The following is a 231,184-nucleotide window of genomic DNA, read 5'->3' on the forward strand; positions in this document are numbered from 1 at the left end:
CTTTCATGATGGAAAGAAGCCACTTTAGGCCTGTGCAATTGCACTGGGCCACCACGTCCAGGCCCCTGTAGACATCCACGCAGAAGGCTCTGCTGTCTTGTGCATCCCCTCGGCATCACCTCTATCTCTCTTCCAAGACATTCAGTGCCTTCGTGGCTTACAAATCTCCTCTGGCTTCTCGTGCCCTGCTGCAAGGAATATGTAGAGAAGGAGGAGCCTTATATGAAATATTCGCTTTAGGCGGATGACCCTCCTCCAAGGCAGGCGTGGCATACAAAGGGAGATGTTTGAGAAGAGAAGGGGAACACCAAAAATGTGGGATATGACCAGCTGAAGGACAGTGCCAAGGAAAGAGGAAGGTGGTGCCTGCATGAAGGGCTCTGCTGTTGTCAACTCCAAGCATTCAGAAAATCTGCCTCCATACCAAAAAAGAAATCAATGGCACCATTTTTTGAGAAAGGATTATTTTAAACAATCCTCTGGTTGGGAACCTCTTCGTTTGCTCCTGGGCAATAAGGCTCTAGGCTTGCCGCAGCTCACATTTCCCAGCCTGTCATGGGGTCAAACATGGAGTGATGGAGTTAAATGAGAAATCGGTCTCATGATTGCAGGAGCCAAGGCCTGGAGAGGAAAAACCCAAACAAACCATAAAACAGAACAAAAGAAAGTGCCAGCTATTCCCAGGTTCCTGATAACATCATCAGAGGTGGCAATACTGGACTTCATAAAAAGCCTCGCTGAACTTTAGGGTCAGCCTCGAACAACGACAGCTCTTCCCTTTGTCCATTTGTTCCTGCATGCCTGGGGAGTGACGTGTGGCTGATTATTATTGCCTGGGTGATGGCTATCTATGCGCAGCTCTCAGATACCAAACAGACCCTGGACTAGCCTTGTCTGTGTTAAAAAATCCCAGCATAGTCTGGATGGAGGTGGTGGTACACTTTCATTTCCGATCTCTCTACACAAAGTGTTGCCTGCACTGAAGGGAGCGGATTCTCCCGGCACCCTGCAGCTGTGTTACTCAGTTGGGAGCATGTTCTTTTATATTCCTGGCTTTTCTCACCCACAGTGGCATGTGTGCAATGCCATTTTTTGCTCCCGACAGTGTTACACCCTGATCCCTCCAAACATCTGCACCAAGGTAGCAAGATACCCTGGGAGGTTCTGTGCAGACAGTAGTGGCACCAGTGCGAGGATGTAGCCAGATCTCCACTCTCATGGGGGCAGGCGTGGAGCGACCTGGAATTTCAGGAGTCCATTCCTCAGCCTCTATCCCACAGGAGTATTTTTCTTCTCTTTTCTCTGTATTCCATGGAAATAGGATGTTTTTCCCCATTGCAGCTGGGTGAAGCTGTGAGACCCCTGGAGACAGGCAGAGAGGGGAAGTGTTTGGAGGGAAGATATCCAGGGAAAAACCACTTGCTGTTTGTGAGACAGATGCATCTCAATGAAAGCAAACTCCCTCTGACAAAAGGGAATCCTTGTCAGCCTGTGAATCTTCCTGCTACGGGAAAGAAAGGGATAGGTCTCTGGTCATGGACTTACCTTAACTGAAGCAGGCTGCGTGCTCCCATGAGGACACAGGTGCCAGTGGCTTAGCTCTGTCCCTGGACACCTCCAGTATCACAGTTGCTTTTCTTTCTGCTCGTTATACCCAGGAGCTCAGGAACAGGCTGCCCATTTTCAGCTAGACTTGACAGAGATGTCCCAGAGGGAGTTTTTCTCTTGCAGGCTCGGGATAATTCAGGCTGCTGGAAGGAAAAATCTCATAAATGCCTCTGCTGAGGGCAGACACTCCACATAGAATCATAGAATCATTTACGTTGGATCATCGCGTCCAACCATAAGAAGTGAGTCCAACATGAAGAAGCAGCACAGCCTTAAACACCCTCTATCTAGGAAAGACGCTTTAATCGAACCTCTGACTCACTGTGAAAAAACGATCTGTAGGAAACCCATTGCTGGCACCTATAGAACTACTTGTATTTATTTTTTTGTTTTTAATGACAATTAAATTGTTGTTTTAATTGATTGTTTTAAATGACAAAAGAGCTTTTCTTGGACCCTACTTGTCATTAAACTCCCTCTGGCTTCTTTGTAGGGGCATTTGCACGGGTAACAGCAGCACCCGCCAGGTCTGCACCCAACCAGCCTGGCCAAATTCTGCAGCATTAAGGCAGGTGCAGCCTGCAGCAGGGAAGGAAATCCCCGCTGCCCAAAAACTGCAGCAAGGCAAAGAGCTGCAGGGAGAGCGGGGAAGGCATCAGAGCGTCCCGGGCAGGAGAGCGTCACCTGTGAGGTTGGGACTGCCCGCTTAGGACCAGGACAGGAACGGTTTGGAGAGGGGTGGCTGGAGAGAAGGGAGAAGGTTGAGTAATGGCCAAGTTAACTCTTTGCATGCTGGCATTTTCCAGGCGGTGAGCCAAATGACTGCTTGGGAAGATGTATATAACACATGTCTGCAGTCTCCAAAGGGTTATTAACTGTGCAATAATGGCCATGAAACTTGGCTTCCTTGACGTACATTTAAAATTGCAAAAAAATAAAACACGAGTTTCAGAGGGGGAGAGGGCTTGTTTCCTAGAAACTGTGGGGCTAAATCCACTCTCTCTGTGATGGTGAGAGGAGGAGAAACACCACCACCACTCCTCCAGGCTGGGGGCAGGGAAGAAATGCAATCACCACAACAGGACCACAGCCCCCTCCTGCCACACGCGTTATCCTTATCAGTAACAATTTCAAGACATTTCTGAAAAGTCCCTGGTGTTAAATTAATAAAGAAAGTCTGTGTCTCACTGGAGCTTTGGGATTTAGATTCAATAAAAATACTGCTGCTTCTAAGGCAGTTTCCTCTTTTGTTATGTGGGTACCTCTGTGGGGGCTTGTCCCTTGCTCCTGGCTCCAGCCCTTGCCAACACCAAGGCCTGCCTGTGATGTTGCCCCTGTTGTGGGGCGTTGAAGCTCTTGGGGCCCTGCCCAGATGCTCTGCAACTCTGCGATGCTCAGCAGGGACTAGCCCTACCCCAACGCAGTCTGCGCCGGCCAGCCCAGCCACTGAGCCAGTCCTTCCATGCAGTAAGTTACAGACTTCTCTTTATTAGTGCCCCTCTTCCCCCACACTATTAAATTTATTCTTTCTCTGTATTGTTATTATTTTTTTGGCAGAGGACTTTGGAAGGTGGGAGAAAGGATCTACTAAAAAGTTAAGCAAATCTAAGCCCCCTCGTCAAACCCTTTTGAAGGAAGAGATGAGGCACCGGCTTTGGTCCCTTAGCAAATGAAGACGGCTGGTGGTCTGGGCTTAAACATGACTGTTCGGGGCTCAGGCCAGATTTGGCAGCTCACAAATCAAACTGCCTCTTGGTTCTCAGGAGTGGACGATTGCCACGGGTGGAAGAGCTGTGGGGGAGCTGCTGCCCAGAGCTGCTGTGCCAGCCTGGTCTTGGAGGGAGGCACTGAAATTGTTGGTTCACAACAGGTCAGGAGAGAAATTCAGGCTCTGAGGTTTTGTTTAAACTGTGTTACATTACACTATTGACGTACAGCAAGGCAGTCCCAAACTGAGTTTTTGTCTAACTTGAATGGGTTCTGAGCCAGTCCTTTTGCTTTGGTAACTTACTTCTCGTTAGAGAGCAGACTGAGCCTTGAAAGAGACAGGAAAACACAGACCTATTAAATCTCACCTGATCTCATATTAAGAAAGTGAATTTGAGCCATGGGTCTTGGCTTCGCTCAGATTTTGTCTGCTGGGAGCTGGTTGCAGGTCCTCAGTTTTGCTCTTGTTGCTGACTGCTGGTAACGTCCTCCAAGTGCCACCGCACTGGAGAGACGAGGAGCTTCCCTGAGACCACAGTAGGAGGTGGGACGTCTGCGTGCACTCATGCCCGTATGGTGCTGCAGAGGCCCTGCGCAGGGTAGGTCTTGCCGAGGCGCTACACCAGCCCGCCGTGTGCCGCAGGGTGTCCCTCATCGCCCGGGAAAAGCACAGCTGAAGGGCTAGAGGCAGCTCTAGGGTTCCGGCTCTCAAACAGCCTCTCTGCTTGTCACAGGAGCAGATCTCAAAGAAAAAATGGTTCTTGTTGCCTGTCCAATGCCTGACAGAAAGAAAATGGTGTTAACCCACTCATCTCTCTTACCAGTCCTTTTCCTAGACTCAAACGGTCCTTTTCTTAGCACTACCCCAGTTGCCTGCCCTCGCAGGCATGAGCATCCAAATCTAATTCCCCTTGCTTGCAACTCAGAGCCATTACCAGTGTCAGTACAACTCTGGACAATTCTTGTGTAAGTGCTGCACTGCGATCTGCCAGAGTCATTCACACTCTTTTATGGGTCTTCCTTTGAATTCTTCTACAATTTCAGTAACAAAGTTGCAGATTTTTGCAGAAGTTTAAACTTCAGGACACTGCTCTGCTGGGCCACAGCAGTTTAAATCTGCTAACACATTGGGTCTTTACTGTTTTCCACCATTCAGCCACACCAGGAGCGCAGGACCCGATCCAAAGCCCACTGAATCCAACGGAAATCTTTCTACTCTTGGAAATCACCCTACTGCTTTCAGCAGCCCCTGGACCAAGCTGACTTCTCCTGACCCCTGGGCAGCTGAGGACACGCAGGACATGCCGCAACCATCAGGCAGGAAGGAGCTCTTGTGGCTGTAGGATCTCGGTGAAAATGGGAATTTGTTGCACCTGGGTGAGGATGTGTGTGTCCTCTGCACACGGAGTGGCAAGGGAAAGGGAGCTGGCAGGTAGCTTCCTCCTCTTCCTCTCCCAAACTGCCCTCTTAACTAGCTTGAACAACCTGTCCTCCCTGATTGAAATTAATGTCCCTTGTCCACCACTGTAAAAATCAGTTTTTATATCTCCTGAGCTTTATGAACTTGTTTCTTGTTTTCATCCTTGTGATGAGTACTGTAAGGTCATTGCCTAAAATCTTTGTGCACTATTGCCAGCCTCATTTTTTCCCGGTCTTCTGAGTCCTGGAATCAATACTTCAGATGGCGGTGGAAAAGGCTGCAGGAAATGAAGGAATGGGTGAATTTTTCAAGCGAGCTTCTATAGCAGTGTCTAAACTGTTTTAGTAATGAAGAAAAGGATATGCAGAAAACATGATGGAGGAGACGACCAGCCGGCTGCTTTTTGTCAGCCCTCCCATGCCTCTCGCTAGGGTATTTCCAGCGGCTTCATGGGCACCAAACCGGTCTCCGGTCTCGGAGAACTGGCTGCAGAAAGGCCACCGCAGGGCACGGGGGGGCACCGGCCCTGCCCGGGCCCTGCCCGCCTGCCCGGGCGCGGGGCAGGGGAGGGCGCCCCCTGCCGGCCGCCCCCACCCACGTGCACCCCTCCCCGCGCAGCCCAGCCCTCCGCCCAGCCAGTTGAGCTCGCAGCCAATGGGGGAGCGCAGGGAGTGGCCCGGTGGGCGCCCGCGCCAATGAGCGCGCGGGGCTGCGGGGAGGGGCGTGGCCGGGCGCCCACCACGCCGGGGCTGTCGGCGGCGCTGATTACTTTTTCCGAGGGCGGGGAGGGCTCACTCCGGCCCGGGCTCCCGCCGCCGCCGCCGCTCCGCGCTGGGCCCCGCTGCTGCCATAAAATGTTTGACGGCTGCCTCCTGCCTCTCGTGTTTCCCTGCCTGCTGCTTTGGGGACTGGACGCCGGCACAGGTAGAGCTTCCCTCCCCTGGCTCCCCGCGCCGGCATCCCCTTCCCCGGCGGCGCTGACAGCCCTCGCCGCGGGCAGCCCCGCGCCGCGGGTCCGGCGGGACGGGCGGTGGGCGCCGGCCCCGGGCGGCAGCATGCAGGCGCAGACCGCAGGGCATGCACCGGATCCCCTGCGTGGCCGCGGTCCCAGTCTACAGGATGAATTGCTCCAGGGTTTTGTATTTTCTTTTCCTGTCCTCTCGCTGCTGCTGCTGTAACGTTTCATGTGGAAAGCTGCTGACTGTCCTTGGCTGCGGCTTCGGCTTGCTCTGCTTTTCCCCTTCTCCCTGCAGATTTTTATTGGGGTTGGTGAAATGCGATGCTTGTGTCTGAGCTATATTTTTTTTTTAATGATACAAGTAGCTTTAGCATTTGCTTTATTCCTCTCTTCCCTGCACATTTTTGTCTCTCATATATGTGTGTATATAGACAGAGAGATAGATAAATAAATCCCTTTCCTCCGCTGGCTCCATTGTCTCTGCAGCCTGTTCACAATTTCCAGTGCATGAGTATCAGCGCCGGAATCCGAGCGCAGGGCTGTCCTCGCCCCGGCAGGACGGGGCGTCCCCGCGGGGAGGGGGAGGGGGGGCTGACGGGGCACAGAGCCCCCGGCCGCCCCGTCGGGCCGCGGGACCGGCCGGCGGGGGTGCGAGCGCCTGAGCCTCTCTCCTTCTCGCCTGCAGCTGGCGGAGCGGAGCTGGAAGTGGTGATCCCGGAGCGAGTGGCGTTGGAGAAGATCCACCTGCTGCCGCCCGCCGTGCGAGGGGATCGCAGCGGCCCCCGGCGCCGGCGGGCGCTGCCGCGGCAGCGGGCGGCGGCGGAGGCCCTGCTGCTCCGCCTGCCCGCCGCCGGCGCCGAGCTCTACCTGCACCTCCGCCGCGACCTGCGCTTCCTCGCCCGGGGCTTCGTGGTGGAGCAGCGGCGCGGGGAGGCGCGGCGGACGCCCAGTCCCCGGCGGCCCCCGGAGGAGCGGCTCTGCTTCTACACGGGACACGTGCTGAACCGCAGCGACTCCTTCGCCTCCCTCAGCACCTGCGCCGGGCTGGTACTGCCACCCCGACCCGCCTCCCCTCAGCGCGGGCCGCCTCCCCGACCGCCCCCCCCCGGGCTGCGGCGAGCCCCTCCGCCGTCCCCGCGAGGCTTTTCCTGTCAGCCCCGGCCCCGGGAGCTGCCCGACCCCGCCGCCCCACTCCCAGCCCGGCGGAGGCGGGAAGCGGCCGTTGAGCCGTGCCCGCACCTCACCTCAGCGCGGTTGCACCTCCCGCTCGCTCCCCCGCTGTGCCGCCCGTCCCCTCGCCTCCCCGGGCCCTGGCGAGCGTCTCCGGTGTCCCCCGTGAAGATTTTCCTGTCAGCCCCGGCTCCTCGCCCTGGGAGCTGCCCGCAGCCGCCCTGCCCCGTGGAGGCGGGAAGCGGCCGTCGGGCAGTGCTCGCCTCACCTCAGCGCGGGGCGCCTCCCTGCCCGCTCCCGCGCTGTCCTGCCCGTCCCCTCGTCTCCCTCTCCCCCGTGTGGGTTTTCCGTCCATCCCCGCTCTCTGCTGTGGGAGCTGCCCCAGCCTCGGCCATGCCTGAGGGTCCGAGGGCCTCAGCCGCAGCATGTCGGCTGTGGATGGGCGATGGGGCCTGAGGATGCTGTAAAGGAGCGTCCTGGCTGATTGACCCTTCTCTTGTCACTATACCCATGCCATTTGGCTGGTGGCTGGGTCCCATTGCGGGGACTTGATCACCTGCCTGCCTGGCTCCCTCCTCCAGCAGCTGTGCATGGCCTCAGCAGTAAAGCCTGGAGCAGCGGGCTCCTCAGGTCTTCAGCAGGCCCTTTCCTCCCAGCTGGTGCAATCCGTGTTGGTGTGTGAGGGCGTTTCGTGGGAGCTGTGGTGTAGGGACACCTTTGGAGTGGTCCGAGGAACCATCCTGCTTGGGGATGCTTTTCTCACCTCAGGTGTCAAGATTTCTCTACCTGAGGTTGTAGCGTTTTCAGGTGGCTCCTCAGGGCCTGGGATCTCCACCAGGTGCCCTGATAAGAAGGGGGGATCTTGTGTGGGACAGCCTTTGTGTTTCTCAGTGGTGAAGACTTAGATGCTTAAGATGATGGGTGGTTTGTAATTACGGTTGATAACTTGGAAGTACTTCAGAAAGTCACTGGGGCGTTAAGCATAGACTCCCAGTACATAGTCCTGGGATGTGTGCTTAACTTCTCGGTACAGACCTGTTGATGGAGATTTCGTTTTAAACTTTGTGGTAAGAAGCACTTCATGTGCTCCGCACTTGGGGCTTGGGCCTTCATTCCTGAACCATTTGAGGGCGCTGTGCCTCAGGTTTAAAAAACAAACAAACAAAAAAAGCCCAGTGGCTCTGAGAAGCTGTGTGTTTGAGTGGCACTGTAAATTGAGCTGTATACCACTGAGAGCTTCCTCAGAGTTTAAAACTGATATCTTTAGTTCAAGCTTTAAATCACTAACAGCTCTATTGTCACCAGGCACATTTTGTTAATCCCATTCATGAAGTGCTGGGCTTCCAAAGCTACCTTCTCCAGCAGAGCTGAAAAGCACAAACAGGCAGAGAAGGAACCTTTTTAAAAAGAGGAATGTAGTTGTAGGCACAGTATTAACTGCCTGAGATCAGGGAATGGAGGAGGGGGAGTGAAAAAGATTGGCGATATTCCCAGTAGAAAAGTTGGAAAAGAAACAAGACTAGTTAGTCTTTGTTCATTACTCTGCAAATATGAGCCATAATATTGCAATATCTGTTTGTATCACATGAATTCTAAGCAATGACTAAGTTGACGTAACTGAGCTAGATAAACTTGGGATCAAAAAGCAATCAGTGTCAAAGCTGTTCATTTGTGGCACCTTTTGGGGACCAAAACCAATACTGCCACATGTAAGAGGCAGTGTTGGTAAAGCTCTGCTTGCCTTTGCCTGTGGATCTGGTCCTGGGAGTGCTGAGAGTGGTGTGCGCAGATGTGTCGAGAGGGATGTGTTTCTGCGTTTTGGGATACTCCTTTCCTATCCGAGGAATCTGTTAACTTACTCTTCATTCAGATAATCACCAGGAATGGGAAAAAGGGGTCAAAGCAGATGCATGCTACATATGACTGAGTAAGGTTTATAACACCCTTGTGAACTGAAAACTCAGAGAACAGAAAATTGAAGTGTCTTTAGGATGAACCTAAACTTAAGATGAACTTCATTAACTTTTGAAATGGTTTCATTAAATTGATCATATCACCATGTAGACAGACCTTCTTATTCTAGCTAAATTGACCTTTTGGCTTCTTAAGTCTATTCTTAAAGGTGAAACATATCAGATTTTACCCAGCTTTCAGTATTTATGCAGCCTCTTGCAGTGGCCACACTAAATCAGCATACTTGTAGTGAAAGCTGTGTAATTTAGTGGTAAGATGTTTTCTGGGATCAGAGGAATTAAGAGTTTGCCTCAAATTATCTAGGAAGTCTTGAATCTGCCATGAGTGGAACTGAAATCGGGTGACTCCAGAGCCCAAATTTTTTGCCTCCTAGTCTAGAGATTTAAATTACCAAGACCAGCACTACAGTAGGTTTTGACTCTTCCAGTCACTTCCTTAAGCCTTGTTTTGCAGCAGAAAGAATAAGGCTTTGCCCTTGTCAGCAGCACAGCTTCACAGCTGGGGATATGGACAAGGCCTGCATGCTGGGCTAGAAGAAAGACCTTGGTAGTGGAAACCTTGCAGCCTGTTTTTCCTGGCATTTGTCTCCCGAGCAGCACTAATGCTGCAGTGGAAGATTTCCTGAAAACTCCAGTGTGGGAGCGCTCATTGGACTCGAACTGGATGATCAGGACATCTCATTCAGAAAAGCTGGTTGCTAAGAAGTAGGGTAGTTAATAATACTGTATCCTGATCTCCAGCTGGCTCAGACTTTGTTGTAATTGTATTCCTCAACCATGCCATAAATCACACAAAAAGTGATACAAAATGATCAGGGCAAGTGAAGTTCTAATAAAAACAAAATCCCTGACACAGTGGCATGAAAACTGAGCTACAACCAGACTGAGCAATTGCTTCCTGGTAATGATATCAGATTCCCTGTGTGGCATCTAAAGGCTGTGTTTTGTTTTTTAAACTCTGCTTGCAGATGCTGCTGTTAACCAGTATGTGGTCTGTTGTAGTTTCCTGCTACAGCTTGCAATTGCATTGAGAAGGGTGGCCACGCTCTTGTAGCTACATCAGGCCACGGCACGTTTAGGACTGGTGTACCTAAGGTCTCATCTGCACATTTAAAGTACCGCATGTGAGGATATTCCAACCCTCCTGTCCCTCTTGACAACCTGGGAATTGCAGCGTAGACAAGAGGTACTATATTCCTGAAAAGCATTTCAACTTGGCAGGACTGTATCCCGTCTGGGGATTGCAGTTGTGTAAACACTTGGATTCTGACCACACTGCAGGACTGAACTGTCCTTTCCTGGTGCTGGGGAGACACAGGCAGGAGCAAAGTTCTGCAACTTGTCTGACCAACACTGGAGGACAGTAAGCAGTACGGGAAATTGCCTGTCTTTTGGAAAGTTCCAGCTTTGTAAGGCCACAGTGTGTGTTACCTTGAGTTGAGTTGTGCAGTGGACCAAGGTCTCTTCTTCTAAGTCTGAGATCAGTTCCTAGATGACATATTTTAGGTCTCTCTGCAGAAAGGAAATTCCAGTTTGTTTGATACCTCTCAGAACTACTCATCCATTGCTTTAAGGTGCAATTTCACAGTTAGGTTTTGACTGTTGCTCTCTGTGTGCTGCCCTCACCCTCTCTAGCAAAGTTTGGCAGAGAATGTTACCTTCTGTAGAGCTTTTTTCGATTGAAGCCCGGAGAGCACAGTAAGAGGAGGCCCTTTCAGCACCGCGTATTTGTGCTGTGATCGCAACGATTCTTTTGTTGCGTACTAGCAGGGCTTATCTGTCCTGCGGACCCAAGATAAGAGAGAGAGGCAGGATCCTGTGCTCTTTGGGGAGACTTCTTCCCCAGCTGTACATTGCAGAATGCTGCCTCAAGCTGTCTGCAAAATGTGGGATTCCCAAATACTTTGTTTGATGTATTAATTTTTTACTTTTTTTTCGTGCTAGAGTCACTCTCACATGCTGAAGTGCTGGACTGCTATGCAGTCTGTTGGACTGCAGTGTCAGTACCTTACAACTGGAGTAGGCTTTTCTTATTTCTTGTACCTAAATTTTTGAAGCAGTTACAGTTTTAAGAGGGTCATGGGTGCATGTTAAAATGAGCGTTAGATTTGACTTAGAAATGAACTTGAAAACTCTTGTCTGTTCAGGAACCTTATTTGACAGCTGAAAATCACTGGGATGCATTTAGAGGCAGAGGTTTAACTCTAAGTAACTTCTCTTTTTCATTTTGAAATCTGCAGTCTCTGGCTTTGGGTTCAGGACTGCTCTTTGGCCTGTCTCTAGTTAAAGTGGATCGTCCTTCTCCAATGAGATAAGAGATTGTGGCCCCCTCCTGTTCAGGCTCGTTCATTTAACTTTTTCACACCACATTTTTGTCTCCTTTGAGTTCAGTGAGACTCCTTGTGCAGACTGGATCAGTGGAAGTAGATGGTGTGCATTACAAGGGCTCATGGAATGAGAACGGTGATTTTCTCGTTATAGGATGGAATAGAGTAATTGAAGCTGCACCCTAAGAAATACATGCTGGAAGTTGGGAAACCTTAAACATTTTGCAGTATTGTCTCATACAGTCTAGACAGAGAAGAAAAGGGCTTCTTTTCTTCCAAGCTTCATGTACGTTTACCTTTGTTAAACCTTATGCAACTCCTGGTGGACAGATCTTCCAGCCTGTTAAAATATTTCTGAATGGTGGCTCCTTGTTCTGGTATATCCCCTGCACTTCCCAGTTTGATACCATCCACTAATTTTGTGAAGGTGTAGATGTAGTCAAGCTTTGGCAAGTATGGGCAAGGAGAGATGATAGAGCATCCTTCTGGACTTTGTGTCAGCCAGGTGTTTCCTTTTTTCAGGAAGGTTGGGCAGAGATGCTCTGGTGAGCAGAGAGTCTGGTGGAGGTGATAAGGGAAAATACTGACTATTATAAAGTCATGACTGTGCATTTCGGTACTAAACAAGGTTAAATGCCAGAAATGTATTTTCCGGTTAGCTGCAGTACCTGGGAAATTCTGTCCCTGCTATTGCCCATATTGCTGTTCATCAATGATGTTGTGGGACCAGATACAAACACTGTTTGGATGCATAGCTTCTTCTAGGGTCTCTGATCTCCCACTGGTTTCCAGGTGGGTGTAAGTGTCTACGCAGGAACTGGACATCTCTGTGTGATTTTGGATCCAATATGGAAGGCCAGTCAGAGCAAAGAGAACTGAGTAGGTTGGACTGCAGGCTCCAGGGAATGAGCAATAACTCAAAGGACTCCTAGTGAAATGGTAAATCATCTCTATCCTTGTGAAAAAGAGGAAGAAGAATACAGAAGAGGCTTGGTTTTAAGCCTGACTCTGGTTATAAAGGGGAGAGAGAGTGAGAAAGATGGGCACTTCCAAAGAGCACTTCCTCTGACGGTTTGTCCTGTTTCTTAGGTTCTTTAGATTGGTGAATTATCCCTTTGGAGGTGTTTGCCTTTCTTCATTGCCTATAGAGGGACATGATGCCTGGCTTCGAGCAGATGTCTGAAGCTCTGTGAGCTCAATCCCTGGCCAGTGGTAGTGAGTGTTTTCTGTGTGGAACAGGGCAGTGCTGCCCTTCCGGTGACTGCAAAAGCCTCTGCTCCTTAAGGGAAGCAGGGCAGTGCAGGCATGCTAGCCTTATAAGATGATACGATTTCCCCTGAGGAAACCTTCAGCTCTGGTGAATTCTCTTGTCTGCAAGAGGAGCTGTCTGGCATTCATCCATAGCTGGTCCACAAGCTGAAAAGTTAAACCTCTTAAAATTACCATGTTGGGTTTCTTTGTGCTGGCATTTTCTTTCCCCTTCCACAGTGGACAAAAGGGAGAGCACGTTGTGGTTTCCTTGTTTAGCAGACTCAGAGGCTGGGGCTGGCTGGAACAGAGGTGCAGTTAGATATTCTTGGGTATGATCTGCTGTCGTAACTGAGTATAAACCTGAAATGACACTGGAGCAAGACCTAATTTCAAGCTCTGGTTTTAAATTTGCTTGAATTGCACTTGTAAATAATAACTAACTTAAAGCTGAAGCATGGTTAATAAGGACAGGACTAAAAGCCATGTGAAGTTTATTAAAATGTATTTGTGTTGTTTTTTGTTCTTCACTTTAAATATTAACTTCCTTTTAACTTTGAGGAAATGGTTAAACTAAGATTTACAGTGTAACAGTTGAGAAATTGAGAAGGGGTTGGAATTTGTCAGATGTTTAAAACTGTTCTCTTTTCAGCGTGTTCATATGTATGTAACTAATGAACACTTAGGAGCAAAAGAAAAATCTGTTAAAGATTCAGCATTTCACAGATCTCGTTCAAAGATGTTGTGAAAATAAAAAGGGCTGGAAAAACAGTGTAACTGTTGGAGAGTATTAATGTGTGGGAAGGTCCAGAACCATGTGCAGAGAACATTCAAGAACTGTATTCCTGTCCCGGGTTAGCCCTCGAGCTGTTGTAGCTCCACCAGTACTACCAGGGCACAGAGACAGAATAGTGAAGCCAGCGAAGCAGGACGATGTGATTACGAATGCTACTTGAGCGCCAGCACTATCAGTTCCCTTGTTACTGTTGTAATTTCAGTGATACATGTGAGGACCTTCCTCCTTTCCCTGCTGTCATTTAGCCTGAGGAAAGCTCCAGTGGCAAGGAAGATAATGTGTAGAAGAAGAGTGAACTACTGGTGGTACAAGAGTAGATTAGAGAGTGAGCAGATTGCTCGAGTGACCAATGTATATATAAAACTCTGGATAAGAGCATGTGAGAATATTTTGGTGGTTTAGAGAAAAGGGCCTTTTTTGCTAGTGAGCAATGTTGAGCTGACTTTTAAATTAAGGCTATGAAATATCCTTAATATGAAAGATATAGCCATGGTTAAGCACAGTGGTGAGTGGGGCTGTAGTGGGAAGTGTGGATTGTTTATTTTAATCAACTTGTCAGTTTGGTTGCCTGCCTTTTTGAGGCTGAAATCATTCCAGCCTTTCCTGTTAGCTGAGCTGCATGATGCTGTCAGCTATATGGTCCTGTCATACTAAGTGTAAAATCCAGGTTAGATTAATAATGCAGATGACGATGAACTTCTACGCCCCTCTGAATTTTTTGGGCTCCTGATGACTCCTGTGTCTCAGGTGCTCTGGGACGGTGGGGCTGGGCAGCAGCTGCTTTCACGGACACTACGCAATATTGGGGTCTGGCACAGTGGCAGGTCCTGTTCGTACGGGCTCTCACAGTGAAAGAAGGACAAGAGGGAGTATCCCAGCTTTTGATATGCATCTCCCCAGGCAAATATGAATTGGCAGATCCAAAGCATTTTATTCAATTGGAATAATTTCCAGAGATGTGAGAAAAGTAGCTCTGACAGTTACATGGTCTTCTGTTTTACTTTTTTATCTTCAAAATCCAGCTTTCTGCTGTCCCTGAACACCACGCAGACTGGAGAAGAAAAGCGTAGAGTATTTGTCTAGTGCTCATGTCTGATACCTCATGCTGGGATTAGCACAGTAGGTGTCTGGTAGTTGGAGGATTTGAGGGACGCAACATGAGGAATGCATTTCTTAAGGAAAAAGCAAAATAATGACCGGAGTATTGAAGTTGCCAGGTCCAAAAGATCTCATCTGGGCCAACAGGTTTGAGGACTCTTTAGAACCCAACTGGCAAGTTTGGGGAAAATTTTAACTCCCTAGGAGTACTTTACAGGCCCGATCCTGCAAATCCTTCCTGCTTGAAACTCTACTTGGCTTGTCAGATTAAACTTGAGATTGCTTCTTAACCTATTCCAGGGTGAAGACGCATGGCTCTTTCCCTCCATAGGTTTCACAATTCCAAAGCAAATGTGAAACATAAGTCCTTTCCAATGGTTTAAATTATTTTCACACTTGATGCCAGAAAGTTGGGATAACGTCGGGTGGTGATGAAACTGACTTCTTACATATTTTTGGCACCAACAAAAATGGTTGGCAGTGTTTCAGGAGCTCTGGTGTGGCTTTTAGTACCATGGCACCAGATTTACAACCCTTCTTCTAAATAATTAAAACCTATATTAAAAAAGGGGGCTGGGGCTACCTCCCAGCTGGAAGATTGGAACAAGGAGGGGAAGTAGTGGAGAACATCGTAAAGGAGGCTGGAAGAATAAGTCACTAGAGCTTTTGCTGTCTCTGAAAGAATTCTGACAAAGCCCAACTTTTAATTTAAATGAAGAGGCAGCCCTTTTGCAAACTCCAGGGCAGAGTGGGTCTTGTAAACTGGTATGCATTCTGTAGGGCCAAGAAATAATGTCAATTTTTCTTTGTAAATGGGAGCCCTTCTGGGAGGTGTCAAGGCATTTTATGCTTAATCAGTGACCTTGCCCCAAGGTCAAGTTCTCTTTTGAAAGACCTCAAAAGAGGTGTCTCTTGTCTCTTTTGAGACAGGGGACTAATTGTTAACACCGTGCTTTGCAGCCATGGCAAATAAAGACACTGATTTTTTTTTTTTTTTTCCCCAAGTACACTTTCAAAATTAGTGACCCTTTCTGAGAGATCCTGGTTTCCCCTGAATGCTGTTCAGTTAGTACGGCTGTCAAAAGAAGAGAGCTCTCATTTCTGTTAGCAGAAATTCCTCTTGCTGGAAATACTAGGCCAAAGGGATTTCCTGGGTGTACGTGAGGACTGAATTTGGCAGGGAGGTGTGGAAATGTACAATATACAGTATGTATGTAATGTATATTATAAATCATATTAGTACAGTCAGCTGTTGAATATATAGTATTTGCATGTACGTGCAGAGCATTTATTTGGATGGTTGCCTGGCTGGCACAGAACGCAGTGCTGGGGGGGGGGGGCGGGAGGGGGGCAAAAAAAAGTCTGGTCTCTCTTTATATGTATAGGATGGGTGTTATAGGTATGCAACCTAGCAGGACCCCTTTGTAAGTTCCTGTACCTATAAGGTGTACCATAGGCACAATCTGATGCCTCCTGGCAGGCCAGATGAGGCCTTCTGTTGCTAGCAGAAGAAGGTGGATCAGGCCTAGAGAGTTCTCCCAAGGGGGTATATGGGAAAGAGCTTTGTTTCGAGGCTTTTAATTGCAATACAAATAATCATTGGATTAGTACAATGAAAAGTAAGTAAGAAACCCTCATTGTACATATTCACTTTCTCCAATGCGTTATAACCTCAGAGTTGATTACTGAACCTGGAAGCTTTGTTAAGTTTTAAGGTGATATCTTTGCTTTCACTCTCTTCCATTCCTGCCTGAAAAGGAGTGGAAAAGGCATAAAAGAACCTTAAAAACTCTGGGTTGCAAGCAAAGGAGGGCTCTCCTGGGGCAGAAGCTGCCTTCCAAAGATATTCTTGCCAGCCCTGGTGTAAGGGGTGGACTTGGTGCAAGAAAGGCAGGAGTTTAGTGCTCTGACCTGTAGCCTATGGAGTCTACTGTTAATTAGACAGGGTCTTTGCCATCCTTGTGTTACTTATTCCAGAGATGGTGGAAAAGCTCGTAACTGGGAAGGTACAACAGTCCTTTCTCGGCTTGACCCCTGAAACCCAACCCATGGCTTGCAGGGAGAGCAGTGCTATGTGGCCCCTGTTGTAGTCAAGAAGAGGTATTTGGTCCCCATACAAAAAAATGTGGGTGGCTCTGCAAGTCATACTTACAACATCACTTCAATTCACTTAGCGTTGTCCGCAAGAGTGACACACATAGGCGGTCTCGTGTTTGCGGGCAATCTTACCTCTTTTCTCTACTGAGATGGTAAATGCCATTTAATAACAACGCAATTCTAGCTGGCAATTAGAAAGCTGATCATGAAAGGATTTCTGTTAATAGGATTTATTTGTCCTCATGTGAGCTGAGCATCTCATAAAACATACATATTTATGCTTCCAGCTAGAGGGGTGCTTTCACTGGAGGGAGAGGAAGAAGGGAAAGGAAAGGTGTTGACAAGAACCCCCCACCTTTTTTTTGTACATGTAGAGTGCCTTGCACAATGATGTTTCTAAATAGTGCTCAGTGATATAAAAAATAAATGAGAAGCAGATGAAGTTCTTTAGTCTGTATTATGCAGACTGAACACGATCATAATCACTTTTCATTTCCTCACACTGTCAATAATGATTGCAGTGAAATGGTCTAGGTTCAGACTGGGTTGGACAGACAAGGTTAGGAGACCAAACTGTCTGATGGGGTTTTTTTGTTCTCTTTTGTGGACAGGTTGGCTATATCCAAATTGGATCAGAGCACATGCTAATACAACCAGTGAATACATCAGAGACCTCATTTAGTGGAAAAGAACACTTCATCAGGCGTAGACGATCCACAAAACCAAGCCATCCCATGAAGTCGCACATTCCTGATGAGCACTGCAAGGTTGTAGCAGGTGAGCTTGAAGTGGCTCAAGAGAACAGCCATGAGTATGCAATTACATTTTTAACTGTTGTTCTGCCAGATATGTCTGTATTTTGTAATTCAAGTGTTCGGGCAGCTGGAGCTAGTGAAAAACGGCATGCATTAATGAATCCTTCTGCTACTTCAGGCAGAAGGAGCCACATCACAAATATAAAAATTGTTAGGACGTATGCTGTAGCATTCAATTTGTGAGAAGATAAACTTTGTGATGGGTCAGAGTAAACTTCTCTTTTAACCATGCAATGTGACTGCTGCTCAGGAAGGTATTCATGATGCTTTTAGCAAAGGCCCAAATTTTGAAACTGAAGTCAGTGGTGAGGGGTGCTCTTTTCATCTCACCTTTCCACTAGAGTTGTGCCAAGTAGGCATGGATAGAATGGTGATCCTTGCATTTCAGAATGTGGAAAGTGTCACTTCATATATTTTCATATCAATCAGAAGTATCATCTGTAGGGTCCAGCTCATAACAGGATGAAAAGATATCTGGAGAGGGCAAGAGATGCACAGTTTCTCTTGTAAAACAATCTACTTTCTTTTTCAGCTTCTCGCATGTCATCATTTTTACTTCTGTCTAGCAGACCACACCATCCATAATAGAGTATATCAGGGTATGCGGTCTACTGGGCAGACTTCGTTGTTTTGGGTTTTTTTTTTTTTATTGCTTTTGTATAGGCTTAAGTGCATTTGAAACTGCCAGATGTAGTTGAGCAAGGTAATTTTTTTAACTAGGAACTTGATTTTGCTTTTTCTTTCTGGAGTTTGACTTGTCAAACTTAAGCTCTAGCTCTCATGCTATAGGACTTTTTGTTTCTTTGAGTGGCAACTTTTAAATTGTTTGCTTTAAGGTTTTGTGAGATAAATGGAACTTTTTTTTTTCCTCTTGCCTTGTGTTGGAGGGAATGAGCTCACAGAGATAGCAAAGAAACTTTTCAGATCTTTAGTTTTCCTTGGAGATCTGTGAATCCATGTTGGAGGTCTGAGAGTCCAAAATGTGATATCAACTCATATAGATATCCCTAGGCTAACTTTAATCTAGTTAGATTGGACACTGAAGGAGCTACAGCTGTGAGAGCAGGAAGCCTATGTGAGTTAGGTGGCGGAGTGCTTGAGCAGTTTTTGTCTGCCATCCTGTTACCCTGGCTGTGGATAGAGTAGCAGCTGAAATGCAGGTGTGCTTCGTGTGTGAAGCTGTTCTGGACCAAACAACAACCTCTCAAGCAATTTCTAGTGCTTTTCTGCTTAAATAGTTTAGCAATATGAGGTGCATTGTTTCAGTGGGGTTTCTGTAGTATAACAAGAGTTGAGAGGTGAACCAGCTTCCTGAGAAATGGCAATGATTTAGATTTTAATTATGTGTCTGGCAGTTAATAGTAGACATTCTCTAATGCTCTGGATTCAGTTTCCAGTGTCATGCTGACACACCATGCCAGTGTTAGGGTCCTGGACTTAAATCCTGTGGGTCTCCGTGGGTATGTGAGGTGGTGATGGCATGTTCCAAATTGTCAGTCTTCAGTTGTGACCCAGCCTGTTAAAGTTGTTTTTTAAACTGTTGTAATCGTGGATCTGATTTTATGCCCTAGAGTCCCCATTGGAATGGGAGACTAATAGTAAGGAGATCCAGTTCTTTGGTGACAGTCCTCCTGTCGATATTTTTCTCCTGTCTTTCACCTTTCTCCAGTCCACAGAAGGTCAGTAGGTTTACTATATTTTTGCACTTACAGTGTGTGCCTGTGAGCTGCTGCAAACCTTGCTGGTGTTCTAATGCTTAGCAGCTGAAACCCTGAAAAAAACGCAGCTGTCTCGCACCCTTTTCATTTTGGGGTGAGTTTTTTGTTTGGTGTTAATAATAAAACAGCTGTTGATATTATTATTTCCTATCATTTTTCAAGAGAAAATGTCTAACTCTATTCACTGATCATATCCTGTCTTCTCCCATTTTTAAAGCCAGTCAGATTATCAGCTAGTATAAACTGGTCTAGTTTTTGGCTTCTTTGGAGCAGTTGAGTTTTATCCTTTCTGGAAATCTGTATGGATGCATTGTGTAGAGAGTATTTTTTATGAACTCCGCGAAATCTCTTCTTTAGGTTTCAGTGTGCCTATATATTCTGTTCCTTTTATTCCTCTCCTGCCCCACTACCCCATCAGTATTCCAGCTTCTGCCTTCTACTGGATGGACTGCATACTAAATGGAGGCAGCGGGTCAAGGCATCTATGCTGTCTTCTACTGGGCTGCCAATGGGACAAAATGGGAAGCAGGACTGGCAGGTTTAATGGGTACAAGAGTAAGACCCACCAGTATGGGAACAGTTGAGTGATCAGGAACAAGTGCTGCTGTTGGACATAAAGGGACATGGCAGCAGCCGGAGGCACAAAAGGCTTCCTTATTGGGAACAGCAGTGGAAGCAGAGGTCTGAAGGAACTGACTGGAATAGGCAGCCATGAACTTAAAGTTTGCCTGTATCTCTTGGTTTTTTTGTTTAAGCAAGCTGGTGTACCAGCAGGGATGACCTTTGCTTGCTCATAAGGTTGCCTCCTAGCTGGCACTGCTTGTTGGTAAATCCTGTAGCCAGGAACTTTATTTTCTCTTGTGTGGAGTTGAACTCTTAGTAGTTCAGCAGGTTTATCATTCTCATGGGTTCAGACTAAGCCAATCTTCTTTTTGATTCTCTGAGTATGAAATCTTAGTTCTGGTTAGAGTTACAGATCCCCTATGTCTCTTTTTAGAGGAAGCATCAGAATTCATCACCACTCTGATTTCCTAGCCAAGTACCGTAGGTGCTGCAGCACTGTGTTCATAGAAAATGCATTACAAAATTCTTACACTGTAAAATAAGACAGCTATTAGTTAAAAGCTGAACTGAACCAAAATCAGCCCAGGAAATCTGCCTCATCCTTTTGCCACTGAACCTTTTGACCTTCTGTCTAGGAGCAGAAATTCCCTCCCTGAGAAGAGGGACTAAAGGAAAGGAAATGGGGGAGAGACTGGGTAATTACATGGGATCACAAATGGAAAGAGGAGGTGAGTGAGTACCAAGGTATCAGAACTGTAAAAATAAGACACTAAAAGGGGACGCTGAAAAAAAGTGTTCCCAGTAGCACCTCCTTCTTCCTGAAGGCTTCTGGGGACCCACTACATGCTGCTTTTCTCTGCTGTGTCCAAAAGCGAATGTGAATAGACCCCACAGTTGCTGGGATCCTCCCTACAAGCTTTGTCCTCCTCAGGTTGGCCCAGAGGTGATTGACAGGCAGGTCCTGAGCCTGGGGGGGACCTCATGGCATGGGCTAGGTGAACCCTTGGTCTGACATGATGTGATCTCACTTAACTCTGTGTGTCAGCAAAATTAATTATATATCTGTTAGGTTCCTAATCCATACACAGCTTGAGGAACAAGAATTCCCTACTGCAAGCAAAGTTGTTGAAGTTCTTCATATTTGTTGGGCATGCATGCACACACTACTACCATAGCTCAGGTCATGCAAAGGTGGTGGCCAGGCCACATGGGCTGAGTGTGTATCTGAGCTTGGAGGCAGAGGGAGATTAACAGTGTGATGTAAAATTTATTTAAGGCTATGGATCTTGTTCTGTGACTGGATTTTTCTCCTACCTGATGCTAATTGCGGGGCTAAGCTAGGACTGGATTTGGGGAGAGCAAAGCACCCGACTGCTGCACAGTGGGGAGTGCTGCTTGCTCATGCAAACAGCCACTGCTTCAAGTAGCTGTGTCATAAAATAATGAAATTGCTCATGGGCTTTGCCACTTAAAGGCAGACTCCTGAATGTTTTTCATTGTTGCGGGAAAGAAATGTAAGTCATGGCTGTTAATAGGCTTAGCACGTTAACGACCTAATTGACTCCTGTCTGGTTTGGATTAACTTTTGTGCACAAGGGGTTTAGAAACAAAAAAATTAATCCTCTCTGACACACAAAAGGTCCATTCCTAATGAAATTGTGTGGAAATGATGATCTAGGGGCATGCTTCCAGAGTTTCTTCTGGGAGAAGTTCTCTTTACTATGGTACTCACCAACATCGGCAGAGTGAAGGACTGATCATATTTGTACTAGAGGTTGTTTTTCACTGGCTTGTAATTTGGCTCACCCAGGCTAAAACTTGGCAGGAAAGAATGGAGGTTGTAAATACTTAGGAAATATTCACATGCTAGACATTTTAGATACACATCCTGTATTGTGGAACAATATAGACAGAAAAATACATATTTGTGTAAATACAATATAAAACCAGTATTTTTCAAAGCCACAAAATCGCCACGCTTGGGCATTTTTCAGTCCTTTGCTGTTGTTCTTGTATTTTCTTAACAGACAAGAATCACCTTTAAAGATATTTTCTTCGTAAAATTTTATAATTCAGCGGTACCTGGCATGGTGTGGGGTTATTTGGGATTCAAATAAATTACAAAGTATCAGACGCTGAATTTTTAATGTTAGTTATTGATCATGTCACAAGAATTTAAACAGGGCTAAATTGTTCAATGGCAAATTTCTATTTGCAGCAATGGTCCTGTGATATATGAACTTAATTGATTGTTAAAAAAACATGCATGGTGATGTAATGACTTGTGTGAGTATTTGTAGGGGGAGGAGGAAAGCATTTTAAGAAAGCAAAATGAACTTAATTAGGAAGTGCCATGTGTCAGCGCTACTGAGGGGATAGAGAGCACAGCTTTCCAAGAGCATTCCTCTTGTGTTCCACCCAGAAGTGCAGTACTTTCCTCACAGACCCCAGCCATGGGAGAGGGAAACTGAGCTGAACATTTCCTTGGGGCTAGGTAATGCTAGCAGTCTGGTTTGATAAGGGGTTGTCAAAACCTCTAAAACAACTCTTTTAGTCTAAGTGGCGTAACATGTCCTACAGCACTTGAAATTATTTTTAGAGCTGCAGGAGAACTTTGGGGAGCCAAATTTCTCCTGGAATAATCTGTATAAGAGGATTAATCTGGCTGCAGTCAGGAGTGGGAAAGTACTTAGGGTCTTGCATGACTGGATCTTTGAGATTTGAATCTGAAAGTGCCTACGAATGGGCTAAAAAAAAATCCCAGGTCTGTAGATTCAGGGCTGATGTTTTAATTCCTTTGTTTAAATTCTGAAGTGCTGCAGCAGCAAAGGACGGATCCCATCACCATGGGCCAGGTGCTATTGTTAGTCATATGATATGTGTATACGTATTATTTTTATCACCTGTCATCCAGCAGGAGAAAGAGTTCAAGTCACAATGCACATTTCTGCTCAGGAATGAACACGAGCCCCTGTGAGGCAAACAGAAAACCTATTAAAAGGTTTCCAGGTGCATATGCTGTGAGGGGGAAGGAAGGAAAGGTTGGGTTTCATTTGCTCTGAAGCATGGCGTCATTAGGAACATGGGAAATAGCTTCACACCAGTGATGTGAAACACTTCTTCGGTTCTCATCTCTAGACACTGGGCTCCATATGGGGTACAAACCTGCTATCACACACTGTTCTGATTTTAAAGAACTAGTCTGGCGACTTTCTTGTCAAAGGTCCTGGACTAGAGGTCTTTCTGAAGAGGGAATGGAGTCATAGGGAGTTTTATTTGTTGGTTTTAATACACATAAGTAAGAATTTCTCTACGGGTGAGCCAAGTGGGGAGAGAAAGAGGTCTCTCTTAATGCATCATACATGATTTTTTGCAGTGCCCTCAGGTTTGGCCTAGACATCCATGAATGGACTTCTCAATTTATTTGTGGGGACAAGAGGTAGCTGCAGGGCTAATCTGTGTTTTAACAGTATCTGTGATTCCCACCAATCTCTGACCCCATAAGAAGAGCTCTTGACCGAGAGGAAATAGTACAGCTCCCCCGTAGTCCTCTCTGGTCTGCCCATCTCCTTTATTAACCCTCAGTAGCTAAGAATGGGGGTAGAAAACACCTGAGACAGGGCTTCTTTCATTGCCCTGTCTCCCTGCAACCTTATAATATATACAATAAAGCTGTTTCCACGTGACAATATCCACAACACCCTCAGCTGCAGTAAATGGGTATAGTTATGTTAACTATCATGGAACAGCAGTAGTTTAGCTAATTTGCTGAGATCTGGTCATGTATTTTGCATGTTTCTTATGCCATCAAAGTCTATGGATGGGAAAAGTTTTTCAGTTTTTCTTGGTGAGAGAAAATATCAATGTTAAAGTCAGAATCAAGCCATGTTATGAAAGCATAGGAATCTCCTCTAACCATGTCATAAAACTTTCTGTTTCTTTGGGAAAAGTAAGTTCTGTTATAACTTTTCCAAAGGTCTCCAGTGATGTATTAAAGTCCCCTTACATAGAAGGGATTTGATATAAAATACAGTCCAGGAGCATGAGAGAGAGCAGCTTGTCTTTGGAGGGAAGGTTGTTATTTCATGTTTATGATATAGACCTCATAAATTACTCTTAAATGTGGGTTTGCTTTAAACCCTTTTGTCAGTTTAAATGAACCAGTTTTTATTTAATGCAAATGTGCCGCATAGAGAGATGCATATAGTGAAAAAACAGGAAGATCAACATTTTAATTCACAAAATAACAATGCGTTGCTTCTCTGTATAGTTACTTCTAACCTGTTTTAACAATTGATCAAAGCTGGTAATAATTTTAAAAAGTGCTAGTATGCAGGTATCAAATGGAGGGAATGCTTTCCCTGAACAGGTATAAATCCTAAACACATGTTACTGCTACATTGCATTTCCCCATCTTTAATCATTGTCTCTTAGCTGTGTTTTCTCTGCAGGTTTGAATTGGCCTGAAATAGCAGTTGTTATGGCCAAAAAACATGTGTGCTAAAAATAGAGGGATGTAATGCAACCTGTATTAGTCCATATTAGGAAGCATCTGTTGAAGAATTAAAGCAAGGATTTCAACAATGGGCTGTGCAGAAGATGTAATGTGATTAGGTGTTTGCAAGCATAGAAATATTCCCTGTATCAGAAATTTAGTACTTTACCCATGGGAGTGTGTCTCACTTGTGTGGATAAATCCCTTGGATTTTTCAGGTCCCTGGTCTTCCAAACAGGGAGTCTGGATTTTCCCTGTAAGTGTGTGATTGTTTCCTTATGGCTGATAAAGAGCAGCCTTTTGGAGCAGTCTACCATTCGGAAGTGTCCTTTTCCATCACATGTGGCAAGTGAAGTTTTATTGCCGGTCTGTTCTGGATGGAGCCCTCAGCATGAGGGCAGCACGGATAATGTGGAGCAGGAGGACTCCAGTTTCTTCTTCCTCTACTGTCAAGGTGCAAAAGAGATGAAAAAAGAGGACATGCAAATAAGCATAGTGTATGGATTTCTTCCCCTTCCAGAGCAGCTGCACACAGTAGAGCTGTACTGCTCCTTCACTTGGTTCCTAATAAAATTTAGCGCTAGTTTCCATTGGAACCTAATGAAATCTAAACTGGCAGGTGGTAATGAGCTAGGTTGTCTAGTGTACACCGTCCTTGTCTTGGGATGTTCACAGGTATTCCAGTGGTCATTCTGGCTAGAAAGGCAAACAGGTGGCTCCAAGGAGACTAAGGTACATTGCTTACCTTTTAGCTGTCTTTGTTTTTTCCATATTGTCATAAACCATAGCTCAGGATTAGAGCCAAGAGTTGGGACTCGGGACTCTGTTGGCATCAATTCCTAATGTAGTTTGACCTTCGACCTTCAGCAGATCCCTTGGGATCTTACCTATAAAAGTTACCAAGTGTTGGGCACCTACATGTTTGTGTGGCCAAGATGGGAACACTTTAGGACAGGTTTTGCCTCTGTTCAAAAGCTCTGAGCTTCCTAAGTCATAGATGTCCCAAACTGAACCCAAGACTGAAGGCACAAAAAATTAGAGGTCATTTAGACTGTAACTTCTAACTCTCAAGCAGTTTCTTTATTTGCAAATTAGGGCTACTAACTCTGAGCTGGCAATGGTACCAAGAGCCTTTGGATCTGAAAGTTGCTCTATAAACTGACAGTTTCTTTCTCAGCTGATCTGTTCCCTGGGTAGTTTGACAGATCTGTATACATTAGGGATTAAAAATAACCATTACACTACTTTTTACTTCACTTTGACCTGCTGAGCCAGCACCGTTGTGGGAGATGAACCTGTATTCTTTACTGGATTTTGCAAATCACCAGAAGGAAATTGCTCGGCTTTCAAGGAGGTCTGTGCCACCTCTCTCAAGATATAGGTGTATTGTGGTTTAATCCCAGCCGGCAACTAAGCACCACACAGCCTCTCGCTCACTTCCCTCTGGTGGGGTGGGGGAGAAAATCAGAAGAGTAAAAGTGAGAAAACTCGTGGGTTGAGATAAAGACAGTTTAATAGGTAAAAGCAAGAGCCGCCCGGGCAAGCAAGGCGCAACAAGGAATTCATTCATTGCTTCCCATCGGCAGGCAGGTATTCAGCCATCTCCAGGAAAACAGGGCTCTATCATGTCTAATGGTTACTTGGGAAGACAAACGCCATGACTCTGAACGTCCCCCCCTTCCTTCTTCTTTCCCCAGCTTATATACTGAGCATGATGTCATACGGTATGGAATACCCCTTTGGCCAGTTTGGGTCAGCTGTCCTGGCTATGCTCCCTCCCAACTTCTTGTGCACCTGGCAGAGCATGGGAAGCTGAAAAGTCCTTGACGAGTGTAAGCACTACTTAGCAACAACTAAAACGTTAGTGTGTTATCAACGTTATCCTCATACTAAATCCAAAACGCAGCACTGTATCAGCTACTAGGAAGAAAATTAATTCTATCCCAGCCGAAACCAGGACAACGTGTAATGGTGAGTCCAGACTGTAGGTGGGGAGCCCCTGGTTTGGTGAGTCCCTGAGCTCTTGCAACCTCAGCAGAAGTGATTGGAGTTCAGCGGCCAAAGCCCAGGGTGGCTGGGTAAGGCTGGCTGTTGTAAAAACATTCTTTGGAAACTAAGCACGTTTGCTAAAGACTCATTAAAATAAAATAAACCTGGAGGCCAATGATGCCATTTTTCATAGTGTAATTGCAGCCAGGCGTTTTGTAGTCTCTAAATCTCTGAAGTGGATTAGGACTGTACTTTGTGATTGGTCTCAGATCTGCTGAGGTTAAGTGATCAAAACTGAGGAGTCTGAGTTCACAGTCTTATGTACATCACTCCTTATCACTAGGACCTAATTATATTTGTGTTACAGGATCTTCCCCCAGGGCCCCAAGCAAGTTGGGACCTTTGTGTGTCTGTCACAAAGGAAATCAATTCAGCTTCAGAGAATTTACAACTAGTAATAGAGCAAATAAAAAATAGGATGAGAAACTGAGGCAAGAGGCTAAGAGGGAGGGGCAGAGCAGGTATTTCCATTCCCACTTTAATAGTCTTACCACTAAGCCATGCCCACTGTGCCTGCGTTCTGTACCATTAGATTGTCTTCTCTGAATGTCTTACATGAGTGAGTCCTTGTTTCTAGCTGGATGGAAAGACTACAATGAAGCTGTCCTTTTAAAAGGAGATTGAGTGCACATAGTTCAGGAGGTGGTGATCTTTGAAATCTTGCTGACAAATTGAACCAGTGAGTGGATGGAGATCATAGTGCTTATCCTGTGCTGTCTTACAGGCCTTCCATTAAAGACGAAGTCCTGATGTGTTATGTTGACAACTGAGTATGTTTTGCAGAATAATAAGGTTTTAACTGATGTGTCCAAGCCACAGACTAACTTGGATAACAATTCTTGCAATAAAATCTCTGTGGTGTTTTGAGATGCAGCACAGAGTTCATGACTTCTGTCTTAAATTCTTGTTTGCTGCTGTGCCAGACAAATAGTCATGAACTTGTGATTTGGTATGAAAGTGGCCGTGTTAAAACAAAACAAAAAAACCCAAACAAAAACCCAAAAACACCACCAAAAATTTTTGGGAGGTGGATTAGGGAGCAATGAATCATTCTGCTATGCAATGATTTTTTTCCTACCAGTTGATGCATGATTTTGTCTGCCATTCTAGTCAGAAAGAAATTGGAGATGCATAACCATTTTGTAGGACAAGGTATTAAAAATGAGATGATAGCTCTCAGTCTGTAATCAGCTGTTATTTGAATGAGCAACCATTTTTAATTCCTGAACTTCAGAGTACCCACTGGCATCAGCTAGCTGTGGTAAATCTGAAATTCCAAGCTTTTAATGGAGATATAAAAGACCAGTGTACAGGGACAATATTGTGCTGTGTCCTGACAGAGGTGAAGGGGGTTCCATGTTCCCATGTCTGGAAATAGAAATAGATTGGAGAGTGCTGGCTGTGGCAGCAACTCCAATAGTGTCTGTTCTTAGTTTTCTCCTTCAATCCTTGCTTGTATCTACTCCGAGGTGGATGCCATAGGAAAGGTGTCAAGGTAGCAACTGTGTGGAGCAAGGCCCCTGGAGCTGAAGTGTGGTTTCTTTTTTTTTTTTTTTTCCCCTTCAGGAGATCAGTGTTTTGAAAAAGAACCTCTCTGTTGTTGTATGGATGAAAACTGCAGCTGCAAGGTAACCAATGCACAGAGCTTTGGATGTAAAGCCCACAGGAGGCAGTGAAGGGATGTTTCTGGTGGTGTCCATGAATTTCGAACTGGCACCCTTTATGTTCCTGTGGTGATCTCACAGCTCTGAGCTGTCCCATGATCTGTGGTTGCTCTTTTAGCTCAGGCTGTGTTAGCACATATTCTTCTGTGGGCTGACTTCTGCAGCAAATGTTTTGTCATCCTGGAAGTCTCTAAACCTGTTAAAATTTGTCTTGCTTCTAACCATGAGCAACTTGATCCCCAGACCAAGCAAACAAGATTGCTGACTTGTACAGCTTGTGGGCATCCACCGTGGTGTTGCTGTGCAGCCAGTCTTTTGAAGAAGCTGTTCAATAAATGGTTTGGAAGCAGCTCTGCTGTCAGATCCAAACATGAGGAGTAGATTGATTTAACTGTAGCGTATTTCTTTTGATGTGTTTTTAAATAATAAACACTATGTGTTTCAACCCACCACTCCTTGATCTTAATTCAAACTAAGAAGGAAGCCTGCCTGTATTCTGGTTAGGTTTTGCTTTTGCTCTGATCCTGGGACGTAAATGATGCTGCTGAATTCCACTTAATGTTTCATTTCCTTCCTGGGCTCCACCTTACACCTTGCTTTCTTGATTGGAAATGAAATCAAGTCATTATGCTAGATTTGAAAATTTCTTTGAAATTAGTGCAATTTCTAGATTAAATAACAATGAGTTTCTAGATTAAATAGCAATGTCTAAGAGACATAGATGCAGTATAATGATCATTTAAACACAAAACTGATAGCCTTTTGAGAGGGTGTTTGTAGCCTATTACTGGTACCAGAGAAACTTTGTGGCATCCTGTCACTCTGATAATTCAGCAAACTTGCCCTTCCTCTGATTGACATATGGTTTTAGGTTAACTAGTAAGTATATACCTCAAGAACTTCCTTTCTTTAATTTCTAGGCTTGGTTTGTGTGCAGGATCTCCCTTCTTTTTCTCTCTCTTTTGCTTTGGAGACGTGATGATTTTTACTTTTAAGTTAAAGTAATAAAACCCGCCTAATGTGAGTACCAGTGAAAGATTCTCCAGAAAATCCTGAGGCATAGGGAAAACTAATGTTAGCTCTTTGCCCCACTTGCATACTCTCTCCTCCTTTTTATGCTGCTGAAGTAACAGCATAAAGGAAAACAGAGCTAGCTCTCCGTGTGAGGGTATATAGAGATGTTAAAGGCGTCATGGGTGGAGGGAAGTTACTAGAGGGCTTCCTGAGGAAGAAAAATCCTGGAGAGGATTTTTTAAGGCAGCAATAGAAAAGGACTTGCAGAAAGGACTCTGCAATTTTGCTTTCATTTGTGGCTTTTGTTGAACTGCATCCAGAAACTTTCAGTACGTTTAACTAGAATGAGGTAGCTAAAACTACAAAGAGGAAGATTAGGGAGAAAAAAAGTGGAAGGCTATAGGAGAAGAGGTTGCTTTTCAGATGAGTCTGGGAAATACTGTTGGAAGGGAGGTAGGAGGAGCAGGAAGGGACTCTGCAGTAACAGCAGAATGTGCCAAAAACCAGACGGTGCTAGACAGGGCTTTCGGTGTGTAATAGGAAAAGTTCATTTGGGGTGGTTGCTTTGGAATTGTGCATCTGCTGGGCTGCCATAAAAAGCACTGAATATAAGGAGTTTTCTACTGAGGCTTCAGAAGAGCTCTGTTGTGCTTCTGATTGCAGTAGGGACTATGGTTTTTTTTGCCATTCTGAGGAAGATTTCAACGACTGTTGGACTGCAGAATGTGATATGATCATGGTGCTTTGCAGGTGACTAGCCAAGGAAAGGTAAGAGCCTGTAAATCAGTGTCAGCTAATGAGCTTATGCAATGTTACATCCATTTTATACTAAGGATCTGGGGGTGTACCGCCCTTCTCCCATCACCTAACAGCCCTGAATTTTGTGGAATTTTTGGCCACGTAGAGTGTGTAACACACTGTCAAAGTGACTGGCAAAAGAGTAATGTCCATTGTGCACAGTCACCCGCAGCATATATGTGCTGTGTTGTAGATTGACTGTTTCAGCTCATATTTCACATGAAATTGTCTGACCTCTTAAGCGGGGAACACCTGACTCCTAAAATAGTGTGCAGTTTGGTTATGTACGCTCCCCGCAATGTAAACTCCTCTGACAGGCTCCTGCCCATGTTTTATGGCCTCTCATGCCTTCACACTAACACTTAACATCTGCACCACAAAATTTGTAACATCAGTTTGTTCAAATAAAGAATCCACCAAGCATTTAATCCTTGTTTTAATGGCTGATGTTTATTTTAGTTTGGGGTTTCACATACTCATGGAGGGATTTTTTGCCCATAGTCCATAAATCACACGGGGCAGAAGTGAGACTTCTCTGTGCTGGCTTGTTTCCAAAATGAGGCTCTAGAGATGGGTTTTTTTTTGATACCTCCATAAAGTTGACTCACCTCAGGTATGAGTTGCAGATGCGTTTAATGAGGATTTTTACTATTGGTTTTGGATCTTTTTCCCCCCTTCATCAAGTGTCTGTGATATGGGATGTGTGTATTTCTTTTGTTCTGTTTGTGATGGGTCATCCATGCAAATGATAGTTGTGTTTTCTCCATGTGCTTGATTATGCTGGAAAATTGTTTGCATGTGTGGTAGGCAGGAAGGTGCAAATAGAAAGGGCCACTCTGAAAGTAGCCCTCTGCAAGGACAAAAAGAATAAAGATAAGTTACCCTATAGAGGAGCTACAAACTTAAAAAAAAGGGTGGGGGGGGACACACGACACATGACGCCTCTGTTCAAGTAGTTTGTGTTGCTTTGCCTTACCTCTTCTGTAGTGTATCATCAGTGACCACCTGAGCTCTTTGTAGACTCCCTTGAGTCCATTACATGTTGCCTGTTTTAAGCACTCAGTAAGCTTACACTTGGAGAATGTGAGGGAGAGGATGAGAGTAAGAGCCCGGATTCTCAAAGTTAAGTCACTTTGGCTGTGTTTCTAGGCAAGCCTGTGGGGTGGTAGTTTTCCACACACAACCTCTAATCCCTACCACCCAGTGGAAAGCAGCCAATCCACAGCTTCAAGTAAAACTGATGGAGGAATGGGGGCCAGAGGCTTTGTGTGAACCAGGACTACCCAGCAATTTGCCAGGAGTCCCTTTACGCTGCTGCTCTCCAGAAATCACACCTTTCAGAGTTTTGTACAACTGCCTTCTGCAAAGAGGTGCTGAATGGAATCGGCAAAGCCTTGCCAATTCCTTCATCTGCTTCTGGAGGAGGGACCATGCCAGGCAACCCTATGGTAAATGACCATGGCATGACCTCTTCTCCCCGGAGTGCAAGCTACAGTCTAGCGTAGTGGCTTCCTCCTCTGACACAAGTGGCTTCTTTTCCACCAAAAAGGAGATTTGTGAAGTGAAAACCCAGAGTACTCTGAATTTATTTTCTTCCCCAGCTCATTCAATGCCAGACCCAGACTTATTTGAGTTTAGGCCTAGCCCCCTATAAAAGCAACTTCTCTATAGGTAGGAGATTTATACCAGCTGAAAACTTTTAATTTATTAGGGAATTACCAAAATAAGAATTTGATGGGGAAGTGCTGTTACTTCCCGGAAGGTTCTGATTGCTAGCAGCAAGACCCAAAAGGTCGATGTTCTAACTGGAATAATTTGCCTTCTCTTCCTTTTTCTGATTTCTCCCCTGGTATTTAAATGATAACCTTGAAAGTAGTGCAGCTAAAGATGCGTGGCTATGCAGAGGGAGGGATGGGTGGATGAATGGAATGGAACGAGTAAACAAACAAACAAACATGGGAGCTTGTTCACAGAAGTTTGGTGAAGTAATCTCCATTTCATAGTTGGCAAATCAAAGGTGCGTTCATCTTTCCTTCTTTCTGGTACAGTCACTCCATTTTATTTTACTACTGTTCTAAAGCACTTAGAAACATACAGATCCCCTGCTCTGTGGCAGCTTTGTCATGACTGCGCACTTTTCTGTAGTTGTCCTGCAGTCTATGTGAAAACAAGCCTCAAAACTTGGTTATTTTAATCTTTGCTGCTGGTATGTAGCTTCCATTATTTATGAGCACCCCAAGTTCTCATTTTTTGCTTGTCCATGGGCTCCTGTCTGTCGTCTTAGACCCAGGGGGATATTTCCAAACTCTCTTAAAAAAATACTCAAATCAAATTTCATGGTGGCTTTCTGAGTTTAAAATACGTACCAAGTGTTGACAGTTGATGCCTTGGGCAGAAAAGCGTGTGCAGAGGTATACTGGATGACTGCTACACAACTCAGAATAGGATATGGGATGGTCATGTGCAAATGTGCATATTGACAAGACAGAAAATGTATGAATGAGCAAAAGGCAGGGAGTCCATTTCAGGTGGGCTTTGGGGGGCTTACAGTTAATGGAGTTTATCACCCTGAATACAAGAGGGTCAGTCAGGGAAAACTGATGATCTGGATGCAAGTGCATTTACCAGCCTGGGAAAGAAGGGAAATTCAAGCTGAATTATATAAGGGAGCTGGTAAACAGGCTGTGGAAAAACAGGATCAGTGAACACTAACTCAAATCTGCCTGCTGCAGAATGGTTCTTTGCTAAGAGAAGGTCTCAAGTTAAATCTACAGAAAATTAAAAAGCGATTCTCTGCTCTGGGAAATGAGCAGCATGTGTAGTGTGACATGGGAGGTATCTCTGATCATCCATTATGGTCTATCCTGTGTCACTTTTGCATTGAATGTTGTGTTTGTACTGTTTCAGGACCTGTTGTGTGTTCTGCTCCCTTTTTCATTGGAAGAAATCAGCATTAATACCAGTGTCAGTATCTTATCCATAGTATATTGCAGGCTGAGCAGTAAGCAGATGTAATTTCAGTGAATCTTGGCAGTTTGTTTCTTATTGCAAAATAAATTTGTTTTAATGACTTCATTTGCTTTTCTTTCATTTTACAATTGAAAACATGAATACATTTTTTTGTGACTGCAATGAAGTGAGTAGATTCAAGTTCAGATACGAACTTAATTTCTCCTTTGGTCATGCCTCAGGTGCTTTGCAGATCTGCCTTTGAGCTGTGAAACACATTTCACCTTTCAGTTTAGAAGAGAACAAATTACTAATACATTAGTCCCTTAGTTTGGAGGAAGGGAGGTTTAACTTCTGTGGTTTAATTTTTGTGTTAATGGTAGCTGATCACTGCTTCACTTTCTAGTCCTTAGAATGGGTCCTTTTCACAGGTTCTTGTAACTTAAGTTCATTAACGATCAGCTGGTCTAGGGAGTCCCTTCTTTTGGTACACATACCACAATAAAGAGGCATGTGAGCTCTGCACGTAGGTGGCCAGTGACTGCAGCTGCTGGTGCTGGCGCTCATGCCAATAGCAATAAATGAGCAAAGAAAGCTTGAGAAGGTCTTATCTAGCCTGACCTTCTGCACTTCTGGGTTTCATCCAGAGACTTCTGCAGTTGGCCAATAATGCATGTTCCAAAACAATCTGACTTAATTTAAAATTTTGAGCCTCTATCTTGTGTTCTGTTACATTGCTCTAGTAATGCTGGTAGCAAGTAAAAATGCAACTGATGGAAATAGTGACTCCAGGAATATCTTACAACTTCCCTGGCTAAGGAGAACCTGGAGAGTCTACAGTGTACATTGCATCCCAAAACACGGTTTCCTATCCTAAAGTTTTCTTCAAAAGATTTTTCCTTAATTAGCACTTGTTCCATTATAGTGGAATGTTACTCCTTTCACAAGCAGGATTTCCAGTTTCTGAAATCTTTGCAAGAACATGACTTCTTGGTTTGAATTACAGTTAATCTTTTGCTTTTCTGGACGACTTCTCTTTTCCCATCCTCTCTCCTATTTGCATGTCATCTCCTGGTCTCATACAAATCTGCACACAGAGGTACAGATGTACTTGCAATGGAACCTCTTGGTTGCTTCTTTTAATCAGCAAAGAACACTTTAATTAAAGGTCATTGCAATCTGAATGTGCACAAGAATGTTGAAAAGAGTATAAATGTTTTATTATGATCTGCTAGCCTTAATAAATATTTTGACTTTTAGAAAAGAAGAGACAAAAGAAAATGAAATCAACTAGTGACTGGAGGGAGAGAAGAAACGCCATTCGACTTACCAACGAGTACACAGTAGAAACTCTGGTGGTGGCAGATGCTGATATGGTCCAATACCATGGTGCAGAGGCTGCCCAAAGATTCATCCTCACAGTTATGAATATGGTAAGTAGGCACTTTACTCTCAAAAGGAGAAAGAAGAGTAAACAGATCATATCCAGGGTAGGTTAAATCTGGCTTCCTTGACAGCTGAAATGGGTAACTGTTTTGACCTGAGATATGAGGAGAGGTTTTGGTTTTCTTGTGTTATGTGCCACGTCTCCCCCATCTGTGTGATTCCTTGTATTTGCCTAAGGACATCACAATAAAAAACTTTTTTGAAACTGAAATTGCAAGTTTTCGGTTAGGAAATATTCCATAATTGTTCAGGAGTGGTGTTTTCTACAATGTTCTTTGTACTGTTATGGTTTACCTTGGACGAGAGTATCCCGGAGTGGATAGAAGGTCTTGTCTGATATGATGTTTCTTGGGTTCCTAAAGATTTGCATGGCACACCTGTTTCATAAGAGATATTTCTCTGTAGGTCATTGTCATAGCGGGCAGTCAAAGTGTTATTGAAGACAGCAGTCATATTGATTTCCAGCAGAAAACCTGGCTTTAAGTCAATTAGAAACACTTTTTATCTCTGATTTTTACATAATGAAAATGGCTGCCTCCCTTGCTGTAGAAAACATGGCAAACTTACCACCAAACTGCCAGCTGATCCCATTCTCTTTACCCCAGGACCTCTTGTGCTGCATGAAGTGGCGCTAATCATACCTCTGAATAGTTGATGAAGTTGGGCTTTGGAAGCACTCTAGAAATTTTGCAGAGAATCTGCCAGGAGTGCGGAGAGCCTTTTGAAATTGCAAGCTCATATGAAATGTGGGTGTTAATTTGTTAGCTGTCCTAGTAGTTAAGCCTTCCATCTCAGCTGATAAGGGAACACAAAGCCTCTCACCATGAGTGCTCACTCACTTGTTGGCAGTGCCAATAAAGAGATAATGGCTAAATTGGATGTGGACACTGAAAACTCTGCTTCGAGGCATTTGCACAAGGAAGTCTTGGAGGAAGCTTGTATTTCTCTGCCCATGCTATTGTAACATCCAGGAACAGTTCATTCTCCTGACTACTGCTTTGTTGTTGTTCATGAACAGCAAATTGGCTTGCAAAAAAATAACAGTTCTTAATAGTAATTGACTGGTCATGCTTCCCAGTAAAGAGCTGAGTGATGGATGCTCAGTGCATAATCCGGCTATGGAGCAACAGCTTTTTAAGAGGTCTTGTATTCCTTTATCAAGCACTGGTGTGAGGGAGCCCTCCTGTAGTGAAATGCTTTGCTGATTAAGCAGGGAGTCTTTTCCATTAACAAGCTGGTTTTCTGTGTCCCTTACTCTACCTTTTATTTTGCCTTCTAGCATGCTGTGACAATAGTCACTTAATAGGGCTTCATTGTGTCTCTACATTTATTTGGATGGGTTTGTAGGAAATGTCGTCTTGCAACAAATCCATTCATGCCACCATCACTTCAGGGTCTACTTACTGGCTTTCTGTGTTTAAGGATGTATTTGCTGAGGGCAAAAAAAGCCTTATTCTTCTCAAAGTCACGGTCCTCCACCTTTAAATTCACATACCAGCTCTGCAGTGGGCAGGCAGAACATAAGTCGTATTCAGCTCTGAACAAATGTGCTTCTCAAGTCACTTTTTGAACTAACAGAAATGCATATTCAGATGTAATGTATGTGTCAAGGCTGAGTTTCTTCCTTATGTCAGATGCTTGGGACCTTGAGAGGTGTGATGGATGCTTTTTGTTTGCAGTGGCAGCCCAGGGGTCCTCCTAAAATCTGTTCTGCACTGATTCATCAGTGAGATAATAAAAATCTGCCATTGTGTCCCACAGTTCTGCTGGGGCTGGGACAGGGCATTATGGCTGTGAGAGCTTTTAAAACACGTGTCTAATCATCTGTCTTGGTGATCTGAGTGCCTAAAGGTCAATTATTTCAGTGTAGCCACTAGTGCATCTCTATGTTGTGTAGCTTTATCAGCCTGTCAAGATTGTTAGGGTTGAGTACACTGATAGACCAAGCCCTAAACAAAAGATGAATAGTGTTGTCTGTCCAGGCTGAGGAGTACTGCAGAACATGTCAGCGACATCAGCTTGCCAGGTGTGAATGTATATGTATAGAGAGGTGCTGATAGATGGGTTGGGTTCTCTAAACCCATTTACTAAACAAATATTGAAGCTTTAGTTTCCAATGGATTTGGCTGATGGACTTTTAAGCTAGGTTCTGATGCTGTAGTGTGAGCTCACCCCTTTATTAGACACTAGAGAGTGCACATGGAAGAGGAGTCTTGGCTGAGGAACACATTTATCTGACATCTCCTAAGGTGCAAAGTCCAGCTGAAATGCTTCCCACTGTTAAGTCATTGCTCCTAGGGGCTCACCCATGTGGTTTTTCTGATGTCTGATAGGATTTGAATTTGTGTTTCAGCTTTTCAGCCTTCAGAGGAGCACTGATAGAGTGTCTCTACTTTGTCTGGCCACCTACATTCCCACGCTTATAGGAACGTAGTATCTTTCAGGCCTCTACCTACCTGAGGAAATTGGTTGTGAGTGGCTGGCAAGATCAGAAGTTACTGAGGAATAATAATAGGCAAACACATTTATGCAACAATGACATCGATCCTTTATTCTGAGGCTATAAAATGAGGTGAAATCGAAGGGGATTTTAACATTCCATTTGCCATAATGAAAGCTGATCTTCATCCCAGCAAAAGAGGCTGAAGAATAATTCAGAAAATTATTCTCAGGAAGAGAGAGAGGGTAGCCATGTGGTTTAGGTAGGCCTTAGCTGAACTCTTCTCTCAGCTGCACTCTTTGGGTAGTGCCTGAACCAGCCACGGTGAATCTTTGTGTGGCAGTTTCTCATCTGTAAAACTGTGGTATGAGGAATAGCACAACCCTAACTCCTTAGGGCAACATCTGTTACATCCTTCTCTAGTGCAGGATCAGTTGTAACTCCATGTAACCACACAAATGAAGGCCTCCTGGCTGCTTGGGATCTTTGTTTCCTGCCTGCCTTGATACGACTTCTGTCAGCCTTCTGTGACTGTTAGCTGGGGGACAGGATTTGCGCCATGATATTAGGCAGTGCTTATTCAGCTACACTGCAGGATGGCGGGCTGCCTCTAAAAGAAACCAGAATGTTAATTTTGGCTTGGATGCTTGCATTTAAGCAAATAGAACATTACTGGTCAGGGGTATATTAACTTAACTCCTCTCTGTAAGCCATTACGTTTACTGTCAAACCACAAAACAAGCATTAAGAGGTCTTATTAATGCATTTTATATTTATAGACATTTTAAATAAAGTGATCTGCCTTAAAGTATTTAATATCTATTTATGTTACAAGAATTTCTGAAGGGAAAAAAGTCAGCATTACAAAATACTGTTTTATTGCTCCCTTGGTAAATGAGAATCTTAGGGGGAAAAAAATCCCACCACCCTCGTCTAGAATAACAGTTAAGAAACACAGCAAAACCCTTTTGCAACCCGAAATAACAGGTAGTACTTCATATAGTAAATGCTCTGTTTTTAATGATAATTCTGTAGTTCTGACCATCCCCCTGAACAGAGAATAGATTCACATTAAAGGTACTTGATTTTTCTGAATGTGATTGTAAAGGTGCAAGCTCTTCCATTTACCAAACTAATATTCGAAGTTGTAAGACAGTTTTTTCCAAGGTCATGGAAGAATTTCCTTCTAAGGTGATCTGTAATGTATGAGTAGGAAAAAGCATGGCTCCAGGGCTTTGAGTTGACTTTTTTTAAGTCACCACCTCTAAAATGAAATCTTTTTTTGTTTTCTGGCAAGGTATTTGATTCAGCACAATTTTCCTAATGGACGATTCCTGATGGCTTTGTGATAATGTTAAAAAAAAAAAAAGCTGATAAAGAAGTTGTCAAATGCCACCATGTACATCTGCAGCCTTAGCGAGGCAGTGAGTTTATAGGCGTGCTGGGTATAAGGACATGGACAGGGAGAGATATCAGCAGAATTATAGAAATGCAAAACCAGCTACTTAAATATAGGTGCTGATTTATTTTTCTAAGTTAAACTCCCTTCTTATTGAGCTTTTGCACGGTGTTGCAGTGTTTGCATTTCAGTTCTTGTCTCCCCTTTGTATCCTTTGGCTTGAGTGCCTCTCCTGTTCATGCCCTTCTTCTGTAGCCGCCATGTTTAGAACTTCCTCTAAGTTCCAAAAAAAGTGCCTTTGTGGTAAAATATGCTTATTTTGTTCACCCGTTCTGTTAGTCTGCATCCGGCAACTGTAATTTCTCATTGCATTTCATCCATGTGAAGGCTGTTTGGATGGATGTTCTGTTTCTTATGAAGTCCTGTGTTGCTCCTGTGACACTTCATGGCTTCATCTAAACTGAACTTCAGGTTTCTCAGCCAGTAACTAGAAGACCAGTGCATTGGCTTTCTCTTTTCCTCTCCCCTGCATTTCTGTGTATCTGTTTACGATAGTTGCCATTTTGGGCTTAGTTCAGGAGCAGGTTCCCAAGCATGAGACATGCACTGCTTTCTTGCAGGAGTTTTATGCTTTTGTTTCCTCTTGTGTTTTCTTTTCATCTGAGAGAAACGGCCAGTAAGACAAAAAGGAGATTCTCTGTCCTCATAGACAGGCAAACTGTACTGGCCTCTACTGTGGCTGGTCTTCATGACTTATACTTTCAGCTTCCTGGAGAAAACTCTGATTCAAATGATTCTGAAACATATGATAAATGAGGTATGAGATCCTTTGGAAAGTTCTGTCCATGGCCATAGTGGTTTTAATGATGAGGAGTGACTGGTTTCAGCTAATACCTGAACAGCAAGTTGTGAATGTCGGCTGCTTGCAATTGTGCAGAGCTTACTTTGCAAACCAAGTCCCACTCAGACTGACCCTCTGAGCATTTAGGGACAGAGATGTCTGAATTTCCAAGACCATAACATAGTAATTTAAAAGCTGCTTTCTATGGGTTTGAAAATCTAAAAAAAAAGAGTTGTTTTTTTTCTCCCCTAAGTGCATTTTTGGGGATTTTGGAATAAATTACAACTGTGGCTTGATTTTGAGCTTGCCTTTTTCTGAGACTACAGCATGCAGGGGTAAGTTACTGTAGTATGTGTTAGTTCTCCTGCAGCTGTTGCTAAGCCATGCGATTAGTGTGGAAGCTCTTTGCAGCAGCAAGCAGTAACTTGAAGTTAGTGATCTTTTGGATGTCATTAAGAGGGAAAATTTTTATGTTGTTCTTTAGGAATAATACTGGTTTATTCTCTGAAGCCTTATTTTACACTCTGCAGATCGTTTTTCATTTTGGATTTCCCCTGTGAGAGTTTTTTCTATGTTAAAGAAGCAGATAAAATCATTTTTATCATGCATGCATTGATGGATTTATATCTCTGGGCTCTTGGGGGCTGGCACATACAGACTCAGGAGCTGCCACTGATAATCGGCTCCCTTACCCTGATCTGGAATTTTCATGATGGGAACAGGGACATAAGGGAAAAGGATATAAGTATTTGATCACTGTCTACAGATTTCTCTTTTCGCTCCAGCAGCCCCAGGAGAAAGAGTTATGTCAACTGTATCTTATAAAGAGCCATGAATATGTTCTTTTTCATAATGTTTAAAGGGGTAATTTGAAAGCTTGGCTTTAGGTGGGTGTTAGAAATTCTATAGCACTTCTCAAAACAAGTGAAAGACAACCTCAGTAACCTGACTAATGCTTCTGCTGTCCAAACGTCGTCCAGCAGCCAAGGCAATGGAGAGGCTCTTGCTTGAGTGCAATGCTTAGGGAAGAAAAAAGAAAAAAGTCAATTTACCCTCAGGGTTGCTGTTCTGAACTCCAAAACATCTGAAACACACACGTCTCCCTCCCACCATCCACCTGCAGAGGAAGCTCTTGAGAATTAAAAAAAATTAAACTGATGTAGTTAATTCCTCTTTTAGCCCAATTCCTCATGTTTAGGTTGTGCTTTATGCATGCTGGGGCAGGCCTGGACAGCTCATGCCAAAGCTGCATTTATTCTGTCCCTTCCATGTCAAAGCTATAAGGAGAAAGGAAGGCAGGAGGAATGCAAACAGCGGAGGAGACGGAGGATGGTTCAGGCTTCAAGCTTTTCTGTTTTAGGGCATTCTGTGCGGTAAAGCTCTGTCAGGGAAATGCAGATGAAGGAAGGAGATGTCCGAGACGGGCTTTATTCTTTTTCTTGTTCTTCTGCACTTCCCCTTCCATTTTTCTGTCTGTTTTATATGACTCTTTACCACACCTCTTTCTGTTTCCAAAGCTCACTCTCTCTACTTTTGATGACTCCTCACAGAATGGAAGTCAATATAGCGTAGAAGTTCATCTGCAACAGGGCAACTGGTGATCATGACCACACTTCAGCCACATTGACAGCTTTTCACATCCCTTCCCTTCAGCCTAGTGACCAAAAACCTCTATTGCTCTTCCAGCCAAGCTGCTTTCTGACACTGTGGTGATGTCTTAAAACAGTAACCTTTGCATTTTGTTCTATGGCAGTGTGTTAGCAGGTTTCATGCAGCTGACGCTTGTGTTCCCGGCTGCCTTATTTTATGAAAAGGTTCTAAAATACCCCAAATACTTTTACTTTTCCCCTGTTGGAAGTGGTCATAGCAGCCTCAAGGGTGTGAGGCAATTGCAGGCTTGAGGGAGGGTGGCCCACGGTATTGCGAGTGGGAAGGGAGGTGTCTGTGAGTCAGTCTATTAATGCATGTTGTCCGTGCAGCAGGAAATCTTGAGAACATCTGCACTAGGAAATCCCATTTCTCCTCCCCTGCTACCAATTATCTCAGCCACCTCGCTTGGCACTGTTAGCTCATGTGCCGATGGTAGCCACTTGGATGTGGTGTCTGAACAGCTTTGACACGCCAAGTCTGTGGGTGATGGTTTCCTTGTAGGCTGGGTGAGAAGGGCAGAAGGTGGTCGCTGCCATGATGGAATCCGATTCCTAGCAGGAAAGACCTATGGATTTGAATTATTTTATTTTAAAGGCAGCTGGATTCTGTGATAACGCCTCCTTTGGGCACAACCTGCCTCGCACAGTCCGGTTTAACACTGGCTGTGTGCTGCCAAAATGGCTGTGAATAACCTGTGTTGAACTCGGTCTCGTATTTTTTCATCAAGTCATTTAAGGTCTGGTTGTCTTCTCACTGGGATTCCTTCTAGCCTTAAAGACTGTGATTTGAGACAGTTTGGGTTTTCATTTAAAAGGATAGTGTATTGGGCGCAGCTGGCAAGGTGCAGGCAGTGGGGGCCTGCAGGGGCCTCTCTGAGGAGAGACCCCGGGGCTGCCCCGTTCTGGACACAGCCGGTTCCAGACGGCTCTGGCCCCACCACAGGGCAGCAGAGCCCATCAGCAAAGCTGTTGGTGCCTCCGTGAAAACATATTTAGGAAAGGGCAAAAGGCTGTATAGGCAGTGAGGAAAAAAGTGTGAGGAAAAATCTGTGTTAGCACCCAGATCAGAGCAGGAGGAGGGCAGGAGGTGCTCCAGATGCCAGAGCAGAGGTTGCTGTGCAGCCTGTGGAGAAACCATGGTGGGGCAGGTGGGTATTCCCTGAAGAATATTGTGGCCTGTGGAGAGGAGCCTACACTGGAGCAGGTTCTCCTGACAGGAACTGCGGCCCATGGAGAGGACTCACCCTGCAGCAGGGGAAGAGTGTGAGGAGGAAGGAGCAGGAGAGGAGCTGTTGTGGACTGACCACAATCTCTATTCCCCATCCCCCTGCACAGTTTGGGGTAAGGGAGAAGGAGGTAGAGGAGTCAAGAATGGAGGAGTGAAGTTGAGCTTAGGAAAACGTGGTGGGATGAGGTTGAGGGGAAGGCGTTGTTTTCATTTATCTTTGTTTCTTTCTATACAAATTATTTTAATTGGCAATGAATTAAATTTTCCCCAAGTCAAGTGTGTTTTGCCTATGACAGTAATTGGCAAGTGATCTCCCTCTTTTTATTCTCAACCCACGAGCTTTTTCATCTTATTTTGTCCTCCTGTCCTGTTGAGGAGGGGTTGTGAGAGAGCAGCTGGGTGGGGTATCTAGTCAGAGAAGTTCAATTGCCATGTGGCTGGTTGCCTCTCAATCTCAAACTCCATGTCTCCATTTCACAGTCCTATGTCCAGGCCAAATGCAAGGACAAATCACTTGTGCAGAACTGTCTTGCACTCTGTTTTAATTGAGAAGGTCCTCTCAGTACAGTGATGGAGAGTATACATACTGTACTCACTTGGTTAATGAATAAGAGCTGTTTGGGTGGTGATGTTTGCTTGTGCAGACCAATTTGCAGGCACACTTTTAGGTCTGCTTTCTTGCTAATTTGCCTGCAGATCTTAGCTCATTTTGAAAGACAAGTTTATTTGTGGGTGGAGTGTGAACAGTTCCCAACTAAATATATGTAGACCTTTCTGTATAAAACTTCACAGGGGGCTTTTTGCTAACTGGAAAAGAAACAGAAGAATCGGCGAAGGCAGATGAAACTGGAGATGTCTCCCACTCTTCAACTTGGTTCATGAAAGAAGATTGGAAATTGTAAATGTGATATTTTGACAGTGTCCTGCAGCTCTGGAACTGGACAATCTTAAATCACAGTGCTAATGTCTTCTTCAGCTGAGCCTATTATGATCACACTTTGATGGTTGGACTCGATGATCTTAGAGGTCTTTTCCAACCTTAATGATTCCATGATTCTATAATGATTCTAAATCCTGAGAAACAGTGCAGAGTTGTATGAAACAAAAAAGAAAAAAAAAAGGATTACTCTTCCTCTGGCAACTGTCTATCCATCTCTGAGAAAAAATCTTCAAACTTCATTAAGAAATTATTTACCCCAGCATGTGGGTATTGTTAGCTATCGTACTTTCTTGCCTTTTGCCAGTAATAAATCATCTACTTAGAGATTCGTCCTTGTAGTTAAACAACTTGTAAGCATGGCCAGAATATGCACTGCCACTTTTGTTTGCAACACATCTTCAAAATTCTGCACACTGTCTATCCTAAAACATCAGGAGAAACACTTCTTGCTAATACACCTGGATTTGTGCCGCAGCGATAATCAGCATCCTGTCATTATCAGAGTCTGGTAGGCCAGCACTGTGGTGTCAGGCAAGTTGCAGTATGTTTACCTGTACACGCATTAAAGTACTGATTGCAGTGCAAAGGAACCAGTCTGACTGCATTGAAGCAAGCATCTCCCTTTTAATCCAGTCAGAGCTCATGGAGTGAAAAGTCTGGTTCAGCCTCTGAGGCATTCACAGTGGGGGATGGAAGCAGAGCTAGCTGGAGCAGATCTCTGATGAGAAAGGGTCTGTCTCTTCTCTAGCTGGATTGTGTTTGAATGCTTTAGTTGTGCTGAAGTAGAACAGCCACTTGTACCAGTCAGGCTTATTTAGCAGAGGGAAAGGTTATTCCTACTAGGCAACACAAACTACAATCAATCTGGGGCTTCTTTGGGCTCCATTTAAGAGAATAAGCAAACAAAGCTTGAATAAACAAGCAAAGTAAAGCCTCTTTTGCATGCCTTGTGTCTTTTTGGTTTAGTATCCAATTGTTGCTGCTGCTAGCTAGGTTGGACTCTTCTGAGATCACTGATGGATGCAAATACAAATGCAGTCAAAGTTATCCGTAGGATGGAGAGCACAAGAGAAAAGGAAGAGGGGCTGACAACCTTCAAAATGACACGGTCAACTCTCCAGCAGCTTGTTCTTGCTGTGCAAGTTTTGCCAGTGAAAACTACCTTTTGAAGTCAGTGGTGTTTGGATCTCTCTGTACTGGGTCTGGAGGCAGGCAGCTTGTCTGCTTTGGTGGAAAGGCAAGCACCATCATCCATTAGGCTTAATAATAAGAACCTATTTGCTGTACTCTCATTTTATGAGTAGAAGCTTTATGGGATGGTCAGAGCTAGCAGTGAGCTAGGCAAATCAAAGGCATCCATCACAAGCAAATGTTTGTTAGTCTGTGTAGTGGTACATGAGAGATTGACTTGATCAGCATGATGCCCCATTGACCCACTCAGCTGAATGTCCAGGTCTCCATTTACACATAGGTCAACTGTCAGAGCCCTTCTCTGCAAGTGTCAAGTTTACCCCCCGGGTCTGTAGTGAGAGGCCTTAGCTACTCTACTAACACACCCCCGAGCTAAGTAAATAGTACCAGCACTTGTATGCATTTGTATACCAGCCGCAGGGAAGATAAATGGCTTATTGTGCTCGTACTGAAGGTCAGTGGGTCAAATACTGAGTAGCGTCTGTCTTGCAATCTGTGCCTAAATTATAGGAAACATTTATGTGTGTGCTTAAATCCAACCTCAAACACTAAAGAGCTTAAGAACATTCTTACACTGAGCACATTCCTGAGTATTTGCACAAACAGGAAAAATACCAAGCATTGAAAACATAATATCCGAAATGTGTTCATGTGTTGGGTTTGTTGTAGGAAGTTAGCTGAGCCTGTGTGATATTTCTAGCCAAACGAGACGTAAGGAATATAGCTTACCTGAGGCCAAATCCTGCCTCCCATTAGTCAAGAGTCTGTCTTCAGTGGTCTTGATTTTATTTTTTTTAACTGCGTAGGGAATACAATATTCATCCAAAGGTTGTTATGGGGTTTTTTAAACCTTTTTAAAATAAACCCCTCCCTCACCTTTTTTGATATAGTCTAGTATAGTCTAGTTAAAGCATTTGTACACGGAAAAATGAGTGGAATAAAATTCTGGCATCAGTTAAGATCTTACTTCACCTTATTTTGATAGGTTAGAACATATCTGAGCTGGAATGCAAAATCCGGAGAAAGTAGTAAGGTAGTTTCCGGTGCTATTTTTGTATTTCCTGAGGCTTGTGTCATTATGTGCTGTCTTATTACTATTCTCTTATATAAGATATGAAAATAACAGAGGGAAATTGCTTTTCCATTCTATTTCCTGAAGTCTAAAACACACCATTATTTCATCTTGCATTCAGATATCTCTGATATTTAAATGCTGAAGATCCATATTAGTTGGATGCTTCATAATGTATGTCCATGTTCCTGAGACTTTGGTTTATGTTCAGAATTCCTTTGGAATATTTCTTTCCTTTCCTTTGTTGCTCAGCAACCCTTTTTCTCTTGTTTATTCCAGTTAAAAGTATTTTTCTTTCTGCAAATAGCTTGTGTATTTTTTGTTTTGTTTTTTAATGTTTTTTGTCTTTGAATGCTGAATCTTGCTCAGATTAGTCTGTGACAAATTGGTCAGGTGGTGAAGCCAAATGCAGTATGGTAGGAGCAAACCTACTGTGGTTTTGCGAGCATTTTAGCTATACTGTAGTATGTGGAACTGTTAGAGTGGTAACACAGTAGCTCTTAAAAATTCTTTATTTTATTGAGTGTAGTAGCACAACCCATTTGGGTTTGTTTTGGGTTTTTTGACGGACAAATGTCTAACTTCAGTCACAATTAGTTCCTTCAACTATTACTAGGTCTTGGTATTGTTACTGATGTGCTGTGGATGTTTTCTTTGCATTTTAACAGGTGTACAACATGTTTCAACATCAAAGTCTTGGAATTAAAGTCAGCATTCGAGTGACCAAACTAGTCCTGCTCCGCAACCGACCTGTGAGTTCTAACTCATTTTTACCCTGCTGTTACAATTGTGCTGTGATAGTCTCATAGGCAGAGCAGGATCCTTGTGCTGGGGCCGGGAGGGAAATGGGGCATGTCTGGCCACATGATCACAAATTGTAAGTAGTGCCTGCCGCACTACACCAGGCAGTATTAAAGGTGGGAAGTATAGGGGGCTGTGGGAGTGGAGAGAGCTACAGTTCTTTTATTTATCCTTCCTGATAAATTTTTGTCCACTTACAGTTGCGAACCAGTCTTGGGAGTTAACTGTAACAAAGATTAAAAATTATATGGCTCTGGTATCAAATATATAACTTCCAGACTTACGAGACTTTTGAGTGTAGTGCTGTATTAGAAGCTTATGACTGCTGCCAGCTGATGGTTCTGTAGATCAAATGACAGAAGTCAGTGTAGATTCCAAAGTCCCTAGTTCACCTGCTCAGATGAAGCTGGTTTCGCACTTTTCATTCTATCACGTCTATATCTTTGAGCCTCTGATATTTCATCAGAGGTCTAATGCTTTATGTAAAGACTGTGACTGATATTTCTTCTTTTGTATCCCTTTTTTTTCCCAAAAAGGCAAAGTTGTCTATCGGGCATCATGGAGAGAGGTCTCTGGAGAGCTTTTGTCAATGGCAAAATGAAGAATATGGTGGGGCAAAATACCTTGGTAACAACCAGGTTCCCGGCGCGAGGGATGACACCCCTCCTGTGGATGCTGCTGTTTTTGTAACCAGGTATAGTGAGGTCTGGTTTATCAGTTTACTTCAACCAATAATGGCCTATAGTCAATGATAGGGTTATCTGGTCTAACAGGAATCTAAGAAAAAGACGTGTTGATGATGATACATTTGCTACCTACCTGCTGTTCGGATGGCTTGGATGGCTCAGATGAAAGTGATTTGTCTTGTTTCTGTGTATACTTAGCAAGGTTGCACAAAAGCATCTCTCCTCCTGAATCAGAGCGTTGTCGTAGTCAGGATACAGGCAAGACATGGCTGTAGTACAGGTGTAGTACTTTTTTTCTTACACCTGCTTGTATAAGTGGAAAAAATAGGTGAGATTTTGGAGCATAAGCCCTTCTTCCTAGAAGAAAGAAGCTGTGGAGTTGAGAACACAACTGAGAACAAGTGCTCTGTGTGTAATTAGATATGAATCAACTGAACAGTTGGAGAGGAGAGACAGTTGGTACCTGCGGAGCAGACAGTGTGTCAATAGTGGGGAGGTGGTGAGGGAGTTACCTCCTAAAGAAAGTGAGAGATGAATACCATAAACTAAATTAATTTTGTCTCTCTTTGCCCTAGGAAATAACCACTTTAACATCTCTCCTGTGTCACAGCTGAGATAGAGGAAGGGTGTCATTGTTTGTTTGTTTGTATGTTTGAAAACTGCTGCATTTATTTGACGTGAAATAATCTGTGTATGAATACTTGACCAAAATTCCTTGCAGCCCGCAGCTCTGTACCTATTGATGTATCAAACACATCAGAGTATGGCCCAGATAGATAAAATAAGCAAGAAGGGTGTTGTCCGTATTAACCTGTAATCTTTTTCCCCCTAACTTCACTACCTGAGCTCAATCTCACAGTACAATGCAAGTCCCATGTTCCTCACAGTCACTGTAAATTTTGAGTAGCAAATCCATGGTCTTTTAAGTTGATTGCATACATTGAGATGTAAATGAAAAATGCATTATTATAGAAATGATCTCTGAATAATTAAACTGAATACAAAAGTGTAGTGTAAGATGGATGCTGTATGTGCTAGAAAAACACTACTTCCTACCCCCTTCTTCCCCAGTTTGAGACAGGAAATGTCTGTACTGCAGTTCAGTATTACTCACCTCTTTCACCTTCTTTTCTCTGCCAACAATGTAAGTAGAAATACATGTTTTTGCATAAACTGCCATTCTGATTATTACAATCTCTTGTGTTAATAGTCACATTGCAAACTATCCATGGGATTTTGGTGAGTGTTCAGAAAAATAGCTGGTGAGCAGGGCATGGGGCCAGCAAAGTTCCGAAGAATGCACCTCCACAGACGTGTGCAGTTTCCCCAAATCCTTCTCTCTTCTCTGTATTCAGTGTAGTCCAACCAAGCACTTAAGCAGATACTTAACATTTTAGACAGGGTGAATAGTTCCTTTGAAGTCAATGGGCTGCACATCCTGGTTATAGTTAAGCATGTGCTTCATTGGATCAGGGCCTAAATAAATAACTAACATTTTTGTTAAACTCATCTGGGCATCCAGTTGTCCTGCACAACAAGTGAGGCATACAGAATCTCTTCTGATGTGCTCTAAGCACGGGGCGGAGGGAATGAGCAGAGCATTTCATCTGTGCAGTCTCTCTGCACCTTATAAAACTGAATGCATAATATCGGTCTAAATGAGTTGGACTTAGGCATCTGAGGAAGAATTGTAGAAAGAATTTGTAGGAAGAATTGTTCAATAAATTGCAGGGTTTTGCAGTCAGAATAGCTGGAGAAGTACAGATTTGATTGGGTTAGAAACTAGATTCAGATTTTGTGAGACAGTTTAGGCCAGGGAGCACACTGCTGTGCATAAGAGCAGCATTTTTCCTGTTTGATAGGCCAGCAGTGTGTACTTGTAGTCTTTTTCCTTCCTTCTTGCTGTGTCTTGTCATCCTTAACCCATCCTGCTTCTGCCGCATAGAGGATGCTGCATTGCCTCGAAGACTTCTGGCCCAGCAGCCCGATTCCTGCATCAGGGAAATGAGGTTTTCTACTCTTGGCTTTGGAAGCATGTGTGTGTGTGTCCCTGGACCCTCCCCAGACTGTACAGATGGACCAGTGGTAGAGGATATGGGAGCAACATCATGTCCAGCACAAGCAATTGTGCCAGAAAAAGCAGAAGCTGAATTTTCAGCAGCTGCAGCTGCTTTAGGACTAGAAACAGATTCTTTGGGGTCAACCTCTGAAGAAATCCCTCTGGTTCCAATCTGACTGTGTTCATTTGAAACACCAAGGCACGCTTGCCTTTTGAAACCTCACCTCTAACTGATGTTCCCCATACAGTCATTTGTATGCAAAAGTAGATTGCCTAGGTGGCAAATACCCCTCCTGTGGGATTTTAATAGTATCCTGATTGAGTTCCACGTAAGAGGCATACTATGTCTGTGAAATAAGATGTACCATTGTCCAGTTCAGTAAATAAATGAGACAGTGGGAATAATCTGTTATAGCCCTGAAGGTCTAGTGTTGTGGTCTCTATAATCATGAGACTTTTTTTGTTCAAATTCTGTTTTTGAACTTGCAGAAATTCATATCTCCGGCATCTATGGATAATGTACTTCATATTTTAATGGGCAGCTGACCAGAATAACTTCTGTCTGCAGAATCTGTATCTTAGTGATCTTAGAAGCATGTCTCATTTGAAACACATTCCCCTTCTTGATCTTCTGTCTTTTGCATTCCCCAGGAAATCCTCAGACATTCTGATGTTCTCCCCACCTCCTGGCTGTAGGTGTTTGGGTCACTTATTAGACTATAGGTGATGTGATAGCAGAGCGAAGAACGACACAACACTGATAGGAACAGAATTCAGAGCTGTCATTAAGCAAAGACTTGTTTTTTTCCCGACATACTGCTGTAGTTATTCCATTTGCAGCCTGCTCTTTCCTTCCACGTTTCTCCAGCCCTTTGCCTTCCCATTAAATGGGCAAATGAAGCAATTCCATGTGCATCAAGGAAACTGGGCACATAGTGCTACTAAATGTATATATGGATGTGCAAAGTTTTTTTTGGACGGTTTTTGACTGTACCAGTTTCCTCTGTCCTTTAGCTTTATGACCCTGCAGGGTTAAAGTGGTCAAAAGATGTCATTTGAAGGGTGCTGGGAAGTGGCCATTAAACAGAATACTTCTTATTCATGTTGCACAGTTCAACTACTGTCCTTCTTTCTTACAGGAAGAACTTGAATTGCAGAATTTAGCTTAGCACAGTTAGGTATTTTTTTCCAGTTTGTGTGAGCCAGATGGAAGAGTGACTGTAGGAGGAGTTCTGAGCTCTTCTTTTCTGGCTATTTTTATTGAACAAAACAACTGACTTGTTGTCATTTTTTTAGAAGAATTGTTTAAGTCTGCTAATGGAAACACTCTGTGCAGTACCAAAGTGATAATGACTGAGAATTTCACAGGTCCCTAGAAGATGAGAACACATGGCCTGCTTGATTCAGTCAGTGGCTAAAAGTGAAGAGTAAATTTGCTTCACAGCTACAGCCTGTGATTTCAATATATTATCCAAGACTTAGTGTGATAAGGTCAGATCTTGGATTTGAACTGCAGCTCCTGGAGTAAGAGTTTTATTCCAAAATAGCTCTATGAAAGATTCTGCTAACAAAACTGTATCTCTGTGATAAGAGACCTCTGCACATGCAATGAATATTAAGATATCTTTTTTATATCCTTGGAGTATCATTATAGTATCATTCATGTCAAGCTCTCACTTCAAAAGTATAGATGCAGTCAAGCTCAAAAGTGCTCCAGAGAGAGACCTGTGTTTGTAACCTTTTTAAAAGCACATCGGTTTCAGTGCCATGATGGGGCCATCTTACCTCACTGGTGTGACTGATCCAAAGGTGAGATAGATCTTTCTTAATGGCTTTTCAGTCTTTGGCTCCCCTCTGGTTGCCAGGAAAGGACTGCAGGAGTTTCAGTATATAGGTTTTGTGATGGGGTGGCTACTTGCCTTTGGAAGAAGACTGAGACCTACCAAGTTCATTTGTGACTAAAGGTTTGGATGTGCTTTTCTGTTTGGCCACAGAGTTTTGGGGTAAAATGTTTACAATAGGTCCAGATGATTTAAAGCCCAGCATTTTGGTACAAGATCTTTGAACAGAAGAATGGCGTCTCTTGGGCTTGTGTTTATGACAGTTTAAAGGATGGTCTGAGGAGGTTTCATACTTGCAGGCCCACATGCAGTGAATTGGGCAGCTATGTTCAGTTCTTTTTGCTGACCTGTTTCGAGTCCTTCCCTGACCAGACAGCATCACAGCACTCTCTTTACAGACAAGGATTGATCTTACCTCTGTAGGAGAGTCGGCGAGTTGTGCTGGATCACTTACGAGACCCCTCGTTTTATGGCATGGTGGTAATTTCTCCAGGCAGCTGCCTGAAAGTGCCAGACACCTTTCAGTGCAGAACACAGAGTGCAAGGAGCAAAATTGCTGTGCTTTATTTGCAGAGCTGGCCAGCCCCTGAAGAGAGATGCTTTTCTAGCAATGGCCTCTTGCCATCTACTAATAGTTCAGCTATCTGTTGTCACAAGAAAAGCATCTGTTTGATTTACCAGTTTATATAACATAATAAGTCCTTAAATAAACCTCCGTCAACTTGGCTCTGGGAACTCAAGCAGGCGCGCTTGTGCCAGCTCCGTCAGGAGACTGTCATTAGTCTTCTTTGGAAAGGCTGGAATGCCAAGGTGTCGAGACACAGTAAGGCTGCAGTGAAAAATGAAAGCTGGGGCCGGTGTGTGGTCGTAGCTTCCGATTTTGTTTTGTTCCTATCTGATTTTTTTAACACTTTGATGGTTGTTATGGTTTTTCTGCATTGAAGCATGGTTAGTTTTCAATGTCTACTTAACAAGAGCTGGTAATAGCTGTTGTTTCTCTCCTTCCAAGTCCTTGACAACTTGATTTGTGACTTTCAAAGGTATTTGGTGTGAAGGATTTGGGTTCATCAGCCACAGTCCTGGGCCTTAAATCCCTTATCCTATAAACTCTAGTTTCATACTTTTCTTCAAGAAAAAAGTATTTTTAATCTTTCTCTACTTTTATCTTCAGTATTTTCATTTTCTAACTATTTGTCTTTCTCTAAGTATTCTCTTTCTCTAAGTATTTTTAATCTTCCCCCTGCCAAACTCTTAAACTCAAAATCCCACCAGGGACTCAGGCATTTCAAATGACACACTCGAAATGTACTAATATGATTCTCTTACTAGGCTCCCCACAGGGTGAGGAAAGCCATAATGATAGAGATTGTGGTTCCTTGGCTTCCCTTGGGTTAAGGAACTTCTGAAATGTTTCAGCACTTGTGATGCTTTTCTCCAGCTCCTCTTCATAGCAGATAGCACTGCAAAGCAGGTCTGGTGAAGATAGCTGCTAAAGTTTAGATCTAAGTGCTTATTGCAATGTATTCAAACCATTAATTTAATTATAAAATACTTTTCCTCCCACACTTGTTTTTCTGTCATGAGGTATCTCATTTGCAAAATCTTCTCACATGAAGTGCCATCACTTAGATGGTGAGCTTCAAGACTTTTTATTCTGTTCGTGTTTAATACAGCTCCATGGATCCCTTGGTTGATTTGTGGGTGCCAGTGGCATATGTAGTATTTCTTCCTGCCTTGATGAGAACTGAGGAGACTGGATGAGATATGAGGGGAGTAATAGAGATCAAATGAAGTCTCTTGAACCTCTCTGTGTTGGATTCAAATCATAAAATGGCAAATCTGACTGTAATAAGTTTAGCTGAAGCCAATTTACCTAGCTGTTACCTGGCAAATCCTGAAATTCTCTTCCTCCTTCCTTGTCAACATCTGTCTTTCTCTGTTTAGTCCTGCTTCTTTCTTGTCCTTTTCTATTCCAGTGGAAGAAGAAGAAAATTGAAGAACTGATAATTTCTGGGTATACATGATCAGTTCTGTGTCTCCAGGCAGTGTCCCCACATATCTCCTCCTCCCACTTTTGATGGTGCTGTTGCATTACAGGGTGTCTGCACCTTTTTGTTACAGTTCTCTTGTGAAAATAAGAGATTCAATTTTAATCCAGTTGCTGAAGAAGTCTGACATCATAGACTGGGGCAGTACTCTTTCACATGCTAAATCTTAAGTCTATTAAATTGGACTGTAGTATATGGAGCTGATTCACATAATTGCTTGTAATCTTGCAGTAGCAATCAATGCTGCTATCTGTGTTGTCATCGTGTAGACTGCACAGCAGTTTTAAAAAAACCGCAAACCTCAACACCCATGATATGTGAGTCATGCATCACTGCTTTTTCCTAGCCTGAAGTCTGGAGGCACAGGATACATTTCACTTCTGTTCTGTTTTTCTTTCTAGGACAGATTTCTGCGTACACAAAGACGAGCCTTGTGACACTGTGGGTAAGTCAAAGAAGTAGGGGAGAGTATTTTGATAGCCACCTCTATGCTAAGAGGAGCTTTCTGGGCAATCTTTCATTTTTTTATTTGCTGTAATGTTGCTTTTGCTATTCTGTATACTTTTGTGATGCAAATATAGGTTAGTTGAGCAGGGTATGAACTATTAATAAGCCATTAAATATTAACTCCTTCCAAGCACTAGAGGTCTCCGAGTTCAGGAAGTAATCTTAAGTATTTCTACTCCTTTGGAGCGGATGTAGAATTAGATAATTGGAGATTAGGAAACTGTCTTTTGGTGTGTCTGCATAATGCTCCTTGCAGTGCTCTCTCTAACCTAAAACAAGAATTTGTTAACTAATGAATGTATTTCCAATTGTAAGAACTTGTGTAACACTCCCAGATCAAACTGGCACTCAGACACCAGAGAAGAATACTTCGTTGTAGGAAAGCCAAGTTAAATCTTCTTTTCTGCCTCCTACTCCTCCTACTTCCTAACTGCCTTTAATCTTATCCAAACCCTGGATACACAGGGTCCTTACATCCCGCACATTAAATACTTTGTTTGTTTATTTATTTATTTAACTTAGGCAGCAGTAACCTTCACTGTATCTGTTCTCCTGGTATTTTTTTTTAATCACCACAGTAGCAGCAGTGTTTGGAGGCATAGCTCAACATCCTCTCCATGATGATTGCATGGTTTTTTTAGATTTGCCTGAAAGTCAAGTGGCCCCTTATCCTACATTCTGTGTAAACTTGGAATGGGTCCTGATTTTCAGTTGATCTTACACTCCAGTGTTCAGAGAGACACTGGCAGACTAGGGGTTGCTATGCTGACAATAGAGCATAGGTGATGAAGAGTGTGGGTGAAAGCGCCTTCAGCAGGAGCTCTGAAATTACCTATAGAAGTCTCATCTCAGAATGCAGATCCTTCTCTCTGTGTGTTGTGGAGACTGATCAGGTGAAAGGAGGAAATACAGAGCTGAAAAAAATATACATTTTCTTTTCAAACATGACAAGGACTGGCCTCTACGTCCAAGTTTTCTTACTAAGGAAATATTTTTATTACTTCTTTTCTGTTCTACAATATGCAAGTACTTTCTTGTGCTGTGACTTGCTGCAGGCTGTGGCTGCAGTGGAGAAAGTGGAAGACCAGAGCGATAAAGATTAAACTCATTTGTTATTCTTTCCAGCATAGTTTTTCCAAAATATTTAGAAGGTGAATGTTCCTGGGACAGAACCAGTCTGGCCTCCTTGCCCTCCTCAATCCTACTTTTCCTTCCTTCTCCCCTGACAGTTTCATCATGTGGCAGCAAAGCACTAGCATCTTCACTTAGGCATTTTCTATGCCCCACTGTTTCTGTTGTCTGAACCCAGAGGCAGTGTGCCTTATCCCTGAGTACAGATGAAATCCCCCATCATATAATACCATCTTTTCTTAAATACTGTTGAAATAAGTAAATATTTTGATAACATAAATTTTCAAGCATTATTGCCTGTACCCAAATTGGTGAGTTACTGCAGTTGTTTCAGATCATCTACAATTTAGGCCCTTATCTCTGTATTGTATAGACTGGCAGCATATTTTGAGTTTTCTTCAAAACTGCCCAAGTTATACCGCACTCTGATATCTCATCTGTCCCTGCCTTGAGAAATACTTCTTATGCTTAGTGGCTGGAGGTAGAGCCTGAAGATGATAATCAATTCCTCTGGTCATCAGCTTGCTAATGAGTAATGCAATGGTGCAATATGAAATTGGAATGCTGGATTTTGATGGATTCCTATCCATAAAACAGATATTTCATGTTTCTGAGTCCTTATGTGTATCCTAAACCCATAGGATAGTATCTGGTAATTATGGACAATGTGTCTGGTGCCCTGAATATATCATATACTTGTGATTTTTATAGAGATCATTGTCTTTGCCTTCTGTGGATGGATATAGCACTGTATTAGCTTCATTCCCCTTTCTCTGCCAAAGGTATTGTATTGGTGATATAACTATGTGATTTTTCTTTACTCATGAAAGTTAAGCCATATGTAATCCATTCATATTACAGATGTTAGACCAGAACGGAATTTGGCCCTGTTGTGTCATTTGCATATGTGTCACAGCAGAGGAAGAATAAATTAAGGAATGCACTTCCATGGCATGCAAGTGGTTTGAGAAAGTGGTTAGTGTAGGTAATACTAAATTTTAACTGTGTGAAAGATTCTCCAGTTTTCCTCCTTAGTCAGAATAGGGAAAAATAGGGGTTAGTTGTAGAGAAGTAGGTTTTTAATAGCCACAATTCCGTGCCATGTATATATACATATAAGTAGCAATGTAGCATGGCATTTACTTGGGCTGAATATGAGTGCAACAATCAAAGTAGGCTGATGCCCACTGGTATACCGTGCTGGCTTATGAAGAATTATGTTGATGTTTCAGCTGTCTCTATGGTTGCCAGATTCCTATTCCTCACTCCAGCTCCCAGATAGTCCCCTCCAAATCAGCAAGACTGCCTGCGAAAGCAAGAAGCTAGTCCAAAGAGTGACGTCGCATTTGGTCTTGGCGGTGATGCTGAGGTTATAGCACTCCCCAAAGTTCTCTAGAATAGAACGGCAACTTGCTTTCGTTTCTTGCCTTATACTTAGCTTTTCTGTATGAAGAACATGGTCTCAGCAGATGCATATGTGTTTTTATACCTGCTTATGGATGAAGTTGGCCATTGCAATGTGGTATACTGACATCCTGTAAAGGAAGAAACATCTTTCTGGTGAGCGGGCACTCTCCTAAACTAGGAGACTGAGACTACTGCTCTATATAAGGCAGAGAATCAGGACTCTAGACTCCTGATTTCTATTCCCAGCTCTGGCATTGACTCATTGTGTGACATTTGGCAAGTCACTTATATGCTGAATGCTTCTGTCTACCTCTATGAAATAAGGATTTTGAGTGCAAAGCTACAGGAGATTGCATGGCTTAAGAAGTTCTCATATAAAGCAGTGTGATGTCATTGAGTAGATGATGCAATACAAGTCCAGAATCTAATGTTGCTTAGTCATGTTTAAGAGACTATAAAGAATCTGTTAGATTATGTGTACTAAAATAAGAGGATTCAGAGTGCTGTAGGTAACGGGTTTTTTAGTGACAGTGCCTTGATTTTCTTTACATTGTGAGAAATATGGAAGCAAAGCTTTCCCTGATGGAAGTATTGAGGCCCAGCTGTTGTTCGGAAGTCGGATTATGAAGCTTAAATGGCTTATAAGAGGTGTTCATTTGTGCTCAAAAAGATCCATATTGAAAAACCTGTCTGGAATCTTTGCCTGCCATGCAGACACAGAGAGAAAACAGCAGCAGGAGGTTTGTATTTGTATTCTGGCAGGGGCCCCTCACTGAAACCAGTTGCTCTGGGGACTTCGTTCAAATTTTCTTGGCCCAGCTGCCAAGGTAGTGTGGAAGGTTACATAATGGCTGAAACAAGCTCAAAAATGGTGAAAATATGTAGGTATGTCTTTGTGGGGTGATACCCCACTGGCTGTGTGAAGAAACAGAACCACGTTTGTTTAAGAAATAGTTTGTTAATGCTCATTGCCCCACTTGGTTGTGTAAGTTAGCCCTGAGAACGAATGAATTCAAAAGGAGGTGGACAGAAGGAAAACAATGTGCCTGTGTGCAATACATTTGCAACAACTATGTTTCAACAGCCTCAGTTGCGGGACTTCCGATACGCTCTGCAATTTGAGCAGAGAAGGTTCGCTTTGTGCGACACAGCCTTGTCACACACCAGTCAAAAATTTGCAGTCTGCTGCTGCTTCAGACTCATCTCTCGTGATGTGACTCTAACCAGATCTGCCGTTTCCTGCAGAAAAATCTTTGTTCCAATTGAGCTGCCTCTAAGCCAGCCAAATTGAGAGTTTAATGTCTAGCTATTAATATCAGGCTGCAGCTTGGAGCCTTGCACGTTGTCAGAATCCAACCTTTCTGTGACATAAGCAGATTGAGAATGCCCCTTTCGTTCAATATTTCCACTGCTAGTGCCAAATAAGCAGCTTTACGGTTAGTTAGGAATGATCCTGCATATTTCAAGGCAAAGCCTGGCCTTGATTCCTCAGTGTACATGTTACCCCAGATCCAAGCTGAAGCTTCCCTGTATTCAGCTAATAATAAAAGTGGGGGCAGTGTGGAATTGGGAAATGGAAAATGAGAATGTGTCTTAAATATCCTTAAATTGCCCTGGTTAAAAATGTCTTTACCTCTGCTGTAGTCACATGTGCTTTTCTGTGGCTTGATGTCGGGGAAAAGAAAGCAGAGTATAGCGTATATACTGCAGATGGGCAGGTTTAGTTGAAGGAATAGCTGCCTGGAGAAAACCAAGCATCAGAGCGGAGGTGATTGAGAAACATAGTTTTCCAGACTGTTTCCACAAGTGAATCAGTGTTTTGTGAAAAACATTCCCATCTCCTGGCTGGCTTTAATTAAAGGGCTCAAAGATAACTTACTGAGAGCCCTGAAGATTATAAATCCTTCCATAATTTGTGTCCTTTTTCTTAAGTCTTCCAAACACTGATATGTGAATGGGGAAATCGGGTTTTGGTTTTGCCACTGCCCTGCTGGGTGACTGCACAGATGACATCCTTCTGCTGTACCAGTGTGTTCATATCTCAGTCCTTTCCTTCTTTCAAAAGTGTGTAGAGAGCTGTGGGTGAAAAGTGCTGTCATAGAGAGCTGCATATTATGGTGCTGTTAGCCAATTTCCCTCCCTTTGTAGCTACACCCTGCTTCTTCATATGAGTTTATTACAGTAAAGTGTTTCAAAATATGCCCAGGTTTTGCAAACAACACATTTGGTCTATGTCTCCAAGTAGATTTCATCCTTTTTTTTTTTTTTCCATGTAAAACACCTGAATAAAGGATTGCACATTTTTACCTTTTTCTTGGCTGTTTGCTTGCGCAGTCGGGTGGCTTCCTGTCCACAGCAAGTAACAGTTCTGGTCGGTCCTGCCTGTACTGTGTACTGTTCATTTAAATCTTCTTCCCTATGTAATACTGATTCCAGTCCCCTAACAGTGTCACAACAGAGAATTAATCCCCAAGGAAAGGGAAAAGACTAGCTGGTTTGCTGTGAGTGGAAAAGAAAAGGAATTCTCACATTAAAAACATTTTCCATAGTGGTTCGTGTTGAATGTTTCTGTATATTCCAGGGCGGGTTTTTATTTGATGCCAGAATAAATAGAAATACCTGCTGCTTAAAACAATTCATTAGAGAAGCAGTGCCTGGCTTTAGCAAAAGCCTTACTGGGACTGTCCTTCGGACTAAAAATCAAACACACTTTAATGCATTGAAATGAACATACTGTAGGTTAAAATGTCCCTTAAAGAAACACTGTCAAGTTGATTTGGTGTTTGTGAAAGAAAGGGACCTCGCAGCATTGCAAATTTTTGTGTCACTTGTGGCTGTGTAGGGCAATGGAGAGCCAGGCTGCTGGCTTTATGAAACCAAAGGGAGCCATGGTACAGTGCAGTGGAAGACTTTTTCCCTTGCCTTTTGGTTGCTAGGGAATAAATGCTCGGCTGCACAACCCAGACAGTGCAGAACTGTGCTATTGGGCATATTCATCACTACCATCTCTCAGGCCCCACCCTACCCACAACGGCCTTCCAATTTCTTTTCACCAGCTAGCAATCTCTCTTCCAAATTCCCACTAAAAATTTATGTGCCAAGTGAGTGTAATATAAGATTGCATAAATTTTAATAGAAGTACTGGGATGAGTACAGCCACTCAAGTAATCAGGAATTCTTGCTGCCGTAACCCTTGCTCTTCCTCACTTCGGTGTCCTGTGTGCGCTTTTCCTTCTTTCTTGTTTCAGGGACATGGCTTCAGCCAGGCTGCTTCACATGTGCACAGCTGTTTGCAGGCTTACAGCTAAAGACCAGAAGACAATCCTGCTTACATTGGACTCAGTGAGAGTTTTGTTAGCAGTTTCAGTGGGGTCAGGATCCTGGTCCTGCTCTTATATGTTGTCTGAGATATGCAACCTTCCTTTGGGCCTCTGTCAAAAAACTGGCTGAGGTTTTTTCTGGAGAGACTAGTTGGTTTGGGGTAGCTGAGACATCTTTGGAAAGCCTGATATCCTGAGGATGGTCCTTTGTACTCTCTGAAAATCAGTTGACATATCTATTAAGCTGTCTATTTGAGCATTCAAAATCACTGAAATATTTAAAAATCTGGCAAAGAAAAAAATAGTCTGAGAGCGCCAGAAAATGAAACCCAGCAGAAACCACAGTGAAGCTGACCAGTCTGCTTTTGGAAGGACAAGTAAATCAGAAAATACAAACAAAAGCCGTATATACACAACCTATTCCTCTCCATCCAGTCTGTAAAAAATAAAAAAAGCTGGGCATGCCAGTTTTAACAGACTACATATTTATTGTTAAATACATCAACTTTCTCATTGATTTATATGAAAACTTAAAATGTGTGCAATGTAGTTGGTTGAGTGAAGTGCTGATATTATTTTATAGAGACTTATTTTCTGTTTTTATTGTTATGGACAGTAAAGCATTTGAATTTCATTTGCCTTTGGTATTGTTTTGCAGCTCAGTAGTCTTGTTTAGGTTTGTCTTTATTCATTCTATGTACTAAGGACAGTGGTGGATTCTTGGTCTCCTTAGCTGAAAAATGACTGTCTTTCTGGAAGAGAGGCAGTAGCCAAACACAAGATACTGTCCTTAGTTTGGAGCTTATATGGTCCTGTTGCAAGGTCTTTTTGTAGAAAAGAGGTGATTGGTCAGTCTGTTCTGTTCTTAAAATTTATTAATCTGTGAGTGCCATCAACTGAATTTCTAGTTATCTCAATTTTTTTCTTCATCTTCTCTCTGTTGTTTCATGTCTTGGGGGCAAGAATTAACTTGCATAATTAAAATAAATGAAAGCATTTAGTAGAGGGAGGGTTAGTGACAGATTTTCTGTACGTTTGTCATTGTTCCTTCTTCCATGTGTTTCCATCCCTAGCTCTGAAATATCACAGACCCTCAGTTGCTCTCATGATTAACCTCCTTCCCTTGCCTTTTTGCCAAGGGTCTATTTCTCTTTGGTGGTAGTTCAGAGCTTTTAGAAGCTCTTGCTCAATTTTGTTCCTTCATCTTCTCTTTGTTCAGCTGGGCCTGGACACCAAGAGGCTGCTGTCCCCGGAGAGGCCTGGATGGTCTGTCTTCCATCACGCTAACCGCATGGCTTGCCCACTGAGATCATGGAATTTCCCTACGTTTACTACACTTTATTCTTCGTAAACCTCCAGCAGTTCCTTATTAGTTTTCCTCCATACATCATTCTCCCTTTGTAGCCTCAAAATGTGTTTCAAGCACTTTTATTTTCCAATTATTTATCTGTCTGTCTTCCTAGGAAGCACTCATCCCACAAGACAAAGCAATAGGCCTCACGGTGGTGGTGTATGTTTGAAGCTAGCTTGTTCTCAGTAATTTGGAGCCTAAACGTTGTCAGTGGGGAGGAATAACACACTTCCTCCTCTGTACCTGGCCTTTCATTTTGTCCACCATCAAACTGCTATTGGTAATTAATGCTTATAGATATTTAAGCTGGCTATAGACATAGTCTTCGTTAACTGTAAGGCAGCATGTCCAAAATCTTCTCAGCAGCTTACCACCCTGCTTTTGTTTGTTAGCGTATCTTCGCAGATCTTAAATCTTGCTTTTCTTGTTGCTCACTCAAACCCTTCAGTCAGGCTTTGTGCCAGAGCTTTTGTCTTCCTTACTGTGACTTGCCCCAAAGTTGGTGCAGGACGTTTAAGCTTATCTTAGCTTGAAAACTTTACCTTCTCCCATGCTTTTATTTATGGCTCGTGATAATGTGTTTTGATAAATACAAGAGAACAACTGTCTAACATGCTGTGGAAAGGAACCATAGTATTCCTTTACCAGGCAACCTATTTCTGAGTAAATATCCTTCAGCCATCACATCTCATTGTTGTACAAGGTGGGTGCATGATTACTATTTGAATGAAAGATATCTTCAGAAAACTCACTGGCTACAAGAATTGCGTTATGGTACTTTCCCATCAGGCATCTAGGACTCCAAACCAAATCCTAGCCTAATGTCAAATTGGTGTGTAACTAAGCTGCTTTCTGTTGCCTTTATTAAAAGGGGTATGTCATGAGGGAAGATATTTGCCGTGACTTTGTTGATATTTATTCTGATACTCTGACTTTATTCTTTCATTTCAGCTCCATGTCATAACTCATTTTATGCGCTAAATCATTGTGCAGTTTGACTGGTACAGGTACAAACATGTACTGCATTCCACTCCAGGGCCATTTATGTCTGTGTGAAATTATATAGACATGTACACAAAGCACCTGGGAATTTCAGTCTCCTAGCTTAAAGGGCAGATACCTGCATAAGATGTTCCCTTCCCCATCTTTTTACCCCTCACCCTCTTCCTACATCTGGGGCTTTGACATGCAATCAATTGTGGGGAAAAGGACTCGTTATTACTGTTTGCACTAACAGTTCCCAATGAATTTATGTGATAGTGTCCCTCAGAAGCAATTCAGTAAATTTTCCTCCTAGCATGGAGTAAAAAACAATCAGAAACATAATTTTTTAATGTTTCTTTTTCTTTTGTGCGATAGGCAGTTCTTATGTTTTCGGTTCACCTGAATATACTATGCTAGAAGTTCTGAATTATAGTTTTATCTCCTAGACAGTTTTCTGCCCTGATTATTTTCTATATTAGAGATGATTTGTGGGACACTGTCTAAGAATCAAGGCTTTGCTGATGGTTAAATACTATTTAATCACGATTTAAAGAAATCTTTGCTTATCTCTGAAAGTGGTCATAGTGTTTGCAAACAGACAAGCTGAAGGCAGAAGCCTAATTGATGTCCAGCTAAGCACACATTGCCAAACAACTGTCAAGAAAAGCTCTGGAACTGCTCCTTGCTACTGTGTGTGTGAACTGAGAAGCCTTTGAGGCAGACACGAGCATAACAATCTCATTATATTAGGACTGTGGACAGACCATTTCTGTCTTTTGGGGTTTATAGTATTTCTGCTGTTGTCTCTCTCCTCGTCCATGTAAATGGAGACTTGCAGATTGCAGATTTTACATGCTTTCTGCACTGCTTCACCAGCTTCACACCCCAGTTCCATCACTTCCCCTTGCTGAGAATTTGTTTCTATGGGGGATTCTCGCAAGAACGAACATAAAACAAATAAAATAATCTCTTCTGCTTTCATAGCTCATCCTGCTTCCTCCTTTCTCTTTTATAATATAAGGCTGTGGAAAGAGAAATAATGTTTGTTTTCTACAGTGTCAAACCTGCTGTCGGTACGCTATAAATAACCCATCGCTTGCTATTGTTATCTGTGCTAGAAATGCCAACCCAAGATTCTCTGCAGCAGAAAGCAGGATTTTCTGCTATGACACCCTTCAGACCAGGTAGACAGGGAAAACGTGAGAGTCATAAAAGCATTTGCTCATTGCTTCTTATCCAAGAGCAGGGAACAGATTTTGCACATCCTGACTTCCAATCCAATGCCTTACCCATTAATTCATGATGCCTCCCTGACAGACCTGTGCCATTAACAATACATGGAGGGTTTTTTGCATTTTATTTTATTTGTAAAAAATAATTTCTTGAGAGGAGAAGGAAATGAATTTGTAAATAGGGCTTTTCCTCAGTAAAATTCAAAGCTCTTTACCAAAGAGATCAGAACTGTTATCCCCATTGTACTGAGTGAGGAAATGAAACCTGGAGATGTGAAGGGACATGCCAAAGGACAGAGCTGGCTGGGGGCTAAGCCACAGCTCTTGAGTCTCAGTCCAGGCCCCTCAGCTGGAGGCAATGCTACCTCTTCTCAGGCCTTCCCAGTGGAAGCTCAGCTTCTTTGGGCAGCAGCCAGTTCTTCAGGTCAGTAAAATAATGATTCAGCCCTTCAACAGGCCACAGGTTTGTGTTTCTTCTTTCCACTGCTTGGGTCTTTATTTTTACCTCTCTTTACATGTTCCAGCCTGGTCAGTTTGCTGTGGACTGCAGCCACATATTGTTTAAGAAAGCTGATGCATTTATAATTAAGAACCTGTGAGGTTTTTCTTCTCCTCCTGTCAGACATAGATGGCTTTTATCCAGTTGACTGTTTTACAGTGCCTTTATCCTTTGCTGGCTTGAAAACATTTCAGATAGTTTCTATTGTTTTATAGACCCTGTAGCTAAAAACCCAAGCTGTGTAAAAACATCTGTACATAGCTGTGCAATAGGCTACGGACATGTAGGGTAATAAGGCATGATTGCATTCATTGTGGCATTTGCTCCATTAGATAATCAAATAGAAGCATTCCAGTTGCACACAGGATATGTAAGAGTAAAGGAAGGAAATGAAGGACAGTTGCCTACTGTACTTTTACATTTCTTTTGTCTTGCCGATGCCAAGACTAAATGCAATTTTGAGAGCAAGTTTTAAGTAACATAAAGATGAGATTTTACTAGTGATAACCAAGAAAACAGCACTGGGAAGTGTGCATAAAACTTTCCCTCCCCATCCCCAAGAAGGAAGCTTGAACTGCACTGATTTTCATTTGGTTTTTTTTTTCAACTTTGGTTAACCATCTGGAAACATGACCTATTATAATACCTAGCCTATTTTGCAGGGTGTCTGGTTCTGGAAGGATTTTGTTACACCAAGTGCACTCAATAGATTGAAAGTCAGTTTAAGTCATTGGAATGTTGTTGGGTTTTATTTAACAATTCTCCCACCTTCACTGCCTCAGCACAAGCTCAAGCCTTTCGGTTGTGATTGTGCTACACATAATGCAAATAGGAATTGGGCATGTAACAGGACTTTGCACCACTGAAAATCTTCCCTGTGTTTACCAGCATGCTGAAAATGCAGAAGGAAGTGTGCTCCAGCTATGATCCAGTACAAGCTCACTTCATGGCTGTAAACGTTAATGGCAGGTGCTGTGGGAGAGGTGATGAAATTCTGAGCTGACCCAAGAATGCACAGACCATGGTTTGCCATCACGTGTTAGAGAGAAGCACCTCCACTTTGTTGACAAAATCAGTATTTTACAGGGACATCCCACTTCATAGTCAGATTTGCGCTGTATTCACAGTTCAGCAAAATTGATGGGCTGAAGAAGATGACTGCTTCATGATCTGTGGTCACAGCTGTATTTAAGCATCTAAAAATACAGTCTTATTTTTAGAGGTTCTGTCCCACACTTGAGTAATGGTTACCATGTAGCAAACTATAAATGATATAATTGTATTTAATAGTTTCCTGACTCCAAGCTGTGACTGTTTTGAACTATAGTTGTAAATGAAAAAGTGAGTAAATTTCGCCTACTTGAAGGTCACAACTAGGCCATTAGAAGTGGTATAAATGCTCTGTTGCCCATTGTGGAAATGAATTTAAACTTTAAATGCAAATTTATCTGGATACCCTACACCTGAAAAATCATGCCATGTAAATAAAAATCCCACATATTTCAGCATGCTCTCTTTTTAATCCTTTATATTTGACTGTTGGACCAGGATTCTGTGTATCAACACTGTGAATCCTGCGGTTTATTAAATGGGAGTTCATAAAAAGTGAGTGATCAAGGAGCTAAACTTCCTTCAGTAGTTGTTGCTCGTGGAAGTGGAAAAGACATTTAGAGAAGCACCTAGGAAGTTGAGAAAGACGATGAAGCAGTTATAGAAGACTAAGATGATTTACCATATAATTTTGCATTAACATGTAGGATTGTGAACTGTGGCAGTTCAGAGGGATACAGGATGAATTTGCATTACAGGGATGGCAAATGTCAGGGCCCTGAGTGCTTCCCCAGTCCTCTTGGGAATTTGGCTGCCTAGGCCAACTTAGGTAGTGGTTCAGGTGTCTAGCTTTGAGGAAAGCACTTCAAGAAAGCTCTGCTAAGAACCTTTCTGCTCACCTTGCTTGGGTGCAGTGGGACTGCGCCTTTGTCGGTGAGGCCACTGCCTCTCCCTGCCTTACCATGCTCAACTTCAGCTCCCCTTCCCTTTTGGAGCAGTGCCTGCCTTAGCTGCAACCCAACAGCAAACTCTAGAGAGGGACAATGCAGAAAACACGCAGTAATCATATCAGCCATCACAGCTGATTCTTTTACTCCACAGAAGACTCTGTCCAAAGATAAGAAGGTAACTTCATAATTTGCTCAGAACTGATGTCTTTGGGATAATTTCGGTCATCTTTTGGCCTCACCTTAGAACATCTGGCATGGAGACAATGCTTAACTAAGGATTGGTCTGCTGAATCAGCAAAATCACATTTCTCTGTTTGATGTCCAGAAAATCCAGAACAATTCTTTTAACCTCATTTCTTGGGAAAGTTTAAACGAGTAGAGGTGAGCAAACAGGCCTAACAGATAAAAAGAGATAAAAGAAAGCCAACATGGTTTCTAGGAAAGGAAGCAAGATCGTGGCTCAGTGACTTGTTGGAATTCTTGAAGACTCTTCCTGCCAGAACAGACAAGGAGAAGGGGGAGGTGCAGTGGGCTTCACATCCTAGCTTTTGCTAAAAGCTTATGATGAAGTTTCATTGCAGTAGTTAGTGTCTGATGTTTGTGGTCATGGAACATGAGAAATAACTGCTTTCAGAGGCCTGAAGAGTAAGTAGGAAAAAGTACTGATAAAAGGTCCATTGTATTTCTGCCAATTCAAAACTTTTAGCCAGATACTGCAGGGAACAAAGGTTGCCTCTGGGCTTGTGTCTTTTGAGAAATGGATAGGCTGATGAGGTCAAAAATAAGATTTTGCATTTGTGCACATCCTAGGGAGGGAGGAGGCATTAATAATCAACACTGCTGGTAAACAGTGAAAGGTTTAGATTCTGTTGGATCTTTTGGCTTTTCAGCTGTCTTGCAGATCGTATGGGTTTTTAGATGGGAAATTACACGAATCTTCATTAACCCTGAGTGAATACAATGTGGCACTTGTGATCAGTGGCTCTGATAGGTGTAACGTTTAGTTTTCTGTTTCCTCTGAGCAATTATTTATTTTGAAGAGGTATAATGATTCTCTGGGTTGGGATACAGACTAGAGAGAAATTGGTCCTCTTTGTTTATTTCTGCTTCCTGGTTAGATCAATGCAAAAATATGTGAATATATCTGTGCATGTGTTTGCATTTCTATATCCATTTATGTGAATGGATATATTATTTCTATATCCATTTTGATGATGCCCATGGAAAAAAATTACTGTCTCTAAATGCATGGCAGAGTACTTTGAATTTTACATACCTGAATCTGACCAGATCTTCCTTGTAGAAAATACTGGGGTTTCCTTATCAAGTTCTTGCCAATTTAGATAGGAAGGTGACTGTAGGAGATGGTGAAATTTTAGCCTAATTCTCACTGAGGGGGGGGGAGGGTCTGTGTGTATATATGTATGTATGTATATAAACTGTCCTTTGAACCCCTGAAATTTTATTTAGACACAGGGATTCTGCTATATACACTTTTAAATTTCAGGTTCAGAATCCTATAATCTGCAAGGTGTTTGTCTGAATTAGTTTGACAAGTCTTTTTATCTTTTAGATCAACTGATAGAAATATGTTGAACTTATTAAAATAAAAAATTTAAAAAACCATCCTAGACCCAACCCATCAAATATCTTTCTCCTGTACTCTTTCAGCATGATTTGTAGAATGCTAAGGATTTCTGTGTTTGCTTAGCTTGGAATTAGCCTTGTATTTCTACTTTAGTTAGTGGTCATGAGCAGTCAGCAGGTTGAAGATATTTGTGGTTTTGTGTAGTTGTGTCATACATTTTTGTGTAGCCATTTTGCCTGATCTGTTTGCATTAAGGTTCTGCCTGACCATAATTAGACTGCTGGGTACACATTAATGTTCTGCTGAGGATCTACTTGTTGGTTTTAATAATGTCATCCATCAAGCTCTAGCATGTACAGCAATATTTGCGCTGTAGTAGACAGAGTAAACACTGCAGTTATTTATAAGAAAACTGTCCAGTAAGTTAGGAAACTCTGTGTGGATGTTTTTATTTATTGGAGAGTTAAACTGGTGCTCTAAAATGAGTCCATCAGTCTAATCAGACTTTGTTGTTCTTGAAATGAGAGAAAAATAAAAGATTAAAGTTAGATTTCTATTTAGAGTTTATAATTTATATCTCTGTTTAAGAAACCTGTAGACTTATGTTTCCTATCTTCTATGCCCGAGTTTGTCTGCTTTTCTATCTGTCTGTTGGTCAGAGAGAAAGTACTATCTCCACCTCCGTCTTGTCTGGGTCCAAGTATGGATGAAATTCCTGAGTACACCTCTCTCGCCCTATGTCTTGACTCCTGATCGGTTCTGGGGAAGTACTGGTCCTCCTTCTAATCCCTTTGATGACCTCTCCCAAGTGTCTGTTGACTTAGACTTCAGAAAAGCAGCATTGTTCACTGGAGTTGCTCTGTCCTTCCAGATGGTTTTCCCTGTGATTCTTGCCTGACCGTCTGAATCTGGACACATACTTAAGCAGCATTTGAAGTAGAGATGCTTTCCTGAACCTGGGCCTCAGATCCTGCAACATAAAAATATTGCGTAGGACTACTGAAGTCCTAAGCTTTGTAGTTTTCTTTCAGAGATGTCAGTTGCCTCCTGAGAGTCTGATAACTTAATTATGTTTCAGTTTCCTGTCTCTTCCTCCCTGTGTCTCACTTCCTTCTTCCATAATGTTCTCTGATTTGCCCCAGATTTCTTTCTATGTGTTTATCTGTCTCACTTGGATCTTCCCATTTCCCTTGTCCCTCTGTGGACAAGTGAGGAGGAGAGGTTCTTGGCACAGCCCTTTTGCCATGTTTGCATTCTCTGCGATGTCTCTCTGAAACTGAGGAATGGGGAAGGGTGCGATGCTCTCGGCTCAGAGCAAAGGTTCTGGACTGTGAGAGCTTTTGGTCCTTTTCATGATGGGCCCCAACTCTTGACTGCTGCGGTTTGTGTTGCAGTGCAGAGGTGTGTTTGCTGTGATGGTTAGATCCGTGGGATTTTCTTGTCTGAATGACAGATTTAAAAATGATAACTTTTGACTGAGTATCAGAACAATCCCTCTTTTTTCTATTTTTATCTTTATCTATGTCGCTTGTATTTTTAAACATGGGAAAACTGTAGTCCATATTTGTTCAATGAACTGGTGTGTTTACAGAGATGCAGAATACCCCCTCATGCACCAGTGTCTGTGAGCCACAACGTGGTCTAAACACTGAAGTAAATAAAGCTTTTGGGCTTTACACTGAAGTAAAAAAGACAAAGACCAGCCTTCTGGGGGTGGGAACTAAGTAAAAGAAGCGAGGAAATGGCTTAATGCCCCTTTTCCAAAGCCAGTGGTAATACTCCTATTGATCTCAGTGAGATTTTGATCAAGCCCATGGTGATTATGATAGCTGGTACAATTAGATCGGATGTAATACATATTCAGCTTGTTTTCGGTGAATGCCGTGAAGCTGTTTATGCTATCATTAATCAGGTGGCTTTGCTGGGAAATGCATCTCATTTCATGGCAGCTGACAGGAGGCCACTGCCACTGGGCACCAAAGCAGGCTTGTACAAAAATATCCTATCTGCGTAGCTGGAAAGTACAGCTGTTACCATTGCAAATTCTCTCCACCAGCCAGCTGCTGAGTGGGGCTTGACAGTTGAGAAAACCCCTACAAACCGTGGTGCAGACTCAGCACGTTGTTTTCAATCAGGGACACACAGATTTGATTCAGAACTGGACATGTCACCCAGACAGCGTACAAGTATATAGGAGCTTCTGCACTTCCCAGGGATGTTTTATTTAGAAGCACGCGAGACTAGAAGAGGCAGTTCTCCACTTGTTGGTCCTGATACTTTAGCACAAAGACCTAGAGCAGTAACATGAACACGCGTGCATGGAAGTGTCCCACTGGCTTCTGCAGGATACTGTGGCAGTAAGTTTCCTTAGTGCTGCCTGCAGGTGCAGTCCCCCTGTGAGCCTCATGTGCTGTCATTTCTGAATTCAGACTATAAAGGCCTCAGGACTGGGACTGTGCCTTGACTTGTGTCTGTGAGGCACCAGGGACTCTTCTGGTTGCTGTCAGTCATCGCAAGGAGCTCAGCAGTATTCATCCAAATTTGTGTTTTCCTTCACAGGAGCTCGAGTTTGAACATGAGAGATTTCTTTTTATTAAGTGTGAGAAAAGCTCATGCTGGTCTTTTTCTTAGTGAAAATTTCTCTCTAGCTTGTGTTACTTTAAAGGTGATATTTTACTTTTGAGTAATTTAAAGAAAGAGGTACTAAAGAAAGTAGATTCAGGACATACTAAAAATATCTCCAGCTACATTACCTCTTAAATTAGCCGTTACTTCTCTTCTGTCAGGCTGGTGCTGTGATGTGTTTATGTCTGCGTAAAGTACCATGCAGGTCCTTCCCTTCCTGTGGGGTGGAAGTCGGAACGGACAGCTCTGGGAACGCAGAGGAGGGCCCTTTAGGTTAATAGTCATTTTAAGCTGATTTGGTGAGTGTATGCGATGTGTGTGCTTTGCGCTTATGTCTGTCTACCCCAATGACAGTCTTTCCCTAATAGCCTTTTAACCCATTGGCCAATTTGAGTCAAATTTGAGGATATGGATCTCAGAAATATTAGGCTTTTGGAAGTTTTCTGAAAACTAGGAAACTGAGTAGAGGGCAAAGCCCTCTCCCTTTGATGCTGCCACTGAGGGAAAGATTGCATCACCCCCATTTACATCAGAAACCCCAAGTGGAAGTGCAAATGTGTACGAAATCAAGCCATTAATTTTGCAGTAAGTTTAGGGTTGTTTTTTTTATTGTCACCTCCCCTTCCATCATACTGTCATGCTCTGCCAGAACGAATGTGCTGACTGTGGTACTGCGTGAGGAGAGAAGCAGAGCTATGGCACTGCCTTAGTCTCCTCTTCCTGCCCGCCAACACGGAAGGATCATTTTCACTCCCTACTCTTGGCAGCAGAGGTAGTAGCCAGTGCTGAGGTATTAGGGACCAGCTTCATTCTCTTGCATGATACAAGCTTTTCAGCCCAAGTTCTGACTTCAACAGAGTAACTCAACCCTATTAACATTATCAGGCACAAACCCCAGGTTTGTCAGTTTTCTCAAGTCAGGCAGGCTGTGAGGTTAAATCAGCACTCAGCAAAGAATTAAAACAGAAGGGCTGAACCAGGAATTGCTAAATAAGTTTATCAGTGCGTGTGTTGGCTGGCAGCTTGACAAAGTGAAGCCAGGAGCTTAGACAGCCCTGTAAGTCAGGATGTAGGAGCTGTAATTGAGAAGTATCACAGAAGCAATTTGGAAAAGCATCTGTTCAAAGTTTGATTACTGTGAATCATCCTGTTCTGCTGGCCTGCTTTGCTAGTCGCCTGAGCTGCTCTTATTTTGCCAAGAGAACAGCCTGACACGCATACAGCGCCTAAAAATAAAATACACTTTAAATATTAACATGTTTCAAAAGTATAGATTCATTCACTTTTTGAGAGTAACGATTGCTTAGTCATTCTTTAAGAACATGGAAAGAATTTAATTGAGAGCTGTGGAAGAATGCCATTCATCAGCAGCACAGGTGTTCGGCCATCTCTAAAACTGTCCCGTTCAGCAGACTGCGCTGAAACTCTCCAGGCACTGAAACGTTGTTCACGATACGTTGCTGAATGTTGTTGAACAATTGCAGGACTGATCCTTGCTCATGAACCCACCCCTGACCAACACCATGGAAGGCTGAGATAAGCATGGCTCAGTAAAGCTCTCGAAACTGTTAAAAGTATCTTTTAATTTATTTGAATAGCTTCATGAGTTTTAGTGTTTGCAATTACGAGAAAGAACAACTGGAACTGAATGCTGGACCCTGACTGTTAGCTCTTAAAGCAGATGCTGTTTGGTACAGAGACTCCAAATATTTTTTCTGATTTATTGCCAAGTCTGACCTTGTCTCTTCATTCTGGAAGGGAGATACTGAGGAATTTGAAGGCTCTAGGATCCCTGCTGCTGAACTCCCTGTTCCTCTTTGTTTAGCAGTCTCATTAAAAGCTCTGATTTGATCTTGTTCTTCATTCCCCTTCATTCTCTCTGAACTTGGGCTATTGAAGCAGATGGCTCAGATGAGTTGCAGGAACAAACTGACAAATTCAAAACTGGAATTCACAGAATTCATCTGAAAAAGCAAGATGAAAATAGCCGCAAAGCTGGTCTTGGAACCCTACACAGTTTGCAAAGCTGCAGCTATTGCAGGCAATGCCAGGGTTATTTTTCCATTTCTTGGAAGATTATAACCTTCAGATGGGAACTCATCCTGAGAACAGGATGGGTGTTAGCAGACTAACACAGGCATGTGGCAGGGTGGTGAGCATGGGACATGGTAACCCTTGAGCACTTTCCTTTCTGATGGCAGAGTTGGTTTTTTTTTCTTTTGGTGAGTTATTATTTCCTGAAAAATGTAGCCTAGGGGCACTGAAGCAATTCTTGAGTTCAGGCCTATTGCACCAAATAGGAAAGGTCAAAATGAAAATACTGAAATGTTGAAATAATTTTGATTTTTAATAACATCTGAAAAAGTGAAGGATGAGATTCATGAAGGCTGTTTAGAGAAGGAACAGGTGGAGCTCTCTCCTCTTGTCAAGCAATCCAGCAGATGAGAGATGTAGACTCATTTCTATCCTGTGTCTCTCTGCTTCAGCCACTGAAGTGACAGATGGTTATTTACACAGCTCCACAAATGCTGAATCCAGTGCTGAGTCCTCCTGTTGCCTTGGCAGGTTGCCCGTCTTTTGCATATGATCATGCCAATATTTGCATGCATGTGAGAAGGGAAGATCCTGCTTAATTCTACAACAGGTTGAACCAGCAGGTTGATCTCTGCAGTGCAGTCTACATCCAGTTAACAAAATGAGGCCAACAGAAGACATTCAAATCCAAATACCTTTGAGCCCCAGGCAGGGGTGACTTTCAAGGGCCAGAATCCAAATCCTGATTTACAGTTTGGCTTCACAGTTGTTGGTGATGGTTTTTTTGAGTTCACAGTCACATGTAGTCTCTCAAAAGCATCAGATGTCTCCTGACTTCTGCTGGATCTGATTCCTTTTTTGATGTAAGATACACTTGAACAACCTTGTCCCCTGTGCCTGTCTCTTTTTCTTTCAATAGCTTGTGTCCCACTGATTTCTGTTGCTTTTTTCTGTACCAGTTCTAACAGCTGTCCTTTCCTTATGCTATGTGCCATTTTTTTGCCCACACTAAGGCACAGGCCTCCCTACCTGAATACTTCAATGTCCTCATCAGGCCTTGTTGCAGTCCAGCTCCTACCTTTCCTCAAGTGAACCCATGATGCCAGAAACATATGACCCAGGGCTGTAGATCCATTTTTCTCCAGCAGTAAATACACACAGAAGTTCTGAGAGAGCTCATCTTCTCTTCTGATCTTATCTCCTCCCTCCTTGACCCCTGCCTCCCACAGAAGTGACTCCCTGCTGCTTACGAGATCAAAGTCATGTTTCTTGTAGACTTCTGGAAAACCCATATTATCTCCGTTTGCTACATTTCTGTCCCCGTCTCCTCTCAATCCCTAATCTCTTCCCATCTGTCTTTCCCCCTTGTTGACTAAATTTGAATTATGCCAGGCTTCTGTATACTTCCCAGCACTGTGTGTTGACTCATCCAGTCGATCAATCCCTCCCCAACTGGAGTACTTCTCTCAGATCCACTTAGCCAGCTATTCCCCTGCCTTCCCTCTTAACAGGAGTACAGCTGTTGTAATATGTCTTACTTTGGGTAATTAAGCCCATGTATTTCTATGTGTGTGCATGAGCATGGAGACTTTCAGCACTGTGTAATGATGTCTATAAACAGATGGTGAATTAGCTGCCAGGGTTTGTGAATCTACATTCGGGAATGGTGGTTTGATTTGGACTAAATATCCAAAACTTTGTATTTAACTAGAGAAACAGGAATGCAGAAAGGAACTGTGGTTTTGCCTGTTTGAGATCTGCATTCAGCAGCAGCCTGGGCTCCTGTCACAGGGGAGTGTGTGGGAGAAGCTCTCTGGAATGTGGCTGTTAACATATCAAAGTAGAGTAAACATGTAGATGATACCCTGCTTCCTCTGCTCCAGTTAATTAAGCCACTCCTCATGTCACGTTAGATGGAGAGGATTTATTAATGTGCTGTCATCTAGGGAAGCAATGGTTTGCTGAAAGGGAGGAGCCATGTTAATGGCATAGAGGATGTCATGCTGAACAAAGAGCAGATGTCAAATAAAGAGGGTATTTCTTTTTATCTCCTTCTTTGCTGAGGTCTTAGATCCCAGTGCTTTATCGTAAAAGCTTAGAAAATTAGGGCTAGAAAGAACTTCAGGTGGTCTTTTAATGCATTCCCTTGCTCCAAGGCAAGATCAGTGATACCCATGTCACTCCTGATGGATATCTGCTCTATGAAGCTAACCAGTATACTTGTTTCCAGCTTTCCTTGAGTTACTGTGAATGCCGTACCTCTCCTCAGGTATGGTCAGTGTGGTGAATATTTATACTTGTGATCACAAATCTTTGTTGAATGGCATTGTAAAGGAATGTGGTTTTCAAAGATGTCCATGCCAAACCTGTGGGGGTTTCCGAAGGTTGTCTGCTCTTCGCTGGCATAATGCAGTGTTAATAGCCTGTCTGGCATGTTTTTGTAGGCTTTGGTTAAAGCCTCTTCTAGGCCAAAAAGGTGTTAGAATATCTGTCAGCTTTCTTCATCTCAATACATTCAGTATCTGAAGCGACCTTTCACTAGCTTGGGTGAGGACAATTATCCCTAAATTCATGAGAGGTCTCAATCTCTAGGGCTTTTCAACTGGCTGGGTAGCCCCTTGTACACTGTGAGAGGCTCTGCTTAAATCAGTGAATTAGCGCAGTGTAAATCCAATGGAAGTAGCATTAGAATAAGGCTCCTGACATCTTGGGGAATGTCTGTGTGTGGGCAAGTTAGTAAAGGAGCAGATAAATGATTCATCCATTAAACTTAGAAAACCACAGGAGGGTTCCCAGGAAACATAAAAGCCCTGCAGAAAGACTGAAAGCTAAAGCTGAGAGTTGGCCATGCTGGGGAAGGGATTCCACATGTTCCATTAATTGCCGTCCTGCAGGGCAATTAAAGAGAAAAAGAAGATAGCAAAAGTGCTCCTTTAAGCTCTAATGATTTGCAGAATCTTGCCTTCTTTGCAGGTTTACAGACATGAAGAGGTCTAGCCTCACAAAGGCCTTTTTATCAGAAAGGTATAGAGTAGGGCAACTTGCATAGAGAAACCCCGGTTAGATGTCGGCTAATCTGTTTGCAAACAGGGGCAGCGCATTCCTGCACAGAGTTCAGCGTGGGCTGCAAGAGTCAACTGAGAAGTTCTGTTGAGCTTCAGTGGTGCCATGGCTAAGATTTGGGTGTATCTGCATGAATGGCAGTCATTTCACAAAGACTAAGGCACGTGCTTGAATCTTGCTTTCACAATTAGAGTCCTGGTCTTATGAAACGTTATCCAGGGCCAGTCGCTAGACCGTTGGGCACCGCAGTAGTATTTCAGTACCAAATATCTTTAAGTATTCCCAGCAGTCAGAAAAGTATCCCCTATAAAAGGTATTGTGTATTTCATTCATTTGTGCTGTTAGGACCTTGTATTCTGAGGAGTATTACGTTATCAGCTGTAGAAACATCACAGCTAGTATTGTGAATATCAGGGATAGATTTTGTTAGTCTTTCGGGGTATGTGTAATGAAAATCAAGAGATTCAGAAAGTAACTACGCTTTGTGTTTCAGCTATTTATTTTTCTTGCTGGGCTTTTGGGATTCTGACAGCAGTTGTGTATCCTGGAAGTGACAGTGTTTTCAGAGTTACAAGGAAGAAGAGATTTTATTGGGCACTACAGGACAACAGTCCCGTAGGGGAGGTGTCCAGCCACAGAGTACACTGAGTTCTGGGAAAGCGTGCTACATCTCTGCAGGTCATGCTGGTTTGGAGGCAAGGAACAGAGTTTTATAGAGGTCATGTTGAATTTTGGGATAAAGTAGATTCTCCAAAGTCAGAAGAGGATTCTGGTGATCTGATGCAACAAGTTAGCTAGATACAGAAAGTCAGGGTCTGATGTGTATTCTCAGAAGTAGTCGTGACTTCTTGTGTGATCTTACCAGTTATTTGAATGTTGTGTCTTAGCTCACTTTTCTGTAAAGTTGGTGTAGTACTTGCTGGTTTCTCAGTGAGGCAGGGAGGAATATATATGGGGACTTGGATACCAGTTTGAAAACCTTGTATGAAAACAAACGTGTGCTGTAGAGTTGGAGGAGTGAACTTCACGTGCCCTTAGCTAGAGGTTTCTTGGGATTCCCAGGAATCCAGATCATCTTCTGCCTGTGGAAATGGCATGGGTTTACCAGTGCTTAAAAAAATTAGTGCTGGAAACTACTTCCTCCACTGCTTTCCTCCACGAGCTAAAAGTAGGGGAGTCGTATACACAATACACCTGCCCGGATGGTATTCCAGCTTAAATTCTGCAGAATTACAAACTCCTTTTGAAGACTTTGAGTATTCCTTTGTTACCTGAGTACCTTCCCAGTCCTGTGTAGAGAGTTGTATTTGGACCAGTCCTATGTTGCCTTGTTTCCTCGATACGGTTCAACCACCTCCCACCTTGGAGGGAATTTAAGCCCTCAACAGGGAGTGGATGTTCTGCCACTCAACAAGGTCAAGTGAATTGAACTAATTTCTTCCCTGGACTCATTTTTGTCTCTTGTATGGCACCAAGAGAATGAGACAGACAGTGGGTCATATTCTCTGTCCTTTGATTAAGTACAAACTGAGGAAAAATGGCGTCCCTATTGTCAGATTTCTTTCTCAGGCACTTAGAGATTGAGCTTATTTCATATTTCACATTCCCGTTAAGAGTAAAGGCATACTTGTGAGGAGACCTATTTGAAATAGGCTATGGCTGACTTCTTGCAGCGTCTGGGAACCAGTTCCATTGGATGGTCCATGGCATCAGAAAATCTTCCTGTATAAATACTTGAGTTCAAAATATTGTGACTTGCATCGGGTACAGCACTTGGCATGATTGTTAACTTGTTTTCGTACCTGACTATAGCTGTCTCCCGTGCATTGGATGGTTGTACTATAATTCCTCTACTTGTGATTCATAATGAGTGTATTGTTTCCAGCGTGGTTTTCATTAAATACAGTGACAATGAAAATTATTGCTAAGGAAAACAGTTTCCATACGTGAATATTAAACTCTAATGGAAACCATGTTGTGAGTGCAAGATTAACAGAAATTGGCATCTAGATGACTATCCAGCATTAAGCCAAATTAATCTGTGCCACTAAAATTGCATGTCTGGCTTTGAATTAGCACATTCTCATAAAATGAAGGAACAGCTCACCCTGTTAGTTTCTTCTGGATGATCCCTGTAAACCAAACTTGGAACTGGAGGCTCAGTAGGACAGTGATGGTAACAACCTTAGCCTCTCTGTGTTGTACATGCTGGAGAGGGTCCTTCCATGGATACTGTTCTTTTTTCACCTGGATACCGCTGTCTTCTTGGGACCTCTGTTTATTCAGCTGTAGGACAGGGATTGTGTTATTATCTATCTTGGAGGCAGTTTAGTGGGTACTTCTTCTTTAATGTTTTTCAAATTTTGGAACCTTTTATATGTAGGCTTGATAGAAAGGAAAAGTTTTTTTCATTTTTAAGTATCATAAGCACTGAAAGATTCCCTTGGTGACTGACTTGATGTGTAAATACAGGCAGGGCATCTCTGTCAAACATATCATTGCAATTGAACCGAAAGGCAGAGCATGAATCACTGCTAGGGTTTCCTGATTTTACTTATGTAGGATGTTAAGAGAGGCTACAGGACTGTAATTGATGGCAATGTGTGAGCTGCACAAATTGAAAATCGTGGGAGGATGAGAAAAACATCAGCTCAACACCAAACTAGTAATGGTGGGGAATGGGAGGTTTGCTTTGTGCATGTGGATATGCAGTGAGTCTCCATTTGTGCCAAGCAGACTTCAGGACTTCAATTTTGGCCCCCTTCCCAACAGCAAATACATTGAGAAGAGGAAAGCTAGCCAAGTTTTAATCAAGTAAAAGTTCTGTATCCAGAGGTGGCTGGCAAAAGAAGAGATTAAAGTATTAGGAGTGCAATGAAAACAAGACATTAGAGAGTTGAAAGCTGGAATACCTGGATAAACCACTTGCTGAGTGAATATTCCACAGTCGTCAGAAGGAAGCCCCGAGTGTTTCGAATAGGATGAAATGTGAACCCACGTACCAGAGCTCGTCTTCTTCCAGCTTTGGCTATCACTGTGGCAAGTATGTAATATCCTAATGCCTAGCTGAGCTGGTAGGATAAATGTAATCATTCCCCTTAGAGATGTTGCTAGCAGCAGAGGGCTCATTAGCTGGCAGAAAGACCAACAGCTGCAAACTGTTTATGTATGACAACTTTTTGGATAAATCTGAGTTTACACAGTTGCCTGCATCCTAAGGTTTGCTGTGGAAGTGTAGATAGCTTTGCATGTTCAAACCCAAGCACAGAAGTTATGGACTGTAATTATGCAATTCCTCATGAGAGAAAGGAAAAAACCCTCACACTTGGTAATAGTAAAAATAGTAATTGGCTTTCCTTTCCCTCTATCACTGATGTTCCTGCTTGACCTTTTTTGATATTAAAAATAGATTTGTGGTAATTGCTGGCAGTTTGTAGTGTATCTGGAAAGATAAGGACTTTTTTCCCCTGAAGAAAGCCACTGTCTGTATATTTGCATGAGCACAGAAGTGTGGGGTTTTTTTTAAAAAAAAAAAACACACAACAAAAAAACCAGTTCAACTTTCTTCTGTATTTTTCATTTTCACACACCTGTCTCCCAGACAGGGCCAGAAGCAAAATTACCAAATAAGAGAAGTTCCTCTTATATTATTCCCAGCCTAGTAGAACCACAGCGTGCCAGGATTTTCACAAACATACCTGAATTCATGAAGTTTCTGTTCCAGTTCTGTAGACTTGAAAGGCTCAGATAAAAATCTGGGATTTTAAGAGGCAAACAACAGTTTCCATTCATCCCAATGAAGAAAATAAATCATATTAATGCAGCTACCAAGGCATTGTACTACTATCATTGTCAGTTAAAGGTGTATTTTTCTCTGCATATCAATTATATGTAACCCAATCATTGTTTTGGGTTACAAAAAAGTTGCATTTATCTTAATGGTTCAGATATATTTACTAAAGAACTGTATTATGTTTGCAGATCAATAGAATATTTGCTATTTATGTTCTAATGAAAGAATTAACGGTAGAATGTATTGGTCCAAAAGAAAATTATAGTCTTAGGAAACAGTCTGATAGAAAATACATATTTCAAAAACATTTTTGAGGCAAGCTTTTTCAGCTTGCTTAAAATGTTATAACAATTTGTTATAACTGGCTTGCTCTTCCAGAATGACTCTCATTAATAAGCACTCAGCAGTTCATGAGCTGGACTTCTTACTGAGTTCATTTCATGTAATGCAAAGCTTTCTGCAGTCTGCTTTTCTAGGATTATGAGTTTACCTGCCCAGTCCACTTCTATTCCTATATTGTCTGATCCCTGGGCTCCACTGCAACAGAATTCTGTAATAATTGTAATAATAATCTAATTTTAGATGTCTACATTTTTAAATTGGTCATTGCAAATATTATAAAATGGCCACACAGGATTCACATCAAGTATGGAAAATAACTAATAAAAATAAGGTGACTAAGGTTCTGTAACTGAGCCACAGTAACTTTTTCAGCCACTGATGGGTATACAAGTCCTCAATCATTAGTTTTCCACCTTTGAACAATGAGCGTTTTAGCACAGAGCAGTGTTATTGCCAGTCAGTTTCAGTGAGCATTAGAACCACTAAATAAAGACATCAGAAGAATTACCACTTGAGGTAAAGCATTTAACATTTTAATTGATATTTACCCTCTTTTAATATATTGACAGAACTCTAGACTATTTTGCTACACCACATCTCCCAACCATGGAATTATTGCCCCCTTGCATCTCCAAGTGACAGCAAACATTGACTCAGTCTCATTTTATGAAATTTATCAGAAGGAAATTAGCATGAATCATTTCAAGCTAAACTGGCGTGCCTGGTTGACCACTGAGCTTAAGATGCGATACTGTTTTGTTGCTTCTCAGTTAAAACCTCATGTGTCAGATACAACTGAGATATATATTGGCACTGGTTAAATGGAAGATAAAGGCGGAATAATCAGGTTTAATAGTAGGAATGAAACGCTTTCAGTAAGAATCCTGCTCTGGTCATTGCTGTTGGCTGTACCTAAAACTGCTGAAAGGTAACCAAAATATCCCTCCCTATTTAGTTAAAGTGTATTTCAGCTGAGTTGGGTCAGTTTATTATGAGCTATGTTTGCCTCATCCCCAAAAGGCAGAAGGATCTCCAGGAGCAACTTTTGAGTAGATGGTAGTTGTGCCACAGGGTCATAGCACATCATTGTGGGAAAGCTGGGGCTAAGCAAGCTAATGAGTAAAGGTGAACTCAACAGCCCTCGCTAGTGTTCCTCTCTCACAGCTGGGGATCAGGATTACCAGCAGCCACTGGGCCATCACAGTTTTGTCTCCTGTGACAGCACAGTATGCTCCAGTGGAGAGGCAGCTATGGAGTAGATTAGCAATTTGGCGTGAAGCGTCCTTCCTCCCAAGTATTCTGTTTCATGTGTGCACGCTGGGAGAGGATTTAAGAACTAAAAAATGCACAAAGGCACAAATCTAAAGAAGCAGAGGATTGGCTGAGTCATCTAATTGTTTCTTTTCATCTTCTGTGACTCAAATATTCAATTTTGCTTCCCTTTAACCAAAATCTGGCAGTTCCTCTTAATGTCAGACCTTCTGCTATTGGCTTTACAATAAACTAACATTTTCCCAAACAGTATTTTCCTTGTGCCAGAAGTATTCCCAGAAATTGCTGATTCCCAGGTTGGAAGCAAAAGACTGTTATTGGTGAGGGTATTATTATTTGTAAGTCACCATAAGGGTGCATGGTAGCAGATATAAATCAGGAGAAATATCTACTTCCCTCTCAGAAATCAACTAGAAATGTTTTGGTGATCTTTAAAAGAAACAGAAGGCATGTTCATAGCCCAAGACACACTGCAGACACCTACAGCTGAGATTCTGTTCTACGATCCATTCATTAGGCCGTCAGGTGTGTGGACTGAGGTTACAATCTCTTTCTCAAAGTAACATGTTACTTCCTGAGCAATTTCTTGACATCCTTATGACTATTCTGCGAGTAAAAAGCAAGTCAGTTTAAGAAGAATGCTGAAATCCAGCCTTCTATGGTCATTGATTTAAAAAGATTAAATTTTGATTTAATTTTTTGCATGTGGTATGAATCTGGCCTTCCACAGTCAGCACTTTTAAAGTAAGCAAATGTTAGTGTCTGATTTCTGCACTGCCTTCACTCTCTGCTGCTAGTGCCGAATTAAAAGGCTATTGCCCATCCCTTCATTCCATCCAGAATCCCCCTGGCAACAAATATCCAGGTCCATGTTGTTGTCAAAACTCATAAAACCGGAACTGGACTTCTTGCAGGTCTAAAGTTTTACACCGTTTGCCCCCTGATAAACACAGCTTTGTCAACTCTGACAGAAGGAAAAAAAAAAAAAGAGATCATGTCTCCACTGCATGGTTGTGGTCTACTCATTAAAAGCAGCTAGATCTTAGCTACCCCTCTGTGAGAACAGTATTACAGCGAGGAAATAGATTTCTTGTTTTCTGTTAAATATAAGCAAACCTATCTGCTGTGAAAAAAATGAAAGGCATTTGTGGAAGGTCTTTACACTTCCCCTTTTTCCAGCATGTTTGTTAAGGTTACTTCACTGCATCTTCTAATATCGAAGTAGCCGTAACAAGCATTTAAATGGAGTTCTCCCCATTTTCAGGATCAAGTTGGGGAGAAGGAATAAAACAATAAAAGCAGAGACTCTCTGAAAAGATCTTAAATTTTCCCATATATAGATAAGCTTAGATGAATTTTTGAGTCAGTGAAATACGTTTTTGAGACGACAGTGAAATATATTTTCCAATGAAAGCAGTGAAGGTGAGTGTGTTTAACTTGCTTCCTGTCTGACAAAATTCTAGATTGATTTTTCAATAGGATGATGAACAAAACACTCAGATGATTTTGTATGCAAACTGCTCTAATATTTTTTATACTGGGCACATTTTTTATCATTTTGGTTGAGTTACTGCTGTATGTTTTGAGTGAATGAGCTGTTTCACTGATTCTGATGGGAACATTCTCTGTGTTTCTGTTGCAGGAATTGCTTACCTGGGAGGTGTTTGCAGTGCCAAGAGAAAGTGTGTTCTTGCTGAAGACAACGGTCTCAATCTGGCATTTACAATTGCACATGAACTTGGGCACAAGTAAGAACTTATCCTTCTGTTTCTTTCTTTACTGGTGCCACTATAGCATACTTTTATTTAAAGCCATACAAGTGAAATTACTAGTGTGGCATGTTTATTATGATTTCGTAAATCAAGCAGATTGATAAATAACTTAATTTTTAGGAGACTTATGTAAATATACAGTTCAGCACACATAAATCTTTCTATTTGATCCTCCCGTGTTTTCCACTCTATGTATATTCTCTATGCTATTTCCACTCTATGCTATAGCACTTCCTGTGCTATTTTGAGTAGCGCAAAGATGCCTCATTCTCTTAAATGATTGATGGTAGTAGTTAGAGACAAATTCTGCTTTTGTTTACACTGTAGCACACTGTCCACAAAAATGACATCAACTTCAAAAATCTTTGAATTTGCTAAATTATCTCTGAAGTTCAGGTGTCTATGTCAAGGATTTTAGTAGTTAAATACTTCGGTAATGTTTTCATCTCTGCGTGTGAAGTAATCTACTATGGCTGAAATTGTAAGCATCAGTATTTTGGAAATGCCCTTAAGCAGTATTATTTGATCAACAGAAAGAAATCATATAACTTGATTTATCAGCTCAATCACAGCTAACTAACACACTTTGAACACTGACTGGAAAAAAAAGGCAAAGAACGTGATAATTCCTACTCAGACAGAAATTTGCAGAATGAAATTACCGGGTACTTTCTGCAGGTGACTTTGAAGATTTTTTTAAAGCTGCCTGTAAATATCCAATGGACAGAAGAGAACAAAATTGACTAGAAGAGTCACCTGCATCGTCTTAGTGCAGTTAATGAGTTAACCCAAAGGTCACCATCCACATTCACTGCTTTCCAGGCTAAGTGTAATATGCACTTACTCATAATACTTACAAGCTTTTTTCCCTTTCCATTGACATCACTGTGGTTGCACTGTGTCACAGTTAGATTGTGTAAGGTATAGAATTAGACCAGGAACAAATTTATAGAGGGGCAAGGGCTGTACCTATGGGATTTTCAAGTTACTCCTTCCTCTAGCCTCTCTGGATGGGAGGTGGGAAATCCCACCATTGTTCCTTTAGTAAGAAGTCATGCGTAAGTTTTGTCTGCGCCCTTCTGGACTCCTACTGTTTATGTGTCTGTTGTATCTTCCTTTCCTACAGTAACAAGTATTTGACAGCTAAGTCAGAGCCAATGTATCGTGTTCAGATTCTGGCCAATCTCATTCCATGACAAATAATTATTTTATGGCAATGTATTTCAAAGTTGCATGGAGGATATTGAGGTTGCTACCAAAAATGACAAGACGAAAATTAATCTCTTGTTCACCCTTCAGTGACACCAAAGGCAGCTGAGCCAAACCGAGGGTGGTTTCAGCAGAAATGAAGGACATTTGGTTTTGGTTTTATTTAAATTGCATGCCAAGATGTTAAACTGAGCCTAAACTTAATAACAAATTAACCTATGGGTAATGTTAAGGGAAATTCAGCACTCATCTTTGGATGGGCCAAAAGCAGGAGGGAAAAATACTTGAGCTGCACAAAATCCAGCTGTGTAAAAGAGTGAGACTGGTCTGTCCTCGTATTTGCCAAGTTTCCCAGCAGAGCTGTCAAGCTTCCTTCTAATAATGCCTTGCAAAAAATCCACAACATAAATAGGGGATGTAATGCTTTCGGATGCAGTTCTCTGTCTCTGCAGAAAATAGCAAACTCCATTTTCTTTTCTGAGTGCAATTTTGGTGGTAAGACCATAATGTCCTTTCTCTGCTGGTTTTCTTTCTTTGCCTCCATCTTGGAAAACTGTTTCAAGAGGTGGGTATGAGATGTCTAAAGGGGTTGACAGAGAGTGGCTTGGGTTCAGTACCCTGGAGGATTTGGACAGTGAGTGTGCTATTGTGCAGAGAATCTTCTCTTCAGGAGATTCATAGACCCAATTCCGGGGAGAGATGGAGAGCTTAAATGAAGACTGCAGGTGAAGAAGGACAAATGATAAAGGAGACTGCATTTTCTAACAGAGCTGCCTTATGAGCCACTTTACTGAGAGAGAAGAGACTAGAACAGGCTCAGGCAAGAGAGACTGGGAAGAGTACTTGAGTACTGGAGGGGCTTGGAGGGTCTGTAAGAGCCAGTCTAGGGACCTAAGGTGTCTGGGTCTGGGGAATGTAGCTCTGAGAAGGCAACTCAGCCAGTAAGGAGCTAGCTGGGTTAGGTTAGAGAAGCTGTTGGCAGGATTCTGCTGCCACAGGTGTTGTGGGGACGTGTTCCAGGTTAGCCTGTTTCACAGTGAGTTGCAATTCTCTATCACACACTGGAGCAAGCCCTCCAGCCCTTCTGCCCTCTCTTCCCTTGCTTAAGCCCAGCCATAAGCATGCATAATCAAACCCACTGTGCCAAATCAAAACAGAGGGGAAAAAATGCCATCTGTCTCTCATCACCCAACATGAGCATCAAAATCATCCCTCTATCCTGTCATCCACCAGTGGCCTAGTTACTTATTTCAAAGTCCGGTCAATTTACTGGTGCCTTTCTGGCATTGAAGTCAACAGGAATCTTTTCATTGACCTTACCGAGGTGTCAGACCTCTCCTTATTTGTCTGTTTTTGAACTGCAACAGGATGCTCTGAGCAGTCCTGTTTCAGCACGTCTTGTGCAAATAGAAGGATCGTTTGCACACTTTACCTACAAACTTGTAGTTTTTAAGTGACTGTGAAATGTAAGGAAACGCATTGCAGAGAGGAAGACAACGAAGCTGACGTGAGCTTCAGGTTTAAAAATGAAGGAAAACTAGGTGCAAGTCTCTTAATTAAAAAAAAAAAATCCAATCAAAACTTACATGCATATTGGCAAAAATATCAATTTTGGAGAGCCATAATTGTGAGCTTTATTGAAGGCTGATTTCCTTATGAGTGTAGAAAAGCTGAGGTTTATTACTTCTTTCCCTAAGACTAACAAATGTCTGTGGAGATCACAAGCCCGGTTTGGCATTCACAGATAGTTTCTGATGTAGACTTTGGAAAAAGTGAATGGATTACTAATTGATGTGTTAGATTCCTAATCTGCCACTAATGTCATTTGGACTCACTGCAAAAAACACTATTATGGACAGCTGCACTGTGAAAACATGGAGACATCATTAAATAGGTCCATTAGGGTGATGCTTATAGGTCCTATAAAAGTTCATCTTCAGGTTTAACCTACAGAGTTGTTGTTGCTTGATGATGGGATGAGTGATATAACTTTTAGCTGTTGTAATTGTGTCTTCAAATTTGGAGTGATAATTTTGGTCCATGGACACAAAGGGAACATCCATTTGTATTTAGATACAATTTTTCCTACAAAGAGTCCAGGAGAATAATTTTGCTGTTACAAAAAGGTAACAGGCAAGGTGGAGACCACTGAAAATGTGATGAGGCTGCATATCATAAACTTCTTACCATGCAAGACAGGACCCTCAGCAAACCTCGTTCCTTCATTCAGTGTGGTCAACAGTGGGTATCTTTTAAAATAACACACTTCTATGTAACCACAGTTAGTTAGTTTTTATCCAGGTGGAGTACTGTGTTCTGACAAAAGAGAAGACAGAGATCACAGTGGTCTCTGAAGTCTTAAAAAGTGTAAGTCGAAGGTCTTCATATTATAAACAACTTAATATGCTGAATGCTTTCTTACTCATCTTTCCTCAGACTAAAAGGGCAACTCCATCAGTAAGAGCTTGAAAATGCCCTACTGTTGTCAACAGGATCCTGAATGGTGCTTCCCTCCTCTTCCATGAACTGCACCAGTGTGAAGTTGATCTAAGATTCATACCCCAAAGACCACCCTGAACAACTGTGACTTTTAGAAAAATAGTGCCACTTCCCCCTCCCCTGGTTCCCTTTTTGCCTACAGCAGTGACATTGTTACCATTTTCAAGTCATTCTCCAAAGAAAAAGGCAAATAAGTTTTTTAAACAAAAGCTGGGATTCATCCTTATATCCGTTATCCCCTAAATGAAGCGGGTGGGCTGTAGCCAGTGGTTTTTCAGGACGACAATGCCAGCTTTGTTGCCATTCCTGTTTCTTTCAACAGCCTCGGCTTTCCTGTTGTGGGATGGGGGGCAGGCTTGGGTGAGGAGGGAGGATTCCCATTCATGAGCTAGCGGAACCTGGCACTGCCTAGATGGTGAGAGAATAGCCGGAGGTGGTATGGCTGGAAGCCACGCTGTGTCAGATGCCCTTAAGAACGTGAATCAAAATCAACTGACAATAAGCAAGATGCAGTCCATTGCCAACAGTCTGAAACCGCGTGGCCTCAAACTTGAAGCTGAAACAGATGAGGACAAAAACGAGTCCAAAGGTAAAAAGCCTATAGTCCACAAACCAAACAGCTCCGGATTTAGAATCAGACAAGAGAAGACTTTAGAACCGGCAGGTTTCTGTCCAGTATGATTATTTGCTTTAGATGTTAAGAATTGATAGATGTAGCTTGGTTAAAATTGCTTTAGGGTGCATAATTATTTGCTGCATAATTAAGTATGGCCTCTGTGGTGTGTCTCAAGCAATAGTGGTGTTGCTGGTAAGGGAAAAGTACTCTCTGGATGTTCCCTTTGTGGCCTGATATTTATGCTAATAGAATTGTGAATAAACTTACCTCCCTGATCTGTCTAGTGCAGCACCCAGCAGAGAAATTCTGTCATGCAAATAGTTGTAAGGCAGAATGTGAAAATATCGCAGGCTGAAGGGGAATGTGTCTTGAGCAGATCCAAAAGGTACAGAATAACGCCCTGTGACAACTTACACTGGCAAAGCCAGGTCAGTGTGGTGCAGGCATACAAGCTTAATTCCTAAGAACCAAACAGGAAGTTAACAGTCCCCCTTCTCCCCCACCCTGCAATTTATAAAGATTTGGTCATAATGCATTTTAAAAATGAAAAGTTTCACATGGAAGCTGAGGACCACCACAGTAAATGCGACATCTTGTGCTGGGTCCTGCACTTCGGCCACAACAACCCCAGGCAACGCTGCAGGCTTGGGGAAGAGTGGCTGGAAAGCTGCCCGGAGGAAAAGGACCTGGGGGTGCTGGTTGACAGCCGGCTGAACATGAGCCGGCCGTGTGCTCAGGTGGCCAAGAAGGCCAACGGCATCCTGGCCTGTACAGAAATAGTATGGCCAGCAGGAGCAGGGAGGTGATCGTGCCCCTGTACTCGGCACTGGTGAGGCCGCACCTCGAATCCTGTGTTCAGTTTTGGGCCTCTCAGTACAAGAAGGACATTAAGGTGCTGGAGCGTGTCCAGAGGAGGGCAACGAAGCTGGTGAAGGGCCTGGAGCACAAGTCTGATGGGGAGCGGCTGAGGAACTGGGGTTGTTTAGTCTGGAGAAGAGGAGGCTGAGGGGAGACCTCATCGTGCTCTACAACTACCTGAAAGGAGGTTGTAGCGAGGTGGGTGTTGGTCTCTTCTCCCAAGTAACAGCAGTAGGACGAGAGGAAATGGCCTCAAGTTGTGCCAAGGGAGGTTTAGATTGGACATTAGGAGAAATTTCTTTACTGAAAGAGTGGTCAGGCCTTGGAACAGGTTGCCCAGGGAAGTGGTGGAGTCACCATCCCTGGAAGTATTTAAAAGACGTGTAGATGTGGTGCTTAGGGACATGGTGTAGTGGCCATGGTGGTGTTGGGTTGACGGTTGGACTCGATGATCTTAGAGGTGTTTTCCAACCTTAATGATTCTATGATACTATGACAGATCTGAGCAGTCAGGTAATGCTGCAGAGTGCACACTGTGCTGATATAAAACTGTTTCTTTTTCTTAAGCAGTCTCTTTTGTGATTACAGTCAGTGCGGTGCCGGCAGCAATGGAGCCAGCCAGCCAAATCATGGTGGAGGTGCAAGGGGAGTGGTTCTGGAAATTATATAAAAATGGAGGGACTTTTGCTACAAATTCTCTCATTTTATCCTGGGATTATAACATTTAGGTGCAGGATGTGGGAGTCGAGAAGCTGTTAGGAAAGAAACAATTCTGTCTTTTTTAGAGCTCGCCGTAGTCTAGCCTTGAACGCATGGCTCTGCCGATGTAGGCAACTGAGTGTAGTTTCTATCCTGGCTGACTTCAAACATTAACTCTATTTTTCAAAAAAGCTCCCACCTGAACTTCTTTTTCTGCTCTGTATTGCTCTTTTGACCATTTGCATTGTAATGATGGCAATGAAAGATTTCTTCATAACATTTGTAAAGAGCTGGTTTTTAGAAGTATGAGCAAAGCAGCCAGTAGGATCCTTGTGTGTTATAGTGCTGACAGCGAGATCAGTCACAGAGAAGGCAGCAGACCTTGCAACTGCTGTTTGAAGTGTAGCAGAGGCATGAGTTAGTCCCGCATTTCTTAGGCAGGTTCTGCCTGACCTGAATTTCTGTGGAACATTTTTCTTCATTGCTATTGCAAAAGTACACCAATTAATTGCCAGGAAGCAATCTGTCCCCAGATTACTTCTTACCTCCCAAAAGGCATTAAAACCAACATTACTAAAGTTGTAGAATCAAACACATAGAAGCACCGAAGTCTCAGTCTCAGGGTTATCTGGACAACTTCAATTTTAACTCTAGTCCCTCTGTCCTGCCAATGAGGCCAAACTTCTATGCATAGGGTGGTATTTCAGCATGTAGTTAAAGACTCTAGCTTAACACATGCCCACAGGTATCTTATTCACTCCTGCGTGAATGTTTCACCAGAGAGAGACCTTGCAAAGAGGTGCCCATCTTGTGAGTCTGTAGGGTAGTATCCATTTATGTGATGGCTCAGGGATGCTCCTGTGGCTTACAGGATCTGTCTTGTGACTGGATAAACCTCTCCAATGGCACTGCTGGCAGTTGGGATGTAGATTCTGTCTTGTGTTGGAGAGCCGTGGCGCAGTTCCCTCTGTGCCTTTGTAAAACCCTGTGTGGCTGTTTTGACCATTGCTGCAAAAGACAATGTGTTGGAACTCACGTCTGCATTTGTAGGGGTTGAAAATCAAGGTCAGTTGGATCCCAAGGACGACTGGAGCCAGAGGCAATCCCATGCAAGCTTTACTCTAGCAAGCTCAGGTACTAGTCACTGTGTTGCTGCACCAAGACTTCCTGAGTAGCTGGGTAGTTTAATTCAGGCAGTTACTGCCCCAGCTATATTCTACTAGTGCCAGCACTCTCCATTTTAAATCTCACAGGAGTATGTCGCTGTTCCAGTATATTGCAGTCTCAGGATTACTGGGAGTGACTGACTGCCGTGTAGACATACCCTGAGGCTGGCCAAAAATGCTGGCAGCAGTCCGTACCCACCCTGGAGTTGCTAATTTTATTTTCTGCCATTTGTGTTGTAAATCTGTTGTGGAATGTCTCTCTCTGTTCCCAGGCTCCCTTTTCTTGTTCCCCTCCTCCCAGGTTTCATTCTTCCTCCACAGATAATTGCAAGCACATTTTCACAGTTAAGTTGCCCTTCTCTGTGCAACTCCAAAAGGACATAATGGAACACTGCCTACTTCATCATATATGTTTGTACATCAGAATCGGTATGATCTAGTAAAAGCGATTACTTAATAACATATTCTGGTTTTGAGAGAGAACTAGGTATAGCCTCACATTTCAGGAGATGCTTCTTCCACTTTTGGTAACACAATGAGGGGTCTGTTTTAGACAAAAAAAATTATTATGTACGTAAGTACCTTGATAATAGCTTTCTGAAAACTGTGTCCTAAGTCAAGAGGAAGTGGAGATCAAAGACAGATATAGATCCAAACGTATGTAAATAAAAAAAATCAGTGGAGAATTCTGCAAGCATGGATGGTTTGACCTGAGGAAGAGGTAGTGATGGAGCACCACTAAACAGGAGGTGTGTTTGCCCAATATAATACAGTACATGAAACCTGAGTAAGTTAATTTGAATCCCAGAAGTAGAATATCCCTGTGGTATTAACCTTGTCTGGGCTAGTTGTTTTTGCAATGACAGTAGGATATCACATAGAGAAAAATCACATAAAGAAAATCACATACAGAAATCACATAGAGAAAAAGAAGATTGGGAAGGAGAAATGGAGAGATTTGAGTAGTATCATGTGCCAGACTCTGGATAATAGGCTTAGTTTTGGGTGGGTTTTTTTAGTTTTATGTAAAACTGCAAGATATTTACAGGTGTGGTTACTGAACCTGCTAATCCTAGCATGGTGGCGAGGTACCTTCCCTCTATCATGCGTATCTTTTCTCACCCTTGTATCTTCCAAGTTTGATAGTTTATTTACAGTATTGGAATGTAACCACATTGGAACTGGGTGTGGGAATGTCCACCTCCCATTGCTTTCTGGACTCTTGTGGCAAGCATTAGTGTGGTTCTGGGCAAGGGTTTCTATGGTTTTACTCTACGCTTTGTGAGGGATGTCTGTGTAATCCCTAGTGAAGCAACATTCTCTTGCAGTCCCACTAATTTCTTTGTTTTTGAGCATCTTGTACAGCTTTACTTAACATAATAAAACTGCACCAAACAGGCAAATGACAGTGATTTTGAAATTCCCAGACAACACAATTTTCGTTTAATCAATAGCTTTGTGGCTTTGCCGGCTATGTCTTTCTCTTTGAAGGCTTATTCTGCTGACTAAGCCAAGGTCATGTTAAATAGCTGGGGCGTAATGATTTGGCAAATCTTGCATATGCTTCCTGCTACAAGGGTTCTGGTTTCATACTTCATTGGCTTTGCTGGCAACAGCCTTGTGCACCCAGTGACCCAAAACATAGGGACAGTACAAGTCCCCATTGTGCAACCTCTACAGTACACACCAACACAGGAAATATTAGGTTTGCAAGTGCCATTTACCAAATAATCATTTGTTTTTATACAAGGGCAGCAATCTAGCTGAAATATTTACTTTTCCACTAGCAGTTGGGTTCCAATAGCCTGTAACCCATGCTGTCTGCCTGGCCTGCTGAGTTCAACAGGTTCCAGGTGAAAATGACTGCAGAGCTGGGGAAGGTGATAAATCCCAGACTGTCACTTGGAAAAAAACTTCGGTAGTAACTCAGCAGCAGCAACGCCAGTGGAAATGTTGTTGCTTCTAAAAATGTGGTTCCCTTTACTGTTATGTCAGTGGAAGGCTGCACTGTAGTGGAACAAGGTTGGCTGCCTCTTGGCCAACAGTTGTGTTTGGGAATAAAATTCAGCAAAAAGAGTTTATTAGACAAACGAAATAAACAGGCCTTCTTTGTTCTCACTGATCCCTTTCCATTTGCAAAATCCTCCCTACATCAGATGCTGGGCCTCTTTCCCTTGCTGGATCCAACACAGCAGGGAGTTTTGTCATCTATGTCTTTACTTGAACCCCAGTTTCCAAAAAAGAGAAGAATGACCCACAGTTTTCTCAGTTTTCTGCTTTTGTTCTTGTTTAGGTAAAACAAATCAGAGCAAAAGGAGCCTGGTCATAATTGTTTGTTCTCACTTGCTTGAAAAGATTCCTTCCTGCTGGGCTCTAATTAGCTTAGGGTGTTCAGCCTTAAAAATGAGTATTTTTTACTATACCTTCTTTCTCTGCTCCAAAGTCCACTGAGACACTCATCCACATACGGGACAGTTTGACATTTCAGAAATTTCTGATGTCCATCCTCTGGTAGCTGACTGTCACCTGCCAGTGAGAGTCCAAAGCCTGCCTGTCTCTTCCACCTGCTACCAGTTGTGCTTCCTTCCTACCACCCTGCTGTTTGCTGGCATCAGTCCGGAGATAGCTAATGAAGTGGCAGGTTTCTGCTCTAGCATTTTAATTAATAATTAACAATAATTAAAACATTTAATTAAAATTAACAAATTTTAAATATTCATTTTAATTATACACATTTAAACTATAGACAGGATAAAGAAATGCTCCCTAGAAACAGTTTGCTTCTTAGTTTAGGTAGTCTTTATACTTAGGAAAAGTATCTGTCCTTCAAAGGAAAAGCACAGCTTCTTTTCTTCCTCTCAAAAACGCAACCACTAGACCTTTCAATGGGTAAATTCTTTCCTGTCTAGCACCTCCTTTATCTCAAGTAAAGCTGCTTGCTATGTAACATGGGATAGATTTAGCCCAAGAGGGCAGAACTCTTCCTTAGTATCCATCATGAGCCACCATGGTCATCAATGGTCAATTTTTGATAAAAATGCAGATTGCTTTGGTTTAGCTTTGAAGTAATGTGGCTAACTGAGTTTTTCTACAGGAGCATTATAATAATGACTTTGTTTTCTGCTTTTCTGCTTGTGTGCACAAGCATCAACTCCCATCTACTCATTTTAAGTGTCATCCTTTCCATTGGGTGTATTTTTTACCTCTTTCTCCATTATTTCACTCTGTTATTGACACCTTTTCAATACTAATCCAGATATGATCTCTCCATTCAAAGAAAAAAAAATCAACTTTTTTGTTTAGAAAAATGTATTCATGTTTTCTTTTTATATCTTAAGTACTACAATACATACCTGCAGCTCATTCTGAAATTTTTTCCCAAATGTGTTATTGCAGGCAGCACCTCTGAGTATAATGAACAGAATCATATGAGAAAAACTCCTACGCGGTCTGCAAAAAGCTGTCATCATGCATGCCGTACCTTCTATCAGCTAAAGACCCTCTAAAGACATATCTTCTTCTGAAGATAACAGGCTTTTTTGTTCCTCTGTAATTTGTCTTCACATTAACACGTTCAAGCCAAAGTTATTCAAAGCAAGAGTGTCTCTTTTCAAGTTGCTGTTTACTTTCTTCATGTGGCATTCTTAGACAATATGAAAGCAAACTTGGCTTCATTAGCCTGAGGTTTGTAGGCAACCGGGCATGCCCACTACCCAGAGAATTCCACTTCAGTATTGGTCTGAACATATCATTTCCAAATTGCTTTGATACCAAGCCATAATTTGCAACATTCCTGTTTGATATTGAGTCTCTCCCTGCTGATCAAATGAGTGAGACTAAGTGAGATAGCGTGCTGAGCTTTTAAAATCATTTATGAACAGCCAAGGCCAAATGGTTCTGGGATTACGAATTTTCCCAGCTGTATCATTATGAAAAATCCCAAGAGTTTAGGGAGCTGGTATATAGGAGGAGCATTACTGGAAACAAAGTTTCCGTAAGGATGAGGAGCACTCCTGAGTGATGGAAGTGGCTGTGACAAGGATACCACTGAAAATACCATGCCCGTATAGTAAATGTCTTCAGCTGAACTACTGCAGACTGATCCATTGCTAGATTATAACTGCAACTAATAAAATTGGATCATGCATTTCCTGTGCAACTCTTTTTCTAGACAGTTGGGTTTTTTTTCATTCTTGCAAGCCAAAGAGAGCACGCAGGTTTGTTACTGTCCGCTATAGTCACCTGTCATTTTGGTGAATCAGTGTAAGAGGTCAGATAGGATGGATTTCTTCTTGCATTGAATCTGCAAGCCCACAGTGATTGGCAACGTAGACCAAGAAAAAAGAATAAAAGAAAAAGGCTGAAAAATATTTATTTCTGTGAAAAAGACTTCTGCTGCTCTGGGAACCATAAAGCATGTATCCACTGGCTTGTTTGGAGACTTCAGAAGACTTGATGCTGGTAGAATTATATATATTACAGTTACTTCACACCTCTTTGTCTTTTGATGTTGGCCATCTCCTCATTCCCACCTCCAGGAATGGAGAATTCATCCCCCAGTGTGGGGAAGGTAGCCAGCATTCCTGACTCCTATAGTGCATTCCCCAGGCTGCCCTGCTTCCCCCAGTGCTCAGCAGTGGGTGGCTTCCTGATGGGGTAGAGTGTGGGAGATTTGTGGTTACTTGTGTTGCACATATTTGGCAAATATGCTCCACTGTCTCTCCCTTCTCCTTGCATTTTCTTTTAAAGGATGTCTCATGTCGCATCTCTTTGTTCAGGTTTGACCCTCAGTCATTAATGTAGTTGACTGGAGGCTTTCACTGGTTTCACAGGAGTTTTAGGAAAGTGCACTCAAGTGATTGCATGCAAGAGCTTCCCCTTAGGTTGGTAACTTTGAGTGACAGACCCGTCAGCCGCTCTTACTGAGCTTTTGTCTTTCTTTCCTAGTGGGTGGGAAATCCCACCCAGCTATCCCAGGGTTTTGTCTTTTTTCCACCCTACAATTTATATTCCCTTTTCATCTTCTGAGGAAATGCATGTCACATTTTCTGAGGTCTCATTCTCACCCACTTCAGGCAGTGCTGAAAGCAAACAGCTTGTTACCCTTCAGCATGTTACTTCTGCGATGCACCAGGGTGCTTTCTGCACACAAGGAGCTACAGATGGAGCACAGCAGCCTCTGCTCACCAGAAAAGAGAAATGAGCAGAGTCTTTCTCTGCCCACCACTGTTTCATTCATAGTCACAGTGCTCCTTCTGCAACAATTCCCTGCTTTCTGAAACCAGACTGAAGCAAGTGAGAGAGTGAGCATTTTTTATGTCCAAGAAGTGGATTAAATCTTGTGGAGGGAAGGAAACAGCTCAGTGCATACATTTTCATGGGGACATTGCCCTTTGGCCCTCAGGTAACTTTATGCTTGCTCTAGGGTGATCATGACAAGTAGCCAGTGTTTCTTCATTGATAGCTTGAAAGAAGTGATTCCCAGTAGAGAGTCACTGACGCATGTTTTACAATGAGTGTTTTTTGATATATCTGTGTTCACTCCTTCAAGAGGAGTTGGACTGTTAAAGCAATCCTTGACTCTTACCAATACTGTTGTGTCAGGAACCTATTGCCTCTGCGTGGTGTTGGCATGTATGAAAGCATGTGAAAGGGTTTAGAAATACTGAGCATCTGGGTGCATGACTGACGTGAAGATGGGGTAGTGCTCTAGGAATGGAAAGTGGCCAGGAATCTACATGCTGCGTGATGTTAAGGCCCATAGGGCCAATAAAGAAAGGCTGGTGTGGAAGCCATCGTGAGCTCTCATCAACACAAAAGACAGTGCAATTGTTACTATAAGCGTAAGCATGCTGAGCTCCTGATCCTGTTGGGAGGGTGCGAGGGCAGAGAAGGAGCACGTTTAGCCCTGGGCATGTGATTGGATTCATTGCATGAGCCTTTCCCATGCCTCCATTGCGTATGTAGGTTCAGGTGAGTCCCTTCTGCATCAGCATGATCAGACTGAATCACTATGGCCACTTTTGAGTCCTTATGCAGTAGGGGAACGGGCTGTTACAGCCATTACGTGGTCACCCCTGATAGCTGGGATTTGTAGCTTACTTTGCATCTTTAAAAGTCTTCCTTCAGAGAGACAGGATTCTGAATAGGACAGGACCCCACCTGTGCTGAGAGAGTTGGAACTGAATGATTTACACCATGCTGTGTAATCACAGTTCTTTCTGAGTCTGAATGCATACTGCTGGAGCCACTCTGGTTGACAGCTTTCACATTTAGAGGTTTGTGTTAGATGCTACATGGGACTTGGAAAAGAGTGAGCATTAAGATCAGAAAGAAGAAGGATGTTTTCTTGAGGTAACGCTACCTCTTCAATGTGGAGTTTCCACCGAGTTTATTTGTGCATATATTGATCAACTTTAGCTTTTTCTAGGACTTTGTGTTTGGTGGAGCACTCCTTTTTCTGCCACATGGTACACTACCCTCTGCATTCTCAGAACCTGCTGATTCTTACCGGAAACACTGTGAAGCTTTTTCAGGAAAAGGTTGCTATGCTGGGACCACGTCCTACAAATTACATGCAGTGGAGACAGGCCATTGTAACGGTGAGTGTTCAGTTGCATTGCAACTGGATTCCTGCATCTTACCAAAAGTCTTGGAATACATCAGGCAATACCTGCCCTTCTGTGAATCAGCCACTCTGCAAAAGAGGCAAGGATTCTCGAGAGAGAATCGCATGAGCGAATGTCCGCTGGAAAAAGTAGTCAATAGTGTGGGTATGTGATATTATTGCTGTAGAGATCATAAGATGATTCACCCTGTTCTTCATGGCTCTGGTCTAACTTCTATCAAACCATATGAAAGGACTGTCATTGATGTCAGTGGGGTTTGGCCAGCTCTGTTACAGGTGTCTAGGACCACGTGGGCAGCAAGCTTTTAGATTAAATGTTTGGGCGATTAAAAGGCCACACTGCCTGTTCCTGCCATGTCAGTCTTTCGTGTGCTATCTGTCCCTTGCGACACAAGCTCATACTTGCTGCCTTCCAGATTCCATGGCAAAAGAACTAATCCTTTTTAAATGAAAACCATATCATAAAGGGCTGGATCTGTTATGCAGCTGAATAAACCACAGCTTTCCACAGTATTATTCACCATAGGCGTTCGTGTGTTCTCACTCGCTGTTGTTGACTTCTTGGCTGTTTGATGAGTAGATAACCATATAAAATATCTGGTTACTTCATTATTGGAGAGTGACATAAACTTGGTTATGAAAACAAGAGTCCAGTAGTCATGGCTCCCTTTAAATGTTGTCTCTCTTGATAAAAAACAAAAACCAATAGCTCAGCACCCATCCTGAACATCCCTCTTCTAGATAACATTATGTACATAATGATCGTCTTTAATTACTTCAAATGCTTTAAGTAGGGTCATCTCCCCCTCTTCATCACAGCTCCCCAAAGTACCTCCTGACAGCTTCTGAAATAGTTGAGTTATATTTAAGCAACTGTGTTTACATGTTTGAAAAGCACAAGGTGAAAAAGCCTGTTTTCCATTAAGCCAACAGTCTTAGTGACGGTTGTTTTTGTAAGAAGGTTACGCAAGCTGTTTCATTGCCTCCTCCCCAGCTCGGCTCACCTCAGCATGTTTCCCCAGCATTTGTTAGTTTGCCCTCCATCCAAGCCTCACTTGGACTCCCTTCTGACCCCTCTGGCTGTCTCTGCTTCTCTTCGCTTGTTTTGCAGATGCATCACCTTCCTAGGTCTCTCTCTTAAACTTACTGTCCTCATTTTGCACTGCAGCTCCTATTATAATTCCAGCTCTAATGAGCAACCCCATTTCACTTCTGCCTCTGTTATGCCTTTATTCTCAACTGGTTGGAAACCTCATAACTTGCAAGATATCAGCATTTTATATTGAAATGTTAAACATGTTGAACCAGTTCAGAAGTAGGCATCTTTCCAGTGATGCAGCTTCAATTTCAAACGTTAATAAAAATTCCTAACATTGAAGTCGATTTGGGACTGGACGGCTCACAGGCTTGATTATGTGATATACTGTCTCCCACTTCTAAGTTGCTGGTTCAAATCCAGCCCAAGTCAGTAGCTGCTGAGAACTGTTGACGTACATTCTCTGCTTAGTGACCTATCTTGATTTGAGTTTAATGGCCATGTTTAATGTTCTCAGCTGTCAGCCGCGCACCCTGTATAACCTCCTTCCATACCAACATCTTCCTTTGTGGTTGAGGTTGGATGGACTATAGAGACGGGACTCCCTTCTCAACCACTCATGAAGACCCGATAGGAAGTGGGAAGGGAGAGGAATTTTGTCCTTCAGTTATGTTCTTCATATGGCATTTGTGCCCACAGCGTGTCTAAATAGCAAGCTTTCCATGGGGCACTGTCATCCTGCCCACACTGAAATGCCAGAGCGGATAAATTACAGCTCCCCTTCTCCCTTCCCTCTCACACTATGCGAGGATGTTGTCCATTCTGCCGTCCCTTTGCATTTGTATTCCTCCAATAGGGTTTGGAAAGAAATCTTGTGCTTAATCCTGGCTCTGCAGTTAATGCTGGATTACCTCTGGGTGAGTCATGGCAAGCTGGGTCACAGGGAATGACTTCTCTCATATGCTCTTTTGAGAAGGTCAGTAGTGACCTTACCCTGCTGTAACATGCAGCTCCTGGTATATAGCTCTTAGCAATTCACTGTTCCGTTGCAGAAACAGAGCCTTTTAGAGAACATCTGCAGGCTAAGAGCCTCCTGTTATAAACACAGGTAGAGAAAACATGCTTTGCTTTCCAGCAAACAAAGATCAGCCAAGAATGTAAAAACCTTAGTGGTGCCACTAAGGAGCAAGAGATATCACTATCTTCTGTCCCCTCTGTACTGGGGACATTGCTGTAGCAGGCCCTTTGCTCAATTCTTTGTGTCCATGTTGGTCTGCCAGGCAAGTGGACCCAAGGAGCTCCTCCTTTTTAATGTCTTGCCGAGCTTACACAGTTGCAGCAGTTTGTGAGTTGGTTCTTAAGGAAGACTCTTCCTTGGATTTCTCTGTCTGAGAAAGTGAGAGACAGACCACTGTCCTCATTTCATTCTTGGTAGCTGGACAGCCTCACTGTCCTTTGGAGAAACGGTGACTTTGAGGTTAGTGCCGATTGCATGGAGATCAATCAATCGTGTGTCGTGCAGAAGTTTAATAAGCAGCTGGGCTGACAGCCAGGTCACCTTGGGTAGCCTTGCTAGTCCTGAGTGTCACTCGTTTCTAAAGTGAACCAGCATTTGACTCACCCTCAATTATTTGCAGACAAATGGAATGGTTTGGCTTTCACAAGGGAGGCTATGGAGAAGCTCTTATTAACAGCCAGCTGAAGTGCTTATTTGAAACAGAAGGATTGTAGAAGCTCATGGTGTTTCCACTTCTGGGTGTGTTTTTTTCAGGCTTCCCTTATGCATAATTCTTTCTTTTACTTGCTACCCTCTTTCTGCCTTTTTTTGAAGAAAAGCTCTTCTTTTACTGCTGATGATATTTTCTATCAAACTTGCCTCTTGCCCCTACTTCATAATCTATCTCCACCAGAGGGGGAGTTTATGATGATAATCCTGGGGATTTCTCAAGTGGTCTGTTACCAGCCACGACGTTGCAGCTGTTGAAAACATTTAAAGCATCTCCTAAATCAGTTTCCCCCAGCCCTTGGCGTTATAACTCAGATTTGGCGCTTTTAATAGGAAACCTATTGAGAGTCATAGTGGTTCTGATGAAGATTTGTATACATGACCTTAAGAACTTGGAGGTGCAACGCACAGTGCATTGAAGGCAGTAGGAGGCTTACTACAGGCTTTGGTGCGCTTTGGCTCAGGCTTTTAAAGAATAACAGGAAACATTGGAAAACACACCAAGGGTAAACAGAGCAGTTTAGTTACATTAACTGTCTAGAGGAGAAGCTCCACTAATGACTGAAACAAACAAAACAAGTGCATTTATTTAGCATTGCTGTGGGAAAACAAATGGCTGTTAATTGCATTTAGCTAAAAAGGGTTACACAAGAAATTGGCCGGCTCAGGCCCAGAGTGTAGTTCTGGCATCCTGACCCAGTTCTGATTGCTGCGTAGACTCTGATGGAGAATAGTGTTCTGGAAGGGAGCGCAGACTTCAGAGAGGCCAGGGCTTTGAGAGACTGCATACTATTTTTTATTCCTAGCAATGCTACTTTAAAGTGTCGTTCTACAAAAAACAGCATCAAAGAGATCAGTTGTCGCTGCCTCCCTGTGACACCTGATAAAATTTGCCTTGCTGTGATTGTGTTAACAGTCAGAACTCAAACTGGTCAGTCAGCTTGTTTCTGGATTCACAGATGATAAGCAACAATAATATGCTGCAGGACTCCTTCAGTGACACCTTAGTGTCTTTGACTGATGACCAATGCATTATTTATATTAGAAAAGAAGCTGGAGTGTGAAACCAGAGTCCCGTTGTGCTTTCTCTGAATAAACATAGAATGAAAGGAGTTTAAGGGCTGATAGTCTAAGCTGTTCTTACTTGCCTTTGTGGAAACTCATTGTCTTCAGGAGGAGAATGCGATGAACCAAAGGCTGAAATTTACCCTGTGCTTAGAACGGAGCTAGTGGCTGTAGTAGTAACAGCACAAAGGGGAATCGAGTCCTGCTCCTTTGTAATGGCTCTGCTGGCTTTGCTGTGTAATGGATAACATGCAGTGTGTGTTTGCTGCTCCTGATAAAATGGACAGTTATGACTCAGAGAGCACAGAGGGCAGTGGTTTTATAGGGTAATGTGGTGCCATTTTGACATTCCTACTTCTAATCTAAGAGCCATTCTTACCAGCTCTTTTTTCAAGATCTGTTCATGTAAGAATAGAACTCTTACCCATGGCAGAATATTTCAAGAGACTGATTATCTGCTTCTAATTCCATGTGAACTTCTGAATAGCAGGTAAGATTAGATGATCACAAAGAAAATGCAAAGTACTGAATCAGCACTTGCAGTGCTGTTTAGTACAAATGCATAATGCTCTGTCCGATTTATTTCTGTTAAAAGGAGGGGGACTATTCATTAGTGAAAAGAATCAGCATGGCATTACATTTACTATGTGTTTAGGAAAAATTGATCCCTTTGATGTAGCTGGAGACTCTTGAACTTCAGAAAAGAATGTGTTAGCATGCTAGGGTATGCCTTAGTCCTGCAGGTCATTTAATCCTTTCCTCAAGTGAGTCATTGTAAGGTAAAGTAGATGCTGGGAAAAGTTCTGTACTGCCAATTAAAACAGGCTCCAAAGGTGTTGCTGGTTTCATTCTACCAGAAACTCATCACAGAGAGGCCAGTAGAGGTTGCCTATGTACCTCGAGGCCAGATCCCAAGCTAATATAAACTGGCATGGTTCTTTTGACTTAGCAGAGCTCCTTTGCTTTATACCAATAGCTCAGGCTCAATTCCTTTATGCTTACAACTTTTTAAAGAATTTCTCTTAAGAAATCAGGAATGATTCAGAAAGGTGTCCATTTCCACACATGTAAGAATTGAACGAATTTCAGAAGAAGCCTGTAAATAACTCTGAGATGTGAGTTCTGACTCAGTCTTTATACCGAATATGTTCTATCTGCCTCAAACACCCCTGCAAAATCAAAGCTGCGTAATGAATGTTAGCCTCAGCATTTCTCTTAGGCAGACATCTTTCATGAGGTCAGGTTTAAAATAAAGTTAAGGACAGGAATGTACTAATTAGTAACTGTTGCCCTTGTTGTTTGCCAGCAAAAAATTCCACTTTCAACAAATTTAACAAAGAATAAATGAAGTTAATCAGAAAGCTAAGGCATTAATCTTAATGAAGGAACTCTAGACCAAACACTAGTCTTTTGTGGAAGAGATAAAATCAGGGAGCCTAAAACACTTTGGGAAGTCAGGAAGATGGTTTGTTTTCACCTTTATCAAGTGGAACAGCTGAGGTGCTGACTAGGAGGCCATTCAGGAAGCTGCCGGAATGGGAGTGCTGCCAAGTCCCATCCCACAGAAGCCCTGACAGAGTAGAAACCTGAAGGACCCAACATTGAGTCTCAGCACTGTGGCAGTCACAAGGCAGGCAAGCTGACAGAAACCTTGGAAACCTGCCTCGTTTCCATTAGAAAAATTAACACGATTGCTGCATGCCCACAAGCCTTCTAAACTGGCATTTTTGGGCAGGCAAACTTTCCTCTGGAAGATTTCCGGCAAGCTTACATACCTTGCTTCATGGTACTTAGCTCTTCCTTTCCTGACTTTTAGGAATACGAACTTTAGATGGAGTTATTTGCATTGGAGGAATACTGCTGGAACTTTCTTCCTAGCATGTGAAGAGTTTTCTCTGTGTGTAGAAACAACATGGGTAAAATATTTGGAGTGAAATCCAGGCTCCATTGAAGTCAATGGCAAAACTCCCATTCACTTCAGTGGAGCAGGAATTTCACTCTGTACTGTTTTGAAGTTAGAGTTACTAATAGACTGTTAAATTATTCCTGCGTGCATCAAACAAAATGTGCATGATGTTAATGTTTCTGCTGTGTTCAAAACCCACAAAAGTTTAAAAACAAGAATAACTATGAACTTCTGAGTCTAAAAATTATGTTAAATGTAGTTTTGCTAGAAATAATAATGTCCCTGGAGATAAACCTAAAATAATAGACTCCACCATATAATCTTCACTTTAAGCTAAAAATAGCATAGATGGCGGTTTAATCTAAGCCATAATTATCAAACTGCTGAAGCTGGTTTGGTTCATTGCAACAAGAAATGTATGTCGTGTTTAGGCTTTGAACAGTTGAGTCCCAAAACTGGAGAGAAGCAAAGCCAAGAGCATAGTAAGAAAGCAAACAGGAGCCTCTGATTTGCGGAGAAATAGCATGGATTAAAGAGTCCAACACCATATTTAAAGGGACTGCTCCTGGCTTGCTTAGCCCAGCCAGCTGGAGACCTAGTGAGTTCCTATTAATCTGTGTTTTCAGCCCCAAATTGGTGACTCTTATTTTGCTATAAAGTGACACTGGCCATACGAGGCACCTTTTGTCTGAAAGCCATTTTCCATTTCATGTTGGAGTGGAAGGAAGAATGTTAACCTTTCAGAATGTTATTATTCCGTATGATTTTAAAGAAATGTTTTAATGATCATTTCAAAGTAGGGTGGAAAACCCTTAACTCACCTTTGCTGCCAGGCAGCATGGTACCGTGGGCTGAGTGTAGGACTGCCAGTCAGGACTTCTGACATTTCGCTGGTGTAGCAGGTGAACTTGGTCACATCATTTATCCCTTCTTTGCCACCATGAGGGCTGTTCACAAAGGCTTACCTCCAGCAGAGGACTCTGACCTTCCTGTAGTGGCAACAGAGATTTACTCTGCACAGTGATTTATTGTCGCAGCCCAATGGTAGAGACTCCACTAATGATGGAAGAGTCCTGAGTGGGAAGTTGGATGGAGGTTAAAGTAATACTTTTCTATTTCTGAATACTTTTTGAAATCCTCACTGAATGTATTTGAATTCCTCCATGTATGTTTATACTACACAATCTGCTGTTTGTTTAGATGGTTTGTTTTGCTGAGTAGGTCACATGCTGCTCTTGCTGAACTGGCATGGGCCAGTCTTGGTGCTTGTTTGGACAGCGCTTGCAGAAATGGGGGCTTGATTCTGCCTCAGGCTCCTATCTGAGCATTGCTGTTATAAAGTCTCTGTTATAGACTAATTTAGATTGGAAGGGCCACTGGAGGTCGTCTGATCCAACCCACCACTCAAAGAAGGATCAGCTTCAAAGTTAGATGAGAGAGAGATTTTACAATACCACAAATTTAGAGAAATGTTTTTCCTAACAGCGGAGTTGTTCCAAATTCACACTGACGCAACAACAAAATTGGCCCATCTCTACTATTAATTTGTTGACCATTCTCTCAGTATGATTATAGGGACCATATCCACTAGATTTGGGAAAGCAATCCAAAATTTTCAGTAAATACTACCTTTGATAGCCTAGCAGATACCCTGTGATCACTTCCTCAGGTTCACTTCTCATGAACCCTCAAACAGTTACATTTCCTGGTTAGGAAAGTCCATAGGAAGCACATTTAAAAGTTTCAAACAGACAAATACTAAAACCTTTGTAAAATTAAGGCAATGGATAAATTCAAGGAACCTATATTTATTCATTGAACAGGTGTCCAGAGCAGTAGGTGAATTATTCCGTGTTATTTGTGCAGCCTGTTTTCAACTTGTTAATTGCTAAGAGTGTCATTACTAAGTCCAATGGGAAATGAGAAACCCACATCATAACTTGATAGTTTTTTTGTCTTGTTTTGTTTTAATCAAACAGCATGGGAATGAGCCATGATGATGATCATCAACCCTGCGCAGGGAGGTCTCATATTATGTCTGGAGAATGGGTGAAGGGCAGGAACCCAAGTGACCTTTCCTGGTCTTCATGCAGCCGCGATGACCTTGAAAACTTCCTAAAGTAAGGATTGTGCTGATTATCAAAAATACTATCAGGCAAGAATCCAATGTGTTATTTGAAAGTGAAAGTCTAAACAATTTTCCTTAAAAAAAAGTGTGCACGTGTGTCATTAGGCTGTGCAAGTTTGAATCTGTCTCCATTACAGTAGCCCCTTTGAAACTGAGGTTTGCAGAGAGGCAGAAAAATTATGTGCAGTTGTCAAGGTACTGATAGCTTCTTAAAAACAGTCCCAGATAACCTTCATTTTACAAAAAATGCCATTCATGTTTGCGATGACAGAAGTCTGTGTGTAGATGGCCTGAAAAAATATTCTCCATTGAAGGATGCTGCCAGCTTTGTGCTGTGGCTTTTGCTGTCATTATTATTATTAAATAGCTTTTATTTTATGGAAACTTTATTTTGCCTGGAGGTAATTCTGATGTGTTTTCTCACCCCTTAGTGAGTGTTGGTCTTAAACAGTTCACTATGAACTTTCCCACTGCATCCATATTTCAGTTCATGTTCAACAGTGCAGGAATGATTTCTGTCCTGCTGCTTGTTAACTCACACGTACTATAGCAAGCACTGGAATTGTCTGAACTCTCTAATTGTGGTCTTAGACCTACAATGCAGCTCTCTGACAAACAGTGTCTGGCGCAGTGGCCAGTGCTTTTGTTGCTAGAAATGGGTTCAGCATGGAAAATTCCCCACTCTGGGGATTAGAGGTGGGAGAGAAAGGAAAATAATGAAAGAAAATGGGAAATCTACTGTTACATTAAGGGCATGAAGTTGGAAAAGAAGTTGCATCTGAACTCACTGATCACTGGTCCCTGATAGAGGGGAGGTGACAAAGCGATATTCCAATTTGTAAAAGATTGTTGTGAAGGCAAAGGGAAAAATCTTTTTTTTATGTCCGTGATTGAAAAAGAAGGAAGTCAAGGGCTTAAAATTCAGCCAGGGGGATTCAGGTGAGACATGATAGAAGACTTTCTAGCTGTCATTTTAAGGTTCGTGAAGCTTTGGACTAGATAGCCTGAGGGCAGAATTGAATCTCCATCAGTTTTTTAGGAATAGCTTAGACAAATGTTTAACTCAAATAATGTGAATATAGTCGATTCTGCCTCAAGGCCTAGCCAGGGATGAGTTCCCAAGGACTTTTCTATCCATAGTTTTCAATGATTTAGAAGGCTTCCAGATATATACTGGGAAAAATCACCACTGTTTCATATGAGGTCATCAGATTCCCTGTTAGAGAGGACAACAGCTTCTCTACAGCAGCGATCTAGCACTCCAGTTCAAAGGTGCTTTCCCTTAAAGGCATATTTAATTCTTACACTCCACAGGTCCAAGGTCAGCACCTGTTTGCTGGTAACAGACCCCCGAAGCCAATACGCAGTGCGGCTCCCTCACAAGCTGCCTGGAATGCACTACAGTGCTGATGAACAGTGCCAGATACTTTTTGGGACCAATGCTACATTCTGTAAAAATATGGAGGTAAGAGCTCATGGGGCGTACCTGGAAACAAGGTGGGAAGTGGAAATAAAGCTGTCAAGCATTGGGCAAGAAAAGGAGTCTGTACTTTCCTCGGAACTACTTAATGGGATTTTCAGCATGTTCAGCACTGCTGATACAAAACCAGTAGTCAAACTCCCATGACCTTCATGTCAACAGCATATACTTCTGCAGTCCTCCTCCTTTCCTCGCATTCATCATGTTAATCTCCTAGAGCAGACCCAGAAAAACTTTTGTTTGTAGTCGGTCTTAATTTAGGGACATTTAGGGACCAATTTTTGATACTGTTTTGCTGAAGTGCTCAGTAGAGATTGTTTTGCTGCTCAGCTGAGATGAAAGTCTCTTCTCACAAGAGTGCTTGCCTGCTTCCACAGACTCAGCTTAGATGACTGTCTGGATCTTTCAGTAAACCTCACCTTCAGACCGTTACAATGTTCTTAGGAGCTGACTCTAACTCTATGCCAAGGAAATATTAATGACCGCTTGTTTGATGAGGCCATTTAGAGATTTGTGCAGAATGAGGCCCCTGCCTGTGTATTTTCTAAGCAACATGATGTTTAGTCAGGATTTGGGTGCAACATGGCTTATATCACAGGGTTGGTTGGCAAAATGGAAACGCTGATTTTTAGTGTCTCTGGAAGTAGGTCGTATTTGAGGCTGTCCGACATGTCCACTGGAATTCAGACAGCTAAACTTTTCCTAAGGTCTTGCACATAATTAGATGTCTTCATTCTGACCAGAGCTTGTCTGCATCCCACTTTAGATAGGGACTGGAGAAATGCTTACTTCCAGTGTGGCCTCGGAGATATCCAGAAGAAAGTCATGAAGCACTGTGTCCTGTCACCAGCACCAGCTGGCAGCATTCTGTCCAATATAGACAGGCATGAAGCAGCCAGGTTTCTTGCTGTCATTAACTAGCCATTTGTATTTTTTATTTGTCCCTTATTCCCATTCTGAACAAGCTTGGGATCTTAAATCAGCGTTAACAAAGAGAATAATAATCAGTGATAACTGAGGTTTCTAAGTGCCAAATTACTAAAGCTGTTGCAAGTCCTGGGAACATGCTCTTAGTTTCACATTTGCTGTTTTATTTATTTTGGATTTGGAAACTAGCTAATATAAAACAATAAGAAAAGAATCTGGGTAGGTTGTATTTTCCAGCTCCATCAAGAAAATGCAGACCACCAGGACTACTGTACTGGAAGCAAAGTATTAGAATATAGGTCTATAAAGAAAACCCCAGATCTACCCAGGATGATTCAAGTTCTTCCACTTGTGTGGGTGTCACCCAGCTTGACTGCTGTTGGAATAGATATTGGCTATTTCCCTTGTTGCGATAAAAAACATTCTGTTTCTGGATAGTCCAGTGCCTAATGAGAATGTCAGCCTACTGGTAGGTGGTCAGCATTTCTCATGCAGAAATTGCATGTCCAGTCTGGAATTGCTTCAGGGACAAGTTGCTTGCCAGAATAACAAGCCAACAGGCACTGTTCTTCTCTGTAAGATACAGACAGCAAGTGTTTGTGTCTCCCAGGATTTTTCACCAGTCTTATTATTTGACATCTTTAGAACACAATGAAAACTCTGCTCTTTTCCTCCATCACTCCTTTAGTGTCTCCCAAAAAAAAGCATATTTTGTAAGGACTTTAGTACTTTCTAATGAAAAGCCTTGTAGAACTTCAGCAGATTAAAAACAATTTGCAATCACTTATTTAGAAGTATTTTTCTGTTACAGATATGTGTTAAGCGTTAGCATTCACACTGTGAAGCTTTGGATTAATTATGTCACATGTCATTATTTTAAGTAAATATTTGCATCCTGTTATGCTACTCTGAATTGGCATTTGAAGGTAATGAAAAGAAATTCTTTAGAGGAAATGATCAGCTTTAATTTTTAAACCTTCGAAGTCTGTGTTCTTTTTACCTTTGTGTTTCTCATGCCTCATCTGCAGAATGCTTGTATCGTAAGTCTCAAAGCTGTCTACAAAAATATGAACCAAAAAAAAATTGGCACTAGTCATTGGCATTAGCTGTAGAAATTACTGGCAAATATAGCTGTCTCCTCTTTTAGCCAATGGTAATGTGGTATTTTTAATTCAATAAAGTATTAAAAAAATCCAAATGTAAAAGTAATAAACATTTGACAGTAAATATTTGTTACAAAAAGGAAATAAACTTCAGGAAATGAGGCTCCTCAATCTTTTTATGGTTACATATGTCTACTGTCTATTTTCTTATTTAATAAAAGAGTTACATTATAACATTTCATTGGAGATAGTTGAGCTACATAATTATATCAGGCAAACTAGTGGACCTATATTAAAAAATGCCATACAATCTGGTTGTAGAGCAAATTTCAGAGATCAGATGAATCCAAAATTTCAACATTTTTGAGAAACTGCAGAAACTTTCTGTGCAGTAAGCTCTTTCCTTCAAAGGCATCAAGGCCCAAATTTTTAAAGGAATGTCATCTCCTTTGCCTTCGCAGATAGTCAGGTGCCTAAATGCTTGGCAGTGTCTGGACCTCGGACACTGGTCCAACTAGATAGTTAATCCGTGATTATTCAACCTTATCAGGATATTTCAGATTGCATCTCCAAAATTCTTCCTCCATATTTGTTTTTAATGATAATTGAGATGACCTAGTACAAAATAGTAGCCCTCAGAATTATAAGTTTGCCAAACCAGCTATCCCGCAGCTATTCTGCTCCAAATTTGCAGAACAAAAATGAAAACGTATGAGGTAGGCTCAGCTTTACATAAACTATACCTCTTGACGTTCCTTTTTAATTTGCTTGGACAGCACGTCTACATTTTAATATACTAAAATTTAAAAAAGTGAACTAACAGCATGAGTATATAATAATCAGCTTAATCATAGCCTATTGTTGTAATCTATGACCTCCAAGGTGTACAATTTATGATCTGGTTCCGTAACATCAATGTTAGGTAAGATTTACTAGTGCATGCACCTATTGAAGGAGCTGTGGAATCAGGCTTTTAGGCTGAACGTTTGTTAGGCAGGGAACAATCAATTTCTATTTATTTGAAAAGCACCACTTCTATTATAATACTGTATGAATAATAAATGGCAAGATTACCTGCCAGCCCCTTGAGGGAATGCAAGTCCATTTTGGTGCGTGCTCTGCTCATAATTTTATTGTTTTAAGATACATCCAGGTGGCTGGTTTTGGATTAACTTAACCTGAGTATTAGATGGGTGAGTCCTTGCTCATCATCAGGAAAGTAAATGTTTTCATGGCTCCGTGGAAGAATTAGTTTTGATTTGAGGAACTGAATAAGAGAATAGAAGTTGGGCAGTTCCCAAGTGAGATGATTTCACAGATGATAATGAATATCTCAAGACCCTTCAGTAGTTCTCCCTTCACATCTGAGTTACATAGTTTCCTCCCGTAATATGCAAAGGGATCAAAAGTGCTTTCATATGGTGCTTTCTGTTAATCTTTCCCATTGCAGACGTTAGGCATTGTCTGATCAATGAGAATGCTTACCTAGCAGGACATACAAATGTGCTTCTACCATACCAGGTGAGAGGCTGTACAGGCATGCCCCTTGCAGTGCTAGAAGAGCTTTTGGCCCACCTAAGAGATTGCACAGTGATCTTTATTTTGAGGGAGATAAGTTGCTTTTAGCAGAAATTAATTGGATGACCGTGTCATTCTCAAGCTCTCAGCAAAATCATGATATGAGTTGCAGAAAAAACTAAACAGCAATACACCTTTGACACAGCATAGTGCATTATCACTGTACCCCAATTACAAAGATCTTTTGGGATTCTGGTTGCTAAATGTTGACGTGAGTCCAGGGCTAACATGCTAGGTTGTGCAAATAACAGGAAGTTCAACCTGTCTGACCTCTGTTCTTCAGATCCACACTGCGCTATGAATCAAGTATTGTGAATTCATTTGACCCCTACGCAAGAGGAAGCAAAAAGCTTCAACCCCACTCAAGCGATGAAGGCTTCTGCAGAGAGCAGACTTTAACTCTTTGCTGTCCCCTTTATTTAGCAGTGCTGGCAGTGAGAGGAATAGCAGAGATGGTTTATGGTGAATCTCTCACAGAGCAGAGATGGTGTTTCTCCACCAGAAGTGCGTAAAAACGCATTGTTCATAACCTCACATGAAAATATGCTGTGTGTTTAATCAGAACATTGGGTTTATTTTTCAGACTGGCATGCCTACGAAGAGAGGCTTTTGCACTGAAATTATATTTATGGAAAAAATGTGATTTCTATCTCTTGTATCCAGTGTTTGGCTTTTTGTTTTATATGCCTTTTGGCTTATTTATTATTAACACATTTTTGCGGGTTTTTACATAACCATTATCTTTCAGTATTGTTTTGAGTCAAAACTGTGCTTAGGCTAAAATGGCATGTGGAAAGAGATTAGCATTGCTACAAAGAGATTTTTTTCTGAAAAAGTGACACTGTCAACTCAGATGTAACAGGGAATGTGAATTTTGACATGACACTGTTTTTAGAAAAATTAAAACAGCTAGAATTGGCTCTACTGTTTTTTCTTAAATTCAGGTTGTTTTTTAACAAATATAGGTATCTCCCAGTATCTATAAGCTACGGAGCAGCAGCACAGAACAAGAGGGCAAAGCTGATTGTAAGCCAAAGGAGGCTGACTAGATTTCTGGGCTAAAATGGAAAAGGAGAAGAAGCAAAAAACAAAGTAAAGGAAGGGCAACAATTGCAATAATCAAGTGGATTTTACGTATCCCTTCAGTTTTATTATTTGATGATATGGTGGTGAATATAATTAAGCAATTGTGGGTGTCTCTGTGGTCTTGATCTAGCAAAGAGACTGGCAGAATGGACTCTTGGACTCCATGCATGGGAATCAGTGGGCCTCTGTCTGTTTTTTCTTTGCAGGGTCATTTGCAAGATCCAGACAACGATAGTAAGCCCTATTATTTAGCAATGTATAGAATATTTACAAGAACATGGTAATTAGATTGAGAGCTGATTTATCCTGAAAATAATAGGTTGCATTGTCATTTTCTGTACAACCAGGGACTTTGTCTACATAATTTTCCATTACACACTTTAGCTTCTGTGTGAATTTAATAATAATAATAATAAATCTGGAAGAGGATGGGTTTGGTTTTCCTGAGGCTTGCAGGATAGAAGTCTGGCAATTCTAAAATAAAATGAGAAGATTTTCTTTTTTAGAAGTAAAGGTAACAATTTACTTAATTGCCATACTATATTTTATAGTTTTCCTAATGTAGGTTGTTAAAATTCAAACTATTTTCACATTGCCTGTTTCATATGAAACTGAAGTGTCCTATTTCACTGCTTCTGTATGTTGCAAAAAGACCTTTTTCTCTTTATTTTCAGTGGAAATACTTTTTGTTTAAGAGAGAGAAAGAAAGAGAGAGAAGCAGAGTTCCTGCCTGGGCAGCACAGCCCAGTTTACAATTATTGGAATGCTTCAGAAATTTTTGTACGTGTTTCAGTTTGGAAGATGGTCAAAACACATTCTGGTGCAGTGGTTTAAAGAAAAATAAAAAGAGAGAGGGGAACCAAAATAAAATTATAAAAATACAATGTGGAAATTTAAGAATATAAAAATAATAAACTCTTAAAAATAATACAGAGTACCTATTAAGAATCAAGCACTTGAGCTTGGCAATCTGACATTTCTTATTAAGACACAAGGGGAGGGGAAAGAATTAGTGTAGCCTTGTGATGTGGCATCTACAGCTGAAGCTTGAACTTAACAAAATTAGCCAAAATACGATTGAGTATCAGCCTGAAAATAGTGTATAACAAGCTTGAAGGGCATTCAGACCTCTCCCATTGGCCTTCTGGGAACTTCCCATCTGTAAAACACTTCAAGAGAAAACTCCCATAATCTTCACAACCACATCTGAACAGTGTGTGTACACATCTATATTTATTTTACTGTCCCTTTCTTCTCTTTTCCCATGGCCAAAAAACACTATCCGTGATTTCATTCTTTTAATTTCCCAGTTTTTTGTTTGGTTTTTTTTAATGGACAACACTGCCTGTTGTTTAAAAAATCAATACTTTTCGTACCCTACAATCAGGTGTTAAGGCCTGAGGAGTTTACTGGGAGTTATTGAGTGAACATTACTCTTAGTGAAGACAATACGAGATGGGTGTTGCAAAGTGCAAGGTCAGAATTTATGCTCTAAGTCGCAAAGACAATATTAGATGGGAGTGATCAGGTTGATGATGAAACTTGCCTGAAGCTCTTGCCCTACCTTCATCATGGGCAGATGTCTCCTCCTGAGCTAGATTACAGCATAATACTGTGAACTCCTAAGCCTTTTCTTGGTGGGGTACGTCTAGTATGAACCTCAGAGCAGCACTTAACACATGGCATGTACAATACGATGCTAATATAGCTGCTGTGGTTGTGACATAGTTGATTAGCTATGGCTCTTTTAAGCATACCGAGGTAGAAATTGGTAATAAGTCAAAGTACAAAATTTCTAATGTTTAATTCAAAGGAGTGACTCTGTTCCAGTGTCTTGTACCACATGTCTCTACTTCTTCCAGGTTTGACCACGTAAAGATACTTCCATGATTTCTGCAATTGATATAACATGTATGGTTGTGTTCTCTCATTTAAGATGCTGAAAGCTGGGCTCAGCAAAGCTGAAGAGCACATACAGCGGGAAAGAACTGTGTGTTGGTAGGAAAGTGGATAAAGCTTATCTTTTTCTACTTGAATTTCTATGTGTCTATGAATCATAGACCTGCAGAAGCTAGTTTCATGAATGCCCTAAAGGCACTGAAAAGATTAGTATTTAGCATAGGCTGCTTTGCCGTAAAATTAGTGATCTCATTAATGCTATCTTTCCAATCTCTTTCTTTTGACTATTACTTTAATTCCAGGTACATGAAAAAATGAAATAGAACTGGTGCTTTGCAAAGAAATACTGTAGACAGTGGAGAAGGCATTTAGTTTGCTTTGAGAGCACCAGAAATTGCTAAAACTAGAGACAGTGTTTTTCTATTTCATTGTTTGCTTCCCAATGTACAGTTAAAAAAAAAAAAGTGTTTCTACTCACTTGTGCCTTCTCTGGCAGTATGGGAGTCTTCCACTGCTTGTCTGGCAGGATCCATTCTTGTTTATTGAACTCCTTGAGATCATTACTAGCCTTTCACAATTGCATTTCTGTGCAGTGTCCCTGCCATTGCTGCTTTTGTCAGTTTTTCTTTCATCCTGATGCATGTTCAGGAGGTTCAATCATGGCCTAAATTTTCAAATGAAGTAATTGGGTTTGAATGTGTCCATTTTTTAGCATCTGATTTTGAGTCTCTGGGAAGCTGCGTGGTTTTCCAGAAGCCCTGAGCTTCTACCAGCTTTGAAAGGTTGCCCTCCTTGAAGTATTTCCAGTCAGGCATTCCAAACCACTCTTCACTTCTAAAATACTGGTTTCTTGTATCTCCCTCAGATTGGAACAATTTCCAGATACTGCATTGCACATTTTCGGTATAAAAGTAATTAATTCCAGTTTAACTTCCTCACAGGAAAGGGTGAAGAGCTTGCAATAGGCCAAAACCCTCTCAAAAGAAGAATTTTTACGTTTCTCTGTCTCTTACCATCTATCCCCAAGAGCCATTCACAGAGCCCTAGGAGCAGTTTTACTATGAGAGATGATGGCACACTTGGCAAAAGATCCCTGGTGCATCCGCTCCAGAGAGGTCAGGGCTCCTCTTCCTGTCTGTAAGTGTGTTTTGGGCAGCTCTTGAATAGCCTGGTTTTGCTTTTGTTGATATTGTCATAACATGAGAGCTCTGGATTTTTCTAATCCTTTGGCTTTCGTCTGCTGTTAGAAAGGCTATTTGACTGAAGATTATAACCAGTTAATTTCATTCAGACCTTAGACATCCAAATCTGTCTGTGGTGAGCAGTGTGTCATGGTAAGTTACTGTTTTGGAAGCTGACAGATATTTTATCTTTCTCCCTGAAAGACGAAGGGGAAGCATTCTTATGTTTTAATTGTATATCAGAAAAGCTCTTGGTATCACTCCATATGTATATAAGGGTACATTTCATATGGGATCCATGTGTTGGTAGTTGGAGTAATGCATATCAAGCTGTCTAACTCAGAGAACCAAACCCAGCGTGACATCCTTCATGTTTGCTGGGTTCAGTTTGTTTTGTTTTCTCTGATACAGAACATTAACAAATCTCGGAAATGACTATGTTGAATTTTTTGTAATGTTCTACAAGGAAAAAAGTAGCACCAGAAAGCAGTTAATTCTCAAGGACCATTTCCTTAAGAGTTCTTTAGCTGTCAAGGGCCATTTCCTCAAGAGTTAAAACAATCTTGTTGATTTTATACACTTGTGTCTGATGTTGGTGACTTTACACTCACACAAGTTTTGATGAAGAGGCCGTTCATTGAGTTAATGGACTTACATTGATTAAAAAAACTAAAATAAAGGGGAATCAACTCTAAATTTGTTTGTTGGCTCCAAGCAGGCAGGTTATTGGTCCTGCTCATCTAAAAAGCATAATGGCCACATGTGTTTCTCTATGTTCTGAGGAAACAAGGTGATTACCAGGTAGTGAAAACAGGGAAATATTTTTTTAAGAAACGTTTTCTAGTTGCATCTAAGAAGATTGTAGGATTGTTTTTTATAATACAAGCTAATATGCTTTCTGCCCACCAGTAAAGGGATCCATTCTACTTTGTCATTAATGAATAAAATTACCCATTATAAATTTGTGGGATTGTTGCCCAATTTTGTTAAAATGAGTAGTGGATATCAACCATTGCCTGAATATCTAGGATAGTCCTTCTGATTCTTTATCAAGCCTTCCCTTGACTTTTGGATCAGGTCTGTCATTTGGACAGATAGACAGATTCTTCCACTATTGGACCTACCACTTGTTCCTTGGAATATCAGCTCTAGAGAAAGGTCAACAGCTGGCCACTGATACGTGTGTCCAAGCTTCACAGCTATCTTGTCTGGGGCAGCACATGCCTCCTTTTCAAAAGTGCCTTCCAATTTTACAGGATTCTGATTTTGAGCACTTTCCATCTAGTTTTCAACAGCAAGAAGCTCCATCTAATAGCAGTGGCAAACAACAGTGCTCGCCTCCCTTGTGATCTATTGTAGATGGTCAGTTGTTTATGCACCCAAAATTAAAGACACTGACAGTGTAGAAATTGGGGGCATTGTTTTTCTCACCTTGTTGCGTAAAGAATTCTTCCTCAGTAGCATGCTGTGAGACTTCAAGAATGTATACACAGTGTTTTGAACAGGAAAGCGTGTGTAAATTGTGTGTTTATTGTACTTAATATATGTTAATTAGGATTCTGTTTATAAGCGTGTTTTCTCTCACGGTTAGCTATACGCCAAGCCAAAACCTTGGCAAAATAAAAGAGATCTGATACTTCGTTGAAAGCCAGCCTATTTATAAGCATGCCTGTGTGTTATGTGGTCTCTTGCTCCTCTTCCTTAAGGATATTTACACTTTCTAAGTCCTTTTTCATAATCCCCTCATTTTGACAGCAAAATTGGTTTCATGGTGGTTTAATTCTGCTGCTAGAAATAAGAGGTTCCTCTTTCCAGTGGGCAATAGGCAGCAGGAACAAATTCATTCTCAGGAGAAATAAGTGTTTCTTTTATTGGGTGAACCCAAGGTGAGGGAGTGAATATGTAGGGAAGGAATTAGCTTCTGTAGAGTTGTTCCCTGGTGGGAAGGATATCTTTATTCATTGGATTCACTTTATGCTTTGGAGATTTGTAAGCGCCCCTTGTAGGTAATAATCTGAGGCTTTGAAACAGAGGAGCATTGCGAGCCCTCTCTTGTCACTGAGACCATATGAGGTCATTGGGCAGAATTACGCTGATTTTAGTAACAGTGGTGATGCAATACCTAACCCAGAAACTAGCAGACTCTAGACTTACTGCCTGTGGGCAAAGAGCTGGCTGAATTAATTTTGGCTTCTCTTCATCTCCAGCTGCAGCACTGCATTAAAGAACCTAAAATAGATTACTTCCCTAGAGCTGCATGTGAGTGGTCGTAGCGCTTCACACGCTGCGAGTCTGTGCTGGCGCAGGTGTGGGATGGAGTTACATGTAAGGTAAACACCGTCTTCAGAAACAGTATGTCTTGTGGAAAAGTATGAAAAGCTGTGAAAGGTGGGAAGGCCCACAGCCAGATGTGTTCCTGGGAGTATCCCAGGAATTGTTTCTGGTTTTACCCTGAAGTTTAGCCAGAGCCGGCAGTGTGAGCCTGTGGCTGTGACACTGAGCAGAGGACTGCAGAGCTCTGAGCAGCGTTTTTGCTTGTCTCCCAGCAGACTTTCAGCAAAACATTTAATTCCGTTCCTTTCCTCATCTTCCCACCTATAACAGAGGGATAAAGCTTCCTTTATCTCCAAGCTCCCAGGAGTCTGTTTAGATTGCAAGTTCTTTGAGGAAGAGAAAACACCTGGCACAGTAAGGCCCCTTTCTCAAATAGATGCCCATTATAATACCTGTAATCGGAAGCGTCGTTCACCTGCCGAGCAGATATCACCTAGCTTGGGAGTTTCCGGACTGTGACCTCTCTCAGGATTCGTTTCTAACAGCTGTGCAGACAAGTTTTACTATCTTCCAGGCGTTTTTGAGAGTCTAAAATTTGCACCTTTATAAAAAGTCCATTTTTATTTCAACTTTTTAATTTTATTTTCTGTCTGTATAAATTCCTTAATTTATTCAGTTCAGTTGAACAAGCATTTCAATTTAAAAAAAAAAAAGGAAATTTAATTTTTTATTGAAATCTTACTTTTCAACAACCATCTCACTTTTTTTAATTTTATTTTGCTCTTGGAAATATTTCAAGCTGGGAGCTGATCCAAAGAGGACTTTTCCCCACAAACAGTTTCAACAAATCAATATTTTTCCGGTGAAAAATATCTGTCATTGGAAAATCCTAACTGGCACTTTTTGAATGCTGTAGGGAAGACTTTGCAGGCAGAGACCTGCCTTCTAAAAGCTGATTGCTGAATTTACAATTAGCAGTAATACAGCTCTTTTGATGGCTTCTTCTATATCAGTGTAAGCTCTGAACTGCCACTCATATACAAGCAACTTCCTTTCAAGTCCTGCCATTTCTCACTTTGATATTTCTCCACAAAGCTGGCTATTTAACTATTAAAAAGTCAGTCACTGCGACTGGTTAGCTGTAGGACTGTTTAATGGGGATTTTTGTTTGGGTTTCATATTGATATATGATCTCTTTTGAAATGAGCTATTAACATGATAAAACATCTTGGGAACATACAATACCAAAGCTGATGGTTTAATCTTTGCTGGGGTATCTGAATGCTGTATTAAATACAGGGGACGGCACTAACGAGTGTTTGAGCTTTGTAGTGGTATGGCACTAGAACACAGAGCTGAAGCGCAGTTACCAGATTTTTCTGTAACTGTTTCCTGAAATATGCTTTGCATTTAGTGTTCGGAATCAAACACAGGGATACTATAAAAATCCTATGTTTTCCATACCTCAAAGATGGGAAATTTCAGAAAGATTGGTATTGCTAAGAGAGATTTTTCCTTTATTTATCTCCCTATAAATATATGTGTATGTGCATGTGTGTGTATACATGTATATATGTGCACAAACATATACATTTATATACACACATGTATGTGAATATTTGCACCCGCTTTATCCATAGGCTGGGCTCAGTTCTGTAGTTCTGCTGGTACAGACACACCTGTTTGAGGTTATCTGTGCCCATTGCTTCCCCCAGGCCGTGGCTCATACCTGGGCATGTTAGCTGGCTTTATCACCTTCCACGTTCTTGTGGGCTGTGGAGGAATTCTGGTTGGCAACCAAAATTGTACAAAAAGCTGTTTCATTTTTATGACTCTCTGTTTCCACCACCCCCTTCCTCCTCCCAGTTTTACATCAAAGAGGAGACTTTAACCCTAACTAATTTGTATGCAGCTTATGATCCAGGGACTTGAAGCTGAAGCTTAACAAATACTGGCCTTGCATAATGCACAGATATTTAGCAATGGTGCTCGTGTCTAGAACAACTTCTTTAAGGCTGTAGTGAATTCCATTATATCTTCAGCCAGGATGTCTTTCTGACAGAAAGCAGAGGCAGAGGATTTCCTTCTGGAACCATGGGGCAAAATTTCTGTCTGGGTCATTCAAGAGATCAGGCTGGAGCGTTTCTCATCACATTCTGCTCTGAAGCTTTGTGGTTATATGCAAGAGAGGGGCTGAAGCCTAGAAAAGTGAAAATACGTGCTATCTCCGCCCTTCATCTTTGAAGCTTCCCTTCATTTTACAAACCAGTATTCCCCAACCACGGTTTGAAAGGAGGCATTGCTGATAGATGGTGCTCTCACAAGATCACTGTCCACAGTCATCAAGGGAGAAGAGACAGTCCAGATTGTCAATTAATTCCCGACCTTGGCTTAACAGTAACAACATTTATAGGTCATCAATACAATTATTTGTAATGGCAAAGAAACTGTTAGAGTTTAGCAAGTCTATCGCGTTCATAGACTGCATTTAATTGTGTCCTGTAGCTACATGTAGCACGTCCTGCCACTGTGTCTAGAACCTCCTATGATACCTTCCACTTAGGTCTGTGACGTGCTTTTAACATACCTTAACTGTTGAATCCTTTTTAATCATTCATATGTGTAATCTTAACATAAAGAATCATCACCTTTAGATCCCAGTGAGTTAAATCAGGTGCAAGGGTGCTGTAGCTTTACAACTAGGAAAACAAGCATCCTCTTAGAGCTGTAAGTTTGGCATTTGGGGAGAAGCTTTTTCAATTTAAACGGTTTATTGCCTAGATTGGTGTTCTTTCTGTAACACTTGTGGACAGTTAATTGATGTACTTTTTGATTTTAGCCCTCTCCAGGGAAGGCGGGGTTTTGAGAATCTGGGAGTTGCGGTGTGGAACAATTGACTTCTCAGTAAGCTCTGAAATCTCTGGCGTGTCAATTCTTCTGCCTCAGTGTACCTATCTGTAAAACAGTATGTGATGTCCTTATGGCTAATTGGTGCTTAAGTGCTTTCAGAGCTGTGGCTAAACCACTAATTAGTTACAGTCATTTAGTCAAAATTACTAAAGTCTGATATTTTCCCATATGCTCTATTAGTTTGGGGAAAATGTCTTCAAAATTCATTGATTTAGGCTTCCCTGGTGTATTTGCTGTTGTTTGTTTGTTTGATGATGACTTTCTGTGTTGTGGTTAATACAGATGTTGCTGAATTGTGCCGTCTGCTTCTAGTTTTTGTGAATGTTCTTTTGGTTTAAATAGTGCAAAATCCTCTTTCCAGAAAGAAATGTAGAAATAAAACAGGATGCAGATACTGCTGTGATAACTATTTTGTTTCAGTATGTTCTACATCATCACTCTTGGTATTGGGATTTATCTCGTTTGCACCCTCTGGCGTACAGATCTATTTTATATAGACATACCAACATGCATGTACACAAAACACACATGCACCCACAGTCTCTTACATTACATTGTGAAAGAACCATAAGGTTGAAGCGTGTTGACTCAACTATTTAATGAGGTGCAATAAATCTTGACAAGACCAGCTGGCACTTGAGTCAGGCTTCTCATCTTTTTACCATTACATTGAAACGTGAACAATAGTGGAAAGAAATGTAACTCTTCTTTTTCTTTTTTTGGTACTCAGATCTGTAGCACTGTATTGAAATCGTCCACTTTCATGGAATGCAAAGCACGGTGGATGCTGTGGAAAATGTTAACAATGTAAAGGCCCCTTTTCCTGGTTCTTTTTCTCAAATTTTGAAAACATTATTGATCTGACAGATCACGCAAGCGTGGTCAGCATTAATATCCCTGCAACACACATTGGCTGAGCAGAGCAGCAATGTTGAGTAATGATACCCAGAATGTGTTTCAAGTCTGGTAGCGAGATCTGCTGTGCCTCTTGCTGCTCTTGCCCTCAGATCTCACTTTTCACCTTCTCTAGCACATTGGTCTCTAGCAGCTACTTCTCACCATCAAACCTTTACTAACTTTGCGCCTGCCTGTCACCAAGCTCCTACTCTGCTGCATGGCACACCATGAAATCCTTTCTTCTTTCTCATTCCACCTTAAGATCTTCTTCTCCCAAGGGGGATTGCTGGCTGATTATAGCATCCACCAGATCCAGCAGGGCTGACTGCGTTTCATCATGCTTAGTTACTTGCGTATCTTTTTAAAAAATACAAGTAATTAAGCAGCTCGGACATGTAAGTATGTGGCATGGTTCCAAAGCCCCCATCTTGGCCTTTCTTTTATAATGGACCAGATTTATTCTTGTGAAAAGAAATCTATTTAAATAACATACTTCTTGTTTTGGGTGGGTTTTGTTCCTGACAAAGGCATCCATCAATCTCTTTTACGTTCTCAGCCCCACCACTGAATGCCAATCTATCCTTAAAAAATAATTGCTCCCAAACCAACGAGATGCCTCTGGATTCACTTGAGAAAGACTGCCTGAGCTTTGCAGTGTATCCCATAATGATAGCTGACATCTCCAAAAGTAATAACTGCACCTTGTTGCTTTGTGATTACAGCATTTGATGTGTGCTGGGCTCTGGTGCCTGGTGGAAGGAGATACATCCTGTAAAACAAAGTTGGACCCCCCTCTGGATGGCACTGAATGTGGCGCAGACAAGGTAATCAAAATGCTCAGTAGCAGTCAGTTTGTTTTTTCCAGCATTGTCTGTGGAATAATGTTTCCAAGATGTTCAGTATTTACCATAAACCCATATTTTTTACTGATTCTGTTACAGAAACTGCTCAATTAACAGCTGGATTGGGTTAAGTCTTTCTGATTTTATGTTACGTGTATTTCAGTAGCCTCTGGAGATCTCAGTAGTCAAGTTCTTGTGGTCTAGGCATTCTACAATCACTGCAGGAAAACCCCATGCCTCACTCTGCTGAGTGCACAGGCTGAGTGCCCTGCGAGTCGTGTTAGGTAGTAGCTCGCTCCTGCCACTTCTGTTCGTTGCTGTCAGTGGTGTTTCACGAGTGAGGTGGTTTTTCAGTGTAAGCGAAGGTAGTGGTGTTCTTGGCTATATTTGAGGTAGAAAGTGTGGAGAGCATTTAGACTGACATTTGGGGACTGGAAAAAGATGGGGAAAGAAAAAGAGGCTACTTAAAAACTATCGTTTCTAAAAGTAGCTCAAAATGTGTTGAGCTCAAATTCAGTTATGTTCAGTTATTTTTGAAGTATCGTTTGCTGTACTGTCTGCATATCCTCAGATGACTAAGGCTTATATGGACTTTCCAGAATCCAGGTCGATGTAGAAAATTGTTAAAAGAAACACAAAGTAAACACTCAGATTAGTGGATCTCCCTCCAGTGAAAATCACCACTCCAGTAACTGGCTTCAGTGCCATAAGGGTGGGAGTTACTGAGGCTCAGCTGCTGCCTTCCAGCTGATCTACTGCGCTAACAGAAGTTGACTTAAGTGAACACGTTCAACCTCTGAGACGGGCTGTGCTCGGTGGGATGTCGTTCATAAATGTGGTTGATTCTCCCAGTGCGGCTGGTAACTTGTTAGATTACAAAGGAACGTGACTGGTTTGGTAACTGCCAGCCCTCTACTCACTGATTTTGGATTCTAGTATTTTTTGAATGTTGTATGGTTGGGGAGGTAAGAAAGGGTAAAATTTAAAAGTTTGTTGTTAAAATCAAAGATTAGAGACCTTTTCTTTGCTTGCAAATAAACAATGACAAGAAAAGCTGAGACAAAAGATTTTTAGATATATGTTTTTCTAACTACAGGAGTCCTGGTGATTCTTTCGTAAGATTGCTTAGCAGTGCTTACTGTATCATATCCTGGACAGAGCAGGAGAACAGGCCAAGTTTGCTGCTTGGTCAAGGGCCAGAGCAACCTATTAGAATGAAAGGTTGTTTGGGGCTTTAGCCAAGTTAGGTCCAAAATACCTCAATTATTTTGTATATACTGGGAATACTGCTGATGAAGACATTGCTTTGGGGTATAATTTCTTGGACTCGGTTTCTGTGAAGAGTGTGGCTTTAAGTCTTAGCACTTAGATAATTATCTGCTTTATAAAGCAAGGGGCTCAATTCTGTGATTTTTTTTTTTTCTTTAATGACAGAACTCCCTTCAGGGGTTCATTGAGGGTGACACTTAAATTTCTGTGTTTTGCCTCCTCCCTTTCTCCTCCTCCCACCTCCATCTCACTGAAGCCTTGAATCTCTAGAAACTTAAACATGGGCTTCTTGTAATCTCTCAGACATCCCTTTAAGTCCACCTCTGCAGGAATGTTTGCAAGATCAGGGCTTCTTTCCAGCCTGTGCTAACACAATTGCGTTTCAGTGGTGCCGAGCTGGGGAGTGTGTCAGTAAAACTCCCATCCCTGAACATGTTGACGGAGACTGGAGCATGTGGAGTCAGTGGAGCATGTGCAGCCGGACTTGTGGCACAGGAGTGCGATTCAGACAGCGGAAATGCGACAATCCCCCGTAAGTCTTCACGTCATGCTGGTTTCTTTTTGCATGTAGCACTTAGACAATCCTTGCTGCAAGAGTACAGGGAAGAAATGGGCGGCAGAGCTGTGCAGAGGACATGAGAGATTTATTGTTCATAAGCAGCAAGGACCAGGTCAAAATCCTGGAGTGACTCAGAGTGAAGTAGGTTCTGTGGAAGTGGCTTGAAGGGTTACCATTGGAAGTGGCCCATTGCAATGATTCAAACATAGAAACAATTGAATTAAAAACATGCAGTTTGGCAGAAAAAAATGATGCTGTGTTTCTTCTCCAGCACTGCAGTGAATGAGGAGGGGTTGATCTGGATCTACAGACCAAACTGAGCCAATATGTCTTAGAGATCAGTTTTGCAGGGAGTGCTGCTCTGGGCTTGGGAAGCAATAGAGTGGCTAACAGTGGCCATAGTGTCATATAGCTGTGCTGGTAAAGCACCTTGAGACATTCTGTACATCAGGATGTACATATGAAAAGGAAAGTTTTCCTGCACACAGAGTGCAGGGGTGCTGTTTAGCACCTGCACAGTGACTACAAATAAGCCTATGCTCTCTGCTTGGGCTTGGATTTTTTTCTGATTCAGGAAGAAATCTAAGTGTTGTTATCTCCCATGTGCCATCCTTCATCCCTCAGGTCAACTGAGGCACATCTGAAAGTCTTTTCTTCTTATGGGAGGCCTGAACAGGTTACCATGGTGGCCATTTAACTGACCACCCCTGGTTTTGTGCATTATAACTTCTGAGATGAGTGAGGGTGCTCACAATCTTGAAAGCAGCCCTACAAGTTGTGTATCTCTAACTTTATTCATATTTTAAGATTTTCTCCGCAGACAAAGCACAGGAAACTTTTTAAATAGGGACTGAAATTCTGGCTAGCAACATAGTCACTTTGAAGACATGCCTAGATGATGGATAGGCACACACTGGCTGCTGCTGAGCTGTATTAATGCGAAAGGGATATTTTTGTTTATCCCTCTCCTTAAATAACGCTGAACTGCAATTGCATGTCTATAATGTCCAAGCTTGATTTTTACCAGCTTATTTTCCTGAACAAGGGACTGAGCTGGTTTCTTTGCTGTCAGCTACAAAAAGCCTCTTTAACCACAGTGCTGACCAAACCTAAATCCATTCATCATCGTTCCTTAAATTACAGGAAATGCTCCCTCCAAGATTGCACACTGATTTTAAAATTCTCTTGCTCATATACATTCTTGGCTGGGGATACACACGTGATCTTCTTTTGCTTCAAATTCCTGGCGTCAGCCCACTTCTGCAGCTGGTTTATTCACTGTCCAAAAATATTGGCTAAGGGATTTATCTTTTATTTTATATATATTTGGTCTTGGGACTTTTTTTTTTAACTGGAATCTCTACTCCTGCCAGCTGACTTTTGAGCCTGTGGGACTATTAGTATTTTTAAACCAGTTGCTTCACTGTTTGATTTGGTTTTTCCTCTCTGTAATTTCTCTGAGTATTTGCATGCATTGCCTCCAAAAGGTTGTAAGGCAGTGCGTCATGAGCCAGTTTGCATGTGCAGACTTTTGAGTTGTGCTGCCTTGTGTTCTTGACTAGGCTTTGGACTATTGTTGTTCAGTGGGATTGAAGAGAATACCACTGGCTTAAAGACAACATCAGAATGAGATCTCCACCCCTTCTCCAGTCCCCTCTTGTCATGTAAAAGGGTCACAGTAGTATAAATGGGCTTTGATTTCTTCAGTTCCATTAGTGGGTAGATTCTCTTGGCATAAATACAGGGGAAGGTGGCTGTGAAGTTGTCTACCAGGAGCTCCCGCACAGTCACTGTTTCAGGCATGTGTCAGGGTGGGCTTGAATTATACTGTTTATTGGAAATCCCCATACAGGGCTTGGGACCTGGGATTACAGAGATCTTTCCCTACAGATTCTTTTGCAGAATCTGATAGAGATGATGCCCAAAGTCTTGGCCTCAGCATTTGGAACAGTGGAAGGGACAAAAGCATGAAGCCACAAAAATGGAGTGAAGTAGGAAAAGAAAGGTATATGAACAAGTGCTAGGTAACCGTTTGTGGGAGACCAGAGAGAGTGACTGTCGTTGGTTTTCTTCATCTTGCATGATGAAAACCCTCAGTATCCTGTCTGAACGTGCCAAGAGGCCTGTGATACTGAAATACTATTATAGAGGTCAGTTAAGTAAAAGATTACTGTCAGTAATTCTGCATTCCCTACCCAAACAGTAACAGAGCAGAAAATAATCAGCATGGCAGAGCTATGTCTTGTCCATTGCTCTGACTGTCTATCCATGTCTGTTTATCTGCTCGTTCCTGAACCCCTTGATGCTGTATATTCTACTAGTGTTTTACTAGAGTTAGTCTAGTAGAAAGCAGCAACATACTACCAAATAAAGGATGATGGTGCTGGACAGAGGGGGGCTGAGGTGGGAAGGTCTTGTTGGATGTATTATTTTTTGTTGGATTACTGGGAGAAGAAACATCCCCCAAATCTGTAGGATGCTCTGTTTTTTTGTGGCTGATGAGATGAGTGCATCCGACTCTAATTTTGGGAGAAACTGCATCAGGAGGAGGCAGTTCATTTTACTCCTTAATTAGAAAGGGAAGACAGGTCAGGCTGCTGAAGGGCCAAGCAGAGGAGTGCAGGCCAAAAAGTACTACGTTCCTGCAGCTCCCACTGACCGGGAGTGGTGGGTGCTCAGGAAGTCTCTGTGTCCTAATGGATTTGGCTATTACTTCAGTATTGCCAGTGACCATTATTACCAACAGTGAGAACTGCTTGCCTCCAGTCTGCATTGGCAAGCTCATAGAAAGTCCCTCACAAGTTAATGACATCTTAAGATTAAAGCCAAAGCAACTGCTGATGAGCACAGTAAATAGCAGTCCTGCTGTGTCTCCTGTTCCATGGCCATCAGCTTGATACCCTGCTCTCGAGAGAGAGCTCTGTTACTCTTTGGGTATTCTGACTGCTTTCTTTTTTGTTTGGTTTTTTTTTTTTCCTGTGCATGTACACACAAACGTGCACAGAGTCACTTATGTTCAATGGCTACATCTCTTTTGCTGTAGCTGAAGAGATGGTGCTGAAACCAAAGTTCGCGTATCTGATGTCTTTATGTGAGTGCAGGGTTCATGTGGGAAGAAGCTTGCGTCATGCTTCTAGTCATCTGGACTGAGTGTCTGTCTCATCCAGTCTAAGGCAGCAGACACAATCCTCCCAGAAGATTTCTGCATCAGTCTCAGCACATCTGCTGCCTTGCACGTGTCCGTGGCAGAAAAGAGGTGTTAGCAGTGCGAGCAGGCATTTGTTTAGGCTGTTTTTCTAGTGACTCTCTGTGATGTTACAGTGTCATTGGAGATCAGCATTTCCATTAAAAAAAACCCAAAACACTCTTTCTGGGATTAACGGAGCTACTGTAAAAATTTGATCTAGGCTGAAATTTGGCATAAAGCTCTTCTGTGCAGAATCAAATGTTTCTGTTGCACCGAATGCTGAATTCATCAAGTTCAGCACAGCTAGGAAATCAAAGACCCAGTCCTATAGCCAGCATGTAAATGAACAGGGCAACTCTTGCTGGGACCACTGACACAAATAAACGATATACAGTGAGGGCCTTGGTTTCTAATTAGCTGAGTGATATAACCTGATGTTCTTTGCTCTTCTGGGAGGGAGGGGGGGGAAAAGCTTTTGGAATGAACTACCACACTGCTAAAAACTGGAATTTGGCTGGAGTTGCTTTTTATAGCCATCTGTTAAAGAAAAGTAAGAACATGACTTTATCCATCTTTGCTGATTACAGTTGGGGAGATGGGTATGTGACAAATTCAGGAGAGTATCAGTAAGTAGCTAAAGAAATTATCTGTTAGGATGGCTAAGTCTTTTGCTTACTTGGTTTTTTTGTTTGTGTTTTTTTTCGTTTTGTTTTGCAAAGAAAATATAGGCTATTGTTGAGAGTTTGAGTTTTCCTTCTTCTCTGGGGAATCATAAGTAAGAATAAATAGATTTTGCAGGTGCTTAATCCTGGTCTTGGATTAGTGGCCTTTCCTGCATGTTGAAAAAACAAATGTGTAAAATGGCATGGTTTTCATGGATGGAGATTATCTGCTGCACAGATTTCTTTCTGGACACCCTACTTACAGTACAGGTTATATGTTATTTTCATTTCAAACTGCTGAAGACAGAACCTTAAGGACATGTGCTGAAGAGGCGTTTGCTGTGTCCCCATTGTTAAGAGTGTTTGAGGCAGAGGGCAAAGCAAATGGTGGGAAGAGAAAGGTGAAACATTCCGGGTTGCCTGCCTCTCCCTTGCGTATTTGGTGTGATCCTGGGCACAGTAACGTCACCGTGGTGCCTCTAGGTTCCCCATTAAGAATACAAATACTTAACTTTGGTATTTGTGATGGAACCACAAATTATCTTCTGAACTGCCTGACTGTGCAAATATAAATAATACTTAGTCTTTAGGTGTCATGCTCAGTGCACCTTCCAAAGCCTAACCCTCACAAGTCACCATCAGTTAAGAAACTTGTCCCAGGTCACAGGAAAAGTTAGTCAGAGCTCAGGCCTGATGTCATGGCAGAACCCAAAGTTTGGGAGTGCCTTACTTCAAGTCCTGTTCTGAAACTGCTGGTACACATGTGCGCGCGCACACACACACACTCACTCTCTCTCTCTCCACTCGTTCTCAGTCATTTGCCTGCTCCATCTGAAAATAGGTTAGGACAGCAATGAATTTCTGTTGAAGTTAAAACAGAAATTTAGGTCAGCAGTGCAAAATTAGTCACATCCCTTGGTTCTTGACCAGAATTCACACAGTTAAAAACTCTGTATCTTCTAAGAAGGCTGCTGAGTGCCCACAAGTGAATAGCATTTTGGATTACCTCTTATCTGAGGTGTGCAATGTGTAGGCAGCTCCTATTTATTGATCTGTGTATGGGACACAAAAGAACGTGCTTCTGAAGTATGCCAGAGCAACTGTTATGATAAGCCAATTATAGATCCAGAATGGAGCGTGAATAATTTTCTGTCAGAGCCACTGAGAGCAGGATTTGCCCTCCAGCAAGGAACATCTGAGAGGAAGGATCCTTCCTGCTATTTCAAGAGTTGCCTTGGACAGGGAAAATTAGGCGAAGGTGTGCCTGTGAGAAGCTGACCCTGGTTTGTCTTTCCCGTGATAGCCCGGGGCCAGGTGGGAAGAACTGCCGGGGAGCCAGCGTGGAGCACACTGTGTGTGAGAACTTACCCTGCCCTAAAGGTGTGCCAAGCTTCAGGGACCAACAGTGCCAAGCCCATGACAGATACACCAACAAGAAGAAAAGCCTCCTGACAGCTGTCATCATTGATGGTAAATTTTTTCATCTTACTCTGTAATTCCTTGCTGTTCTTTCACTGCAGCTTCTCAACCCATCTTGATTTCACCTGCAAGACTCTCATTTGTTGGTGAGAAGGCTATAGTATGTTCCTCTTACCTACAGCTGAAAGACCAATTACAATTAGTTCTTCTTGGTGCTGCCCTGCTGTTCTTTTAGCCTTCTTAACAGAAGATACAGAGCTGTCAGTTCTTTACTCATCTTTTTGTAATGCTGGGGGAGAGATGCCTTAACTTGATTCCCAGCCTAAACAGGCAGGTATTTGGGAATGGGAGTTTAAACATTAGAAAGTTCAAATTAATATGGAACTGAAAATAAAGAAGGATTCCCTGGGACATTTTTGATGTGTGTCAATTCTGGGCATTTCAGCATGATTGCCTATCCTACTTACATTCCTTTAATGCTTCCTTGGCTGGATCTTGCTGTTCATCTACTATGCAACCAGATGTTGGGGGGATATGAAAAAGGATCGTAATAATGTCCTTTCTGCAGGAACAAACATCTTTTCGCTGCACTCTGCTGAAAAACAGACAAGGCTAGTTTCATTTGGTCACCTTAAAGACATGCTTGAACAGAGGAGGGTGGTGTTGGAACTGATACCAGAAGACCAGACATTGGATAAGCCCTTTCCTGTGCTAGCACTGACAAATTAGGTCTGACGCCAGGACAAGCGTACAGACAGCATTTCACTTCCCATAGCAGACCCTCCAAGAGCACAATTCCTTCAGATGCCCCAGGAGACAGGCTGGTTTTGCTTGTTGTTCTGCTCTGCCCCCTCCCCAAATAGTTTTGCTGGGTGAACGCATAATGCAGAGCTACTTCCCTGACTAATTTCAGCCACAGAAAACTCTCCCAGTTTTTTCCAGGGGTGAGCTGTTCACTCCTTTCTCCATTTCCAATCAGGAACCGATCAGGAACAGGTTGCTGAGGGTCCTGTAAATAGGAGAGAAAAGAAAAGAAAACGGATGATTCAGTGATCTTCTCTGATCAGCGCTGCCAGAATTAGTAGCATATTGCAGTGGGAACTTCATTGAGCCACAGAAGGGGAATATGCCATTTTTTGGCCACCTGAAGATTGAACAAGCTATTGCTAAAATATAATAGCCAACGTTGTTCCTGCTATCTAGCAACGCCTCGCTCACCTGAGCCGTGATGCCTCAGTTTCTGTGAATGCAAATTAGAAACCTCTCCTGCCCTGTTGCAGATCTCACAGCTGCAGAAAGAGAGGCTGTCCAGAGGCGGTCAGACTAGCGGTTTCCTGCACAAGCTGCTCTTTCAACAGCTTTCCCAGCTCCTCTGTTCACTCTGCAAGTGAAATCAAAATCCAGCCTCTGCGAATTTGCTTTGTATCAGGCACAAGGCAGGGAGTTTGAACATCCACAGGATATGCCTGTAGTTCCTCTGTCAAGCAAGACAGATGGACAGAGGGCAGCTCAGCTTCACATATCAGTGTCACTGTTTCTTGAAGCATGTTAGAGCACCCATGCAATGTTCTCCAGTACCTTTTTTCAGCATATCAAAGCACCACACTGAGAAGCATTTAAACAGACACAGATCCAAACCAACCTTGAGCTAATCTCCACTGTGCTTGAACTCTACTTATATGCATTAGTGAGGTGGGAGCTGGTTGCAGGTTATTGATTGCATTGGAAACTTAGAAAAGGCCTATGCCACTTAGCTTAATGTATTGGCAAACCTTCTCGCTTATGTCTGATGAGTGGAGGTACTTGACTATGCAGAACAAAACATGTTTCCATTTGAATGTCTATAGGTTCTTCCTTGGATGAAGTCCGTGAGTAGCAGAGTCAGCTCCAAAGGAAAAACATTACATTGCCTAAATATCTGTTACTTAAACATATGGCAAATGCAGTCAGCAAACCCTGACGTCTGCTGTATGCTGCCAGTTAATAACACAAATCTTTGAAAAAGCTTTTTTACTTAACTCCTTCTCTAGCTAAACACAATAGTAGCTTTTCCAAAGTGAGGTCTAAGTATATAATATAACAATTTCCATTAGCATGGATGAAAAATGCAACTTTTCTCTACTGATGTATTTCAAATTAATTTGGGGGTTCTTTCTCTATATATTCTAGCAGCATAGTTCACTGACAGAAATGTTTGTAGGACCACAAATATCAGTTTAAGGAAATAGTAGGTGACATGTATGCAAGAATGCTTTAAATTTATGTATACAAGTGTTCTTATTGGCAAAGTGATGCAAGAGTAGAAATGGAGAACTTGTTGTTCTTAAATCACTGGCTGTAGCCTGAATTTTGTCTGAGACGCTCACACAATGATTTGGTCATTCATATCAGGCTGCTGAATGTTCCCTGTAACAAACATCTTCCGTTCACAAACATACATAGAAGTGTACTGACTAAATGGTTTTCTGTGTCTTAGAAGACCGATCTCATCAATGTAACCCTTTGAATATTGATATTTTAAAGTGAGGGAGTGACAGGCCTAAATTGAAAGGCTCATGTTCCTTCAAAGATGAAAATATCAACAGATACCTTTCCAAATCTGTTCATGTAGAGATTGCATCACCATTGCCTCAAACACTTGTTTGTGCTGTATTTCTTTTTCCAGATAAGCCATGTGAGCTCTTCTGCTCTCCGTTGGGGAAGGATTCCCCTGTGCTGGTGACAGACAGAGTCCTCGATGGTACTCCATGTGGGCCTTACGAGACCGACCTCTGTGTACATGGCAAGTGCCAGGTGGAGTAACTTTCTCTTGTTTTATTTCTAGTGTTATGTGTAGTCTGGGGCAGCTGTGTATATCCTAGAAGAACAGGCATCTGTGTGGGTGGCTGGGAGGCTGCTCTGAGGTGAGAGGGCAACCCTATTTTATAAGACCCGTTGCAAGCGCTCCACAGCCCTGTGTCTTGGTCTGAGAATTATGATAAATGCCCGAGGTATGAGATTATTACTGAACAGCTGGGAATGCTCAATGATCGCATTTGCTTATGTGCAGTCATCAGATGGCTTGGGTGGGAAGGGACTTCTGTGAGGGGAGCAGATGGGAGTGGAAATCTGGCTCGCTTAACTGCTCCATTTTGGCTATTAGAGGAATCACTGAAAAAAACACTGATGCTGCAAACTGAATTACAAACTGTCACTAGCCTGTTACAAGTGTTACATTGCCAACGTCATGATGCTTTTCAGGCCTACCTGGTTCCTGCCTAGAAATATTGAGGAGGCTTTTCAATACCAGTTGCTTCTTGGCTCCTGCAGCTGCATGAGCCAGTAGCTTCCCCTGTGTGATTTTTGTTGACTCTATTACTGTATAATGCCAAGGTGAGTTACTGTAGGGGCCCATCAAAACTGTTTGAAAGGCCTGTTTCCCTTGCAGTAAGAAAAAGGTTCGCTTCCTCCCACAAACTAGGTTTTAAAGCTCCATGCAATAGAGAATATAGGTTTAAAGGAGCAGATCCTGCAGCCCAGAGCACAACCCAAGCCAGTTTTCTTTTGCCTCTCATCTGCATTGTCTTGCTTGGGTCACACAAAGAGTAAACCAGAGAGAAGGTAGGGTAGGCTTCCTTCTGCTGTACCACAATGGAACAACCAATGTCCCCTTGGTTGTCCCTGGAGGGACTGGCCAAACCCTGAACATGCTTGTCCTTCTGTCTTTGGTCAGACAAGTCAAGAATGGAAATGAAGAGGACTCTGTTCAAGAGTCTTCAGATTTGATTCCCTTTTCCTGGAGTGAAGGTGTGGTGGCCTATAACCATTGCAGTGAGGATTATTTCTCTCTAGCCAAATTACATATGGAACCAAGACTAGATGTGGGAGATCTTTGTAATACAACTCTTCATGGTTTGCTGGGCAGTAAGGCAGTTTGTAACGCAGCACACTGAATGCTTAGGGAGGCCATCCCTTAGAGCTGGTATTTCAGATTTCTCGAAAATTTAGTGGAGTTGTGTAGACCCATACTAACTGGAGACTTAAAGTTTGGACAAGGGAAGGGGGAGAAGAAAATGTTTATTTAAAGATCATAAATTGCAGGAAGTCATGCGGAATGGATGCTCCTAGCAATGTGTTGCAGTTGGATTCAAGTCATTTGTCACAGACACTATGACAGGGCAGACACTTAGTGGTTTTTCTCTCTCCTAATCATGTAGCATGTGTTCAAAGTTTGCTGCACACACGTTAGTGATGTGAAAGACAGTTGAGATGGCTACTGCAACCTTGCCAGTGCTGGATTCTTCCTGGCAGTTCTTCCTCTGCGTTTATCCTCATCTAGATTTGTATCCTGTGCTAGGAGTTTGTCTTTTCAGTATTAACCAGCCTGTTGTATCCACCAGAACAGCTTTCTAGCATCACCCTTTACTTCCACTAACTTCACTGGAGATATGCTGGTTTGCCCTGGGAGCACAAGGCACACCAAATTTGGCATTATTTCTGATTTCTGTGAGCAGTGATTAAGAACTACCAATTTTTATTGCTTTGAGCCTTCCAGGCAGGGAGACAGATGAACACGATATTCACCTGGGTATAAGAGAGGTTTTGGGGACATAATGCATCTTTACTAATAGCAGTGTGAGATAAGTGAAAAATCTTTGTCTGGATTGAATTTTGCACTGCTGCAGGAGACACTTCCCACTCTTTGCTGCCAAATGCTGCTGAAAAGGCGTGTTTAATTCAGTCCTTCTAATTTATTCAGATGAAGAATCTGAACAGCACGTTGCTGGGGAGCCAGCACGAGTTTGATTCTTTATATGCTCTTTAATGCAAAGTGCTTTGCATAGAGCCAGGTTCATGATGCATCCCAAGTTACTTAATTTTTCCCTGTTTTCAGCTGTATCTGAAAAAACTAAAAAATCCGTTAATAACCTTTTATAGTAAGGCCAGCTGTGCACCTCCAGCTGTGTGCCATTGACCATTACGCTGGGCTGGCCAGCTTTACTGCTCCAAACATTCAGATCAGCCACAAATGGTAAATCAGACATTATGGCAATGTACGTTTTCTTCTTCCAGTGAGGAGCAGTAGCCAGCTCCCCTCCAAATGAAAACCTTTATGAGCACAGAGCTTTGGAGGTACATCATGAAAAGCAAATTGCACTCTAAGTCAGGGGCAACTGCCTTTAACTGTGCAGAGAGGTGATGACAGCTGCAGAACATTCAGTCCATTTGCATCTGGCTGAGAGAAAATGCAAAATGATCAATTCAAGCCGAGCAGATTTGAAAGCCTTGTGAACTCATTTATAATACTCTTCTGCCTTATATGCAGTTCAGCACTGAGAATTGCCATATGTGACTGTGTACCCCATTTGCCGCAGATACTTGTCTAACTTGCTGCCTATTAAACCAATTTAATGGGCATATTTATTTAATTACTCTTCTCCTTATTTCTTTACCCAGTGTAGACAAAGCCTGGCAACAAGCATTGCAGGGGGCCTGGAGAAGAGAATAAGTGCTGAAATCAGAGGGTGGTATTACTGTTATTTATTTTCTTGTGTAATCCTTCTAGTTAAAGGCTCTCAAAGGCGGGAATGACACATTGCCAGTGTAACAGACAAATTAGCAGTAACCATTGCCTGTGAACATCTAGTCCAGGAAATGTAATAGCTCTTTTCCCTTCAGCAGTAGATGCTCCTAAATGAAACTCATGCATCGTTGTTGCATGATGAATGAATGTAGATGAACATGGCAAAGAAAAAAACCTGTTCTTGCAAGGAGAAGGGGGTTTTGAGAAGGGAAGCAGAACAGATTCTTTAAAGCCTCAAAATACTCTAACTGCATTTTGGCACTAAGGGAGGAGAGTTTTCCTTCAATTGTACTTTGTGAACTTATTACAGTTTCATTTTAAAGCCGTGAGCTAAGCTCCAATCTAAACAGTGTGAATTAAGCCTTTTGGTGTCAGCCTCACTATCCCTGAAGGAAAATCATTATAAGCAGCAGCATCCCTGTATTTATCACTTACACCTGAAGGCAGCTGGAGTAAGTAAACTTGGTTAATACCTTGGTCATGCATAGAAGCACCATAGAGCAAACTCAGCCCTAAATTTAGCATAGGGGTTCCTAAGTCACCTAGACTTTTTATAATCTTACTCCTTATCTTTGAGACAAATCATAAGGTCTTCATTCAATTTTCTCCTGTCCTTGTTTATTAGAGTTGTTTTTGAGGCTGAACATTTCCTTCTTAATAGCAATAGAAGTTTGCCAGAATGAGGACAAAATAAAAGCTATGTAAGAGCTTCAGGAGTTGGTCTCAAAAACTGAAGGGAGTGCTATAAAGTTGTGCCTATAGAAGAAACATTGTAGAGTAATGACAAATGCACTTATCCTTACCATCCTCTGAGCAAACTAGATGCCTTGTTCAATGTGTGTATAGGTCTTCGACTTTTTCTTCTTGAAATGCACACAGTCTTCTAGCAAGGAGAATTTCTTTTCTCCTGAGATTTTTCGTAGACAGAAAATCTGTAGCAGGTTGGAGAAAAAAAGCAGTCTGATGCATCTGAGGAGGAGGACTCATCTGGGCTTTGCAGCCTCTCTCTCTTGCCTGCTTCCACAGTTTGCTTTCTCTAGCATGGACGTTGCAGTCATAGTGAAGATGGGGTAAGGCAGTGCAACCTGCAGCTCAGATTGCTTTTATCTTCTTATATTTCTCTTCAAGTGACAAGTGGCTTTCAGAGAGAGGATTCCTTGAGGGTTTTGTTCTTCCTCAAGACTGTTGGGTGTATGTTTCATGAGTCAACGTTCATGGAAGCAGTGCACTTTCTAACCTCTTATAGTTCTTCACTCTGTTTGTGCTGTTGATGTTAATAGAAAACTGCTGGCAGAAGGTAGAGCTAAAAAAGGTGTCAGATGTCACACAGCAGTGGTGTGGGGAGAAGACAAGCTGCTCAGCTGACTGTTATGATGCACATGACTTTGAGCTGGCTTTTCTCAAAGGAGGATTAGTCTGAGACTTGTGGTAGCATGAGAACTTTCTAGTGGGGACTACAAATTGTACTTCAGGGTGTAATCTAAGGTCTCTTTGAAAAGAGAGACCTCCTGTATAGTGGAACCGGGCTAGAGATCAAAGGCAGTCTTTGCTGGGATTTAACAATTTAAGAGGTGAAGATGTTTTGGCTCTATCTGCAGTTTTCTCATGAACGTTTTGTCACGTCACGTCTACTTTTAACTTGCTGGTGAATCCACAGTACATTCAGTGATGACAAGCCACACATTAGGCTGTCCTGGCACAACAAAAATATTATAGAACGCCTTTCTTCCAAAAGCAATTGTCATATAGTATGAAACGGGAGCACAAATTTGAAAATGGACACATTTTCAAAAATAGTTGTTGCAAATTGGATAGGCAGAGGATAAATTGCAGTTGTCTACTGGACCTGTGCTGGCAAACAGTTTTCTGCCTACTCAGTACCCACTTTTTGCATTTGATTGATGCGTACAGTTCTGGCTTTGCCTCCTCACTTGAGTATTTTCCATGTATTATTCATATTCCTGCATTACAAACTGTGGTACAAGATGTTCCAGACTGGGTAGCTTGTCTCCATACAACAACTTGGCTTAGCACTGTACTTTGATAAATTATTTAGTGTATGTGCACAAAATCCAGAAGGATTGTTTGAACTACAGAAGCCTGTTGTATTATTGCCTTTTTTTAAATTTCTGGGTCTGTAGCAATGTAATTTGAAGCCTAAAAAGAGTATCGGGGCTTCTGAGAGTAAGGCATACTGACAAAAAACAAGACTTTGTTGATATCTTACTATGTTTTTAATGAACTTTAGAGTTGGATATGAAAAAAAAAAATCATGCTATTTCCCCCTATTTTTCTTCTGTGTTAACCCATGGAGGTTATATGGGTTAACATATGTCTATTATATATGTAGACAATATATATAGACAATTATAATATAATATACAATATTATAATACACAATTCATGGTGTTACCTGTCTTGGAGGCTTTAGATTTTGCTTGTGGCTTGAGCAGCCAAGAATCAACCAGAAGGGAAGCTACAGGTATATCATATACTGATAAATATATATTATTTTCAAATCCAGAACTGACATGATAGATGCGTTTTTTAAAAAATAGGCACTTGATATAAAATCCTCTGGTATCTGCAGCCTGTTGGCATTTGTACAAACCAGGGCAGAGGCAGGGTGGAATCAGATCAGAGGTGTCAATTCAGATGAAGCTGGTTTGGAAGAATCAGAAAGGGGTAGCTACAGAAAGCGACCAAAGAACAGAAGCAAAGGAGTTCCTGGGATGGGAAAAGGCTTTTTATTATTTGCATGTCCGCTCATATCGCCTGCTCTGCTGCCAGAACACATGGGTTTTGACACATAACCTATATGTGAAGAAGTGGTTATCAAGAATAATTGTATCTAGCATCCCCATGAACTGCTAAGGGATCTAAACACAAAGTCAGTGGGCAAGTGTAGTTGCGTATCTAATGCAGATAAGATAATGCTAATTTAAAATAGGCAGTGCATATCTCCTATTCCAGCAGAGCTGCTCTGATTCAGATAAAATCTGAAGGCTCGGGAAATGACAGGAGGATATTTGCTGAATTAACTTCTACATGGACTCCAATCCATCACACAAAATTTGTTGTGGAACAGAAATAGAAGTAACTTACAGATGAACTGCTTGATTAGGGATCTAGGCTCACCCTCCTGTACAAATCCTGACAGATACCCATAACACTCCACAAGGGCAGTCGTGTTTAAAACAAAGAAATAAGAATTCTCTTACCCTCAGATCTGAGTGTCAGTTGCTCACATATGTACATTCTTGTTTCATGTGGTCCATCCCTGGAGGTATCAATGGACATTGGATATTATGGACAAAAAATTGGCAGTGTAGATGAATCTGTCATAACCAGCATGCTCTGTACATGATTAATTTGTAAAATGGCACATGTTGCATCAATATTTATATTTGATCCATTGAGACAGCTAGTTAGTTCAGCATATGGGAAGCATTACAATTTTGTGAGCCTACAATGTCATTTCTTACACAGGGTGGGTGTATATAACAAAAATAATTGTGTTTATGTAGCAAAACATACTCACGCAGGCTGTATCAATTGAGCACAGCCATTGAAAATACAAATAGAAATATCATTAAAAAATATCCAAGCAATACAGAAAATAGTTCACACAGAAGAATCCAAATGATGTGTATTCAGAAGAGAAGAGGACTTTTCCTACGCTGGAGCCAGCAATGACTGAAGATGGAAATACCACCCAACAAGCAGTATTTTCAGATTTTTAATTATAAAAATGAGAAGAAGTGGGAGGGAGAGAAGGAAGGGTGGACTGAGATATCAGCTCAGAGAGAATGAATTTCAGGCCTTTGGCTCAGCAAACGTGCAGCTACCTGCCAATTTAAAGGTCAATGGATAGTTCCAAAACATGGTGTCAGAACCTGCCTGGGTTGAAGATCATTAAGAAACCTGTGGATATAGTTGTCACTGTCCATCTGAGGACTTGAAGCCCTGAAAGACTATCTTTAAGTTTCTTGCCAGCACTCCCATGTTTTAATATGGGCAAGGGACTTTGGCTTTGGTTAAAATTTGCTTCCTCCGTGTCCAATTGATGCTGTTAATAGCAGTACTGCAGCACTGCAGGCTTTCAACAGCTAGTACAGGCAGGAGGTGGAGCTCCTGGGTGGTGTCAACATCAGTCCCTTTGCCAAAGTTATGGATATCACTGTCCAAGTCCATGTTGAATGGTACAGGGAAGCTCCAAGAATCCAAGAACAGGGCTGACAGTGGCGAATGCTCCCACAGACTACTAAACAGATGGTGGTTACACCAGGCTGGCTTTTTACTTTTTATTCTTCCTTCTGAACACAGACGAGCTCCAAGCGCCCTGCTCACTCCTTAATGGATCATCTTGGTAAGAACAGAACGCTGCTTCCCTTCTCACCAGTCCATTCAAGACTGATGGAATTGAAAGTATCCAGCTATTGCTGGATGGACTGGTCCATGGACTCAGTCTGCTCACCTGCAGGATAACTCTTGGGTCAGAAAACACACAGAATGTTATTTATAAGGTCTTTCTTCAAAATGTAGAGCTTCCCCTTTCTGCTTCTTAATTAAAAAAATCACCTTACCTTGGTTGGTGTGCTGGACTATACAGGAAGCAGCGCAAAACAAGTTAGAGACGGTAAAGATCAAATAACTCCCTTGAACTATTTGGGTTTTAACGGATTGTTTCTGCACTATGAAGACTTGACTTCTGAGCATGGGATTTTCCCTTTGCATATAGTTAATTAAGCCCTCACTTTTTTGAAAGCTTTCTGCAGGTTGAGGACAGGTCTATCTATTTTAACAATTGACAGTATAATACATATAGCATACAGCATAATGTCAGTGGGAAACTGGTGATGTACAGACTCAATAGATCTTCCCCCCGGTCTGGTGGGGCTCAGGCATAAGCCTCTGGCCCCCATTCTGGAATCTCGGGGGCTTTCTCACCTTGGAAAAAGCTGGACATATCTCTCAATTAACAGTCCAAGGACTGCTGGCAGATTCTTTCCTCCCAGGAAGGGTGATGCTCACTGTGATTTGCTTCCTCACCCTTCCAGCCTTGTCTCTTCCCCTTTGCACTTGTTTTAAGAGTGGCAGTATTCTCAATGTGGGGAGTTTTCAAAGAGTCTGAGTGACCAAGGTGGTCACTGCAATGTGTTTCTAAGTGACTTTGCAGCTTTTGGAATCCACTGTCAAATCTTAACAAAAGCTGTTTCATTATGTACTGTTATTAAATACAGTTCTACTTGGGAAATGATTGGAAGACTTGGGGAGGGGGAAATGGGCTCTAATGTTTATGTAGACAAGAGTATTGTGCTTCCAAGGTTTTTTTCCCCCATAAAGTAGCAAGAACGCACCAATTTTCATCTTGAAGCCAAGAAAGAAAACTGTTTTGTTCTCTTAAAGATTTTTCTTTTTAAGAAGCCATTTTCCGGCCCAAATCTGATGGGGGCTTTAATCCCCAAGCCCTGGATTGAAGCGAAAGTCTGCCCTGTGGATGGGAGGGATGGTGCCATTGAAGGGAAGGCTGCAAGGGCCATTCCCAGTTCCTCCACTCACAGGGAATTAGGGTGAAGATGAAAGGTAAAAAACAGCAAAGGTTTTGGGAGGTATATTTGTGATTTCAGTGGGTGCTCTTTCCATGCCTTCAGAAGGGGTCTCTCAAGTCAAAGTGTGTCAGTGACCTAGTAAATGTGGGAGAAAATGGCTTGTCTGGAACCCCAGTGTCAGAAGACAGGGGTCTTATTCTTTCAGAGGCTTTGCTGGCTTGCAGTGGTTTACATTATCTGGGAAACTACAGCATAAATGCAAAGCATGTGATTGCTAACTCCCCATTCTTTGCCTGCCTCCATTATAGTCCTACAGACTCCTCATGTAGCGCTGGGAATAAGTGTGGTTCAACACTCATTATATTCCCTTTATTCATTTGTGTGCTCACATAGTGCTAATAACAATGCAGTACAATAAAAGATAGCACTAGAGTCTTAAATTAAATGCAGCCTTTCCAGTATCTCAGCAGGGTGGCAGGCAGGCATATATTTCCAGCTGCCTTTCAGCAACCCCATTAATAAATCATATTTATTTTCCTGAAGGAGAACTGCTGGGACATCCTTCTGTTTTGGGGGCAGAATCACATTCAATATCCCAAAATTATTTGTTGGACATGGGTGTGAAGTTCAGACTTGAGAATTGCAACTGAGGAACTCCATGGTCTTCCTCCTACCTTCCTTTAACTCCCATTTATACGGGTTTTTTCCTGTCGTTCTCATCCACCAACTTACATGCTGTTCTAGTTAATGAGCAGCATTTCCCTTGTATGTGTTTAGGATGATCATTCTTTCTCAGCATGTGTCTGTCTCTGATGATTTACCGAGACAAACACTGCATCAGAACACGTCTGAATGCTGGCAGTCTTTGATCCCTGTAATACATCTGGACTTAGGCAGTGGCCAGTGTCTTCTGAAACAAGGGGAACGTTTGAGTTCAGGTCCAAATCACATTGCTTACACGCAGACAGTCTCAGATAAACAGCCCAAGTTCTCTTAATATTTCCCTGCTTATCCTATTTTTCAAAATGTTTGTTGTTTTGATTGTTCCCTAAGATATCTCTCCAACTTTCCTCTGGCTTTATTATATGAAGGCAAAGAATGGAGAGACCCAACAGCCTTATTCAAATAAGTGTTATTAGTGACAGTCCTGCTAACTCATTTGCCAAGAAACTGTTTATCTACAGAGAATAAATCTTGAACCTATTTTTAATAGTAGAATCTCTGCTAATAACTTGCATAATGACAACTCTTATTTCAGTAGAAATTTATGTTTTAAGAGTGAATTGCTGATCATTTTGAGGGTCTTACATGGACAGAAAACAATTTACATCAACTAATGACAAGAAGTCTTATCAATCTCAAGATCTACAAATGTGCAGTGGTCACCATCATAACCTGTAAATGGTTTGTGAATAAGGAAGATTACCATGACAACCTCTATAGCTACAGGGAGTACTGTAACTATTCTAGTAATACCTGTCTGTGCAAGCAAAGCTGCAGATTTTTATTGGAAAAAGTTTAGGTAGGTATAGAAAATCATGCAAATACCATTTAAAATGAAGCTTTAGGTGAAATTGTTAGATTTTTTTTTTTTTTTTTACAATTGAATGTCTAAGCTTAATTCAGTGCAAGCATATGGAAAATTTCGTATTTGTGTAAGCCATCTTATGGTACGGATTGGCCAAATATGAACCTGACCTGCTTCCACTGAAGTACTTTTGCATTGCAGGTGTCTTGAGCTATTTGATTAATGAGGTCTTTTTCAGGTATTGCAAAAGTGTCATCAGAACTGAATGTTACACTCCCTGTTAAGATCCAAATCCAAAGCTGAGCTCATTCAGTGAGCAGAACTGGAACTTGTAACAGCACTCTGAATTTTTGTGTGGTGAAGGGCTATGACCAGGATTCTGGTTACTTGGGTTAATTTTCTTTTAGGAAGTCACATTTTTCTCTTCTCTAAACTAAGTATCACAGTAGTGGTCCATTTTTCTGAGATGTCTTTGAGCTCCTCAGATGGAAATTGCTATACAAACATGAAACATTGTTTTAATCTGTTGTGTTTGAAGGAAGTTAGAGTGGATTAGTATGAAATCTATGGTGATATCTGGAATAATTAGTGTTTGTGAAACTTTCTTCAGTTAAATCTTCTGAATCAAAGTTCACACTCTTAGTGTTAGAGAAGGGGGTTGCTGAATAACCAACTCAACACTGTTCCCCTGATTCACAGTGTTCTCTTCCCGATCAGGCTTTCAGTCAGATGTCTATTTTAGTCTTGACCTCAATGTTTAGAGATATTTTAACTTTGCAAACAAAATAATGGGGACCTCTGGTTGTTGTCATTAGAAAATTGGCTGCGATGGAATCATTGGCTCAGCTGCCAAAGAGGATCGCTGTGGAATCTGCAGTGGTGATGGCAAAACCTGTAAAGTGGTGAAAGGCGACTTCAACCACACCAAGGGGATGGGTGAGTAACCCTCAGCAGCATTTTAGGGGACTGGAGGTTCTCTTAACTACTTGAGGAGAGTTAAAGAGTGGTAGTCATAGCTCTTCTTCTTGGATAGCATTGGACTCATCTGCTCTAGTAAACACATAAGAAACACAGAACAAAACCCAACTCAATTCAAATGTGATATTCTGTCTGCTTCTTATTCAGTTGCCCACATACCAGCCATTGCCTCTGTCTGAAATTCAGAATGAAGTTGTGTTTCTCATTTTGAATGCTACCAGTGCTGTTGATTTTAAATAAGAGACAAAATCACAGTATCTTTTCCAGTGGGAGGGAAGTCTGATTTCAGCACCATCTTTGACCTCTTTGAGAGCTCAGAATGATGCATGTTGCATGTTGCAGATGATTCATGTTGTAATCAGGATATCTTAGCTAAATGAAAGAGCACTCCCCTCTGAATATTTTTACTGATTCCCTGCCAGCAATAGTATCCAGTATAGCATACAAGAACTTCCAGTCAGACTTAAGACTTTCCCCTCTCTTGTTAAACATTAATGTATATACAGCTTGGTGTTTGAATTAGTCTTTGTTCCAGAGTTTCTGTATTGCGCTTCTGAGAAACCTGTTATCACACGTCCTAATCAGGCAAAGGGAGGGAAAGCCAGATTCAGGACTTGTAAGCTGCTCCAAGAGGAAGGAATTGTCCAGAAAAAATTATTTCACGTTCAGGGAATACAGAATTGCCATTTTTGTATGGAGAAATACATTCAACATGTGCTACTCCAGGACTGAGTTCAGCAAAGTACATAAAGATTCCTTTTAAGCACACACTTCAATTCTGTTTAGTTACTAAAGCAGCACCAGTGCATAGCCACTTCCTTGAATCAAGCTCTCAGCGCTGAAGTCTGAGGCTCTGATTTTGTTCATTGACCTTTTCCTCTGCACCCTCTCCTCCTTATCTGTAGAGCCAGCTGTGATCTCCTCTGTCACCTCTTCTGAGATGCAGGTAGGATCTCCCACCTCCACCACATCTTTCTGGAGCACGTTTGTGCTGTAGCATTGATAGGCCAACCTGTTGAATGATTTCCTGCATTATTGCCTTTGACTCTTTTGTCCCAGTTATTTTCCACCTACTTATGTCAAGGCATTTGCATTTGATGAAAATGGTGGGAAAAGTTTCTCATTTCCGTTGAAAAAAACTATTCTCCATTTCTGTAGCGGATGTTACAGCTGTTCATGAACTTCTTAATTGCTCCTGAAGAGTAACTATCTTTTATCTTTTCCAATGAGACTACGAAACATCTTGTGCAGATAAATAAGAAATTTCTGGGTCACTGCCAGGAGGATGCACCCGTTTCCAACTAGACAGACTGCTTGAGGGTGGTAACTTTACAAGGCTGTAGGAACAGAACAGTTTCAGCCTTAACTGGTTGTCTGGCTGCCAGGACACTACGGGAGGCTTTCACCTGCAGTGCCCTGTAACCTGATAAGAAGAGATGGCTGACTAATCATGGTCAGTGTTCAAGCATTTATTGATCCTTGTTCTTTGCTGATCATCTCAGAAGCACAAACCTGTCAAAATGTTCCTTTGTCAGTGCAATGTTTCCACCTTTACCCATCTCATGTAATCTATAAGATAATTGTTTTTACAGTTATAATCTCATAAACATTTATTAGATGTTTTGATTTATTAAGTTTAAAGGGAATTAAATTTTATGTGGGAATAGTTTTAAAAAGTTACATCCATGATATGCCGAACAAAATCATCTTTGCTTTTTTTTTTAAATTATGCTCCTTTAATGAGCATCCTAACCTACTAAAATGGAAAGAATATGTACAGTCTTTTAATCATACACTGTTCATGTTTTCCTGCTTTTGGATTTTTTTTATGTTAGACACTGAAAACAGACTTGTTGGTTTCACTTACGATTCCCAGGCCTGATTCTGCAAACATTTTATGCATCGTGAGTTACTCCCATCAATTTCTATTCATATACTGCTGTTATGTAGAATCAGGTCCTCACGTTAACTTACTGAATCTCATGCAGTAGGCAAAGCTCCAGGATTGGGTCTGAGGTGTCACAAGTGAACATGAGATTACTCAAGAAAAAAATTGGCCTTTTTTCTTTAAATTGACATTTAAGCAAATATGTACAAAAATCTGACAAAAGTTGGGGCAAAGGAGAATACACAACATGACTACAGTAACAGATTCAGGGTTTGGATATGTAAATGATTGCACAGGTCAGTGGCAAATCCCCACAAACTTGCTGCGATCTAAGTCAAGGCCAACACACTGAGCCAAATAAGCTGATTTATTATTTCAGAAGAGAATAGACTTCAAACATCAAGACATTGATTGTTTTGGAGTGGTATCTGTTTCGGGAATTGCAGCTGCAACCTTTGGGCCAGATCCTCAGCTGCTCTGCACGTGGGACTCCTTTGACTGCGGGATTGGTCCCCATATGTCCTGTGATTGCAAATTATGTTGTCAAGGCCTATTAACTGAACTAAATCCATGCCAACTCCTTTCTGTTTCTTAGTAACCAATAGTCATTGTAAGAAGGTTTCGACATGTGTGATGGCAAAGGCAAAGGCTATTCCCAAGTGTTTCTCGTGTAAGATACTTGAATGCTGTTTGCAGTGTCAGTGGGTGTTGGTGACATCCTTTGGTGTTGGTTCTTTGTCTTCTTTTGGTTGGATTAGATGGGGAGATTGGTATCAAAAGCCATGGATAAACTTCAAGCCCTTTTACTATTTAGCTTGGTTTGTCAAAGGTATCGAGTACAGATCCTTTCCTTTTAGAAAACGTATCTGCATGAAAGAAAGCCAAATTTTCATTAACCAAGTAAAAAGAACTGGGCCTATTTCTTTTTTTTCCAACCTTAATGTCACAGATGAGGTTCTGCTACCCTGGTGGGGCATGATGGTGAAACATTCAAAGTGCCTCATAGGAGGTCCAGCAGTTCAGATCTTGCCACCTGTGATCCAGCTGTAAATGGATTCCATTTCTCTTTTGGGGAGGAGGTCAAAAGCCTTTATTTGCGATGCTAAACATCACATACATTTGTGTGCAGCTGGCTGCCTCCAATAGGCCAACTGAAAGCACTGTTTAGACTGAGGTTTACTTTTGACTGGCAGCATGCCCTGTACCTATTTCTACAAAATAATTTTTCAAAAACAAACACAGACTTGTTCTGAAGACCATCTCTATCTCCCTGCCACTGTACAGGGGGCCTAGATATAAAGGCCAGCTCTTTGGCTCCTATCTGTTGGGTAGCTGATTTATCACTGATGACTTCTGTCCAGAATCCAAGGCTGTGCCTGTAATGTTCAGAGACCTGAGTTGAGAATGAGACCTGCATCTGTCTCTCTTGATTTTTCTCAGACATATCAAGATTTTCATTGCTGCCTTTTGCTTGTGATCCAAAAGAAGGGTCACAGATATTTGGATTTTTTTAATGGCATAATAAGGTGAGATATGCCAATTGTTGTAACTATCATTTTGGGAAATGAAGAGTGTATCTTTGCTAGCAATTTTTCTTTTTAAGATGGTGAAAAAGCAGGCTTTTTATTGTGTACGTTACTTGTCCAGCACGTATGTAAAAGAAAGAAAGGATATTTGAATAGTGGTGCTGTAGTGCTGGCTAAGAGCATCTTTAGCCAACATAAGAAACTTTTTGTCGATAGGGTGTACATCTAAATTATGAGAAAATAGAGCCCTAAGGCTGACTCTGGGATGTCTTACAAGGGTTTAAGCAGAACATGCAAGTTAGAAATCCTGGCAACCAATTTCACAGCAATAGTAGGAGGCTTTGAAATCTATCCATGGCTCCCCAGTGAAATGATTTTCTTCCATTGAGCTATCCCATGGCTGGAAGTGGACGGGTGCCGATGGAGGAATTAGTCTCAAGCTAGTAGCAAGTGAGAATCATCACAACTATTCAGAAAATGGACATGTAGTTACCACTGGACATATTTCCACTCCACTGCAACACCTAGCATTCAGCAAAAGTTGCAAGGTGGGAAGGGTCATGGAAATTGAGATGCCCAGCTGGTACTTATCCCTAAAATATTAAGGAAGCTGTACTGGCCATGACCAGCAGGTAGGCAGGGCAGTCTGATTTCCTTGGCTTCTACCTTGAGGTCTTTGTTCAAAGCACTTTTAGGAAGTTTGATAATAGGATGAGCACTGTTGACTTTCTCACACCTAATTTTCGTGTGTGTGCAGGGATAAGATATGAAGTGCCCAAAGATCGGTACTTTCAGCCATGGGATAATTTTTCCTTTACCTCGGAGTCTGTCTTTCATTGCAATGTGAACCAGAAGAACAGTTTTGTAGTAGATCAGTGATATTCCGAAGTTCATACTAGACTTTCTGTTCTTTCTGGGAATAATAATAATGGCTAACAATGGATTTTCCTGTGTGAGCTGCTTTCCTTTTGCAAATCTCTCCAGCATTTAAATGAAGACACAGTAGCCACTGTTCACATATTAATCTCCTTGATGACAAAGCCACCTCTTTGTTCTGGTGTCTCTCCTAATACGAATTACACCATATAATTTGTATCTAGGATTTGCTTCAATCACAGTCTTACATTCCTGAGACACTGATGTAATGCAAATTATCCAGAAAGATTGGTGTGTGCCAAAGTAACTGTTCCCAAGGTGGAGTATACTACGTACAGCACTATAAATTATCAAATAATGAAGTTCTCCTGTTGTACTTTCAAAGCTTCATCTTAACAGGCTGATTTATGGATAAAATTACTAGAAATACTGCCTGATAGTTGCCAAATCTCATCAGTCTTTAACCAGTTCCTCATTTAAAGCAGAACTTTAAGCCCAACCTTGCAAACCCCTGCATTGCAGACAATTATCCTAAGACCTAACAGATCTTTGAGAGTCCTTGACTCGGGGCCAACTCTGAGACTTTTTTTGGTCTTACTAGCTGACACTTGATAATCTTTCTGGCAATCTGCAGTTACAGTTTGCTTAATAAAATGTGCCTGGAAAACAATGGAGGTGTTTTCTGGTGCAATTATCTCAAAGATCAGGAATATTCTGTGACCAGAAGCCTCACATTAGCTTTAAAGATCAGACATATGGTGGTAGTGATCTGAGTTTGTACCTGTGGCAAATTTGCATGGATGTTTTGTAGTCTGTTTGCAATAGGATTTGACCACTAACTCAAACAATATTGCTGGAAATAATGAATGAGAGTGTCAAGACACTCCTGGTGGGACATGCCCAAGAATTCTGCTTCATCTCTGAAAGGACAGGTCAGATCCATACAACTGCAACGTGGTTCGCAGTTCACTAACAGAAGTCTGAAGGTCAGCAGTCAGGTTTGTGCCACATGATCTCAGTGAGTTAGCACAGTATGTTTCTTCTTATTCAGGAGCTGTGAATACAACCCCCCAAAGCCATCAATCAGGATTAGAAATTACATGAGGAGAAAAATCTGGTATAAGACCAAACTAAACAGTCTCCAGAACTAATACGCTATTAATAGCTTACACTCCACTATTTACCATTGTGAAAAGTAACATAAAAGTCAACTTTTCCACGTGGTGTTTCTCTCATGGCACAGTGTTGAAACGAGAGCGTATTTATGGCACTAGCTGAACCTCAAGCATGGCTCCACAGCTTGCTCACCTCTAAAGCAGTGTGACACACTCCTGGCTGCTGCTAGGTCAGGGGATGGATCCCAAGTTCACTGAAGTTAGTGAGTGGCTTTCCACTAAATTCTGTGTAACTTTGTATCCAACCCCTGCATGATTTAGCTCTAGGCATTTCTATCTGGCATGTGATTTAAAAAAAAAAAAAAAGTAAATAGTACCCCAGTAGGTACATTAAATTACCTGAAACTTGGGCATGTTCCAAACTGACTTCCTATGTTCAGGTGTGTCATAGGGCCTATTTCCCCATGACGGACTGTCATTAATCACACCTTTGCTGTGTGCTCATGTCTGGTGGTAATTGTTGGTCGGGTTTATACGCAGATGCATGGGGTGAGGATGTTTGATTTCTGAAACACCCTGTTTTGACTCTGATTTGGTATCTCAGCTGATGAAAAACCAACTCCTGGCAATGTCTAGAATAAAATCCAACATCTGTTTGCTTTGATTTCATAACAGATTTCAGTATTGCCTTAAAAAAATTGACCTGGAAATAATGATTTTTCCTAGTGAAACCCACTCTGTAATAGCGGATGGGAGAGCCACTGCTCTGGCTTCTGTACACAGCCATGGTTTGCAGCTCTGCTCTCCCTCTTTCTGTTTTTCCTGCAAGGGATGACTGACTGTTTCTGAGATATCCTGAGTAAGGGAGAAATAGGTAAGGAGGAACAAGTGCAAAAAGAACTGAGCTGAAGGGTCAAATGGAAAGTGTCATTCAGATACCATGATCAGGGAAAGAGGGAGTGTGTCTAGCCCCGATCAGCTATCCACCCAATGCACCTCATGAAACCCAAGAGCTCAAGCCGTATTCATAGCACAACAAAGGGGGTTGGCACTCTGCTGGTTCAGACAGATAGAAATGAATCCACAGTCTGAGACCCAAAATCCCCACCGGTCTCACTCCATGTCATAGCGGTAACAGAATCACTTAGTCCTGAGATGCACAAGGCTGTCAGCATCCTCCTTTGAGCCCCCCGGTATCAGTGTAGCAGAAGCATGGCCATTGAGCTGCATTTACCCCTAAAATAGCTCCCCAAACATTGCTGAATGCTAGAGGAGTCACTATTCCTTATGCCAGCACTTCTCCAACCCATTGCTCTAGACTGCCCTTGATTTCCATAAAGGCAGGACTGACACAGAACAGTTTCACACAGCCCTTTAAAGCAAAAAAAGGGATGAGGGAACATACAGGATAAGCTACTTAACATCTAAAAGAAAGGGGAGAGCAATAACCCAAAAACCAGTGCCAAGTTATACACTGCAAAGTAAACTGGGTGGCCAATTAGAAGGAATCAAGTCATGGTTGTGATGAGATTAGTGTCATTTACAGGGGCCTGATTCAGAGTCCAATGAAGCCAGTGGAAAAACTCTGCCTGGCTCCCAGACCTTTGAAATGGGCCATAATGTTCCTCAGCTTTATAGTTTAAAGGCACCACTTCCACCCCATGGAACAAGTCCGTAACTCCACATGGCTCCGTGGTGGGGGAAAATAGGCTACATTTCCTTGTAGCTCCTAATTATTCTTACTGTTATTCTGTTAGTCAAAAGTGGTGTAATTGTGTCGTATTGCTGGTTGTTGAAGGAAGCATGAAAAGGCCAAGAGAGTTTCAGAAAGATAAAAACCAAGAGAATTCTATAAGAATATGATGGGGCACTGTAAAAATTTCCCTACCATGTCAGATGCTCAGATGGTCTAATTTGGCATATGCATCTGCTGGCAGCATTTAGAGGTGACTGGTGGTCAGTCCTTGAGAAACTTCCAGCTCTGTTGTTGCATTAAATCTGAGCTGTGGAGTTCTGTTTAGCAGCCCGATGCAAGGAGACCGTTCCATTATATCCTCCAGAATTTTTGTATAAAGCTGAAGTGTAAGTGAAAACAAATTCTTTCCCCCCCGTTGTCCCACTAATTCGTGCTGTTCAGTTTTAGCATCGTCAAAGTGTTTTGTGGAAGTGAGTCCTTTCTGACACTGATCACAGCCTCGAGCAGGGTTTTTTTTGGAGGGGGAAGCAGGAGCATCTATTGGAAACTTCATCTCAAATCACAGATGTCTGTTCTGTGATGTGCAGTGTTGCTCCTGACAGTGACACTTTGCATCAGCTCAGGAACAGTCCTCATGCATCCCTGTCAGAACTGCAGGAGAGCCAGGGTGATTCAAAGGGAGCAAATCTAATTAGGCCCAAGCACAAGCCTTAAGTCACAACTAAGCAGCACACGTGCATTTCACAGCAGTGAAACTTGGCTGCCAATGCAGGGATCTGCCAACCTGGGCAGGAGTTGATTTTTTCATGGTGAGATTCTGAATGATTGATGCCTTGGCTGTCTGTGGCATGCTCTCATCCGTCTGCTCTTTTGTTGCCATAGGTTACATCGAAGCAGCTGTGATCCCTGCAGGTGCCCGGCGGATCAGAGTGGTTGAGGATAAACCTGCTCACAGTTTTCTGGGTAAAAAGACAAAAGAAAAAAATGTTTTGATTCAAAACTCAGCTCTGTTTTCTGTTAAAATGACCCTTCTTTAAATGACCTGTAAGATGACAGGTTTGTTGTTGCCAGGAAGTGGCTGTTGATTTCATTCTTGCTGCAATCTCTCTCTGCTTTCGTGGCTTGGTTTCATAATGTTTGCTTGATGTGATATTATGTGACACTTACAGGCCCTGTGCAACCTGCAAGGGCTACAGAATACTTCTATATAGACAGAAGAGTTCCTGAACAGAACTTGGCACTGGGTTAACATAGCTGCCAGGAGCACACAACACTTTGAGAGGGAGTGGGAAGGAGAACAGTGCTTTTAGAGAAAGGAATGGCAGAGATACAGATAGGAAGGCGCCCAGTTCAGACTGGAGCAGAGGAAGGACAGGGCAGCTGATATCCCCCAATAACCTGACCATGAGGTTGCCTGCACCATTTCCTGCAGCAGCAGGTTGTCACTTGATGCTATATCCAAGACCTGATACTGCACTCTGAGATGGGTTAGCTGCAGCCCCTAGTCCATTTGCCTCTATTTTCTCAGGCCAAACAATTTGTTTAATCCTCTTCTCATTTCTATTTCTGCATTCCTTTTGAGGGGAACAGCCTTCCTCTCCTCTTTTCCCTGTTGGAAACAAAGTTTTAGACATAAGTGATGGGTCAGATTTGTATATGAGGTTGTTGTAGGGCAGAGCCTGTCAGCGAATTTGTTGTCCAGTTACTAATCGCTTAGATTAAAGATTAGAAGAGTATTTGTAAGATGCAACCAGTCAGCTACAATATATATCTGTCAGTCTGGTCTTCTGCCTCTTCTCTCCAATGTTAGGGGTGTTTCTTTTTGTGTCATTACTGTGCAATAGATGAAGGGCTTTATCTCCCATCTACTTCTAGGGAGACCAAGTCATAGAAATGCTAATGCCCCATAGTCCTGAATTCACACAGGAAGCCTGTGGCAGAGCAGGGAGTTGAAGGAAAATTGTCCAAAGCCCAAAAGAACACCTAGCACATTGAAACATCCTTTGCACACTCAGAGCTGCATGGCCACACATAAATGGGGGGAATTCTTCTGTTTTTCTTAAGTTCTTTATGCTGTGTGGGAAAACAAAAGGATAAGAGAAAATTCCAAACTTCCTCCTTTGTTCAGTGAACTTTTACAGCTTGTAGGTCCCTGCATTGTCAACCTAAGCTCTTCTTGCTGTTGATGAGCTTATTAACACGATTTTTGTCCTTCCATATCAAACAGTGTTTCAGCCCTTCCACACGCTGATATCCTCATTGCAGTGGTTAGAGCAGATGCATGTTCCAGCTGTCCCTTAGCCTGGGAAGTATTAGGTACTGTTTTCACTTGTGCATGTTCTGGTTCTCTCAAACTGAGCTTCTCAGAACAGAGACACTGCAAGGTTTTCAGGTAGAAAAGCACTCTGAAAGATGGAATTGCTTCCAGAGATATATCAAGCCTGTGGTAGGAACTCTAAGAGTATTATGAAGCTTGTTGCTCTCTGTTTTGTGGAAGGGGAAACTGAGGTGTTGCAACTTGCTTGTGGCTATGCAGAGAGTCAGTAGCAAAGCTCAGACTAGGACCCTTGGTTTCTGATTTCCATGTCTTTTGCTTATAATCCTCCATCTCCGCAGCCAAAAGGAGACGTTAATATCCAGTACTGGGATATAGGATGCCGCTGAAAACATTTACATAGTGATTGTGTCTTATGAGTTCAGGTCTAGTGCCATTGGTTTTATGTCTTGAGATGCTACCAAAGTTGGCAATATCACTGGGAAAGATGCTTTTGTTCTCTGTCTTTCATTCCAGATTCAGGGGGAAGAAAGAGGGCAAATCATGTCATTCAGCTGCCCTTAGGTCAAAAGCATTGGCATTTGTGCCACTTCTTGGTAGGAAGCACATATCACTACTGCTAGTATTTCCACTAATGCTGCAGCCAGCTTGCTGGGAGAGGATTACGCCTACACGTAAGATGCTTGACATAGCAAAGCACTGGTGGAACAATGAAAGCCAGTGTTTCCTTTGGTTTTGCAAATACTCTGCCTTCTGGAAGCCATCCTTTTTGTTTGTCTTGGTGGGATTTGCACAGGGTATTTGTCCAGGGCTTGGGCTTTGGCAGATAGCTGCAGCACTGAGAGTCTTATGTGGAGCTAGTGACTGCCCTTCATAGTGACCACATAACCTTGACTAAAGCAGATATTTCCCCACTGGGTGGTGAAGATTAGGATTGTGTATATTTGAGAGCAGAACTTTGGCCCTGTGTACATCACATAAAGATAGATAAAAATCTGGCTATTTTAAAGCTTCTGAATGCTTTTAGCTCTTTGGTTCATGGTCAGGAGCCAGGAGAACCTCTCTAAGCTTTCCAGGGTTTTCTCTTTCAAGGAATGCTGGACACAAAGAAAAGATACCCAATGCCTTGCTAACCTAAGTTGAAGAACAGCAGCAGGTGTGTTCCAATAGGACAAAAAAGATGACCAAGAAAACAAAATCCAATCACTCTGATAGGCCTCGTAATGCATTGTAAATCCAGGTCTGAGTATGGAAGGATTTTCTATTTCAATTACACTGACAAAGTTGAGTCCAATCAGGTCCTATTTCCACTCAGAACCGGGTACAGCACTTTGGAAATGAGCCCAGCATAATTTGGAATCATTATTCCATGTGCTGGGAGCAGTGCCTGAAGAATTTCCCTCCACCTACAGGCAACCCACGCTGGCTGCCTTGGCTGGCTGTAACGCTTAAAAACCACCTTGAACAGGAAATGCCTCGGCAGTTTGTGTCCACAGGCTGGGAAGCAAGCTGAAGGGACCCAAGGTGGAAATAAAGATCTGACTAGATGCCAGGTTTAGAAATAGATTGGTCAGTTCCTGTCTTCCAGCCAACAAGAAAAAAAGAAGTTACGGGGTTGTTGCTGGGGTTCCTTTTTCTTTTGCTCTTCTACTGTACAACTTTGAGCCAGAAAAAGCTTAGAGATGTAACAGGGGATTCTTGTTACTGCCTAAATGCACCCACAATGGGGAGAAGAGAAAGGGCTGTGCTTTGTTGCCCTATTTGAGACATAGGGTCCCAGGAGAACTGCAGCCAGCAGTCCAAGGCAGAATAAATCCTGTGGGTGCTAGCTTAAATCAGTGAGGACTGTTTGGCAAAAAGGGCGCACAACTGCTTTCCTGTTTGGGCTTTTCCACCACAGTCAGACACGTTTTGTCCGGGAAGACTGTGTATATCCTGGTCTCCTCAGCTCCTGCCACTGAGCTCTCAGGGAGGTTGGGAAAGTGTTCTTTGTTGCATGCTTTGCTTACTCTCTAAAATGGCAGTAAAGATACTTGCTGTCTTGCAAAGTGCTTCTTCAATGCTTGGATGAAAAGCACAGCATTCAGTAAGAGCAAAAGGCCCTATTCATCCTGAATTTAGTACTATCACGTAGGCAGAGCCAGGCCTGCAAGAGTTGTGTGTTACAAACGCCATTGGAGAAAAAGCAGTACCTAGTGTCTGAGAGACATGGGGGTTCTATAGCTGCAGCATTGATCCCTACTGATGGGGCACTTGCATGCAATGAAGACCAAAAACACTTTGGCCCAAATACTCTGCTGAGTCTCCAGTGTAATTCCTGCAATTCTCAAGGAGCACCTTTGGGAACAGGGCTGTTTCCAAACTCTCCGTCTCCTCAACCACTAAGAGAGCAATGCCTGCAGCAATCAGAATCAAACCTTTCCCAGAAGAGAGGTCCACAAAGATTAAACATTTTGTTTTTCCTCAGCAAGCTATCTTCCTTTGATGATGGGCTGGAACCAAAGCATAGTTTTAGTCATTCAAGCTCTTATATGCTGTTTTGAGCATGTGCCGTGATATCTTTACGAGTCAGCCATACTGCATGGAGATAGTTTTATCTCATCCACAGCTTTGATTAGTCATGTTCACAGCTCCTCAAGGCCAGTGTGATGGCTGCTTTGATCTGCCTGGAAGCCACTAGGCTTTGGCAGAGGAAAGCAATTCTGCTTCAGAATTCTCTCTGAAGTTTGCAGAAGGTACTTTGTAGATCGAGGAACAAAGCAGGAAGAGAATTAAGGCGCAGACAGAGTTATATTGCTGTAGCATGCAAATACCAGGACATCACCATACCCCTAGTCTATGTGCCAAAGAGAACTTTCCTCAGAAAAAACATTCCCCCACATACATCCCACTCCTCCTGGGGAAACCATACCTACAGTTTCCCTTCACCCTGATTTTGGAGCCTCTAATGGGACCATGAGAGCTGTCAGGAAGGTTGTGTGCAGCAGGACAGAAGGATGTCTCACCTTTCTCCAGTAACTCTCCAGGATGCAGATTCTCAGAAAGACACACACAAACGCAGAGGACATTGCGACCTCCACCTGCTCCAGACTTCCCCAGAGGTTAGACACTACAAATGATGCTCAGTTGGTAAATTGAATGTGCCCTGAAATATTCTTGGACACTGAGGCCAGTGGTCATGGAGCATCTTGTGTATGGGCTTTCAGGCCCCAGTGAAGGGGGGCTGCCTGCATATTGCTTCTTGGGAAGGAATCCTGGAAAGTCCTGGATCCTGAGCCACGCTGGGAGTTGTTTGGGAGAATTCAAGTTGACCTGGGCCATAAGGTATGCTAGGGACCACTTTAACAACATAGAGGTTCCCAGGTGCCTGGGAACATGTCTGTGCATTGTACGTGGAATAGTCTAAAAATAGGTTTCCACTGTGAGACGGTGTCCTATGCTGGAATCACTTCAGGTATCTCCTCTTACCTTCGGCAGACCCTCTGGGATCTGTGGAGCCAGGCACTTGTCCTGTTGAGCCAAATAGATCAATTTTTCAGGAAACCCCCTGAAGAGAAATCTAACAGGGATTGCCTTCCTCTTAAACCTCATTTGAGGAAGGGATGAGCTGGCCCCTCATTTCTTGAGGGAACCTTCATTGTAATAGCTATATAAAAGATGTCAGACATGGCCAACTAGAATGAAAGAAAAGTCTATGTAGAATAGCCCGGTATCACTACAAACACTCCCACAGTACATTAGACCCAACTGGTAAGTCATCTGTGTTGTGCAATTGACAAGAAGTCCAGTTCCTTGTCTCCTATTAGGCAATTATATATAGCCTAAGCACACCTAGAAGAGTTTGCTGGCTATGGGGACTTGATCCAAAGACATGACAATGGGAGATTTTCCTGTCGACTTGAAAAGGCTTTAAATCAGCTCCTCTTACCTTCTTGCAACACACTCAGTTAAGTGAAAGCCAAGGTTGTGTTTTTTACTGGGAGAGAGTAAAATAGGCAGGAAATGCTGGAGGTTAAGAAAACATCTTGTTAAAGGCTTAGCCAAAAGACACAGTTAACCTTGAACTAAGGAAGGCCAGTAACACACGGGCTATTCTGTCAGTCTGATGTCAGGGCAAATTTGATCATGGTGCATGGATCTCCACAAAGGGGCTTGTGACTTTCTCTCTGTTAGAACAGGGTCTGCCAGTTTTTTCTTCCCTCAATGCATCACACAGACATCTGAATACTGTGCTTCCATTCTAGTGTAGAAACCACAAAATCCCTAAATCAACTTGCACTGACGAGTCAAGAGTAATGTGATATCCTTATGGCTGGAGTTGTCTGTCAGTGTTTGAAGGGTATCAGTGATGCTGATGCAATAGGTTATGCTGGAAGAAAGGACATGTTACTCCGAGTAGCTTTTCTTCTCAATATTCATCTTACAGGGCTTCTTTCTGCAGTAGAGCTTTCTTCGTTGTCCTTGCTGATGCATAGAGGCACTTTCTGACAGGACGGATGTGATCCCAGAGTATCTGACCTTACGCGTGTGTGTCCAGCTCATGGACTCTGAAAGGAGGGTGGTGTGGCAGGCTGTTCCTTGCCTGCTGATGTTTTTTATTTGTGGCCTGGTTCCCATCAAACCCAGGGGTAGATCGTATCTCACCTGCAAAGAAGGGCATCAGGAAGTATCCTGACCATAAGCTCTGCTTATTTCTGATGCTGGAGCTTTATAATGTCTGTCTGGTTTTTTAACTCGCAAAAAAGTCTCTGGAGTAATTTAGAACAACCTAAGGGCCACTCTAAATTGTGCCTGTAGGTAGTGCTTGCAGGTTGGAGTATTCTGCCCTCCAGGCTTGAGCACAAGGGGGTATTAAGCTGATCTGCCAAGTTCACATTCTGTCCACTGACCAGTCTCTGGTTTGTAACTTGACTTCTCTTTGCAACTATGAACAAGCTAAATGTTAACTTGTTCAATGTTTGCATTATGGAGCACACACAAACTCAGGCAAAGTTTTATTTTGCACTTGCAAATCCTCATGTGTGTATCAACACAGAGATTTGATTGATCTTTTTCTCAAGGAAAGTTTAAGAAAATACAGTTTCAAAAGCTGGTTCTGCTTGGAAACTAAAAAAAAAATGCAGAGTTGTCTTGCTACATTTGAACGAGAGTTGAGAGATAAATGATCTATGAGTTCTATGTTAATTCTTTCAGATCAGAATAGGTTTCCTTATATACAATCTGAACGAGAATCTTTGAACCCAAACGCTGCCAGACTTTGGTCAGTCTTAGGATGGGCAGTCTACATAAAAATATGCAGATCTTGCCTTGCAAACCAGACTTCGGTTTACAGCCACCACTGTTCTCATACTATTTCACCCTAAGTACCAGTTTTAACAGCTGTAAGAGTATAACACTACAAGTATGTACGTGTTCTATCAGAAGTATCTTCAGGTCATACTCAAGCAGCTACTCTGTGGTATTGGATTCTTATATCATGTCTGCCAATTTGCTATATGTGTCCAAATTTATGGTACCATCCATTTTTCTAAGATTAAAATCTAAATAGTTAGATTTGAGAATAATCCTTAAAGCAATCTAAGTGTTAATTTCCAATATACGAGATATTCCAGGCATGTTCATTTTACATACATGCCTGTATGTTTCCCGTGTAACCTTAGACAAATAGTATTTAGATTATGCCAGGAAGAATTGTGATTCTAACTGATTGTTCTCTGATTATGCTCTCTGTTTACAATCTGCACTCCGCTCAGCTTGGATAAGGAAAATGAGCTAGCAAGTTTTGCACTTTTCTAGTCAGTCACTTCTACTTTGTGGTTCTTGCTTGTTAGCACAACGCTGTAGTATTTTAGTATTACTTTTATATCCAAATTAAGTCTCTCTTCACTGAAAACCAAAGAAAAACATTTCAGTTGTGCAAGCTTTCCTTTGCAAAAGCAGAGCTGTATACGTAACTGAATTCAACAATATGCCATAAGTATGTGTGGTTTTTGGACATGCTCCTGAAATAGGTCGAACTGTGGAAGAGTTCTACCATTTAGTCCTAAATTAGTAGTATTTTTTCAAGGACAGTGGGTAGTTATCTTTCCTTCCTTTTATTTCCTTTGTAACTCCTTTTGCACACACTTTTTTCTTCCCTTTAAATTTTCTGGCAGTGGATTGCACAGAGCATGCCTCGAAGTTTTGAAACTGGAGAATGTTGCATATTCGGAAAGCAGAATGTAATAATTTTAGGTAGTAAAACCTTAGCAAGACCAGTTTATGTGACTTTATTGTTACTTAATAGCAATTTTAATATCATCAGAAATGCCTTCATCAATTGAAATAAGAATATGCCCAAGTTAGAAACATTATGATGAGTCAGCTAAAATTATACTTTTTTTTTGTTTTAAATTCGCATCCATTACAAGACTACTGCATCTTTTACTTCAGGTGGGCTGAGACAGAAGCTCAATAGTCTTTATTGTAATTAGAAATTCACTTACATTTCATTCTATGGTGTTTGATTCATTACAGCTTTAAAAGATTCCAGTAAGAGATCCATTAACAGCGACTGGAAAATTGAGCTTCCTGGTGAGTTTCAGATCGCAGGCACTACTGTCCGGTACGTGCGAAGGGGTCTGTGGGAGAAAATCTCTGCCAAAGGACCAACTAAAATACCACTGCACTTGATGGTAACTTTATATCCTTTGTTTGTGTTTCTTAAGTGATGCAACATAAAGGGTTTATATCCTAGCTGAAAGTTAAATTTTGATTGTTTGCTTCCTCACCAGAGTTTTTTAAAGGTATGCTGTAGTACCTCTCTTTGCATTCTTTTGCAGCATTACAAGGGCTGAAGAAACCCAGCTCCCTATTTAAAAATAAACGATGCTCTATTCTGGGAGAACATGCAGTGTCCCAGTAAAGGATACTCCTGTAACGTATTGCAGACAATGTGACAGGTCCATTCTAGAGGACATAGGTTTCCAGGGGCCTTCTTTATTTCATGGACGTACCTGCTCACACACATAAAAGGATATTTGCCCAAATATCTTCTCAACTGATGCCAGAACATACTCTGTATTTAAATACACTGTTGCTCTAACAGAAGATATGCACATTTGAATTTGACCCTCTATAGTGACTTAGTTGCACACAGAAATGTTCCATGTTTTCTTTATATTGTTTTTTTAATTTTATGTATTTTAAGGTGTTCTTGAAAGTTTTTCCTAATGTTCGACATAGTCCTTCTGTTAACCAGGCATATCATTTTATAAACAGTCATATGAGAACATGAGTGAGCAGTCCACAGGGGTGAGAAGAACAGGATTGTAGTCCCAGTCCTGTCACTAATGGGGGATGGGGTGACTCATGGGCCAGTCCCTTAATGTTGGTGGTAACATTAATGTTCCTACCTGTAAGATAGCTGTAATAATGCCTGTCCAATATATGTGTTGCTAGTTGAAAGTCTGCAGAAAGCTGTACAGATTCTATAGTGAGGTTTGCATACAAACGTAGAATATCTTAATGTATGCATTGTTTCCTGTAACTTTTTTATCCAATTACATTTTTCTGTGTACTGTTTCTTTTCCTTGTGACTTTTTGCCACATTTGTTCACTGAAGGCTATTTGTAAGTCTTTAAAATCAGAAGTCTCTCCCTTTCCTGACCTGAATTTTTTGGCTTGCTGGTGTTCATTGTGCAACATTTCATGGCCCAGTTTGAAAAGCTCAAAAGTTGCTTGAACTTTTCACACGCACACAAAAAATAATAGTAATACTCCGCTTTATCAGCACTTTCCCTGTGTCAAAATATGCTGCATAGGAACAGGAGGTGCTTGTCTTTGGTTTCTCAGACAGATGAGTGAGTTTACCTGGTTCACATACAGACCAGTGTAAAGCTGGATCAGAGAGGTTATTACTGAAATAGTGGTGCAGGTTTGCGCACACGGGCACCTTCCTGACTCAGCCATGTAATTCAAGGTCTGCCCACACAAAGGAACTGTATACAGGAGCCATCTTCATCATCAGAAAAGTCAGCTTCTCCTTGACTTTGGTCTTAATGCAAGTCTTCCCTCCTGAAACCAAGACTCTGACAAAGTATCTTGTACTGCCAAGGTCTTCCTAACCTCATGTAAGAAAAATGAGTTGCACAGGTACCGTTTGTGAAGATGCTGTGCAGGGTTCCTCTGCCAAGTCTTGGAACCTTCCACAGTGTTACTTCGTTGAGGTGTACTGCAGTAAAAACCGGTACCACAGTTTGTGAAATTCAGCATCAGTAGAGCTTTGTTTTTAAAGAAATACTCATTTCCCCTTCATTAAGGAGTAAGCGACTAGCATAGGAAACTAGTGATTATGAGTATCTCCCTGACTATCCTTTTCACGTACAGAGTGGCATTTTCAGCACATATGAGCAGAGGAAATTTTCCTTCTTCACCTTCCCCCCCGAAATGATTAAAAAGGAGGAAAGTAAAAGTTACCAGACCATTAAAAAAAACATGTGGCTTAAAATCACTGCCAGTTGTAAACAAAGCACACGTGAAGTCTTTTCTTCAAATCAGATATTAATCTTTTCCTTGATACAGGGTAGTGGGTTTCATTCTTTCAACGCAAGAAAGGCAGGATGGTTACCAGTTACCTCTAAATAGAAAACTGTTGTTTAAACAGTGGTGGAATACACTGGACTGACAAAGAGCCAGAAGCTTCAGTCAATCCATTGTGACCTGCATTTGAAACCAATTATACACACATACACACACACCCCAATTATATATGGCTACAAAATTGCATGAAATTGGTTTCATATGGGCCTTTAGATTCACTAGTCTTGCACCCATATTGAGATAATAAGGATTTCTTTTTAGGAGCTGGTTTTTAATACTTAAGGCATTTCTCCAAGTGCATTGCTGTAAGTATATTTCTTGGAGAAATTAATGTTTGTGTAACTAGGCCTGTGCTAGACCTCCTCTTGGCAACAGAGGACAACCAAACACTCCCAGAGCATAAAGATGCTTTAGACAAGACTGATTGATCAATTCTGTAGAACAAGCTGTTCATATCTCATGCACTTAAAGAAAGCCAGAGCAGAACTTGAGTTCTCTGCCTCTGACTGCCTGGTATTTTGAACTGTGTTTAAAAAAAACCAACATTCATCTTTGAAACTGTAATGATGGCTGGCTAGTTTCAACCTTGATATTCAGTTCTGGTAGTAAGGCTCCCTCTGTAGCTGAAGCAAAATCATATCTGTGTTCCCCACATCTTCTGGAAGATGCTTTTCTGCCCGGGGTTATGCACTGTGCAGAGCAACTTATGGGTGCTGAGTTTGTGTAGTCCCACAGTGTTCACTGCACCGACCTCCAGGATATCAGTGGCTGCAAGCTGGACCCCTTCTTTCAGCACATACGGTTATTTTTTTGGTTAAATGAGCTTATGACAGCTTTAGTGAGATTATTGGTTAAGTAGGAGTAATTTCTGCCAATCGGAATGGGAAACAATTATTGCTGGGAGAAAATAGCACTTGCAAATTTGCTTTTTTTAATCGGGCAGCTGCTTGCTTCACTTATGATAGCCCCACTTAAAATGTCTTATTTGATAAGGTGCTGCTCCTATTTCAGTAGGTGACAAGAGCCAGCAGAATTCACCTGTCTAATGCTGCTGAGATTATGGGATAATAAGCGTAAGTCAGTCTAAAGCCATACCATCAGCATTACAGTAGTACTTCTATGGCATTTGTTAATTGTGTGGTAACTCAGATCCCATGGGCCTCATACTCCATTGGGTGTCTTCTAGTCACTTCTGACTCAAGCCAGTGAAAGTGAGAGCCAAATGAAGCCCAACATGTAAATCAAAACAGGACCAGAATTGTCATCTACCTGTGGTGAAAAATTAAGCATTTTTCTCTGTTCCTCTGCCTTTTTTAAGAGTCAGTGAGTTTTTGAGTAATAACACTAGAGACATCACATGTGACTCCATGGGAAATAATCAGCCTGCTGTTGGAAACAGGTTTCACCTTCCTCTAGCAATATGCAGGGTATGAAAATATATATGTTGCCAGCAGCTATATGATATGGCTCTTCCTTGTCAACCTCAATAAGACAGTAAAATGAGACAATGCCTCAACGAGACAATAAAATCCTCCTCCTACAGCTTGTCAGCAGGAATAGTCGTGCTCACTTTGAGTGCCACATTTCCCAGGAGGCATGTGATTTTTTTTTTGCATTAGTTGTTTTTACTTTGAGAAGGATCACCTTGTTCCTTCAGATGTGTTAATAAACATTTCTACCTTCAAACTATGGACTGCTGCAGCCCGACTCAAATGCAACAGTAAATGCTGCAGCTCACAGAATCACACAGTGGCTGAAGTTGAAAGGGACCTCTGGATGTTGTCTCATCCAAACCCCCTGCTCGAGCAGGGTAGTGTAGAGCAGGCTGCCCAGGACCGTGGTCCATAAACAGTACAGTGTTAAGCCAGAACTGCCCCATTCTCTACAAAGGTCCCCAGCCATAAGCCTGAGTCTCTGCATGAGGCTTGCAGACAACTTGCTTTCTAGAAAACAAAGGTAGGTCAGGTATGATGAGAGACTTTTTAACTCTAGATGCTCATTAAAATAGTTGTTATATGAAAAATGCTGATTTAATGCTTCCTGTTGTCTTGCTATTTCTCTTTAGATAGCCATGGCCTGCTGATCGCATTTGAGACTTAAACAAAGCTAGGCATCGAATTCCAGGTTTAGACATCTCCATGACTGTTTTAAATATTCACAAATCATGAGCAGTTATTGCTCCTGCAGATGCCCTGTTTTACCAATACTGTAATTTCAGGTTTCTAGATAAAGATTTGGTTGCCTTTCATGAGGTACTTACATTTTAGAAATATTGGCCTGAGACAGCATTTCCAGCATTACTGTCTCTGCAGTCTGTTGGCTTTCCCAGTACACAGTGTGTTGTAACAGTCTTTCTTTTCCTGCTGAACCAGGTGCTGTTATTTCATGACCAGAATTATGGAATTCATTATGAATACACCATTCCTGTAAACTATACTGCTGAAAACAGAAGCGAGCCAGAAAAGCAACAGGATTCTTTGTACATCTGGACGCACAGCGGATGGGAAGGGTGCAGTGTGCAGTGTGGAGGAGGTAAGGCCATTTGGACGCTTGGTGGGACTTGCTGTACGGTGTTTGCAGACACCAGCCATTAGGGAGGTGCCTGCAGAAGACAGTGTTGCCAAAGCATGAAGGAAACCGGCCATGGGAATGGATGTTGCCATAATGAATTCAAATGAGAACTCATTCTCACCAGCTCTCCCAGCTATCATCCACAGCCCCACAGTTAATTTTCACCCAGCATTTTGGCAGGGACACTGCTTTGTCGGCTCGTTACTGTAGGCTGGAACTGCACCTGGATTAGTGCTCCACGGATGGCTCAAGGCGCCGTGTGCAGCCCCATATCTCAAGCCTCCGTCACATTCTTGGAGCAGAGTTTTCACAGGTGTTCAGGCATGTTCACTGAAAGGCACTTCCTTCCCCAGGGATGAAACAGGGGCAGTGCTGCTGTGACAACTCCTGGAGATTGCGTCAGACGCTCTTAATGTGGGGTGGACTTTCTGGGACTACATGAGCACATTGCAAATCACACTTTTCAGATCATTCCTAGGATGTGCTGAGACAGATTTGCTGAAACCCTGGGGGGAATTGATGCCTGTGAAACCAGAGACTGGTTTGTCAGCCAGTGTCCACTGAATTTTCAGTGCTGGAAGAAGTAGGTTTTTTCCTGAGGAAAATGGATCATTTCCATGCATTTTGGCCAGTCTTTCTTTACCAGCAGACCCAATTATTTACCGTATTATATGACACAAAGAAAGAGTGCTCATCTTCACATTTGAAGACTCGCTGCCCTCAATGTACTGAAATCATGAATTTATTTTTTTCTATAAATAGATCTCATTTTAAAACAGACACTTACTTTTAGTCATGTTTTAAAACAATAATTTCTTAGAGCCATTAAACCCTCATATGAATGAGTAGGAAGTTTGTTCATGGCTCTTTTGATTTGTGTTGCAAGCCTGCCACATATTTGAATCAAATCAGTACCTGGCAACATGGCTCCCACCAGTAGTAGCTTGGATGGCAATTGGTCTCTCATATTTTGGTTGTCAGATGCTTTTACTACTTATCCAAGCTGGGAAGAGCCTTTTCCCTTCCATACAGACTTTCACAAATTTTTTATTAACAGAATTTAAGTTATTTTTTATTATCTGCTGCAGATGATGAATAAACTCGATTTGATGCAGACTCAGGGTTAAGAAGAGGATCTGAGAAACCAAAATAATTAGCAGTAAGGCAAAGTCACAGGTGCAGGGATGACATTTTCCTTGTCACATCTGGTCATTGTCACGCTGCCCTGTGGCACAGCTTTCCTGATGTCACACAGTGGAAGGTTGAACCCTGAGGGCCGCACTGCTGTGTCTTGGTGAAACTGCTGATGCACAGACAGTTTATGTGAGAAATGCTGACTACTCCTGAGACATCTCCTACTGACAGGGTTTTTAAACCTGGGGGACCGGAAGATGAGAAATAATTTATTTTGGTGGCTTAATTTCACTTCTTGGTGAAATACAAACAAGGCCAGTTTATCGCTCTTGAACCCCAGTCACTCCTTTTCAACCTGACTCTTCCTGCATGGGGAACAGCAAGAGGCAGCTGTCCTGTCATTATCAGTCACTGAGGGGTGGGTGGTTGTGTGGCTTCAGGTTACATAGCTGGAGCATCTGTCCCAGGTGATTACAGGGCACAGCTACATGTGGAGGAGGAACCAGAAATGAAAGCAAATTGTTTTCAAGATCGTTTTCACATTAAACACAAAAAAGAGAAAGCCCAGCGTGTTGTTCCTGTAAGGCAGTTAATTTCACAATTATTGGGGAAAGATTTGTAGCTTTCCTGAAAAAAAACAGAACAGTACAAAGTTAAGACAGAAGTGGGAAATAAGATTGCTCGCAGAGGTGATAGGTCTGTGTAGATTACATCTTGTAGAGATAGTATGGAGCTCCTGGCTTTTGAGTCTTGGTTAATGAGTTGACATGGTTTTCTTCTTAGCCACTGGTTTCCTTTTTCAGAGTTGTTTTTTATTTGACTTGTAGGTGAACGGAAAACCGTTGTGTCCTGTACTCGAATTATCAACAAGACCATGACACTGGTGAATGACAGTGACTGCCAACGAGTGAATCGCCCCGAGCCCCAGGTCAGGAAATGTAACACACACCCCTGCCAGTCACGGTAAGGAGTTAAAAAATAATAAAACCCAATATCCTTTTCCTTCACAAATCGCCCATTTCCAAAGCCTCCATCTGGTGAACGTGGTGAAAATGTCTAAAAGTATTGGGACACATTGTTAGCCATAGTAACCAGCTGTAATATTCATTTCCTTCTGTTGAGCAGGTCAGATTTTCATTACCTCAGAGTCCATTTAATTTGTGGCCAGTAAGGCCAGATTCCGTGCAAGCTGCCTTCATGCATTGTTTGGAGATGGTTTTCTTTTCCCATTGGCTGCCTCCTGGGTGACAGAGCAACTTGCAGTATAAAGCTAGACAAAAGTGCAGTGACTGGATATCTAACCTTTTTTTTTTATTGAATCAGCAGAGAGTAGGGTCTGATTAATTGTCAAACTGCTACAAAAAACTCGCAAACAACCCACAGCCTTTAAGCTACTACAGCTGACCTGCTGTATTGCATGCCTGATCTGTATTAGCATAGTTCAGACTGGGAGTCTCTAGGCGAGAAGTGTCTCTTCTTCATCTGAAGTTTGCACAGTGTCTAGCAACACCTGGATAGTTTTGGAAACATACCTGAATCTTGCTGAAGTCAAGAAATTATAATGAAACACATTTTAGATGCTTTCCTCAGTAAGGATGCTTTTCTGCATCAGTAGGAGTAATTAGAGGTCTAATAGTAATAAGTTCTAAAAATAATAAAAAGTGCTCTTTTTAATTTGGCAAGCACTTTTAGCTGAATTAATTTTGATCTGCATTGTATAAAAAAAGACGTTTCTGACCAAAATGACAAAACACAGGAAGGCAAATTAATTTGTTCAGTTTGTTTGCTAATGAAAAAGTTCACTCTTGCTCTGCAGTAATATTTAGCATTGTGGAGTAATGTAGACGCTCCACTTTTGATAGTAGTTAGAACATAAAATCAATTTAGGATAAAGCTCAACAATATCTAAAAAGGCATATTCAAAACAACCTGCTAGCTGTTGCATCTTGTATAATCAGACAAGCCAGGGGAATGTACCTCAAAGCTGGCAGAAACAATAGGGAAAATGAGAAACAGGACACTTCCTTCTAATTAGACCTGCACTTTGATTAAAGTGCCCTGAAGCAGGGAAATCCAGTGTCAGGTAATCCATCAATAAGGCTAGGCTCTTTCAGGTTTTGTTTTCTGTCTGCACTGCCTATTATTGCTGTTGTACAATATTGTGGCCCTACTGCTTTCAGTGGTACTGAAAGGTATAGTGAGATACCCCATATGCTTCTAGGTGTGTAAGGAGAGCCAAATTCCCAATGACTTCAAGGAAACAACTGTCGTTTCCATGAGGAAGCTTCCTAAATTCAGTGATGTTGGGATTTCTGTCATGTCATTCTCTCAGAAAGACAGAAACAGGGAGCATCTGCTTGTGTTTCTGCCCTGGCGTGAAATATTTCTTCTAGACCTTTTGTGAAGTCATTGGAAGGAGACTGGAGTGAGCCCAGGCAGGTATATGGAGGGGTTGGTTCCAGGTGGTAGAGATGAAGAAAAGCAACTTACAAAGCTCTGGAAGAAGTGGGCAGCTTCTGCCTCTACTAGCTGAGAGCAACAAAGGGAGGTTTTGGCCATCAGGTTCTTAGAGCCGTAAGACCCACAGTGCTGTTTCTCAATGGGATCTCCATGACCCTGAGCCCTTGGTGAAGTCTCCTCTTTGTTGCACACTTTCACCATGACATTGCTGCCTGTCCAGGGCAGTGACAGTGGGTTAGGTTAAATCACACAAAACCTCCTGAGAAAGGAATACTCTGTTCCTATATCCAGATTGTGTTCCTTTGGGGATTCAGGTCCAGCCCTTAACGTTATTCCAGGGTATCTCTTCTTCTGTATGGAATTACCAGGCAATTTATAGCCACAATTTAGCACAGTCCTCCCCAGGGGCAATTAGCACCGGCACAGTGACACTCTTGTTGGTCCATTTTTTTCAGAGCAATGACAGCAAACACCAAATGTGCTTAGTACCCGGAAAGGCCACAAAATCCTTGCTGATGATCTGATAGACCACACTCCCTCACTCCCTCCGTGTAGACCACACTTTCACACTTAACATGCTTTTGACTGGAAACATTTTCAGAAGCACATTCTCTGTGCCTCTGTAGAATTTAAATTTCCACTTGCGTTTGCCCACCCAGATATTAGAAATGCATGCTTAGCATATTCTCTGACCAAGAACATCTTAAAGAAACCATTCTCTTTCACCATGTCAATGCTTTTTTTATGAGCCCTGAATTTGTTTTAGGGTTTCAAGTAAAATTATTGTAGCATCTTGTTACAATAAGGTCCTTTCCCGTTTCCACTCAGACCTAAGCCCTTCACCTGAGTTCAGAAGAAGGAACAATGCTTTCCTTTCTGTAGTAAACCTGCTCTGTTTTGTGCATTTTGAACTACATTTACACTTTTACTCAAAATTTAAGAGAATCACCTTCCAGAGAATTTATCTCTAGAGAAGGGTCTTGTGGCCACCACAGGACTGGGTCATAGGACACTCAGTCTGGTTCTCTTCTGGATGTGCTGTGTGACTTTAATTCACTATCCCACACTGTCCCTTTGTTTCCTCTCTCAATCCATGTATAATCTGGATTACAAACTCTTTGGGATGGGGTGAGATCATGTTGTATAAATGGAAGAGGAGGAGAAGGCTGTTGCTCTTGAGATTGTAATAAAAATAAAAAAATAATAACCCACATTATATATATAAAGTGATCTGGAGAAAAAAAGGGTATGATATTAATAACAGTGTCTTTCTTCCAGCACGATCCCAAAGTGCTTTGCAAATTATATATCCCTTTGAACTTCAGCCACCTCTTGGGAGAGCCAAATAACGTGGGGCAGGGGACAGTAGTTTCATGAGGCCAAGGAGAAGATTAGAACTCTGCAACGGCAACCCAGCATCTGAAAAAAACAAAGCAGGATTGAAAAAAGCATTGGATGCACTGACATGTTTTAAAATTAAACGTCAGAGAAGAGAATTTTCTTAAGGGTTTTGTTGAAACTGGCCAAAATAAAAGAATCTTTCATTCTTTATTATTGTTACTCTTTCACCTTTTAAAAAATGCCTCTTTTTCTTCCTATTTTATTTTTTATGTTCCTTGACCCTCTTTTTCCATTAAATTCTTTACAGCTTCCTTTCCTGTCCCAACTGCACCCTATTAGCACCTCTTTATTCTAATCCTTTGCCTAGCTCTTTAGATATTTTTTACAAAACCCTGCTGTAACCAGATGGAATCTGGATTCTTGCATACAGTGCGTATGGGTTGTTTCCAGCACACTGAACACCAACCCAAATATATAGGCAAACCCAGCACTCATGCTGGCACAAGACTCAGAAATCACAGATCACATCAGCTGTTATTACTGAAAACATAGGTCGGCCAGTGGCCACACACTTCAACATGCATGGTTGGGTCTATGAATACGAAACTGCTTCTCTCTAATGCAGGAAAAGAACCAAAAACACATGAAATTTCCCAACTGTTAGACTTGTAATGGCCTGTATGCAAACACTGTTACTTTTCCTCCTCTTTGCTGTAATAGATTTTAATAGAGGTTGAGTTCTTTCAGGGACCTGCTGAATATGTGGTGTTCCTACACAGATGCTTAACAGCAGCATAAAAGCCAGAAATCCCTGCCTTCATCTACAGAAAACCACAGGAGACCTGAGCCCTTATTTTCACTGTTTAGGATTTGAAAGTATCTCTTGAGTCCAAGGGTTAGTTTTCTGCTACTACCAGCAGCGTGTCATAGACTCCTTTCCATTAACTGATTTTGCTCCACAGTCTCCTTCCCTCACTGGAAGGCTCTCCTGTGACCTTGCTGTTCGTGTGGGTCAGGATCTTTTATTTCCAGCTTTAATAATTCATTGTCATTTTTCAGTCATTTGTTCTTGCATCAGCTCTGTTCCTTTGCTTATACAGTATTCTCCCTCCCTAGCTCTTTGCCTTAGGCTGTGATACAGAAAACCAGTGTATCTCCTCCTTCCATCATTTTGCTGGGCTAAATCCATTACTTTTCTTTAACTTCTTATTGGATCAGAAACTGTGCATCAATTCTTCATTCCCTTGGTCACCTTGGTCACCTTCTCTACTAGTGCTCTAATTTACGTTGTTTAAATTTGTAATTTGAGTGCATGGGTTACCAGAATTGTATGCATAATCCCAGTCTCAGTCCAATCTAGCCCTTACACAGTTGCATTCATACTCTCCTGTCTTCACTGGCAGTAACTCTCCTGCTATGTGCTTTGCTTTTTCCATGGCTGCATCATATTTGTGGCTTACAGTCATTCTAGATGTTTTCCTCCTCATTTGTTTCAACATATTAATCCTACTTTAACACAGAAATACTTGTGATTAGTCCCTAAGCACACAATCTTGCACCGTATGCTATTAATTTTCATCCTATCTCTGTTATTGCAGTACTCAAGGTTATTCAGTTCTTCCTGTATGACATCCTAATCCTCTGTTGTATTGACAATGCTTCTAGACTTTGTATTGTCAGCATTTTCCCCAATTTTTCATCAGTTTTCTTCTTTTTGTGCCAAGGTCATAAATGAACATACTAAATTAGATCAAATGCAAGACAGATCTTTCAGGAAGTCCACTGGTAACTAATCTAAATTCCTTTCATACCTCATATTGCTTTACAGCACTACACTGTGGCCAGCTCTCACCTACCATATGAATTACGCATTGATATCCATGTTTCCCAGCATATCACCAGTTTCTTCAATGTACATAAGCATTTCCAGTGCAGCAAAAGGAGTTCTTTACTGATAACCAAATAGATTAAATCTACCACATTTCCTTTGTCTGGAAAAGCAGTTATTTTAATCAAAGAAATACAGCCAATGAGTTTTGCCTGGAGGAAACCTATGTTGCATCCATTTACAACTATGTCCTTGATTATTGTTTCCCTCCAAATCCGCTCTAAAAACTGGCACGCTGCTGAGGTCACGTCTGTGGTTACATGGATCATTTCTTTCTTTCTTTCTTCTATTCCCCTTTCACTTTTCCTCCGTGGACTGGAATTCAACACCGTGCTCTCCAAGGGCTCACGCACTGCAGTGATGCCCGCTGGGGAAAAAATGAAGCCAGTTACAAGAGTCAGCCAAGGCCCCAGCTGGCTCAGCACCTCGCCGACTTGCCCAAAAAGCTAGTGACTGCTCAAAGCATGGTGCCTCAGGGTGCGATGGTTGATAGTGCCTGTTGCTTTGATTCCTGGTCTGATTTAAGCTCATGGTGCTTATCTGTATGACCCTTGCTGTCTGAGAGTCCACTTCTCCCTTTAGACTCCACAATATACTTGTGGCAGTGCTCTGTTTAACAGTCCAAGAATACAGAAATCAGTCTGTCTCTTTGATTCTGATCTGTTTGCACCATGTTTATTTATGTTATCATCACAGGTAGATGGGGAGCAGAACAGTTTTGAATTTATTTTGTGAGGTGAAAGTCTTGCAAATAGTAGAATTTGGGGGGAGCAGTATGATGGAAAACTTCTTGAGAATGTTAGCAGATTACTTGCAGGGCTGTGTGGAAATTATACTAAACTGGAGGGACATATTGGGAGTGTCTGTTAACTGAAGGGACTGAGCTAGACATTTAATGGTTCCAAATGGGTATGTTCTTTCATTAATGCAGTCAGACTCTTTTGGAACATGTACAAATGTTTATAATCCATAAGGTTCAATGGCAATGAGTTCAAAACCTTATCTGTGCCTTGTGCTAAGAAACATCTCCTTTGGTGTGTTTTGAATTTGGTTACATGAAAAAAAGAAAAGAAGGAACAGCCATGGGGAGGGTTTCAAATCATTTTAGCCTGGAAATCTGGCATAAATAGTAATGTTAGCACCCTCTGATCCAAGGAGGCACCACGTAAGAGCTCATTTTGAAGTGCTTCCCAAAACTGGAGTTGGGATCTCTAGAATCAGTTTGAGCTTAATGAATTTGCCAGGACTGTGCTGGACACTATGCAAGACACGGTGGCTGCAGGCGGCTGAGCAAGCGGGCAATGCTGCGCCCTGGTGGCTGCTCTTCAGGGAAACCATCCTGGGCTGCCAGCGGTGGGCAGCTGCAGCAGGTCTCTGGCAGGTCTGGCAGGAGTAGAAGCCAAATGCTGTAGACCAGAAAGCCCGAGACTCTTCTGGGCACCTTTGTGAGTGGGTAGCTGATGTCCTGTTGTGGCATGTCTGGTTATCACCATCCACTAGAAGGAGACAAAATCATATGCGTTCTAGGTTGTAGGTAGTTCATCAAGTACAGCAACAATCAGTAGTTAATTAGCTACTGAAAGACAAAAAGATATTTTCAAGCAAATCCAGCAGCTCAACTCAATGAAGCAATTCTGGAAGAGAAGGAAGAGAAGGCTTGGGAACAGACAGAGAGTGGAGTGAGGAGGGCTTATTGGCTACTGCTAAATGCATTTACACCAAATAATTCAGGATGACTTGCTAGAACAGAAGTTAATTTGGCATTAGTTTTCACATGGAGTCATGAGACAGGTTTCTTAGCTTTGGTGTAAACCCCCAGGCTGGCTTACATCACAGTTTTTCCCATTATAATGTTTGACTCAACGACCTTATGGTTGAACATTTCCTTGTTTTAAAATGTTAAATGATCTGTGCTTCTTTGGTTTGAGGCTCTTCAGGCCAAGTGCAGTCTTCACCCACAAAGAAGGATTAGCAGGATAATCTAGCAAAATATTTAATTGTGAAATACTGCTGCCTGCTCTAATGCTCTTCACACTGTTCGCATCCTGTGGTGTGAGCTGAGGAAAAGGCGCTGCCTTCCTTGAAAGGCAGGGAATGGAGCTCGGACACCAGTTGCCCCATCAAAGATACCATGGATCAGGGTAGGGGTAACTCGCTGCAAAAGGGCTCTGAGAGTGCTGATATTCTGTGCCTTAGTGTAGTGAGGCAGCTGCCAGCAAGAACGACCCCTATTCACACCAACGCCACACTGAGTCCTCAGAAACTGAGTAGTCTGCTTGATTTGGGGGAGGGAGGAGGGAGAATGCAATGTCTTCCATTTAAAAAGAACTTCCCAAGGTGCATGTAAATTATAAAACATTGTCCTATGGCTGATCTTATAATTGGTGGGAAATTAAAAAAAAAATAAAGCTGTCAAAATGATAATCACTAAAGAAAAAAAGAAACCTGTGTGAGTGAAAGTTGGCAAGTCTGTTAGCAGAATGACTACTGTACTGGAAAATTACTGAGCACTGTTTATAAAGGCAATCAGACAGGAATGTTAGTCTTGGAGTCCTACTTTCGACATCAGCAGCTGTATTATTCTACTAGATTCCTTGTACTTTTTTCCAAAAAAAAAAAAACCTTCTAGTGACTGGGTGTGGCACAACCTGTTCCCAAAAGTCAAGATTCACCTGATTATTTTGACCCCAGTATAGCGAGATATGGCAGAGAGTTTCAGAAGTGTGTAGGGAGAGAAAGACACAATAGCAGAGTGTGCATATTTCATGGAAATCATGAGTCCATTTGTAAACAGTGTTTTCTTGCTTCTACATATTCAAGCATGAACTTAGTTTAATAGCTGTAAGCAAAAAATATCTGACTGTCAATTCCACATGACTGATTCTCAGAAATCTTTTCCAATTCTCCTTGCTAAAATTATCCAGTGTGAGATCCTGGCCCCACTGCAAGTTGGTCTGAGTTCTGCCTAACATCAGTAGAGCCACAGTTTCACCTAGGTGCCTCAGAAAACCAAGAGCAACTTCGACATGATTTAGCATCACAAACTGGTGCTAAAGACAACCAGTGCTCACTAGACATGGAGTTATCCTCACTGCACAGTAGTACAACAATGTATGTTAAACTAAAAGGTACACAATGAAATCTATTGGAAATAGAACCCTCAGATTACACTGCTTTAGATTAGTTTCTGTCACAAGTGCTTTTTCAGACTAGCTATGTCTTGTTTTGTAGCAAATTTCCTCTGATACTTTATTCAGCACTAATACAGACTCTTAACTAGTTGTAATTAAGAGCCAGTTCCAAAAAAAACAGAAAAATTTGTGTTATTGCAAATGTGTCTTTGGTCACATCCAAGCTATTATTGTGAAAGCAGGGAAATTAATTTCACTGTAGCATTGGGGAGGGAACAAAAGCAACGCAATCCCTGTAGATAGTGAGTGCATGTGCAAGTATGTCATGGATGTTTAGTTAGTGGAACAGAACCAACCTGCAGGCACCAGTCTTCTGCAGGGCTCGAGGCAGAAATAACCAGGTGAAATTTAATGGGCTGCAATATTTACCCTAGAACATGTAATGGCTTTATGTTATAAGAGGCTACAAATCTCTGAAAAGTGACCTCATGTCTTTTGATTGCACTCCTCCACTCCATCCTTCAGCCTTGACCCATTTTATCTTCATAGCATTTTTTCCCAAATCCTTAGCTACAAGTCTTCATTTGCAGACATGCATCTCCCCTAGGTTTATGTACATAGTGCTGTAGACAATTTTTTTCCTAGAAAATGTGGGAGTCTTAGGCCAGTAGGTAGAGTGGATAATTCAAGGTTAATGACTAATCCAGACCATAGAAAGATCAAATGATGAACTGAACCTCCAAAAGATATTTCAACTTTGCTCCAGGGGCCTGCCAGATGAGTGTTGCCAAAGCAGATTAGAAGAAGAACTCCCGATTCCTCAGCAGAGATACTGAGAGGTCAGAGGTTGAGGAAGACTCAGAAGACAAAGATTTAAAACAGCCCTCTCAGATTGCATGTCCTGCCCATCCCAGCTTTTTGAGGCTATAGAAAAACACACCCTTCTGGGCATTTTTCAGCTAGAAAGACAGCCACTGACTGGGTTAAAAAATCTGTGCTTAAAAGCTCATCACTTTCTTCCTAAATCTAACCACCAGCAGGGATCGTCTAGCTCTTGAATCTTCTATAGAGGTAAGATTACAAAAAATAATACCATGGATAAAGCCATCCCTGTAGTTGTGAGAAAGATGAGTGTGTTTGTCACATAAATCAGTGCTTGTTGGAAAAATGAGAGGCTCTCCAGGGACTCACATGGTCCAACAGAAGATAGGTTATAACCTGGGAGGGAAAGAGACAACTGAAAAGAACTGTGGTGTCAAGAAATCCCTAAGATCAGTTTACAGGCTTAAAACATAACTGAAAGCCAAATGCTCTATATGATATCCACAGGGCTTAGTGTACAACACTTAATTGGCTTAGTTAATAATACATTGAAACAAGCAGAGATTTCACAAAGAGGATGAAGTTTTGTGGTCAAAGTGATCATCTCCTCAATGCCTTTGAAAACAGTGTACTTTACTGATATTATTGTTATTCCAACATTTAATCTGTCACTTTTCTCTTGGATATGAAACTAAACCCACCACTTAAAAATAGCCTTTAATTTCTAAGTATTTTGCTTCCATGTTAGCAGCAGTTGTCACAAGTAGGACAGAGTGGGCTGTGAGGTTTCAGAGATCCCTTACAGTATAGCCCCACCTTATTTGCAACCATTGGTTTCGGATCAGGGATGGGTGTAGTGGATCGGTAGCTGAAGCTGGCCATACAGATGCCACTCTGACAAAAAAGCTGGAGACTGCATTTTCACCACAGGCACAGCTTTGTAGTGATTCCCTGGAGTTTGGATCATGCCCTGTGCAATCATTCTTCTCATGATGATGATAATATTTGGGTTTTTTTGTGCCAGTTTTCCAATTACACTCTGTCGTATCTGTGCTAGAGCGGCACTAACTAGAGACCACTGAACAGGGCAGAAACGAGGTGGTCTCTCCCCTCCGCAAGAGCAACAGCAAAACAAAAAAAAAAAAAAAAGGAATTTTCCTTCCTGAAAGGAAAGTCATAACCTTGCTTCTTAAGGCCTCTTGGAAATAGTTGGCATGCTGCGTGCTGCCCATCCTAAATGCAAGCTCACAGACAGCCTCTGCCAAGAATGTATTTTTATCTTTCTCCTTTGCTTTCAGGCCCTTTCCCTTTTTCTTTTGCCAGTAGCTGTAGATCACAGTGAGAGTACAGTGCTGAAGTGAATATTAGTTCAGTGGAGCCTGTACAGAAACTGTTCCCAGCCCTGTGACTCACATTCAGCTCATAAAGCAAAGTCACTCTTTCCCCCTCCATGCCCTTGTTGAGCGGTTCCTTCACCCAGATAGATAACTCCCTCCACATTTGCTCTGACAGGGCAGAGCCCAGCTGATATCAAGGGAGCGTGGCTATTAATTTTCATGAACACTGATTTCTGCACTTCAAGGCTATTTTTGTCAGTCTTTCAGCCCCAGTATTCAATTACCCAGCTGGCATTTTCCCATTCCATAAGCAAAATACCAAGCACTCAGCCACAGAGATGCACCAAAACTAGAGAAACACGTTTGGTGTCTTGCCAGCTGTTTTAGCCAACAGAAATTCGCAGATTAAAGCGTCAACTGCTTTAATGCACAGAAACATTTGAGCGGGCCCCTGTTCCACAAAAGACAGGTGGCCAGCTGCCTGATCCCGTCCTGCTCAAACCAAATGGCTTCTGCCTTCACTGTCAACGCAGTCATCAGTGCTGTCACGCCAGGTCATCAGTCATAGCATTTGGCAAATGAATTCATGACAATCGCACCAAGTGAAGATGTTTCTAAAATTGTGCTGATTTTTTCCCATTCAGGAATGGGAAGATGGGAAAGAGTTGTTTGATTCATTTAGGAGAAGTTACACGGCAACTTCAAAAGAAGTGTGGTTAATAAGTTGGCACGTATGGTGCTCTAGCTGGACAATGGGAGCCTTCAGCAAAATGAAATAGTATTTCTGAGCAGACTTGTTTTTGAGAAGTCTTATTTGAGCCACTTATCATAATAGACAACCCAGGATGGGGTGACAAGTAAAAGATTCATGGTATAAGGATACTAATCTAGACGACAGTCCTAAATAACAGGCTAGAAGGTCAATTACCTGGTGAGAAAGGCATGATAGCCTTCTGGTGCACAGTGCCTACAAAGTTATTGTTTCAGTCTTTCACTTCGTACAGGAATGCCTGTAATTACAGAGAACATGTTCCTCATTGACAGATTGCAGGAAGCGTAAAGATCGATGCTGCTTGTCTTTAGGAAAAAAATTGTCCTTCCCCATATACCTCCTAATTCAGATTCTTCTTAGGCATTTTATTCACTGCCTTGTAGCCCAGCTCTAACCACAGTGGTGCTTCCAGTACTTGCTGGAGTCAGTGGGAGTCTTTCAGTTGGCTTTACGCTGAGCTGGAAGACGGAGGGGTGAGGATGCCTCATTTCCCTTGCATGCTGACAGCAGCAATGCGTTCCTTACTTTGGAGGAACTCAAACACCTCACAACATTGTGCTGGATGTTTGCCAAAGAGCCTTTAAAGACATAACAAAGCAAACAACAAAAAAAAAAGCCATGTATTTGTTCCCAGCACACTTTGATCAAAGGGGAAGGAAATAGCAACTGAAATGTGCTTACAAAGTAAATGAATCCCAAAGGCTCAGAAAAATGATGGGTATAGGGAAGTATCCCCCGCCCCCATCCAGACTGGGTTATGGCACATCCTTGTGAGCTACGGCAGCTTTGAAACAACTTTGTAAGATCCTTTCTATAGCGAAAATCTTGTCTTTTTAAGTACTTCTTGAGCCTTGACAGTTAAATGCAATTCAGATTTTCTAAGAATAAACATGGCCAGTTATTCTCCATTTTTGAGGCCCCTAATGCCATGAACTTCGAACAGATGAGATTCCAATTAATCGTCCTGGAAAGCCCAACTATGAGAAGTAAAATCTCACCAGCAGCTGTGAGAGGGTGAATGGAAAGTGAGGCAGGAGATATCTTTGCATTCTAATAGTCTGGGGTGTAGAGGATTTGTATGCTTTGAGGTCATATAATGTCGGGCTAGAGAAGCTGACTCTGGTCCTGGATGCAGGAAAGCCGTGTTGGGCTAGGTGTCTGGCCATAGCACTATCCCAGTTTGTACACAGTAAGTATAGGTTCTCTGCACAGTTCCACTGCACGGTGAAGATGTGCACGCAGATGTAGCAGTGGTTTTCCCAGGTACCTCTCAAAGGCAGCAATATTTGTGGGATAGGATGGTCTGCAGACAAGTCAGTCTTTATCTGGGGGAAAAATGCAGCCACATTGTAGAGACTGGGGGTTAAAGGGAGCTATGCAGAGTTTGTGTTTCTGTCTAGCATGGAGACAGGGGTGGATATTCACTTGTATACTGGCACTTTTCTGCTTTACACACTTCAGCTCCCAAAGGTGATCAGGTGATCTTGGTGTGATGGCAATACAGCACCATCGAAGAACCCACAAATCTAGGAAGAGTTGCCCATTTCTCATTGTTTTTAAGTGAAGCATAATGTTTTATCCCACCAGTTTTTTAACATTCCTTCTCTGGCTCCTTCCCAGGTGGGTGACTGGCCATTGGAGTCCCTGCTCTGCTACTTGTGAGAAAGGTGTCCAGCACCGGGAAGTGACTTGTGTTTATCAGTTGCAAAATGGCACCTACGTTAACACGAGAGACCTTTACTGCCTTGGCAACAAACCAACAACAATACAAAGCTGTGAAGGACGGGACTGCCTTTCTATCTGGGAAGCATCAGAGTGGTCAAAGGTAGGAAATGGATTCAAGAAAGGAGCCAGACTGCACACAGCTCTGGATACACTGGCCCTAATCCAGCTAAGTGCTTAAAATTAAGCATGTTCTCACGGTCAGCATACTCAGTGCCTCACAGTATTGGGGCACTGGCTAGGACTATCATTTGTTGAGATGATCAATTTGGAGCTGAGGTTTGTATTCCATACCAGATAGTTATTAAGGCAGGTTTTAGATATCATGCTATAGTACCTATATCTTTCCATCTGAAAACTCTGACCAGCAAGGAAAAACATTTCACTGACCTGAGGCCAGAAGTGTAGTAACCCACCAGGGCTTCTGGCTCCATTTAAATGCAGTATGAAACAAATACCAGATTTATCAAGCATCTGCATGTTACAGAGAATGTACAATCTTTGGGCTTTATCCAACCTTCTTTTGTGTAATTCCAGAAACATGGAAAAGCTGGTTATACTTTGTATAAAAAGTGCATCTCCACATAGTTGCAGAGTTAAGAAATTATTCTCAGGTATTATAAATGCATTTCAGATATAAATGATGGTCTAGACAGTTAGCCTGTGTTAGCAACAGAGTGAACTGGGAGTACGCCTACAGTTCATGACCAGGACTCAGCTAATACAGGGCAACTTTGTCTGTACCTTGTCAGTAACAGACCTAATAGGATGTCCATGTTAGTTTTGATATTGTACCTGTTAGGCTCATCTGAATGATGAGAAGATCCTTTCACTCTTGGTGCAGTGCTTATAGCTCTACCAGTCTCATTCCAGACTGGCTGTGTTATGGGGCTGTCCAGCAACAGTCATTTCTGTGGGAATGATCTTTCCTTGTTATTCATCTCTATTTTGAAACAGCGAGCTCCTGTTCAAAACATTGTCAAAGAGCTTTTGCAAAATATTATTGTTAGAAATGTGCTTAAAAGTCACAGAAGCTCAGGATACCAGGGATCTTGCGCTGAGGAACAGTGTCTCTTAACAAACACAATGTGATTCCGTTGTCCACCTTTTGAACAGGAAATCTTTGTTTGGCAAGGGAGATGATAGTTAAGTGAGAGTAGTGTTTCCTTTCAGTAGGATGCTGTATCTGTTCATTAATGCATGAGATTCGTTTTCTTTCTGTGTTCTTTCATTTCAAAAGATGTGGAGAAACACACCAAAATTTTAGTAAGTTGTCTGATAGGTCTTTTGTGTGTTACAGAAGTAACCCTTTCAGACGACGCCCTCTTTATTTCTTATAGCTGAACCGGCTAAACTGTTTATAGCTGAGACTATTCTTGTGGTGCAGTTCCTACCTGTTTTACATGGGGAATTTTTCTTGGCTCTTTTGTTAACAACCCCAGGTACTTCTCTCTGCTTTTTATGAAATGGAGTAAGTCAAGTTACAGAAGACTTTTTCCAGAGTGGAAATTTTCTGTATTTGTGACCACGTAACTCATTTGCAAATACATGATATTTTTAGATCATTTTTTCAATAACTGGTTTACTTTTCCTTTGATAAATTTATTTACCTTTTGTCATGTCTGTAATTGCCCACTTGTGATTTTAAATTCATTCTTGTTCTGGCACATTTCTGCTATTATGTAGCACAGTTGACTCCAGGACACATTTGATGCTCTGCCAGTTTGAACACTTCTCATGACTAGGACTTCCTTCAGTGGTAATCACTTTAATCCTTAACATTTTAATCTGATGTTGTGGAGTAAATATCACAGTAGTGATATCACTTTATAAATCAATTTTCTCATGTATGTTTTTGAACTTTTTGGTTATACAACAAAAAACAGTTGACCACACTGATGTCTGGTCCCCAATCAAAAATGTGTGTTTTCAAAGCAAATTCCAATGCAATCTTCATTTTGGAAAAAATTAAGTTCCCCTTTTATTGCCAAACACTTGAGATTGTTTTGGACAAAGTACTGCTCAACCCGTTTTTAGTGACAAAAATAGAGACTGTCAGAAAAAGGTGAATGTTTCTACTGTTAGGGAACTAGAGTAGAAAAAAATATTCCCTTCAAATAAAGGTCTGTGTCTTAACTGCAAATTTGTGTTGCTCCTTTACAAATCCTTGTGGGATTTGACTAAGTAATTTGTTAATAAAATAAGACCTAATGATCTCAGCTGGACACTCAGGGACAGCGCATATTAATTTGTAGACTGTTCTGTTATGGAATCTCTGTAAAATCTGTATGTTAAGAAATTCTTTAGGAAAACAGAGGACTTGAGGAAAGAAAAAAACTCTTAAAGAGGGTGATTTATATGTGACCACCAAAGATCTGTTGGAAACCTTTTGCAAATGCTGTTTTGTCTAGGAAAGTATATGCAGTATTAATCTGTGAATGACTTAAAAGCTTGTGGGAAGAACAAACAGTTGGTGTTTTTCCCAGACTTGCTTGTAAAACCCACCTAGAGATTTCTCCTACTGTGAAAAATACTCCCACTTCAGTTTGATTTACTTCGAGTAAATTGGACCATTTGAAAGATTTTATATATTGTGCTTTGTAGTTTGAGATGAACGAGCACAACCCTGAGGAGTCCACCCTGAGGACTGAGGAAAATGATATATAATTTGGGAAAGTCTATACAACTTGGGGCAAATTCATGGCTTTAAGGTACCATATAGGGAGCTCCAGCCTGGGATCTCTGGCAAGTCTTGAGCTCTGAGGAGTCCAGCAAAGCAGTTTCTGGAATTCTGCAAAGCCTGGAAGAATTCATCCCCCTATCTAGCAGAATTATACAATTGTGCTTGTTACAAAGATGTTACATCCGTAAGGAGGTCACGCCATGAGCAGCACATAGTAAATTAAGTGGAAGGCTTCCCAGATTTTCAAGAAGTCACTTTGTAGTGCTCTGAAGTATTTAAAAGCATGTCTGTTTGCTTGCCAGCTCATAAACGCTTGTCATTCATGTCCTTAACAAGGCCAGCAGGTCAGAACTGCCTGGATTGTATTTTTAAGACGGTTAGACAGGCATGCTGAGATTTGTCCATTTGATGTAATTTATATCAAGCTGACGCTTGTTTCCAGCATAGACCCCCTGGATGGAGAAGCTTCTTGGAATATGTTCAAAAGACCTCACAGAATATCTCATATCTTCACTATTTATTCAGTGTCAAATCAACTGTCTTTTCCATGCTGATCCCCTGAAGGGGAGAACTTGACATGCTGGAGGAGGTTAGTTTTTGTCTCAGTTGGTACAGATATCATTTTTCCACCCACCTGTCCCCAGTGGCTCTTCAAGAAAATTTCTCACTCTTAACCACTGCAGTGGCATGAAAATGAAGAGCAGAGAGACTAGCTATGCTGTTGTGTAGTGGCATGCACTTAGATGGCTGCGACAGCATCAGCAGATCTGTTACTCTATTACTGAACTGCTTATTTAAAACAGAAATTCTGTTTCAGTTCATGCCAGTGTCCTTTTCCCACCTAGTACAGTCAATGAAATCAAGACAAATTCTCCAGTAAAACAGAATTTCCAGCCAACCATTGGCAGAGATAACAAATGAGTGAGCAGATATCCCTGCTCTTTAGAAGCTACCTTCATAGTGCCCAGGCACAAAAACATTTGTGGATGATTTGTGCTCACTCGCATGAGTGTTTGTGGAGTGCCCAAATACTTGAATCAAGTCTTCCTTCAGCAACTGATTCTAGCAGCTCTAGTAGCCTGCTGCTTTCTCAGAGGACTTCAGACAGTCCCTGCTTAGCTTTTGGTGTTGAGAAGTCTGTCTTTCATCCTTGCTGATGTCTGTGGCTAACTTGCTGGCCATGGTTGGAAGCTGATCACAACGCTGTGGCTCACTGAATAGTGCCCCTCCTGAGCTATCCCCTTTGTACATTTGAAGTTCTTTGGAACTAACATAGTGATGAGCATATGACAAATCAAAGAGTGAAGGTCATGTATGTACTTCACATGAGAACGTGTGAGAACTGTGACTTTGCCATGGTATGTAAAAATTGCACAGCAGAAATGTGTTTGTAACAGTGGTCTCATGCTACTGTGATTTAAAAATGCATTTATCACCCTCATTTTACTCCCATGATACATCAGGGGATGTGGCAGTTCTGTATTGTAAATCTCAGCGTGTCCTTTTTCAGTATGAATGATGAGCTCTTAAACACAAGATTTAGTGTTTTTTTCATCGGTAACACCAATTCTAGCAAAATGCCAGCTGATGTTTTTCAAAGAAGGTTGATTTTCAGAATTGCCATTTTTCATAAGTAAAATATTTCACAAGCAGATATCATGCTTTTCAAACTACTCTTTTATGTTTGAAAGGGGCTTAGATTATTGGGAGAAAATCTTACGGGTTATCAGTTTTCCTCTGTGTTCATAAAACCAGCTTTTCCTTTTAGCTATGTTACCAAGATAAAAGTTATCATTTCTAGGCATCATGTAACAGAAGACAAATATCTGTTGCTTTGCAGTGCTCAGCAGACTGTGGCAAGGGGATTCAGAAAAGAACAGTGACGTGCACAAATTCTCAAGGAAAATGTGATGCAGCCACCAGGCCAAGAGATGAGGAAGAGTGTGAGGATCACACAGGCTGTTACGAATGGAAAACAGGCGATTGGTCTAAGGTAACAGTGAACACTACATGGTATTTTCTTTCTAAACGCAAAGATGTTCAGAGTGCTATGCTTCTGTGTGCTGTCTGCATTTATTTGCAGTTTAAATATTTGGAAAGGTTTAACTGGTTTTGATTGGAGGTTTTGCTGGGATTTAAACTTTCCCCTTATGCCAATTATAACCCAAACATTGCAGCACAGGCTTATGGATATGACCCAGCAAGTTTTAGAGAAGCGTATTCCAAATAGGATAGAAATTAGTATTAATTGACAGCTTAACCGTCCAAAGGCAAAACCTACACAAGATTCCCACCACAGGTGGACTCTTGTCAAAAAGCTACTTTATAAATGATGCTGAAACTGCTTTCCATATTTCAAAAAGCAAACTCTGAACAGTTCTGGCTAGCAGATTGAATTCTACAGAAGAGTTCGTTAGCAGTATCTTTCAGGAGTGCAGGGAACTAAGGAGGTGTCCCATGCCCAGCCTGGGCAAGCTAAAAAGAAAATAGCAGAAGGTTGGTTTCCTTGAGTGTAAATACGTGTTAAAAATTTGCACTTTGAGTTAGGAACCTAGTCTCTGAAAAAAAGGGAAATCTCACAAGGGGGCTGTGGTGAGAGTTCTATCTCCCTCAAAGCATCAGTATGGAACTGAGAAGAGAGCTGGACCTTAGTCTTCTTATCCCACAAGTGATAAACCTGAAGGTTTGGGAGAACTGTTGTTAAACTGAGTACTACCGGGGGGAGGCATGGGGAAGCCCTAGCAGACTCTCACAGAAACAGAGGGTAACTGAGAACACTCACAGCTGAATTCTGTTCCTCTGCCTCATGCAGGTCCTGCATGCAGACTCAGACAGTACACTATTTTATTACCACAGATGCAAGACTAGAGCTGTGTGGCTGAATTTCATGCTAGTCTGGGACCTACACAGCATAGTCCAGTCCTAGACTTGTTCCAACCACGTGAGATGAAAGCAAGCCATGAATTTAAAGGCAGAGCCAAAACCATCAGTCCCTTCCTCAGGGCTGGATTTTACCTTCCCTTAGGCCTGTCTGAACTTAGTTCCTCCAGTGACATCAGTGGAATTAATTCCCAAATGCAGTGGATTAAAGCAGAGCAGGTCTGCTCTGTATTTGCATTCTGATCCTAAAGTAACAGGTAGTTTTGCTTGGGAAGGAGGCCTGGCAGCGTGAGGAACTCAGCCTTTGCCAGTGTTGTTCATAAAGCATCCTTTACGTTACTGACTTCATGTTTGCATGAAGAACTAAAATTTCCCAGGAATATTATATTCCAGTTTGGTTTTATCTTATCTTTGTAACTGTACTGTTCTTTAAACAGAAAGCCTACTTTGTGTTCTGGAATGTACGGCATGTGCAGAAACCACTGGGATACAGTAGTTGCATTTTGCTTTCCAAAAACCCAAACTCCAGCAAGCAAAATCCAGTGAAATAGAGGCCCATGATGGGCAAATTGGCTTATCTGTGATTGCATTTTTTTTTACATTGTGATTAGGAATTACAAATATTTATAGATATACTCTGTCATAGATACATGAATTTAATGGTGTCAGTGCTGGAGAATGCATTAAGAACCTGCCACATACAAAAGGTCTGTATTTATGCTGAGCCAGGAATTTGTATCACAGAATGTTTAGAGTATTGAACATTATTTTATTCATAACCTGGCACACAGAGTCCATGCAAGCTGGCCAAAACAAACAGTTCCCGTGTGTTAACAGGTGGAATAACATTATTTATTTATTTGTGGAATTTTAAAAGATTTTGGCTTGCAAATTGACCCAGATTCTCTTTATAGGGAGGAATATGAAATAATTGTGTATTCACTGATTACATGGATTGAAAGTTCAGTATTGTATGAACGGTTCCAATCTGATAAAGATGTTGGCTCACTGCTAGAAAGGCTGCAATCATACATTGGTCACAGTAAATAGTGTTGTTGATGGATTTAGTGTCTGCATGTGAGCAGAACAGGATCAGTGCAAAATCTATTGTTATTTGCAATTCTTAACTCAGGATCAGGATCCTCCCTATGCAGAAGGGCACAAAAGCTTATGTGCTGCATATGTGGCCTGCTTCTGTCTGCAGAGAGCTTGTGCCAGCTCTCTGCTTCCCAGGAATTTCACCCTGTGTGGGTCCAGCAGGATGTTCTTGGACTTAGATTTGGTTTGTAATGAGCATTTTAAGTTCTAGACATATTGGTTAATTCTGACTGGACACTTAGATCACACAATTAGATTCTTATTCTCTGAGTAGAGGGGTAAACAAAAGGCACCACTGGATTGCTAGAAAAGGGTATGGGTAGATACTATTCTTTGAAGAAAATGTATTTTCCCAGAAACCCATATAGCTGAAATGTTTGGTGTGGAATTCAATTCTTCGCAAATCCTGAGTGAGCAATTTTCATCCTGAGGATCCAGAAGCTTTAATGCAGGGCTCACACTTAGGGGGAGAGCCTTTACAGCTATCAGCAGCTCCTCTTTGGTGTTGTCCGGCTTTAAACAGTTCGTCCTTTAAGGAGAAACACAAAGTCTGTGGCAGTTAGATTATAGTGAACTCTTTAAAATTCATACTTCCAGGGTAAAATTCCATTGTAAAACATTTGTTGCCGGTGCTGTAAAAATCGCTGTGAGAGACCTTTGTGCTGACTAAGATGGAAACTTTTTCTATTAATACAAATTGATCTCAGAACAAGCAACAACTTTTTGCAATTAATGCATTGTGCATTTGTTACATATTGTTAATCATCAGGGAAGCAAGATTTAACTAACAGCAGTAATTATCACAGATTAAAATAAGGGGCTTTGATGCTTTATGTGCAAACAACTTGCATGGTGTCTTGGCCTTCAATCATCAATTTCTCAAACCAAGATTGTTTGATAAACTTCCAAGATACCAGGAAGTCATGTAAGAGAGAGGCAAAACCTCATTTACAAAGTCAAGTCCAGATACAACTTGTAAATAGAACAGGCTGTTTGGATGGTAATGGCAGACTGTTATTTTTATATTAGTAGTAGTAGTATTTATAGAATACATGGACTCTGTGCATGAGAAGACTGATCACTTCCCTAAGGAGCTCCCAGCCCTATATAAGTAACTTGTGTCTGATAGCAATGGACATAGTTATCTTATATACGGTCTTAGATCCTGTTGCATTCAGAAGGTGCAAGAGTGGGCAGCAGTAAAAGCTCCAAATCTATGCCAGACACGTTGTGGTTTTATGTTCTTAGACCCTGGATCCACTTCTGTGTGGAAGAGGTGAGGGCTGCAGGCATGGGCATGCTGGTCTTTAACCTGCACCTACCAGCCAAAACCTTGTCCACTGGCCTTAGTAACGGCTCTGCAGCCATTGCCTGTCCACGCTCTGAAGAGGAATTTTTTTCCATTTTTTGTCAGGTTTATTTGCAGATGGTTCTTACTACGTATTATAGCTGTGGAAAGCATTTGGAACTAATCGAGCAGATTTAGCAAGCGGTCTTGGCTGTGATATTTGTATATGTCCAGTGTATTTGCAGCGTATTTCAAGTGTTGCATGAGGAACCGATACATCTAGTTCACTTTACAAACACATAGGTCCAGGTCTTTAAAGTTATCTTAAATGTCTTTGAAATTACCTTTATTAGTGCAGTGCTTGAGATTAACAGACTGACTACTGTAACTCTAAAGAGTATTGTTCTGCTACTAGTAACCATGTATAACCTCCATTACAATTGCTATTAAACTTCCAACTTCTCTGCACTACTGCAACTTTTCTCTGAAACCTCTTATATTAAAGGGATATAATTATTATTTTTAGCATGTGACACAAACGCAGCATTGTATTATGAGCTACATAACTAAACTGTTCCTGGCCCGAGAGTCTTTGAACACAGTAGAAAGATAGATTGCACAGTGAGAGACCCACTGAAGGTGTTATCCTGAAATAATTTATTTATTGTTGCCTGGATTCTTCAGAATTGCAATTCATTATATCATCCTTTTTTATATATGATGCAATATACAAATGGGAATCCAAGCCATCTCCCATTCAATCATTTCTTCCAAAAGGAAATTCCACATCCAGTTTGCTTTCAGTTAAAGAAACAAACATCTCATACACTCTTTCTACTTCGAAATAGCTCCTCCTTGTTTGAAATCTGAGCTGTTAAATGTTCTAGCACTGGAAACGTTTTTACATTTTTGTTGTAGTTGTGCTAGTCGAAAGAACAAATTGCTCAGTTTCCCAACACTTGCCTCAGACTCCTAGACTGCTGAAAACATGCCTCTTGATGCTTTAGCAAGACAGTAGTTCATTCTTTCATGATGAATTGTATTTTGCTGACAAACTTTATGTCAAGGATTACATTCCTGTGAAGAAGCTAGTGAACAGAATGTGTCTTTATGTATGTGGCTCTCGGGGAAGCTTAGCAGGACGCACAGCCTGGGTCTGTACCAGTCACCCGCCCCAGGCTGCGCTTGAATGGATCAGCTGCGGGACTCTGACTTTGCGTTGGAGTCTACCTCGACTCACGCAGTTGAAAACATATGTCCCAAATGATGTGGAGGTGCACTGCTGGCCTGCTGCAAGGAGACGCAGGCTTGATGTATTGGCTGGCTGTGGTGGTGACAAAGACCAGTTATGCTGCAAGGTGAACAGCACTAGGGACTAGTTTCTAGCTACCCAAGGTTCCCCCCTCTGTGTCCTCAGCTCTCTCCCCTTCTGCTCTAGAAATAATGTAGCAGGGAGAGCACTCAGGTACAAATGCACAGGCCAAGGCTGTATTTTCTGAGTTCCTTTTCTCCAGCTGACTTTTCAACTCTTCTAGGGTATAACTGAAGAGGCAAGATTATATAGCGGGAGCAATTCTCCAGAAGACTTTTACGGATTTTTCTTCATTTCCAGTTTTTACTTAATTGTTTCACTATTTTATATGCCTCAACATACTCTATTTCTGTCCTGTGACTGAAGTATTGTATTTCGAGCCAATAGCACAGAATGGTTCAGGGTTCCCAGTTTCAATTTTTTGGCTATTCTCCTTTTATCTGATATTATATCAAGGAAGGTAGAATTACAAGCAAGATACACGAGCTCCATCGTTAGTTCTGACTTTCACAAGCGTGCATTTTCAGCTTTGTGGGCAGAAGTTTAAACATGCAACTTCTGTCCCTCAGGCAACAATTTAGCTCATTAACCTATTATATTACATAGCCCAATGAAAAGATTTTTGGGAAAAGGGAGATACATAGAAGCCTTGTAATATATTGGCTTTGCCATATTTTTTCTTTGCAGTTACAGTAGATGCTCTGTAAATACTAAAGCCTATATTAATCTCGGATAACCCAATATAAATCCAGGGTATCTGACTTTCATTCTTCCCTACAACTCATTGGCCACAAGCCAAGGATCTCACTCAGCACAGTGGGTCAGATATCAGTCTCTCTTACATTAGTGTAAATCCAGACTAATTCAGCCACTTAAGTTAATGCAGGCTTATGCCAAGGTCATGCAGATCAGAATCTGACCTGACGGACTGTGCAAGATCTTGTGTAGGAACCATCACAGATTCATGCTCTCAGGTGAAAACAGAAATATGTAACATGTCAAGCTGGGCTTCAGTTAGGAGAGAAAGTAGAGGAGAAATCTTTTTCTACCACTTTACATCTTGTATAACCACCTGGCACAACTTCCACTGGATTCAGAAAGATTGTACACTCCAGAAACTGGAAGGCACTTGTAAGGATCAGCTTGGCAAAGCGTGATGTTAAATAATATTCTTGTTGCCAAATAGTGTCAGTAGTGATAAAGCACATCTGAAAAATTACCTATAGCCACCTGCCCTCCCTGGACATCAATAGTTGCCAATTTCTTTACAGTATTTTGCTCAGCCTATGAAATGCTGGCTACAGGCTCTTATCCCAGGAGAATATTAACAATAGGGAGGAAAAAAAATCTAATTTTCTATAAGAAAAATACTGGGTTTGTGCCAGACATAGAGGTGTTTCATACTGAAGATCAGCAGTCGTTCATCACAATGGGTGGTAACAAGGATTTTGTAATTGCAAATTAATCGTTTTGGCAGGATTGCAGTAGATTGTATTCTCTAAGAGATAAAACCTCTAGCCTTGCAGTACACCAAAAAACATGTTGGAGTTGTTTTTTTTGTTTTTGGGGTTTTTTTCCCAAAAAATATTCTACAATCTTCCAGTGCCAGGAAGGCATGTTTTCCGAGTTCCAAATGTTTGGGAACATCAACGAAATCCTCTATATGCCTCACTTTTAATGATTAATTCACATTACATGATAAGAAGAGCAAATCAAGGACAGCTGTGGTTTGAGAGGTATATTCAAAGCTGTTGTAAATATAGAAGCAAACTGTCCTTTGTTCTAACATTCATTACAAATTCATGGCTTGACCCGCCATCTGTTTATGATAAACTATGGACAACTTGTTAATTCTTCATAAAGGTCATAACTAAGTTCATCTTCTTCTACCTTGGAGAAAATAACTTTTCTTGTTGAATCCAGAGGAAACTCCGCAGGAGGGATGGTCGCTTAAAACTGCAGTCGCACATCACAGCTGACAGACCCTTTCCTGCCGCTTCGTCACTTTGGCTCAGCAAACAACTTCATGATTTATGGCTGCTCATGTGCATTCAGCACCATAGCTAGAAACTGATGTTGGAAGATTGTCTGCAGGCCTCGCTGATGCAAATCAGTTGTTCTCCATAAGGTGATAGAGCTGGATTTGACAGGAGAGGACCCAACAAGCTTTAGTATTCAAACCCTCTGCTTCTCTGGTCCTTATCGCCATTCCTTAGTAAAGGCTGAATTGCCCCTTGAAGTGGTCATCTCTCTCTGCTGACTGCAAAGAGAATGTAAACCGAGCTAGTTCGGTAAGATGAATCCCGCCCTTTTGCTCTTTGATTTTCTGTCCCCCCATCTGTGAAATGTCTTTAGCTATGGTCAGAGGTGTGAATATTGTATAATGGCACTAAAACAAAGTTGAGCCTCTATCTAGACTTGCGCTAACTGCCAGCCCCAGTCGATGCAGCTGCAGTTGGAAACCTAGGCATGGAAAGTGAAGAGATGCTGACTACAATGCTGGCTGGCCATTTCATTCCTCTGGGGACTGTAAGCTACAGAAACCAAGTCCTGCTCATGCCTTTGAGGCAATGACTGCTCCTTGTTTGCACAACAATTTGCACAGCTCATCTCTGCTGGAGTTTCTGGGAACATCCATAGTACAAATTATTTTGATGGTTCCTTAGTAAAGGAGAATGTGCTGCAAAAAGACCATATTCATCAGTGTTTTGTTTGAAGTGGAGCACGTTCTGTCAGTGTTACTGTCTCATGTTCCAATACAGCCTCCAGTGAGCCTATTAATTGGAAGAATAACTTTTCCTTTTTGATATTTTTTATTTAAAAGCCTAGTTCATTAAGTGCATTTTTTTTGATGGAGAATTAAAGCCTCCCACCAAGATCAGTGGATTGGAAATGGAATTCCATCGTGACTATTTTAGTCTTTTTTTTAAATACGAAAAAGAAAAAAGCATGAAAGACAAGCTGTTCAAATATTGGCATTCATTTTCTCTGAGTTACTCGGAGATGTTACAGTGTCTAGGATCATGTTTTTAAAAATATGAACAGTAGTTAATTCACTATTTAAAGTTTGTACTACTCCTCTGAAGAGGTTTTTGCTCCTTGAATCCTTACAGCACGCAATACGTATCATTAGCAGGGACTGCTATACTTCTGCAGTCTTTCCAATAGCCTTTTGAGATTTATAATGACTACTGAGGCATTAAGGTGACAATCTTCCAGAACATCTTTAAAGAGCAATTAGTATCAGCCTGCTGGTGATCCCTTGTTTGACTGTGCAAAGAGATGAAGTGCAGTGTTAGTTCAGCATCATACATTTCAAAGCTGAGTGGCTCCCTGTCTAGAGAATGCTCAGGCAGGACTGAGATGACAGAGATGAGCAGCCTCTTGCTGAAGTTGAGTAATCCTAATGGAGTCCTTAGTTTAATTACTTTTTTTAATAAATTGCATTTAGGTAGCATTGATCATTAACTGATGAATAACTAAAATATGTGTTCAGTAGAGCTTCAGTTCGCAAGATATTCTTTCAGGCTAACATCTGCGACAGGAGTCAGTGTGGGACTATAGCTCATGTAGCCCATAAAAACATTGCTCAGCATAAGCAAAGCACACTGCTGTAGAAGCAGGGTGAATTCTGAAGCAGTCAGCCTGAGTTGAGTTATGTGATGCCATGGTTACGTAGTTGTCCATTACTATCTAGTTTACTTAAAATTACTTTGATTATACCTTTTACATAAGGTGTTTTTCAGCATCATTTCCTTGCAGTTTTTCAGGTGGAATAAGCTATGGAGTATTTTCACTTTGTACCTGCCACAGATCTAAACATTGCACATGCGCTATAGGTGGCATGCTAGAATATGGCACCTTATAGGCAATACTGTATCATTTCACATCTCTGCTTGATCCTGTTCTTGAAATCCAGTTTGAAAGCTTATGAGAAGTAAATTCTGCCTGATTGGTATAATGAATTAAATGACATTTCCTCATTAGCATCCACCTGGGCTGCATTGCACAGGTACTTAGGGGCACTGTCACTACCCAGAATATTCATGCATTCAACTCGTAATCTCTGAACTCTCTGTACACAATGGAACTTTTCAGAAGAGCAAAGTCAAGCTTAATTATGCAGTGAGACATGCTGGATGTACTGGTCAGGTCTTGTTCCTTAGGGTCATGCAGTTTGAAAGCACAGCTGTAGGCAGTTTGCGAAGATTGCTTCTCTCTTTTCCTTCTAAGATACTGTCACATCAGCCACGAGCATTTTCTGCTATAATTTATTGTTTCTTCCCATACTGAGTCAGAAGGGTATGCATTTTTTCTTGGCTAAATTAAACAAATCAGTCATTTCACAAAAGTTTCCAAATGAAAGATTGTTGTAAGCAAGACCAGATATGTTCTCTTTACAGATCTGGGGTTCAAAAAGAAGAAAAAAGAAAGAAAGAACAAGAGAGCCTGAAAAACAGCTTTACAGTTTGCTTTGGGCTAATTAGATCTTATCAGTGAAAAGTCAGAAATTTCTTTCTTTAGCATGATGCCATGGTAAAAGTTGACCTGGTGTTTATGAAAGCATATTGCATGCTGCTTTTCAGCTAGAACTACAGAGTTTAAATTAGTGATACTCATAAAAAGCCTGATGTTAAGGAGTGTGGAGCACTGACTTTCAGAGCACACACATGCATACTATTAAGGTCTCAGGAATGGGGCAATTACAGGACATTTGTCATTCATCTCCAATGCCGTGTTAGAATGTTATTAATAGGAACTTGTCTTGCTTTCTTTCTGACTTTCATAGAAGCAAGAAATAAGACCCCTGGGGGGAAAAACGCTCTACCCTATCCTAACGCCTTGAAATATTTGAACTCTGAAGTCAGGAAAGCATGACTCTATCTCTGAATATTGGAGCTTTAGCCATAGTGTTATCCTTGGCTTCAACAACTTTCAGCAAATTGGGGACAAACCAGTATCTTTAAACATCAGATGACTGCAGACTGATGATTAAAGAAAAAAAACATCTTGCCTTCAGCTTAGTTATGACAGTCATCTTGAACTATATCTCCCTCCAACAGATCAGCCTTCTAAATATTGGAGTACGTTCAGGATTGGCTGAAGCGATGCTGTGACCTTCTGCTGGAAAAAGCAAGTCTCTTACAAAAGAGACTAACATCTCTTGGAAGTTAGAAAAGTGACATTTTTAAAGGTGACACATGGTCTGAATGCATCCCTGCCTAGCCAGCAGCCCTCAGCTAGGGCATAAGCAATGCTTCATTATCCCGTTCAATCCTGAACAGATCACAGCCTGTCCTCTACAGTGGTAAATCTGTACCTTTTCCTGTCCCCATTAAGCCTCAACACAGGGCTTCTTCGGACTGGTCTCTCTTATGCGTTCCTCCAGCTGCCCAACGGCAGCCCTGCCCTGGCTTCGTTTGTTCTTATTCCTCTCTCTTTCTCTGGCTATCTTTTGTAGATCAGGAGTTGATGAAGTCCCTGACATAGCTCAGCACTTACTGTAAATTCATTCTATTTTAATACCTGATATTCTCCTGAGGCATTTGCTTTCAAAGCAATTAGACATCTGTCAGCACCTTTGGTAGCTTTCATATCAGTATCCTAAGGTGGAAATAGCATTCCAGTTGAAAAATCATAGCTTGGTCTTAAGGTTGGAGTTTTTCAGTGAGTAAATCTTCTTTAAGCTGATGAATGCAGCTGCTGCTTTGACAATTTGTGAGTTTATTTCCTTCTGGATATCCCCACTGGCTTGCATGTTACTGCCAAAGAATGTGAATGGAGGCATTTTTGTATTCCTTTTGCCTTCTCAAGCAGTGTTTGAACGGGGAGTTACAAGGGCTCTCATTAGGTTCACTTTTTGTAACTGTTCATTAACCCCCTCTTTTTTACAGTGTTGAACAATCCTTTGATCTTTGCGTGTGGATGGATTTCCCATTTACAATGGCTATTGTCAGTTTAGTGCATTATGGTTAAACTACATGAATTTTGCAATATGCATTTTTCTGATAGTGATATCAAAGGCAATACCTGGTGGAAAGAAAAAAACACTTCTTTGTTTGACACCGGTGTCTCTGTTCAACCGCTTGTCCGAGTCCCCAGCTTCCCAGAGTAGGCAAGTTGCTTGTGAGTTTTTTCTCAGTACTTGCATAGCAGCTCAGGTGGCAGGCAGAGATCCACACATATCCGAACCAGGTTCCAAAACTGGTCTTCCACATTCACAGGTCACTTCACTCCATCATGGCATCAAAACATGTGCGTATCTTGAGAGTTACATCAATGCTTGTAAAGACTTTTCCGATTTTCAGAGTATGTTTGTTAATAGCGGTGTAAGAACCCAATATTTACCCAAAAGTCCAGTGTCCGTCAACAGCATTTTAAATATGATCAGTGCAGTTCCACTGTGCAGCAGTGGAGCCTCCCAACGTTCTGCACAGTGGAACTGTACCAGCTATACAGAAGCTGGCTCAGGTGCTGGGCTGTAAGGGTAATTTTGCCCCTGCAGCCCAGGCCACACTCTGCCACAAGCGGTACGCTCTCTCTGGCAGCTGTTGGCTGCCTGGAATTTCCTCTGTTTGCAAGAAGGCCACAGCACCTTTCCTTCCTCAAACTCCTTATAAAGTGAGTCCAAGCCTGAGGGTCCTGTATCAGAGGGCACAGAGTGAATCTAGCCCTGAAAATTGTTCTGTGGATATGCTTGCTTGCTCCATAAATATTTGGGAACAGAGAGACTGTAGCAATGCATTTAGCTGTCCAGAGTAGGAGGGAAGGTATTTATGGGAATTTGCTGTTCAGTTGGAGTTTGATTTTTATGCCTCTTTTAATGATGTCCTCTCTTCATAGTGCAGCATGAGTAACAATTCCCCCTTTGTATGTATTTTGTATCTATTCCTATTTCCTATTGAAATTCCTAGGAAAGAGACTATCCAAGTACAGAGTTGAAAATTTCGTCTTAAAATAAGCCAGATGTCCAACCTTCCTTTAGCTGCCAAGCCCAAAAGAGTTCAAGAAAGATGTTAAAATCTGTCTTCCTGGCTGTGAAAAACTAATTGCATAGCATAGGTGATGATCCCAGTCTCCCAGGAGAAGGAATAAAACTGCTTCGGGCAAAAACTCTGCTGTTATTTGTCTAAGGATTGGAGTTGGCAGTGTCTGTGGAAAAAGTTTCATTGCTTGCCCTCCTTGCTGGTTAACAAATGCAGAGACAGGAACACAGACAAAGGTAGGTGAGTGTTTGTATATTGGTATCTGAAAACCTTATTCACCTTATGAGAAAAATGCTTTTTTCTTTCTTTCCTTCTTTTTTTTTTTTTATTTTTTCCCCTCTGTTAAGACCATTCATAAGCACAGGGAGTGCCTAAAAGCCAGAGACAGAGGTTTCAGACTCACTATATTACAATCACGTGAAGGAACCCCATGGCCTGAATGGGTTATTTTATGCCTGTGTGATAACAGCTATTCTGTTTGTAAAATGGATGAACAATTCACTCCCCTTGCAGAGTTTTGTGAGGATTAAGATTTGTAAAGCATTCTGAAGACTAAAAGTGCCATTGAAATCCTGAGGATTAGAGGTTGCTTATGACTAGTGAAGTTGAAGGGCCTAATAGCTGCATTTATCAGGATAAAAATTGTTAACTTTAAATCCAAATGTAATGGCCATGCCTGACCGGCTTCCAAACTGGTAGAAGTCACTGAGGGCACACAGTGCTGGGGAAGAGCAGAGCGACATCCAAGACTAATGAAATGCCTACATCTCACTGCAGAAGCTCAAGTTATGAAGCGATTTTAAATAAGGGACTTAAACGATTGCTTTTTGGAATAGCTCACTGTAGGGCATACAAGGGAAGGGCTCATTCAGCATAGTCCTAAATACCATAACCGTTGTTGAGGTATGAATAGACAGTGACCAAATTTTGATGCAAAGTCAACATCTGAAAATCTAAGTGCAAAAAATCTGTCGTAAACTGGTGTGTTGACCCTAAATTGAAATAAGAAGGATGTAAAGGAAAAAAAAAATTATTTATTTAAAAAAAAGAAGTTCCAAAATACTTGTAAAACGTTAATGTAGCATGACTGCTACCTTCAGAATACAATAATCAGGTCCTGGAGGGGGCTGCATAGCTGGAAACACAGAGATAAACTGCACACCAGGATGGCTTAGTGGCAAAGTCCAAAAGGAATCTGAGCCAGAGATTGTTCTGAATGGAGAAGTTCAGTCCTAGAGAAAGACACTGGGAGAAAGAATAGGAATAAAGAGCAGGTGGAATATAGGGGGAAATTAAGAGAAAAGCGAATACAGATTCAGTGAGTACACCAAATACAAGAAACCTGTTTAATAAACAGTCATTAATGTGAGTGACTAAAGAAGAAAATTGGGTGGTGTTTGTTATTTTTGACAACAGGCTTCACTGATCTTACAACTCCTCCTACCCAGGAATAAAGGGTTCACATTGTGCAAATGTATTTCTGCACTGGGTTGTCTGAAGCAGGACTCCATCAGCTCTATTCCACATGGTCCTGTTAATCTGAGGCCATTTTTTGTCAGGCCTTTCAGTGATTCACACGGGAGGAAAAGCTCCCCGTGCTGCAGCCCAGAACAAAGCTATACTTCTTGTATCAGATGATCTTTGAGAAGCAGCAGGAGTTTTTTGTGATACTTCCAGAACAAAATGACCACAGCTTTGCTGTGCTGTCCCCCATAGCTGGGAGAGGTGGAGGCCTACGTGCATTCATGAGTTCTTTTGCCTCTGGGTCCTAGTCTTACAAGCATCCATACTGCATACACATCCTTCATACATGGACTTCAGTCTAACCTCAACGTTGCTCACCTTTTGAGCCTCTTCAATGTTTGGCATGCCGTTTTTAACAAGTACCACTCTGAGGCAATAGTGCTTTTCAGGGAGAGAGCTCCACTGCCCTGACTTCGATCAGAAACAGCAGAGGACAGAAAACATGATCTTTTTTACATCATCCTAATTATATCCCCTAAGTTTTCCCCCACCTCCTCCTCTCCCCACACACAGCTTGTGTGTGGCTTTAGCAGAAATAGGAATCTTACCAAAGTCCTGCAACCCATTGTTTCTTTATTTTAAATACAAGGTTCTTTTATTAACTCCAGCTGGTGCACCTCACTGTGCGCACTGTGTTTGCTTTATTAAAATTGAACAGCGTGCAAGTAGGACATTGTAAATCACAAGCGACTGGGCCAGAGGAAGAGGGAGGGAGAGGTAGGGACTCCAACTGTATGACAACAAAGAGAGCATATAAACAGGCTGGGCCTCCTGGCTAATAGAAGCCAAAACTCGTGGAGTACAATTTGCAGTTGCTCCCAGGAGGACAGACAAGTGCCAGACGGTTAGCAGGGATAGATGAGAGTGAATACTTGAATACCTGATGTGTTCTCCCGTATATTGGAACAGAGCTTCTCTAGAGGTCTGGGCATGCAGTAGGAGCTGCCTGCCTCTGCTGTAATCCTTGGTTTTATCTTATATCAGTGGTCGTCTTGTCTGTGGAGGAGGCCTTGTTAGACCATCCAAGTCTTGGAGAAGGCTTTTAAACCAAGGCAACCAGTACCACTGGGTCACTCATGGAGAGGGAGGTGGAAGCTGCTTGTCCATAATTAAGCAGTATACGTTTTCCAGCTTTGCCTCTTTGTGGCTGGTGGAGGGAATTGCATCTGTGCCTGCTTGAACCTCATGGGCATCCACTGGGACAGTCAGTGTAGGTGGACTAGGAGACAGAAAGACAACAGCTTCCTTCCCTATGCCACGACAGTTCCTCTGCTCACAACACTCCTGTGAAGCTGCGAAATCACCATGGACAGATGCAACAGCTGTATGAAGGGTCCCTGGCTGACACGATGGCCCTGTTGTTGAGTCCTCAGCGCCATAGTGAGCTGCCAGTCTGCTGCACACTTCAGCTCTGGCAGTGTTTTTTCTGGTGTATGTGTGTATGTGATTTTGAAGCTACTCTGCTTGGACCATGTCTCAGTGCCTTCTCTCCTCCAGTGCTCCTCAACCTGTGGGAAGGGCCTCCAGTCACGCGTGGTCCAGTGTATGCACAAAGTCACCGGGCGCCACGGCAATGAGTGCCCTGTCCTGTCCAAGCCAGCGGCCTACAGGCAGTGCCACCAAGAGGTCTGCAATGAGAAGATAAATGTCAACACAATTACCTCGCCCAGACTTGGTGAGTGAGGGGTGTTGGGGGGGCAGATGTCACCTGTGAAAGACCAGACAAAGCCCAGGGTCCCAGTGTTCCCAGTGTGATAAAAGTGGGGCTTCATAGGATTGCCCAGGGCCAGAAATTAGGAGAGGGTCCCCCAGTCAGACTCTAGACTAAAGGTCTAGTGTGGTTAGGTCCTCTTTTATCCATCAATCCCTGCCTCAGACTTTGCCCAAGCTGGAGCACTCAGCAGTGGATAGACCTGAGAGACCAATAGGAGCACACAAATGGTGAGTGATTGATTGATTAATCATGGAGGTGAGGGAGCTGACAGGCATATCTTTCTCTGTCTCACAAACACCTTCACACCCTGCTTTCACTGTGGTGAGTGTAAAATATGGTAATTTATTCATCTGTGCTCCAAGAAAAGTACATGACCTGGACAAGCAGAGCATCACTGGTTTTTTTTTTCATTTTCATTTGCTGCCACAAGAATGTGGTTTGATGAATTAATTTGCCCAGGGGGCAAGACAGCATCCAGCCTCTTTCTGTGAACCCTTTGATTTTCTGTCACTGTCCTTCTCCTCAGCCTCCCTGCATCCCCTGTGTACCTGGCTGAGATGAGAATATGGTGATAAGCCATCTGTTTTCCCAAACACCTTAACACTGTTTTAAAAAAATGGCTGTAGTTAAGAATGCTTCTGTTAATACAAAATTGTGGGAATCCATGATTTTCCATGTCATATTTGCTCAGTTTATAAGGGGATAAAAATATTTTTTTCCAAACATCAGCCCTGTGTGTTCAGCCACAGCTCCAAGAACCAAGCTGGTTTCTTTACATTTCACACATCATCACCAGTAAGATGAAGCTAAACTAAGCCATCAGCTACACAGCTGACACAGCCTCATCGGTGCCTCCCATTACTTTTCAGTACAAGAGGCTGGGTTGTAAACAACGCTGCTAAGAGCTTACCAGAAAGAACAGCCTCCACCCTCTCAGCAGAGCCAGTCTTGGAGGCTAAGAAGCCTCTAATACACATGAAAAGGCAGAGTAATAGAGAACCATTTTCTAATAGCACTGTCCAGTACTAAATAACACTTGAACTAGGACTGGACTTGAAGCTTCTGAACTGAAATTTGTTTCTCAAAAGTCTAACAGATGTTTAAAAGAATATGGGAAATTTTATTCTTGCAAATGCAGTCATACTGAGGAACTTCTAACTTCTTTTATTTAAGAACATATGAGAGTATTTCCCAGATATTTTAGCACTAAAAGCATAGTGGAAGGAAAACATTTCATTTGAGAAGTAAGCCCTTGATACACTGATGAGACAAAAAATCCATCCTAATTCACATTTTAGGACAAAGCAATAAAAAGCTCACATGTTTAGAAGACTGAGGAGGCTCAAGTCCCTGCTGAAAGTAATCTGCAAGTAATTTGGGATGCTTTTGTCTCTAAACCGGGCTCGGAATCACCAGAAACAATGATATTTGATATTAGCAGAAAGTTATATCATTGAGTGTTTTGCTCTTTGAACAAATTCTCATTGGATTATCTTTAAACAAAATTTTCTGTTTTCTGCAATGGAAATCTCACAAAAAAAAGTTATACAGAAAAAAATTCCAGGAGTCTACAAAACCCATGCTGCCTTGTCCCCACTCCAGAATGTTTTTCATCCCGGGTAACATTTTCAGAAGTACTAAGTGTGGAGTTCACCTCACCTGACTTTTACATCTGTGTCCAGTGTCCCTCAGTGAAGACATATTCAGAGGGGGTTTATTCTGTTCCTCAGGCACCTGACCCATGTTGCTTCCTAAACATGCCTCCTGTCTTACTTTGCAACCTATGAGGGACCTTGGACCTCTAAAATTAGAGTCTTAGCCTTGTTTGTGGCTTATCTTCCTATTATATAAAGTCTCTCATCTCAGACTCATAAGGTCTATCTCAGATGTTCTTGCAAGATGAGTAATTTATTCAGCTACATCACGTTTTCTGAACACTGTGCCTGGCTGGAACCATAGCTAGTGGGGAGTGCTGCAGATCTAACCCCCTCAAAAAGCCGCTCTACTACCGGCTGACTCAGAAATAGCTCTACCCTCCCCCCGTTTAGGATGGTCACTTCCACACAAATTTTTTTGAATCAGTTTTTTTTTAAATTGGCTTCATGTTCCTTTTTTTCTGGGACAGTGCAACTTCATTTCATCAGATTCTATCAAACTTTTGCTTCTTGTCCAACTGAACAAAGCGTCAGTGATACACATTCCTACCAGTTTTGCTGCCATCATTTTCTGGGGCTTGGCACTGAGACTAAATACAGGGTAAGAGCCTTTCCTAGTTTCATCGGGCAGAGATGAGGAACAAGGGACCTAAGATGCTGCTGGGTCAGCACCTTTTGATGTTCTTTAATTAAACCATTTTTTCCCAACCTCGGAGGCCACAATATCCATTTAGAAGGTTTGCCGATTATCACGGCATTTGTAAGAATGCTACATACAATTTATAAATCACGTACCATAAAAAGCGCTCACTATATGTGTGCATTTTTATCAAGTGTACAGTTTTGCTACTATGACTTTTTTTATAAAAGCACATGTGACCCTTTAATGATATTGTCAACAGATTCAGCAACAGTGCCTTCGTGCTGCCTTCCCCCTGCACAAACCTTTTGTCAGTCTGAGGGAGTTTAGGCCATCCAGCTTCCCCTCCCAATAGCTAATCGTTGTCCTACTGTTTTTGCTACACGAAGAAATATTATTTTTTCTTCCTATTAATTTAGCTTTACATCTATCAAACTGAGTTTGATTTTGCTCCTCTGTAAAAACGTTTTCCACCGAGAGGATGATGGCCACTCCTGAAAGCGTGCCTTAGCAAAGCACTCTCCCTGGGAGCACACAGCTTCCCATTGACTGCTAGGGTGTTCATCTGCTTAAATCTAGGCCGATGCTTTAGACGTGTTGTTCATCTAGGCCTATTTGTCACTGAGACAAAACAGGTACAACGTGAGGAGGCTTGTGCTCCCACAGTCGTGTCCAGCTACACCCTTGCAGTAAGCACTTCCAAGAGCCTGGTATTTCAGTAGAAAGAACACTGATCTCCCGTGCTGACAGCGAGATTGGCCCTTTCATCCCTCATATGCAGTGATTTTGATCACACCTGCAATGCTATTCTCTGGCTAATCTGCTAGTTTCTCCTTTCTTTTCTTGTCCAAAGCTGCTCTCACGTACAAGTGCACAGGCGACCAGTGGACAGTGTACTGCAGGGTGATCCGGGAGAAGAATCTGTGCCAAGACATGCGGTGGTATCAGCGCTGTTGCCAGACTTGCAGAGACTTTTATGCAAACAAGATGCAGCAGAAGAGTTAATGAACCTGTGCTACTTCTTAGAGTATTACAGCTATTTGTATGTAAATCACGGACTAGTAGGTCTGAGTACTGGAACTTCATGAGTTGCTACAATGTGGTGGATTCCAAAGCATACCTAATAAGACTTGAAACTAATTCTACAGACTGGATACCAAAGCAATCCACTCATCCACCTTAAAAAAAACAAACAAAGAGTCATCTCAAGGAGCCAATCATTTTATCGTATTTTGACATCTTTACATTTTTCATTAATGCTTTTTACTTTAATATATTAAATCACCAGCCACTGGATGGCTTGCTACCATTAAAGAAAAGGACAAGAGTTGCAAAGTGATTACATTGACTAAGGTTATGGGTACCTCCATGGAGGAAGGCCTCTGGCAAAATAATTCAGCAAAGGCAGAGACATTACTTAATCTTTTAATCTTGGCTTTCGTCTGATGTTTTCAATTCCCAACAGTTATCCCACCGTGGAGTGGGCTTGGAGGGACACACATAAATGAAAGGCTTAATTTAAAGAGAGGATTTTCTGTAAAAGCTTGTGAAAACTGATAGCAGAGGATGGACATCTCTGAAATTCCTGCAGAAAACTCAGTACAATTATATCCAACATTCCAAGTCATGTTTTTTAGAGCAACTAATAGGGACTGCTCTTGTTTCTAATTTTAAAAAACAATCCTCTCTCTTTTCCCCAGAATAATATAGTTTCTTTCATGAAACCTAATTTTTCTCTGAGCTTAATGATATGGAAGCTTATTAACAGCAGTGGATAGTTATTTTTAAGCAAGAACAATTTACATGAGTTGGGAGAAGCCAGAAATCATTTCATCCAGTAGACCTCACTGAGGGATTGCTTGGCCTAATCTCTCTCCAGTTTTCAGAAGTCAATCAGATAATGAGACTGAATGGTTTTTTTTAAGAGGACCATGAAACTGGATAGGGTTGGTACAGAAACAGGATTTGGAGCACCCTTTGTGTGAAGGATGGAGTGGAGAGCAGAACAGGTGTTTCCCATCTCTTGGCTCCTGTATACATCTGAGGTTACGTAGCCTTTTGAGTCAAAAGTAGTCAGTGATACAAGACATTCAAAGTGAAATCTTGAGCTTGTTGAAGCCATAAGGCTAAGACTTCCATTGCCTTCAGTAAGGGTTGGGATTTTACTCACTGTATTTTAATGCTTCCTGTCTTTTGTGGTGCTATCAGATTGGTGCTATCGGAGCACTTAGCCAGTGCTGCATATGTGATACTCTCTTCCATGTCTCTGCACTTTAAACAAAACTCCTCTCTGAGATGTGAGACTTGAAACAGGAGCTCTACCCAGGGCAGAGTTTGTCCCCTCCGTTAGTCCTACAGATCAATGTCTCTCTATCATATCTTGCTCCGACACGTATCATTTCCCTTGCCAGGGTCCAAGGTCAGTTGCGCAGTGGTTAAGTTACAGCCCACGCTTCATGATACGAACAGAGCCATTTGGATGAATTGCAGCTTTGTACTCGCTCTAGAACTGCGTGTTACTGTTTTATTCTTTGGAGATGAGTGCAGAACTAAGCCCAGCTACTACCCCCCAGCCCCTGGGCCAGTCTGGATTGCAGCTCGCACTTGTCCTCAAGTTGTCTTTGTTGCTGTTGTCTCTTTTTTTCAATGCAAGGAGGGATAAAGACTCTTAGTACCTAACATATCTTTAAAGCAACTTTTTCTTCCTTATTACAATCCTTTCAATGTCCAGGACCTCACTGGAATAACTCATTAGCATTTTATTAAGGGCTAAGTTTTTCAAGCACAGGGAGCTAATGTTCATCAACAGACTAATACTGTGCGGGCTTCACATTCGCATCTGTGCTTATTAGTGCAAATGAGCGTGTGTGCACACAAGGGCTGGCCTGTATGCACAAAGGCACATTTGCACACAATTTTTTCTCAAGTGCCTGTCTCAAACAGATCTGCTTTCCAATGCCCCAGATGATTTTCTCCATCAGAGAAATGATTCCAACTTGTTTTTTGTTATACTGGATGTTCTTTTGGCATCTTATAGTCAGGATCAGACCTCCTTCTTCTGGTATTCCCACCCTGTAGCCCAAACGCAAAGGTTGTGTAACTGCTTAGCAAGTAATCAATGGAAAATGTTGCTGGCAGGGGTGACAGGGAAGATTTAGGCAATACCGCAGTGATGTTCAGTTAGGCAAATTAATAGGTAGATGAACTGCTACTGAGAAAGTTCCAAGAGATCAGACAGAGCCCAGAGGACCTTATTTATATTGGTAATTCACAGTGGTAGTTTTTCCACTTGCCTGCTGTCATACCCTGCAGTAACACAGCCCTGCCTGTAGCGCAGGCTGCGACAGTCCTTGCTGCCTCCCTACCACCACAGCCACCTCACAGCAGATTGACTGAGATGGGTCCCCTTACATCCTTCACTTGGTTTGGAGTTTGCTGTTTTTCTTTTTAACGGGCAACATTTGCCCATGAAGTGGCCTGGCCTGATGAAACACCACCCCCTTGCTGATCATTTTTGGCATTACTAGTACTCACATTGGGCTGTTGAAGGATTTGCCACCGGGCTTCTCTGTCATCTTGGAAGGATAGTAAGTGCATTTGTTATCAATGGGAATCAAAGGTGCTTTTAAATAGCAGGGGTCGTTTTTCCTTCCAGTGCTGATCTGTCACCCTCTCTGGGCAAAATGTGGCCTCCTAGAAAGGTGCATAGGAAAGGAAGGATTTTAATTCTTATGTTTTTCACTAATAATTCACTACTGGCCACTATCCAGAATAGGATACTAGGCTAGTTAGACCTGTGGCCGGTCCCAGTATGCTATGTCCTGGACTTCAAAGGACGTTTGGGTCCAAATTCTGGGTCCTACCTAAGGAAACATGAATTTACAAGGAATTCTTTCGAATGTCTGAGCACTGAAAAAACCACCTCACTTGCTCTCACAGCCCACAGATTAGCATGCATCAACCTTTTTTTTTATAATCAGAAACCAACATTAATTAAAAACTGATGGCACAACACAGCTCCATTTTACTACATTCTCGTACTTCATATGGTGACAACCTTCCCATTTTATAATAGCCAGAAAAATAATACTAATAAAAAAGTTTAATTCTGTTCAATACTCCTGCACTTCTGTTTTGTATCATTTTATAGGAGCTTTACTATGAATTTACATTTATGCTCTGCCCTCCGTTACTACATACTGGTGAAAAGAAAGCTGTTTGTTTCCGTGTATCTATGACAATACTTTTTTTAGTTGTTCGTAAGAGATTGACGCTCTTTTGATTACAGTGGTGGTATTTCCATATTGTAAACAATACTCTGTACTGTTACTAAAGTACTGTACATTTCTAGTTGCACAATTGTGTTATTGAGTGTAGATTCTCACTATCTCATGTATGGTGCTATTTTTTGTTGGTGGAAAAGAATCTTAGCAGTCGATTATTGCTTGATGTTTTATTATAATACAGGGATATATTCTCCATGGCAATAATATCATTTAAGTTTTACATTACAGAGTGAAATGTATATATTTTTCCATTAGCTAATTTGCATATGTACTGTATCCATGGTAATTTTCTTTTTGGTGCTGGTTATAAATAGAAAAGATAAAAACAGTCAAACTGAATGGAACCAGTTGTAAATGAAAAACCAAAAAAAAAGAAAAGAGGATCATTCCATTTTGAAAAAATTGAGTATGTTGAATAATAAATTTATTTTTTCCATAACAACTTTAATAAGGTTTCTGAACTTGAAAAAAATACAAAGCAAACTAAACAGCTAGCGTGAAAATTAAGAGAAAGGAGTGAAGCTGTAAGTAGTACATTATGCATCTGTCTAATACTGGATTGAGACTGGGATTCGGTTAAGTCGAGGCCAACTGTTTGATAGCTGTGGTAGGTGTAAAAGGTCATTTGTCACTAAAATTCTGGCATCTCAGAGTTCCCAGTGTGCTAACAAATCAAGAAATGATGGGTCTTGTCCCGGTCAGGTTGCAAAATAAAGCACAGGGAATGTTCGTACCTGATTAATGCCTTGCAAGGTCTGTGGTCAGTGACACAACAGTAGAAAATGCCTGTCTGGAAAAAGTGAGCCAGGCTCCATTTGGGGTATTGCTGTGTATGCCTGAGCAGGCTGCGGGGAAGCTAAACTTTATGCGTGGGGGGGAGGGACATTTTGCAAGTGCTTTTGAGAAAGGTTGCTTTCAATGTATGTTGGAGCTGAGATGAAGTGGCAGCTTGCTGTATGTTTAATGGTAGCTGCTCCACAGGCGCAACCTGATCATGAAGGCTACTGAGCATGTGGAAATTTATATTGGAGCAAAATTATCCCATCCGTTGGAAAGGTATCTACATAACCTAGCTGCACACTTCCCTGTGTGAAATAAACAGAATTACTTCAGTGCCAAGCGTTTTGGATGTCTTTGTTGTAGGCACTAGCCAGAATCTTTGTACTATTTAATTCCCCCCTCAGCATGGTGAAGATGTTTTTTGCAGACAGCTGCACGCAGATATGCCTGTAGGATTCTCTCCCATCCTGTCTTACAAAGATGCCATCATCCATATCCCATTCCAGTTCGACTCTTTTTAAAAGGACACTTCTTGGAGATGGGAGCAGCAGCTTTCTAAAGCAGCCTTAAAAACAAGCTGAAGTACAGTTGGTGTGAGAGTCCTCCTCCCAAAATGACTTCCAGAAATGGAGTTTATACTTATATTAAAAATAGAGCTCATTTACTGATCTCACACTGGCTTCTTGGTAATGGTACAACACTGATAGGCTTCCTAGTTTTCAGAGGTAGCCTTAGGAGATACCAGCCCAGCTGTGATCATACATACAACTGTTAACAGCAGCAAAATTGTAGAAACTCCATCCAAGTGTTGCTGTATATTAACACATCATCGTGTTTGTGTATTGCCTGGAGTCAACATATGATTGCAATTGTTGACCTGTTTAAACAATAAAAAATAGCTATAAGCCTTTGGAAGCCAAAAGGCTTTACATTAAGCTGGGATATGGCAATGGGCGGGAGGGGTGTAAGGAATGCTGTCATACATTTGGCTTGAAATTTTCCTGGTATGTGCCAGTATCTATTCTATAAATCCAGTAGGCTTATATACTTAGTTTGCCTATTTTGCATGTAGCAGTTTGCTGTTTTTCTCTTATTCCTAATTCCCATCTTCTAACCAAGAAACCAGATGATTTGAAGCCATTGTCCTTCCCTGTGATCTCAGTTGTCTTTTTATTTAAGACACCTCAGCCAAGATCATTAAAGGCAGGTGGGGTCAGATGGCTCTGGTGCTCTGGCATCAAAGTACGGGGAGGAAAGTATAATCTCTCTTCAGCTTCTTGGAGCTCAGTTCTGCCTCCACCAACTCCACCTGCTTCCTTCACTCTCTTGCAAGTCCTGGTGTACACAGCAGCCTCTTGGTCCCTTACAGCAAGCTAGCGGGACCCTGCTTTCTCTGGAAGGAAATTTATTTCCAAAAAGCTCAATATGGATCACCTTACCCCCGCATCAGCCCCATGCATCACCCAGAGTACTACAGTTGGAGGACTGTTGGTAGAGTGAAAACCGCATGTTCCTTTGTGCTTTCCCCAACACCACATGGTCCGTTGGGAAAGGTATGTTTTCTTCTTATTGAAGAGTGTCGGCACAAACACCAATATGCTATAGAGTTCCAGGCAGAGAAGAACTCTGCCAGATGAACTCACGTTCAATGCACTCACACTTCTGACGGTGTAAGAAAAGAAGCCCTGGTAACCTACTTGCTGGCAAGTTATTTGCCTCACTTGTTGTCCTGCTGCTGTATGAATATAGTGCACCCAGAAACAGGCAGGCTGTGGGAACTGCTCCTCAACAGCATTTCTTCTTCAAGTACTTGGACCTGTGCTGAACATGCTTGATAATACAACTTGCACTTCAGCATCCTTCTGTTTATCTTGATTTGGAGGCAGGTCGGTAGGAAGACAGGAGTTCCTCAAACACTACTAATGCACAAAGACCAGTTATCTTTTCTGTGTGCATTTTTTTTGTCCTTTTATCGTGTCTCTGGCTTCTCTTCACACTCTTTCCAACAGCATAACTGCCTTGGACAAGCAGGACTGAAGCATCTTCACTTTGGATGGGAAGAATTGTCTGTTTATAAAAGGAAAGTTTAAACAAGAGTATATAAGCAGAGAGGGACCACAAACTCCCCTTAGCAGTAACTACCCCAGAAGGTAATTGGAGAGTCTCCAAAGCTGACCTCCATGTGTCTTGCATCGCCTTGTCTCCTTTCATGCCACTTTCATGTGACAGACCCCACGAAGAATGCCTGGAGGCTGCACTGTACCAATTTATTACTTTGTCAGAGCTGCCGTGTCTGCCAAATGGTGGCCAGACACTCAGACAGACTTTCCCAATTAGCAGAGTCCTGCAGCTGATGTCTGGGGCTTGCATATGTGTTCCCTGTGCATTACCACAGCCGAGACGCTGGCCGGGTCCACATGGCCTGGGGTAAGTATCTGCCTCGGCCGCTGGGCTGGAGAGAAGCAGCTGGGCTTTCTTGAAAGTTGTGGTTTCCCTCGGCTCCTCTTGTTTGGCTGTGAAAGACTCCTGTTGGGGTGTTTCATCCTTTCATCCCTCTGTGGCCTGGGTGGAGCTGGAGCCTCCAGTGTGACTTGCCTGGGTCATGCCACAGGCCTTGGCATCCTCCTCAACCTCGGGAGAGAGCGACTCTGCACGCTCGCCATGGTGGAGCCCGCAGGACGTCTGCGTGTGGGGCCGGCTCCTGGTACAACTCAGTCTCCAGGTGAACCCTTGCATCCTCAGCATCTCCAGCCTCTCCTGAGCCTCAGGGGCTTATACCAGTCTCAGTGCAACTCCAGATATGCTTGCCTTGTCCTTCCTCCTCTCTTCCCCACAGACACGCTTCGTGGCCTTGCCCTCCCTCCATGATTGTTGTCTCTTTCCCCTCTTGTTCTGCTTGCAGCTGCTTTGTCTCCCACAAACTTGCTTTGCACTCGCCAGAAACTTTGCCACCTTTGCAGTCTCTACAAAATACCTTCCCTCATCTGCTCAAGTGCATTTAATCTCCTCCCTCAGCCCTCTGAAGAAAAATATTTTTCCCATCGTACTCCTGTAGTAGCCTTATGTCTCCCCTCACTGTTGCTTTGTGGATGGTTTTTGTTCTGAGGTTTTTATAATGATTCAATGTTCTTTGTGCAGTGGCACTAAGAAGCTACAACCAGACGTGGATGCTGGAAGGCTGTGCCTAAAGAAATGGTCCTTCTCTCAAGAGCTTGCAGACCGCAGGTGGTCCTGGAGAAAAGGCAGATTCCCAAAGCAGCTAGCTGGGATTATTGGCAGCAGCAATCTGAAAAGGCATGGAGATGAGCATAGGCCGCTTCTGAATCGAGTAAGTGAGCCTGTACTGCGGTTACTGCACTGGCAGGGGAGGGAAAGGGATACTCCCCACTGGTTTTATATTCTCAGACACATTTTTTGTTATTGGAAGTAGCAAAGGGTAAAATTCACATCTCTACAGAGATGCCCCTTACAGAAACTGGGCTGCAAGATCCAGCCCAAAGCCTGGATACTGCTCAAAACGTGGGCTGGCAGAGAGGGAAATGCTCATTTGTTCAGCAGGAGGAGAGCGCTGGTAGCACGCCAGTCTGAACGGCTGGCTCCGCTACCCCAAAAAGCATCAGCTGTTGAAAGATCACTGATAGTTTTCTGTAAGGTCACTGCATACTACAACATCATTGTGCAGCCATCCTGAAGACAGGCAGTGAAACTATTCAGACTGTCGATGAATCAGAGAAAAAGGGGTATCCTCTAACAGGATCAGTGCAACCACGGCCTGGCCAGCAAAGCCAGACAAGCCATTCTTGGTTTTTTTTTTTTTTCATTTTCTTGGAAAAGACATTATTTGAACATTTTGCAGCTTCCATTTATTTCCCCAGCTCTGTATTTTTCCCCTTGATTTTGTCTCTAATGGCAAAAAGACCCAACCAGACTGCAGCTTTGTTTGGCACCAAACTTTCCTCCTGAGATGATCATACAAGAAGTCTTTTATCACTTCGGCGGCTCCGAGCCAGAGCTGCTTGTGGTGGAAGTCGCCGGGAGTGTAACCCCAGGCTGTCGTGGGACGAGAGTCAAGCTCGGGCTGTCAGCAAGGCGAGTTGCAGCAGTCGGAGCCCCTGCCAGGACACGTCAGTACTTCTGAGCGTGCTTCCCCCGGTGCTGCTCTCGTTAAGGAAAAGGTATGAAATCCACATCTAGATTGAATTAGTCCTTTAAAAAAATTAAGTGTTGTTTAAAATATAAATCCTGTCCAGAATCATGGTCTAATTCCTCAGGAAATCACTATAAATCGAACCTCCCCTGCTCCCCACTGCCTAATAACAACATGTCACATCTTGGTTTTCTCACAGAGCTGATTCACCTTCTGTGCCACTTGCGCTGCGTTGGCTTCAGCACCGTCACCTCTGCTTTACGCCCAGGTTTGCGTCGAGGAAGGAGGGCACTCCTGAACTACCGGACTGCTGGTCTCTTCAGCCGCTCTCGCTCGCAACTTCTTCCCCCCCATCGTTTCACAACATTGGCCAACAATACCTTGAGGAGGGGACTGACACTGAGCCCAAGAAATGCTGTCAGTCACATTTCCCAGAGGGTAAAGAAGATTCCAGCCTTTTTTTTTTCCCAACGATGTTTTGCTGAAGAAACAATTTTAAAGGGAAAAAAGAAAAACCACATTATTGTGTAAGCAAGATGGAAAACAGCTTTCTGCGGGTTCCCAGGTATTTATGTGCCATTCTCTCTGCAACGTTATTAGCAACAACATTGCCTGTGGCTGGCTGACTATTAAGTACGGATGGTTTTGCAACAGCTGTGTGCACAGTACCTTCCTTCGCAAGCAGTGCCTTTTCCCTGGCTGTCCCCATGGCTCGGTTTATTTGTATGCAAGGCAACTGTGAGGTTATCGAGGCTTTCCATCAGCTGTACAAACCCATCGCAGAATCATCTCTCTGTGTGTCCCTTTCTGAGAATTACAGTTTTTGGGTAGTAGGCTCTTGGGCAGCTCCTATGAGAGATCTGGTCTTTCTTATGTATATCTCTAAAGGAATTGCTGCCTATGCTTATACTATAAGGGATGAAGTATCTTTAGCCATAGGTATAAGAAAGAAAAAGCATATTTGCTTGTTTGTTTTCCAGCCTCCCCATAGAATGTTTCTAAAAGCAGAAGTATCTTTCAGAATGGAAAAAATTGACAAAAACATCCTCATATTTGTCAACATTTTCTTAGATGTTTTTCAGGGTATCGCTAAGACCTGCCAGGCTCCTCCCCTTTCCTCCCTTGCCTCACCCCAAATATTTCCCTTTTTGGCTAAAAAATCTCAAGTTTGGGATTTTTTTGACCAACAATGTCAGCCAAAACCCAAGCTCTTTTCTCTAATTTTTGCACTTAATTTTTAAACTATCTTCTGGCAAAACAGAAATACTGTTTTGATGGAAAATTTTCAACCAGCTCTGCTCATTAGTTTCTGCCAACAGTCATGCAGGCAAAACAGTGCATCTTCCAGGAGAGGAGACTGTCCGAAGGGCCGAACACGAGGCAGCGATGACTAATGCTGCTCTCCCCAGCTCTGTGCCCCAGCCAGCATTGTGCTCGTTTGCAGGCCTCGGCCCTTAATGAGAGCCATCTTTCTAGAGATGTTTCCAGCCTAAATCTCTCTTGGCAAGTCCGCTCAGTAATTCAGGTACTTTGCCAGGTTAAAGGAAGATGTGGGTGGCACAGAAGGATCTCCTCTGACCAAAGGACCACAGGACTCAGAGGAGCCATGTGGTGCATCTCTTATCCGCGTTGACTAATATTTGGACCCCTCCAGGCAAATACCAGTTGGCAGAAGGTATGGGGTGGGGAGGCGGGGCCTAGTCCAGCTCACTTTCAAAGCAAGCTTTAGTTTGCTGTTGTTTAACGGAGCTGTTCAGAGACACCAGCAGCTGAGTCACGCACAGTCTCCATGTGCGGTCTCCATGTAACCCTGAGGACCTCCAGGGACAAGATCCTAAAGTGGCTGATGGGCTGAAATGACACCACACATCATTGCTGTGTATCTATTACCCATCAGTCCACGGGGAAGGAGTTTTTCACACTGAATCTGGAGTGTGAATTCAAGGGGAGCCCAGTTCCTCTCATTTCCCGAGTTCCTGTGATGAACTGGGAGACAAAGAAGGAAGATGTTCTTGCAGAGGAGGGGCAGAAGCCAAATTTCAGTGTTTGGCCTCTGCAGCCAAGGGAGCATCTACCCATTGGCTACATGGGCAGTCTCCTCAGGGGACAGCCATCCCTCAGCGGTCCCTAATGTTTGCGAAGTGCTCTGAGATCTTTCAGGGAAAGACCTTTTAGATGTGCAAAAGTTTATAGCCCTTCTCTGGCCATTGCTGATTTTAGAGGGTTAAGTTAGGAACAGGAAATACAGTGACTAAAGGAAAGCCATTAATATTAAATTCTACCCTTTGCCAGATAGTCTTGTGTTATCTTTGCTCTTTCATGAAATATTTTCCAGTTTTCCTTGCAGGGCATTCATTACAGGGGTAGCAACTGAGGAGCTGTAACTTGGCACATCTCCACCTGCTTTTCTGTAGCAGTGCACATTTGTGCTCTGGGATTTGAAGAATTTCCTTTGACTCTAGAATTGATATGCAAACAGTCAGCTGTACAGACATCAATCTGTCCAGTCGACATGCCGCGTGACCTAAGAAATAATACAGGTGGTCAGCACCATGCTGGTGACTCCTGAATTTCTGGAGCAAACAAACTCATTTCACTATGTCTAGAAGACGGGAGGTCCTGTATACACCCTCCAGTAATGTAATCTGCTGTGCTTGACTGATCACAAAACACCCACCAAGATTTCCTTAACAAAATTCTTGATTTTTGCCAAGGAAAGCAAAGATTTGCAGGGAATGAGAGCTGTGACCTTGCCACCTCACAAATAGCTTGGAGATCTCAAGATGCTCATCTCAGCGGAGAGATGCTTGTGCCAGAGCAAACGTAGAGCCCTGTGCGGTCAGTGCACAGCTCTTCCAGCATCCCTTTCTTTAACTCCTCCAATAGGCGTCAACTCTATTGTGATAAAAGCAGACGTGGGCCAACTTAGTCTTCCCTTGCCTGTTTACTGTGTTGCTGTAGGTCACACTATGTATAGGTACTGCTGTGTCAGCAGGTATGGAATGAGGGTTGTTAAGACCGGGAGAGATGATTGTTGCTAGCTGCATAACCCAGCTCATACCATCTCTCTCACTAGTGGTTTCATCACAGCCAAAAGCTGAGCTGCTGTGCACGCTGTAGGCAGTTAAAGCCTAAGGGAAAAATTCCGGAGAGAAAGAAATGGGGCTCCAGAGAGCCCCATAACTCTAAGCAAGTTGTCCTCTGGGGCAATCGCCATTTCTGTTAAAAAGAAGTCTCTCATTTCCCATTGATACTTCTCAGGTTGCAAGGAGAGCCATTCTTCTGCTCCTGAAGGCCCTAGCTGCAGACACAGCCTTGGAAGGGAAGCTTGCTCTCATGGCTACGGCAAAGGAATGGGAAGCACGAGATCTGGCATGAAGTCCTGCTCCCATTGAAGCCAGTGGGATGTTTGCCATTGGCTTCAGGGGAAGCCAAGATTTCAGTCTGCAGCCAGATTTGCTGGTGTGTTGAGCTATGCTGAGAGCAGGACCAGAAAGGGTTCTTGGTTTCCTGATAAAGCTGTTACTGCCTCAGCTTCTCTGCTGCAGATAGCTGGTTTCTCGCCTCACATTGCCCCCTGCTTGCTTTCATGTTTTCAAATCTTATTCTTGGGCCAGAAAGTCTTTGAGGAAGAGACTGGCTTCATGGTTTATGCTGTTGTATTGTCCTATGACTGGAGCTCCTGGACATCCCCATGAGCAAAATCACCCCCTCCATTGTGGATTATGGACAGTGCAAGAGAATGGCATAAAGCAATAGCACAGGGCTGGGATAAGTGGCTTAAGTGAAGTAAGACACATGGGATTTGCTCCAGGTAAATAACTGTGCCTTTTCCTTCAGGCAGCAGATTGAATTAGCTCTAGAATTAACTCTGTGTGGTTCAAGAGAGCCTGAAGAGATTGTAAAGGTGATCCAGGGATGGGCTTCCCCGCTTCACACCTTCACACCAACATGAGCTGTTGGGAATCTTGATTTTATAAGCACCTCTTTTTCTCCTGTCTCCTCTCTTTCAAGGTTAGGTGGAAGCCAAATTGTGTTAGTGATGAGCCGTGGTATAGGTACTCCTGAGCCTGATAGTAAACTTTTCCCAAATTATTATTGTTTCCCCTGCTAATAAGCCAACTCAAAGGTTGCCATACTGCTGTAGTGACATAAGTGTTAAGTAGTGCATTATATAGTGCACTATATAATGATTACACGTCCTTGTGCCAGCTCTTGCAGCCCACACAGCATCCACGTTTGGGCAGGGTTAGTGCCCTCCTTTGAAAAGCAAGTGAAAGAAGCGATCTCAGAGTGGATTGAGATTGTTGTATTATACCAAGCAGCCCCATTTTGGCCTGTACAGGTCTCGTTGTTTTTGTTTGAATGGACACACGGTGGAGCCTCTGTATGCCAAGAAAAAAGAAACATTGCAAATAATTCTCGCTCTTTATTTATATTTCTTCCTGATCAGGATATATCTTTCTATTCATTGTGTGGGTTTGGTCTCTACTGCCCCTTTCTGGGAACATCTGTAAATGCATCACGTCTATAAAAAAAGGCATGAGGGTTTATCTCCTGGACAAAGAAGCTGCCCCGTCTTTCCTCACCTCTCTAGATGCCACATGTTTAACAACATCTTCTCCTCCTGGCTAGCCATAGGTTGTGTTCTCTTGCCATCTGGGACTTGGTCTTGTTCCTTTGACATTTCCACAAAGAGTAGCTGGTAGGAGCAGCTTTCTGGTAAGTTGAAACCATTGTGATATATTTTTTCCCCACAAGCAAGGAGTTTGTAAGTGTAGATGCTTAAAGTCGAGGTAATGTAGATCATATAGAGATCCATAGCTAATAGTTTTACTATGATTTTCTCCAGCAAGTTGAAGCAAAGCTACCCAGAAGTTCAGCACTTATGCAGGAGCGCGCCCCAGTGTTACCTCATTAGGCACAAAGATTTTTACAGGCAAAAATACTTTCTTCTAGTAATAAATGGGGAAGAATGGGGAAGGAGGCAAAGAAAAAAACCAAATGATGCAGTATTCTCTCCTGATTGCTTAGCTTAGCTCTGCAGCACCATTTCCCATCTATCTTTCACATCATTCTGAGATTGTTCCCCAAAGAGTATCTTATCAATAGATCCTTTCTCAACTTAGTGGCTGCCTCTGAGCCAACTTTTTTTTCTGGTTCAGTGACTGGCACAATGTTTTCATGAAGTCTAAACTATCAACTTGTTGCTCTTCTATTTTCTTTGCTAATATGATCCCCACCAGCTCTCATGTTTCCTAGGGCAAGCACAATCAAACAAAATGAATCAGAATAAACAGAGAGAATTACTGCTCATTCTTTCTTAACAACATGCCTGTAATTTTTTTTCTCCGTTAGCAAATTCAATCCAGCTACTTTTGCTTATGTTAATTCACTGTAGCTGCTATCCACAGGCTCTGGGTTACACATAACGATGAGATGTGGGGACAGTGCTTTGCTTTTAGTAAGACCTCAGCATTTGTGTGTTTTGAATTTTAAGGAATGGGGCGAGGGGGGCTTACTTGACGCACTGCCGCCTGGTTCTCTGTGGTATTCATTCTGTTGCTGGTAAAGTCCCACCTGGGAGCACAAAAGAAAGATGACACATTGTACCTTTAATCTGCTCATTTGTCACTTTAATTCTCATAATAGTTCCTCTTCCCCCTTCTGTTTTGTTTCTCTTGTACTTGCTCTGATTTCAGCACTCCCAAGAGGCAGCACAGGGTCCTGGCACGGCTTCCCCAGGATCCTGGCAGATTTAAAGGCCAAGCATCACGGCCAACATGCTCCCATGCACCCACATACGACGTTGACGGTCTCCTCGTGGGCACGACCCCAGAGCCAACTTCTCATGGAGGGGACCATGGCGAAACTCCCTTCTTGCATCCAGGCCTTGGACCTACAAAGTCTTCCTTGCGAGGTTGGTGTCTATGGTGAGATGGGACGCTGGGCCCGTGAGCCTGGCCCCCACCTCCACAGCTCCCCGGGCTGCCTGCCCAAACCCTGTGTGGGCATGCAAAGGGCGATGGCTCGCAGCCATGGAGGGTCAACTCTGTCCTCGAGCCCTTTGTCCGGGTCCCCTCACTGTACCTGGGCTGGAGAGTGGCTGTGGGACAGCCCTCAGCATACAGCTCAGCTCTGTACAGAGGGCTGCTGGCTTGTGCAGAGTGGGGTGTATGCAGGCATCGCTGCAGGATGGGGCCTTTCTGTTATATGTGAGATGGGGGCCATGCTTGCAGCTGGCAACTGCTTTGTCTTTGACCCATTCCATGGGACTGTTCCTTGAAGAGAAAGATCAGCATTTGGCCCTTGACTTTAAGGAGACTTTCCTAGCACTAGCCTCAAAACAAGTGGAAACGCCGCCCTCCCACTTTGCACCAGAACCCTATGCCAGAACAAGGGCTATGAGTGGTTTTTTTCTGCTTATGAAGCTTTTGATGTGACTTTTTTTTCTCCTATCATCTGAGAAGGTCCCTGGCACTATGGTAAAAGCCCCCACTGCCCACTGGGCCCCCTGTCCTCGTGGTGAACGTGGTCCAGAGGGAAGGCGAAGGTTTCCCCAGAAGCTCATACCCATTCCATGGCTCCAATTAGAGACGATTTGTCTGTGTTTATTGCTAACAATGTTCTTCCTTGTGTTCGGTTCAGCTGGGAGCCCGATTAGTGACTTCCCAGTGGTCTTGAAGCCCAAAGTCCATGTTTCTTTAATTTTGTCCAATCTGCTGGATACTTAGGGAAACGGCTGGGAATACTGTAAAGCAGCTTCTGGCAGTGAAGAGTCCCAGCAAAGGATTGCATAGACTCCTGGTAATTATTCTCAGCCTGTCCACCTAAGGCCTGCCTGTGCAGGGAGCTGCAGCATTAACCAGCAAGGACACAGCCCACATAGTAAAAGACATTGTTCTGCTCTTCTTCCTTTTCGTACAAGAAGCTGATTTGGCTAGTTGTTCTTTATTTGGTACCTGGTGATCACACGGCTAGTGTTTGTGTCACTTTGCTACTGTTCACAGTTTGCAGTTGCAGCTTTTCTAAGTCTTTATTGACAGCCAGACACATCTTTCATCACTTAATGCATGCTCATCCCAGCTTCCCAGAAAGCTGGGATCTGGGCTGTGCTGACATGCCAACATGTTGTGCAGCCTTGGGTGAATCAGCTCCCTTCCCTGTAACTCAGGGAACCACTATGCAATAGCAGAGGTACCATTGCAGCATTGCTTGGCTGCAGCTTTATGAAGCACTTTGAGCTCTTTGGAAGAACAAGGTTAAATGCAAACTGCCCCGTTACTCCATGGTTAAAGGTTGCCTGAGATTATGGTTTGAAATGAATAGAAAACAACAGCCAACAGAGCAACTTGGATGTCCTTAATGGTGGTCAGTTAGTGGTTTTGGGCATTTTCAGGGGCTACTTCACAGCCCAGTTACTGAAAGGGCAGAGCCAGCGTGGGGCTGGGACCCCTCTGTTGGGCTGTGTGCAGGACACAGGAGTTGTATCAGGGCCATGCTTAGCCTTAGCTTTTGCTGTAACAATTATAAGTGATAAAATGTTAGTTTTCCCAATTTTCCTCCCCACAAGTTGGTTTAAAGGGAATGAAGGCAGATCCTGCTATAGCTTAGTATATTACTAGCCAACTCAAATGACTCCCCACTGTCTTTTCATCTACATGAGACTCTTAATGCCCTAAGTCTTTGCATGTCCTGGCACATAGCCCAAGTGAAGCATGAGCTCCAACAGAAGTTTTAAATTTAAAGCTGTTCTTTTGGCTTCAGAAATTCACAGATTGAAGCTGAGAGATGCAATTCGGCTGTTTACTTGCAGATCTGCAACAGCCCTGCTGTGCTATTGCACTCGCCTCGGTCAGGCAGTTGTGTTAACAGCATTTTCCAATTAAAGTCGCAGCCTCAGTTACAGAAAATGCTTTTCCTATCTGGGAATTTATCTGATCTTTTTTTTTTTAATTACTTATGGAGCACAGGGCTGTTCTGTTTCCCATCCCTTATTATAATTAATCCATCAACATTTCTGGTGACTGGGCTGGCTTTTGCTAGTTTTTTTTTATTTCTTGCCATTTCCAGCATCAGTTTGGGCCAATACCACTCAGACGCCATATTACTCGCACGATGGGGAGCACTGATGTGAGCGGGCAGGCAAATATCAGGTGCACGAGCAACTCCTGAAGTTCTGCTCACCCAGAGCAGGAAAAAAGATGCTCTGTTCTGGAAATAGCCCTCTTAGAAAATCCCAGAGCCTTGCTATGTAAATTATGGCCACTTCCCTGATGGAAGTGTTCCTACTCTGAAAACGTGGCTTTTAAGACCTTCACAGCCAAGATCAAGGCTTTTCTCCATTACCTGAACATTCAGAGTCTCCAAGAGAATAAGTGGTATCAGATGAACCCTGCATCTTTCTTCATGGTGTGGTCAGGGAAGAGCATCTTTTTTCATGTCACCTCACTGAAAGTGACATGCTGGGCTCCATCCTGCCTGTAGTGCAACAAGCTCAGCAAGGCTTGTCCGGTAGGATGCAGTGGAATCTGAACTGACACCTGGGATTTTCTCTCCAGCCATATTTGCCATTGCAGACAATGCTGTAAGTGCCTGGCAGTTTAATGTTCTTTGTAACATGAGCACAGAACTGCTTAGGCTGGGCCTGCAGGAACTGGAGAAGGACCAGATGCAATGACAAAAGCACAGGTTTCAGTGCTGACATCCTGTCCCATGAGGCCACAAAGCCCCTCTCTCCTACGACATGCTTTTCCCATAGTTTGATCAGCTGTAGCTGTCACTCTGGGCTTGTGCCCAACACAATGGCCCTCAAATCTTGGAGCACCTCAGTTCTGCAAGACCCTTGCAAGGATGCTACAACCAGAGACTCCCAGACTGACAAGAAAGGAAAGCCTGCTGCTGCCCCCATGTGTTACTTGCTCATTATTGTTGCCATGCACCAGTAAAGATGCGGGAACCCTATTTGGGAGTGAAGGAGAGCCAGAATAAGCACAGCACAGCCTCTCAGCTACTGAGGTCAAAGATCTTGCATTGGAAGACCCTTCTGGCTCCTATGTTCCTCCCGCAAGCTCAGGGCCTTCCCTGGGGCACCTTATATTCAAAAAATTGCAAGCTCAGATTGGACATGTTTGGAAGTGAGACAAGCTGGAGACATAACGGAGGCACGCGATATGCAGCAAAGCACAGAGGTGTCATCGTGCCGTTCTGAAAGGATGCATGTGCAACACTCAGACTGCCATGCAATACCGAACAGTATCAGGTATCAGCACAGCGCGTTCAGGCTTGTTGGCTGAGAGCACAAGGAGTGCAAAGCAAGAGACAGCCCTTGGCAGGCTGAGCTAACATGATAAGGTCATTGGAAAGACAAATGATGCTTTCATCAACCTGCCTTTCCCCAGTATCAGCACCAGCTTGAGCAGGGACTCACTTTGTGCTCCTGTAATATACTGTGCTCCGCATGGTGCCAAGGACAAAAGCTTCCTCACAAATACATTGAAGCTGTGTTTTTCCAACCAGTGTCTCAGCCCCCAACTCCCATTCTTCTTGGCCCTGTCAGGTTCCTGTTTTGAACCATTAAATGGCACCTCTTGGAAGAGTTACACTCCCTCGGGATCAGTGGCACCTCTCAGGCAGACGGGAGAACAGGCTGTCATTACTGCTACCTACCTGCTGCTTGCCAACAGTTATAATTTACCTTTTGGACATCCCTTAGGGATCTCATGGTTTTGTCCTTCTCTGTTGGGCAGTACTTTGTTGGGGCTGCACATGCTAATTATTCTGGAGTTCATCAATCCTGGAAGCTGCCTGAAGCCTGGGGTGATAAGTTGCTAGCAGCAGCCAAACTCTCACTGGCCCAAATGGAGCCAGTTTGTGGCTCGGGGGGGTCATGCAGACCAATGGCTTCGACCATCGCTAACACAGCTTCTTGGAAAGGTAGGGTTGGCTGTTTGCCATCCTTTCACCAAGAGCCTTTTTGGCCCTGGCACCATTAACAGATGGGCCAAGGAGCAACGCCTCAGCTAAACATGGGCCACAGAGTGCCCTGGACACTGCCTGAAGCTCTCTGAGAACATCTGAAGGGAACAACACGCGCTGGCAGGGCTTATGTGCTCCGGCAATTGGGGATTGCAAACACATGCTTCAGCTATGCAAGAAATCTTTGACTTGTTCTGAATGTGATTCTGCCTGGGTTTCTTCCCAGGAACATTCCTGTTCTTCACAATTTACCAGTTGCAGGAAGGGAGAAGGGGGGGAGGGATTTTAAGAGTAAGGGAGAGGAAAGGGAACAAATCTTACAGTGCTTTTCCTAGCCAAATTCCCTCAGAAGGACAGGATGTGGAGTATGGACTCCAGAATTTGGCACAATCCCAAGAAAATATGAACTGCAAAATTAAAACCACTTTTAATTAGCCATTTGTTTTTATATAGAGAATAAGTCTCTGTTTTTCTGAAGTAATTCAGTGTCTGCTATCACATAAACCAGGCAGCCCCTGCCAAATGGTGCTGCATGATAGAAGGCAAGCACAGAACTAGGTCTCTGAGCAAAGACACGTTATCTCCTCCAGGAGACGGCAGTGCTGTTTAGATCTGCATTCTGGTTCCCGAGATAAAAGTCTCATTCCTAAGAGTCACAGCATATGTGAGAGAGTTGCAAATGTAGTCCTTGTAGGTGGGAGTAATTTGAAGCCGGAGCTGGAGATAAATGATGAAGCTGGGTCTTTATTATAACACCTGCTATGTTACAAACAGGAGAAAAAGCTTGCGAGGGTGGAGGCAAGAGCTGTGCTTCTGCCCTGGAAGAAGTCAGACGTACAGGGCACCCAGCAGCTCACACCCTGACTCAGAGGGATGACAAATCCCTCTTCTCATTGCCGGCAACAGCAGGGTCCTGCCTGGGGAGGGCCACAGGCCAGTGTCTGCCACATGCCGCGGCCATTCGGAGGCATGGGCTAGGCGGGGGCTGCTGGGCTTGGTGTCACGTTGCTGCTGGATGTACCCTTGAATAAGGAAGGCGTAGGCTGTATCCAGGTTGGGTCGCCCCTGAGCCAGGGATGCCCCTGCAGATAAGGTGTGAATCTGGCTGTCAGCCAGGTCTCAGGGCTGCTTCTGCGCAGCAGCACAGACACAGGCTTTGTGCTTCTTTCCAGATGTGACCACCTAAACCGTCAGCTTGTTCCTGAGAGTGTTAAGTTTCAGCCCAGGACCCTTCCAGGGCAGTCAACGACAGCAGTAGCGCTCCTATGCGGAGTAGCCCATGGCTAAGTTTGGAACCTGCTAAGCTAGACAAGCGCTTCCAACAGGAGAAACCATTAAAAGAGGCAAGGTGTAACCCGACGTTACCAAACATGCACTCAGAGTAACCTCCATAGATCAATTAACTATACTAAGCATATACCTATAATTAATTTAATTTAACTGAGATTTTCTTCTCTGTGTTGTGTGCCTACTGTATCAACCTCTTAAACTTATTGCTGTGTATATAATTCAATCAAATGTACATACGGTACCCACATAAGCTTAGTCACTCCAGACACCAGGGAGAGTATTATTTTGTTGTATTTGGCTCATACTTCTGCCTTAACACAGGGTGTAACTTCACTGAAATCAGTTATGCTACATGAGTCCATAAACAGAGCAAAGCCCAGCATTTATAAATTATTTGCAATAGAGGCATCATAATTCCTCTAATGCCATGTTCTGATCATGGATGTGGCTCGCTACAGCTGCCTTCCCAGTCTCCCACTAGGAAACAACAAAATAAAGATAGAAAGGAATACTCTTTTTTTTTTTTTTTTTTAATTCAGCAATATCAGAAATATCAGCAGATTCCTGTTGCCTCACAGTGCTGTATAGGCGCCTTCCCCTGTATATGCTAAACTAAACAGGAGTAATAGGTTGATATTAAGAAGCAGATGCTCAAGAAGTGTTTCTTTAACTTGTGCTGTACGTAGTGACAGGACAGTAGTTCGCTACTTGTGAGGGTCCCCTTCTTCATCTTTTATTGATTGTACATTCTACATTTTTATTGTTAATAGCCCATATGGTGAAGGAAATGGGTGAATGATTTCACTCTGTCTTGCTTTTATTAATACCAAATTATGGATCAAGTCACAATTAATGATGGCCCTGGTGATTTATGAATTGCAATTTTTACTCCTATTAGTCCTGGACAGTTGGAAACCGTCAGATGCCAGCCTGAGCAGCTGTAGCCTGAGCACCAGTTAGCACCGATGAGCAATGTGTGCATGGGTGTGTGAAATGGCCCATCTCTGGGCAGGTGAGTTAATTGAATACCAGTGCAGGAGAGACTGGAGCTGCTTGCTAAGAGTTGCACATTAAGTTATTAGTTTCCCAAGGGTGGACATCAGACTATCACTGAGTGAAATCCAAATAATAGATTTTATTGCAGAGCTTAGAAGGCTGCTTAAAGAGAAGCAAAGGAAGACACAAGGAGTATGTGTCTGACGCTTCTGACACTTCTGAAGTGAGCCTGAAAAAAAGAGGGACAAAACCAAAGAGATGAAGAGAACAGCAATTCTGGATCTGAGCAAGAGCTTACAGGAATCACAGGGACAAAAGAGGAGAGCCCTATTCTAGATTATGCTCTCTTGGGAAAGCCCCAGCCAAGACCTTCATTAAAGTTTTGATTCTTTATTACAAAGTGATTAACTCTGACGTTCCCTGGGAAGGAGCTTGCATCGATGTGAATGCTGGTGGTGCCCAGCATCATGGACACATTGCTACTTTGGATTAAGCGAAAATGGGCAGACTTTCTCAGTTCTCTTGCCCTCTGCATTGACATAAGTCAGGGGTAGGAGGATTTCTTCCTGAAATTCAGGGGAGATATGACCTTTATGTTGCTTGAATGTGTATAATGACTGAACCATTCAGCTCTTGGACAGACTTTGCTTGTTTGTGGGTTTGCAGCTCTCACAATCTATCTGCTTACAACAAAAAGATTCCAATTATTTGGAATGATGACATCATCCACGCAATTGGCCCAGAGCCAACATCAGCACTCCTACAAAACAGACACTTATTTCTTGTTAAGAATTATCATATTCTTCGTACTGACCACGGTTTGCATCAATTGAGGTTCAGCACGGTGAGGCCACTGGGAAGCAGAAACTTTTGCAGTGACAAAGCCGCTGAGCAGACGCATCCCTCAGTTCACTTGGCGACCGGGTCTGAAGTGATGTCTCTGCTGGTGGCTTACATGCCACCGCGTCTCTCTACTTTGGTTTGAACAAACCTGACTTACACAAAAGGCAGTGGGGAGCAGTTGAGCTTGGAGGACCAGGAAAGATAAGCCATTCTGAGGTGCGGAGTTGAGCTATTCTGCTGCGAAGTGAAACGGTTCAGAAAAGGCCAGGGAGGCAGCAAAAGCTACTGGGAAATGACACAAGGCTGAACCTCAGCTGTTGCAAATGGAAAGATCAGCAGAGGATGCTCACACTGAAAAGGCCTGGAAAAAGCAGATAGGTATCTAAAACATTTTGAAAAGCCTCCAGTCATGGTGCTTTTTTCAGTGTAATAAATCCTTGTTGGATTAATTACCTAATAGTGAAATTATCCCACTCTGCTAGAGGCAGCTTTCTTGCTGAAGTGAGAACAAGTATAATATTTTAAGGTAAAATATGATAGTTTGAAGGTCCCAGAGGGCAGAAGGGGCAGGGCTGAACTCAGCAAATGGACACTAATTCCCTGTCATTTCCCTATTCAGGCCTGGTAAAACATACCACATCGGCTGTTTGAATTTTAGGCCAAGGGAAAAGGAATCTTGTAAAGCCCTATAGCTCAAGAAGGCTACATATTTGAAGAAGTAAATTCTCGCAGGGACTGTGATCCTTTTGCAGCATAGATTTATTGCAGACAGGCTGCTGGGAGGGAGAGCAGAGTCATTTCATGAGACCACAACGGCGGCAGGTACCTGGGGTCCTGCTGCTACAGGCAAACAGAGCTGCCGCAGTGCTGGGGTGGTTTATGTCTGTTTAATGCCTGTAGGTCTAAAAACCACCAGAAAATGGACTGGGAGCTTCTCCATGTCCTGCTTGAAGTGAATTTGTCAGGATCCATCCAGGTCCTATTTAGGCACCACTAGAGTTGTATGTCAGGTTCCTGGAAGTAAGAAAGGTGAACTAGCGCAGAGTTGGTCCCTGCAGAATCCTCCATAGACATGAAAAAATCTTGAGCTGTTTTTTCCCATAAAAGGCAGGAAGCAAATTGGCAGTGTAAGTGCCTAGGAAGGCAAAAAAAGAACGGATACAGGCCTTTCTTCTGTCCTTTCCACTTGATAATGAAGGCTGAAGGGCTCTAAATTGGCAGGTTTTGTTCTAAGGCTTTAATTCTTTCTTCATTAGGGCCGCTGGAAGACTTTCTGGACAGACAGAAAAGAGGTCAGTATGTGTCAGAGACAGTAGAGAAACCTGCAGATTTGTCTGCACAGGGATGTTTAAATCTCGGTGACAGATTACCATTACCTTGTGTTATAGGGCACGCTTGCGCGTGGTAGTCTGGACACTGCACACACTTCTTCCAGGACAGCACTGCAAGCAAATGTCCAGCTCAGCCTGTACAAATGCACAAATGAGCTTGAATTATTTGCAATCAATTGACGCCAGTCGAGTACTTCTGTGTTTCCATGTTTATGATTTGTGTAGACAAATCCTGAGAGGGGAAGTGATTTTGAGTCCAATTATTAAAAGCTTTTTTGCTTCATTTTCTTAACAGCTGTTTCATCCCAACAGTTGGAAGAAAACCACCTTTTCATTAGGATTCTGTAAGGATCTTTCAGCTGGAGGATGAAGCAATTTCCCATCTACATTTCCTGGTGTCTTTCCATGAGATCAATGAATAATTCTTCCTGATGTTTTAAAAGCTAGAAAAACTAAGCAGTAAATGACAGTTAAGGAGAAGTAAGCCAACCCAGACTTAGCTCTGTCAGCAAAGTTTCGTTGTTTCCCCCACGTTTCCAGATTACCTTAGCAGTTGTATTTCCCAGGTTTGAGTTTGAGCAGGTTACCCTGAGTAACCTGTATTTGTTTGACAAAGCGTGATTATTACTCGTAATTTTTGAACCTCAATAGTCACAGAGAGATTATAAGTGGCTCAGGGAAGGCATTTTGGCACGTCTCATCTAGTCTCCATGCTTGTAGAGCCCTCTCCAGCACACTAAATCCATGGTCTGTTGGGTCAGAAAAGTACATAAGCTGGCTGAGCCCCAAAATCATCTGCTCATGAGACAAGCTGGCCCACGGCTGGAGGGACGGAAATCATAACACCTGCTCGGAGATGGGGTGCTGGCCGGCTGCTCAGAGGAGCTGGGCTCAGCCGCAGTCCTGCCTGGCCACTCTCCCACCGCCCTTCCAGCCCTGCCGAAATCACTCAGCCCCACAAAGATGTGTCGGCAAGCAAGAGCCGTGAGGAAGCAATGGCTGTTGCTTAAAAAAATAATGTCGATGGTTGGGGAGCCTTCCTTCCTCTCCGGTGTGTGACCTTTGCCAACTGATGTTGCATCTAACCTAGTGGTAGCAAGAGCTGGAGAGGAAATACTCTCTCCTCTTGCCTTCCCTGCCTCTGGCACCCGGATTGCACGAGAGAAGGCAAAGGGATAGCCAGCAACCGTGCTCAGCTTTAATTTAACTTAAAAGTAGGTTTGTCCATCTCCTTTAGGCAAAGAGCATCCAGCAGCCCCTCACGCCTCTGAGCAAAGCCCCAAGGCTGTCCCTCGCAAGAGATCTTCACGCTAGCCCTTGGGGCGAGTGGTGCCCGATTAATTCCTGCAACAGGCTACGAGGAAATATTTCTTCTCTCCCCCCCACCCCAGAAAAGCTTTGCATGTGGAACTTGTTAAAGATTTGCCCTGAGCTTGTTTTTTAAACATAAGCCACAAGTCAGGATGGGCCAAGGAAAACATACCAGTGCAGAATACACCTCATCAGCTCCACCAACTGCTCCGCCGGCACCGGCTTCGCCGCGGCTGGAGCCAAACGTGAGCAGTGAGTCCGTGGGGCGACGCGGCTGGAAGGGGGACTCGGCGCCGGGAGCTGTGGCCATACCCGGGGCGCAGCGAGGCAGTGCCTCACGCTAGCCACAAAATGAGAGGGAAAAGGCTGATCTTCTTGGAAATCGCAGATCGCCACACGCCTGGAGGTGACTCGGCTTGTGAGCCTGGCTGGCTGGGGGTAAACGCATCGGTGTGGGCACCCACATGGGTGGGAACGGCGCCCACGTGCCCTTGCCAGCCTCGCCAAGCAGGGGAGGGCAGTCCAAGGCCCGGACTGACCGCTCCAGCCTCCCAGCAATGCCTCGCTGTTCCCAAAATTAGGCTAAGTTTACTATAGATGTGTGTGTGTGTGTGTGTGATATCAATAGATTGACAGTGTAATAACCGAAATTTTATTCTAACCGTATGTATAGTCAGTGTAATGTATACCATTACAATGATACCATACGTAGGGCTGTACAGCTGTATACTGTCTCCCCGCTCTTGCGAGTGCTCCGGGCACAGGTCTCGCCCGGGCGGGGTCGAAGGGCGCGGGCCCTTTAAGTGGGGCCCTCCCTCCCGCCGACAGTTCCAGCGCTGACCGCTCAACCAACCTCGCTCCACCGCCCTTCTCCGCCGCCCATCGGCCAGACGGCGCTGTGGGTCCCGCCTTCCGGTGCTGCTAGCCAATGGGAAGAGAGCTGGGCGAGAGTCGGGGCTAGGTTGGTGCGTGTGGCCGATGGCCGGCGAGTGGCGGGTCAGTGCAGGGGTCTCGGGACAGGGCCCGGCCTCCCCTCGGGCCGCGGAGCGGAGGGGAGGGGGGCAGGGCCCGCCCGCCCGCCGCGGACCAGGGGCCCGGGTCCCTCCGGTGCTGAGAGGAGCGGGACTCTGCGGGGGTCGGCCCCTCCTGAGGCGCTGAGGGGGTCGGGGCCCCCTGAGGCGTTGAGGGGATCGGCGCGGGGCCCTCGCGCGGGGCTGGGGCGAGCGACGCGCCGACTCCCCGGGGGCCGAGGGAGCTCCGGGCGGGCCGCCGCCTCGCTGTGCCGTTTGGAGGCGCCGCCGTCGGCCCCGGGAGCCGTGTCGGGAGCGGAGCGCCGGTCCCGGGGTGGGGGTGCCCCTCTGCCCTGCCGAAACGGGGAGAGGGGCGCGGGGAGGCGGGCCTCTGCCTCCCTGTGGTTGCCGGTACCCGGTTCGCCACGTGTGTTGGTGCGGGGCAGGAGCCAGGCCGGCACCCTGCCTGCCCGACCCAGGGGTGCGGGCGTTGGGGCGGCCAGAGCCGGGCCGGGGAAGAGTTTGGGCCCTCCCTGGGGAGAAACGATAAGTGACGTGCCGGGGAGAGCGCCCTCTGAGCAGGGCCCGTGGCTTACAGCTTGTCAAACGGCAGAGGTGTCCACAGGAGCGTCCAGGGAGGCCGTGGCCGTAGATCCTCAGCTCTTCTAGCAGAGCTGTGACCCAGCTTGTGGGTGCCGTGCTCAATACTAATGGAATGCCATAAAATCGTAGCGATAAGAATCCCTTATGGGTAGATTGAGAACATGAAGGTCAATGGAGTTCTGTGGGGTTTTCTTACCTATACCTGACCCTGACAACAAATTGTTTGTGAAGCTGAGGATTCAAGAAAAAAAAAAGTAGCTTCCTAATAACTTGCTGCTGTAGGCCTAGCAATAATTAAAACAAAGTGCTCAGGCAGGTTCTTGTCTTTATACAACAAAATGACCTTGTTATTCAGGTTGAAGTTAAGTGTGGGTTGAGCTGTCCTTATTTTAAAAAAAAAAAAAAAGTGCATTTCCATGAAATTAAAATGTGGATTCTTAAAGCGTAGAGAGCTAAGGACTTCTGGAAGGGTGACATAAAGGATAATTTTGGTCAGTTTTTAATGTGTATTGGTAGGAGATCTGATGTGGTAGTTCCATGGTTTTTTTTCACTGTAATTAAAGACACTTGGCTCAAGTGACTCTGCTGCTTTTTTTTATGCAATTATAGAAAGTAGTATTTAAGATGTGTAGCAAAGTAGTACTATGTAGTGGTCCATAAGCAGACAAAAAAAAAAGCTTTGAAAATAATCAATCCATTGTTGAAGTTTGTGTACATAAGGTTTCTAGTATTTCTGTCATTGCTGTTAGAGTGGCATCTTTTGGGTTTGCCCCTGAGAAGATCTGGATGGACGGAAAGCTTTGTGTGTGTGCACACATGTGCAACTACTGTGCTTTTTGTCCATTCTCCCATATCTTACATGCTAAGAAATAAACACGGGTATTAAGGAAATTAAAAATGTCTGGTTTTTTTTCCAGGTGCTGGTATAAAAGATGAGGCTGAATGAGAGCCGGACGAGATCCTTCCAGGCTCCCGTCACCATCCATAATTACCCGGGCAGGCAGGTGTTTGTGTTTCCCAATGGCCGATCTGATTCAGAAGAGTCATCAGAGGAGGAACTCAATGTTATGGAATTGCGACCGAGGGGCAAGGAGCAGCAGCGATGCAGCACTTCTCGGGACAGAGTTGGAGATGTGGTACTTCTGGAACGAGAGATTACAGAGGATGATAATCTTAACAAGCTAGCCCTGCAGTATGGTTGTAAAGTAAGAGCTATCTCTGTTTGGTTGGTTTTAATTACTTCAGAGGTATTTTACATGTAGCTTAGTTTCCAGAATTACAGGAAGGTGTGCTGTTGTCTGATAGTTTTGACACTGAAAAGTGTTTGCCCCGTGTATTTCATGAATGGTCAATATCTGGGTAAAACTGAGCTGGAGGAAAGCTAAAACAAGCAAACAAACAAACAGAGTTCTTCAGCTAACAGCCTAGGAAGATGTTGTCAACCCCACACCCTGCGTGACCTGCTTTTCTGTTTAATTTGGGTGAGTAAGTGCAGTGTAGCAGTCATGATTTGTACTTGGTTATTTAAGTGAGGGCAAAAAGTAGGAAGCCGAGTACAGAAATGAGGGTGAGAGCTCTGCTTTCAAGGAGCATACAGTTTTTGAAGCAAACTGAACAGTACAAAGAAATGCCACTCTCATGCGATCTGGTTTGGGTGTTTTTTTTGTTTATTTTTTGAAAGGTATGAGCTTACATATTGCAAGGAAGGTCTAAGTCTAACAGGGGTGGGCTTGCAGAAGGCGCGATGCCAAAGCCCAGGTCACAGAGTCCAGGTTCTGTCTGTGCGTGTGGGTTTTGATTGTTTGCTGTTGTACCCAGAAGTGTGTGGGGTTCAGCCGTCTGCAGGCAGAAGGGAGCGCGTGTGCATGGTGAATTTTCTCTGGAGTTGGAACATACTACAAAATACATTTTCTTTGTTCCAAAGCAGAGAGCTTTATAGAAAAACTGTTGAAAAGTTTAATTACCTGATCTGAATGTTAGAAGTACCCTGTTGTTTAGCAGTTAAAGCTGTATTTTTAGAGCCTCCTTTATCTGCAAGCAAGACTGTGATTAAAAAGTTCCATGATGCAAACAATTGGACAGTGACCTGGATGGGGATAATGATACAGTACTCAACTGCTGCAATACTATTGCAGTCTGTCTTGCTTAACAACACAGCTGTGTGGTGCAGCTGAAGCAAGAGGGCTTAGAGGAATTGCGACAATTCCTCCCCTCCCATTCCCTTAGAAACCAAAACAAAACAAAAAAGAAACCCTTCTAGGTTCTGCTGACGAGCCTGATGCGTGTGAAGAAGCGAGTCTGGTAGGACTTGAATAGGCCTTGATTGGCACCGGTAGAGCACGAGAGCTCCGAGCTACAGCAGTTGACTTTGTAGTCATGACTATACGCTCATCTTTAAGCAGTAGCAATTGCCTTGTTGTTGCCACTTAGGCCAAATCACAGCAGTTTGGTGAACTCAAAGGAGGAAGATTCTGAACAACTCTTTCGGTTTATGGCATGAAAAAGCCTGCTGTGCCCCCTGTACTGTAACTCGGGAGGGCTCAGTCCTGTCCTTGCCATGGCTGCTCATCTGCCTCCCCTGCCACCCTGCTCCCAGAGCCTTTCAGCCCCAGCCGGAGCAGGCAGATCTGCTCTGCCTGCCCTGCTGAACGCTGCTGGGCTTGTCTGGTGGGGAAGGCAAGCTGATGGGGAGGGACCAGGTAGTCAGTGTTCTCCTCCCACAGGAAAACAACTGTCCTACTGCCTCCCTCCCTTCCAGAAAGGGCACTTCTGTCTTGTTCCAGTTAAATTGAAGAGGTACAGAAATCCTTATTATTGGAGATCTGTGTATTTGTTTGTTCACAGACCGGCACTGATCAATTTTTATGTATTTTGTTTTACTTGCACAATTAAGCAACTCCTGAAGGGCTACCAGGACATCAGTGAGGAAGATCTGTAGCCACAAATATATGTGACTGTGTTTGAAAAGTGCAGGATGAACTTCTCCTTGGAATCAATGAGAACTTGTCATTGGTTTCAGAATCATCAGGGCCTACTTGGAGTGGGGGTATTAAGACAGTGCAACAAATAGCTTTGTGTGTGCTACAGATAGCTTGGCAGAGATGCAAAGCACTTAAAAATTCTCATTTTTACTCTTGACCATTTATAGTCCTGGCCTGCTTTTGGCATTGTTCTTAGCTGGGACAAGAGGAGCTCACTGCAGCCAAAAAAATGAGTACAGAAAATAAGCCTAAACGGCTTGTGCAGCCGAGTGCTCTTGCATGCTTCCCATCAGCTTTGTTTGTTGTTTCTGCGCGAGTGCTGCTCCACTGTCTGTTTCTAGAGGCTTAGCACAACATTTCAGTGTTTGATTGCAGGCACTGCAGGGGGTATTTACTGTCCCAATAATTTGCTTTCATTGGAACAAAACAAAAAATTGAAGTACCCGCTCAGTTAGGAGGCTTTGGGTGAGATTATTATTTCACAACTAAATAATTTTGCGGGGTTTAAGTCCTGATGTTACGCTGGGGCAAGCTGTGAGAATCTGAACCAGCAACTGAGGATTCCCTTCACCTCAGGGGCACCAGATTAGGGTCTAGATTAAGCGTCCCATTTTCAGATTTCTCAAGCTTTGCAGAGTAAACGTGAGATTCAGGCATTCATCTCATCTCTGCCCTTCAGCAGAGTCTTGCTTTCTGGCTGTGACGTAGCAGACTTGCCACCTTCAGGGACTGCACGGTAGGTGAGCTTGATGTGTGACAGCCTGTACGGGCTGGAGGGGAGATGCAGGGAGAGAGGCAGCGCCGTGCAGCTCCTCTCTCCTGTGGCCCAGCGCACGGTGGCCCTCCGGCCTGAGGGAGCTCCCTGCGGGGAGGGAGGACTGCCTTCCCCTTGGCACCGCCTGTCCCCGCTCCGGGCAGCAGCCTGCAAGTAGCCCCGAACATTTGTTGCGATGGCAAAGGAGATGTTCAGGCTCCCTTCTGGTGTATTCCTGTATTGTCTTTTAAAAGGGGATCTTTGCCCTGAACTATCCATGATTTTGGCGCTGATGGCACTTACACATTTGCTTAGGAAGTAAATCACTTGGTTTTAGTTCCCCAGTTTCACTGGTAGCCTCAAGCTCGTGAATGCAGTTCATCATACAATAATTTACGAGATTTCTGAAAGAAAAATCAAACTTTCTCTGAAAGTGCAGCCCTCATACTGTCTCTCTCCTGTGTGAGATATCGGAGGTGGTTAACCTGTTCGTGTTGCCTTTCTCTTTGGTTTGGGGCCTTGCTGTTTTCTTTGTTTTGCATCCTCCAGCCTTTCCCTTCAGGTTCTCTCGTGTCTCCTGGGCTGCTTTGGAGAGTTCCTTGCACACGTTGACAGTCCTGTTTGTTTTCTTTGACAGAGGATTTAGGGCAGCTGAGAAGTTCATGTACTTACTTGTTAGGTGGTTGTCAATGCACACTGTATTAAGCTGTCTTCTCTTTATTTAACATTAAAGAAAGAAACGCTGCCTTGCCTTTGTCTTTTTTTTGATACCGGCTGTCCTTGTGACTTACGCTGTATGTGTGGTTTGTTCTTTCTTGCTCTTCTTACTGCTGTTTGCATCACCAAGCGGGGTGGGAATACCGGTCACAGATGAGACCCCCCACACGAACAGCCAAAGGAGATCACGGATGCACGGAGATTATTGCCATAAGCGAACCTTCAGCAGGAGCTTTTACCGACTGCGGAGAAATGAGCTGTGTGGAGCCGCTGTCGCGCAGAAGAGGGATGGTGCTTGGGAGCATGGGCAAAAGGTGCTCATGCCTGTGTGGGAGAGAGGCTCGCCTGCTCTCTGCCAGGCTGTGGTCTTGCTTTCAAAACTGCAGTATGCTCCAAAGGTGGAGCTCTGTTCTCTCTGAAATCGCTTTCTGAGCAGGGGGAGGGTTTTCCCTGCTCGTATTGACCTTGTCCTCTCACCTTGAACTCATGCATTGTTTAAGGTATGAAAACTGTTTTCAAAGGATGTTATAAAGACTCTTCTTGCCTTAACTTGGATTAGAAAGTAAGTGAGAGAAGGGTGAAGAAAGCAAAAGGAAGGGAAAACAATATTAAGCAAAATACAGCCTATAAGAGGTAAAAGAGCACTAGAGGAGGTTATAGACTGGTTTAATGGGGGACCGTCTCTATCCTGCGGGACCTGGAGCATCCCTGGAACAGCTGGGCAGTCTCTGGAAAACACTAAGCCACTTGCTGCCAGGGCTTGCTTTTATTTTCTGGCTGCTGCTTGTACACTGGTTTTGTACCTACTTCCTGCTTCAGTGAAGGTAAAAGGCTGGGTTGTCCTGCACTAATACTAGTGTCCTTTTTGGATTCTGTAGGTTGCAGATATCAAACGCGTCAACAACTTCATCCGGGAGCAGGACTTGTATGCGCTGAAGTCCATCAAGATCCCCGTGAAGACCCACGGGCTGTTAACGGAGAACGGGAGAGAACTAAGGCCGCTTCCGACGGCGCCGTCCCAGACGGGCCTGACGCTCGTGGACTTGCCGGAGCCTGATGACGGTGCGAGCAGCTCTGCTGACGGCAGACATCTGAGCGACTACTTCAAGGGGATTGACAAGAGCATTCAGGACGTGGTGCAGGCAGAGGTCCAGCTGAACGCAGAGTATTGCATGGAAGCACTGGAGAGGCCGCTGCCCCAGTCAGGGAAGCAGGAGACCAGTAATGGTGCGGACTGTGGAATCCAGTGGTGGAACGCAGTTTTTATTATGCTCCTGATAGGAATTGTCCTGCCAGTATTTTATATCATCTATTTTAAAACACAAGGTCTGGTGGCCCATACCTCCAACACAACACTAACCTCAAATATTTCAACAGATGGATTGGAAGGGAAATTACCACAAAGCTCAGTTGTAGAAGAAAAATCCTAAGGGGGAGAGGCAGCCAAATACAGCCTCTCCTCCCGGCACCGAAGCCCGTACACTGGTGACTGACACGAGTGCGTTCAGGGGGATAACAATACAGATTATTTTTATTTTTTTAAGTAGCTGATGTTGTAATCCTGAACTTGACTGAAAGTGAGGTGATGTGATTTTATGGAAGAATAAGGTTGCGTTATTACTTATAAAGATCATCAGGCAGCTGGCTTAACATTTGTGAACTCTGTTGGGAGAAAGCATTTTGTAGCAATTCACTCATTTTGGTTGCTTCGGGTATTTCTTAATGCCTTGTCTAAGAAGCAAATCCTTTGCTGCTGAGATAAAGAGTGCAGTATTAATGCGATCGGAAAGTTTGAGGGTTGTTTGCATTTTAAGAAAACACTTTTTGCTTAGAGTAGAAGCGGAGACTCTTCCTTTTCTCCGAACTGTTTTCATCTCTTGCAGACCATGGCAGTATTGGCATACTTAACCCTAAAATGCTGACTTCTGGTGTGTTAAGTGAGGTGCGCCACGGCACCTCGCCTTTTCATCCTTTTGAGCAAATGTTTAAGTTGTGATTATTAGGATGCTTCAAGCCCACCATGGGGAAGGGTGCGCCCAGACCTCTTCTCCTCGATGAAATCCTTCAGCGACTTCTCTTGAAATCCGGTGTCTCTGCAGGCAGAGCTCATTGCAGAGCCTGTGCTTTCGCCAGGGTGCTGCTCGTCCAGAGCCAGTACTTCAGCATGACCACAGATGGCCAGAGGGTACTGGAGGAGGACGTGAGAGTAGCGTTAGGCCTGTGGTACGTAGTGCGCGCTTCTCAAAGACTGGGTTGTTGGAGGGGGGTCTAGCCAGTGTTACTTTTTTGGGGAAAAAAAAATCCATAATGGTGCATCTCAAACACCCAACTGCAGTCATTGATTTGAGTTTCCTTATTTGTAGTCTTCATGTGAGAGTGCGTTGCTAAGCTGCATTTAATTTGCAAGGTCCAGGAAAGAAGCACTGCGTTACCTTAGGCAGTCACGGAAAGAAGGGTGGATCCTTTGTGGAGCTGCTGCATGTTTGCATTAAAAAGCTTCTGCATGTGTAGGAACCACCAGTGAAGCTTCGGTAAGTTCGGGACGAGTCAGTAAACAAAACATGCGAGGAGCGAGCAGAAAAGGAGGCTTTGGGGAGCTCTGCTGCAGAGAAGAATTTGCCTCAAAAATTTAATTCAGCGACTGTAGGCAGAGGTAAACTCCTGGAACCAAACACTAAAGTATTTTGCAGCACAGTTGCATGAAACCTGGCCTGGGATGGGGTAATGTATGACGTAAGCGGCAGCCAGCAGAAAGCGGCGCGCTGTTTCAGTCAGGGTCCCAGCCCTTTCCTGGGCCGCGTGCGGGGGACTTGCTAGTCTCCAGCTGCCGCGCTGGCAGCTGCTGTCGTTCCTGAGGCTGAGGGCAGAGCCGGTGGGCAGGCGGATGGAGCAGGTGTTCGTGTCCCCCTCCTGCCCCGGGGTCTGTTCCCTTAAGCGGCGCAGGCAGCGGCGGTGCAGAGCGCAGCCCTGCCCCGCTGGTGGGACAGCGGCCTGGCGGGAGCCTTTCACCGGCGGCACCGCTGCCACCGAGACCTGCTGGGGTGTGAGCGAGGGCAGCATCTCTTGCAAGGCCAGACCAGTGCTGCCTTGTGGTAGGCGATGCTGACCCCAGCGACCCTGGCAGGGCATCACAGCAAGGGAACCTGTGAGAGGCCGGTTTGGTTTTTTTTGGGTCTTTTTTTTTGGAAGCCTGAGTGGACACTGCTGCCTACAGCCCCCAGAGCGAAGGTGAAGCTGGGTGAGCGCTGTGGTACAGGCGCGTGTTGTACAGCTGCAAGCTCTTCCTGGCCTGAGGCAGAGTGGACTGACAGCATCTGTATGGAGCAGGGGAAGCCGGAATTGAGGCTTCCCAGCAAGGTGAGGAACACCACGCCAAGCGAGCAGAACCATAGGATGTTGCAATGGTAACCTGTGCTTCCTGCAACCGTCAGAAAAAATAAACAAGGACTCTAAAGTATCTTATACTGAAAAAAAAACCTTGTATTTTTTCTTCTGTGAAGGAAATGTCTCTCTCTGTTCTGGGGGGGGATTATTACATTTTTAAATAAAGCAAAATGAAATAAAAGCACAAGGGGTACCACCCACCCGACAGCTTATGGGTGTTGTGGTTTTTTTTTGGTCACCACTCAACTCTGCTGTCACACAGCTGAGCGCTTTCATTAGACAGACAAGTGCCCTGCAGCATCCCCACCTGACGCTGGAAAGAGTAAGAATTCAGAACGCCTTTCTCTGCCAGGGTTTCTCCTCACACAAAAGTTGTTTCTTTCACAGAACCCCGTGCTGT

General features: G+C 42.7%; 2 protein-coding genes across 7 annotated transcripts; both read left to right on the forward strand.

Moving 5' to 3' along the window:
• Positions 1–5,589: 5,589 nt before the first annotated feature.
• ADAMTS17 (ADAM metallopeptidase with thrombospondin type 1 motif 17) lies at positions 5,590–197,554 on the forward strand. The gene is made up of 22 exons (XM_075159828.1): positions 5,590–5,659; positions 6,379–6,740; positions 17,014–17,179; positions 33,729–33,901; positions 45,343–45,426; positions 46,012–46,169; positions 52,511–52,554; positions 80,900–81,005; positions 102,417–102,557; positions 103,880–104,030; positions 118,623–118,724; positions 120,398–120,543; positions 125,723–125,889; positions 128,504–128,631; positions 139,297–139,417; positions 155,352–155,509; positions 159,788–159,947; positions 161,948–162,083; positions 174,492–174,696; positions 179,117–179,269; positions 193,862–194,039; positions 197,227–197,554. Exons 1-22 carry the CDS (start codon positions 5,590–5,592, stop codon positions 197,376–197,378), a joined length of 3,261 nt encoding a protein of 1,086 aa, XP_075015929.1. The 3' UTR covers positions 197,379–197,554.
• Positions 197,555–222,203: 24,649 nt separating this feature from the next.
• On the forward strand, positions 222,204–228,830 carry LYSMD4 (LysM domain containing 4). 6 transcript variants are annotated; one of them, XM_075159844.1, is made up of 3 exons: positions 222,204–222,296; positions 223,866–224,153; positions 228,279–228,830. In XM_075159844.1, the coding sequence occupies exons 2-3, from the start codon at positions 223,881–223,883 to the stop codon at positions 228,828–228,830; spliced, it is 825 nt and encodes a 274-aa protein (XP_075015945.1). In that variant the 5' UTR covers positions 222,204–222,296; positions 223,866–223,880. The 6 variants fall into 6 exon arrangements, with proteins under 6 accessions (XP_075015945.1, XP_075015942.1, XP_075015946.1 ...); XM_075159841.1 differs by having other exon boundaries at positions 222,244–222,331; XM_075159845.1 differs by having other exon boundaries at positions 222,252–222,300.
• The last annotated feature ends 2,354 nt before the right edge of the window (positions 228,831–231,184 follow it).

Source organism: Calonectris borealis, chromosome 11, assembly GCF_964195595.1.
Source record: "Calonectris borealis chromosome 11, bCalBor7.hap1.2, whole genome shotgun sequence".
Lineage (NCBI taxonomy): Eukaryota > Metazoa > Chordata > Aves > Procellariiformes > Procellariidae > Calonectris > Calonectris borealis.

Bases quoted from the DNA above. Each gene is read 5' to 3' on its own strand.
- ADAMTS17 (XM_075159828.1), top strand. From the start codon at position 5,590: ATGTTTGACGGCTGCCTCCTGCCTCTCGTGTTTCCCTGCCTGCTGCTT. The intron at 6,741-17,013 runs GTACTGCCACCC...TTTTGTGGACAG, and splicing joins TCAGCACCTGCGCCGGGCTG to GTTGGCTATATCCAAATTGG. The intron at 125,890-128,503 runs GTAAATTTTTTC...TTCTTTTTCCAG, and splicing joins GACAGCTGTCATCATTGATG to ATAAGCCATGTGAGCTCTTC.
- LYSMD4 (XM_075159844.1), top strand. From the start codon at position 223,881: ATGAGGCTGAATGAGAGCCGGACGAGATCCTTCCAGGCTCCCGTCACC. The intron at 224,154-228,278 runs GTAAGAGCTATC...TGGATTCTGTAG, and splicing joins CCCTGCAGTATGGTTGTAAA to GTTGCAGATATCAAACGCGT.